Source organism: Mercenaria mercenaria, chromosome 16 (assembly GCF_021730395.1).
Source record: "Mercenaria mercenaria strain notata chromosome 16, MADL_Memer_1, whole genome shotgun sequence".
Taxonomy (NCBI): Eukaryota; Metazoa; Mollusca; class Bivalvia; order Venerida; family Veneridae; genus Mercenaria; species Mercenaria mercenaria.
The window spans coordinates 64,234,386-64,482,024 of NC_069376.1; the positions used below are offsets into that span (position 1 = coordinate 64,234,386).

Genomic DNA, 247,639 nt, shown 5'->3' on the forward strand with positions numbered 1-247,639 from the left:
TAGATATTCACCATGAAGTATACACATGAAATTATAGTGTAAAATTATGATCATGATGATGGAGTAATAACACTTATGATGATAGCTTAACAGTTAATAGAAAATATCAATAAACGTGTTTCTAATAATAGCTCGTAACTTTCGAAATGTCAATGTGGTTAAAGAGACTGGATTGAAGACTGGCTCAAAATGAGTTTTCTTCAAAATTGAAGTTTGGTCATATTATGAAACAAGAGTTTTTTCTTATCTATTTTAACCCTTATCATGCTAGACAATATTGATTCTGCCTTTGCGACCAGTGTAGATCAGGATCACCCTGCACATTCGTGCAGTCTGATCAAGATCTGCACTGTTCGCTATTCAGTCCGTATCTTTTCGGTAAGCACCCTTTTTAACAGTTAATGGTACTGTCCAAATTGAAAGATGGATAAATTCATTGCAGAAATTTAGCAGGGTAAGGGTTAAAGAACTTGATGCAAAATCAAGAAAACCCATATCTGAGTCAGGAATCGAGCCTGTGTTGCTTCGGCAATAAAAACTTTTCTACCATTTTGACCAATACCATTTAATGATTCTGTAAACCTAGACAACGCTTTTCAATTTTTACAGGACAAACTATTAAAAACAACTATTAAATTCTCATGTGTTTCCATAACATATAATAATAATGCCAGTAACTAAGTTTCAAAGCTTTCTTAATAAATGTAGTAATTATTTCCTGATAGCTTATATTTTTCTTTTTCTCTTTGTTGTCCAACGACCTGTTCCTTTAAAATGAAAATTATCGCAGGTATATTTCTTAAATGATTTATTTATAACATCTAAACAGTTTTGTTAATATGGTAAAACAAGGCTTTATCTCATGATTTTAGCCGTAATAAAAATGTAAAAATATATTGTCAAAGGTGTGTTACCATTTGTTTCTTAAACTAAAAGGTTGTCCTGACGTTAATGTGGCTGAAAATATAAATAAGCCACGCCATGAGAAAACCAACATAGTGGGTTTGCGACCAGCATGGATCCAGACCAGCCTGCGCATCCGCGCAGTCTGGTCAGGATCCATGCTGTTCGCTTTCAAAGCCTATTGCAATTAGAGAAACCATTAGCGAACAGCATGGATCCTGACCAGACTGAGCGCATGCGCAGGCTGGTCTGGATCCAGGCTGGTCGCAAACCCACTATGTTGGTTTTCCCATGGCGTGGCTCAAATATTGAAAAGAAAACTTTAACGATTAGATGCTGGTATTTTTGATGCCAAACAAACGTGCACTAGAGGTGTACGGTGAAGATAAAACCTAACCATTTTATTTCACGTTTTGTTACATTGCCAATGGTTCATTTAATTTTTGCAGGATTGAGTTATGATCCAGAAAACAATATAATTATTGATGGTCTGGTTGGTCTCATGGGATATACTGTACGTGGGAAAATCCGCGTGCAAAGATAAAACTGGAAATATTTTAAAAATTTAAAAGGAAGTTATAGATTGCAAAATTTTTGCGTGATAAAAAACATTTAGGCTCGAAACGTTTGATATACGTTTGATATACAAAGGGCGATACCCAGAAAACGCCTATAAATCAATCAAAATTGTATTACTACACGAATGATTTGAAGCCAATAGTAGGTACAATGACGATACCTGTGTATAACCATTGAAACATGTAGGCGGGGCAACGTCATAGTTTACTATGCAACGTCATTTTTGTTTCTCATACGCTCTAAACTATTATCATCATAAGGGTATGCATTAATGATATTTTAAGCATTTAAAATATTTTCCACAGTGTTTAACGCACTTTTCTCACCGGCCGGCTAATCTAACTGACAGATAATTATACTCGCAACACATTGAGGACATTTGATTCGACATCCAGTTTCGGGAAGACATCCTGTTTCGGGAACTGTTGAGCGCACGAAAGTGTATCGTCAAATAACATTGAGACACACCTTGCAGCAACCTTTTACATGTTCAGTTTTTCTGTTAGTAATCAAAACACATTTGTAATTAAAACACATTTCTATTAGACACTGATTTCTCTAATAATATACCGACGGTTCACGCCGATCTGTTTTTTTTATCGCGCCGACTCGTCTTGGGCTTTTGTGCAGTTGTATTCACAGTATTGTCATGTATAAATACATGTTTTCAATTAGAAATATCCTTGAAAAGTTCATAACTTTATACGGATATATCATAGTTTGATAAGAAGTTGCCCTGCCTCCGCAAATCAAATGTTGCCTTGGTAACCATATATTTACGTTCAATATTTTTGTCACTTTATTGCTAATAAATGGATAAAAGACATCGCAAATATTTTAGAAAAATCTATTGAACTGTAATAACAGCATTATTTGAGCGTAATTCTAGATCAACCCTCGTAGTTATACCGCTGTTAAATATATTTGTATTTTTTTCGTAGGGTATTTAAAAGTATTCTGGTCGGAAGCGGTAACTTCTTGTGATCATGAAAATCTAATCCATAATGAACAAGACAGCGTCATAAAAAGTATGTTCTCTAGAATAAAGATAATTTCATTTTCATTTCTTTTTATTTTTTCATTTCAAATATCTGTTAAATTATTTCCTTTTGTTTTAAACAGGTAGATATGTAAGAATTAAGAAAGGCCGGTATCAAGGCCGAACAAAATTTCTATTCGGCCACTTGTAACTTAATATTTATTTCAGATGATATATTTTTCATTGATTTCTTTTTTATATGAAGACTGCAAAATTAGTATTTGCATGCTAAGATCCTGTTACTTGTAGAAGTCATAGATCTGTTGGTTCGACGCCACGCTTGTGGTGTAGTGTTCTATCTTGCAAGGAAGCCATCCACCTGGGTTACGGAATGTCGGAGTTTCTTACAGGTACCCGCCCATTCCAGAAATGATGCTCGGAGAGGCACTGAGGCTCTTCCTCTGTCATTAACCCTTATCATGTTGGACACGATTGATTATGCCTTTGCGACTCAGTGTAGATCATGATCAGCTGCAGTCTGATCAATATCTGCACTGTTCGCTATTCAGTCAGTAAGTATCTTTTGGGTAAGCACTCCTTTTTAACAGTTAATGGTACTGTTCAAGTTGAAAGATGGACAAGTTCATTACAGAAATTTAACAGGGTAAGGGTAAAAATATGGAAAGTCGTCATATGAACTGTACTTTTTCTGCGTTAAACCCAGTCTGAAATGCACACACGAATTTCTCAGACAGGTTTCTTGTCCTTTAAATTCGAAATAATGCCGACTGAACGTTAAAACAATGGTATGTGTCTAAAACAATTTCTAAATCCTGTAGCAGAAGTAGGAAGAAATTAACTGCAAACGTTGTAATAGAATATCTCAATTGCAGAATATGCGTTTTTGCAAAGAAATAATAAGCTTTGCGAAAATAACTATGCAATTTTCCAGACGTGTTACCTACGTCAGTACAGAAATTTGCATCATTGATGGAATGCGACGATTGGGTTTGAAAATGATAATACATTTATTCGACTACAGGTGTTGCTACAGTCATTTCATACACTGTATCATAGCCTATCTCGCACCACCCTCATGGACAGACACACTCCCTTCCCTCCTCTGTTTCAGTGTTGAACAATTACTAACACTTATGTAGGCGAAGCTTTAATTGTAAAGAATATAAGCAAGGCGCCAAAGGGATTCAGAATATATTCAGCACTAGTCATGTTTTTGCACTCATTTTAAATGACTATGGAATTCCAATGACTGATGAACTAGGACAGAAATTGACACACGAAGTAGCCTATCCATCCAATTTACGTGAGAACCTTGTCATTACCGATATTTCCTTTGGGTGCCGTGAAATCTGTTACAGACAATAAATAAAACACAATGCGAGTGTGACGTATGGACATTGGGAAAATGAAAAATGTTGGCGCTGGACACCCTTAAGAACATGAATGGGACTATGTTTAGATCAAACACAAATCGTAAAGAAGTACCGTGAGCAATACATGATATAACAGAGTGAAACAATTACGAATGAAGAATAATGTTACAGGCAAAACGGATTTGTTTTCACTCTTTGTATTGCTTATTATGCTTATGTGTAAGGACAATGCTAGCGAGGGGTCAAGGCCTCTATATTTACGGACGCCGATAGCGAGGTGTCAAGTCCTCTATATTTACGGACACCGATAGCGAGGTGTCAAGGCCTCCATATTTACGGACAACGATAGCGAGGTGTCAAGTCCTCTATATTTACGGCCACCGATAGCGAGGAGTCAATGCCTCTATATTTACGGGTGTCAAGTCCTCTATATTTACGTAAACCGATAGCGAGGTGATGATGCAGTTTTTTTCAAGGCCTATCATAATGGACACTGACGGCGAGGTTGTGGTGTGGTTTTCCAATGCCTATCTTCACAAAGACTGGTGGCGGGGAAGGTGACGCTTTTTTTCAAAGTAGAGAGGCAAAGACACGAATAGCGTGACGGGATGGTAATTGTTTTATATATTTTGCAGGACACTGATAGCATGGCAATAATGCCTATTTTCAAACACTGGTGGCGAGGTGCTAATGTAAATTTTCAGCGACATGTAGTTATGCCTATTTTAAAGGACACTGATAGCGAGATGGTGATGTCTATTTTAATGGACACTGATGGCGATTTTCAAAGATAATGATGGTGATGTCTGTTTACAAGGACACTGGCGGCGAGGTGGTGATGATCATTTTCAAGGGCACTGCTGGCGATGTGGTAATTACTATTTTCAAATACTCCAATGACTAACGGTGGTGATTCCCTTTTAAAGGACACTGTTAAACACGTTATATAATACTTTTCTCTAACGACACTGACGGCAAAGTGATCATGCCTATTAGTGCATGTCAATTTGTGGGAATATGGGCCGCCGTGAGAAAAATATTGAGAAATATAGAGACCTATACCACATTGTAGATTGAAGTGAGTTATCGTAATTTCCCATGTATCTCTTTCCAGACACGCGACTTGAAAAAGTTATGACGTCATAAATATGGCGGCTTAAGAGAAAATAACAAAACGTAGGCTGCTGAATAATTACAGGTGACAACGTCTTTGAAAACTATGTTATGATTGCAAAATTGATATATTTAGTGAAGGTAATGTTTATTCTAGCAGATAAAAAACACTTTTATGGAAAAGGATGGAATTCATTATGCTTAAAATGAAAAAAGAATATCCATAAATATCAAAAAATAACGAAAACGACTGAATAACAATATTAAGTGAGCAAATGTCTACTTAGTGGCGCAGTATGTTCGATTTAAAATAGAAATAGTCTGATAATCTATCACTACAATAGTCGATTAGCATAATTATATGTATCTATATACCCTTGTTATCTGTATGAGTGTGTCAGATCAGCTTAATGCCCCGACACTGTGGTCAGAACACAAAATCAATAGAAAAAATATCTGTTTCAATTGTAAGAATGCTTTTTCTAATGCATTTACACCTTGTTGTAAACTATTTTGCAGTGCAGATTCTCCTATTAAAATTGATAAATCCAATAAATTTATACATACTTCCCAGTAAAACTAAGTTAAAGACATTACGAAAGGAATCAGCAGAATATTTCTCTAAGAATGTTTCTGTCCAGCATACTAAAGGTCTATGATGTCATCGTCGTTTAGCGCTACAGTATATTTACGTTTTACAGAAGAAAATTTATAATACTAAAAACTACACCTTGAGTCCTTTCAATTAACAGGATTTGGTCACTAATCACATCCCTTCATTTTGTATTTTCAAGCAAAGCTCGCATATATGATCAGCAATATTATTTTCGATTCCTTAATTGCATATACAATTAGATTTGCTCGTTTCATAGATAATTTAACCTCTAATACATGTACCACTTCTAATTTATCAAATCATATAACTTCATGTCGAACTGATATTTACCTCATGTGAAAAAAATATTGCGACAAAGTATATGCAGACTCTGAAAAAAAAACATTCCCAGAAAAATTAAAATCCAGCAATTACAGGATGTGCTGTTCCGTCGTTTCATATAATTCCTTTACTCTTTACACCTACTTACCAAATAATCCAATGAATTAGAAAGGAACTGCTTTAATTAAACACCTTTTCTTGTGTATTTAATTTCAGTTAAGCCTTTTTCTGCTTGTAACATTGCTAAAAATAATTTCCGTGTGAACCTGTGAGGTAGTTTGTCAAAGCATCTCCTTATTAAACGATTTCGGTAAGGGAATGCAGTTTTCGGAGAGATAATAAGTAATCCATGAGAACTATTTCTGCCTAGATTGTCGTATGATTTAGAAAACGTTAAACACAGTTATGTGTGGCTACTATATGAAAACTAATTCACGCATTTTTGATGAAGTTTTCAAATACAAACAATCATTTGTTGCTCGAATAGTTGACATTTTTTATGTCAGGGAGGTGTAGTTTTTAAATGAAACTAACAATTCAAAGACTACAATACTGCATCGCTTGGGATTGATATATCTCCATATCTTAAATTTATTTACTCTTTCAAGTGAGTTTTTCTCTATTCAGATGGGGATGTTCCCCATACAATCTTCTGCAATATATCAGCTTAGATAGCTATCTATTACTAGATACGTAGTTTGTCACAATCAGTTGTAGGTCATGTTGTTTGTCGGTTATATGCGACGTTTAATAAATACACTTTCCTTAACTTTTATATAATCTTCATATATCTGCAAGAGCGACTTTCAAGAATTCAATGAACGTTATCAATATGTCATTTTGCAGATATACTGCTATTATCAAGTGCAAAAATATTCTACTAAATTTCACGATTGTAATTCAGACTTGTGTGGGTTTTTTCTTTTTTTTTAAAGTTTAATAGCAAGTTAAAAACACTTCTATTACTAAGTGTATTAAAACAGTAGTTATTTATCAATTTCAGTGAAAATTTTCACAAATGATGAAATGTTTTATCATATGCCGTTCTGATCCTCTTATTTGGAGATATGTTGCATATTCGGTGTTCATTCTTTTGTCAGCTGGATGCTACACTTTCCTCTTTGATCGTGACCAACGAAAGAGGTGGACCACGCCATGACTGGTGGTTCTTAAAGGCCATTGGGACTGAGCTGCTTTGATATATTTCTACTTTCCTAATTTGTCGGTTCCTTAATAATGTTCTGCTGGTATTCTGCTTTCTGTAACGGCATGGGGAACATAGGCAAATGATTTGTTAAAAGCTTTAAGAAGATCCCTTGAAAGTATAAAACGCAAATAATCAAGATAATAGAAGACTTGGTTTGATTAAGTTTGTTCCTGAGAGGTTTAGAAAGGTGAAAAAAATCTCATGCCCTTTAGCACCAGCTTAAGCTGAATTATAATATAATGATATTTAACGAACTTTATAAAACTAAAGGACCAGAGGTTATTTACATATTTAATGTAGATATTTACTCGATCATTTTTGTGTTTCAATTAATAGCGTGCCCTCAGTTTCCCTTGCGTGAATAAGACACTCAGCAGTCGGCGGATTAAGTTTACGTATAATGTTCTATAACATTAGAATATGGTGTAGATATAGAGTGTGAGCATTATTGCAAAACTACTGTTTAAGCACACCAGCATTGTTTTGCAACTGACTGTTCCAAGGCTTTGCCGCACTACGTTCCTTTATTTTACGTTTTAAGGTTTCGATGGAGGCCTTGAGAAACAAAAATCAAACAACACCAAATCATAGAAAGAAAGAGTTGTTTAACATGAAAATTGAACAGCATGTAAAACATGTATATTATTTTACGAAACAAGTGTCAGTATACTAATATAAACATTGAATTCCGGAAAAAGGCTGCCTAAAGGGGCTCCACTTCCGGACAGTTAAACGCCTTTAAAAAAACTCACCATTTTCAAAGAACAGTTACACATGTTCGTTTTGATGCATTTGCAATAGCGTGCGAGTGGTGAAATTTCGCATAACAAGGTGGAACACAGTTTTCAGCAATTGTTTATCTTTTTTTTTATTTACAAATGGCATTCATTTTCAAAGGGAGACAACTATTCCCGATTATTTTAAGTACAAATGACATTCATTTTCAAAGGGAAACAACTTTTCCCGATTATTTTAAGTAATCTTTGAGAAAAAGTCGTCTCCCTTTGAAAATGAATGCCATTTGTAAAGAAAAAAAAGATAAACAATTGCTGAAAACTATGTTCCACCTTGTTACGTGAAATTTCACCACTCACACGCTATTGCAAATGCATCAAAACAAACATGTGTGACAGTTCTTTGAAAATGGTGAGTTTTTAAAGGCGTTTAACTGTCCGAAAGTGGAGCCCCTTTAGACAGCCCTTTTCCGGAATTCAATGTTTATATCAGTATACTGACACTTGTTTCGTAAAGTAATGTACATGTTTTACATGCTGTTCAATTTTCATGTCAAATAACTCTTTCTTCCTATGATTTGGTGTTGTTTGATTTTTGTTTCTCAAGGCCTCCATCGAAACCTTAAGCTTTCTGTCTATTGGCTTTACCTAGTTCATGTATTTATCATGTTTTTACCTATACATGCATTGCTGCAGAGTTTTACGGTTCAAAGATGCGTTGCATTAACATGTATCAGAGTTTATCACAAATCGGATCTGTTGAGAAATATTTTCAGTTTCAGAGAAAGAATGATGAAAGAAAGAAAATGAAATGATTATCCCCTGCCCCTGATGCCCCTCCTCCTGCAGTTAGCAAAACATAATTATGGAAAGCCCATAATAAACGTTTAAATGCAGGTTTGATAAATAATATTGTTTATAGATACTTATGTTACCGCTGAGCTGAAGACGAATTAAGTAAACCGCTTTCAGTGTTGATGTCAAGTTTGAATGCATATGATTAACCAGTAATTCTGAGTAATAAAGTCGACTATTATGAATCTAACTTTAAGAAAATATCTGTTAAATTTCCATCGGCATAGTCGTCTTGATCGTACTTAAATCTTGTTTAAATAAAATTGCAAACAATACATGTAATATGCACATGTTCTAATAATAACAGCATAGACAATTACTTGTGCCGACATTGATTTGTATTGCATTTTCGACAAAATCCTTTCCTTCTAGGTACTGATTAAAACCAGATATTAATAACGTATTTTCCCTTATTGTATGTTATATTTCTTGTAACGTTTGGAAATAATCTTATTTCAGATTCAACGTCATAAGATTAGTCGAAAATATTTTATTTCAAGAGATAGAAGCGACATGTAAAATGCATTGTAAATTAGGTGGGTGGGGTACAAAATAAACAATTAAAATAACTTAAATATACTTTCTACAGAGAAAGTGCAAATATAATATATTTGATATGTCCAATTGGCTTGTTTAATAACATCATATCCGATATTATAAGTAATTTTACTAATATTTTCAATCATTATTCAGCGGTATTAATTTCGTAAATGGTCGCCATATTGATGACGTCATTTCCGGATCCAGTCGCGGTCGCCAGAAGAAATACATACATATTACTTTTGTCTTGGACCAAGGAATAATTTGGTATATGTGGCTATATTTCTCAACTACTTTCGAGCGGGATTACGAATGGCCGTGGACTATATTTCCAAGCACACTGATGGCAAGGTGGGGATGTTTATTTTAGGTATACTGATGACATAGCGGTGGTAATAGTTTTTTTTCAAGGACAATGATGGCGAGAAATGTATGCCTGTTTTAAAGCGGACATTGATGGTAAAGTAGGAATGCCTTTTTCAAGACCACCTATGATGAGGTAGTGTGACTTTTGTTCAAGGACAATGATGGCGAGACAGTTGGTGAAACCTTTTTCAAGAACATTGACGACAAGGCCTTTTTTCAAGGACGTCGATGACGATGAATATTTTCAAGTCTACTGAAACGAGGGGATGCTTATATTGAAGAACAATGGCTGATCGCGATGAAGTTATGCCTATTAATAATTACAGTGATTGCGAGGATGTAATGCTTGTTTTCAATGACACAAATGGTGATGTGGTGATGCCTACTTTCAAGATACTGAAGACGATGTTCAAAAGACATTGATGAAGAGCAAATGATTCTTTTTTTTCAAGAATAGTGATAAAGTGATCACGCCTTTTCTCATATACATTGACGATGATTTGACTATGCGTAGTTTTAAGTGCACTGACAGAGGTGCTGATGTTTTTTTTTATCAAGACCATCATTCACGAGGTGTCATGTTTTTTTATCAAGTGATTTGTTGCATTTTCATGGCGGGGTAGTGATGCCTATATTTAATTACGCTGTTGTTTTTTTTATTTAAAGTTACACGATATATAATATTCACAATTGGTATGGGTTTTATGAAGGTCTATTCAATGATGCTGTAAAACAGATATCCAAAATAGTTTCATGCATGTTCCTTTTTGTTGTCATAACAACAAAATTTCTGCAGGTATATATAGTTGACTTAATAAACACCAAAGTATCAATCTGGTAAAGTTTCAATTCATTTGGTAGTGGAAAGAAAAAAAGTTTTAATGTCTAACGTACAAACGATTGGCAACTTCCTATCACACAAACCCTTTGCACAAGTAGAGCTGATCACTAACTATACTTAAAGAAAGTACCATGTGATTACTTAAACATCATGATATAATTCAAAACGCTGGCAATGAAAGACAAGTGTTGCTGTATCATGTATGGTGAAAAGTATGCTGAAAGTAGTGTGCCTATCTAGTTTAAGAAAATAATTAATATATACACCTATATAGGGTTCCTGGATTCTATGTTATTCTCCACAAGTAACTGCCAACTTCTCCATGTGGAATTAGAGGCGGAGGATGAACATTCCCAATATCTTCTATCAAACCATCATGAAGAACATAGGCCTCGTCTTGGGACCAGACACATGACCCTATGATCCATATACTCTGTGCTCTTCATCTTGAGGTAAAGCAGACAGGCAAATTGATGTCTGGTATTTTCAGAAAAATCAAAACAAACTATTCTTGCATTCTAAGCTCAATGTACTTTATTGCAGAAAAAATAAAATGTGTTTACATGGCGCATCACAGAAAATGGCGGAATGTTTTCTAAAAATAGCAATCCTACGAGACAGTAATGGTATAATTTTATATTTCTACAAGCATTCTAAAACAGAAGGTTTTTATAGCAGGCATAAATATACATTTGTAAATGATAAGTCATACACAGATGTTTGCCAACAGTGGAATTAACAAGTTTCTTTGCTTGTTTGTTTTGTTTTTGTTTTGCTATAGCTCTAAAAGATAAAAGTAAACTAGCCCCAAATCAGCTTATCTGAAACAAAATGATATCTGCATAAAACCATGACATCAGAACTTTTTCAAACGGCTTAAATATGGTGGTAAAATAGTGTTCACTATATAGTCACACCAAAATTTACAATATTCATATTAATTTATATCTGAATCTGCTCACCCCTGATGGGAAAAAATGTAATCATCCATCAAGTGGGATTGAAGATTCTAAAACACAATATAGGGGTGCAAAAAAACCCAAAAAACATTACACAGAATAGTCAGATTCCGGTTTTCACACACAATAAAACAAATACAGAAATATATCACAGGTATAGATATACATCAAAACATGTCTACTATAGAACTGCACCTTGCATTCAGTCCATCCCAGTTAGCTTGTTTACATATTCTAGCTGTTTATCAAAAGAATTCAGATGAAAACAACAACCTGTTCCGAAAAAGAAATGTTGACACACATCAAGGTAGCTTTTCAAAATGCAGCCAAAAGATGACATGAAGTTAATTAACAAATCAGTTTTTATGACGAATGTTTCTAGGTATGTAACATTCAAGTTATACAATAAACATGTTCTGATGCATATAATCCCAGTGCAGAAAACAAAAGTTTTTTTAAACAATAAAATAAATATCTCAGCTGTAAAAACAGCAAAAAATAACCATGGACGGATAAAATATATACCACAGATACTAGGCACGCTTTATAACCTTCACCTTTGAACTGTTTTCATAATGGAATTCCTTCTTTGGTCATATAACAAGACAAAACAAAGTAGCATGTGGACACACTGTTAAACATTAAAAACAGATCTTGTTTTTTTACCTTTGAAGTTTATACCAGAAATCATACATTACTGTCGCATTAATAGCAAATATTGCCGATATTGCAGCAAACATTACCAATGCTGCAGTAAATATTGGCAACATTGGCAATATTGCAGCAAACACTGGCAATGCTGCAGTAAACATCGGCAAATGCTGCAGTAAACATTGCAGCAAACATTACCAATGCTGCGGTAAATATTGGCAACAATGGCAATATTGCAGCCAACATTGGCAATGCTGCAGTAAACATAGACAAATGCTGCAGTAAACATCGGTGCGGTAAACATCGGCAAATGCTGCAATAAACATTGGCAATATTGCAGCAAACATTGGCAATGTCACAGCAAACAGAAAAACTTGCAGTACTGAAAAATTGTAGTAATGCCAGAACAAGAGGGCCATGATGGCCCTATATCGCTCACCTGTTATCATTGCACTTAAGGACAAGTCTTCAAGGTCAAAAGATCATAACAGAAATCAATCAAAAGAATTATGAGAAAATATAGATGAAATTTTCTTTAAGTAACTTTAAAAACAAGATTTGAAAACTTTTGTAGAGGTCCACTAGGCAATGCTACATGTCAAATATCTAAGCTCTTCTGGTTTATTTTAAAAAAAATTTGAAGATTTTTCTATGTACAATCAAGTAACCCCATTGGGCAGGGTCAATTTGACCCCAGGGGTCATGATTTGAATAAACTTTGTAAAAGTCTAATAGGCAATGCTACATCTAAGATCTAGGCCTTCTGGTTTATTAGATTATTTAGATTTTTTTTTAAGATTTTCCTATGTAAAATCAAGTGACCCCTAGGGCGGAGTCAATTTTGACCACTAGGCAATGCTACATGTCAAATATCAAGTCTCTAGGCCTTCTAGTTTATTTTTAGAAAATTTTTGAAGATTTTCCTATGTAAAATCAAGTGACCCCTGGGGCAGGTCAATTTTGACCCAGGGGGTCATGATATGAACAAATTTTGTAGAGGTCCACTAGGTAATGCTACATGTGAAACATCTAAGCTCTAGGCCTTCTGGTTTATTTTTAGAAAACTTTTTAAGATTTTCCTATGTAAAGTCAAGTGACCCCTAGGGCGGGGTCAATTTTGACCCCCGGGTCATAATTTGAACAACTTTAGTAGAGGTCCACTAGGCAATGCTACATGTCAAATATCTAGGCTCTAGGCTTTCTGGTTTTTGAGAAGAAGATTTTTTAAATATTTTCCTATGTAAAATCAAGTCACCCCTGGGGCGGGGTCAATTTTGACCCCCGGGGCCATGATTGAACAAATTTTGTAGAGGTCCAATAGGCAATGCTACATGTGAAATATCTAAGCTCTAGGCCTTCTGGTTTATTTTTAGAAATTTTTTGAAGATTTTCCTATGTAAAATCAAGTGACCCCTGGGGCGGGGTCAATTTTGACCCCCGGGTCATGATTTGAACAATTTAGTTGAGGTCCACTAGGTAATGCTACACGTCAAATATCTAAGCTCTAAGGCTTCTGGTTTTTTAGAAGAAGATTTTTTAAGATTTTCTTATGTAAAATCAAGTGACCCCTGGGGCGGGGTCAATTTTGACCCCGGGGGCTATGAACAAATTTGGTAGAGGTCCACTAGGCAATGCTTCACACCAAATATCTAAACTCTAGGGCTTCTGGTTTTTGAGAAGAAGATTTTTTAAGTTTTTCCTTTCGGTTGCCATGGCAACCAGTGTTCTGCATGGAATTCAATTCTTTGAATAATTTTAAAAGGGGGCCATCCAAGGAACATCCCTGTGAAGTTTCATCAAAATTGGCCAGTTGGTTTAGGAGGAGATGTTGTTTAAAGGAAAGTGTGGACGGACGGACGCCAGACGGTGAGCAATCACAATACCTCACCCTGAGCACTTTGTGCTCAGGTGAGCTAAAAACAGTGTTGCTGAAGTTTTGAATGACTGAAATATGAGACAAATGAAGGTACAGTCAGAAATAATAACACATCAAATTCACTTAATTTGATGGTCTGATATTGAAACAATCCTCTAAAAGGCTTGCTACAGTCCCTCCACCTTGATTATATTTTTCTAATACAAACAAACAGTATCTCCATAATCATCAGCTAACTTTTCCAGTCATTTAAAGTTTTATTCCAACCCTTTTAAAAGCTTTATTCCCTCAGACCTTGAATCACAGTCTTAGATGTAATATTTCATAAATAAATAAAGCTTTACCATATATATTATAATAACTAAGCTTAGCCAGCTTTACTATACAACTTTTTTAGAGAGCTTAACACCACACATATCATGTTTTATTGTAACATAAAGCATGTCTTTTAATAATGAAGCATAACATACCGACAAAGCTGATCATTATTAAGACAAAATGTACTATGCCCTAAAACTGAGCTGATTTAATGTGCATTCACTTATATAAAACATTTAGCATTGCTATGTTTACATATTCGAAGCTAACTTTATGACAAAATTTACCTGTAAAATTTACCTATCTAAAACGTTTATACAAGAGATATTTATATTTAAAGCACACTTCATGACAATGTTTATCTATCTATAACAATTACAACATTAATAAATATTCTAAGTATTTTTCAGCACATTTTATGACAAAATTTATTTAACCAAAGCAGTCAGCTGTAATTTAGCTCACTTAGTCATAACATATAAATTACTGAGTATTGAGTTACCCCCCTTGCCATTTAGGTCACATGATAACTTCCATATTTGTCAATGGTAAAGGAAGACCCTTATGTGCCCCTTATGGCATTGTTTCAGCCCTAAGTGGGCACCTGTATAGAAATATCAACTTCCAGCAAGCCAGTTGGACACCTTGCTCACAAGAAAGAATTCTACATTCCTTGAGGGGTGTTGAGCCTACAGTGGTAATAGGCAAGTGACTCGAAGACAATGATCTCTGTGGTTAACCATTTAACAACCACTCAGCCACAAAGGCCTTGAAAACCGGAAAACAACAAAGTCTGGCAAAACTGAACAAAAGTTAAATTTATGGTGACAGTTTTAGAATCCCATTTAAAAATATCACTTTATGAAGCAACAAAAGCAAACACAAGACAATATTGACATGCACGTCTATAAAAATGTACAAAATTAAATAATAAAAAAGGGTAATCTTATTTCATTACAAGCTGTAAATAAAACTGAACACAACAATGTACTTATGTTAGTAGTTAACAACACTGGTTGATTGCTTAATGTATAAGGTATCAGTATTAAGAAAGGTACTTTAATATACCATGATTTTTCTGAATTATAATTTATAATGAATAAAATATCAAACTCAATATGTCAGCTTTTAGACAACAAGCAATATGCCACTTCAGGGCAATAAGTGATTAAATGCCCTGACATCTCACATTTAACTTGTTTTTGCATCTATCATATGAGCTTCTAACATGCACAACTGAAAAAGTGCCAACATTCAATGAACTGATTTTTTATACGAGTATTTTGCACACAAAAGATAACTCTAGCCTTCAGCTAGTGATCAAAATGAATGTAGCAGTAAAACATTTCTGGTTACCTTTGAAAAGTGAATAAACAAATCATTGTATCCAATTTATATATCTGTGATCCCACAAACCATATAGTATGTAATATATCAGTTTTGTATTAACACAATAACCCATATATGTTAAGTGTATTTGCTACATTCTGTTGTGTAAATGTGAATTAATGTTTGTATTTAAGGTAATTCATGGTGGTCACCAGTAATTCATACAGGCTCCTTAAGAAGATTGTTAGTAATTTTAGTGGGAGGAGTGCAAGATATAGATGTTCAAATGTTAGCAAATTTTCTTTACTCCTCCAACTAAAAGTTAATAATGTTGGGATAAGAGTCCCTTGTATGGAAGCTTTACACCTTGCACCCTAAAGAACCAGGCAAGCTTCTAGAACTGGAGTGTCTTCTGTATCTTGCACTATCCTCTCACTAACATTACTAACGGTCTTCTGGAGGAGTCACTCATATGGGTTACCAGTGATGATTATAAATAAGCTTAGAAATAAACAGGGTACACCAATCTTTACACAGCTGAATAAAGCAAATAATGGAACATTTAAAAATAAAAAGGACCCTGCTCACTGGTTACACAAAAGCATATGCCATCAAACCTCTAAATACAACATTTATATATATCACAATTAGTACGTACACAAAAATAATATGATGTGCACCCTCCATTTAAATTGAAGCAAACAGAATAAAACATTTTTCTATGGTTACCAGCAATGTCAAAAACTCAATGACACCATTATTTCACTTTGCACACACATAGCAACTCTGTGACCTTAACTTTTTAATCATGACCTGTGACCTTGAACATGAAGATGACTTGTAAGAAATTTTCAGAATATCTCTTTTTTAATTTGAAAATTAGTATTTCTACAGTTTGGATGTCATAATAGAAAACAACAGGATAACTCTGACAAAAAATCTTTCATTTACTGGTGATGTATGAATGTAATTATACAGGCCATTTGTTCTATATTAAGACATCTCAGGTCATTTTAGACAGTTTTTTTTACTATTTACCAGAGTTTGAAACAGAACTATGTCAGAAAGCATTAAAATGCAACAAAATGTAACAAAAGATCTTTAAAATTTACAATGCATATTCATTGTAATAATACAAAAGTATGAGATATTACTGAAAATAAACATGGTGGTACCTCCTAAAAAGACAAAATGTTTCTGACACAACTGGTGTCCATAGGTATTCTAAAAATAAAATGTAAAAATCAAATAAACAGCTGAAAAATCTGTGAAATAAAACATGTATAATTTAAATATCTACCTAGTTAAATAATATCTAATTTTTATGATACAGGTTGATATTCTTCTGGTTACCATAGCAACAATTTTACACACATGTACCATTTTCCTTCTTGTAAACTTGTATGTGTATGAAACAGTATTTATAACAATGCTACAACAATGAGACTTTTCTTTATAGCAACATAGCATAATGCAGGCTATAGATTGTGTTTTCATACAAACATATATGCAGGATTTCATTTTTTTTTTTATTTCACTCAGTATCTGAGGTGTAAGTTCAGAACATTCAAATATGTACATAATATACCGGTTGTTTGGCAGGGCTATTCCTGAACTGAAGGTAAAAATTATAATCATTGTAAACATCTCCAGATGTAACAGTCAGTTTCTTGACTTTCTGAGATATCTCTGAAAATGTCTGTCCATTTTTTGGCCAAAAATGTATTTTTCTCTACAGGCAAAATTTTACAAACTGATAAATAGAAATGTTGCTTTCATGCTAATTTAGATACCCTGAATGTTATGTAACAATCTATTTATAAATAATGTCAAAATTGAATTTTAAAAATAATGTTGTTAAAGTGGAAAATACATCATCAACTTTTTGTTGTTGATAATTTCAAAACTAATCAAGATATATGAATATTCAAAAACATCGTAACACCACCCTAGGAGTTCTTAAGAACAATGTACAATATCAATGGTATAGTCTTACATTTAACCTTTAGCCTGCACATCATAGTCTGCACTGTTCACTATTCAGTAAGTAAATTTTCAGTGAACACTCCTTTGAATAATAAGTGGTACTGTCCAAATTGAATGATGGACCAGTTCATTTTAGAAATTTAGCAAGGAAAAGGATAAAGAGATATCAAGGAAAAATCTTGTAACAGAATTTGTGGATCATTATGTTCAACACTACTTGTAAAACCCATACCTGTAGATATGTACTGGGTATACACAATTAAAACTGGAAACATTTTAGATCTATGCTTCTCTTTATATATAGAGATTTTCTACCCATACACATATATGTAAGAAATCACAACCTCTCTAATATATAATGCAACATCAAATCCAAAATTTAAAAAAAAATGAGGAAAAAAAAGTAGTAACACGGTGGATGGCAAGAAAGCAACTGTTCTAGACTAGTGGCAGAATTAAATGAATGTTTAAAGGACCAACACAATATCATGTTTTCTATTTTGAATAAACATCTATATAGCTTGAGACGATTTAAAGATCTTTTGCAATTATTTTTTTTTGTTAAAAACATTGTATTACAATCTTAGATAAACAGAGTAAAAAATGGTCATAACTTCAGTTCTTGGTATCTTTTTTGTTATGTAACTGCTATTAACACAAACAGATATCTTATTTTTTCAACAGTCAGTCTTATAATATTTTGAAAACACATTACATGCATTTTACTTTTTTGTACACTTACATTTAGGTGCAAAATGCTGAAACAGTAATCTCTTGACAAGTTATTTTATAATACCTCAATATGTGACTTATACTTAGTCTGTAGAAAAATATTTACAAATTAATGTCATATTAGGAACATAAAGGTTCATCACCATATTAAAATAGAAGACAGAAGAACACTCACTGTTCTAAAATGATGCAATATGAAACATATATTAAATCAAAGGTTAAAGAAAATTCAAACATGGAGCAAATCAAAAGAGAAATTAAATTTGAAAACTTAACATGAAACATCCTAAAAACATTTATTGTTTTATTTACCCAATCCCTGTTTAAGGGGAAACAATTTTGCAAAAAGGTAAAGAAAAATGGTGAACAAGACATTCACAGTTATCTATCTTATCTTGCTGGCACTTCCAATTTTCTTATGCCACATTCCATACAAAATTTTGCCTGTGCTGATGGATATTTGGTACCGCATTCATGACAGAATTTAGCGATCCCACTACTAGGGCGACCTGTTTTTCTCAGTCTAGGCACTGCTGCATCATTTTCAGAATTGCTGCTATGGTAACCAGAATCTGTACCTCGGAAATTATGACCTGATGACGATGATGATTTGTGGGCAGACATCATGTGATTACCGTCCATAGCGCCCCTGAAATTAAAAAAAAAAACAACATCACAATCAAAATAAATCAAATGTAATTTCAAAAGTGAAAAATCTCATCTGTTTTACACTTACACCCGAAAGTCCAGTATTAAAAACTTATATATCTTCTGTCAGTTACAATTATACAATGGAGTTACCATACTTAACAGAAATGAAGAAAAGAAAGAAAGGTAAAAATGTAAAGCGCTGAATAAAAAAAATAAAGCAAAGCCAAGAATTAGTAAACTAGAAAACTTATTCAGGCAAATATTATTGAAGACGACATCACCTGCCAAAATGCAAAACACTATGTGTATGTTATTGTTAGGCTAAAATAAAAACATAGAAAACAACCTTTACCTTAGGTTTCAATTATATGGCAATATCAGTTCTCTAATTTTATGGTGCCAAATATATGTGCATTCAAGCAAAGACTGGTACTCAAGCAAAAAGGGCATGATCAACAAAAATGTTTTCAGTTTCATTATTCTTAATACCAAAGATGAGGACTGCATGCATAAGGCAATCTTATTTTACTGTCCTAATAGCAAATAGAAGAAAACATGCACGAGTTTATGAGCTGAGAACTGTCATGCTTTTAAACAATGCAAGTTACAAACATTACACTTAAGCCATGGGCAAGACATGCAAGAAATACTTTAAATAATGGTTAAATCTTCAGTGATAATTCTACTTTAACACAAATTTTACACTTATCATTTATTATTCAAAACACAGAAGTAATTTATCTTATATCTTTAAGTTCCTTAGATTACCAAGACATTCATTTTTTTTTCTTCAAATTTTGCTAACTGCTTAGTTACATGAGCTGTCAGATCACTTGACTTTTTCAATGATGGATAGGGGTAAGAGAAGGGCTCGCGATGTTGCTCGCCAAATTCACCATTTTCTAAAAGTGTGTCTTAACTTTAACATTAAATTTTATGTAAAGAAGGGGGCATAATTAATGAAATACTGGTGTAAAAGTAAAGTAAATGCGATATAGAATAGGAAAATTATATGCATGTGCATCAAAATATAAAGACAAAATTTTGACACAGCAGATGCCAATGTTAGCATAGGTCCTGAATAAAACTGAGAATCACATAAAATCTTTAAAACCTTACTACCACTGAAAAATTAACAATTTTGCTAAATAATTAACCTTTCGCCTGCTGGCGGCAAGTGATTTTGCCTTTGTGACAAGTGCAGACCAAGATCATGGTCTGCACTGTTTGCTATTCAGTCAGTAAATTTTTATCAAACACCCCTTTGAATAATAAATAGTATTGCCCAAACTGAATGACAGACCATTTTAAAAATATAGCAGGATACTGTGAAATCATTTAAATTTGTTGTCATGAAATTTCGCGCAAACGTAAAAAAGGACTGTTTCACGCGGGCTTTTATTCGCGCATTTTCAATTTATAAATGAACAAGGGTGCAGAATGTCACAATATACGCCCGTCACAGCAAATTTGTTTACACTAGCACCTGTATTTGCAAATGGAATTTTAATTTTCTAGTTGTTTACAATGTTGTTGTTTTTAGAAATTATTGTAATTCTTTTATTTTTCTAAGTCCACAAAAAAAATCCTTACCAGGTAGAGATACCTTAAAATACACCCAAAATTTGAAAGTAACATCAATGTTGTACCACAGAAAAGTGGTCTTGGTTTTTCCCTACGGTCAATTATAAAAAAGTTACAATGTAAGTTATTTATAGTAACAACTAAGGGAAGTTAATCTTTAAAGAGAAAAAAAAAAAAAAATCGAAAAAAAAAAATTACAAGTCCACACAAAAATCCTTACCAGGTAGAGATAGCTCAAAATACACCTCAGAATTGGATGTAACATGCATGTTGTACTACAGAAAAGTGGTCTCGATTTTTCCCTACGACTTGTAATGAACAAGAGTGCAAGAATGTCACAATATACGCCCGTCACAGCAAATTTCTTTACTCTAGCACCTGTATTTGCAAATGGAATTTTAATTTTGTGGTAATTTTTGTAATAACTAAGTGTTTTGTTTTTCTTAGTCCACAAAAAAACTCCTTACCAGGTAGAGATACCTTAAAATACACCTAAAATTGGAAAGTAACATCTATGTTGTACCACAGAAAAGTGGTCTTGGTTTTTCCCTACGCTCAATTATAAAAAAGTTACAATATAAGTTATTTATAGTAACAACTAAGGGAAGTTAATCTTAAAAAAAAAAAAAAAAAAAAAAAAAAAAAAAAAAATCAAAAAAAAAAAAAAATGTAAGTCCTCACAAAAATCTTTACCAGGTAGAGACTGGTCAAAATACACCTCAAAATTGGAGGTAGCATGCATGTTGTACTACAGAAAAGTGGTCTCGATTTTTCCCTACGACTAGTAATGAAAAACTTACAATATAAGCTATTTATAGTAACAACAAAGGGAAGTAATTCTAAAGAAGGGAACTGCACATGACACTTCGTCTCATGATGATGTATAATTGTGTCAAGTTACATCAAAATCCCTCCATGCATGAAGAAGAAATGCTTCGGACAAAGTCATTCTTGTATCTGACCTTTGGCCTCTAAGTGTGACCTTGACCTTAGACCTAGGGACCTGGTTCTTGCGCATGACACTACGTCTCGTGGTGGTGAACATTTGTGCCAAGTTATATCAAAATCCCTCTATGCATGAAGAAGAAATGCTCCGGACAAGGTTTTCATTCTTGTATCCTTTGACCTCTAAGTGTGACCTTGACCTTAGACCTAGAGACCTGGTTCTTGCGCATGACACTCCGCCTCATGGTGGTGAACATTTGTGCCAAGTTATATCAAAATCCCTCTATGCATGAAGAAGAAATGCTCCGGACAAAGTTTTCATTCTTGTATCCTTTGACCTCTAAGTGTGACCTTCACCTTAGACCTAGGGACCTGGTTCTTGCGCATGACACTCCTTCTCATGATGATGAACAATTGTGCCAACTTTCATCAAAATCCCTCTATGCATGAAGAAGATATGCTCCGGACAAAGTCATTCTTGAATTTGACCTTTGACCTCTAAGTGTGACCTTGACCTTAGACCTAGGGACCTGGTTCTTGCGCATGACACTCCGTCTCATGATGGTGAACAACTGTGCCAAGTTTCATCAAAATCCCTTCATGCATGTAGAAGATATGCTCCGGACAAGGTCTGTGGACGCCGCCCGCCCGCCCGCCCGCCAACCCGCCCGCCCGCCAGGGGCGTTCCCATAATACGTCCCGTTTTTCAAACGGGCGTATAAAAAGTTACAATATAAGCTATTTATAGTAACAGCAAAGGGAAGTAATTCAAAAGAAGGGACCAGTGCATGACACTCCGTCTCATGATGGTGTACAATTGTGCCAAGTTACATCAAAATCCCTCCATGCATGAAGAAGAAATGCTCCGGACAAAGTCATTCTTGTATCTGACCTTTGACCTTTAAGTGTGACCTTGACCTTAGACCGAGGGACCTGGTTCTTGCGCATGACACTCCGTCTCATGATGGTGAACATTTGTGCCAAGTTGTATCAAAATCCCTCAATGCATGAAGAAGAAATGCTCCGGACAAAGTTTTCATTCTTGTATCCTTTGACCTCTAAGTGTGACCTTGACCTTACCCCTAGGGACCTGGTTCTTGCGCATGACACTCCGTCTCATGATGGTGAACAATTTTGCCAAGCTACATCAAAGTCCTTTCATGCATGAAGAAGATAGGCTCCGGACAAAGTTTTCATTCTTGTATGCTTTGACCTCTAAGTGTGACCTTGACCTTAGACCTAGGAACCTGGTTCTTGCGCATGACACTCCCTCTCATTATGGTGAACAACTGTGCCAAGCTACATCAAAATCATTCCATGCATGAAGAAGATATGCTCCGGACAAAGTCATTCTTGAATTTTTCATTCTTGTATCTCTTGACCTCTAAGTGTGACCTTGACCTTAGACCTAGGGACCTGGTTTTTGCGCATGACACTCCGTCTCATGATGATGAACAACTGTGCCAACTTTCATCAAAATCCCTCCATACATGAAGAAGATATGCTCCGGACAAAGTCATCCTTGAATTTGACCTTTGACCTCTAAGTGTGACCTTGACCTTAGACCTAGGGACCTGGTTCTTGCGCATGACACTCCGTCTCATGATGGTGAAAAACTGTGCCAAGTTTCATCAAAATCCCTCCATGCATGTAGAAGATATGCTCCGGACAAGGTCTGTGGACGCCGCCCACCCACCCGCCCGCCCGCCCAACCGCCCATCCGCCCGCCAGGGGCGTTCCCATAATACGTCCCGTTTTTCAAACGGGCGTATAAAAAATAATAATAGCGCGGTCTTAAATTCATGCATCGGTTCTAGCGCGAAATATGCAAAAATTCGTCCTACGCGAATAAAAATGATTTCACAGTAAAGGTTAAGTTAAATAATATCTTAAGCATGCATTGTTTTGTTTAGTAAGTCAGGACTCAAGTTGTACATGAAAATATCAACTATGTGTACTGTAATAACAGTTCAACCTTTGCTTTGGACAGCCTCTGGATAAATAAAGGCAAAAGATCTTAATAAAATTGCTGAGACCAAAAGAGGAAGTAAGGCTGCAATTTTCAGACAGAGTTTGTCATAATGATAAATTCTAATCCCAAATGCCTCGGGAATGTAGAAACATATAGAGACCAAGTTGCTATGAATGTGTTGAAATACTGTTGAAGAGACTGAGGTTATATAGAAGCTTGAGTCCTGATATTAATTATGCATGCAATATACAGCAAAGATACCTATTGGCTGACAATACATTGTTCTGATTGGACGGTTTATCTCTTGAGGCGGGCCTTCTGTCTTCTCTTAGTTTTAAAGACCGCCCAGAAAGTACTCTTAAGGGATCATTCATTATACCATTTTGCCCAGAACTGGGGTCAGCATATTTGTTTGCCTAAGCAAATACACATGAACAGTAACAGACAATATTATTTATTTACTTGACAGAATCAACATATCACAAAATATACATCCAAACACATACAAATCCTTACTAAGGCTTGTTTTGGGTTTTAACAATTTTCATATAATTTAATAAAATGTTGCCAAAGCTAACAAGAGGGCCATGAAGGCCCTGTATCACTCACCTGACCTATTGACCTAAAGATCATCAAGATTAACATTCTGACCAAGTTTCATTAAGATATGGTCATAAATGTGGCCTCTGAAGTGTTAACTAGTTTTTCCTTTAATTTGACCTAGTAAACTAGTTTTTGACCCCACACGACCCAGATTCGAACTTGACCTAAATATCATCAAGATTAACATTCTGACCAAGTTTCATGAAGATACAGTCATAAATGTGGCTTCTAAATTGTTAACAAGCTTTACTTTTGATTTGACCTGATGACCTAGTTTTTGACCCAACCTGACCCAGACTGGAACTTAACCTTAAGATCATTAAGATTAACATTCTGACCAAGTTTCATAAAGATATGTCATATATGTGGTCTCTAGAGTGTTCACTAGCTTTTCCTTTGATTTGACCTGGTAACCTAGTTTTTGACCCCACATGACCCAGATTCCAACTTGGCCTAAAGATCACCAAGATTAACATTCTGACCAAGTTTCATGAAGATACAGTCATAAATTTGGACTCTAGATTGTTAACAAGCTTTACCTTTGATCTGACCTGGTGGCCTAGTTTTTGAACCTACATGACCCAGATTCGAACCTGACCTAGAGGTCATCAAGACAAACATTCTGATCAATTCTCATGAGTTTCAAACTTAAAATTAGGTCTCTAGTGTTAACAAGCTTTAACTTTGATTTGACCTGGTGACCTAGTTTTTGACTCCACCTGATATACATTGACCCATGACCTAAAAATCCTCAAGATAAACAGTCTGACCAAATTTCATTAAGATATGGTCAAAAATGTGGCCTCTAGAGTGTTAACTAGCATTTCCTTTGATTTGACCTGGTGACCTAGTTTTTAACCCCACATGACCCAGATTCAAACTTGAACAAAAGATTATCAAGACTAACATTCTGACCAAGTTTCATTATGATATAATCTTAAATGTGGCCTCTAGAGTGCTAACAAGCTATTCCTTTGATTTGACCTGGTGACCTAGTTTTTCACCCCACCTGACCCAGATTTATCCTGACCTAAAGATCATCAAGATTAAAATTCTGACAAAGTTTCATTAAGGTACATTTATAAATGTGGCTTATAGCGTGTTAACTAGCTTTTCCTTTGATTTGACCTTGTGACCTAGTTTTTGACCTTACCTGACACAGATTTTAACTTGACCTAAAGATCATCAAGATTAACATTCTGACTAAGTTTCATGAAGATACAGTCTTAAATGTGGCCTCTAGAGTGTTAACAAGCTTTTCCTTTGATCTGACCTAGTGACCTAGTTTTTGAACCCACCTGACTAAGATTTGTACTTGATCTAAAGATCATCAAGATTAACATTCTTACAAAGTTTCATTAAGATATGGTCATAAATGTGGTCTCTAGAGTGTTAACTAGCTTTTCCTTTGATCTGACCTGGTGACCTAGTTTTTGACCTACATGAACCAGATTAGAACTGGACCTAAAGATCACCAAGATTAACATTCTGACCAAGTTCCATGAAGATACAGTCATAATTGTGGCCTCTACAGTGTTAACAAGCTTTTTGTTTGATTTGACCTGGTGACCTAGTTTTTTACCCTAGATGACCCAATATCGAACTGATCTAAGATTTTATTGATGGTAACATTCTGACCAAGTTTCATTTAGATTGGGCCAAATTTGTGACCTCTAGTGTGTTAAGCTTTTCCTTTGATTTGACCTGGTGACCTAGTTTTTGACCCCAAATAACCCAATATCAAAATTGTCCAAGATTTTATTGAGGGTAACATTCTGACCAAGTTTCATTAAGATCGGGCCAAAATTGTGACCTCTAGAGTGTTAACAAGCTTTTCCTTTGATTTGACCTCGTGGCCTAGTTTCTGAACCTAAATGACCCAATATTGAATTCGTCCAAGATTTTGGTGAGGGTAACATTCTGACCAAGTTTCATTAAGACTGGACCAAAACTGTGACCTCTAGAATGTTAACAGTCAAATTGTTAACGACGGACGGACGGACAACTGATGACTACGGACACAGGGCGATCACAAAAGCTCACCTTGTGCACATTGTGCTCAGGTGAGCTACAAATGTTCGCATGTTAAAAGCCAAATGTGAATGAAAAGCTTCAAAGAAGTCAATTTCTTTACAATATCAGACATTTAACTTAAAACACAAAATTACATTACCTTGAAGCAACATCCTCATATTGCTATTAAAGAAACTTGAATTTTTAATTGATTTTCAACATTTAAGTCATCTTAATCAAAACTAAAATTTACGAATTTCCTATTAAATTATCTACTTAGAAAGGCCACGACAAGTGCATTAAATGATTAAGCACAGTAATCTTCTATGGTATCAGCCTATAAATCTAACCCCTTAACTTTATTTAATTAATGATTGACACTAAAACTATTAAAAGCATATATACTGAAAAAAAAAAAAAAGAGTCTCTAACAGACTGACAAAATAAATCTACACCTTAGAAATGAAATGTAACATAATCATGCCATTATATTCATTGTTATTCTTATTACATTAACCTTTAGCCTGCTCGTGGGAAGTGATTCTGCCTTTCCGACCAGTGCAGACCAAGATCAGCTTGCACGGATGTGCAGTTTGACCATGGTCTGCACCGTTCGCCATTCAGTCTGAATCTTTTTGGTAAACACACCTTTTAACAGTTACTGGTACTATCTAAATTGAAAGATGGACAAGTTCATTATAGAAACTAGAGCTGCTTTTGAGAAAAGTGCATGTCTCCCACAACTGCCCAATGAAAAATGACTAGTTTCTCTGGATGGTCTAGACAAAAGGATCCAATCAGTAATTCAAGGGCCATTATTCAAAAGAGCCTTAGCGGATTCCGCTAGTTATCGAACTTGGCCGAGGTCTTATGGTCAAACACATTTTGTTCAAGTTTGGTGAAGATCCAATGAGAAATGTTCGACTTAGAGTGCAGACATTCTCTGACAAGCTTTGTGACAGACAGACACACAGACAGACAGACAGACTGGAGTAAATCAATATGTCTCCCACACCACTGTGTGGTGGGAGACATAATTTAGCAGGATAAGGGTTAATATAACAAAATATAAATCATTTTAAGAGTATTGTGCTTCCATGCAAAGTAACAAATAAGCTGCTAAATTCTGATCAAGTTTACATATTATTTTGTTTCCTATAAGCAGATAATCTACTGGCACTATAAGAAGTTGATCAATTAAGGCTGTTTTTTAAAATAATCATTTATACGCAATATCAAGAGAACAAGTTTTAAAAGCCGCAATTTCTCTGAAAGGAAAACATGGAAATAGGACATTTAAGAATAGATTTAAGAAGTCTTACGTAGGTTCCTTGAGAGGCTGGGGGCTGTCGACTCTTTACCCCTCCTGCTGGTGCTGGAGCCCGGCCCCTAGAACTAGAACCTTGAGAACCAGCACTATAACCCTGGGAGCCAGAACTATAACCACCTGCTGTCCTACCCATGCCAGCATCTAAAAAAAATTACATTTCCTATTAGTTATATGCTTGGATTGGAGCTAGACATAATCAACTCTTGTATAAAGGATACTCAGTATAGCTTAAATGTCCTGCAATCAACTGAAATATTTCAATATTTTGAAAGTATCTAGAATAATGTTGCTTGTAAAATTAAAATCATATTTATTCAATTAATTGCTGTCAGTTGAAAATTACTGACAATTATTTGTTCTTCTCCACAGAACAGAAATATATGGTAAAATATACTTAAAACAATGGACAAAAAACTCAATTTCTTGGGCATAAATATTGTATACAAATCAGTGCAACCAAACACAACTATATGCTATAGACATATACTATAAACAGTGATCTATAAGTGAAAACTACAGTGATATAGAGGGTATTACATGAGTGTCTTTTTATATTGAATTTAATAAATGAATGAATAAAATAATAAAATGCAAGGCTCTGCTGAGCACTTTATCAATTTTATTCAATGAGTTTAATAAATTTGATGTGAAAAGTCACAAATGTAATATTCCTTTTATCACATGTTAGCTTTTCCTGCGGAAATATAAAAAATTCTACTTTATTAACTATTATAAAGAAGTCCATTTGACAAACGTCTCCTATACTTTAAACGATGTCGACGTCAAAGCTTTATTACACTAGTGTATTATCAACTTATGTGATGGCAAACGTCAAACGTGATAAACAACAGTAAATATTCTTCTAGCTGAACTCAATATAACTGAAATAATATGAGCCGTGCCATGAGAAAACCAACATAGTGGGTTTGTGACCAGCATGGATCCAGACCAGCCTGCGCATCCGTGCAGTCTGGTCAGGCTCCATGCTGTTCGCTTTTAAAGCCTACTGCAATTAGAGAAACCGTAAGCGAACAGCATGGATCCTGACCAGACTGCGCGGATGCACAGGCTGGTCTGGATCCATGCTGGTCGCAAAGCCACTATGTTGGTTTTCCCATGGCATGGCTCATATAGTATATATACACATATTTTGAATGTGAACATCCTTTTAATTAGACTGATCAATACTTGCAAATAATGTAAGTGCAGCTTCCAGCAGATTTTAATAGCACTAGCTAAATGCTTCTTTAAAATGACAGGTTGTATCTTGTCAGTAAATTTTATTCCAGTATAATGCATTTTATGTGATACACTGTAAAATCATTTCATTTCATGAGCAAGAAATTTCATGGTTTTTGTAAGTATAGCTATTTTGCAGGGTTAAGAATTCATAATTTTTAATATTTCAAGATAAAAGGAACATGAATTGTATCTACCTGTTGGGATTTAATTATGTTTATTACACAGTCATGAAATCCATGAAAATTAGTCCCCCACAAATACTAATGATTTTACAGTACTTTGAACAGCTGGTCCACGTAACAAAAATATTTTTAAAAACTTCACTTTTGAGAGATTAAAAATGATATATGCTATGAAACACTCAATACAACATTAAAAGAGAAAGATACTGCAATAAAGGAAACTACAAGAGGGCCATGATGGCCCTATATCGCTAACCTGAATTTAGTTGCTTGCTTGAACAGTTAAAGGTGTCTACTAAGTAAATACAGGCAGGTAATGTGTATGTGTGTGTGTTTTTGTTGTTTTTTGGTGTGTTTTTTTCGGAGTGTGTGTGTGTGGGGGCCATGTTTTTGATGAAACAAAATAATTTGAACAATCTAGGTAGAGGGTCACACAAGGACCATTTGTGTGAAATTATTTCAAAATCGGGCCAGCAGTTTCATATAAGAATATTGACCACGCCCCCTGGTAGTCATGCTTTTTTACAAATCTTAAAAATTTAAACAATCTTGGTATATGGTCACACAATGACCATTTGTGTGAAACTATTTAAAAATCGGGCAAGCACTTCCATATTAAGAAGATTTTTAAAGTTTCCGCTATATTCATATAGGGAAAAAAGACCACGCCCTCTGGTTGCCATGTTTTTTGACAAATTGTATTAATTTGAACAATCTTGGCAGAGGGTTACATATGGACCACTTGTGTGAAATAATTTCAAGATCGGGCCAGCAGTTTCATACAAGAAGATTTTTAAAGTTTCCACAATATACGTATAAGGAAAAGTGACCACGCTCCCTGGTGGCCATGTTTTTTGAAGAATCTTAAAAATTTGAACAACCTTGACAGAGGGTTATACAAGGACCATTTGTGTGAAATTTTATTGAAATTGACCAGCGGTTTAAGAGGAGAAGATGTTGTTAGAAGGTTTTTCTATGTTTAGCTCTGGCGGCCCCTATGTGCAACAATGCGGAACTGTTTCAACAACTTTGAGAGAGAACCACCCAAAGAACATCCAGACCAAGTTTCATTTACTTCCATCCAATGGTTTCAGAGATGTTGTTTGAAGACAAGTGTATCTAAATGTCCCTCTCCCGGGACGGGGCCATTTTTAACCCGTGGGGGATAATTTGAAAAATCTTCGTAAAGGACTACTATACGATGCTACATACCAAATATCAAAGCCCTAGGCCCTGTGGTTTTGTACAAGAAGATTTTCAAAGTTTTCCCTATAAAAGTCTATAAACCATTTGACTCCCAGGGTGGGGCCATATTTGACCATAAGGGGATAATTTGAACAATCTTGGTAGAGGGCCAAAAGATGATGCTACATACCAAATATTAAAGCCATTAGGCCCTGTGGTTTTAGACAAGAATATTTTCAAAGTTTTTCCCTATATTAGTCTATATAAATCATGTGACTCCAGGGCAAGCCATATTTGACTTTAGTGAAATAAACTGAACACTCTTGGTAGAGGCCCACTAGATGATGCTACATACCAAATATCACAGTCCTAGGCCCTGTGGTTTTGGATAAGACGATATTCAAAGTTTTTCCCTATATAAGACTACATAAACCATGTGACCACCAAGGTGGAGCCAAATTGGACCCTAGGGGAATAGTTTTAAATTTGGTAAAGGACCACTAGATAATGCTACATACCAAATATCAAAGCGTTTTGGATAAGAAAATTTTCGAAGTTTTTCCCTGTATAAGTCTTCATAACCAAGTGACCCCCAGGGCGGGGCAATATTTGACCCTAGGGGAATAATTTGAACAATCTTGGTAGAGGACCACTAGATGATGCTACATACCAGCTATCAAAGCCCTAGGATTTGTGGTTTTGGACAAGAAGATTTTTTAAGTTTTTCCTTTCGATTGCCGTGGCAACCAGAGTTCTGAACAAAATTCAATTCTTTGAACAATTTAAGAAAACCATCCAAGGAACATCCCTGTAAAGTTTCACGAAAATTGGCCAAGTGGTTTAGGAGGAGATATTGTTTCAAGGAAAATTTCACAGACAACGGACGACAGACAATCATTGACCACAATAGTTCAACCTTGAACATCAATATTTGACAAAATTTTTTTGTAAAACTGACTTTTGTGTAAATTAAATATGTTGGGAATTTACTAGGTACTGAATTATGAGTGAATTCAGGTAAGTGTTGAATGAGCATGTTATGGGTGAAACTGGTTACCTTTTTTGTTAAGAGCTATGTGTGGAATGATCTATGCATAAAATCAGCTACATGCAGAAAAATCTATGTGTGGAATTAATTATATGTGGAATCAGGTATGTCTGCAAATAGCAGGTATTGTCTAAATACCTGTGATTAAAGTTAGTAATTGCTGAAATTTGCCTTTTGTTAAATAAGTGTGGAATTAGTAAAGTATGAAATGAAATGCTTTAGAATGGGATACATATAGAATGAGCTATATGTAAAATAAACTAAGTGTATTGTATGGAAAGCCACACGCCTACAAACTCCCCAAAATATACATGTACCTTGTCATAAAATCTGACAAGAGCCAGATTTCGGAGGATCTTGTGTTGTGTTTTTAGTTTTGTGAGTGCCATTGGCAACTGAAAATAATAGTATTGCAACACAATGCAAACACATGTTCTACTAGATAAAACGTGTATTAAAAGAATGGAGTAAAAGTGCCCTTGAAATTGAGTTTATTGTCTAATACTGTATTACGGAGAAAATGCAAAGAAATCCAAAACAAAGTTTGACAATTTTCCAAACAAAATCAAAAGCTATTTTCACCTATAAAGTAAATATTTATACCATTTTGAGTACTTAGAAAAATATATGATTTTGAGTACTAGGACAAAATTGAACATATATGTAGCACGCCTTAGAAATAAAATAGTTTCATTTTTAGCCATCACGAAATTTAGTGAACACTTGTGAACAGTGAAATGTAAAAAGTGTAAATCTATAAAAAAAAAAATAAAAACAGTAAAATTACAATTATTTGTGAAATTACAAACTGGATGTGAACATTATAAAACAATTTTGTTATCATCACAAACATACCTGACTTTGATCCCATTGCACCAGGGGGAGTACCTCTTGCCCCAGGAGGAGTTCCCCTTGCCCCAGCTGGTGCCCCTCTTGGAGCTGGACCACTGGAGTAACCTCCCCTTGATGCACCATATCCACCTCCGGCAGCTGGAGAGTCAGCAGGTGAACCTCGACCTTTGGGTTTTGGAGGTTGGTACTATAACATAAAAAAGTCACAAATGTTAAACTTGAAGTACCAATCAATGGTGTCCCCATGTAATTTCAAATATTTTCAATCATAGAATATGTCCATCAGATACAAGTACTCCATAAAACCAATTTTACATCTATAAAGCCTCCCCATTACATGTATGCTAAGTAATGCCAGAGTTATGGCCCTTAATTAAGTCAAAACATGCATAAAGGGCATACAAGTTTAAGTCACATGTATTGGATAAGTCATAAAACATTAGACTGCATATAGCACGTGAAGTTGTGCACCTGGTGTTCTGAATGGGATTTCACTTAGCCTGATCAGAGTTATGGTCCTTGACTACATGAAAAATACATCTTAAGTTTGTGTTGCATATATCTTTAAAAAAAAAATCAAGTTATGAAACCACGAGTTTTATTCAGCATTTGATTTTGTGCACCAGTTTTTTTTTTTAAATTTCACTTTGCAAGACCAGAGTTGTTGCCCTTGACTTAGTCAAAACTCTGGGCCAAATACTTTTTGAGATATGCACAACACAAAATCAGATGGACAGATAAATGCAGATAAGTGGAAGGATGGACAGGGGCAACTATAAGTGCTCCCCCCTCCCCTCCACAAGAATGTTTGCCTTAAATGTTTGAATCGCCACTGTAAAATAGAACATTCTTCAGTTAAATATCTACCTTAGTGGCAGCAGCTCTTTTCTGCTCTATTTCAGTGGGAACTCTTTTATTAGCAGGGAGCCGTTTCTTTTGTTCCTTACAGAAATCTATATGACGTTGAGCTGCTTTCTCATTGAATCTTCTATTGCAGTATGGGCACTGAATATAATCTAAAACAGAGATACAAAACAGATACAGGTGTGTCTAATCATATGTGATCATACTACTTTGTACATATGTATTTGCCTATTTTTAAAGTGGCAGAAACAATTTTTGGTGAATCTTTTTAATGTAATCAATCTTGGTAAGAAATCGCTGAAGAAACATTTGTGCGAAATTAATTCAAAATCAGGCCAGTAGTTTCTGGCAAGAAGATTTTTTAAACATAAAAGGGACCAAGTGCCCATGTTTTTAATAAATAAAAAAACTTCGAAGAAGCAAGACATTGTCACTCAATGAACATTTCAGTGAAATTATATTCAAATTACATAAGTGTTTTGGATGTTGTCTGAAAAAAGTCAACGGTGCAGTGGTCAGCAGGCTGGACAACAAGGCCAAAAGTCCGGGTTCAATTCCCGGTCCCAGCCCATATCCTGACTAGTGCTCAGTGCTAGGTGATTTACTTAAATTGGTACTGTTTGCAGCAGTATCGGCCTAGACTGGATGCTGGGGAGGTAAATATGAGGCCTGACGTGGGCTGTGCTGGAAATAAATGGTTGCATCCATTCCAGATGAGAACTTTCCTCGACTACCTTTTTACCTTTTGAAGATATTTTATCTTAAGCCCTGGTGGCCATGCTTTTTGATGAAACATTATTATTTGTACAGTCTTGGAAAAGGAACACCCTTAGGCCTGGCAGTCATATTTTTTGTCAAATCTGATTTATTTAACACTCCCAAGGTATACATACAATAAAGGATAATTAATTTTGTGAGTTCTTTTTTTAAAACAAGGCCATTTAATTATCAAACCCACTAGTCACCATTTTATGGATGAGTAGAAATATTTTTAACAAGTTTTTGGTTAAAGCAGCCTCAGCATGCACATAAATTATTATCAACAAATTTTGTAACTACCACTTTCTTATTGAGAGTTTATATATTCATCTTCTCCGCATGTATTTACCTGGGTTTTCCGATGGTGGAGGTGGTGGCGGGAGAGGAAGCCCTTCGTCAATGGCTTTTTGGGCTCCTCTAGCAGCACGAACATTGCGTACAAACTCTTCATGTTTCTGTCTCCAGTGCGACTTTGGTGCTTGAACATTCTACAAAAAAAAAAAACACAACAAAATTACTGATGATTTCATTTTGTTTAAAATACAATTACTACAAGGGTTTAAAAATATATTACCGTAGTCATTTTTTTTTTTAAAAAAGAGAGCGATTAACCTCTTTATCATACCTTAATTTCATTTCTCTCACAAATTCTATACAACTGCTGCATATATATTTAACACTAGTAAAAATGCATTGCCAAGTTTTTAGCATGCTTTTAGTTTAGCTAGTGACATATCAATCATTCAAATTTGATATGAGCCACGCCATGAGAAAACCAACATAGTGGCTTTGCGACCAGCATGCATCCGCGCAGTCTGGTCAGGATCCATGCTGTTCGCTAACAGTTTCTCTAATTCCAATAGGCTTTGAAAGCAAACAGCATTGATCCTGACCAGACTGCTGGAGTCTGGATCCATGCTGGTCGCAAAGCCACTATGTTGGTTTCCTCATGGCACGGCTCAATTATTGTGTTTAACCTTTCTAAAAAGGATTGTTATTTCTACATACATGTATTTCTGGAATATTTAAAAGACAAAACATCCAACTTAAGACAGCTTCTCACGTCTTGTGAAGACAAGTGAGACCTTCTTTCACTAGGTACTGGTATTGAAAGACTGTGAACTTTTAAGACAATACATGAAATAATTGCTTGATTATAAACATGCCATCATATCCTATCATAAAAAACCATCAATTTTTCAATTTTACACTCTTTTTTTCGCAAGTACTTCCAGACATTAAACATCTTCTATCATTTCTTAAGGAGGTACAGGACGCAGTGCGGACACAATTTTCAGAAGTGCCTGAGGACACATCATTTTAAACTGATGCAGTTGTACAGTGACCAAACATGACAGGAAAAATCTCTCTTAGAAGAGAAATGCCCCTACTTTTCTAGACAATTGATTTTATGTCAGTTTTTAGTTCTTCAAAATGAGGGAAACAGTTATTCTATGAAGTGGGAATTTATATGTGTGAACATCTTCTATATTTTATGTAGAACACATAGGAAACTGTATTTGATGTACGCTAGAATTCGGGCGAAATTTTCCCCAATAAAAGAATTTCCCCAAAATGCCGTTTTCTCTTTTTCAATACCGGTGACCTATGACTTTTATTGCATATTTTTGTTTCTTAGATGATTGTCCTTAAATATCCAAAGTTTGAAGAAATTCTATTATTAGGAAAAATTTCAAATTTTGCCTATCTCATATACAGGGAATTCTAGCATACGCCTTTAATATTCATTTATACCATATGTATATCATACATATAATGTAAAACTAAATGTTTAAGTGTTGCTTTAGGGAAAATGAATCATGCATTTTGGATAATAGCCCTTTACCCTCTCAGTAATGGTTATCTTTTTATAGGAGGCACACAACGTCTGGCAGACCCCGGGTAAAGAGTAGGACTCCTGATGCCCCCTCTCTGGGGTAATTTTTTCACAGAAAAGCTCTCTGCAGACAATGGCACCACAGACAACTTCTTCTCGGACAACGCCTCCTTGGAAAAATCTTTTGCTAACAATACCTGCAGACAACTTCTCTATAGATAACTCTCCACCAAAAACTTCACAGAAAAAGAGATTATTCCCTAACATGCTAAATTGGAACAAGCGGGGAGGTGACAGATAAATACAGGTTACATTCATGATGTTGATCAGATGTATATGTTTGAATGTGGTAAATTGTTCATGGTAACATACGCTCAATTTAATTTTTAAAACGTTTATCCCAATGCTGAAACTGAATGTTTTTTGTTTTCCAATTTTTTTTTTTCTACTCCAAAAAACCCCTAAATAATCCCGATAAAAGATAGTTAATTGAGATTTGTATGACAATTACTTAAATTTGACCACTTCCAATTTCAGAACACATTGTTCCTATTGCTTTTTCAACTCACTTTTTTCTTAGCATCTTCAGCTGCCTTTGATCAAAAACAGAAAATCTGTGATTATATAAACATATAAATACATTTTCTAAGTGACATGGCTACTTACTACAATAAATCTACAGAGTATTCTAAAGGCTGTTCTATAGCATGATTTTTTTTTTAATTAACATTTACCCTACTAAATTTCTAAAGTGGACTGGTCTATCATTCAATTTGGGCAGTACCATTTATTATTTAAAGGGGTGTTCGCTGAAAATTTACTGATTGAAAAGCGAACAGTGCAGACTATGATCAGCCTGCAAGAACATGAAGGACTGGACTGCATCACTTGGTCTGTCTTACTGGTCACCTCACCAAAGGGCAAAAAATCACTTGCCACCGCAGGTGACTGGACCATTGGGTCTGTCTGCACTGGTCACACAAATATGAGCAGCTGAAATCACAATTGCCACCAGCAGGCTGACCATGTAAGGAATATGACCTGCATGACTCGTTGCATGCACAAAGGCAAAAATCCCCTTGGGGCACGCACAAGCAATACTTGCCACACAGGCTGATCGGTCTGCACTGTCACAAAGGCAAAATCACTTGCCACCAGCAGGCTGACTCGGTCTGCACTGGTCACAAAGGCAAAATCACTTGCCACCAGCAGGCTGACTTGGTCTGCACTGGTCACAAAGGCAAAATCACTTGCCACCAGCAGGCTGACCTCGGTCTGCACTGGTCACAAAGGCAAAATCACTTGCCACCAGCAGGCTGACCTCGGTCTGCACTGGTCACAAAGGCAAAATCACTTGCCACCAGCAGGCTGACCTCGGTCTGCACTGGTCACAAAGGCAAAATCACTTGCCACCAGCAGGCTGACCTCGGTCTGCACTGGTCACAAAGGCAAACTTACTTGCCACCAGCAGGCTGATCATGGTCTGCACTGGTCACAAAGGCAAAATCACTTGCCACCAGCAGGCTGATCATGGTCTGCACTGGTCACAAAGGCAAAATCACTTGCCCCCAGCAGGCTAAAGGTCTGCACTGGTCACAAAGGCAAAATCACTTGCCACCAGCAGGCTAAAACTTAAAGACAACAACATTAACACTAAATTATCTGATTAAACTGTTCATAAAACAACACATAACAAGAGCCATGTCAGACATGGCTTATCCCCCCACTGGGCATATCATAATTGAAGGATGTGGTCCGCATCAGGGGTTTTAAGATGTGGAAGAAAGAATAAGTCAGTAGTGAGGTGGTTTTCTGCTAAATTTTATTAATTTTCATGAAGAGTATAGCTATGATGTTTTTCTATATGGCTACTGTAAAAAGAAGGAATGGAAAGCTAACAGGGAACAAGAGTGCCAGAATGTCACAATATATGCCCGTCAAAGCAAATTTCTTTACTCTAGCAGCTGTATTTGCAAATGGAATGTTAATTTTGTGGTTGTTTAGTAATCATTGTAAGTCTTTTGTATTTTAAAGTCCACAAAAAAAATCCTTACTAGGTAGAGATACCTTATATATAATAAAATAAATAAAATACACCTAAAACTGGAGAGTAACATCTATGCTGTACCACAGAAAAGTGGTCTTGTTTTTTCCCTAGGGTCAATTATAAAAATGTTACAATATAAGTTATTTATAGTAACAACTAAGGGAAGTTAATCTTTAAAAAAAAAAAAAAAAAAAAAAAAAATTGCAAGTCCACACAAAAATCTTTATCAGGAAGAGACTGGTCAAAATACACCTCAAAATTGGATTTAGCATGTTTGTTGTACTACAGAAAAGTGGTCTCGATTTTTCCCTACGACTAGTAATGAAAAAGTTACAATAAAAGCTATTTAAAGTAACAACAAAGGGAAGTAATTCTAAAGAAGGGAACTGCGCATGACACTTCGTCTCATGATGGTGTATAATTGTGCCAAGTTACATCAAAATCCCTTCATGCATGAAGAAGAAATGCTTTGGACAAAGTCATTCTTGTATCTGACCTTTGGCCTCTAAGTGTGACCTTGACCTTAGGCCTAGTGACCTGGATCTTGCGCATGACACTCCGTCTCGTGGTGGTAAACATTTGTGCCAAGTTATATCAAAATCCCTCAATGCATGAAGAAGAAATGCTCCGGACAAGGTTTTTATTCTTGTATCCTTTGACCTCTAAGTGTGACCTTGACCTTAGACCTAGGGACCTAGTTCTTGCGTATGACACTCCGCATCGTGGTGGTAAACATTTGTGCCAAGATATATCAAAATCCCTCCATGCATGAAGAAGATATGCTCCGGACAAATTTCTTTAAGAAAATATGATAAAGGGGAATAACTCAAAAAATAGGCAAGGTAGAGTAATTGTTCTTGCACACTGCACTTCCTCCCAATGTGTTCTATCAGTGTATGAAGTTTGAAGAAAATCCCTCCAGTACTTTTGGGGTTATGCTCCGGACAAAATGTTTTAAGAAAATATGATAAAGGGGAATAACTCAAAAAATAGGCAAGGTAGAGTCATTGTTCTTGCACACTGCACTTCCTCCCAATGTGTTCTATCAGTGTATGAAGTTTGAAGAAAATCCCTCCAGTACTTTTGGAGTTATGCTCCGGACAAATTTTTTTAAGAAAATAAGATAAAGGGGAATAACTAAAAAAATAGGCAAGGTAGAGTTATTGTTCTTGCACACTGCACTTCCTCCCAATGTGTTCTATCAGTGTATGAAGTTTGAAGAAAATCCCTCAAGTACTTTTGGAGTTATGCTCCGGACAAATATCGTTGCGGACGCACGGACGGACGGACGGACGGAGAGCATTTCTAATATCCCCTTCACCTTTGGTGGGGGGATAAATTATATAAAAGAAATAGCAAAACAAGTGCTACAGAGTTACTTCACAATCATGTGGTAAGACATATAAACTAATGATGTTTAAGAAATGTCTATGTATTGGCATCAACACATAAAAGCATACTGGGACATTTGTATCTATTTTAAAGATAAATATTTACATTCGCCCTATTCTTTTCCATTTACAATTATGACATTCATTTTATATGAACAGCAAAATGAAAGGCGTGAAAGTTACTTTAACGATGTTTAGTGATAACGGACCACTGTTTTGACGACGTCCACGTATAGTCAGGGAGAACGTTCCTTAGATGATGTCGCAGTTGTTCCATCTGGTGAACAGAATGGCCGGGAAACTGACTCTTATGTTAAATGCAACAAACTGTGTGCAATTTATAATTTAATCTTGTAAATATAAGAAATGGAAATTTTTTTCAGTGTTCGTGCGAAATGAACTACAGGTAGGATCGGCAATTGAACATGAATTGCTAGCATAATTCATGGATTTGCCGGTCCTATTCTGTCGTTCATTTCTCATAAACACCGAAAAAATAATTTCAATTCTTAAAGTGGCATTATGCACATCTTACTGCACATAATGTTTTTTTTTTGAGAATATTTTATAAAAGCAATTTTCAGTTGCTGTGCATTTAAATGTATTTAATTAACGTTAACTCCGCATAAGTATTTGAAGTTGATGCTTTAGAAATAAAGAAATCGGACTAATAAAATAATTATAGTTCTTTCCTTCAATCTTCTAAGTGATCTCCCTTACCTATAATTAGAGATCTCTGAAGTTGAAAGGAAGCAACTCCTGCATGCAGCTTGACTTTTCTTAAAAAGGCTGCCCCAGTCAAAATAAGAAGTCATATTTGGAAAGCTATTATTTCATACTAGTAACAGGAAGAGTTTGGTATATTGGGTTAAAAGCTATAATTTCCTCCACCCTTTTTATACACACATCTATTTCAGCTGGATTTTTACTTGACATGTGCATAATTCCACTTTAAACAACACCCTGGCTTTGGAATATTTTTCTACTACATTTCTTGACATTTCAAACAGTGTAATCAGATAGAGCTTTCTGAGATATAAAGCAGAGTTAAAAAGTAACTAAATTCAAAATTAAATGTTGAAAATACTGTTTCTTCAAAGTCCTATTTCAAAAGCAAGGGGCGCCTACTTGGGGCATCTTATATAGGAATTTACATTCTAATATGCTTGTCTCTATTAAAACACTCTTACGCTAGTGTGAATGAATAGCTTTAAGCTGACCCGTATCTTGAGAAAACATTTAACAGAGATATGTACTGCCCAGAATGAAGTTTACTTGAAACAAGAGGGCCATGATGGCCCTATATCGCTCACCTGTTATCATTGCACTTGAGGACAAGAAGGTTCTCAGAAAAATATCTAAGTCCAAAGGACAGGAACAACAAAGTGAAGAAATTTAACCAAAAAGAAAAAAAAATTCCTACAAGGTATAGATATGTCAAAATACACCAAAAAATTGGAGCTACCATCCATGTTGTACCACAGAAAAGTGGTCTTGGGTTTTTCCCTACGGCCAATAATAAAAAAGTTACTAAAAATAAGCTATTTATAGTAACGTTAAAGGGAAGTAATTAAAAAAAAATATATTGTAAGTGAACAAAAGAAGGATCTGCCAAATAAATCTGTTGACATAAATGAAATTTCAGATCAGTATCTTCATTAGTTATGGAGATATACCCATTTTAATTTGAAATAAAGGGAGGTAATTTGACATAAAATCAGTTCATAGTTATCTACCCTGATTGTCTCAGTCCAACTAATAACAAAAATGAAATTTCAAATAAGTCCTATAAGTACTTACTGATATAAATCCATTTTGATTACAATCAGGGGAGGTAATCAGATATAAATTAACTCTGGAACCTACCATTGGATCTGATTTGTCATGGAATCCAAGATTTATTGTTGTTGAAGATATTTTGGAAGTTTGTATCAAATAAAACCATAAATGAAGTCTCTATATGGCTGCAAAAGCCAAAATAGCCAAATTTGGACCTTTAAGGGGCCATTACTCTGGAACCCATGAATGAATCTGGCCTGTTCAAGAAAGGAAGCAAGATCTTGTGGTGATACAAGTTGTATGCAACTTTGGTTAAAATCAAATCATAAATGAAGCTGCTATTGTGCAGACAAGGTCAAAATAGCTAATTTCGGCCCTTTCAGGGGCTATAACTATGGAACCCATTAGGGGATCTGGCCAATTCAAGAAAGGAACCGAGATCTTATGGTGACACAAGTTTTGTGCAAGTTTGATTAAATTCATATCATAAATGAAGCTGCTATTGTGCAGACAAGGTCAAAATAGCTAATTCTGGCTGTTTCAGGGGCCATCACTCTGGAACCCATAATGGAATCTGGCCAGTTCAAGAAAGGAACCAAGATCTTATGGTGATACAAGTTGTGTGCAAGTTTGGTTAAAATAAAATCATAAATGAAGCTGCTATTGTGCAGACAAGGTCAAAATAGCTAATTCTGGCCTTTTCAGGGGTCATAACTCTGGAACCCATAATGGAATCTGGCTAGTTCAAGAAAGGAACCAAGATCTTATGGTGATACAAGTTGTGTGCCAGTTTGGTAAAAATCAAATCATAAATAAAGCTGCTATTATGCAGACAAGGTCAAAATAGCTAATTTTGGCCCTTTCAGGGGCCAGAACTCTGGAACCCATAATGGGATCTGGCCAGTTCAAGAAAGGAACCGTGATCTTATGGTGATACAAGTTGTGTGCAAGTTTGGTTAAAATAAAATCATAAATGAAGCAACTATCGTGCAGACATGAAATTGTTGACGCACGAATGCACGGACGGACGCACAGACTGACGACGGACGAAGGGTGATCACAAAAGCTCACCTTGTCACTATGTGACAGGTGAGCTAATAAAATGTGAAATACTGGTGCCATTACAAGCAATTTGTATAAAAAAGATCTTTTACCGAAGGTAGAAAATTTATTAGTAGTTTCAAGTTAATACATATAAAGCAGCAAGGTTGGGAGTTCATAAATGAACTTGGATGCATATGTGTAGTAAATCTCTACACAACATTATGTAACAATAACTTTTATTATAAGCCCCTGCTAGAACTGTCTGATTAACTTCAACAGAATGGTATGGTACAGGCACCTGATAACTTCAACAGAATGGTATGGTACAGGCAGATCAAAAAGTTTAAAATGTGTAAGCTTGATTTATAGATACAACTGCAAGTGTAAAGCTTTACATTTTGTGAGTTTTACGATTCAGACAATTACTGAAATAATGGTATCCTACATGTGCCGGTACAAGTATGAAATCCAAACCTCTGTATTATTTCCTAAGACTATGTTAAAATCTGGTAATGTCCCTAAGGAGGTGGCAGGATTTCAGAAATCTGCAAATTAACTGGTAGCCCAGTGTTTTTGTCTGGTAGCCCAACAATTTTGGTTTGTTGAGCTGTATCAGGGCAGTCAGACGGAAAGCATGAATAAATATGAAGTTTCTTAATTTTAGTTAGACTCATATGTTCTTATTCTCTGGGATAGAAATTATCATTACTCATTTTTTTTCTGGGTTTTTTTTTCCGGTGTTAAGATGAAGAAGTAGTTAAATTTGGAATTTCTTTCCTTTTGGTAAGTCAAAAATGGCAACATCATAAGGGAATTATACTGGGTCATCTAGAAATTCCTTACTGTAACTGCATGAAATGCAATTTATCGCGAGTGTCTGCAATCACCAATATAAAAGGTCATTCACAAAACCTTGCAGTGAGTGAAAACAACAGTAACCTGGTGGGCTAGCTCTGAAAAAAATCAACAGCCAAACAGAATTTTCTGATAGCCCCTGAGCTCTGTACAGTCATGAGATTTCTGAAACCCGGAGGTGCCTCTGTTTGTCCCAATAAATTTTCAGATCTGATAAGACATGGCTCATTGGATTTCTGTATAATGAAAGAACTGAGACTCCCATAGTGAAATGCTTACCTTTCTTTGGGCAGCTTTTATCTGCTTCAAGCTAAGATCCTCTGTCACTCTCTGTTTGGCCATGTCAAACACCTTGACCTTCTTGTTTGGATTGCAAACACGCTCATGCTTTACCTGAAATATGCATCAGTTTTGAATAAACATAGTAACCAGGGCACTAGACAACTTTTGGGGACAGGTACCTATACCCTCAGGAAGGGGAATTTTTCATTGTTTTAAGACAAAAAGGGGGAAGTTTTTAGCCATATATATGTTACTACTTTTCACATTTACATTTGTATTAATACTGTTTTCATTTCTAACTAATGTAACTATATTGCAGCAGTAACTTCCTTAGAGGAACTATAATATAACTTGAAAGAGAGTTCCTATCTACAATGTAGTTGTGTCAAACAACCTATTATCAGGGGAATTTTCTTCTGAGAAAGGGGAAAAAAACACACTATTTTATTGAGGGGAATGGGGCCCATATTCGGCCCCCATAACGGCCAAATGAGTGCCCTGGTAACAAATAAGAGCTATAAAAGGCCTGAATATTCAAAAGCCTTGTCACTACAAAAAAAACAGATATAATCAAGGGTCGCGCTGACGGTCGCCAATGGGGGCAAATGCGACAACTGACTAAATCTGGCACTAATCTGAACCAATTGGTGAAAGCCTCTGGCGACAACAAAGCGAAGATCGGGCCCAAGACATTTTTTTTTCAATGACACCAAGGATCATCCTACAGATTTGGGTGATATTGTCGCTGTAAAGTCGGCCACTTCTCCTTCGGGCAAAATCCGAAGCGCCAAGTTTTTCCTGTTTACTTAAAAGTTGTAAAACTTGATGCACATACAGCGTAATACATGTAGATGTAAATTATTGATAAATTCATGGTTACCTCCACCTACTCGCCTGTCCAACTTCAACCAATTGCAGCTGTAATATCCCACTGTAGTTTATCAATATTGTAAGCTTCCTCCATTTTGACAATTATTATTAATAAACAAGACCTCTGTATAAAAGGGGCATCATATCCCACCTTCGCAAGCAGAATAGGCCAGGGTAGAAAAAACTGAGCACTGAAAACAACAATTAATTTGAAGTGTATGTTGTGGGAATATGGGGTGGGGGAAGGAGGAGCGCAGGATGTGGATGAGGGATACCAAGATACTTAATAGAAGGTAAGCTTGACCTGTGAGTCACTATTTCCAAAATTAATAAGGATTTTCCTCAGAAGGCACTTAGTCATTATGTAATCTGAAAGCCTAAGCTATTACACTTTTTGACAGCCCAATTTCATCAAATGACCAGAAATTACGCCAGGTCCGTGTGACCCTGGCCTCTGAGTCACTGATCCCAAAATTGATAGGAATCTTCCTGTAATAATACTTATTCATTCTATAAAGTTTGAAAGCCGTAGCTATTATACTTAAAGATTAACAGTCTGGAAACTATTTTCAATCCCCTGTTTATTGTGATCTTGACTTTTTAATCTATAGACTCTAAAAACAATAGGGACCCTCCTCAAATGGTGTTAAGTCACCAAATAAATAAAGTCTGAATGCTGTTTCTGATATACTTTGTGACTTAGAGCCCAGAAACAAAAACAATGACCATAAATTTAGTAAGGTACCTGTGACCTCAAGCTTTGAGCCTCTGACCTCAGTCAATAGGGATCTTCCAGAGATCTTCCTCTAATGGTACTTTGTCAATGCAGCTATATTTTTTTTGTAAATTTGAAAGCTGTAGCTTTATATCTTATGACTTAGGAGTCCTGAAACCATTTTCAGTCTCCAGATCATTATGCCATTGATCTTGGATTTACTGAGCCCCAAATAATAAAAGGTAAGGGTAGATTCTGCATGGGCACCTGCATGAATCACCAATTCTGAGATCATCTGCAAATAGCACCATAATCATTTGTTATCGGCAGCATCACCCTCCTGAACTGACTTTATTTTTTAGATTTTAGTGCAGTTTTCATTTTTCACAATTCCAACCCTGTCATACTCACCAATGACTCAGGATTGAAAGTTCTTCCGCATTTTTTGCAGGGTTTGAGATCTAGCTTCACTCTTGGTGGACCTGAAATACATCAAAAGAATTTGAAAGCTAGCTTCACTTTTCCTCAACCTGACATATCATTATCATCATAATCTGAGATCTTGACCTAAAATATTATCAAGAGAATCTGGGATGTAACTTCCCACTGACAGACAACAAAACACCAATGAAAGTGAAAACACTGGGTACAAGCTCACTACAAGCCTAATAGGTTACAAAAAAGTAGGGTTTTAACAGGATCATGGCTGTATCAACTACCAGATAATGCTAACTATTGAAGTATTAGAGCCTGATAGACAGATTTCAATATAGTGTGAAAGTATTCCATCAAAAAGATCTTAAATATTAATTGGGGACAAAGATTAGTACTGGTAGAGCATCATATTCTGAGACCCTGGGTCCAAGTTCCAGTGTGGCTACACTTTTTTTTATCTGTCCATGCAAAACTAGCAATCACATTTGTCAACTAAAAATGTGTCTGTGGGACAATAACAGCTCTGTTGACTTGAACAAATCATGGTGTCCCAAGCCGATTTCCATATACTTTCTATATTTGGATCACTTGAAACTTAAGATACTTTCAACAGTTTGTTCATTTCTTTGTGACTTTGAGCAATCCGCATTTTACTATATAATGTACACGTATGTCTGTCCCAGTCTCCATGCTTTCACACAGATATATGACACATGATGTTTTCATGGTACACTGATGATCTAATCTGCACAGTTTTACACAGATTAATTATTTCAAGACTAAAGCGATCAATCAGATGTTTAGCACTAGGAGATCTGTATCTTAATATAAACAAGAGGGTTATAGGGGCCCTAATGGCTCACCTGACCAGGACTATTTGACCTTTAAGATATGTAAGACAGAAGAATAATGAATGGTAACAACTTTGTTTTACAAAAAATTAAAAAAAAAACAGGTTTAAACAAATTTGAGAAAGAACCTTACAAGGATGATACAGATTTAGTTTAATTAAGATCGGTCAAGCAATGGGAAAAAGTAATTGAAAGATATTTCCTTAAAAGAGCCAAATCTATTCTGTTTAATTTTGTATTTTAATATCCTTGTCTCTGTTAAAACACTCTTACGCTAAAATGACGTCACGTTAACTTGCGATGACGTCAAAGTTTTTGTTGCGACCAAGAAAGAGCGCTTCTTTATTTTATCTAGTGTTTTAGATTAAGGGCATATTAGAATCGAAATAATTAATAGCAAAACCGTGTTTTAACACGATTTATACACTCGGGCGGTAATGCGTCGTACAAATAATTCCACTTGGGCTGCGCCCTTGTGAAATTATATTACACCCAAAGTATAACCGCCCATCATGCATAAATAGTGTTAAAGTACTCTTTTGCTATAAATTATTTCTTAAATATGTACAGTGCTGGATCTCAATCTACAGGTGTCATATTCAAAATAATGACAGAAGTTTTGGGTATCAGCAATTATCAGAACATATCAATATCTAGATAAATTGTAACCATACATGTATCTTACTATCTTCTAGCTATTTATACTGCTTCAAAATTGCCTAATTCAATTAACAGAATATTAATTAAACCATCTATTCTTTTCGATAAATACTAATTTCGAGCATAATCCAAATGCATGTTACTGGAATTAATTTTGTATTACTGAAATCATATCTTCTCAGTCTGTATACTGACTAATGGTTCAACTCATGACATAATTATGACTTTCATTTTATTTCAGTCTTATATTACATCTAACTCAGTCAGGTCTAAAAACAGGCATTATCACTATTAAAGACTCCTGGCAGAACATACATTTTAATTTAAAACAGCTATTAAATATATACATGAACATACAGCATTTTGCTATTCAAAAAATTTTTTTTTCGCCATTAAATCATCACTGTGCTAGCAATCATGTCTGAGAGACTGAAGTATCCTACCTAAATTATGCCAATTTTAAAAAGCTGTTGCTTGTGACTCTCTGGACAGACCATCAGGTAACTAGAGACACAGATTGGGTCTAACTATGTACTGTGCTGTAATTTGTAAAGAAACAAAATATAGTGTGGATGTTTGGGCAACCATACTACTCCCATAAGAATAATGGAATTATTATTATACCTGATTTATATAGGGCCCTTTTCATGACAAACACGTTCAAAGGTGTTTTACATATATAGCAAACGCAGCCACAGAGGGCGCGAAAATCATCCTCTACTAGTACAGACACAGAGCAATCTGACCTGAGGGACAGAGTGAGATAAAGCCCCCAGAACAGATAGAGAGAAATCCTTTTAAGATACAGGCCTGTCTGGCTAACTTAGCCTAGCTCTTTGCGAATAGACAGTCTGGTTCTTAAACGTGCCCGGTGTATAGCACAGATACACGCGAAGAAGAACCAGAACAGGCCTCTTAGTTAGGTGGGCAACACACGAGCATCTCAGAAATTTTCAGTGCCTGGACCGGGACTTGAACACCGAACCTCTAGATTGAAGTCAAGCATGTTACCACTAGCAGTGCTAGCTCTGGCCATTATAAATTAATAGCCACTTTTTTTCAGGGAAAAAATTAATATACAAACTTGGCATGGGCGTCATTCTTCCCCCTTTCGCATTTCAATAAAAAACATAAAACAGAGTATTTATAACTATTTAACCTTTTTTTTTCATGAAACACTTAAACACACTTTATTTTTCAATCATCATCATTCATGTTTATCATAGGCTTTGAATAATCAAACATTTATGCATATATCATCAGTTCAGTCATAAAACAAACAGTATATATTTATTAAACAAACAGGAATAATGTTTGGTTGTGTTTTATGTTGTTGTTTTTTTTTTTATTTGAATTCATTGCAAGTTTCTTCTAAACTCTAGTGCAAATCTGAATAAATTTTCAATAAATGACATTATACATTCATCATATTACTGAACATACCGTTGATACTCGTGTAAAATGCGCAGATTTATGATCCCTGGGACCAACCCCGAGTCGTGAGTGCGTAGTATTCACAGGTCAGGGTTTTTTCTAGCTAATTTGGGAACATAGCCTATACCCCCAAAATTCAGAATTTTGACGTGTAAATGTTTCGAATTGGGAAATATTTAGTCCCATAGGATATAGTAAAGATGTGTTTAAGCACATTCTCATACATTTGTTTCACATTGTACAACCTCTTTTAACACACTTCCATTACAAAATTGTCCATAGTCCATTTGGTCAATGTTTGTGCAGTTTTGATAAAAAAATTTTCAGAATGTAGATTGGGAATTTTGGGAAAAATACATACTTTTTGGCATTGCGAAAAAAAAAACCTGCGGGTATAGACGATTTTCCACCTTCAAAATAAGTTCATTTGCGATTTTCACCATTTCAGCTTACTGTCTACGCTAAAATCTAAGATTGTCATTACATACCGTAAAAGATTGAGTGTTTTTGTTTTTTTTCTTAAACAATTTTAATTTCATATAAATTTAATATTATTTTGATGAAAGAAATATAAAACACCCATAGATAGTATGACACTAATTAAAGATTGAGTATTATCTCTAACCAAGATCAAACTGTGAACAACAAAACTGACACGAGGTGTCATGCTAATTGCCGATAAATTATTACTGGCCATTTAATAAACAGCAGCAGACTGTGTTCAACTATCTAAGTGTGTCAAAGTCACCGTTTAGAAGGGGTAATTATGCCTCTAGGCAAATACACTTCCTGCTACCGACTTTGCAATTTTCATTGATAAAACTAAGTATGACGTACGTTCCAGCAGTTTAAGGACAAATTTTTGCAATGTTTTTATTTAGCATTTTTATAAATTAATCGCCATTTTTTATCGACAAAACTGCGTTTTAATCGACATTTCAATAAAATAATCGCCATCTGGCAATAATTTCGATTGGCAGCGCAAGCACTGCCAAAAATTTCGATTGGCAGCGCAAGCACTGCCAAAGTGGCTACAGGTCAATCAAATTCCCAGAATTATGTTCAAGAGTTAAAATTGATTTGCATTGTCTACCTAACAATCTACCTTCCAATACTGTCTAACCCTTTTAAGGGACGTAAAAGTGTACCAGAAAAATGCACTAATCTTGTCCCCTATGATTTTACAAAACAGCTGTTACACGCCGTATATTCATTCATTTCTCGATTGGTTAACCTTAGCTACCGGCCGACCAATGTAAACAACCTGTCAACAAACGCATAAATCGAGCAATTTACATTTTATTTGTAGTGAACGTCGTAATAATTCGATATATATGACACATAACTATTTGAATAATATGTCTCTCTGAAATTTTCTTCCAATAAACGTGATTTTATTGATTATTCATACGAAAGTTTTTATACAAATAAATTCGGTTTACCTTCCATGTCTATGATATTTCGACTGGTTAACGACTTTTATTGAAATCTGTGTGAGACAAGTATTTTATATGTAGAGCCAGTCTATGTAAAATGGGCCCAGCTGCTTCGCTGAAGCGTCTGGAAAATCGACACATAAGCCGGGAACCAATATAAAAAATCCTAACAAAATGGCAGCTGTCAAGAGAGCTTTGATGTTTTCCTCAGTTATTTTGTATACCTTCCGTGAACTAGCCATCTAAATATAAAAAGACTGCTTGAAGTCTTGAAATGGTAAATAATCTTCAAATTTTCATGAATGTCACAACCAGTGAATATATATTTATCGCATAAAAAGCGTTCATATTATTGCACAATGTCACAGCCACTTTACCAGACAGGTAACATTGCCCAGTCGGGCTTTCAACAGAAAAACTAGGATTTCTTGAAAGATAACGATTCCGGGACACCTGCACTTTACCGGTATGCACATTTAATAAATACTCCCCATTTCTTCTTATGAGGGCTACCGCCCCCACACCCCCGTTTTTCTTTTGGCAGTGGCTAGGTAGCCGGTTCCGGCTACCTAGACCTTTAGTCTACGTAGCCGGTTCCAGTTATCTAGACTAAAGGTCTAGGTAGCTGGCTCTATATATACATATCATATATGAACATGTAAAACTGTATCTATAAAGGATTATAAGGATCATTATATTAGTTAAATAAAATATACATTTCTTCTGATTTATTATTATTTATTGTTTGTGGTTTACCAGTTTATTTTGCCGTATTTACGCACTCATATCGGCGAACATTTTGTTATGTTAGAATGTACTCGATACATATTCGAGATACAGCGATTCATTCCTAAAAGAAAACAAAATGAACAGTTTTAAAAAGGCAAAACAAAGAGCATCATCGTATATTAAATGATGCGACTCTACTGAACATAACGAGGTTGGATCATTTCGTGTGCCTTTTTTAAGTGAAAATTTTAAGTGATCATTACTTTTGCACTTCTATGTGCGTCTTTAATTAATTATCTAATTACTTACTAATTTCTTCTCCGATTTGTCTACAATTCAATGATCTTTATTGGTTCTAATTGTTTGTTTGAACATATGAGCTCTTTATTCTAAGGTAGCGTGATAAATGTGAAATGTAAAATTACATAATTACATGTATATATCAAAAGACCTAATTCTAAAGGATCGCCGACAATTGAACTCATCGATCAAAACTGGTGTTTTTTTTTTACATTTATAACAAACTACAAAAATTCATTTAAAATTTTACTTTTAATTATAAACATGCCATTTAAACACGCCGATGACGACACTTTGATCATTTGTTGATAACATAACAAAATATCGGCCGATATGATACGAGTCCATAAATACGGCGAAATAAACAGGTAAATCACAAATAGTAAATAATTAAGTCACAAAAATGTAATTAATTTAACTAATATAATGATCCTTTATAACAAAATTTATTAAAGCCGGCTACCTTGACTTACGTGCTAATATATGGTATGTATATATATAGAGCCGGCTACCTAGACCTTAAGTCTAGGTAGCCGGAACCGGCTACGTAGACCTTTGGTCTAGGTAGCCGGACCGGCTACCTAGCCACTGCCTTTTCTTTTTTCTTTAATGAATAGTATTGTAATTGGTGATTATGTTGAGTGCAAATAACCAATCTGCGCTATTTACCAAACGCGCAGCGCATATAACAAATATTTGTACATTGGTTATATGCACAACGATTTACCAATCATTGCGCAGGATAAATTTAACCTGCACGATTTACAAAATGCGCAGCGCAAATAACAAATGTAACTTTATATATCAGAAATTTGCATTTCGTGTTTGATAAATCATGCAGTTGGTCAATTTATTAATAAATATAGATGTCAATGCTGAATATCTTGGTACTTAAATTATGTGTCATAAATTTGTTTCTACATCAGTAAATTCACGGCAGTCAGTCACCAGGTTTCAATACCTCCGATCTTATACAAGATGCAATAAAACCCAAACATGCGTAAAGGTGTGATTTCCTCCAGCTTGCACAGGTCGTCCTCTGGTATGTTTTAGGCTATTTTTATAATTTTCTACTTCACCCGAGCACACACTTAGCAAAATATCGTTTTTATTATATTGAAATATCTTGAAATTTCACAATAATATTCTTTTTACCAAGGGGAGCATATCTCTCAACATGTCTAAGATAAAAGATGAAATAAAAAAAGTCACAGAATTAAAAGAAAATTCTTACAGATCTTATCTATATTATTATTATTATTTTATAGTACAAAATCGATTGAATAAAGAGTAGACCTAATTTTCATCAAAACGTAAAGGAAATTTTATATTTTGTAGCTGCACAATATATGTGTTTGGTACCTTGTGCTAAAGGAAAATCTGGAAATTACTCTGATAACTTGAATATCTTTTATAAATCATATTAACTTTTACTTAGATTTACGATTACAGACTAAAACTATAGTTTTCTTACAAATCTAAATAGATATATAATGTTACACCTGTAACTTGCGTGGGAGGTCGGTCCTGCGCTAATAGCAAAGTTTGAAATTACACTGTTTTTTAAATATATTTCATTCATAAAACATACTATTTATGTAACTTCATACATGTGATCTCCCGCGCGGGAGGGTCAAAATCCCGATTTTTTCACCTTGCCTCCCGTCTCCAGACCAAAACCATAATTCTCCCGCTTTTCCAAAAAAATCAAAAAAAAAAAAAAAATCGGGATTATGACTGGGTTGATAATTACCGAGGAGTGCCAAACATGTTTACACAGTTAATCAAAGTGTCAAGGACTGTTGTGTATTATACATGTTTGACACACATGTAGCTGGAGAAAAGAGTTGTTTTTCACAGGTGAATTTTGATAACATGATTGTTTGTTTGTTTGTTTTGATAAGGGATTAGTCAAGCTGGGCCTTTTCCACCTGTCTCACGGGGCCTAATATCGGTCCATTCTCAATGCCAATTAGGCTCCATTTTTACCGATTTGAAGCAAAAAACTCCCAGTCATAAGAAATAATTCCCAGCTGAAATGATTTTTTGATTATTCAAAGAAAAGTTTTGTTCGATAATAAAATCACATAAATGACTGTTGGAAAAACCAACCCATTACTATTTTTAGAAAATGAATGTTATTTCCCCTTATGCAGTTACGCCATTTTCTTCCAATGTTTACCAAATTAATTTGCTAATAAAATCGGACTTATTTCATTGAAAAATGAATGAAAACAAGCACTCACTGATTTGATAACATGAATCTACATTATTTTGGTAAAGGTAAATACATGTTGATGCATTTCTGTTTTCTGTTTTTCATGTCAAAATCATTAATGATCAGCATTTTTATACGAAAGTGGGTGGGGTAAGGAATTAATTTATGAGTTTTGTTCAGACCAATTTAGAGCTTCGTTTTTTTCAGTCCGCGAGTAGAATAATGTTAATGCATGTTCACCACCATTTCAGACCTAAATTGAGACTTTGATTCTACAAATTTAATCTGTTAAGAAAGTTTAAAGTTAGAACAAGAGGGAGCTTCTGTAAGACAGCATGCTCGACTTTTCTCAGGGATTGAGTCTGAATTAAAGCTATGCCAGAAAAAGGGGCAATTAAAGCTTTGCCAGTAAAAGGGGCATAATAGTCAAAAGCTTTGAATGTAACAGAGATATTGGACATTATTTAAAACTTTAACAAAGAAATGTAAGTTAAAATGTGGCATAACTCTGTCAAAAATCAAGAGTTATGAGGATTGTTTCTTCTGGTGTAGACTTATGCGTTATTGTGTGGCCTAAAGTGTTGGATTTTGTCTCTAAATTTTGTGTCTGCGTGCTTAATTTATGTCGATAAAAAACCTCCAGTTTTGAGACCCCAACTCCAGCTGAAAAATGGCAAACCTCCAGTTTTTGGATTCTGAACTTATCACATGTATGGTAACTTTCAAATGAATACTGTAAAAAATGAATAGAAAAAGAGTGATTTCTGTCATAACGAGAACGAAATATTTCATTTTTATCTGCGCAAGATGTGTGTCTGCGCTAATAATAAATCTGGAAATTACTCTGATAACTTGAATATCTTTTATAAATCATATTAACTTTTACTTTGATTTACGATTACAGACTAAAACAGTTTTTTACTGTAGTTTCTTTTTACAAATCTAAATGGATCTATAATGTTACACCTGTAACTTGCATGGGAGGTCGGTCCTGCGCTAATAGCAAAGTTATTACACTGTATTTCAAATATATTTCATTCATAAAACACACTATTTATGAAACTTTCAAATGAGTACTGTAAAAATGAATAGAAAAAGAGTGATTTCTGTCATAACGAGAACGAAATTTTACATTTGTTATCTGCGCAGATGTATGTCTACGTATGTTTATGCACGACGGGCGGTTATACGTCGGGCGTGATATTATCATGAGGGCGCATCCGGAGTGATTTTTTTTGTACGACGTATGGACGCCCGAGTGTATAAAGAGTGTTAAAACATGGTTTTGCTATAAATTATTTCGATTCCAATACCAGTATGCCCTTAATCTAAAACAGTAGATAAATATACAAGCGCTTTTTCTTTGTTGCAACAAAATCTTTGACGTCAACGCACGTTAACGTGATGTCATTCTATCGTGAGAGTTATATATTTGAAGTTTCGGAATCATTTCAGGATTTGCTATTAGCGCAGGACAGATATCCCGCGCCGATTACAGATGTATCAAGATATTCATTTTGGCAAAAGCTGGACTTTCAGCCCGTAAAACAATGATAAAATTTACATGGTTAATGAAAGATATTCTAGTAAACAGAGTAATTTTCAGATTTTTTAGCTCACCTGTCACAAAGTGACAAGGTGAGCTTTTGTGATCGCACGGTGTCCGTCGTCCGTGCGTGCGTGCGTCCGTAAACTTTTGCTTGTGACCACTCTAGAGGTCACATTTTTCATGTGATCTTTATGAAAGTTGGTCAGAATGTTCATCTTGATGATATCTAGGTCAAGTTCGAAACTGGGTCACGTGCCTTCAAAAACTAGGTCAGTAGGTCTAAAAATAGAAAAACCTTGTGACCTCTCTAGAGGCCATATATTTCAAAAGATCTTCATGAAAATTAATCAGAATGTTCACCTTGATGATATCTAGGTCAAGTTCGAACCTGGGTCACGTGCCATCAAAAACTAGGTCAGTACGTCTAAAAATAGAAAAACCTTGTGACCTCTCTAGAGGCCATATATTTCACACGATCTTCATGAAAATTGGTCAGAACGTTCATCTTGATGATATCTAGGTCAAGTTCGAAACTGGGTCACGTGCCCTCAAAAACTAGGTCAGTAGGTCAAATAATAGAAAAACCTTGTGACTTCTCTGGAGGCCATGGGATCTGTATGAAAGTTGGTCTGAATGTTCATCTTGATGATATCTAGGTCAAGTTCGAAACTGGGTCACGTGCGGTCAAAAACTAGGTCAGTAGGTCTAAAAATAGAAAAACCTTGTGACCTCTCTAGAGGCCATATATTTCATGAGATCTTCATGAAAATTGGTCAGAATGTTCACCTTGATGATATCTAGATCAAGTTCGAAAGTGGGTCACATGCCATCAAAAACTAGGTCAGTAGGTCAAATAATAGAAAAACCTTGTGACCTCTCTGGAGGCCACATTTTTCATGGGATCTGTATGAAAATTGGTCTGAATGTTCATCTTGATGATATCTAGGTCAAGTTCGAAACTGGGTCACGTGCGGTCAAAAACTAGGTCAGTAGGTCTAAAAATAGAAAAACCTTGTGACCTCTCTAGAGGCCATATATTTCATGAGATCTTCATGAAAATTGGTCAGAATGTTCACCTTGATGATATCTAGGTCAAGTTCGAAAGTGGGTCACGTGCCATCAAAAACTAGGTCAGTAGGTCAAATACCGTAGATACCCATGTATAATGCGCACCCGTGTATAATGCGCACCCCCGATCTTAGTCCAAAATCCTGGGAAAAAAAACATTTTTGGTCAATTTTGAGGTGGATGGAAAACGAAAGTAGAGTTTACATCGACACCGGTAATAAATTTTATCTCCACGGCGGAGAGCAGCATCGGTCTCACGGTACTATCGATTTTTGTTTTCTCGAAAATAAAACCAGTAAATTATTGTTATATTTGTTGTTTTACCTTTTTTAATTCACTATTTTGAATAAATAAATAGCAGCTGATTCAATATTTCAGAATGGTATCTTTCAAAATGACATGAGCTTCTCAATTCAAACTGATAACAAAAGGTGTGATAGTCTTTTTGTCACGATCATAAAGCCAGTAATTACCGGCAATTAACGTGTCACCTCATGTCAATTATGTTGTTCACAGTTTGATCTCGGTTAAAGATAATTCTCGATCTTTAATTAGTATCATAATTTTTGTGATTTATAAACATTTCTTTCGTCAAAATACTTTTAAATTTATATGAAATTAATTTTGTTTGAAAGAAAAATAAACAATTCGATCTTTTACGGAACGTAACGGCAATCTTAGATTTTAGCAGAGACAGTAAGCGCGGGGAGTAGTTTCCCTTTACCAAAATGGCGAACATAGGTAACAAACTTGTTTTGAAGTTGGAAAATTGTCTATACCTGTGTATTATGCGCACCCACGATTCGGGGGTGGTCCCGGGGGTAAAAAAACTGCGCATTATACATGGGTATCTACGGTAATAGAAAAACCTTGTGACCTCTCTGGAGGCCATATTTTTCATGGGATCTGTATGAAAGTTGGTCTGAATGTTCATCTTGATGATATCTAGGTCAATTTCGAAAGTGGGTCACATGCCATCAAAAACTAGTTCAGTAGGTCAAATAATAGGAAAACCTTGTGACCTCTCTAAATGCCATATTTTTCATGGGATCTGTATGAAAGTTGATCTGAATGTTCATCTTGATGATATCTAGGTCAATGTCGAAACAGGGTCATGTGCAGTCAAAAACTAGGTCCGTAGGTCTAAAATTATTAAAATATTTTGACCTCTCTAGAGGCCAAATTTTTCAATGGATCTTCATGAAAATTGATCTGAATGTTCACCTTGATGATATCTAGGTCAAGTTTGAAACTGGTTCATGTGCCTTAAAAATAGGTCAGTAGGTCAAATAATAAAAAAACCTTGTGACCTCTCTAGAGGCCATACTTTTCATGGGATCTGTATGAAAGTTGGTCTGAATGTTCATCTTGATGATATCTAGGTCAAGTTTGAAACTGGGTCAACTGCGTTCAAAAACTAGGTCAGTAGGTCTAAAATTATTAAAATCTTTTGACCTCTCTAGAGGCCATATTTTTCAATGGATCTTCATGAAAATTGATCTGAATGTTCACCTTGATGATATCTAGGTCAGTTTCAAAACTGGGTCACGTGCGGTCAAAAACTAGGCCAGTAGGTATAAAAATAGAAAAACCTTGTGACCTCTCTAGAGGCCATATTTTTCATGAGATCTTCATGAAAATTAGTGAGAATGTTCACCTTGATGATATCTAGGTCAGGTTCGAAACTGGGTCACGTGCGGTCAAAAACTAGGTCAATAGGTCAGATAATAGAAAAACCTTGTGACCTCTCTAGAGACCATATTTTTCAATGGATCTTCTTGAAAATTGGTCAGAATTTTTATCTTGGTAATATCTAGGTCAAGTTAAAACTAGGTCACTATGTCAAATAATAGAAAAAAACGACGTCATTCTCAAAACTGGGTCATGTGGGAAGAGGTGAGCGATTCAGGACCATCATGGTCCTCTTGTTATTAGAGCAGGACACACATTTTGCGCAGCTACAAAATGTAAACTTTGGTGCAAGTTTTGATGGAATTTACTTGTTATTCTATTTATTATAAAAGCATGAAAAAAAAATATCAATTAGAATTGTAAGAAATGACATATATTTGGTATATTGTTGACATTTCAGGAATTGCGATTAGTGCAGGACCGTCATCCCGTGAATTATGTAGAAGTAACTTTATATTCTAGCTACAATTTTAGTCTGTAATTGTAATAACAAAATTAAAGTTGACATAGCGTATGAAGTTATCGGAGTAATGTTAAAACTTTCTATTAGCGCAGGACATACGTCTTGCACAGAAACGACGGAAACCACTCTTGTTTCTATCTATTTCTACTACATTTTTAAAAGGTACATAAATGATATGTTTTATAAATTAAATATATTTAAATTCAGGATTTGCTATTAGCGCAGAACTGACATCCCGCGCTGGTTACAGAATTAAAATTACATTTGTCTTTGCAAAAGCTACAACTTTAGTCTGTAACCATAAAACAAAGTTAAATTTAGCATGGTTTATGATAGATATTGAAGTAATCAGGATCATTTCCAGATTTTTAGCTCACCTGTCACAAAGTGACAAGGTGAGCTTTTGTGATCGCGTGGCGTCAGTCGTCCGTCCGTCCGTGCATTCGTGCGTGCGTAAACTTTTGCTTGTGACCACTCTAGAGGTCACATTTTTCATGGGATCTTTATGAAAGTTGGTCAGAATGTTCATCTTGATGATATCTAGGTCAGGTTCGAAACTGGGTCACGTGCGGTCAAAAACTAGGTCAGTAGGTCTAAAAATAGAAAAACCTTGTGACCTCTCTAGAGGCCATATTTTTTATGAGATCTTCATGAAAATTGGTCAGAATGTTCACCTTGATGATATCTAGGTCAAGTTCGAAACTGGATCACGTGGGGACAAAAACTAGGTCAGTAGGTCTAAAAATAGAAAAACCTTGTGACCTCTCTAGAGGCCATATTTCTCAATGGATCTTCATGAAAATTAGTCAGAATGTTCACCTTGATGATATCTAGATCAAGTTCGAAACTGGGTCACGTGCGAACAAAAACTAGGTCAGTAGGTCTAAAAATAGAAAAACCTTGTGATCTCTTTAGAGGCCATATTTCTCAATGGACCTTCATGAAAATTGGTCAGAATGTTCACCTTGATGATATCTAGGTCAAGTTCGAAACTGGGTCACGTGCGGTCAAAAACTAGGTCAGTAGGTCTAAAAATAGAAAAACCTTGTGACCTCTCTAGAGGCCATTTTTCTCAATGGATCTTCATGAAAATTGGTGAGAATGTTCACCTTGATGATATCTAGGTCAAGTTCGAAACTGGGTTACGTGCGGTCAAAAACTAGGTCAGTAGGTTGAAAAATAGAAAAACCTTGTGACGTCTCTAGAGGCCATGTTTCTCAATGGATCTTCATGAAAATTGATCAGAATGTTCCATTTGATGATATCTAGGTCAAGTTCGAAACTGGGTCACATGCGGTCAAAAACAAGGTCAGTATGTCGAAAAATAGAAAAACCTTGTGACCTCTCTAGAGGCCATATTTTTCATGAGATCTTCATGAAAATTGGTGAGAATGTTCACCTTGATGATATCTAGGTCAGATTCAGAAGTGGGTCACGTGCCTTCAAAAACTAGGTCATTAGGTCAAATAATAGAAAAACTTTGAGACCTCTCTAGAGGTCATATTTTTCAATGGATCTTCATGAAAATTGGTCAGAATTTTTTATCTTGATAATATCAAGGTCACATGTGCTCAAAAACTAGGTCACTATTTCAAATAATAGAAATAACGACGTCGTACTCAGTTCAACACTGGGTCATGTGGGGATAGGTGAGCGATTCAGGACCATCATGGTCCTCTTGTTTATTAGCGCAGGGCCGACATCCCGCGCAAAATACAGATGTAACAAAATATTCATTTGGCAAAAGCTACAATTATAGCCTGTAATCACAAAACAATGATAAAGTTAGCTGGGTTGATGAAAGATATCCAAGTTATCAGGATTATTTCCAGATTTTTTATTAGCGCAGGGCAAACACATCTTGCGCAGATAACAAATGTAATATTTCGTTCTCGTTATGACAGAAATCACGCTTCTTTCTATTTTTTTTCTACTCCGAAAACATTTTTTATGAAGTTACATAAATAGTATCTTTTAGAATTGAAATATGTTTGAAATATCGGCGTCAGTTCAGAATTTACTATTAGCGCAGGAACAACATCCCGCGCAGGCTACGGATGAAACATTATATTCAGATTTTCAAAAGCTACATTTTTAGACTGTAATCGAAAAACGAAGTAAAAGTTAAAATGGTTTATATTTAAAAAGATATTCAAGTTATTGGAGTAATTTTCAGAGTTCTATTAACGCAGGACACACATCTTGCGCACCTACAAAATGTAAAATTTCGTTCACATTTTAACGAAACTTATTAGTTATTCTATCTGTCTCACTATAAAACATTTAAAAATGATATAAGTATAAAAGATCTGTAAGAATCGTCTTTTAATTCTGCTTATTTTTGTTTTATTTTTAATCTTGGCCATGTCAAGAGATATGCTCACGTTGGTAAAAAAGAATTGCGCTTTTTTAATATGATGAAAAAAGCGATATGGTAAATTGTGATAAGTGTGTGGCAATTCAGTCTTTTATGTAAGTCTCCTTTATGTTCTATATCCGGTATAAAATGACTGCGTGTGATCGAATGAAGTAAAAATACTTTAGTTATAAAAAGAATAGAGAGGACAATGTGGCTATCCGAAGGAAATCACACCTTCACGCATGTTTGAGTTTTATTGCATATTGTATCATACTGCAGATATTGAAACCTGGTGACCGACTCCCATGAATTTACTGATGTTGAAATAAATTTATGACATATTTTTAAAATCAAGATTTGCAATATCAGTCTGTAATTGTTAAACAATGTAAAAGTTATAATGTTTTTTGGCAGTTGTTCATATTATCAGAGTAATTTCCAGATTTTCTATTAGCGCAGGACACATCTTGCGCAGCAACAAAAATTCGTTCACGTTCTGGCGAAAATTACTCTTTTGTACTACAAAACATTAAAAAATATCAATACGATCTGTAAGAAATGATCAATATATATTTGAAATATCGGTGTCATTTCAGGATTTGATATTAGCGCTGGATCGACATCCCGCACAGGCTACGGCGTTTAAAAGTTAAAAAAATAATAAAAAATAAATAAAAAAACTTGTGTTATTAAATATTCTTTGGATATTTTGTATCATTTTAAAGTTTTTTAACACCTATGACAAATGACTCTTAATACCATCGTCAACAGAAATGTTTAGTCCATAAACTACCAGGGACGTGAGCATCTCATTGAAATTACCGCATAAATACGCTCATTTACTTTAAAAAATGTTCTTTACAAATTAAGCACAGTCAATTCACACCTTTCCGCGTGCCTGATCACCGTCAGTTTTAAAATTAAAACAGTTTTATGTAGGCCTACAAGTCTAATTCTCTAATGATATTCAATTTTATCGGGAGATATCATCCATATGTTAAAAGCGCAGACTCATTTACCAAACGCGCAAGACAGTTACCCCGCGCATATAAGAAATATATATAATAAGGTTGCCCGATTTACAAATCATTGCGCAGATAACAAATTGGTTATTTGCGCTGCGCGATTTACCAAATGCGCAGATTGGCTATATGCGCGTAACAATTATTCAATATAGCCCAAGACAACTTACCAATAACCTTAGAGTAGTATACAGTTGTAGATGTTTCTCTACAGGCAGATTACTGGGTTGTGTAATAGAGGACGTCTAGCCGGCTGGAACGCTCCACGGGAAATCACCCTTTTCGGCTTCCGGTAGGGCAATCCTCACGTATGTCGGACCAGACCGGACAGGCACTACACTCCTCCCCGTCCTATAGAAGGAGGTAGTCTTAGACCATGGGAGTTAGCCATGGTCTCTTACTCTCAATAATATGAGAGATTCCTGGGTAAAACCAGTACTAGTATTGCGGCTTTTCAGTCACAGTACCACAACTACCGGTGACCATGGACATTTCATCCACAGTACACCGGGTTGAGCCCCTATGGCTTAACCGGACTCATCACCGTACATTGAGACTGGAGGGAGCTTCTCAATGTACAGTCTTTTTGCGTTATCACTTGCCAACTTGAGGAGGTCACCCCAAGATTGGCCTCTGGCCTCAGCTACCCTGGATGCAACCCATCCAATCATATAGGGATTGGACTTTTTACAGCGTGGCGGGCTGAAATAAGGAGCATCCATTTCAAGGAGCAAACGGGAAGACTCTAGTTTCCGGAGCATGGCTAGGTAGTCATTGGACATACAGATCATAACTGTGAACCCAACATAAGTGATAGGGAACACCTCTAACCATTTCTGTAATACAAATGTATGTCCAAAGACCCTGTAAAGCAGTGAAGGTGAATCAGCTGCTCCTTACTGACTGAGGGATGACTCTGTAACAAGTAAAACATAGTTAACAGAGACTCATCTGAAAGGTTTGTCAAACTTCTGCAATGAATAACGAGCACATGCTCCGGTTGCAGCAAAGTCAGGACTTGCTCAACCTTGCGGAGCTGTTCAGCCCATTTTTCAGCAGGTTCAGTTCGATCAAGACCGATCTCCCCCAATCCTGCTACCTCCAGAAATTGAAGAACTTCCGCCAGCTTACTGAACCGTTTCTCGGTAAGCGCCTTCCGGGGGTGGAGTCCCAGGACCGGTACGACACCCTGTTCAGACCATGATTTAATACCCTCCTGTGTAGGGTAAGTCTCAGGGTCACAGAAAACCCCTACAACTCCCATGAGGTGAACCTCGTGAGACTCTAGCGGGTTCAGATTACTCATCTCTTTCAGAGATGGGTTAGTCATCCCCCACTCCCTCATAGTCCTGTCAAGGTGACAATGACTATCAAAAGCCTCAGGCAACTTAGGGAGATTCTGTTGATCATCCTGGGACAGCTGAAATAAGTGTCCAAGTTTCTCAACCTGATGTCGCTCTAGCATTGACATCAATGACAATAGAAAGCGCCAGTGCACCAAGGCCGTGACATCATTACCCTCCGGTCTTAATATCACGTCCCTAGCAACCGACACCCCCAAAGTCCTACCCAAATCAACCATTACCTGCACAGTGGAGGCATCTGGCTGCTCAACCGAGGATAGTGGACTCAGCGATTCAAGATAGACCAGTAAATCACTTAGCTCCCGATGTGCTCCTAAAAGCCACCTGCAGCATAGCTTCAGGGCGCTTAACTTGTGTTGAGATATTTTATCTCCCGAAAGAGCCAGATTAAACACACCAGGCAAATGACAGAGAAGCGCATGTTTGCGACTAACACCTGCCCCACATCCTCCTACCGGACACCTAGGGCCATGCCCTGGTTGCCCTGTTTCTCCCAAAGACAGCTTTGGCCTCTATGCAAGGGTTTCTTCACTCAGCGAATGCTGAACTGAACGGCCTTTAACATGGGACCCTTTCCCCGGACCAGCAGGCTGCTTCCCCTTACCCGGCACAGTAATGACTAGCTGAGGCTTGTCTTGCCGAACAGAAGGTCTTAGTGCCCTCTCTGCCGGACTTCTAGAAACAGGGCCTTGCGGAACCTGCCCTGTCCCAGAAGCACTGTGCTGGGTCTTACTCTCGTCTCGCTCACGCGGACGAGGCTTAACCGGACTAACCGGCTTCCCACTGCCTGAGGGTTTTGTTGGGCTGTTACCTCCCAACAACTTTTCGGCAGTTCCAGAAGAAACCGATTCTGACTCGCTGTCAGCCTCTCCCCCAACAAGCAATTGCTGCTCTGCCGGAGGGACCAACTCGAGATTCTCACCAGTCCATTCAATAGCCGGACCTGTCTTTGATCGGATGTCCCTACTCTGTTCACGTGGGGCATCCTGCCACTTGGATTTATGAATGGGCCCCAAACGGCTCACATTCTGGGAAATCTACTCATGGGAGTGACACTGTAGAATGTCTAACTCCCTGGCCAGATCCCTTAACCAACTAAACTTATGCCTGGTTCTGGCTTCACGGACATGGTCCAACAGGATTTCAAACCTGTTCGGTCACTTACTAGAGGTGATTTTTACAGCCAACTCCTTTGGGTTCATTAGGTTGCCCATCTTGAGCACCTTCATTACCCTGCCCAGACCGTCCCGGTATTCTTCAGCCATGATTCTGAAAATAGACCCAAAAAATGATCAATTTTGAGTCCTCACTCTTTTTAGACAGTCCGGACACTTGTATTGATTTATGTCTAGTGCATCTGAAGCCGTTATGTTCACACAGGACCCATGGAACCACTCTTTACAGAAATCACACTGGATCATAAATCTACCCTGTCATGGCTTTCGACATAAGCAGTAGACTCTATCGCTGCCTTTAGCAGCAGTTATGTCACCTGGATTTTGCTCCCAGTGCTTAATCCACCGTGGCACTTCTCTGTCCCTACACTGTTTTAGTCTATCATGGTTTACCACTAAAACAGCATTTCTTAGTTTTACACGGAAAAGGAATGATGACAATTTAGATACTATCACCTCGGGTCCCTTCCATGGTGGACAGAGCTTGCGGCATTTACCCTTCAATACCACAGTATCAAGTAGGTAAACCCTATCTCCTACCTTATAATTCCTCTCAAGTAAACGCAAGTCATAATTGCGCTTCATTCTTTTTGAGGAAGTTTTCATCATTTTGTGGGCTATATCATGTGCCTCCCGCAACTTTTGAACCAATTCATCTGAGTGATCACTAGGGGATTGGCCTTTACCCAGATGCTGAGGAAACATTAGGTGAGCAGGCGCATTGACCTCCTGACCTAACATTAACTTATTGGCTGTAAACCCGGTCATACGGTTCACAGATGATCTCAACGCTCCGGCTATTTGCTGAAGGTGCAAATCCCACTGGTTTTGTGATTTGCCTATGAAACATCTAACCGCATCCATCAGAGTGCGATTATACCTTTCTACCTGACCGTTGGCAGAAGGTCTATACGGAGTAGTCCTTGCTTTGTGTATTTCAAGAACTTTACAGACCTCCGTAAACAGTTTCGATTCAAACTTTCTGCCCTGATCAGAAAATATCTCAAAGGGCACTCCAAACCTTGTAAAGAAACCGTCCACAGCTGCCCGTGCAGTAATTTCTGCGGACTGACTAGGGAGTGGTATACATTCCACCCATTTGGTGAACTGGTCCACCATCATAAGCACATACTCATTGCCCCTAGGAGTTTTAGGTAAGGGACCTAGGAAATCAATATGTACTCTTTCCATGGGCGAACCTGCCTGGTATTCAGTCAGTCGGCACTTTCCTTGCCGATCGGCTTTCTTATTCTGATTACAGGTTTCACATTGCAACATGTACTGTCGAACGTGCCTGCCTAACCCATACCAGACAAATTTCTCCTTAACCCTCTCCTTAGTACGTTTCACACCCTGATGTCCCGAAGATGGAAGTCTATGGTTGAGTGCTATAGCTTCCTCTTTCAGGCTTTCTGGTATAACAAGACGAATGTCATCTTGTTCTGAGTCATTCTGGTATAAAACACCATCTAACAGACACTGAACCTGATTGTCCAGAATCTACTTTATTACCGAGACCCCTACCCGCCTCAGTCTGATTTTTGGCTCCCTTCCTCGTGGTTACCATATTTATGCTTGTAACTTCAGTTCCTGGGCTGTGCTCAGACACCTCCCAGGGAATAAGTTCTACAGCATCCCTGAACATATCTACCACAATAGGGCTTACTCCCCCAGAGTGGTCTACATCCATGCCAGATAAAATTACTTCATCTGGTAGGCTACTCTCAGAAATGCATTCTGCATCTGAGACTTCTATTGCAAGGGCTGGCTTGCCACACCTTCAGTATTAGTGGCGGTTCCGTCTTGATACCTGTAGACAGTCGTTCCCATGCCTTTGTTGGTCCCAGGCTTCCCAGATGCTTCGTAATGGCCACCCACAGAGATATTGTCTGGGTTACCCTTATTTACCAATGGCACTGCGTCGTCTACTTCTTCATAAAAGTTTTCCCAACTTTCATGGGCCTTCTTACAATATTTACACCCGCCACAAGGCAACTGTTCCAGTCATATACCAGCATGATACTCTTGGCAATGCCCATCCTCAGCCGGCATTCTAGACAAAGCGTCAGCATTACCATGCTCACGACCTGCCCTGTGCTGCAGCACCATATTATACTGAGACAGCTCCTCTAGCCATCTCCCCAGTTGACCTTGAGGCTCTCGGAACCCCATTAACCACCTTAAACTCGAGTGGTCAGTCCGTACAATAAACGGTCTGCCAAGTAAATAGTGTCTGAACTGCCTGGTAAATCTAACTACAGCAAGCAGCTCCTTTCTTGTGACACAATAATTTCTCTGCTCTTTTGTAAGAGCATAACTACCATATGCAATGACCTCTCCTTGCCATCCTGGACCTGAAGTAATTCTGCTCCAATAGAATTATTAGAGGCATCCGTGTCCAGGATAAATTTATCAGTTTCGGTTGGCAAGGCCAACACAGGCGACTGCGTCAGAGCTTCTTTTAAAGCTTCAAAAGCTTTAGCCTGCTCTTCCCGCCATACAAACTGACGTTGGCCTGTCACAGCATATAGAGGTTCAGCTAACTTCGAAAAATTCTTAACGAAGCCTCTATGGTAGTTCGCTAAGCCCATAAACCGTTCTACATGCTTTGCACATGTTGGAACCGGCCATTGCTGGACCACTTCAATGTCAGTCTTAGACATAGCTAAGCTATTGCCACTGACATTCCTTCCCAAGAATTCTATATCTTTCTGAAAAAAGATACATTTCTTGGGCCTCATTTTCAGCTTGTATGTGCGAAACCTCTGCAAGGCCTCTTTCAGATTAACCATATGGTCTCTGAATCTTTTACCAAGCACTACTATATCATCCAGAAAGGCTAACACCGCTTTCCATGTTAGGCCTCGGAGGACTAAATTCATAATTTGGGCATATGTAGCTGGTGCTCCACATAGACCAAATCCCATTCGCACATGCTCAAAAAGACCATATTTTGTTGTCTTTTTCTGGTCTTCTTCCCTGATGGGAACTTGCCAGTAGGCAGAGTTAGCATCAAGCTTCGAAAACCATACACTCCCGGACAGAGTGTCTAGACAGTCATCCACTAAGGGCAAAGGAAACACATCTTTCTGAGATTTTTCCTTTAAAGCTTTATAGTCAATGCACCATCTGACTGTGCCGTCCCTTTTCCGGATAAGTACTGGGGCGGAAGCCCAGTCAGATATTGACTCTTGGATGACCCCTGCCTTTAACATTTTATTGAGATGGGCCTCTTCCTCACCAGCAAAATACACAGGCATGCCCCTCATGCGTTGTTTAACTGGTTCGGCATTACCTGTTTCAATAACATGTTTCATTGCAGTAAAATTTCCAAGACAAAACTCATCTTGAGCAAACACATCTTGGTACTCAATAAGCAACTGAGCCAACTGCTGCTGTTGCTCTTCATTCAAATGTTCACATGAATCGGAGTATACTTGCTGAAGGTGGGGCGGGAGAGCACTATCACTCTCCGGCCTAGGAACAGTGTCCTGTTGCCAACCCAGATCAGAAATCTGATTTATTTTATACTCCTCATCCTCCTTCCCCACTTCAATAATTTCGGACACTGGATAAGCTCTCCCTATCTCAGATCCCTTTGAAATTAACTTATACCAGTTAAACTTATACCTATCTGTGGGGTTAACAACACAAACTACTGGATCAGTGAACCCTTCCCTGACCACCCTAGGCTTCCATACCTTAGACTGGTCTAATGGCTCAATGACATAATAAGTTCTGTGTCCATTTTACATTTTACATGGGCCACCGAATGAGGCGGAATAACCCTGCGTTTAGCCACAGTAACCCTGGACACTGAAGGAAAACCGTTTATGCTATCAACATCAAGAGTTGTGTGCATGCCGTCAAAGATTATTATACCCCTACCCATGTCTAAAATCGATTGGCCTTTATCACAGAGAATGTCAAAACCTAACAATATTTGTTGTTCTATTGGGGCAACATATACATTCTCCTTATACCATTTCGATCCCATTTTCAACCGGACAGGGCCAACAATGTAGTCGTTTAACCATAACTCCCTCCCAGCAGTCATAAGTTTAACCTCTTTGACCTTAGGGGGCTTATGCCGCAAGGAATTATAGACCTTGTCTGAAATAATTGTGACCTGGGCAGCAGTGTCCACAATTGCTTTTACCGGTTGATCACCCACTTGAATTCCCATGGAAAATTGAGAGGCCGACTTTACCTGGCATACAACAACATGCTCAAGATCAGATTCAACCTCCACCTTAACCTGGTTATTACAAGTGCTATTACAGTGGTCTTTCTGTTCTTCCGGAACAGGGAATTTATCTAGGGTCGGGGTGCCACTGCTTTGTCCGACCCTTTGTAGTTAACCGATCCTGTTGATCGGTTCTTTTCTTTGGACAGTCCGGGCGGAAATGTCCCTCCTTGCCGCACCCATAACACCGAAAACGCCCTTTCTTAGCTTTAGGCTTTGGCCTATCTCGGTTGTGCTTAACTGCCATGACTTTATCAAATGTTTGTTGCAATTGTTTAATTGCCTCCATGACAGTTCTATTATCCGGTGCTTCTCTAGCACTTCCGGATCCTTCACTCACAGCGTAAACTCGTTCAGATTCACGCCGCTTGCTTTCGCGTTTTGGTTTATCATATATGGCCGAATGTCTCTGTTGGTACTTTCGAACCATCTGTTTAGCCTGTTGGATGCTCGGAGGATTAAGCATGAACACATTCTGTCCAGCATCCTTATCCAGTAGGCCCTGACAGAAACGATTTATGACCTGATTGGTCACAAATGAATCTGGCAGACTTTTAAATGTTTTCGCCGCAAGAGTCAAAAGCCGGTCTGCATAATCATCCAACAATTCACCATCATTCTGGCAAGCTTGTTGAAATTGTGTTTGAGCTGCTACAGGCAGCTCCTGTTCCCCAAAACGCGCTTCCAGTTTACTACGTAAACTCTTATACGAGTTCACGTCCGCTCTATCATGTATTAATACATAATATTCAATAGCTTTACCAGTTAGTGCCCAGCACAAGCCATCAAATTTTTCTACATCTGACCATCCGCAGGCCTCTGCATATCTGGTAAACTTTAAATCAAAAGCCTCCCAGCTGCCTTTACCGTCAAATGTCAGATGCTTTGGCAAGGAACTTATTGACTTCCTTGTCCTACTATAGTCAGCACTCACCTCTAACTTTGGCGATGGTTTGGTTGCTTTCGCATTACCATCACCCTCTTTAGGGGTGCTAGTTTCACCAAGGTCGAACTTTAATTTCGTCCTCGGTACCTGTAATTTACTCCTGCCCGCCAGTGTTGCAGATACAAATTCGGCCGGACTTTTCAACAATGGCTGAAATTTACTTTGAAATTCCTTTTGAGCCATTGCAGACATATAAATAGGTCTGGGGATGGCCTTTACTGGCGAAACCCCAGGTCTAGCATGAGCAGACCTTATACCTTCGGCCTTTATACGTGATGCTATGCTAGGCTCCTTAGGAGTCTTAGCCTGTTCATCACCTTCTACCTGTACCCACATTTTATTCCGGGTAAAATCAATTTTACCCAGCTCTAATTCCGTAAATTTCTTACGGCAAATTACCGACAGCGTTTCTGGGGTTAAATTCCCAGTAGCCTCACGAACGGACAAAAGTGCCTTGGCAATTTTTTCATTTATGCCCGGTAATGTTTTCAATTGCTCAAGTGTCGCAAAATTAATTGGGACCACCTGTGCACTTACTTCTATAGCAAAAGGCTTACCTTTTGAATCTTCTTTCTGTGCCATCTTCGATAAAAAATCAAAAGAATAACAACAAACAATATAGAAATAAATTTATTATTTCAATTCCAGACTAATCCAAAAAATATACCTTTTATGGATCCTGAAAGTTCACCAAAGGAAACCGAAATGCCAACTTCCTGGATTTCCGATGGTGCATGCGCAGACAGTAATCCGCGAGATTCGAATAATTATTTAAATTATTCGACGAAATACACTCAAAATAAAATTTTAAATGTATCTGACCAAGAACGTAATCGTCTAAATACAATTACGCCCCCCTTGGTCCTTTATCTCACCCGAATTACAAAGTTTTTAGATGGGCAAAATTGCCGAATCTAAAAATCAAAATCTGCTAGGTAGCGATTTATTGGTCGACGAAATTGGGCTCTAAATCACCGCTGCCACCAATATAATATTGTAATTGGTGATTATTCAATATAGCCAAAGACAACTTACCAATAACCTTAGAGTAGTATACAGTTGTAGATGTTCCCTACAGGCAGGGTTGTGTTATAGAGGACGTCTAGCCGGCTGGAACGCTCCGCAGGAAATCACCCTTTTCGGCTTCCGGTAGGGCTATCCTCACGTATGTTGGACCAGACCGGACAGGCACTGCAATAGGTTATTGTTACAATTTATTTAAATGATTGTAACGAGCACATCCTGCCTTTTAAAATCCTAGAAGGAAGTGCGTACCAGTAAAGTGCATTCTAGCCGATAACGAAGATATTTCTTTCAAACTTGTCCATTTATTAAGCATTACATATGATACAAATTAAAATAAAAATAACTTGGTTGCCTTCAGTTTTAAAAATATTAGGGCCTATCTCTACCTTGTGTATGGGATAGAGACTGTATTTTTCAGTTGATTTTCATGAAATTTGGTCAAAATGATTGTCTTAATGAAATCTAGGTCGAGTTTGAATATGGGTCATTTGGGGTCAAAAAGTAGGTCACTTGGTCAAATCAAAGAAAAACCTTTTGTAAGCAATAGATGCTGTATTTTTCACTTGATCTTCATGAAATTTGGTCAGAATAATTGCCTTGATGGAATCTAGGTTAAGTTCGAATATGGGTCATCTGGGGTGAAAAACTACATGTAGGTCACTAGGTCAAATCAAAGAAAAACCTTGTGTATGCGACAGAAGCTGTATCTTTCAATTGATCTTAATGAAATTTGGTTGGAATGATTGCCTTGATAAAATCTAGATTAATTTCCAATATGGGCCATCTGGGGTAAAAAACAAGGTCACTAGGTCAAATCAAAGAGAAACCATGTGTATGCAATAGAGGCTGTATTTTTCAGTATCTACATGAAATTATGTCAGAATGATTGCCTTGATGAAATCTAGATCGAGTTTGAATATGGGTCATCTGAGGTCAAAAACTAGGTCACTAGGTCATATCTAAGAAAATATTTGTTTAAACTCAAGAGACCACATTTTTTTTCAAAGAAAAACCTTGTGTATGCGATAGAGACTGTATTTTTCAATTGGTCTTTATGAAATTTGGTCAGAATGATTGCCTTGATGAAATCTAGACTGAGTTCGAATATGGGTCATCTGGGGTCAAAAAGTAGGTCACTAGGTCAAATCAAAGAAAAACCTTGTGTATGCAATAGAGACTGTATTTTTCAATTGATCTTCATGAAATTTGGCCAGAATGATTTCCTTGATAATATCTAGGTCAGGTTTGAATATGGGTCATCTGGGATCAAAAACTAGGTCACTAGGTCAAATCAAAGAAAAACCTTGTGTATGCGATAGAGACTGTATTTTTCAATTGGTCTTTATGAAATTTGGTCAGAATGATTGCCTTGATGAAATCTAGACTGAGTACGAATATGGGTCATCTGGGGTCAAAAACTAGGTCAAATCAAAGAAAAACCTTGTGTATGCAATAGAGACTGTATTTTTCAATTGATCTTCATGAAATTTTGCCAGAATGATTTCCTTGATAATATCTAGGTCAAATGTGGATATGGGTCATCTGGGGTCAAAAACTAGGTCACTAGGTCATATCTAAGAAAATATTTGTTTAAACTCGAGACCACATTTTGGTCCAATCTTAATGAAAATTGGCCAGAATATTTGTTTCCATGAAATCACTAGGTCAAACATGTTTACACTGATATGGTGTGTTTCTCAGGTGAGCGACCTAGGGCCATCTTGGCCCTCTTGTTTATTAAAAATAGGTCAAGTTTGATAACCAGCCAGCTATGATCAATATCTTCAGAGTTATGACCCTTGAATTACTCAAAATTGCAAAAAGTGACAGTGTCCCTGCTATCAAGGCTGGGGTAGTACACAATGTGAGTTTCTCAATGTGGCATTGCGCAATATATGATACAGTAAATCTAATCTATTTACTAATGATCTTCAGAGTTAAAATAAGGTTTGTTTGATAAATAAAATTAAGGTAAAATATAGAGTTTAAACAACAATATCTGAAAAACCAAATGTTCAAAATTTACAGCATAAAACCTCTCTAACTTGCATGAGTACTTCTTAACCAATGTTCACTAGACTAGGTCACAATAATAAAATTAAGGTAAAATATAGAGTTTAAACAACAATATCTGAAAAACCATCCGCACAGTCTGGTCAGGATCCATGCTGTTCGCTAACGGTTTCTCTAATTGCAGTAGACTTTAAAATTGAACAGCATGGATCCTGACCAGACTGCGCGGATGCACAAGCTGGTCGCAAAGCCACTATGTTGGTTTTCTCATGACAAGGCTAATAACATAATAAAAATGTTTTGAAGAAGACCGTATCGTGTTACACATGCAACCATCAGAAAATGAAAATACTGTAAAATCATTTACTTTCGTGGGCATGAAATTTCGTGGTTTTGGTCAAAACAGCAATTTCGTGGGGATATGAATTCGTGGATTTCGTATTTTTAACATAAAGTGAATGAGAATTTTACTTGTTTGTTGGTATTAAATTCGTGGATTGACTCAACCACGAAATCCACGAAAATTAGTCCCCCTAGAATATTAATGATTTCACAGTAGTGCTAGTAAGTTAAATGGTAGACAGAACTAGTTTGAACCATTTTAAAGGATGATATTTTTAACTTCATGCCTAATTTTAAATATGCCATATATAGATAGATTTATTATGGCATTGCTGTTTACTAGGACAGGATCGATACACTGTATGCTTTTCTTTTCATGACTTTGTTGTCTTTCAGGAATTTGACGAAGACGTGCCAAGTTTGTTGCAAAGAGGCACTGAGGAGATAGGAGAATTTGAAGATGAGATTGCAGTGTTGGATGAAACAGATGAACCGCCAGATGTAGAAAGTAAGTATATGCAGTGATACAATCTATGTCCACTTGCCCCACGTCAAAAATCTGTGGGGACAAGTTTGTCCTATTGTCCGGGCAACCACAAATTTTACTAGGCACTACTGTATAATTTCTGGGGTTAAGAATTAAAAGAAAAGATAACTGTTTCCTACAGGTTGTATGCTTGAGCAATGTTTAATACCATTTTAAATATAATGTAAAAATCATTATTACATGTCAATAAGTAAATTATAAAATAGATAGTAAAAGTGATAAACAGAATATTACTGGGGTCCTAGGCAAACTACTATGTTCTTAGGTTATAATTATAGTGAAGACCAGTCTACCAGCATCTGATTGGTTGTTTTCAAGCATAATTTTGAAATTGACCAATGGCAAGATTGCATTTTGAGACTGGTCTCCTAAACTTTTAGCCTGTAACCATTTGTAGGGCCAAAACCTGATCTTAAACATTTAAAATTTGTCAGTGTCTCTCCAGCAACAAAAATCATCAATCTGTTGTAAGAAGGGTACATTTTTATGCCTCCACATTTATGTGGCGGGCATATATCGTTGCTACTGTCTGTACATCCGTACATCCTGAAATCTTGTGTGTCCAACTCCTCCCACACTATTAGCCTGATTTGCTTCAAACTTTCACAGATGAAAAAGTTTGATGTAATGGAAGGAACTTTTGGTGTGACTATTTTTACTGTAACTATGGCCCTTAGTTTTGCTATATAGAATATAAAGAAAAATCTTGTGTGTCCAACTCCACAAACACTTTTGATAAGAGGATATGCTTATAGGTTTCACAGATGAAAGACTTTGATATGAAGATGACAATAAATAATGGACTTTTTTCTGTGAGAATATTTTCTAGAATTATGGCCCTTTCTTAATTTCACAAAATAGGTCATAGTGAAGAAATTTGGTGTGTTCAACTACTCATACACTTTTAAAGGAATGGATTCAAAGTTGCTCAGATGCACAACCTTATCTGAATTCAATTTGCTTCAATCTTTTAGTCGAACATCCTTCATGTGAAGATGGTCTGTTCTAAAACGTTTGCTATATAGAGGATGGTGCAGTAAGTTGGGGCATCCATGTCCTATGGACACAATTCTAGTGTTGGATATAAATGTGTTTTTTTTTATCTTACATAGGTCAGTTGGAACAGTTCAGGCAGCAGTGGCAGGCAGAACTAAAGGGAAATAATGCAAGCAAGGCTAGTCCTGGAGAATCTGATGAAAGTGAGAAGGAAAAAGAGGTTAGCTCCCTTTATAAAGTTTAACATGCATTTTTCACAACAGTATTTTCAGGATAAACTTTATTTGTCATTTTCTGTGTATGTATAAATCTGACCTTTGCCTGGTTTTGTATAAATGTGAACTGAGTTTATGCTAGGTTTGACAGGTGAAAATTAGAAAGAAATGTAGTAAAAATGTTATTGAAATAAAATACACATTTTAGTGGATTTGATCAAGTAAGTTTAAGGAGTATCACATAATTATCATGCAAAACAATGATTACTTGTGGTGAGACTTTGATTTAAGAAATGAAGTCACAGTTTAGTAGTTTCAATTAACCCTTATCATGCTGAAGACGACTGATTCTGCCTTTGTGACCAGTGTAGATCTTAATCAGCACTTCTTGCCATTCAGTTAGTATCTTTTGGTAAGCACCCCTTTTAACAGTTAATGGAACTATCCAAATTAAAAGATGGACAAGTTCATTACAGAAATTTAGCAAGGTAAGGGTTAAGGTATGGATTATATGGCATTGTTTTTTAGCTCACCTGAGCAATGCTCAGGTGAGTTTTTCTGATCACTCGATGTCCGGCGTCTGTCTGTCTGTCTGTCGTCTGTCCGTCAACATTTAGCTTATGTATGCGATAGAGGCTGTATTTTTCAACTGATCTTCATGAAATTTGGTCAGAATAATTACCTTGATAAAATCTAGGCCGAGTTCGAAAATGGGTCATCCGGGGTCAAAAACTAGGTCACTAGCACAAATCAAGGAAAAACCTTTTGTATGCGATAGAGGCTGTATTTTTCAACTGATCTTCATGAAATTTGGTCAGAATGATTACCTTGATGAAATCTAGGCCGAGTTCGAAAATGGGTCATCCGGGGTCAAAAACTAGGTCACTAGGTCAAATCAAGGAAAAACCTTGTGTATGCGATAGAGGCTGTATTTTTCATTTTATCTTCATGAATTTTGGTCAGAATAATTACCTTGATGAAATCTAGGCGGAGTTCGAAATTGGGTCACCCGGGATCAAAAACTAGGTCACTAGGTCAAATCAAGGAAAAACCTTGGGTATGCGATAGAGGCTGTATTTTTTTTCTGATCACTTGATGTCCGGCGTCTGTCTGTCGTCTGTCCGTCAACATTTAGTTTGTGTATGCGATAGAGGCTGTATTTTTCAACTGATCTTCATGAAATTTGGTCAGAATGATTACCTTGATGAAATCTAGGCCGAGTTCGAAAATGGGTCATCTGGGGTCAAAAACTAGGTCAAATCAAGGAAAAACCTTGTGTATGCGATAGAGGCTGTATTTTTCATTTTATCTTCATGAATTTTGGTCAGAATAATTACCTTGATGAAATCTAGGCCGAGTTCGAAAATGGGTCATCTGGGGTCAAAAACTAGGTCACTAGGTCAAATCAAGGAAAAAGCTTGTGTATGTGATAGAGGCTGTATTTTTCAATTGATCTTCATGAAATTTTGTCAGAATGATTACCTTGATGAAATCTAGGCCAGATTCGAAAATGGGTCACCCGGGATCAAAAACTAGGTCACTAGGTCAAATCAAGGAAAAACCTTGTGTATGCGATAGAGGCTGTATTTTTTCAATTGATCTTCATGAAATTTTGTCAGAATGATTACCTTGATGAAATCTAGGCCAAGTTCGAAAATGGGTCACCCGGGATCAAAAACTGGGTCACTAAGTCAAATCAAGGAAAAACCTTGTGTACGCGATAGAGGCTGTATTTTTCATTTTATCTTCATGAATTTTGGTCAGAATGATTACCTTGATGAAATCTAGGCCGAGTTTGAAAATGGGTTATCTAGGGTTAAAAAGTAGGTCACTAGGTCAAATCAAAGAAAACCCTTATGTATGCGATAGAGGCTGTATTTTTCAACTGATCTTCATGAAATTTTGTCAGAATGATAACCTTGATGAAATCTAGGCCAAGTTCGAAAATGAGTCACCCGGGGTCAAAAACTAGGTCACTAGGTCTATTCAAGGAAAAACCTTGTGTATACGATAGAGGCTGTATTTTTCATTTTATATTCATGAATTTTGGTCAGAATGATAACCATGATGAAATCTAGGCCGAGTTTGAAAATGGGTTATCTGGGGTTAAAAAGTAGGTCACTAGGTCAAATCAAAGAAAACCCTTGTTTATGCGATAGTGGCTGTATTTTTCAACTGATCTTCATGAAATTTTGTCAGAATGATAACCTTGATGAAATCTAGACCAATTGTGAAAATGGGTCATCTGGGGTCGAAAACTAGGTTGAATCAAAGAAAAACGTTTTGTATGCGATAGAGGCTGTATTTTTCAATCGAGGTTGATGAAATTTAGTCAGAATGATTACCTTGATCAAATCTAGGTCAAATTCGAATATAGGTCATCTTAGCTCAAAAACTAGGTCACTAGGTCAAATTGAAGAAAATGCTTGTTTACACTTAAGAGACCACATTTTTTATCCAATCTTAATGAAAATTGGTCAGAATATTTGTTTCCATGAAATCACTATGTCAAACATGTTTACACTGTTATGGTGTGTTTATCAGGTGAGCGACCTAGGGCCATTTTGGCCCTCTTGTTAAAGGGTATGGAAGCCATGCATATTTAAACACAACTAAGCTTTTTATTCCAAAGTGGGAAATACTGAACCACAGTTTCATAATACATTTTCAGTTTTGTCATTATTTAAGACTGACTCTCTTTTCAGGCAGCTGCCTTGTTTTTAATGGGATCAAAATTTGAGCGAGAAGGATCTCTTTATGAAGGTAAAATACACAATATTATGATTCTTTTTCAAAATTGTGAGAAAAAAATGCCGCAAATATGATTGTTTAATTATGATTTACATATACAGTAATGAAATAAGTTGATTTTCATCTTTAGTTTACTTAAAAATGTTCAAAAAAAAGTAATGATTTTATAAGCTGGCTTAATAACAAAAGCTCGTATTACCAGCTCGGCTATTGTTGTTGAAAACAACCTGTTCGGGGACTGTTCTGGGTGTCTGTTGAATGACACCTGTGACAGTGAATTATTGAGAACAGTTCAGTACTGGCTAGAATGTAAGGAATACTAGGTTAGGGTAATGCCATGACATAATTGAGATACTTTTTAGAAAAACAACATCACTAGATGATTATTTCATTGTTATCATTACAAACGAAGTATACTGTTGTGGAGGTTGTGTCTATCCATGATATAAAACCTCAAAAAGCAAAAAGTGATAAAATTCTTATTCATTTTGTCTTCAAAAGTTAAGATTCATGTATTTGTATTACATTAAAACTACCATTTTGGAAAAAAAAAAAAACATCAAATTTCATGCCCACATAATTTAATGATTTTATAGTAATATTTTAACATTTTCCCTGTTAAATTTCTAAAATGGACTGACCTATCATTCAGTTTGGGCAGTACGATTTATTATTCAAAGGGGTGTTCACTGAAAATTTACTGACTGAATAGCAAACAGTGCAGACCAAGATCAGCCTGCACGGATGTGGTCCTTGTCTGCACTGGTTGCAGAGGCAGAGTCACTTGCCACACCAGGTTAAGGTTAACAATAATTGTACATATTTCAGCTGTAAATTTCTATCGTCGTGCTATGCAACTTGTACCAGACATTGAGATGAAGATTGAATATCCAAGAAGTCCACGAGAACGACCAGAGAGTGAAAGTTCCGTAGATAGGTAAGCTACAAAACTGTACTGTGTGGAAGTTGTTTATATATGTTGTGCACACTATGCAAATCACTCCACAGACAATCCATCCTTTAAAATGTGTAGCTTCACTAAACTAGTTATATGGAGAGCTATCCTACTCAACCTGGCTTTCATGTCCACTTTCACAGCTAGGTTAAAGTTTTGATGCTCTTTCACTTTTAAAATTATCTCTGTAATAACTTGATGGATTTGCTACTCAACCTGGCTTTCATGTCCACTTTCACAGCTAGGTTAAAGTTTTGATGCTCTTTCACTTTTAAAATTATCTCTGTAATAACTTGATGGATTTGCTACTCAACCTGGCTTTCATGTCCACTTTCACAGCTAGGTTAAAGTTTTGATGCTCTTTCACTTTTAAAATTATCTCTGTAATAACTTGATGGATTTGCTTTAGATTAAAGAAATTGTTGTTCCTCATTATCACACACATCATATGACACAAGGTCTATAACTCTGGCATCAATATTTCAGGAATTATATCCCCTTTCTACACAGAATTTGATATTACTAAATCAGTTTGCATCAGACTTAAAATATTTGTTTTTAAAATGGTTCATAACTCTAGCACCAATATTTCATAAATTATGTTACCTTTCTGCTAAGAATATTAGGTTAAAGTTTTGATGCACTTTCACTGTAACCATTTTATTGAACGGATTAGATTCAGATGAAAAATAATTGGTCTACATTATCACCTATATCATGTGTGACAGGACCTATTACACTGGCAGAAATATTCTCTGAATTATGTCCCTTTTATACATAGAATTCTTGATAATCATGTAGGCATAGGAAATAGAGATCAATATAATTGCACCTTTACTAATCCTACCAGGTGTTCTGTATTACAAAAGTGGATCTATTGTGACATTTTGATACAAGCAAAACTGTATTATCTGCACTATTATTTACCTACTGGTACTTCGTTTTATTATTGGCTTGTTAAAAGTTAATTTTTTACCATATGTAAGTTGACAGAATCATAGGAACCATGTCTTGAGGGGTAAATCAAACACAAATGAATAAATCCTTAATGATTTTGTTGTGCAAAAAAGTATGATATTGTGTCATAAACAGTTTTCATTTTCCACTCAATTGTGTAATTGCAAGGGAAGTAAACTAATAGATCTCTACTTGTAAGTACTAGCCCAAGGCAAGAGTTGTCATTCTTTGTGGATCACAACTTTAAATTAAAAAATAAAACTTCTGTTATTGATATTAACAAAACTATCATAAACTTCACATTTGTGAAATCATTTTTGGTTATTTCAAGGACTTGGAAATTAATTTCTAGACTTTATTTAATGTAATTCTATCACTGAAAATTTTAAGGCCTATCTCTAGATAATGTTTTTAGCTCATCTGAGCCAAAGGTTCATGGTGAGCTTTTGTGACCGCTCAATGGCTATCGTCAGTCGTATGTCGTCCGTCTGTCAACATTTTCTAAAAAAATCTTCTTGAAAACCACTGGGCAGAATTGCACCAGACTTCACAGGAATGATCCTTGGGTGGTCCTCTTTCAAAATTGTTCAAAGAATTTAATTCCATACAGAACTTTGGTTGCCAGGGCAACCAAAAGGAAAAACTTTAAAAGTCTTCTTGTCCAAAACCGCAAAGCGTAGAGCCTTGATATTTGGCGTGTGACATCATCTAATGCTCCTCTATCAAAATTTTTCAAATTGTGCCACAGGGATGAAAAGAGGCCCCGCCCCAGGGGTCACAAGTTTTACATAGACTTATGTAGTAAAAAACTTTAAAAATCTTCTTGTCTAAAACCACAAGACCTAGGCCTTTGATATTTTGTATGTAGCATAACCTTATGGTCATCTACCAAAGTTGTTCAAATTATGCCCCTGGGGTGAAAAGAGGCCCTGCCCCGGGGGTCTCAAGTTTTACATAGACATATTGGAAAAAACTTTAAAAAATCTTCTTGCTTGAAAATGCAAGGCCTAGACGTTTGGTATTAGGTATGTTGCCTTTCCTAGTGTTTCTCTACTGAATTTGTTCAAATTATGTCCCAAGGGTGAAAAGAGGCTCTGCCCTTGGGGAACCAACTTTAACATAGACTTGTATAGGAAAAAAAATCTTCTTGTCTGAAAGTTCAAGGCCTAGGCCGTTGATATATGATATATAGCATTGCCTAGTAGATTTCTAAAAAGATTGTTAAAATTATGCCCCTGGGGTGAAAAGAGGCCCCGCTGTTATATGGGTTATACAGGAATAAATACTGGAAAAATTATCAGATCATATTACCTTGACTGTTTAATTATAATTACCTGATGACCCCCAAGCGATTAGGAATCACTTGACTGTGACCTTGACCTACTGACCTACTTCCTTGTTATTTAAGATGCAGCCTTGAAATTTGGATGACATGTACAGTTTTGCACACCGATCTTAAAACAGACTTTCAGTTACTAAGAATGTGACCTACTTATCTACCTTCCTAATATTTTAGCATATGTTTGCCATTTGAAACGAGGCTCATATTACTCAGGTGAGCGATCCAGGGTCATTATGACCCTCTTGTTACGCTTTTTGTTCTATCTCTTGTTATAACTGAATGGATTTAATTCATATAACCATAATTTCTTTATTTACAGTCCAAATAATTATGCATATTGTCATGCTGACTTCATGTACCAATGAAGTCAAAATAACATTATGTACTAGTTAAGTCAAAATAACATTATGTACCAGTAAAGTCATTATAAGGTCATACACCAGTAAAGTTGTAATAACATTATGTACCAGTGAAATCATTATAAGGTCATACACCAGTAAAGTTGTAATAACATCATGTACCAGTGAAATCATTATAAGGTCATACACCAGTAAAGTTGTAATAACATCATGTACCAGTGAAGTCATTATAAGGTCATACACCAGTAAAGTTGTAATAACATTATGTACCAGTGAAGTCATTATAAGGTCATACACCAGTAAAGTTGTAATAACATTATGTACCAGTGAAGTCATTATAAGGTCATACACCAGTAAAGTTGTAATAACATTATGTACCAGTAAAGTCATTATAAGGTCATACACCAGTAAAGTTGTAATAACATTATGTACCAGTGAAATCATTATAAGGTCATACACCAGTAAAGTTGTAATAACATCATGTACCAGTAAAGTCATAATAACATCGTGAACCAGTCAGGTCATAATAACACCATGGACCAGTAACGTCATAATAACACCATGGACCAGTCAAGTCATATTATCATTGTGCACCAGTCAAGTCATAATAATATCATGGACCAGTCAAGTCATAATAATACCATGGACCAGTAAAGTCATAATAACACCATAGACCAGTCAAGTCATAATAATAGCATGGACTAATAAAGTCATAATAACACCATGGACCAGTCAAGTCATAATAATAGCATGGACCTCATTATTACACCATGGACCAGTAAAGTCATAATAACACCTTGGCCCAGTCAAGTCATAATAACACCATGGACCAAGAAAGTCAAAATAACACCATGGACCAGTAAAGTCATAATAACACCATGGACCAGTAAAGTCATAATAACACCATGGACCAGTAAAAGTCATAATAACACCATGGACCAGTAAAGTCATAATAACACCATGGACCAGTAAAGTTGTAATATATCTTATATAACTATATCTTATTTTATAATCTGTTTTATAATATAAAATTTAAGGTATGACCCACCTAATGGTGAATATTTTAAATTTTCAAAACAGTGTTACAGCAATATAATGTATCCAGTGAGAGACTTGTATGCAAAATTTAAGCAACTTTTACCATGCCGTTTTTTTTTTATAGATTTTGTATAATGCAATGCCATGATATTTCCTCAAGCTCAAGTAGAGACAAAGTTCAAAGTGATGGCCACTGTCCAAAACATTTGCAGAGAATTCAGTTTACCATCAATCTTGATAAAAGAAAGTTCAAACTATTGGTAAACAATTATAAAATACAAAATAAAACTGTGAAAATCATTTTTTTTCTAGGGTGCCTCAAGTAAAAGGATTTAATGATACAGAATTCTAACTCCAACATTGAAAATGTATTTAAGGTCGAGTCATGTGAGACTGATATAAATTTTGCTCACTTCATTCAAAAATAACCTTGGGGCAGAAGTAAAACCTACCTACATTTCTTCCACAATATGTAATCTGAAGAGTAAAGGCAAAATAGAGAACTTTTACTGCATGTAACTCAGTATTTTTAAAGATGTCTAACTCTGCCCCCTTCTGTTTCAGCGGTAAATTCATTTTGAACAGCAAGAAATCACTTATTAAATGAAATATTTTCACTTTTGTACAATAAATCAATAATAGGTCTTGAAAAGAAGTAAAAACTTACTAGCAAAATAACGAAAAAATAATTTGGTCCTAGTTGGGCTTGAACCTATGCCCCTTGAAAAACTTGTCAAAGTAGGTTTATTGTATGAATTGAATACTCTTCAAAAGGAGGTACACTTTTACACAGGTCATACCTTAAGCAAAATAAATCCAGCTACAGGCCATCTGTTGATAATGTTGTGCACAGTGTTACACGTGTATCTTACATTACAGTTTTGATGGTGAGGATCTGGAATCTGACCTGGTAACTAGATTTCACACCTTAAGGTAGACTGAAAAGAGCAATCTGTTCGAACTGTCAGCCTATGTACAAAGTGACCTGTGAGGATTTTCCATAGATTTCATAATTGGTCACGTTATTTAGATCATCTGTTCACAGTTGACAACGTGAGTTCGATCGTCGCCTCCGTTTAGGTTACAGTACATAAAACTTCTTGTGACATCTCTAAGGTCACTTAGTTTTCATGGGATCTTATGAAAATGGGTCAGAATGTTCATCTTGGTAAATTCTAGGTCAAGTTCGAAACTGGGTCACGTGCGGCCAAAAAGTAGGTCAGAAGGTCTAAAAATAGAAAAACTTTGTGACCTCTCTAGAGGCCATATATTTCACAAGATCTTCATGAAAATTGGTCAGAACGTTCATCTTGATGATATCTAGGTCAAGTTCGAAACTGGGTCATGTGCCATCAAAAACTAGGTCAGTAGGTCAAATAATAGAAAAACCTTGTGACCTCTCTAGAGGCCATATTTTTCATGGGATCTGTATGAAAGTTGGTCTGAATGTTTATCTTGATGATATCTAGGTCAAGTTCGAAACTGGGTCAACTGCGATCAAAAGCTAGGTCAGTAGGTCTAAAAACAGAAAAGCCTTTTGACCTTTCTAGAGGCCATATTTTTCAATGGATCTTCATGAAAATTGATCTGAATGTTCATCTTGATGATATCTAGATCAAGTTCAAAACTGGGTCATGTGCGGTCAAAAGCTAGGTTAGTAGGTATAAAAATAGAAAAACCTTGTGACCTCTCTAGAGGCCATATTTTTCATGAGATCTTCATGAAAATTGGTGAGAATGTTCACCTTGATGATATCTAGGTCAAGTTTAAAACTGTGTCACGTGCCTTCAAAAACTAGGTCAAATAATAGAAAAACCTTGTGACCTCTCTAGAGGCCATATTTTCCAATGGATCTTCATGAAAATTGGTCAGAATTTTTATCTTGATGATATCTAGGTCAAGTTCAAAACTGGGTCACATGAGCTCAAAAACTGGGTCACTATGTTAAATAATAGGAAAAACGGCGTCATACTCAGTTCAAAACTGGGTTATGTGGGGACAGGTGAGCGATTCAGGACCATCATGGTCCCCTTGTTCATACATGTGAAGAACTTGGCAGTTATTTGCAGAAAAAAGTTTGTAGGCCTACTGGTACAGAATCCAGGAACGCTGGTTAGGTTAACTGCCCGCCTTTACATAACTGAAATACTGTTGACAAAATAGTGTTAAACCAAGAACAAAATTATCTGGACTGTAAACATTAAATTGTGATACTCGTGTAAAGTTTGTTTTCATTTATCTTGTCATTATTTCTTGTAGTATACTTGATCCTTATTTGTAAGTACTAATGTCAAGAAATTTCAAGTGCAAAAATATCCTTGTAAAACGGTACTGCTCTATTCTTGAAATCTAACAATTTTTTTGAGATTGAACCCTTTTGTATCAATACGAAGTAACTCTTGAAATTAAGACAGCCTGAATTCATGCTAATTGTATCTAATATGTAAAAAGATTAATGTTGTTATTTCATGAAATAACAAACTGGAACAGGCTTTTAAATGCATCTGATTTCCTGGTTATTTTATAACTCTGCTGTACTATATAGCTTACATTCCATACACAAACTGAAAATCCTGCTCAATGTAGTCTAAACTTTGTCTGATGGCTGCCCTGTGAAAGGGGTTCCTCTGTAACAGTAAAATACAAGTAATTTAAGATTATGTCATCTTGAAAAAGTGGTTCAGATTTTCAGCATTGTGAGATCATTTCATATGTTGTTTATTTCAGGCCTGTCACATATCTGCTCTACCAGTGGAAGTGCTGATTTATATCTTCAAATGGGTTGTGTCCTCACAGCTTGACATGAAATCATTGGAGAGTATTTCTGCGGTATGTCATTTAAAGGCAATGTCTTCTTATGAAGTGAACAGGGCCTCTGCATTGTTTATTGTCTGATTCATCATGGTTGCCATGAAGTATGGTAAATCAGAAGATAAATACTGGAAAGGGATTGTTTGTTTTCATTCTAACATGCTGTAAAAAAAAACTGATCATTCATCCCAGTTGTACCAAACTGAATCTCATGCAGCTATTTTACTCCATAACTGCCATGATTTTCTCTGGTCAGTGACAGGAATGGGGCACCCGTGTCCTGCAGATACACATCTAGTTTGATACACACCTAGTTTGATACACATCTAGTTTATTTCTATGAATTTATTGCCATCTTGATCGTGAAACATTGCACTCTGTTACCTAAAACTGGAAGAAAATCAGTTTCTGAAAAAGTACACAATTATTCTAGAATGTTATTACCCGTAACATACTAGTGACCTATATTCAATATTGATTAGTTTGAATTTTCAACCAGGACTGCTTACATTTGAGGAATGGTGTATAAAATGTTGCTGACAATGTAAATCTTATGTTGCTGATAAATGGTTTCCTGCATAACTGCACTAAAAAGTGGAAAATGATTATGAAATGGATGGAGGGGCTGAGGGAAGTGAAGAAAGCCCTTATACAGCAATTTTTATACGCCCGTCTCAGAAAGAGCGGGGCGTATTATGTGAACACCCTTGGCCAGCGGCGTCCAAAGCATGTCTGCTCTCTAAGTCGAACAGTTTTCATCAGATCTTCACCAAACTTGCTAACAATAGTATCTCGACCAAGTTCGATAACCAGCCAATCACCCAAGGCACTCTTGGATTATGCCCCTTGAATAAGGCCAAGTTTGATGACGAGCGTATTTTGTGACAGTCTGGCACCCTTGTTTTCCTTATGTTTGGTACCAGACTTGTGAATGGTTCACATAAGCTTTCAGATGTCTTCACAGACCAGTTGAAATCATTTAGTTCAAAGAAAACAAACAAGTATTTTTTCTGTTGTAGGTATGTCGAGGTTTCTATCTATGTGCCAGGGATGAAGAACTATGGAGGCTTGCCTGTCTCAGGTATGTCTAAATTTGAATTGCATGTCTTGAAATGTTTGGCTGTCAGTTACTTACAGTAATGAAAATAACAAACATTTCAGCGAGTTCCCTCCATGAAACCAGCCAGCCTTTGTTGTGACTTTCCTGTTTGCTTAAATTCGAGCCTTTAACGCTGTAAACAGGATTGGTAATGATACACTTGCCACTTGAGAAAACTGATTCAAACTGGGCGAGGGGCCCAGCTACACTCCTTCATAAGCCATCAGTACTGGTTTAATTTTCCAAAAAGTGTGAGTTATTCATGTAGCATAAAGTAACTGTAATAATTGTGCAAAAATGAATAAGTAAAACACATTAAAACATTGCCGTGTTCCATTCTGCCAATTGTTACATTTACAAAATAATATTGTTAAGTGTTACAATTTTCAGGGTGTGGGGTTCCAACACTGGGAAGGTGAAAAAATACAGTTTGTGGAGAAACATGTACATAGAGCGTCCACATCTTCAGTTTGTTGGTATTTATGTTTCATTTCTTTATTGTTGAGATGAAATTTTATAATTTTTTAATCTGAAGCAAATCTCTCAGTCTATACATGAAAATGTTTGAGAATTAAATGCTAATTTTTGTGCGTTTATATGGGTATAAACCACATTGGGAGTTTTTTCAGGTCATCTAGTCACATCAGTACATATGTATGGATAGTTCCCCCCCCCCCAAAAAAAAGAAGTGAAAAGTTTGAAAACAGCTAAAAAACTGTTTTCGTATTTCTGAAATTTCAAAACACCTACTGTAAAATCAGGTATTTCCACAATGCTTAAAGTTGTCAAGATTTGAAATTGGCAATGGTGAGCTTGGTAGAATACTTGTGGTATATGACCAACTTGTTAAATGTATTGTTTATGTCATTCATAGTATTTTCACAGTTATCATGAAGACAGATAGTTTAAATAACAAAACAGTGAATAAACAAATATAACAAAAATAAATCCCTTTAAAAATTTTCTGATTTAATTTTATAGAATGTTATGTTTTAAATTCAGGATGTTACATCAGCAAGATGTCATATGTCCGACAGGGAGAGAAAAGTTTGGACGGATTTTACAGTCCCTGGCATAACATAGAGTATTACCGATACATACGATTCTTTTCTGAAGGTAAGTTAAGCTTAACTAATGTAGGAGAATGGTCAAGGTATGCTTTCGAATATATTTCAGGTTAAGACATAAGGAAGAAATTTTATACTGGGCAACTTTAAGAAACACAGATTGTTTTGCCTTTTATAAAAAAAAAAATCAATGAACCAGCATTTAACCATAATATGCTTAAATTTTCCTATACATCTTGTCATAATTAGAAGAAATGAATCTTACATATTTACAAATTGATCACAATTTCAGGTAAAGTGCTGATGATGACAAGCCCTGAGGACCCACTTGTGACGTTGCCTAAGTTTAAATACTCACATGTGACGATACCTGGCATGATGAAAGGTGTCTATAAACTCTCAGGGAATAGAGTAAGCTATCTTTGATATATACAAAAGTCTGAATGTGGAATAGAGTAAACTTCCTTTGATATACAGAAAACCAGTCTGAAAACTTCAGCATCTGATTGGTTGCTTGTCAAACACAGTTTTAAAATTGTCCAATGGCAAGTTTATATTGTGAGACTGGTCTCAAAGGCTTGAAGCCTGGTGAAACTGTAGCTATAAAACCTTTATGGACATACCTGATACTTTTTGATAGAATTATCAAACCAATTAGCTCTGTCAGCCGAGGATAGCATTATCAATTCAGAGGTTATTTGTTGAATGTCTTGGAAGATGCTTAATTAACTCTGCCCAAGTTTTAATACACACTTGTAATATTTTGTAGTTAAGAACATGACTGCAGATTAAAATTTGGCATACATGTATGTTAATTTTGTTCATATGATTTGGATATATATGACTTTACAACTGTGATCATTATCATTATCAGATAGTCAGTAAACTTAACCAAGGGCCAAAAGTATCATAGTTATATTGTAAAAAATGTGGTGTAATTATTTTATTTCCAGTCTTCAGGTAGGCTTTATAGTATGTATGAAAATGTTACAGGTTACTGGAGTATTAAAGCGAGTACAAACCAGTGAGAACACAGCTAACTACAAGAATAAACGAAACAAAAACCAGAAAACACAGTACGAGGTGCAGCAAACTTTCCATATTGTAAGTGTTTCATTGCTTAGATACATTGGAAAAGTTTTATACCAATCTGTAAGGTATGGCCTTTAGTACAAAAGGATACACATTCATCACTGTTCTAAGACCACATTACCTTTTGCAAGCATAGACCACCAGACTGCCTTTAAGACCACTATTTTTGTGCCAGATCCCCTTTCCACCCCCCCCCCTCCACCACAGTTTATTTTGGAGAGTGGGAGCATTTTGTTTGCCCTTGTCTTTCCATCTGTTCAACTAAATTTGTGTTATAAATATCTCAAAAAGTATATGACCTTCAGTCATCAAACCTTACATGGTTGTTATTTAGCATATAGAGTTATGCGCCTTGTATTTTTAGCTCACCTGTCACGTAGGGACAGAGTGAGCTTTTGTGATCACCCTTCGTCTGTCTTCAGTCCATCCGTCCACAATTCCCTTGTAAACACGATAGAGACCACATTTTGTATTTGATTTTAATCAAACTTGCACACGACTTGTATGGGCATAATATCTTGGTTCGTTTCAAAACCTGGCCAGATCCCACCATGGGTTTCTGAATTATGGCCCCAAAATTTGCTATTTTGGCTTGTGAACACGATAGAGACAACATTTTGCAATCAACTTTAATCAAACTTGCACACAACTTGTATTGGCATAATATCTCGGTTCTTTTTGAAATCTGGCTGGATCCCATCACAGGTTTCAGAGTTAAGGCCCCTTAAAAGGCCAAAATTTGCTATTTTTTGCTTGTGAACAGGATAAAGACAACATTTTGCAATCAACTTTAATCAGACTTGCACACAACTTGTATTGGCATAATATCTTAGTTACTTTCGAAAACTGGCCAGATCCCATCATGGGTTCCAGAGTTATGGCCCCTTAAAGAGCCAAAATTTGATATTTTTGGCTTGTGCAGTCATATAGAGACTTCATTTATGGTTTGCTTTGATACAAACTTGCAAAATATCTTCAACAACAATAAATTTTGGATTCCTTGATGAATCTGTCCGATCCAGTCATAGGTTCTGGAGTTATTTTATATCTAATCAAAATGAATTTGTATCAATAAGTACTTATAGGACTCATTTGAAATTTCATTCTTATCATTAGTTGGACTCAGACAATCAGGGTAGATAACTGTGGACTGATTTTATGTCAAATTACCTCCCTTTATTTCAAATTAATATGGGTATATCTCCGTAACTAATGAAGATACTGATCTGAAATTTCATTTATGCCATCAGATTGACTTGGACAATCAGTGAAGTTACATATTGACTGAATTTATGACAAATTTCCTCCCTTTATCTTTTATGTAAATGAATATACCTAGCAGCTTCTAATGAGACTGGTTTGAAACATTATTTATGTCTTCCATGGTAAGAAATTTCTACTTTTACTTACTTTTCTAATATATTGTTGTAAAGGCTTGTACTCTGTATCTTTACATGCATATACCGATGCATGATTACCTCCCCTGATTTTAATAAAAATGGATTTATCTCACTAAGTATTTATAGGACTTATTTGAAATTTCATTATTGTCATTAGTTGGACTGAGACAATCAGGGTAGATAACTATGGACTGGTTTTATGTCAGATTACCTCCCTTTGATTCAAATTAAAATGGGTGTATCTCAGTAACCAGTGAAGATACTGATTTGAAATGTCATTTATGCCATCAGGTGGACTTGGACAATCAGGGTAGATAACTTTTGACTGAATTTATGACAAATTACCTCCCTTCATTTTATGTAAATGAATATACCTAACAGCATCTAATGAGATTGGTTTTAAATGTTATTTAAGTCTTCCAGGTTAAGGAATAGTCATGCTAGTACAAAAATGCAGCATTTGAGCCAAGGACCCTCAAACTTGGTATGGAGATTGGCTATGACTAGTATGTGACCCATAGGTCAAAAGGGACTGTTGCAAGAAAATATTTATCCTGATGATATTTTAAGTGTATGCCTATGTGATTTATGTCAAAACTTGATCTTATCATTAAGAGCAATGGTACTCAGGTGAGCGATATAGGGCCATCATGGCCCTCTTGTAATTGGAATTTCACACAGCCAGACCAGAGTTGTGGCCCTTGACTTGCTCAAAAATATGCATACAGTGACAGGAGGGGGCACCAGTGTCCTATGGACACACATCTTGTTATATACCTATATCTACAGTATATTTTGAACAGAAGAATATAGTACACCTGCAAAAAATACTACTTTCTGGTTCTCCCAAGTGTGGTCTTAATATAGAAGTTAGAAGACTGTATTTGCATATTAAGATGATGAAAGTTGTCAAAGCTGTTTATCTTCCAGCTGTTTGATATTTATGCCTTTGTTAGTCCCACTCTCAGATTTCCTCTAGAGTCAAAAATAAATTGGAAGCAAAGTGTAATGCTTTCCTTCTCAGTTAAATAAATTTGGTTGAAGTTGTAAAGTCATGAAGTTCTACTTATTGTAAGCTTGAAGCAGCCTCCTTGGCCAAGTGGTTACGGTTGTTATTCATCACAAATTTTAAACTTAGAATCACTTACCTTTCCCTGCTGTGGGTTTGAAACATTGCTTGGTATAATTATACAATACTTCCTTGTGAGGAAGTCATTCAGTTGGCTTATGAAATGTCAGTGGTTCCACCCTGGTGCCTGTCAATGGCTGTCCTAACTCAAACAAAAGCTGGAAAGTAGCTGTATGACCTATGATTGTGTCAATGTGATGTTAAACCTAGCATGTGCATATCATTTTCGGATGCAGATATATTTTTTTTTTCAATTTACAGAAGTCTTTAAACTAGTTATGTCTCCCACCACACAGTGGAGACATACTGATTTACTCCAGTCTGTCTGTGTGTCCGTGTGTCTGTGTGTGTGTCTGTCACAAAGCTTGTCCGCACTCTTAAGTCGAACATTTCTCATCTGATTTTCACCAAACTTGAACAAAATGTGTTTGACCATAAGACCTCGGCCAAGTTTGATAACTAGCCAAATCGGTCCAGGCGTCTTGGAGTTATGGCCCTTGAATTACCAAAAATCGGTCTTTTTACTCTTGTCCGCACTCTAATTCGAATATTTCTCATCCAATCTTCACCAAACTTAAACAGAATGTGTTTGACCATGAGACCTTGGCCAAGTTCGATAACTAGCCAAATCGATCCAGGCATTTTGGAGTTACGGCCCTTGAATTATCGAAAAATTGGCCTTTTTAATCATGTCCGCACTCTTAATCAAAGATTTCTCATCAGATCTTCACCAAACTTGAACAAAATGTGTTTGACCATGAGACCTCGGCCAAGTTCGATAACTAGCCAAACAGTCCAGGCATTTTTGAGTTACGGCCCTTGAATTATTGAAAAATCGGCCTTTTTACTCTTGTCCGCACTCTTAAGTTGAACATTTCTCATCCGATCTTCACCAAACTTGAACAAAATGTGTTTGACCATGAGACCTCGGCCAAGTTCGATAACTAGCCAAATCGGTCCAGGCATTTTAGAGTTACAGCCCTTGAATTACAGAAAAAATCCGTCTGTTTACTCTTGTCCGCTCTCTTAAGTTGAACATTTCTCATCCGATCTTCACCAAACTTGAACAAAATGTGTTTACCTTACCCAGGTTCGATAACTAGCCAAATCCGCCCAGGCACTTTTGATTTATGGCCCTTGAATTACTGATTGGATCCACTCATCCAGACCATCTAATTGGATCCACTCGTCTAAAACATCTAGAGAAACTAACATTTTTCATAGGGGCGGTTGTGGGAGACATGCGCTTTTCTCAAAAGCATCTCTAGTTGCCATTATTTTACAAAGATTATATTATTCTAGTGAAGACTGTTATTGAGGTCACCCTATTGTCAAACAACAATCCTTATTTATTCCATACCCACATTGTTATATAATCCGCCTTTGTTGTAATGTGATCTACCTTTATTGTTATATAATCTACTGGTACAAACATTGTTAAATGGAAAAGTGATAACAGTGAGATATTTTGGATCAGTATTGTTTCTGCCCATTATCTATGCAGAATGGTTAATTTTTCAAAATTAATTAGCTTGTATCAGCATGGTATTTCAATTAAAAAATGAGTTATTAATGAGGACACCTGAAACTTTTCAATGCACCTAGTTCCATAGAGTGAGTGAGTTTTCTTTACATTTCAGGAGCTTGAAATCCAGAATGTAGGTAAGAGGAATGGCTGTAAGTTGTCATGGGTTCACTACTCTGTCAGGACATTTTATAAGTAAGTTTGCTACGTCATAGTGCACATGTATAGGTGGTTACTGATTTTCCCATATTTATCTCCCTTGAAAAACTGGCAGCCATTTTGGGGTCCAAAATACTAGATATCTGATAGACACAATTTACAAATTCAGTAAAAGAAATAGTAAAAGTGTAAGGATATTTGTCACAATCCTTCACACAAGAAAAGATTTTTTCAGTAAAAAAGATTCCACGGAATTGAGAGAAAGTCTTATCTAACATGTAGCAGATGACCCTCAGTGTTGAAAAAGGGAGATAAGCTGTGTTAAGTGAAAAAAACATCTATTGTTCATATTTCTGTCAACATATTGTTAATGGTATAGAGGCAGAGTTTCTAACTTACAGACTGGAGGTCACATGGTAGAATCAGGTAGAGTGCTGAATTTCACTAAGGTCTCCATAATCCAACATTTAGGTGTCAGGAGCCCAGTTAACTGTCACCGAGTGTAGTGAATAGAAGTTGTAAGAACTTTGAAAGATTAATAGGCTTGGTAAAGAGATCTTTAGACAATTGAGTACCGGTCTAAATTTGAACCAAAGCAAGGCATTATCAATGTCTCAAACTGATTGAAGAAACCTTGTTTGAAATCAGTCTTCTAGCTTAATGTTTGGGACCATTTTTAGCTCACCTGTCACGAAGTGACAAGGTGAGCTATTGTGACCACTTGATGTCCGTCATCCGTCGTGCGTCGTCCATCAACAATTTCTAAAAAAATCTTCTTGAAAACCACTAGGCAAAATTACACCAAACGTCACAGAAATGATCCTTTTCAAAATTGTTCAAAGAATTGAATTCCAAGCAGAACTCGGAAAAACTTCAAAAATCCTCTTGTCCAAAACCACAGGGCCTAGGGCTTTGATATCTGGTGTGTAGCATCATCTAGTGGTCCGCTACCAGAATTGTTCAAATTATCCCCCTAAGGTCAAATATGGCCCCGCCCTGGGGGTCACATGGTTTATATAGACTTACATAGGGAAAACTTTGAAAATTTTCTTGTACAAAACCACATGGCCTAGGGCTTTGATATTTGGTATGTAGCATCATCTAGTGGTCCTCTACCAAGATTTTTCAAATTATCCCTCTAGGGTCAAATGTGGCCCCGCCCCGGGGGTCCCAAGTTTTACATAGACTAATATAGGAAAAAAAGTTTAAAAATCTTCTTGTCTGAAACCACAACACTTAGACCTTTGATATTTGGTCTGTAGCATTGTCTTATGGTCCTTAACTAAAGTTGTTCAAATTGTACCCCTTGGGTGAAAAGAGGCCCTGCCCTGGGGGTCCCAAGTTTTATATAGACTTGTATAGGAAAAAGCTTTAAAAATCTTCTTGTCTGAAACCATACGACCTAAACTTTTATAATTGGTATGATGCATTGTCTAGTAGTCCTCTACCAAACTAGTTCAAATTATGCCCCTGGGGTTAAAAGAGCCCTGCCAGGGGTCACTTAGTTATTGTATGAGTTATATAGGAAAAATAATTAAAAAATCATCTGATCCTATTTCCAAGACTGTTTAATTATAATTACCTGATGACCCCAAGTAATATGATGTCTCTTGACTGTGACCTTGACCTACTGACCTACTTTCTTGTTTTTGAAGATACAGGCTTGAAATTTTGATGACATACACAGTTTTGCACACAAATCGTAAAACTGAATTTCATTGACCATAAATATAACCTACTGACTTCGTTAATATTTTATCATCAGTTTGACATTTGAAACATGTAGCTCATATTACTCAGTTGAGCAATCCAGGGTCATCATGACCCTCTTGTTATTTAAGTGATGTACTGGTGACAGCTATTTTAAATAAAACTGTTTTGATATGATTTTTTACATTTGAGATTTGTTGAGTAATTTTTTATAAAGATGGTTAAATTAAAAACAAACTTACCTGTGAAGAATGTTCAGTATGGAAGACACATGGCTAAATGGTATTACTTATAGACTTTCTTCTGTACTGTGTATAAATTGCCCAGGTGGTTGGATTCTTTCAAGTGTTCCACACCTCTAACCATAAGCCTGTTAGGCACATATTATTCTTGGAGAGTTGCATCTTGGTTCTCCTCCCACTTGAAACCACATGACATTATCAAAAAATCTGTGTGTCAATAAAGCCAACAAATCCTGTAGTATTACACTTCATTTTGTTTGTTATAAACTTCTTTGATGGGCTAGTAATTTCTTTCTGATTGAACACAATTATAAAACTGATTGGAGACCAGTCTTTTAACAAAACCTTGTCATTGGTTAATTTCAAATTGGTTTCCAGTAACAACCAATCAGATGCTAGAGTTTTTGAGACTGGTCTCAAAGTTGACTGTGTAATATTGAACCCAGTCTGTTTAAAAAAAAGAATGTTTACTGAGTTTGTATTTAATATGTTACATCAATATATGAATTTCAGATCCACAGGAGAGAACAATGATACCGACTTTGAGCTGTCCGATCGAGCATATCCCGCTCTCCTATTTTCTCGGGTGAAAAGCTTCTCAACAGGCACAGATTCCTTCCTTAAAGTTTAAAGATTTTTATCAGTCGCAATGGAAACCAGTTTACAACCATTGTCAGCAGACATCAGTTTGGGTTATTGATTCAATAGTTGGCATTATTTAATTTTATGAACATTTGTTTTAACTCACTGCTTGTGTCCTCTTTCACCTTAGTCTAAGACTTTAAATGCAAATTTATGTGTATGTGTTTTTGTTCCTCTGTTTTACACAGCTGCAAGAAGTTCGCCATATACTTAACAAATTTTCTAACGCAACACTTGTTTTTAGCCAGTATCTTTTATTTACTTTATCAACACTTCTGAAATATTACATAAACTTTGATAAATCTGTAGTTAATAACATGTCAAACTGAAAGGAAAATTGTGGAATGCAATTACGTTTGTGTATCTGAAAAGTTTAACCCATTTTGAAAAAGTTTTTAAAAAAATATATATATATATATATATTGATTGAATACATTTAAGCAACTCACTCGTATTTTTATAGTAAATAGGGTTATCTAAATCTAAGAAATTTTGTTTCAAACTTTATTTTTTGAAGTGTTATGTGAGAAAATAAGTCCAAAATGAACTTCTGCCATTTGTCCCCATTTAGGTCAGAATATTTCACAAGGAGGATAACTTACCAAAGTCACTTGAAAAGATAAATAAGATGAACATTTGCATATTTTTTATAAGTTATATTTTCTGATCCTTCAGAATCATGGAGTACAGTAGTTTTTACTACAATAGAATTCTGCTTAAGCCAGTGCTAGGGGGCATGAAGGGTGTTTCACATTTCAGTCTGTTGTTATGTTGCTTTGTTTTGTTCCATGCTTCCAAAGGGTCTTTTCCCATAATGCATTTGTTATTCATTTCTTTTGTTACTTTTCAATGTCAGAGATACTTTCTACATCAGACTATGATTACATAAAGATTTTCACAATAACTGAAAGTGTATGCAGGTAGCTTGAAATGAGGGAACCATCATTAAATACTCATAATAAATATGTTTATAATGTAGCTATCACATTTTTTTTTATGAACATAAGGTATGGTTATTTTTGGTTAAAGACTTTTTTAAATAACTGTTTTCTAACATATTTACCAAAGGTATGGATTAACAAAGTAGAAAATATTGTTGAATCCAGTGTTTATGAATACCCCCTTTTATGACTCCTATTGCATAAGTGCCTTTGTAATATTGAAACTTGTGTTTTTAAATTATTTAATTATGCATGACATCTATTAAGGTAGCTGTTGTCTCTGTTTTTATTATAAAATAAAAAAGAATTGCGGAACTTGAAATAGTGTAGATACTTATGTAACATGCTGAAAGGTGTTCAAATCAAGAGTTGTGCAAGACTCACCTAGTATTAACTAGGGATGTGACTCACACAAAAAAACTACTGAAGATTAACAATGTTATTTATTGTATGCTGAGTATTTACAAATAAAAGAAAACAATTATGTTAATTAATCCATATTTCAAAAAAAAAGAGAAAAAAAGATATGGGTGAAACAACGCTTAATGCAGTGCCCAAGCTCCTTTTGAGATAACATGAAATCAACAATATGTAGGAACTCTTCTCACGACAATAGGCATTTTTCTCACTACAGTATTTAGGTACTTTCCTCACTTAATTATCATGGAAACAGCACAGATGTTATGTCATTGGTCATAACCCTTAGCAACTGAACTTAACAAGTGTTCAGCAATATCTGTAAATGAATTAACCATAGAGTAATTTCGTAACAAAAAGGATATAATTGGACGTTGTACTTGTGCGATCCAATGAAATTAAATGTAATAAGAACTACTGAATGCGCAAGACTTGATTTACAAGTTTTAAGATAAAAATGGATTAAATGCATCAGTGGTCAGTGTATGTTGAAATGAAATTTATTTCTTTTGAAAAATTCAATACATTTATTTATGTTTTGTGACTTAAAAAATGGGATATGGCCATAAAATGATAAAAATGATAGAATGAACTAAAATTAATTCTCAAAACTTATTTTATTGAAATTTCTTAATAACAGCTTTATTATTATCTAAAGATACGTTAGATGTGTAAAATGAGTAACATTCACAATACTGGAAAAAAATACCTTATGCACTAGAAGATTTTTTTAAGTGCAAGTGCACTTAAATCAGCTATTTTAAAGTCAAGTTTCTGCTTCATGCAACAGTTCAGCATTTTTTTAAAGCTGCAATCAGGAATTAAATTTGAATTGCTGTCTTTAAATTATGCATTGAAATAACTCTTGATGAACTGTACAGTATGAGTACAATGTTAATAAAATGTGATAAAGTCTAAATAAAATAACTAAAATTGCTAAGAACGTTGTTGTACAATATAATAGGTGATCATAAGTTAATAGACAAGTTGAAAAGTTATATGTGTATGCATAAATCTCTACACATAATAGTAAGGGTCTGCATAAAATGTGTGCGAGAAATTTGATGGATCTGATTGATACACTCAAGCCTACATACACATACATTTATGAACATGTACAGACAGATTACATGACTTTTTTTTAGCACTTCAGATTTTTTTTTTTTTTTTTTTTTTGGTCACCAGATTTTTATTGAGTTTAAGAATGAGGTCCTACACTTAGGGTGCCTTCATGAATGAAATTACTCTTCCCCATTTTTACACAAGTACATATAATTTTGTTGATTTGTTTTCAGTATATTTTAGGCAGTAAGACAGTGTTTTATTTACACTTAGGTTATATTTTTTTCTGGACATACTTTTGATGTATTTAACTGTCTGATGCCTTTTAAGTGCAGATGGACAGTTGCCGAAAAAAGGAAATCAAAATGTAAAGGGATGCAGTTTTGTCTAAAGGGCGTTTTTATTTGTAGCTTCACTGTTATTTGTATAATGTTGTACGTTAGTATTTTCATTTAAAACTCATATGTTTTTATTTTTTGCACATTATAAAATGGTTTTTACGGTTGTTACATGTAAAGTATTATTTCTTAATGTTATGATTATAGTTATGTTGCCATATTTTTGAGTTTATACCCGACTCTGGATGTTTGTATATATGTTACAGTAATTTCATGGGTAGTGTCTCAGCTTTGAAGCTATATCAGTTTTGACCTTAGTCAGTATCAGTATAGATAAACCATAAGCAACGGACTTGTTGGTAGTGGTTGGGGGACATTCAAAATTATTTCTTCAAGGTAGAGAGGATTATTTAACAATGGTTGCCAGTGGCCTATATTCAGTAGGCATTCTATGCAGAAAAAAATGCTTTTATGAGTAAAACTTTTAAAATGTTTATTTCCTACAAATTTTGGGTACCGTATTTTGGTGCGTATAGGTCGCACTTTTTCTTCCCATTTTGCTGCCTGAAAAATTTCCTGCGACCTATACGACAGAACATTGCCAGCAGTTTTTTTTTTTTCGGGCCAATTTTCTGACCGTAGCTCTCGCAAAGTTACGTGCATCTGTTACAAACGAACAAAATGGATAAAAAATATCAATATTGGTGGCTTTTCAACCAATAGCGGTTACTTTCAATAAAATATATCGTAAATAACCCATACAGACTATTAAAATTACGAATGACTTTAATTCAAAGATGTTTTTGCAGTCTGAATTACGTTTGTTTCTACTTTCGTTTTACTGGACGCCATTCACATGTACTCCGGGTTGGATAAAATCCGGACAGATCCGTCCTCCATTCCAAACATTGTTTTTACTAATTCTTAGCGTATTAAAAAACTTGAAAGATAATTTTTTACTTTTGATTTTTAAATAAAAGAAAAAAATCCAAAAAGAGATATTTTGTTAATCTTTTTACTCAGAATCAAAAGAATGCGGTTAATTACATGACACGGAAAGGTGTTATAACTGCTGTACAAACAATTCACACTTAAACTTGCATGATAACAGAATGTAAACGCAAACCGTCTGCTGCCAATTAGTGTCGAAAAGCTGCTTTTCTTTGATGTAGTCTGTTACCGATACTACTGTTGGTACGAAATGGTTGGGAACGAAAATAACACTGTCCGATTTCCACCAATCAGGTTCTGATAATAATTCAGTCCGCGGCATCAATATGGCCGCCACCATAACTTTTTAGCCGGTAAATATTAAATATTGCTGGGGAAAAAATGCGAAATTTAAATGCGACTAATACGCTAGAAGTTAAATTTTCCGATCATTTCCAGAGCAAAAATTAGATGCGGACTATACATTACCGCGACCTATTCACAGCAAAATACGGTATGAATATTTTCCACACTGATTGTATTTTTTTAGACTTTAATTTTGTTCATGTGGATAATTTTGAGGTGTGTCTTAGATCAAGGTGTGTCATGAGTGTAGCTGTAACATGATTTTGCTGTGTCACAAGTTGAGCTGTGTCACAGGTTGAGCTTTGTCGCAGGTTAAGCTTTGTCACAATATTGAATTAGGATTGAACTGTGTCACAGGTTACTTTTTTGAAGCTGCTTAATTCTCTCATCTGCTTTACATTTGTTTATCTACAACATGCAAATTTTAGTGAAAATTAAAATTGTAAATATTATTTGATATTCTGGTCTGCTTTGAATTTTGAGTCACTCTTCATATATTAGCAAAATTAAAAGTATTTGCAATATTATCAAATCTGCATGTGTTATGTTTGATTATTATCGAGTTACGACATTCTGTTGAATGCATTCCAAGCTTTATGTAACTTTAGAGTTTTATTATCAAGAGATATTTTTGGACTTTAGAAAGTCATAATGGTAAGTCATTTGACAAATACGCTGAGATGTGTTGAAAAATTCCACATATACATATATACATATATTGACGTTTTTGCCTGTTATGTAAACGTACTGTTGAGACTGAATTTCATTTTTTATTGGTTTGTCCATACTGTGTTGAATTAAGATGTAATTATCTACCACAAAAGTATATTGATAATCCAACATTGATCAAGTTTCAAGCAATTATGGCTAGTAAAGATGAAAAATTGGTTAGGAATGTGGCAATGTACATATGTTATGCACTTGAGAAACGTTTATGTTTAATGTAAGTTGTTCTTTAAAAACTGCTGCTAAACTGTTTACTGTACTGTACTGTTTATTGTATCATCTGATTGTATGTTCGGTTTATGTTATCTGTACCAGGGACAGTGGCCATATAGTGATAAAATGTTTGAGTTGAGTGCAAAGTGTGCTTATTCAGAACTCTTATTTTTTATTGTATTGTTTTATACATGTAGTTGGAGTTTGATTAAACATGCCAACATGTGTATTTCCATGAAATTGCAGACAAGGTTATAGTCTTTAGATACACATGGAAATTAAAAGTTTTAAAACACAAAGCTACATTAATCATAAACCAGTATTGTGTATGACATAAAGGACAGTGAAATTCCTTCTATTACACAACATATTTCTGTTGTGTGACTTCAGCCTAGAGAGATTTTCTACAGCTTTAGTTTCTAGTTTACAGATTACCCATACGTTTTTATAAATAGATAATGTGTAGAAGTCACTAAATTATTTTACTTTTTACTTAAGGCTACTAAGCAGTGAAAACACTGTCTTAATTTGAAAAGTTTACATATATGTGGAGGTTAGCCCATGAAATATAAAGATGTGATTTAGACTGATAAAAAAATGTATTTGTATAAATTGGGGTTAACACCAAATATAAATATGCAGTTAAGACTGATATATAAACATGTATTTGTATAGTTGGGGTTAACATCTAAACTGGTGTGTGTATAGATATTGGTTAAGGCTTCTGTTTTTACATTTACACCAAACAGATGAATTTTTAATTATACATGTTTTTATACATCAGACAAGATTAGACTGTTACTGTGATAACAGAAGGTATGTGAATATTGTATTAATTGGGTTACTCTAAATAATAATTACTGCTTCTTATATCTGTTAGATCATAAATACTCTCAGTTCGAAATTGTTTAGTTTAGTGTTTCCGAGGTCATAGCACTGGTTTGATCACGCTTGTTTATCTATGTCTAGCCTGGGAATCCAGTCTGACAATTTCTAACTTTTTTTCTACCTGCAAATTGATATCAGAAACTCAATGAATGCCAGTTAACACAAATTAGCGCAAATTAAGTGGGATCTTTAATGCATAGATATTAGGACAAGGCACGAATATTATCAACGGCTTCCCAGGCTAACCTATGTCAAGTAATACCATAAAATGCATTTTACTGGATGTTGCTGTTGAAAGCTTTCACAATAGATCTGAATAACCATTAACATTTTAGTGTCATATATTAAGAGAATTGTAACTTCAAAAGCATCCAGGATGTGATAATTCAATACACTAAATCGTAAGTAAAAGAAATGAATAGCAGTTTAGTAATTTACATTTGAGTGTAAAATATTACGTGTTTGTGTTTAAACATATGAAGAACAAAAAGCCTTAGAGCATACTTCAAACTCAAGCATGTATTTCTTATGCAGAAGTTTTGTATCTTTTTTATGCCCCCGAAGGGAGGCATATAGATTTTGAACCGTCTGTCAGTCTGTCCGCAATTTTCGTGTCCGGTCCATATCTTTGTCATCGATGGATGGATTTTCAAATAACTTGGCATGAATGTGTACCACAGTAAGACGATGTGTCGCGCGCAAGACCCAGGTCCGTAGCTCAAAGGTCAAGGTCACACTTAGACGTTAAAGGTCATTTTTCATGATAGTGCATTCGTGTCCGGTCCATATCTTTGTCATCCATGGATGGATTTTCAAATAACTTGGCATGAATGTGTACCACAGTAAGACGATGTGTCACGCGCAAGACCCAGGTCCGTAGCTCAAAGGTCAAGGTCACACTTAGACGTTAAAGGTCATATTTCATGATAGTGCATTGATGGGCGTGTCCGGTCCATATCTTTGTCATTCATGCATGGATTTTAAAATTATTGGGCATGAATGTGTACCACAGTAAGACGACATGTCGCGCGCAAGACCCAGGTCCGTAGGTCAAAGGTCCTAAACTCTAACATCGGCCATAACTATTTATTCAAAGTGCCATCGGGGGCATGTGTCATCCTATGGAGACAGCTCTTGTTTCTAATTGATTTGATTTAACAATTCTTATATACTTATTAATCTCCGAGGCAAAAAAAAATCAAATATTAAAGATGGCTGGTAAGGTTGTTCTTACATTGCAACACAACACATACATGTTTAAAATGCTTTTTATACATGTATAGGTTTTTGTCGTAGATACTAAAGTTTGAGCAGCTTCTACTTTGATATGAAATACATCTAATGTTTTTAAATTCACTAATGACATACATCTTCATACTTCTTTTCTGCAGATTTTTTAGGGGACATTATTGTGGCTTGCTTTTCAGACTGGTAGTGTTATATTGATCTTACAGTATTACGGTTTTGCAGACGTTTCAAGTCTTATGTTTTATTTTCATATTGAATTTTAGTCAACTGTGTTAGGATCTTCACAAATTCCATCAAAACTGCAGTGTTATCAGGGAACTTTAGATTTAAAGTGAGGCATGTTGATTTTAGCCAGATATTTAGACATTACCAGATCCATGAAAATTTTAGTTACAAACATTTAGACTGGTCTAAGAATGCTTTATTTTTTATTGGTGAATTTCAAAACTTTTGCACAGAATCAACCAATCAAATGCTGGAATTTTAAGACTGATATCAAAATTCAACTCTTTAATCTTAAACAAGGATGGGATAGTCTTTAATTTACAATTGTGAATCTTTCATATTAATATTGTCCTACACTTTTGTTGTGGAAAAGCTGTCACTAATTTGTGGAGGGGAATTAGTATTGATCCTAAATCCAGAAACTTTAACAGGTTGCAGGTAGGTTAATGAACTGCTGTATCTAACAGAAATACTGACTAAAACTGGGAATTAAACCAAACCAAACAAAACATGTGGTACAACTCCGTAGATGTTAAAAGATGTTCAGATGCATTGTGCAATAGTTATACTGTGTAAACTCAAGTGTTAGTATTTTTTATTATGATGAAATAATTTTTAAGCTGTTGACAGTAGACAAAATTAAATAGATGTAGCTGTATTTAGAAGCAGGTGTAGCTAGACTCGGATTTTATGTAGAATTTATTGGGATGAGACTTCGTTTTGATTTGATGGAGGTTTTTAACATTTGAAGTAATTTTCTATTAAAATAAGAATATTTTAGTGAAAAATTTTTAACAATAAGAAAAGACCTAATGGTTTAAAAATGTTAGTTTAACTTTTAATTTACTGTCGAGATTTTTTACTCTGTTAAGAATTGTACAAAGGTAAAAACAATGAATTCCAGATTTTTTTTCTTCCCTTCTGTTGTATTATACTTTTACCAAACATTAAAAAAATAGAATTGAAGGAAGAAAACTGCATGTCAACAAGACAATGTCATAATTTTATCTATTCTAAACAACAGGGTGGTTCTTTTTAACTGTACACATATTATATAATATATAGATTGAAGATGTCAGATTATATGTTAAGTGTCCATGTTCATTACATGTCAGATCAATTTGTCTTTGACTTGGGAATATTAGAATTGACATTTTCAAAAAGCCTCCTGTGAAAAAATTGCATCTGGTATTAACCAAGTGAAAGATATTTTAATCTTACACTGAAACAAGGTATTACAGACTCTTACATGCCTGCCTATGTAAGATATGGTATCAAAAGAAAGGGAGATAATGCTGGGTTGTCCTAAGGGTTTGGATAATGCATGTCTTACACAGGCAGACATGTTTGATCATGTTTCTTGCCTACTGTTTTGTCATCATATCATTTTCAAAGATAACACAGATGTTGTATTACAAGTGGCACATGATAATTCAAAATGTAACGTCTAAATGCACGCATGTAGCTTGTCTTTTTTCGTAGGATAATCCCATCTCGCTTACATCCGGTGAAACATTTTTATAGTCTTTTTTCCCACTAGGTAGGGAAGAAACTGGTATCCCCTTTGTCATATGTAGAAGCATATGTGTTATTTTGATGTGTAGTTTGTGTACGTTATATGTATATGTTGCACATAGAATATTTATGATATTTCTACACACTGTGTTAAGTACTTGTGCTAATAAAGGGCTGAAAACTTATGTTTCCTAAATGGGATGTTTATGATCATGCAAATATTAAATTGGTAAAAACACAAACAAGACTGTAATTATTTTTATGCTCCCCGAAGTGGAAGCATATAGTCGCTGCTTCATCCATCCCGTAATTCTTGTCTGGAGTATTTCTCGGCAACCACTGGTTGGAATTTAGCGAAACTTCATATATAGGAAGATTCAAGATGAGATGCGCATATTGTCTTCATGTTCTGGTTGGATGATTTTTCACCAAGTTATTGCCCTTATTCAACAGTAGTATACTACAGTACAATTCTTCTCCGGAGTATTTCTCAGCAATCACTGGTTGGAATTTAGCCAAACTTTATACGAAGCTTCACTATCAAGAAGAGATACTCCCTTGATGTGTAGAATTCCTCAAATAAGGAAGCCATCTAGTTGGCTTGCAGAAAAATGATTGTTCTGCCTAAGTGTCTACTTTAGTGAAATAATGTCCGTAGAGGCACATGGGGTCTTCCTCCACCATCAAAAGCCAGAAAGGCAGCATACAACCTATAAGTGTGTTGATGTGATGTTTAACCCAACAAAAAATTTCCTTTCGCTCGCTGTTGTATACCAAGTTCATTTGAATTGAAGTGAAACTGGAGGAGGAGTTGAGTACAAAATACTTTATATTTTAAGTCCCAAAAAGGGCAACAACTCCATACAAAATAATCGGACATTAAAGTCTCGCCATTATGCTCATGCCCTCTTCATGTTGATAATGTAAACCAAGATTCATCTGAATTCAATGGGGAATATTAGTCAGTTACTTCCCCTGATTATGTCCAAGAAGTAGATTGGTCCTTCCTCGGTTTCTATCGTTGATTTCTTTGTAATTTTCAAAAGTAATATCTATACTAAATTTCATTGGATTGGAAAATGATTAAGGACAGGTTTTCTTTTAGTGGCCCTCTGTTAAATTTAGGTTGGATTAATCATTCTATTTAGAAACCTACTCATAAAAAGCATATTTATTTTGACCAACCGCAACATCTTGGATAAAGGTTATAACGAAAAAGTCAGAGGAATCCAACTGAAAGGGACCAATGTAATATTTGGTTATCCTTGTGCTTTATCATACAACAATTCAAGGGAAGTAACAAGCTAATGTTCCTGATTGAAGTTGTAGGAGGAGTTCAGTTACACAAGATAGTGTGACAGACGGAATGGAGGACAGTTCAAAGTTATATACCTCCCTGGTCTTCAACACAATGGGCGTAATTTTTGGCAGTTATATGATCATGGATGGACAATATCTAGAGCATCGGCAAATAGTTTAAACATATCTATTTTGGAAATTACATTACAATTACATTTCACAAATTGAAAAACATATAAGTACGAAAGGGATTAGAACGAAACAAAACGTATAAAGTTCTTCTCCCTGTATAACAACGATAAATTTATGTACATGGCGGAAGGTTAATACAAGTAGTTATAATAGAATGAAAAGTAAGTGCAATGATCATAAATTATACAGGTTATTGAATATGATTATGATAAAACATATATCAAGGCAGAGGTCTGATAATCTGTACAATGAAATCAGCAATTAAAATATTCAATAACTACAATCATGAGGAAATCAGTTTAAAAAAACAAATATTTTCCAATAGTAATACAAGTATTTGAACTTACCAAATTACTGCCAGGAAACACCTTTGTGGGCATGCATAGTCGTGTTCCCATTTAAAACCAACAGATATTCTTTTAATGAATAGACGATTATACTAATATTTAATGTATACAATTTAAAGGCATCTGAGTGCAACTTGCAGCAAAATTAATGATCTTTTTCCTGAACACATTATTGCAATACTGCTTTATGTACTGTCCACATATGGCTTTTCAAATTTGACTTTTGTGTGCAACGTTTACCACAAATAGAACATTCAAATGGCTTTACTCCAGTGTGGATATGTGTGTGTCGTGTAAGGGCAGACTTGTCATAAAAATGTTTCCCACAGAAGTTACAGGTCAGGCTGCTCACAGCACCAAGAAAACTTGACGACTGTCCAGCATCTGTATTGGAGGTAGGTCTGTTGCCATGGTGAATCGAAGAAGGCACAACTGTTGTATTGTATGAAGGTCTGTTACCATGGTAACCAAATGTATTTTTGGCAGATGTTATGAACCCTTCACCTGAAGAATCAATACATATCATGTAGAAGCTAAGTTAAAATTGTAACTTTTCTATATTTCAATCTTGAAAAAACAACAATCACTTCACAGTATCTAACATGATGCAATACATATGAACACAAAACAAACAAACATATTGTAATGTATGCTAGGTTATAAATAGAACACAATAAATGTGTAACTAACTCTTCATAAACATCGAACTGACATGAACAAAATACATTCTTCTAAACAAACATGTACATCAAGCATATTGTATTTCCTATAAGATTATATTTACCATTTTTAGCATGGCTATAAAGTGATGAAGACAAAATGATGGGACATGTTTTTGCTTCTTGGCATCATGTATTACAGTGGTCTATTGATTTGACACCAACAACCTACACAATTTGGCCATGGATATACCTTGTTAATGTAATAAATGACCAGTTGGATATAGATTGATTTATTTACGAAATATAATCTATATTCAATGAGTTTATTGTTAGAAACCTAGTTCAAGAATAGGGTTCTATCAGAGCAAAAAGACATTTCCCATATAATAAGATATATATGTAGCAATATTTTAGCATATAACTGCATATTTAGGAGAGTTACGTCCTTGTGAAATCTAGAAAATGTTCAACATTAACTGGACCAAGATGAATGAAATATGATTACAAGAGGACCATTTTTTACCCGTGCAAAACAAAAGGGACAAGAAATCCCAGGATTATCCCAGGAAGTCTCAAAAATATACCAGGATGTGTCTTGAAAAACATCCCAGGAATTCCTGGGATAATCCTGGGACTTTTCATGCAGGTAAATGAGAATGGGACAATCCCAGGATTTGTCCTGAAGACAGGAAAAACCAGGACACAAGGAATTCATTATATTGTCCTGTTCTCAGGAAATCCCAGGAATGTCCTGTTCTCAGGAAATGCCAGGAATGTCCCATTCTCAGGAAATCCCAAAATTTTCCTGGGATTTCTTGACACCAGGACAACTCACATTGTCCATTGTCCTGTTCTCAGGAAATCCCAGGATTGTCCCATTCTCAGGAAATCCAAGAATTGTCCTGTTCTCAGGAAATCCCAGGATTGTCCCATTCTCAGGAAATCCCAGTAATGTCCTGTTCTCAGGAAATCCCAGAATTTTCCTGGGATTTCTTGACAGCAGGACAACTCACATTATCCATTGTCCTGTTCTCAGGAAATCCCAGGATTGTCCCATTCTCAGGAAATCCAAGAATTGTCCTGTTCTCAGGAAATCCCATGATTGTCCTGTTCTCAGGAAATCCAATAATGTATAATGGACAGCCTTAAAGGATGCTAAATTAATTAGTAGTTTGATGCATGTTAAACTTATATGAAATTATAACAATCAAAAGTCAAATATTTTAACAGAACAGAAATTTTATTTTTACAAGAATAAATGGATCATTTCAAAATGTATATAAAATATAATAAAGTAATATAAAATGTCATAACAGAATTCCAGGGTTCAAATTTGTAAAAGCTAAAATTTATTAGTGGTCTCTGAATGTCCTAGTTAAATTCAGCTTAGTAAATAATATACCACAAAAATACCTTCAAAATCTAAAATTTGTTTTACAAGTACACATCTTTTCTCATGAAAGGAAGGTTAACATATTATAAATGTTTTTCATTTTTCAACAACTCGCACATGACATACACATAAAAATAATTACAGGTAACATAATAATGCAGAATTAGATTAGCTTGCATTACTGCAACAACTCTAGGTTATCATGGTAAACTTTCACTATAGCTGGTAAGTGAATAAATATGGTACTGGTCAGCTATTTCAAGCTAGAAGAAAATATTTGTTTGTAACAGTTTAATTACACAGAATATCATTTTGTAAGTTTTGGTTAGTAAAATATTAATAAAATAATTACATATTATTGTCTAAATTTAGCTAGTATATTTTCCATTCAGCTAGTGAAAAAAGGCAAATGGCATCAGCTTATCTTATCTAGTACAAAATACTGCTAAATTTGACCCCTGATTTTTAATCACAAATCAAACAAGGGGGCCATGATGGTTCTAAAGATGTTCATATGACCTTGACCTTTGAAAAACATGCTGTATATGACCTTCATAAGAAAGAGGCAGTCATGCGGAAAAATTTGCATATACTCATGGGGCCAAGTGGAACCATTCTAACAAAATTCAAGAGGTCCATACAAGGATACAAGAGTGCAGATCTACGGATCTCGGGGTCGTGAGTTTGAGCCCTGCCGTTACACAACTGAAATACTGTTGAAAAACGGCGTTAAACCAAAAACAAAAACAAAAAATCACCTGATCTGTAAAGTCTTATTTAGATTATAATACAGAAGGGCATTTAGCAACCATCAGTTAGTCTGAACGTTCTGCATAATGCAAATAAGGCATTTTCACTGAAACAGTTTTTTCCATCTCCTCTGTGCTTTCCATCTCCTCTTTGTCAAGTAACACTCACTTTATCAACAACAAAGTACAACGTATATTTTCGGTTATTTTAGTTTAAAAAGGCTTATATGCACAAGGTAATGCCACTGAGGCATGGTTTTAAAACTGTCCATAAAGCACAGTCTTGAAAGTCCTAGTTCGATTCCCCTTTCGGTAATCCCCCATATTTTTTTCGCATTAATTTCAGCCGGTCCCTGATGATGGCTCTTATTTGAGGAATTGAAGTCTCAAACTTGTTCATCAAAATATCTGAAAGAGTAATAAGAGGCATATGTATAGCAGGCAGTAAAAACTGTACAACTTTGTCACAAAATATATTACCAAGTTTGTCATTCCCGTTATAGGAACTGAAGACCATTTTATTGTCACTTTCTTGCACTTAATGTCTAGCAAATGATGCAATGTCAAACACAACAGGAAAGATAACTGAACTTTAACCTGGCCAATGACAATAATATTGTCTATGAACATTGTCCTATATATCACTTTAAAATGTTTAAACTTAATTACATGTATATTAATGAAATAATCAGACTTGGTTTGAAAAAATAATCCCATGTTTGCTTTTTAACTGAATTTTTAGCACCACTATGACCATTACCAGCTGAGAGGAAAAGATGATGCACTCATGTTAAAAAAGGAGAAAATCACTGATTGTTCCTTAGGCGTAAAAAACTGTTTGTTTCAGGTATTCTGACCTACCCTAAATTTTTGCCCAACCCTAAATGATTTTATGGCCTTGGAGAATATTTGTTTTTCAACTTTTTAACAAAAAGTTGCAAAACTGCACTTTTTATGCTTTAAATATGGTTAGAAATCAACTTACTGATGCTCTAAAGGCATAACGTCCTTATTTTTTATTTATTTTTGACACAAAAATAATTTCCAAAAAGTCTAAGTAAAAAAATATTTCTGACCTACCTAATCCATATTTTTAGCATGTTACCGGAAACAAAGAATTTTTTAAGGCCTTATAGACCTGTCAATTAATGATACTGTGGATGTAACAATTCATTGGTTTGACTGACCATGAAAAAGCTTTATTTTTTGTTGCAGTAAAACAAAAATAAACAAAAGCCAAACCTTCAATCATACTTCTTCTCTTAGCATCAAGGGCTGGGTTACCCAACGCTTTCCCTCCAGCAACCCCCATCACACTTGACGTCATCAACTCCTCTGTGGTGAAAACTTCTTGGAGGAGTTTACTTGTAGCCCTACTTAAAGAGTATCCACTTCCTGTCACCAACTCAGTCAGCTTTTCCTGCAGGTGAATGACAATATGTATGGTATAAAAATGTACAACAGCAGCTGCTGCATTCATTTAATAAAACATTACAGTGCATGAACATTAATTTTCTGTGAAAATACCCTTAAATGACTGTGATGCTTCTCTATTATAAACAAGAGCACCGCCTTGCGGGTGCAGATGCTCATCTGATTTTTTTGTCTCTGTACATGTATAATAGAAATGTTGACCTACCCATGATTTTCTAAGTACAAAAGGGGCCATAATTCTTGCAAAAAGCAATGCAAAGTTAAGGTACTTGCTGTGCTGTGTTAGCTTTTGATGGTGAATAAGTGTTGCAAGTTTTAAAGCAATAGCTTTGACCGTAAAGGAGAAAAGTTGACCTAAATGCAAAACTTAACCAAGAAATCCGATATTTTCTAAGTCCAAAAGGGGCCATAATTCTTGCAAAAAGCAGGATGAAGTTAAGTTTCTTGCTGTACAGAGTCAGCTAATGATGGTGAACAAGTGTTTATCAAAAGAGGATAAGATGCGAAAATCATGAAGCACAGTGCATGTTTTAAGTGACTGACCCCTCTACAGTTAATTGCTATGCTTTGATGGTGCCATGACTAATAAAGTGTAGGACTCCATGATGCTTTTCTCCTAAATCCTACATACAACGGATGGAGGGAGTTGATTTTTGTCTTACAGTTTTCTAAGTTGTGCCCTTAAAAGTTAGGCTCTTGTTGCTCTGACTTCAGACAAGTTGTTGAGTACATTGGTGTAATTATACCTTAAATTTACCTTAATTTTATGTTTCGCTTTATTTATCTGTTATTTTTGCACTAATGTTAGAGCCTTTCTCAGCTGGGATTTTATTTACATTGTGTTGTCTAACTTGTTGAAAATAGGGTAAGTACGAGGTTGGCATGCCCTAAACGTGTTTAAACCCTCAGTTTCCTTTATATAGGTTACCGTTTAAACCTATTTTCAACTGGTTGTTTTGTCTGTCTTTTATTGTCTGTTGCGTATGTTTTTTTGTTTGTTGTAAGCATTTTTCCTCTTCCTCACTCCCCCTGTTGCCTCCTCCTTTCCCTTGCATTTACGCTACTTTTGCATCCCATCCCCCTTTACTTTGAGTAAGTTTTCATGTCTCACCTTTGTTTTGGCAGCCGGAATCCTTAGACAGTACACGATTGTTTTTCCTACTTGTGTGGGTGCATTTGTATGCTTGTGAGTCTATAACGGTGCCCTACTGTTTTTCTTATGTGTTGCTTGTTCGTTTTTCTATGTTACTCAGTTGATCATGGTTGTGTGTTTATCTTTGGTACATGAGTGTGACTGTTATTAAAGAATATGGCATTCCCTTGTATATTTGTCCTTATTCATCATCTTTTTCCTTCTGGTTCCTTGCCCCCCCCCCCCCCCCCCCCCCCCCCACTCTTTTGCCCGTTACCATTTTCCTTCCCATCCGTCTATATTTAGTATAAATTAATATGTACTTGTTGGATGTTTGAAGCAACCCGTTTGAAATATTTTTGTCATTACAGCTTCTTTTTGTTGTGGGCCTACTACGCAAATGCGTGGCTCTTGGGCTGTGTCTTTAGTGCTCTGTGCTTCTGAGCAATCTACCTTTACCTATTATCTTTTGCAAGTTTTAAAGCAATAGCTTTGATAGTTTAGGAGAAATGCTGACCTAAACACAAAACTTAACCAAACAAGAGGGCCATGAAGGCCCCGTATCGCTCACTTGACCTATTGACCTAAAGACCATCAAGATGGTTTCATTAAGATATGGTCATAAATGCGGCCTCTAAAGTGTTAACTAGCTTTTCCTTTGATCTGACCCAGTGATCTAGTTTTTGACCACACATGTCCCAGATTCAAACTGGACCTAAAGATCATCAAGATTTACATTCTGACTAAGTTTCATGAAGATACAGTTATAAATGTGGCCTCTAGAGTGTTAACAAGCTTTTCCTTTGATTTGACCTGGTGACCTAGTTTTTGACCACACATGACCCAGATTTGATCTTGATCTATAGATCATCAAGATTAACATTCTGACCAAGTTTCATTAAGATATGGTCATAAATGTGGCCTCTAGGGTGTTAACTAGCTTTTCCTTTGATTTGACCTTGTGACCTAGTTTTTGACCCTACATGACCCATATTCAAACTGGACTTAGAGATCATCATGAGTAATATTCTGATCAAGATTCATGAAGATATAGTCATAAATGTGGCCTCTACAGTGTTAACAAGCTTTTCCTTTGATTTGACCTGGTGACCTTGTTTTTGACCCCAGATGACCCAATATCAAACTCGTCTAAGATTTTATTAAGGGTAACATTCTGACCAAGTTTCATTAAGATTGGGCCAAAATTGTGTCCTCTAGAGTGTTAACAAGCTTTTCTTTTGATTTGACCCGGTGACCTAGTTTTTGACCCCAGATGATCCAATATCAAACTCTTCCAAGATTTTATTGAGGGTAACATTCTGACCAAGTTTCATTAAGATTAGGCCAAAAGTGTGACCTCTAGAGTGTTAACAGTCAAATTGTTGATGACGACGAGGGACGACGGACACAGGGCAATCACAAAAGCTCACCTTGAGCACTTTGTGCTCAGGTGAGCTAAAAATCTAAAGTCCAAAAGGGGCCGTAATTCTTGCAAAAAGCAGGATGGAATTATGTTTCTTGCTGAACAGAGTCAGCTTTTGATGGTGAACAAGTGTTGCAAGTTTCAAAGCAATAGCTTTAATAGTTTAGAAGAAAAGTTGACCTAAACATAAAACTTAACCAAGAAATCTGATATTTTCTAAGTCCAAAAGGGGCCATAATTCTTGCAAAAAGCAGGATGGAATTATGTTTCTTGCTGTACAGAGTCAGCTAATGATGGTGAACAAGTGTTGCAAGCTTTAAAGCAATAGCTTTGATAGTTTAAGAGAAAAGCTGACCTAAACATCAAACTTAACCAGGCAACTTCGACGCCGACGCAGATCAAGACTTTTAGTGATGACAATCATGACTCATCATTTTTTTTTTTTTCAAAAAATCAGATGAGCTAAAAATTAAGGGCCATAAAATGACCTTAGATCCCTAACCTGATTTTCAAAAGTAGCTTGACCTATTTTGTTTGAAAATTTTCTATTTTAAGCTTTGTCTGCATTTACCGGTATGTTTGATAAATCGAGAAATAATATGAACCTTGGAGAACAGTCTCCTAGAGAAACACTTCATTCAAATTGTTTTGTAAATTTTGTAAATTCAACCAGCAATTACGTGGTTTGAACTTTACTTACAATATTTCTTATTTTGAAAGTCTTACATGTACAGCTGCAATGGCTTATGTAATATTATGTTGAAATTAAACTTCATTCTTGATTTAAGTAACTTAAAGGTGGATAATCAGATTTTGGCCATGTAACGGATTTGTTCAAAACTTTAGCATCTGATCATTTACACTCATTTATGTTCACTTAACACTTAATACAAATTAGGTTTTCACTGGAGGTATTTTTAAAATTTCATTTTCCTATCCTGGTTGCCCAACCAAGATAGAGTTATTTTATCATAAGTATAAATTTGATAAACATACTTTGCCTAAGGAAATGTATAAATATTAGACATATTGTAATATATTTGTAAAATATTTGCATTAAAAATTATGTTTTTAGATGGAATTCATTAGAAACGCAAGTTTGAAAAATTATTATTATCTCCCTTTGCCTATCTTGGTTGCGCAACCAAGATAGATTGGAATAAATGAATTCAGAAGCTACACACAGCTTTAAAACTTGCATTTTGGTTCAGATTGTTCAATAGTTGATATGTCTATCAAATGCAAATGTAAAACTAGACATTGTATCGAAATAAAAAGAAATGCCCAGCTTTTTATATACTTTCATATTAAAGGGGAGTAATTACAAAATTTTATAAAAATAATAAAATATACATTTCAAATAGGAATCTAACTCTATGTAATCGGTCTTTTTGTTCCTTAAATAATTCTCTACCAGAATATACAACAAGAGGACCATGATGGTCCTGAATCGCTCACCTGTCCCAACATGACCCAGTTTTGAACTGAGTATGACGTCGTTTTTTTTCTATTATTTGACATAGTGACCTAGTTTTTGAGCTCATGTGACCCAGTTTCGAATCTGACCTAGATATCATCAAGATGAACATTCAGACCAACTTTCATACAGATCCCATGAAAAATATGGCCTCTAGAGAGGTCACAAGGTTTTTTCATTATTTGACCTACTGACCTAGTTATTGATGGCACGTGACCAGTTTCAAACTTGACCTAGATATCATCAAGATGAACATTCTGACCAATTTTTCATGAAGATCCACTCAAAAGTATGGCCTCTAGAGAGGTCACAAGCTTTTTCTATTTTTAGACCTAATGACCTAGTTTTTGACCGCAGCTGACCCAGTTTCGAAATTGATCTAGATATCATCAAGATGAACATTCAGACCAACTTTCATACAGTTCCCATGAAAAATATGGCCTCTAGAGAGGTCACAATGTTTTTTCATTATTTGACCTACTGACCTAGTTATTGATGGCACATGACCCAGTTTCGAACCTGACCTAGACATCATCAAGATGAACATTCTGATTAATTTTCATGAAGATCCATTCAAAAGTATGGCCTCTAGAGAGGTCACAAGGTTTTTCTATTATTTGACCTACTGACCTAGTTTTTGACCGCACGTGACCCAGTTTCAAACTTGACCTAGATATCATCAAGATGAACATTCTGACCAACTTTCATAAAGATCCCATGAAAAATATGGCTTCTAGAGAGGTCACAAGGTTTTTTATTATTTGACCTACTGACCTAGTTATTGATGGCACGTGACCCATTTCAAACTTGACCTAGATATCATCAAGGTGAACATTCTGACCAATTTTCATGAAGATCCATTCAAAAGTATGACCTCTACAGAGGTCACAAGGTTTTTCTATTTTTAGACCTAATGACCTAGTTTTTGCCCGCAGCTGACCCAGTTTCGAACTTGACCTAGATATCATCAAGATGAATATTCAGACCAACTTTCATACAGATCCCATGAAAATTATGGCCTCTAGAGAGGTCACAAGGTTTTTCTATTATTTGACCTAATGACCTAGTTTTTGAAGGCACGTGACCCAGTTTCGAACTTGACCTAGATATCATCAAGATGAACATTCTGACCAATTTTCATGAAGATCATGTGAAAAATATGGCCTCTAGAGAGGTCTCAAGGTTTTTCTATTTTTAGACCTACTAACCTAGTTTTTGACCGCACGTGACCCAGTTTCGAACTTGACCTAGATATCATCAAGATGAACATTCTGACCAACTTTCATAAAGATCCCATGAAAAATGTGACCTCTAGAGAGGTCACAAGCAAAAGTTTACGCACGGACGCACGGACGGGCGCACGAACGGACGACGGACGACGGACGCTGCACGATCACAAAAGCTCACACTGTCACTTTGTGACATGTGAGCTAAAAAGTAAAAAATGTCATTAAATGTTGTTTAAATGTGATTGACCACCTTTAAATAATGTAGTAACTTACTTTTACCAGCTGATCTGATCCAGTCTGCAGCACACAAGTGACACATTTTGCTTCTTTGCTGTTTTTCTATATAAAAAAAAAGAATCTCATTTTACCTATCTTTAAGGAAGTATTGCATGTTTGATAAACTGGAAGTAATGGTATAAGACCGTTTATCTTGAAAAATGTATAATAATTTAGCCTGGATACTACAATATGGAAATGAAAATCATTTTATGAATTAACCCCAATACCTTGCTAAAATTTCTATAATGAACGTGTCCATCTTCCAATTTGGTGGTACCATTGACTGTTAAAAGGGATGCTTATCAAAAAGATACTGACTAAATGGCAAACAGTGCAGATCTTGATCAGACTGCACAGATGTGCCAGCTGATCAAGATCTACACTGGTTGCAAAGGCAGAATCAGTCATATCCAGCATGAAAAGGGTTAATGGCAACCTAAGATTAAAAAGGCAACATTACTATCTTTTCTAGAAATAAACTATATATAAATAAATAAAATACAAAATAAAAATAAAGTGACAAAAAATTCCAAATAATGTCTTGAAATCAAGTTGAAATGTGAGATTCTATTTATTCATAGGCAAATATCATAAAACAAGCACACGCAGGGTTTGACACTAACTTATTTAACAGGGTGTCTACAGGAATCTCTTTTAAAATCTGGGCATCCTCCTATTATACAAGACTTTGGGATTTCTCTTAATGTGATGTATAACAAGAGGTTGTAGAACACAAAAAGCCCCCTTGATGCATTCAGTAATTGCACAAAGAACAGAAGTTATATGGTCACTGTACACAAAGGTGACCTTTGATCTACTGACCATAAAGTCACTAAGGGTCATCTGCTGGTCATAACCAACCTCCCTATTAGCTTTCATGATCCAAGGCCAAAGCAATCTTGAGTTATCATCTGGAAACCGTTTAACTGTTCCTGGTCACTATGACCTTGACCTTTGACCTACTGATCTTAAAATCAATAGGGGTCATCTGCTGGTCATGACCAACCTCCCTATCAACTTTCATGATCCTAGGACAAAACAATATACCCCTCCTTCTCCGAAGGGGGGCATAAAAACAATCGCAACAGTTTTTAAGGCCACTTATTGGAAATTATTTCAAAAATCAAAAATTTTCCATTCTTTTCTTTAACATGACATTACTTAAATCCACTGATGGTTACCATACCTTTTTTGTTCTCATCTCCTCAGCCCTTTCAAGGGAAAGCACACGCTGCTGCAGTGATACCACTATGTCACAACAGCTGTGACATTGTCTGCCAAACTGACCATACTGCTGGGCCATACTGCTGGACCTGTTGACTGGCTCATAGTTCTGAGCAGACCTCATCATATCACTTGTCATGCTATATGGTGTGCTATGATTACTGAAACTCCATTCTTGGTCTGGAAATGGAAAGAGTCAAGAGTATTGTTTGTTTCAGATGGTCATGCATTGGTTTTTTGTTAACAACTAAACCTAGGTATTAGCTCCAGGCCAATGGGCCAAGGCAGTAGTAACTGTTGCAATTTTTACTCCTCTTATAGGGTTGGATTAATAATTTGATTGTTCCCAAATAGTCATAAATAACCTTAAATTACTTTGTCACAAAGACTTAGGTCTTTAAGAAACATATAAAATGTTTCATCAGTATTTCAGTTCTTTAACAGCATGCAGTTATCTAATCAATATTCATTATACATGTGGATAAGTAAAAATATTGTCATTTCTAGTTAACAAAGACTGTGGCTGAGCATAACTGTGTCTTACTTTACTTCACTCACAGACACTGTATTCTGTCAAATTCAGTTACACAGGATTTATCCTATACTTAATGGAAATGAAAATGTTATCTGAAGTAACACAGACGATGCCAAATTCTTGCCTAGAAAGGACACCTTATCATTTCCCGAGGGAAGAGACGAGCCACATGAACACATTGTGACATCATAACCTACATGTACAATTTTTTCATGTTCATTTAGTTTTGCAATGGTAGGCAAGAAAAAATATGTTAGAGGTCTTCCTGTGTCGTGTCATACAGGTATTTTCCTTATAAGAAATTTGCTAGTGCCACTTTCTCATTCCCCATTGTCTTTTGTGTTTGGATAAACCTGGACTAAAAAAGCAGGCAGATAAGATCCTTAAAATGCCAATCTTTCTAGATCCTTGTAAGAGTAACTACATACAAAGTATTATTGCAAACATATTTTCAATTGCCATGTAATTACAACAGGACTTCAGATGCCAATATTTCTTAAACTCTAATCGAAAAAAAAAACTGCAATTCTGTTGAGTTTAAAATGCAGAAATGAAACCATACAAAGGCCTTGACCCTGACCATACAGAATTAAAATAATGTTCATACATTTCTTTCAGTCATGTGGACCTTTTGGTTTTCTGGAAGGTGGGCTGGTGGTCAAGTGGTATCACGCTTGACTGTCAATCCAGAGGTCCGAGGTCCAAGCACTGGAAATTTCTGAGATGCTCTTGAGTGTATCCCACCTAACTAAGGGGCCTGTACTGGTTCTACCAAGGAAAGTCGGCTTTGCCTGTATAAGTGCTATAACCAGGCATGTTAAAGGACCAGACTGTCTATTCGGAAAGAGCTAGGCTAAGTTAGCCAGATAGGCCGGTATCTAAAACAAGAGGGCCATTATGACCCTATATTGCTCACCAGAGTTCATCTGGCCTACTGACCCAAGTTTTTGAACCCACATGAGCCAGTTTCAAACTTGACCTAGAGATCATCAAGACAAACATTCTGACAAAGTTTCATAAAGATAGGGTCACAACTGGGGCCTCTAGAGTGTTCACAAGCTTTTCCTTTGATTTGAATAAGTGACCTAGTTTTTGACCACACATGACCCAGATACGAACTTGACCTAGCGGTCATTGAGACAAACATTCTGACCAATTCTCATGAGTTTCAAATTTAAATTGTGGTCTCTAGAGTGTTCACAAGCTTTTCTTTTGAGGGTGACATAGTTTTTGACCCCATATGACCCCAATTCAAACTTGACCTAGAGATCATCAAGGCAAACATTCTGTCCAAGTTTCATAATAAATGAACAACAACACTGTGGCCTCTCGAGTGTTCACAAGCTTTCTTTTGGTTTGGACAGGTGACATAGTTTTTGACCCAGTTTCAAACTTGACCTAGAGGTCATCAGGACAAACATTCTGACCACTTCTCATGAGTTTCAAACTTAAATTGTGGTCTCTTAGAGTGTTAACAAGATGTTCCTTTGATCTGGCCTAATGACCTAGTTTTGACCCCAAATGACACAGTTTGGACTTTGACCTAGAGATCATTAATACAAACATTTTGAAAAAAGTTTCATGAAGATTGGGTCACAACTGTGGTCTCTAGAGTGTTCACAAGCTTCTCCTTTGATTTGAACAGGTTACCTAGTTTTTGACCCCACATGACCAAGATTCAAACTTGACTTAGAGATCATCAGGACAAACATTCTGGCTAAGTTTCATAAAGACTGAATCACAATTGTGGCAGAGTGTAGAGTGTAGAGTGTTAACAAGCTTTTTCTTTGATGTGGACTACTGACCTAGGTTTTTGACCCCACATGACAAAGTTTCATCAAAACTAACATTCTGACCAATTTTCATAAATATTTGGTCACAACAATTACTGTTGCCTCTAGAGTGTTCACAAGGCAAATGTTGACACACGATGGATGACAGACCCCAGATAATGGCTGGTCACAATTGCACTTTGTGCTCTGGTGAGCGAAAAAGGATTTCTCTCTATCTGTTCTGGGGGCTTTATCTCACTCTGTCCCTCTGGTCAGATCACTCTGTGTCTGTACTAGTAGAGTATGAATTTCTTGCCCTTTGTCTGTCTTTGCTTTAACATTTGTGAGTCTTTGCTATTATGTAAAGTGTCTTTGAACTTGTTTATTATGAAGGTGCCTCATAAATTTGGCATAATAATAATAATAATTTTCACTAAAATAGGTCTTTTCTTTCAATATTAATTAAATGGAAATGGAAAAACTAGGCACTGACCTTGATTTCAGTGGAGCCCAAAACCAATCTGTTTCTGGCACCTTATTGAAAAACATTTTTCTTCAGTATTTTAACAAAACATCATTATTATGCTGAGTAGCTCTAACCCTTATCATGCTGGACACAACTGATTCTGCTTTTGTGACCAGTGTAGATCAGGATCAGCCTGCACATTGCTATTCAGTCAGTATCTTTTTTGTAAGCACCCCTTTTAACAGTTAATGGTACTGTCCAAATTGAAAGATGGACAAGTTCATTATAGGAACTAAGCAGGGTAAGGGCTAAGGGGCATTGTAAAGTAACCCAAAATCAAATCAAAGATTCTATATTTCTATGGATATGCATTGCTTTATAAGTCATATTATTACATTAAGTCATTAAATGTATTTCCACACTGTAGCTCTTGAAACTTAATGATCAATGTTCCTATATATACAGAACATAAACCGCTTCTCTACACTGCTTGTTGGCTCAGTATGAACACTAGATTGTGAATCATAACCAAGATTTTCTCTATTACGGTTTGGTAATTACTGTCCTCCATTCCAACTGAGAGGAAGTTGTCAGTTACTTGCAGAGGCAAATCTGAACTGGTTCAGCATCCTGGAGCACTAATCCAGACTTACTTGTAAAATAAATTTAAAATACATAATGCAAAATGGCAACCACACCAAACAAACAAACAGTTGAACTTTTGTCCATTTGAACAATATAATATTATATAATTTATATAGAAATGATTTATAGTCCTAGATTTTCTTTTCTTGATTATATCCTCAAAGATTCAATCAGGTACAAAGTGATATTGCTTGTTTAAGAAAGTTTTGAGCCACGCCATGAGAAAACCAACATAGTGGCTTTGCAACCAGCATGGATCCAGACCAGCCTGCGCATCCGCAAAGTCTGGTCAGGATTCATGCTGTTCGCTAACAGTTTCTCTAATTCCAATAGGCTTTGAAAGCAAACAGCATGGATCCTGACCAGACTGCGCAGATGCGCAGGCTGGTCTGGATCCATGCTGGTCGCAAACCCACTATGTTGGTTTTCTCATGGCACGGCTCATTTCTATTTTGTTACACATATCTGACTGACACTGTTCAAAGTTCTTAATTGCCTTTTCTTGATTATATCACCAAACAAGAGTGCCATAGTGACCCTAAGTCGCTTACCTGACCTTGAATATATGTCTTGAATGATAATATCTGTGTTTAGCATACAAGAACATGATAAAAGTGAATTGCCACTATTTGAACAATTTTGAGGGAGGACTTTAAAATGATTCTACATGTATATACTAAGTTTGATGGAAATCCATCAATCAGTTCATTAAAAGTTGTTTAAAGGTTTTTTTTCTACTTTCAGCATTAATTGCCCCTGAAAGAAGCCAAGTTCCCCCATTTGAACAAAATTGTGAGATGACCTTACAATGATACAATTGACCAAATTTGTTGAGGATCCATCAAGCTGTTCAGAGTAGAAATTGTTTAAAGTCTTTTTTTCTCCTATTTTTTGACTCTAGCAACCCCTAAAATGGGCCAAGAGCCCCCATTTGAAAGATTTTGAGATGGGACCTTGCCAGAATGCTACAAAGCAAGTTTCGATAAAGATTCATCATGCAGTTCATGAGAAGAAGTCTTTAAAGATATTTTTATTTTTAGCTGTAGTGATCCCTTAAAGAGGCCAAGCATCCCCATTTGAGAAAAACTGAAAAAGGGGACCATTCCAGGATGCTGCAGACCAAGTTTGGTGTAATTCTAATTAGCAGCTTAAGAGGAGAAGATGCACCTTTACTTATATCTAACTCTGAACCTATGGTTCAGGTGAGCTAAAAAGAAACACAATAGAACAAAACAGTTATACATTTCAATCTAACTTTATTACGCAAATAATTACAAGAAACCTTCAACATAATTACTCAAAAATTTCAACACAAATGTACATATTTATAAGAAGTTTACAACATAAATTAATTTATCAAAATTTTCAACTCAAATGTACATGAAGTATTTTTTTTCAAATTTTCAACACACATATATTTCCAAAATGAATTTAACATTACTCAAAATTTTAAACATACACATATTTACAAGAAGTCATAAAATATAGTTGCTCTAAATTTTAAATGCACACTTACATATTTACAAATGTATAAGATGGCTTTAACATAATTATTCAAAATTTTCAGCCAATTGATTCCTAAAATCACCTTAAAACATGGAAATGTCTCTTTTAATTCTGAATATTCTTGTTTTCAAGTGTAAATAACTACTTTTCAGGCAGCATTTTAAAAAGAACAAAGCAGTCTGAAAGAAAGCTATATCCCCCGCCACTGTTATGGATAGTGAAATGGGTGTAACCATTAAACATTTAAGTTGTGATCTTGACCTTAAGCTGGCAGGGATGAATTTTGAATTCTGCACATTGTCTTGAAAAGGGGAGTATTACAGCCAAGTCATATTGAAATCCTTCAAGGGGTTTAGGAGATACAGAGCAGACATAAAATTGAAGGCTCAAATCTTTGACCTTAAGTTGTGACCTTGACCTTGAGCCAACATGGCTGACTCCTGAGTTCTTCACATTGCCTTGATGAGGTGATTAATTCACCCAAGTTTCATGAAAATCCTTCAAAGGGTTAAGGACATACAGAGCAGACACAAAATGGAAGGCTCAAACATTTGACACTGAGTTGTGACCTTGACCTTAAGCTGACTCATGAGTTCTGTACATTGTCTTGATGAGGTAATCAATTGACCAAAGTTTCATGAATTTCCTTTGAGGGATTTAGGAGATGCAGAGCGGACACAAAATGGAAGGCTCAAACATTTGACCCTGAGTTGTGACCTTGAGCCGACATGGCTGACTCATGAGTTCTGCACATCAAGTTGATGAAGTGATCATCTGACCCAAGCTTCATGAAAATCCTCCAAGGGGTTTAGGAGGTACAGAGCGGACACAAAATTGAAGGCTCAACCTCTGACCTTGAGCTAACATGGCTGACTAATGGGTTCTGCACATCATCTTGATGAAGTGATCATCTGACCAAAGTTTCATGAAAATCCTCCAAGGGGTTTAGGAGATACAGAGCGGACACAAAATGTTACGGACAGAAGGATGGACATAGACCATTCCTATAACCCCCCACCACTCGTGGTGTGAGATTAAAAAAAGAACTGTTCTTGAAAATGTATAGAGAAACTCTTTACCCCTTTGTCATGGGTCATACAGCTTTACAATTGTTTATTTTCACATTCTGGCACATATCTGTAGACAAGCTGCTTTAAGAAATAAGCATGCATTATAATCAAATACAATCCCTTACACATCATCATTATATTTTCTCATTTTTTTTCTTCATCTTCTCTTCAGCAGAGGCTTTTTAACCATGGTTACTACAAAGACTAATGTTACCTTAAAAACACATGCTGAAGTAACTAGCCATGTTATATTAGAGTAATGTTACAGTAAAACACCGCTCGCTCGAGGTCGCAAGGGGATGAGCAAAATGCTCGAGTTATCCATGGTTTCGAGCGACCCAAACATTGACCAACATACGAAGAAAACTAAAGTCTGTTTTACCAATTGTCATCGGGGACCGTTTGCAGAGTAAACGGTGATGCGTAATAATAACATACTTGTGACATTTTCAAAAAAATAAAAACGTATTACAAACGTTATCTATTGATAGACGTTTCAGTATGTAATTTGTAAATGGCACATGTGAAGAAACAACTAAGATTTGTTTTTTTATTTTCATTCATCAACAAGTGCATATCATAATTATCGTCTCAATTTTATGATATTATTTCCTTCATTTGCATGCAAACAACTGCTGATTAAAATACTAAGATCTCATAACTATCTTCTCGGTCCCGCAGAAAAGATCCTTTAAGTAATCAGTAATTGATCGATATTTGATCAATAAAACTTTTCTTTAAGCTTTTATCAATAATTAATCTCATCATAAGATCAAATATACCGACAAACAAACATTTAAGATAGTCTGGGAATAGACTACGCAATTCTCACGGTGTGTGAAAATGTTTAATTAACCGCCGAAGGTGTGAAAAATTTTGACATCTCTGCTCGAGTTATCCAGAAGCAACAAAGAGTAAATTAATACACAGGGACCAGGTGTCATGCTCGAGCGATCGAGTTATCGATGCTCGACCCAGCCATGGTAATATCACATAGAAAATAGAAGGAAATTGGCCGGGACCACATGAATTGCTCGAGCGAGCCCGGGTGCTCGAGTCATCGATGCTCGAGCGAGCGGTGTTTCACTGTATATAACTGGAACCTCAAACTGTGTGTAACCTGATATAAAGGTACCTGAAACCTGGTTTAACCTGTATCTCAGTACTAGATTTAGTAGGAGCCTGAAACCTGGTTTGACTAGTATCTCAGTACTAGATTTAGTAGGAACCTGAAACCTGGTTCAACTGGTATCTTAGATTCAGATGTTGCTGGCACATAAAGCCAGTTTTAACTAGTATATCAGTACTAGATTTAGAAGGAACCTATAACCTGGTTTAACTGGTATTTAGAACTAGATGTAGTAGGAAAATGAAGCCGGTTTAACTGGTATTTAGAACTAGATGTAGTAGGAACCTGAAGCCCGTTTAACTGGTATTTAGAACTAGATGTAGTAGGAAAATGAAGCCGGTTTAACTGGTATTTAGAACTAGATGTAGTAGGAGCCTGAAGCTAGTTTAACTGGTATTTAGAACTAGATGTAGTAGGAACCTGAAGCCGGTTTAACTGGTATTTAGAACTAGATGTAGTAGGAACCTGAAGCCCGTTTAACTAGTATTTAGAACTAGATGTAGTAGGAGCCTGAAACCTGGTTTGACTAGTATCTCAGAACCTGGTTCAACTGGTATCTTAGAATCAGATGTTGCTGGGACATGAAGCCAGTTTTAACTGGTGTATCAGTACTAGATTTAGAAGGAACCTGAAACCTGGTTTAACTGGTATCTAACAACTAGATGTAGTAGGAACCTGAAGCCGGTTTAACTGGTATTTAGAACTAGATGTAGTAGGAGCCTGAAACCTGGTTTGACTAGTATCTCAGAACCTGGTTCAACTGGTATCTTAGAATCAGATGTTGCTGGGACATTAAGCCAGTTTTAACTGGTATATCAGTATTAGATTTAGAAGGAACCTGAAACTTGGTTTAATTGGTATTTCAGAAGTAGATGTAGTAGGAACCTGAAACCTGGTTTAACTGGTATCTTAGAACTAAAAGTAGTCAATATTAGATTAAGTACTGGTGTCTGAAACCTAGTTTAACTAGTATCTCAGTATCAGACGTTGCTGGGACCTGAAACCTAGTTTAACTAGTATCTCAGGATCAGACGTTGCTGGGGCCTGAAACCTGGTTTCAACTGGTATCTCAGTGTCAGACGTTGCTGGGGCCTGAAGCCTAGTTTCAACTGGTATCTCAGTGTCAGACGTTGCTCGGGCCTGAAGCCTGGTTTCAACTGGTATCTCAGTATCAGACGTTGCTGGGGCCTGAAACCTGGTTTCAACTGGTATCTCAGCGTCAGACGTTGCTGTGACCTGAAACCTGGTTTCAACTGGTATCTCAGGATCAGACGTTGCTGGGGCCTGAAACCTGGTTTCAACTGGTATCTCAGTATCAGACGTTGCTGGGGCCTGAAACCTGGTTTCACCTGGTATCTCAGTATCAGACTTTGCTGGGGCCTGAAACCTGGTTTCAACTGGTATCTCAGTATCAGACGTTGCTGGGGCCTGAAACCTGGTTTCACCTGGTATCTCAGTATCAGACGTTGCTGGGGCCTGAAACCTGGTTTCAACCGGTATCTCAGTATCAGACGTTGCTGAGACCTGAAACCTGATTTCAACAGGTATCTCAGTATCAGACGTTGCTTGGGCCTGAAACCTGGTTTCACCTGGTATCTCAGTATCAGACGTTGCTGGGGCCTAAAACCTGGTTTCACCTGGTATCTCAGTATCAGACGTTGCTAGGGCCTAAAACCTGGTTTCAACTGGTATCTCAGTATCAGACATTGTTGAGACCTGAAACCTGGTTTCAACAGGTATCTCGGTATCAGACGTTGCTGGGGCGTGAAACCTGGTTTCACCTGGTATCTCAGTATCAGACGTTGCTGGGGCCTAAAACCTGGTTTCAACTGGTATCTCAGTATCAGACGTTGCTGGGACCTAAAACCTGGTTTCAACTGGTATCTCAGTACCAGACATTGCTGGGACCTAAAACCTGGTTTCAGCTGGTATCTCAGTGTCAGGCATTGCTGGGGCCTGAAACCTAGTTTCAACTGGTATCTCAGTATCAGACGTTGCTGGGGCCTGAAACCTGGTTTCAACTGATATCTCAGTATCAGACGTTGCTAGGACCTAAAACCTGGTTTCAACTGGTATCTCAGTATCAGACGTTGCTGGTTTAACTGATATCTCAGAACCAGATTTTGTAGGAACCTGAAACCTGATTTAACTTGCAACTCAGGGCTAGATGTAACTGGGAACTGAAACCTGTTGTGACATGTATATCAGAAACAGATGAAGCAGGAACCTGAAACCTTTAAGTGTAATAGGTATCTTAGATCCTGATGTAACATAATCCCAAACCTAGAGTAATTGGTTTCTCAGAATCAGATGTAGCTGGAACCTCAATTCTTGTGCAACTGGTATATGTAGCTGGAACCTTTAACCTAGTGTAACTAGTACCCATGCACCTCTATTGTATTTCAAGTAAGTGTGAATTCTACCTCAAAACAATGTTGTTGAAACAGTATCAAATTAAAGTTTATTTTTCATGTGATGTCAAAACATCTCATAAAGAACATAATCTAACAATATTTTGATCACAATTTCTTTTATAAAATAGGGAAACTTTACTGAATTCCAGATGGATCTCAATGTTCTGTTTTCCAAAACTGAAAATAAAAAAGCATAGACCTAAGGAAAGAAACTCCACATAAAAATCTTCTAAAGAGAATCCATATTGGAAAAAACGACAATGAAAGTGGATTAATTATGTAATTAATGCTGATAATTAAGCTGTGGTTTTAAATATATCTGAAACATGTCTTATATCAAGCTTCATTCACTTTCCAGCTTCAGATCTATTACACAGAAAAAAACAATTGGGGGACAAAGTAATAAGTATATAAAAGAAAGTAATGTTTTTTGCATATTAAGTTAAATTAAATTCTATACAGTAGTAACTGTTGCAATATTAGAAGTATATAAAATGTTACAACAAGTCATCATTTTAGAGGATATTAGTCAATAATTTTCTAGGAGTGAGTCTTGGCACTTTGTCTCATTGATATTTTAAGTACATCAAAAACCTTGAAATTCCATATCATAATTGTATAAGCATTTTGTACATGAAATGATGAAGACTTTTTTGTAAATATGAATGGGGTTGTGTCTATCAACAGGGAGCATGTTTACATTTATGGTGTATAAAGTAGTATGTTTATCAATATACCTAACTTCACATAATAGCAATACATTTTCATTTATTTAGGCTACAGGTATGTCTTCGAAAACTGTTACAGCAAAATATTGCATTTTATTTTAAAGGCCATAACTCTTGAGGGTAATGGCTTACATATACCCTGAAAATAAGTTCACTTCATAGTAATACAATTTACCAAAACAAGCTTGTTGCATTTTGTAAAATTTCAAAGGGCCATAACTTCCTAAGAGATGTTTGCAGATGTCATATAAACCTCTCATGGCAGCCTCTCAGCAGGAAAAGACCTAATGATGGCAGAATCAATAGGAAGCATTGACTGACTAAATTTTCAGTTTTGATTATAGCCAGCACATTTTCCAGTTATAGATCAGAAATTTTGACTATTGTCTCGATTTCTTATTACTTGCTCTATCGATATAGGACATCTTCTGGCTGCTACTGTTCTGTTTGTCAGTCATAGACTTGAGTCGCCTAATCTACTTCTTTTCGATCAGACAGATTTTTCAGTCTCACAGTCACATGACCCTAAGAACAATGGACCACATCTTCTGACCACACAAACTGATACTAAGAATTCTGACGGTTATAGGAAGAAGTTTTCTTCAGTTATTCATCGAAAACTATTTTTTAGTATCAAGGTCACATGACACTGCCCTTTCACCTAGTAATAGACTTCATCTACTGACCACAGGCGTTTTGTGGTTTGACTGCCATCAAACCAAGATTTTACCACTTACTGACTGGAAATTAAAATAATATACTGATGGACCAACCCATCTGCTAACATGAGCAAAAGGATATATGATCTGAACTCTGACACAACTGTAAAACATGTATAGTGTGTACAGAAAAAAAAGCTCTTCCATCCAAATACTCACTAATCCAGTTAATTAATATTCATATGTACAACCATATGTGACTTCATGTTTCCCTTCACATTAAATCCTTTCCCACAAATCTCACATTTGAAAGGTTTCTCTCCAGTGTGAATTCTCACATGTCTATCCATAGCAGATTTACCAGGAAATGTCTTCGAACAGAATGGGCAGCTCAGTCCTGATGAAACTTTAGCTGAAAGAGAAGAATATTGTTGGTAAAAAAATCATAGACCTCTGAGAAAACAAAATGTACTAACAATATAAAGACTAACTAAACTAACTTTAACCATTTTCTAAAATGAACTTGTCCATCATTCAGTTTGGGCAGTACCAGTCGCTATTCAAAGGGGTGTTCACTGAAAATTTACTGACTGAATAGCGAACAGTGCAGACCATAATCAGCCTGCATGGATGTGCTGGTTGATCTTGGTCTGCACTGGTCGCAAAGGTAGAATTACATGCCTCCAGCAGGCTAAATGTTAAGGAGTCAATATTAAGATGCAAGTGATTCAGAATGTGAGACTACCACATTCATTAACTTAGTGTATGTTACACCAAAAGTTGTTTGTTTTGGATTTGGGGCCTTTTATTCAACAACATTTCAGTTATGTACAGTGGAACCTCTCCAAACTGGTCCCCCTAAAACGTGGCCTCTCCAAACCGGACGTCTGGTCTGGTCTCAAATATTTTCTTATATACAGATCCCTGAAAACTGGATACCCCTATATTCCAGATACTGGATGACTTTTGCAAAAAATAATGCTATAAAACTATTATCTCGACTGGGTATATCAAAATACCCCTGCAAACCTGTCATAATATTTTTGGTTCTTAAAAATTGGACACAAAAACTTGCTAGATTGCAAGTCGCCAATTAGAGGAGAGAGTGGCACGTCAGTGATTGTTCCACATAGCTACTATACACGGCAATGCTTTGAATATAACTTTGGAATTTAAAATTTGACAACTGAAACCCATGAAAAACAATTCAATTTGCTAAATTAATGTAATTGAGATAATATACAAATATGTCATGTGTTTTATAGATTTGTCTATTTTGCATTTTTTATCGATAAATAATCAAATGCTGAAATAATCAGGAAGTTCTTTGATTTTTCTTTTCATTTGTTTGAATTGTTTTTCTTTCATTGTTTTCTTTATACTGACAAGCAAATTGACTGCTTTATGCAGTGTGTGAGTAAGTGTTTCTTTGCAATAAGTCTTTAACCCTTACCCTGCTAAACTTCTATAATGAACTTGTCCATCTTTCAATTTGGACAGTACCATTAACTGTTAAAAGGGGTACTTACTTAAAAGATACTGACTGAATGGCGAACAGTGCAGACCATGAACAGACTGCACGGATGTGCAGGCTGATCTTGGTCTGCACTGGTCGCAAAGGCAGAATCACTCACCGCCAGCAGGCTAAGGGTTAAGTTCAATTTCCACTACTGTTAAAGTCATTTGAATTCTTATCATAGAATACTTTGACAACCAAATTTATTAATGACACACAATTCTCTCATATCTATGATAATTAAATGTCTGGACACATAAGTGAAAATATCTAGACCTCTGTCTTGCTAGAATAGCAATGCTAAACCCCTCTAAACCGAACAAACAGCTTGGTTCAAAGGATGTCCAATTTAGACGGGTTCTACTTATATGGCAGGCAGTTAACCTGACCAGTGTTCCTGGCCGACCAGTGTTCCTGGATTCTGTACCAGTACTTAACTGTTCTCTGCAACTTCTCCACAATAATCAGAGGTGGAGGATGCATGATATCAGAAAAAAATGTCTTATATGAAATTGTCACAGACTAAACTTTTATCTTTTCATTTCTTGATTGAACAACTCTTAAACAATACAAGAGGGCCATGATGGCCCTATATTGCTCACCTGAGTTTAGTTGCTTGCTTGAACAGTTAAAAGTTTCTACTAAATAAATACAGGCAGGTACTCTGTGTGTTGAGGTGAGAGTGTGGGGAGGGAGGGGGGAGGGGTCTAGAGATGGGGTACAACATCAGGGGAATGATGTGATATGACAATATATCAACATGAAGATATTTTAAAGTTTCCACTTCATAAATAAGGGGTAATATGACCACAACTCCTAGTGGCAATTCTTTTTGATGAAACAGAATAGTTTGTACAATCTTTGTAAAGGGTCATCCAAGAAACATTTGTGTAAAATTATTGTAAAATTGGACCTGCTGTCTTCTGACAATAATATTTCATAAGTTTCCAATTTATACATATCAGGAAAAAATGGCCACACCCCCTGGCAGCCATTTTTTTTTAGACAAATCAAAATAATTTAAACAATCTTGGTAGAGGGTCATACAAGGACCATCTGCATGACATTATTTCAAAATCAGGCCAGCAGTTTCATACAAGAAGATTTTTAAGGTTTCCACTATATATACATATAAGGAAAAAAGACCACGCCCTCTGGCACCATGTTTTTTGACAAATCGAAATAATCTGAACAACATTGGTAGAGGATTACACAAGGACTATTTGTGTGAATTTATTTCAAAATCAGACCAACAGTTTCATACAAGAAGATTTTCAAATTTTCCACTATATACATACAGGGAAGATAGACCATGCCCTCTGGCGGCCATGTTTTTTTAGGAATCAGAATAATTTGAACAATCTTGGCAGAGGGTGACACTAGAACCATTTGTGTGAAATTATTTTAAAATCAGCCCAGCAGTTTCATACAAGAAGATTTTTTAAAGTTTCCACTGTATACATAATAATAATATATATATGGAAAAGTGACTATGCCCCCTGGCGGCCATGTATTTTGATGAATTATAATAATTTGAACAATCTTGACAGAGCGTTACATAAGGACTATTTGTGTGAAATTATTTTGAACTCAGACCAACAATTCAAGAGGAGACTAATGTCCTTAGAAGATTTTTCTATTTTTAGCTCTCGCCCCTATGTGCAACCAAGCAGAACCATTTGAACAACTTTGAAAGAGGACCACCCAAGGAACATCCAGGCCAAGTTTCTTCAACTTTCACCAAATGGTTTCAGAGGAGATGTTGTTTGAATAAAGTGTGGACGGATGCCGAATAGAAAGACACCGGACGGTAAGCGATCACAATAGCTCACACCGAGCACTTTGTGCTCTAGTGAGCTAGTTAACAAAAAAACAACATTCTTTCCTACAGAAAATTTAATATACAAAAAATACAGCAATATTCCCAAACCTGCACAAACACATAATTAATCAACATAAATGTATAACATATGAATACATAATGATTATTAATACAGCAAAAATTCCAGCTTTTTACAATTTGATTTCCTGACTTATTAAACAAAATTTAATTGCATCAGTTTAACTGTGTTACTTTACACTTCCGCTGACACTTAAGCAACTACTTGGAGACTACAATATTTACACAGGCTACCAGCCTATAGGACAACATATATAAAATCAATGAGAAACATGTTAATTTCCTTAGAAAATGCAGAAGTTTAGCTAGAGGGCCATGATGACACTAGACTGCTCTCCTGAATTTCACATCTCAAATATGTTTAAACTTTATAAAAACACTTGCAGAAACTAGCCAATCTCACAAGTGGTCTGTCTCTTTTACTGATCAAATAACATGAATTATAATCATAGTAAAAAGAGTGTTGGTGATTCCATTATTTGACCTAATGACCTAATTTTTGATCCCACATGCTGACATTGATTGAACATACAGACTATCATCTGATCAGACTTACTAAAGTAAATCGGTTTGAAATTAAGGTTTCTACTGTTGCAGTAGTTTCTCTTGATTCTCCCACCATACATATTGAAACTTTTTTTAAAAGAACTCTGGGATATGTTAGGAAGTTTTTAAATTCTTAAAAATTCCTTTTTATTTTTAATATTTAATTTTCAAACTGATTTTGATATGTAACCTTTATCCTGCAATTTAAAGCCACATTTCAAGAAAAAATCCAGTTACAGAGTTGGTAGGTCAAACAGTACTTCCTACATGATCTAGTGTCCTAGATTTTGACCCAAGATGATACTATTTATTTATTTGGGTTTACGGCGCACCAACAATCTGACTAAAGTACTTGATCTTCTAAACGAAGATCTGAGAACGACCCATTCACATACGTCTTCTGTATATTTTGGATTTCCATTATTGCTATTTTTATGTTATCCAATCAGACGACTTGTTCGATTGTCAAAGAGTAAGAAAAATATGCCGTTATTCTAGGACTCGAACCCGGGACCCCTCGCTTACAAAGCAAGTGGCCTACCGACTGAGCTAACCGGCTATCTGATACATTACGACATAAGAATTGTAAATATCAAAAGTCAATGCTACAGGTAGATTTGCAAGATTTTGTAAGCTAGGCTCTGATTGGCTAGTGAAAGGGCCGTCAGAATGAGGCAATGAATAGGTCGTTTTCAGATCCTATGCGTAGCGTAATAGGAGATGTACTTTAGTCAGATTGGGCGCACCAACACAGTATAGGTTATATGGCGCCAAACAGGACTACAAATTTGGTTCCACATCTCATTTACATCGAAATAAAAACATGAGGTATGGAACCAAGATGATACAGTTTCAAAACTGGCTTAAATCAGGTAAATATAACCATCCAGCCAAAGTTTCATGTACATCACATAGAAAATTATGGCCTCTGGTTTTCAGTGATTTGACATAGCAGTCTGCCCCAAGACGAACTGGTTATGAACTTGGCTTAACTTTTATTCAGAAAAATGGAGTGTCAACATGGCTTTTCTTTTATTTCAGGTTGAACACCACTAAATGCAGGCCCTGGAACCACACTTTAATAACAACTCTGCAAATCCATTTTCTAGAATATCGGATTTTGGTTGCTTAAAAGGATTCTGCAACAAGAAAATCAAAAGAAAATAGGGTATTAACTTTTATAAAAGAAATCTGTGACCAGCTGAAAACTCACTGTTCAAACCATAACAACTTTTTTTACTGGTTCCAGCTTAATAACATTGGTATCCTTCCACCACTTCCTGTTTTTGTAACTACTTTTTAAACTTACCTAAGATGAATTTATGTCATCTACAAAACCTATATTACTCATAACAATCAACATCAGTGGCATCAATTTCCCATAAAAAAAGAACAAAACAATTGCATTATATTTTCATGACTCAACCGTGGAGCTTACACTGTATTTGATACTGATCAGTCTTGACAAAGTGACTAGATCATGGCCAAAGATGACTTATCAAAATTAAGCCTTTATCAAATTTTCATGTAAATCAGGTAGAAAATGACAAGCTTCTGAAGATTTTAACTGTTAACAGGCCTTTTTTACTGATTTGACCTTTAATTAAGTGACCTTGTTGTCTATCCAATATGACCCAGTTTTAAACATTACCTAGACCACTGGCAACAGACCAGAAAAAATGCCTCTGTACATGTTATACCCTACCCCTAGGTATACTATAAGAACCATGGTCATGAATGCAGAAATGTACTAACCCATTTCAATGTGAAATGCACAGTTCGGTGAATGGGTACCAAGCATATTGAACAGGTGGGAATTTATCTTCCACCGTACACCAGTCACATTGTCTCAATATTTCATATTGCAGAGATACTCCACATATTGCTTTCGTCAACGTTACAGAAAAACTTGCCTGAACTTCCCTAATGAACATCCAGTCTAGAGGTCACAGTAGAAATGTAAACAAGCAAGAGCTCTGCCAAGTGGGGCAATATATGCCCGAAGGGCTACATCAGATGATGGGAGCAAAATTTAAAGAACTTGACTGTTGAAGCCAAAAGGACAGGAACAACAAAGGGAAGAAATTCAAAAAAAAATTCTAAGTCCAGAAAAAAATCCTTACCAGGTACAGGTACAATGTATGTCAAAGTACACCTAAAAATTGGAAGTACCATCCATATTGTACCACAGAAAAGTGGTCTCGGTTTTTCACTACGGCAAATAATAATAAAAGTTTCAAAATAAGCTATTTATAGTAACATAAAAGGGAAGCAATTCAAAAAAAATGTATTGTAAGTGAACAAAAAAGGGATCTGCCGAATAAAAACAAGAGCACTGCAATGCAGAGCAATATACACAAAGCAGTCATATATGACCTTTGACCCCTAAGTGTGACCTTGACCTTGAAGCAAGTCATCCAAAACATGTGCTCTGCACGTCGTCTTGGTGTGTTGAACATTTGTGCCAAGTTTCTTTGAAATCCTTCAAGCAGTTCAAGAGTTACAGAGCGGACAAGAAACAAGCTGATATGACCTTTGACCCTTAAGTGTGACCTTGACCTTGAAGTGAGGCATCCAAAACATGCGCTCCGCACTTCGTCTTGGTGTGGTGAACATTTGTGTCAAGTTTCTTTGAAATCCTTCAAGGGGTTCAAGAGTTACAGAGCGGACACGAAATTGCTAACGGACGGACAGACGGACACCGGGGGTATAACATAATACGTCCTTTCGGGTGTATAGCAAAAACAGAATGCAAAATATTCACAGTTTTACAATAAAACTCGAAATGATGAATGAAATTCATCTAATGATTTTGAATTTGAAGTCATACATTGGTATATATCTGTACTGTTTATTTAATTCATATTGCACATTTATGCTGCATATACAGGTGTAAGCGTACACGTGTAGTTTAACGATGACTGACATACATTTTCACATCAACCAATCAGAATAGTTTTGTAATCTAGACCGGAACCAAGTTTTTTCTGTAACATCAATAAGGAAGTTCAACCAAGTTTTTTCTGTAACGTTGAAAAAACTATAAACTATGCTTTATTTCTCTAAGATAAGAAATATTGAAGAAATGTGACTGGTGCATGATGGAAGATAAATTACCACTTGTTCGATATCCATAGTACACATTTACCGAACTGTGCGTTTTAGGTATGAAATGTGCGATTGAAATGGGTTAGTATATTTTCCCATTCATGACCATGGTTCTTATAGTATACCTAAGGGTAGGGTATAACATATACAGAGGCATTTTCTTTCTGACCTGGTGCCAGTGACATTGACTTCTCAAAATTAAATACCCTCATATAAATCAGGTTGAATGTGGCCTTTTAAGTCTGAAAAGTTTTTCTGTAATTTTACCTTGTGATAGAGTTTTGAGTCCAAGATGACTCTGTTTCGATTTTAACCTACAATTCATAGACAGATTCTGCAGATCAGGGAGAACATACCTGTCTATACTTTTTTCCTTACAAATATATACATTTAAAGTCATATTCATATCTGAAAACTTGTACATTTCAGTACATGTATATTTTTGTGTCTGTTCACTTGCAATTATGAAACATGCCCATCAATTTTCTTATAACTCAAAATTATTTACATTTAAATCCACTTTCATGTCTGCAAATTGTACTCCTGTATATTTCCATTTATTTACATGCCTGTTCACTTTCATTTATGTACTTCATGCATGTTCACTTAAGGTGTGTGCATATTTAGAAGAACATTATTTACATGTCCATTTACTGCAGTATTTACAGTTCTTTCACTTTTATATTCAATTCCAGTTCTGTAATGTCAATTTACCCGATACCTGTCCACTCCTACTAATACGTTAAGTTGATATCTATATGTACCTATGTATATTTTCCTTCAACTCTGTTTGTTCCCATTTTTCAACAGTCTTTCAGTTACACCTCTTTACCTTTTTAACTTTTTTAACCTTCCTTGTGTTCCTGGATAACTTTTTGTATGAGAGTAACTGACAAGTTTCTTCACAAGTATGAACTGGAAGATGTTAATTGACTTGGGATGCATTTTTTCCTATTAAATCATCATGGACAACATACATCTCACCTGAAGAAGGTCTTATGCTCTACCCATTGAACACACAGGACAAACTTAAACCATATATCTATTCATTTGCTATTTTATTTTCATTAATTTCGATACACTTTCATTAATTCATGTTGTTTATCACAACAATTTTTCATCCATATGCATTGTAACCATATGCGACCTCATGTGACCTTTCTGTGTAAACCTTTTCTTACACACAGAACATTCAAAAGGTTTCTCTCCTGTGTGTACTCTCATGTGTGTTTTGAGAGCTGTTGTACTTGCAAACATTCGTTGACACAAGTTGCATGTCCTGTTTTCTAGGGGATGGATTTTAGTGTGAGCTTTGAATGTAGTATAACTGGTAAATGTCTCCTGACAAGTGTTGCACATCCAGCCTTGTTCAGGATTAGATCCTAGTTTTGTCTTGGAATCTGAAATAAAAAGGGAAACAATAATGAGTTTCAAATAAACATGATATTAAAATAATGACAATAATCACTAATTCTAGATATAATTGTTTATAAAATATTGATTTAAATATATACAGAGGGGTGGGGGAGAAAATGTCTGCTTTTGTATAGGTGTTTGCTCTTCAGGGATGCTGTTACGGTAGTTCTACACATTTGATTAACCCCAGTTGATAGCATAATGTCATTTATCAGGAAATGTAGAATAATGCCTATTAGCTGTTATACAGGTATCATAAATGTTGCCAATGTGGGGGGGGGGGGGGGGGGAGGATTTATCATATCCCATGTATTAAGTGGTTTAATGTAGAATAATTCAAATTCTGATATGCTTGTTTCTGTTAAAACACGCTTACGCTAAAATGATGTCACACGTCACGTCACTGTTTTTGTTGCGACCATATTTCATCCACTGTGACAGATTAAGGGCATATTAATAATTGAAATAATATAAAGCAAAATTGTGTGTTACCTGAATTAATACACTCAAAATCGGTTATACATCGCCAGAATAATTCACTCAAGCTACGCCCTTGTGAAATTATTCTGCTGACGTATAACCTCTTTCCGTGCATTAATAATGTTAAAATACGTTTTTCCTATACATTATTTCTTGAGTAATGGCATGAAATAAGCAGCAGTGTAAGGACTTTTTTTGTGGAAAATTGTGAAAAAATTAAGCACATAGACCTACACATTTTGTTTGGCCATGACTGAAAATCTACAAATATGAAAAGTTTCATTTAAATCTACATTTTGGACTTTTTCCTGTACAAGAAAATGCCATCAAAACTGCAATTTTCACAGAGAAGTTCCAGGGTTTCAGAAATCTGCAAATTTATTTGTAGCCCATTGGGCTACCAATATTTTTGTCTGGTAGCCCGAACAAATTTATATAAATTTATTTAGCATGACCATTTCTGTTTACTTACTGGTGCTTCTATACTACAGTTGGATGCAATGATTAAATTAATACAGAGTTTCATAATTTTAGCCATACGCACATTGTTATAAATTTTGTTCTCTCAAAATTTGATAATTTAGCAATTATCATTACTTATTTTTCTCCTACTTTTTCATTTTAAAAGATACAACTACATGTATTTAAACTGAGAAATCTTCTCCTGATAATGATTGCAACATAAAAGGTCAATGCCAATCAATTTTTATAAGCTTGCAAATTCCTTAGCGCAGTATGAACTGTAAGTTATCTCAAAATTATTTAAAGTTGACATAATTTTGTCTGATTCTAAACATCTTATAATGTCTAGTTTAATAAAAGGACTAGAAGCGCGTACATAACGTCTCTCAGTTTCTTGGCACTGTGTATTCACTTATCCGAATTTATGTTTGTCCGAAATTATCTATACTAGGCTATTTTTGCTAAATCAAGGTCGATTTTTTTTGCATTTTAGGCGAGTATTTAAATTGAAAAGCATAAACTTAGTGTAAGCACTAAACTGCCTCAATATCAAATGTATGTTCTTTCTGATCGCTCGATAACTATTTAGGTCAGCGAAATCGAAAGTACTCTTTGGCAGGTGGCGGTAAAATGACGTAATTTTAAGACTGGTTTGCATATTGTTGTGAACAATACCGATCAGCGACTTTGACGTTATTGAAACAGTCTAAAATCTCGCATGCACATGTTTTTGTAAACATTTGCCTGCGGGTACGATTAAACGGTTAATTGTTTGCTGATTGTGACAGTAGGTGGTAAGATAATTAAAGCCTCGGGCGTGTATCTCTCGATAAACATGGGGATTAAAGACAACTATTAAATTTATGTTTGAAGACTAAATTATTGACTTCCGGGGTACGCGATATGGAGTTTCAAGGTAGCCCGGCAGGCATGCTGTGAAAATATTTAGGAGCCCGACAGAATTTTCTGGTAGCCCCCGGGCTCCGGACATGGGATTTCTGAAACCCTGAGTCCACTGTGATAACTGACCAGACAACCAAATTATTTTCAATCTGGTCTAACAAAAATGTCAAGCACACAATCCTATCTGCTTTAGTTGCTGAATTTCCTTCAGATACAATGATGCTTTGAAAAAGTATGGTTTAATAAAATTCTACATTACAGAACAATATTTGGTTCAAATGTGCAGAATCACCTTAAGCAAGGTTATGCTGTATAAACAAATAAAGCCAGCCTTACATTTTTCTTTTATTAAACTGAAAAATTACAATAGATGAATATCAAACACACAACAGAATATTATATAGTCAACAAGAGGGTCATGATGACCCTGGATCACTCACCTGAGTAATATGAGCTACATGTTTCAAATGTCAAACTGATGATTTTTAGAAATTTTTTGGAAGATTTTCCGATGTACAATCAAGTAACCCCTGGGGCCGGGCCAATTTTACCCCGGGGGTCATGATATGAACAAAGGATGTAGAAGTCTACTAGGCAATGTTACATATGAATTATCTAAGATCTAGGGCTTCTGGTTTATTTTTAGAAAATTTTGAAGATTTTTTCTATGTACAATCAAGTAACCCCATGGGGCACGGTCAATTTGATCCCGAGGTCATGATTTGAACAAATTTTGAAGAAGTCTACTAGGCAATGCTATATGTCAAATATCTAAGATCTAGGCCTTCTGGTTTATTTTTAGAAAATTTTCCTATGTAAAATCAAGTGACCCCTGGGGCGGGGTCAATTTTGACCCTGAGGGTCATGATTTGAACAAATTTTGTAGAGGTCCAATAGGCAATGCTACAAGTTAAATATCTAAGCTCTAGGCCTTCTGGTTTATTTTTAGCAATTTTTTGAAGATTTTCCTATGTAAAAGCAATTGACCCCTGGGGAGGGGTCAATTTTGACCCCGGAGGTCATGATTGAACAAATTTTGTAGAGGTCCACTAGGCAATGCTACATGTCAAATATCTAAGCTCTATGCCTTCTGGTTTATTTTTATAAAATTTTGAAGATTTTTCTATGTACAATCAAGTAACCCCATGGGGCGGGGTCAATTTGATCCCGGGGTTATGACTTAAACAAATTTTGAAGAAGTCTACTAGGCAATGCTATACGTCAAATATCTAAGATCTAGGCCTTCTGATTTATTTTTAGAAAATTTTCCTATGTAAAATCAAGTGACCCCTGGGGCGGGGTCAATTTTGACCCTGAGGGTCATGATTTGAACAAATTTTGTAGAGGTCCAATAGGCAATGCTACATGTTAAATATCTAAGCTCTAGGCCTTCTGGTTTATTTTTAGAAAATTTTTGAAAATTTTCCTATGTAAAAGCAAGTGACCCCTGGGGCGGGGTCAATTTTGACCCCGGAGGTCATGATTGAACAAATTTTGTAGAGGTCCACTAGGCAATGCTACATGTCAAATATCTAAGCTCTAGGCCTTCTGGTTTATTTTTTTAAAATTTTTGAAGATTTTCCTATAGAAATCTATGTAAAATCAAGTGACCCCTGGGGCGGGGTCAATTTTGATCCCGGGGTCATGATTTGAACAACTTTAGTAGAGGTCCACTAGACAATGCTACATGTCAAATATCTAAGCTCTAGGGCTTCTGGTTTTTGTGAAGAAGATTTTGTAAGATTTTCCTATATAAAATCATATGACCCCTCGGGCAGGGTCAATTTTGACCCCGGGGTCATGATTTGAATAAATTTGGTAGAGGTCCACTAGGCAATGCTTCACACCAAATATCTAAGCTCTAGGGCTTCTGGTTTTTGAGAAGAAGATTTTTCAAGTTTTTCATTTCGGTTGCCATGGCAACCAGAGTTCTTCATGGAATTCAATTCTTTGACTAACATTTGTAGAGCTTCACCCAAGGAACATTCCTGTGAAGTTTGGATGAAATTGGCCTAGCCATTTATGAGAAGATGTTGTTTAAAGTAAAAGTTTACGGACGGACGACGGACGGTGAGTGATCACAATGGCTCACCCTGAGCCTTTGGCTCATGTGAGCTAAAAAAAGGTTCATATAAAATAAACTAGACATAAAACTCCCATCAATATGTACACCAAGTTTCATTCAGACAGGATCAAAACTGAATAATGTGCAACAATATGCGTGTAATAATGTTACATCCTAAACAGGGAGATTACTCCAGGAAAAATATTGGACAATTATTTATAAGCGCATAAACTCAAGGACTTTAAAAATGCCCCATCTATGCACTGAAATATTTGATCCAATATTTTAATAATTTGGCAATTTGTGCATATATTTATGAGTTATGTATGAAAAAGGTATTAGGGTGATAATTTTTCTTTAACTACCTCTAATGAAGCTAATATTCGGGTAAGTTTTATTTGGATATACAGAGATTTGTTTGTCATCCCCATATAAGAAGATCTGTTTAAGTGAATTTACACCATTGAAAATAAACAGATTGACCAGTTTGTCCAATGAAAAAAGGATGAATTGATTTTTACATGCAACATGCCAACCTAGGCGATGCTGACATAATTTTGGTGATACTCCACAGATATAACTTGTTGGTGTTTGATATTTTTGCATTATGATGTTTCAACATGTAATATCATTTGATTTTAATAAATGTGCACTGTGAATTTTGCATAACTTGAATTACAGGCAACAATAGTCACACTTCAAGTGTCACGAAAGAAACCACCGTGTCTGATCAGATTTAATGAATAATAGTAAATGAATATAAAAACAAGAGCTCGTAGAACACAAACTGGTTTAATCATATAATGTAGAATAATTCAAAGTATGGCATGCAATAAGTAGCAGTGTAAGGACTATACTTTTTTTGGAAAATTGTGAAAAACAAGAGCTCGAAGAACATGAAATGCCCCTGATGCATTCAGTAACTGCACAACGAACAGAAATTATTTGGTCACTGTGCACTGAATATTTGACATACTGACCTCAAATCAATAATATGGGTCATTTACCAGTTATAAGTGACCTCTGTATGAAATGTGATCTTAGACCAAAGCATTCTCTAGTTATTTGGCAAAAAAAAGTTCTACTGTTCTGGGTCAATGTGACCTTGACCTTTGACCTACTGACCTCAAAATCAATAGGGTAAATCTGCTAGTCATGACCAACCTCCCTATCAACTTTCATGATCCTATGCCTAAGTGTTCTTGAGTTATTATCCAGATACCCTTGAAATGTTCCTGGTCACTGTGTCCTATGACCTTTGACCTACTGACGTCAAAATCAATAGGGGTCATCTGCTGGTGATGATCAAAATCTCTTTTAAGTCTAATGATCTTAGGCCCGAGCGTTCTCAAGTTATAGTCCAGAAACTATTTAATTGTTCCGGGTCACAGTGACCTATGATCTACTGACCACAAAATCAATAGGGGTCATCTGCTGGTCATGTCCAACCTCCCTATCAACTTTCATGATCCTAGCCCAAGCATTCTTGAGTTATCATCTGGAAACCATTTAACTGTTCCGGGTCACTTCGACCTTGACCTTTGACCTACTGACCTCAAAATCAATAGGGGTCATCTGCTGGTCATGACCAACCTCCGTATCAAATTTCATGATTCTAGGCCCAAGCGTTCTTGAGTTATCATCTGGAAACCGTTTTAACTGTTCCGGGTCACTTTGACCTTGACCTTTGACCTACTTATATCAAAATCAATAGGGATCATTTACTGGTTATGACCAACCTCCCTACCAACTTCCATGATCCTAGGCCTAAGCGTTCTTGAGTTATCATCCTGAAATGATTTTACTGTACCGGGTCACCAACCTCCCTACCAACTTCCATGATCCTAAGCCCAAGCGTTCTTGAGTTATCATTCTGAAATGATTTTACTGTACCGGGTCACTGTGACCTTGACCTTTGACCAACTGATCTCAAAATCAATAGGGGTCATCTGCTGGTCATGACCAACCTCCTTATCAACTTTCATGATCCTAGGCCCAAGCGTTTTGTAATATTGTTAAGTGAAACAAGAACTGTTGGAGGACAGCAACGCTCGTCTATTCAACAGCCTTGTCAATTGAATGAATACAAAAGTCGAAAAAGGGGCATAATTTTGTAAAAAAAAACCCAAAAAAATGGAAAGTGTGTGATGTTTCAATCCTTTCCCAGTTTCAATCCATTCCCACTAGCAGTTACTGAGATACCAGCTTACATACAAAACCTTAACCAAGAATTTCTAAGTCGAAAAAGGGGCATAATTTTGTAAAAAAGCAAAATAGAGTTATGGAACCTGTGCAATGTAGGTCAGTTTATCACAGTGACTAAGTGTGTGAAGTTTCAATCCATTCCCACAAGTAGTTACTGAGATACCAGCTTACATACAAAACCTTAACTAAATCGGGACGCGGACACAGACGCATGGGCGAGTCCAATAGCTCTACTATTCTTTGAACAGTCGAGCTAAAAATGTCATAACTTAAGAATAAAGGCCAGACAGAAGGCACAGATGTGTGTCATGCTGAAGATGTATACAGGAATTGGATGGAAACTGTAGGAGGAATTCAGTGACACAAGAAAGTGTGATGGACAGACTGAGGACAGACAGTACAAACATTTCATATGCATAGGAGCAAAATTTAATAGAATGTATTAACAATGGCTTTATGGTATCTAAGTCATAATTATATAATTATGAGGACCAACCATAAAAGAAAGACATAACTAGCAAACTGCCTGTATGTCAATTGTGTTACCTTAAATCAATAAATCTCCTATTGTTATTTCTTCCCTATGTAGTAAATTATGATCCAACAATGATGTAACCATGTGCTTTGCTCCAAGAAACTTAAAACCTGAAGTGTTCTGGTATAGAGTCACTTAAGGAAAACTGGTGCGAAATAATTTTGAAATCTGGCCAGCAGTTTCAAAAAAGAACTTTTTTCCTTTGGTTGCCATGCCAACCAGATTTCTGCAAAGATTACCTAGATTTGAAAGACTATGGAAGGGGATCATCCAAGGAACATTCCTGTAAAGTTTGGTTGAAAAAGGCTCTGTGGTTTATAAGATGTTCCTTAAAGAAATTGAGGACAACAGACGGAAATACAGTTAGATGAAGGAAGTACATTCGACAGCCCTAAACACTCACCCTGAGCACTTCACATGCTAACAAAAAGTAAAGCCAAGAGCTGTTTGTAAAACACATGATGCCTGTCCATGGTCATTTCCAGACTATATACAACCTTGCTATACAGTCTGATGGCTACAGATCAAAGCATTCTCCAGTTAAACTCATCAAACATTTATTTTAGAATTGAGGTCACTATAACTTTGACATTTAAACAACCAGGGTCAATTACAGAGTACAAGTTATCATTACATGAAGTAGAAAAGTCTTTGGCTAGAACATTCTTTTTGATTGGACACACTGACCGGAAAGAAAAGGAATCATATCTGATTACCATAGGCAGCTATCCAATGAAGTTTGACAATTGTAAGCAAAAGCATTCTCTAGTTAATGATCTGAAACCAAATCCTCCACAACTGGACAAACTGACTAGCAGACATGGTCATTCTTCCTCAAAGAGGGTAACTATAATAAAGTGATTTGGTTGATTTTCAGGAAATATATCTTTATCAAAACAATAGTGGTATGTTATAATGAGTAAAATAGATCTCTACTGTCTTAAGTAAGAAAGAATTAACCTTACTGCACATGTTAAACAAAACAAATTGAAAAATCATATATTTTCTAGACGGCACTGCTGTTTTGTCAGATGCATGCCCTTTTAAACCTTAAGTGTCTCTGTCAACACACTGAGAGGTTTACTTCCACTGATGATAGATCTACATCTAGAAATATAACTTTTCTTTAATATGAACAAGCTGATGTGCTCTCATGTTTCCTTTCTGTGTAAAACCTTTTCCACAGACGTTACAAGTGTAAGGCTTCTCTCCAGTATGAACTCTCACATGTAATCTCAGGTGGGAAGGTGTAGAGAAGGACTTCCCACACGTAGGACATACAACAGGGTCAGCTTATGAGGGTGAACAAGTATTCCAAGTTTCAAAGCAATAGCTTTGATAGTTTAGGAGAAAAGCTGACCTAAACATAAAACTTAACCAGGCAACGCCGACGCAGACGCCGACGCCGACGCCGACGCCGACGCCGACGCCGACAACCGCTCAAGTGATGACAATAACTCATCATTTTTTTTCAAAAAATCAGATGAGCTAAAAATTAGTCAAAAATCATAATTTCGTAGATATCTTACAAAATTTTTACATGGAAATTGTGCTTTTAAATAAGGTAAGATAACCATTCACAAATACATGTAAAGTCAAAACTGAAACTTTTAAACATTTTGTGTCAAAAACTGCTCAAATTTACAATGGAAACATGTACCATCAAATTCATTTTTTGACTTTAAAGTCAAAACTTACCAAGTTATTTGAAAATTTAAGAATATCCTGTTCCCTGGTCCTCAATGCTCTTTACAACAATGTATAATATCAATATTTACAAGAAATTAGAGAAAAAACTTCTGATACAAGAATTGGATCAAATTGTAGTTCTTATTTTTACCAATAGAGTTAACAGAAATAGTGCAATTATCTCCCTGAAAATGTCTGACTGCAAGGTATATCTGCAGAACTTTTAATATCTACAGGTACAGATTTACAATTTCAATTCCTTGAAATGATCTCTCTCCATTATATACTCATTAAACTCCCTGTTAATCGCCAGCTGTTCTCTCTGGAAGGTCTATTCCTAAAGATGAACAGACATATGTGACCTCAGTTGACTTTTCTGTTTAAATCTCTTTCCACAGATATCACAACCAAATGGTCTTTCTCCAGTGTGAATTCGCATGTGCATAATCAGGTGGGCTGGTGCAGAGAACTGCTTTCCACAGATGGTACAGCTGTGTTTGTTTTTCTTATAGGCCTGGTCATGAACCCCTGAAACACAGAAAAATGAAACTGAGAAACCACTTATAAAGCTTGAGTTTTCACATGCAAAGAAGAACTAAATTTAACTCCATCACTATGAACAAACTACTTTTGCAATTCAACCTACAACAGTCATATTAAATTTGTTAAATACTTGCATATTTTAGCTGCTGGTTATACTTCAAGGGGTAAATTTTATTTTCATTAATGATTTTATCCAGTTTATATGTTGATCTATTTGCAAGTTACAATACTGTGCAATGTCTATTAACAATATATCCCAGAAGAGCAAATATAGATCTATAAAGACAGATCTTTCCTTTCCCATTTGATAACATTCTTAGAAAACTGACCTGTCTTGACAAAAGGGTATAAATATAACAAATACCATTCTTCTCTCTAGTTTAATTATTCCGTAACTACTTATCTACACAAAAAGACCAAAATAACTGTACAAAAATTGCAACTGCGAGTAAACAACTAGTAAAACATAAAACAAGAGCTGTCCGTAAGACAGCAGGCTCCACTATTTGGCGATTTGACAGTAAAATGAATTTATGTCTAAATTATATTGTACCAAAGTTATATCCAGAAAGAGAAGATTGCCAAAAAAAACTTTAAGTATGAAAGGGGCATATTTCTGTCAAAAATACAATTAGAGTTATGGGGATTGTAACAACACATGCAGATGATGATTATAAAGAAACATTTTTAATTTCAAGTGATTATCTTTTAAAGTACCAAAGATATGTCTATAAACAAAGCTTTCGAAAAAATGTAACATGAAAATAATTCCAAGTATAACACCTTGGTGACCTTGACCTTGTATAATGGACCAAGCCCCTGCATATATTTTGTTTGTATGCTGGACAATGTTTATGTGAAGTTACAGTAAGATATAAGCAATAGTAACAAAGATACGATAGAAAAACAAAGGTTGCCGAAAAACTTTAACCTTAAAAATAACCCAAGTATAACACCTTGGTGACCTTGACCATGGGTATAATGGGCCCAGCCCCTGCACATACTTTGTTTGTATGCTGGAAAATGTTTATGTGAAGTTACAGTAAGATACAAGCAATAGTAACAAAGATATGACAGAAAAACAAAGGTTGCCGAAAAACTTTAACCTTAAAAATAACCCAAGTATAACACCTTGGTGACCTTGACCATGGGTATAATGGGCCCAGCCCCTGCACATACTTTGTTTGTATGCTGGAAAATGTTTATGTGAAGTTACAGTAAGATACAAGCAATAGTAACAAAGATAGGGACGGGAAAAACAAAGGTTGCCAAAAAACTTTAACCTTAAAAATAACCAAGTATAACACTTGGTGCCCTTGCCCTTGGGTTAATGGGCCAGCCCCTGCACATACTTTGTTTGTAGGCTGAACAATGATAATGTGAAGTTACAGTAAGATATAATAATAAGCAATAATAACAAAGAAAAACAAAGGTTGCCAAAAAACTTTAACTAAGAAAATTCACACCGGCGCCAACGCCAGGGCGAATAAAATAGCACCCCTATTCTCCGAATAGTGGAGCTAATAAGCATTGAGATCTTGTGAAACAGGATGTGTTTCTGTCACAGACCTAATAATTTGTTTTCATATGAACAGACATGTGTGGTTTGATCTGACTTTTCTGTTTGAATCTCCTCCCACATATGCCACAACTGAATGGTCTTTCTCCTGTGTGAGTTCTCATGTGCATAGTCAGGTGGGACGGCGCAGGGAACAGCTTCCCACAGATGGTACAGCTGTGTCTGTAGTTCTTAAAGGCCTGGGCATGAGCTCCTGAAACACAAAAAGATAAAATACAGAAAAATCTTTGACATGACTATTGAAATGGAGACAGAACAAATTGGGGTTATTTTATACCGCTTGAAATTGCATATTTTCTTTCAATTAAATTGAAAATACCCAAATTTACACACTTTAAGAATTCATGCTTTGTAGCTGGACATTCCTTTGAAGAAAATGTTATTTTGCTTTTCCTGTCTCAGTAAAGTCTCTTACAGCTCTTGAGAAGAAAATGAGCATAATTACGCAAAATATGAATAGCCTGAGTTATCTCATATTAACATGGAATCTTGTTTTTTCTTTTGGGGGTGGGGGTGGGGGGGTGGGGGAGGTGTTAACATGCGGTATGAATACAGACATTTCAGCCTTGCTGGTAATGTTTGCAGTGCATTTTTCATAACTAACAAGATGATGACCTGAATTCTGGCCTTAAGTGAGGCCTGAATTCAGACTTGAAGTGAAGTAAATTGCTAAATGATAAAACACGTTACAATACATCCCTTATAAATGATATACTTTAGAAATTTTAGAAAAGGCCTGCAGATTTCCCCCGGAAAAAAATATTCACCCCAAACAATATGGCCTTTTTCAAGGGGAAATTAAAACAATTTCAAAGCGAAATTGCTTGACCTTTGACCTAATTGACAAAAATCAAAAAAAAAGGCACCGTCCATGATCAACCTCCTATTAAAAGGGTTTCCATTGAATTCCTCAAGTATTGTTTGTAAAAAGTTTAAAATGATTTGAACATGTTGGAACTCAAAATCCACCTACGGTGTAAAATCTGGTTTACGGAAATGACCAACCTTTAAAAAATTAGGCTTCCCCTTGGATTTCTAGCCTCAAAACCGTTTAAAAGTTATGGTCTCCGAAATAAAGGGTTTAAATGTTTCCCGGGTAAAACTGGGCACTTGACTGTGAACTTAAGATTATTCAATTAGTCCCAAATTTAGAAAAACTTTTGTCTTTGTATTTTCATGATTTAAACCTGTGTATTAAAAATTTTATGACCCTAGGCCAAGTTTCTCAAGTTATCATCCGGAAACCTTTAACTGTTTCCAGTCACTGTGACCTTGACCTTTGCCCTATGACCTCAAAGTAGAATTTGGGACTGTTTTTAAATTATGTTACACAGTTTACCAAAATTTATGATCCTAGGAACCAAGCGTGTCTTTAAGTTACCAATCTTCCGGAGAACCTTTAAAAATTTAACTGGCCTTTAAGTCATCAAAAACCTTGAAACTTTTGCCCTTTTACAAGACCTCAAAGTCAAACTTGACCTGCATTTCATGATGTTACACCTGTGTACAAAATTTATGACCCTTGGCCCAAGCGTTCTAAGTTATCACCCGGAAACCTTTAAGTTCAGGGTCACTGTGACCTTGACCTTGACCCCAAATTCAACTTGACCTGTATTTTCTGATGTTACACCTGTGTAGCAGAAATTATTTAAATCGGTCAAGCCTTTCATGAGTTATCATCCGGAAACCATAAAAACCAACATACTGACCGACCGTCCAACCGCCAAGCTCACTCCTATATACCCACTCCAAACTTCGTTTTGTGGGGGTATAATAATGAATAGTCACCCGGAACATCCCTGAGGCTGTAACTCCTGGAATTCAAGGACAAATTCTGAAATGGAGAGGGTGTATATAGCTAGGCGCAGTACAAGGCTGCATTTGTACTGTCTTGCTTCAAAGCTTGCTTTTACAGCAATGTGATAGTGTCTGTCTTAGAAGTGGGAGGCCCCAGGTTCAATGCCTGCCATGGCTGCAATATTTTCAATCTGTTAGATCATGTGGATTTTGCTTCAATAGAAAAATACTACTATATCATTATTCACAGGGGAATCAGTTCATAGATTTTGATTGTGCCAATCCATTAAAATAATGTAAATAATAAAAAAAAGGTCCATTAATTTTATGAAATTGTAAACATGAAAAAAATAGCCGAGTCTCAAATCAGTGAAACTTTATGCTCATTCGAGCATTCGCTGACATACCACTGACACTTTATAGTAATCTTCACATTTATTAAGCAGATATTTCACATTTCCACGATTTCATCTATTGTGACATTATTAACTTGCACTTGACAACAATGTACTTGGCCATCAGTGATAAAAGCATGCAACTTTTTTACATTCAGAACATTTTTGACCATGAACTAAGCAACAGGCTTTACGTCTGACAAATTACTGGTTTTTAGCCAATATATTTTACCTGATTATGATGTTTTGATAAGAAATAGTTTTTGTATGCTAGAATAATTTTCAACAATGCTTTTCATAGAAACTCCTGCTAGTAAGTTAAAATTGCAACTTAAAAAATTGCGGGAATATTGGAACCACCCAGGCCGAAATGTTTAAGCTGAGAAACTAAACAGTACCAATTATAAACACAACATAAATGTACTGCTGAACAATCTGAGAAGATCAAAATATAACTAACAGCCCTGACTGAATGTACGGGGAGACTTTTTACAGCCACCACATGGACTAAACAACGCTGCTGTTATGATAAAATGAAAGTAGTGGAAACTCCACAGGTCACTCAACATGACAAAAAAACCGGAAATGTTGCAGGACCTCCAAGTTTAGCCTGTTTTTCAGGGAAAAACCTGTCTATATAAGACTTTCAAAACATTGTTGGGGTGTATGGGGTTTATTAAACCCCTTTTGCAGTTTGAAGTTTCATTTTATTTCGGGGGTTTCAAAAACTTTTTCGGGCTTCACGTTTTTTTAAAAATGACCAAAAACCCAAAAATTTTTTTGGAAAATTGCCCTTTGGGCCCGAGGTTTTCTTTCCCGGCCAAACCCCATCTTTTAACATTCGTTTGATGGGGTTTTTTCTCAGTCAGGGGAATTCTTTCCAAAAATTTTAATGTATTCCAAAGAAAAACCCAAATTTTCCACCTTTTCAGGTGACTTCCAGAACAAAATTTTGGATACCCGACCGGACTAAAACTCCTGGGGTCAATTTTTATGAGTTTTTTAGTAGAAGATACCATCAAAGATAGAATGGGGAAAACTTTTTTTTAAATTTAAAAGGGTGGGCAAAAGCAGGAATTTCTTGCAATGATTGCTGATGTTTGTTTGTATTGTAGCCAGAAGAGGTAACCAATATGGGAGACTTCTGAAGACTTTTAATAACTTTAGTTGGAGGATAGTGTAAGATACAGAAGATACTCCAATTCCAGAGCTTCTCTGGTATTCTAGCGGGCCATGGTCGAGGTATCCATACACAGGACTCTTTTTCCAATGTTAGTAATTTTTAGTAGGAAGAGAAGATAAAACTCACGATCCGTTGTTTCATAGTCAGACAGTGTTACCATTGGGACACTGTGAAGATTCTAGTATGTTTACTAAATACAGGTTTTGCTTTATTAAAATTCACTGTCTCAAATGTAACAATTGCTTGTTAACCTGTCACATAACACTCTACCCTGAAACAAATTTGTACAGAATGTGCATAAAGATGAAACCCTTTTCACTTTTTTCCTTTTTTAATGAACACCTGTAACAAAACAAATATGAAACTACTAGACCATTCAGCTGAGATCTTTCTTTTTTGGGAGTTTTTTGTAACTACCTTCAGCAAAAAAAAGAAAAGAGAAAAGTAAAATATTTTATCAAACATCCAATTTATTTATTTAAAGCACTCATCATAATTATACTAAACTGTCAAAAGTACTTTTCTTCATGTTAGGAAAAGAAATACCTTTTTCAAACAAAAGCACCGCCGTGCAGGTGCAGACGCTCATCTGATTTTTTGTCTCTGTATATTAGAAATATTGTCCTACACATGATTTTCTAAGTCCAAAAGGGGCCATAATTCTTGCAAAAAGCAATGTAGAGTTACAGTATTTGTTGTGCAGAGTCAGCTTTTAATAGCAAATAACTGCTCTGAGTTTTAAAGCAATAGCTTTGACCATTCAGGAGAAAAGTTGACCTAAACACAAAACTTAAGCAAGAAATCTGATATTTTCTAAGTCCAAAAGGGGCCATAATTCTTGCAAAAAGCAGGATGGAGTTATGTTTCTTGCTGAACCGAATCAGCTTATGATGGTGAACAAGTGTTACAAGTTTCAAAGCAATAGCTTTGATAGTTTAGGAGAAAAGTTGACCTAAACAAAAAACTTGACCAAGAAATTGATTTTCTAAGCCCAAAAAGGGGGCCCTTTAATTCTTGCAAAAAGCGGATGGAGTTATGTTTTTTGCTGTCCCGGGTCAGCTTTTGATGGTGAACAAATGTTGCAAGTTTAAAAGAAATAGCTTTGATAGTTTAGGAGAAAGCTAACATAAAACTTAACCAGGCAACACTGACGCTGATAACTCATTTTTTTTCTTCAAAAAATCAGATGAGCTTAAAATGGCATTAATACCATTTTCTTTCACATTTCTTTTGTCAAGTTTAGGGATATTATATATAACAGGAATCAAATATATTATAGGATTAAACATGTAAAAAGCTTTAAATAAATATTATGTCCATAAGCATCCATTTACTTTCATCGTCTTTCAGTTCTATAGATTCTGTTAAAGAACAGTTACACCTTCATGTGAAGTGTAAACACCATGTGAACTCCCAGTTAGCATTATTCTCTTAATAAAACGCACCTTGAAAACAAAAATATCTGTGATTTTTATTCTAGAATAAGCAATTATTATTTACTGCCATGAATTTTTCAAGGGAGGTCTGGTTGACACACTAAATGACTTGCAGAACAGATTACATCTTGAATAATTTATGAACATTCAATCTATGACTACGTAGATGTCCTTTCTGAGTGAAGCCTCTTGAACATACGTCACAGACAAATGGCCGTTCTCCTGTATGTGTTCTTCGATGACGTTCCAGAACAACTCGATCAGACATAACTTTAGAACAAAACTCACACTGATAGATACCAGGCCGGGGACCATTCCTCCCTGAAATGAAATGAATAATCAATAGATCAGAATTCATTAACCATAAGCCTGCTAAATCTCTAAGATGCAGGCTGATCTTGGTCTGCACTGGCCGAAAAGGCCGAATCACTTGCCGCCAACAGGCTAAAGCTTAAAGAAGTGCTATATGCTGGTTCAACTGAATGTTTATGGGTGAACATATAAAGATAAAGATAAAAAACTTTTACCAAGGAAAGAAACAATACAGAAGTAGTCAAGTTGCATATCAGTAGTTGACTTTTAGATATAAAATTTATGGACATGTTTTAAAATGTTGAAAGATGACAGGACACACTTGAACAATAATGGCCACATTTAGTGCCTTGACTTCCAGAAAGCTCTGCTGTAATTTTAGTCAAGAGCCAATGCATTGTAAGCACAGTTTTTAGCTGCAAATGCAGAGACAATGTATATGTTTACAATTATATATATATTGCCTGAACCAAAGTTATATAATACACACTGGTCATATGTCACATCATACATGTATGTAGAACAAGACAATAACAATATATTCAGTTTCAAATTTATTGAATAAATGCCCGAAATTTCAAATTCATAGGTGGACATAAAGAAATTTCCCTTTTGCAGCACAGATAACCAAACAAAATATTTTTGGTAATTCATGACATAAGCTGGTCACTTGTATGACACACTACTTGTTACTCACTATAGCTTGATCACCTAACTCCATCATACAGCCTCAAAACAAGAACTTGTACTTCCTTTACTTTGACTGATCAGTAAAATTTATAGCTCAGTGAAAATCCATATACTACTATAGCATTATTCAAATTTTTTCTTTAGATCAAATGTTTTGTTTTTTTTCTATCCAATTTCCTTGTGTTTCCTTTTCACTATTTCCTTGTTTGATCATTTCACTGTCACTATTTACTTCTTATTTAAATAGTATTTATATACATTCAATTAATATCATATATGACTTCATTGATGATCATCATAAATTGCATTGTAGAGCAAAATTCGAGGGCTTAGAGCGAAACTGGTCCATCTGGATACAGAAATATAAGCAGATAGACTAGTTTCGCTCTCAAAATGCTATCCTCCCTTAATTATAACTGTTTCCAAGACACACACTAGCTTAATTAATATTTCTATAAATGCTAAAATAAAAAGAAACCTATCATTGCTGACTTTCAAACCAACAAGGAAAACCATCTACCGAACATAACTGATATACATTACCTCTGAACTAAATTATTAATGGTTTGAAAAGTGGAAATATTTAGATTTCAACATGTTACAAAAAATGCTGAATTCCCTATGTTTTATTTAACTCTGTAGTTATGTTGTAAATATCTTGTTATCCTTGGTGAATAGTATAAATCCCGCATGATAACTCAAATGATAACATGTTTGGTAATTGTGATTTTTCTTCATTAAAACATTTCAATACAGAAAATATTACAGTTTGCACTTAACTTCTATCATTGACAACCTTTTTTTCAGTTCAGAGATGCATGAGAACCATAACAATCAAACAATAATATAAACATGCTGTTGTTTAAATCATCATATGGGAGTAGTGGATGCAGTACCATTATCATCAACAACATGATACAATGTATTTGTTGTTCCAGCATAGTATCTTATTTTGGTATAATCACATGTGACATTCCAGTTACATGCAGGACATCCTTGACTACAAACAGTAACATAAACAATAATCTAATGTACACCTTTCCATGTTTCCATGTAAACTACAATGTTACACACATGACAGACAAATGTGTCCTCAGAAATTCAATTTTACCCGATTAAACTATTTGGTTCATGCCACTAGGAATCATTAACAATCTCACAGTACACCATGACTATGTCTCCTCACATGGCAGACTTTTGTAGGCATGGCGTTATTATGAAAGTTCAAATTGTGTCTTTTCAAAAAATAGTTCCTGTCAAGAATCATGTTACACACATAGTGGACTTGTTACACACTGGACATTTTAAGGTTGATGAGAGGTGATAGCACTCTAAACTATCAGTATGCTGATGCTCTTTTCAAAGCTAAGGTTGTGATACACTCGTTACAGAATTTTTGCACCCACTGACACACATTTTACAGACTTGTTACAGTTCACAGGAGTACAGTCTTTACAGTCCTATATATCATCTGCATAATCTGGAGAACAATAATTGTAACTTTTCTCACAAAACGTTTCTTGTGTGTAAATGCCTTGTTACACACAAGGCAGACCTGTTACACATGTGACAGACACATTCCTCCTCTTAGGTAATATTTCTCACTTTGATGCCAATTGCAACTGTAATTCATACAGTCAAGAATATGAAATCATTTAAGAAATAATATATAGCAAAACAGTGCTTTATCACTATTTGTAAACTATGGGCAGTTATACGTTGGGCGAAATAATTTCACGAGGGTGCAGCCCGAGTGAAATTATTTTGGACGACGTATAACCGCCCGAGTGTATAAATAGTGATAAAGCACTGTTTTGCTATAAATTATTTCGATTCTAATATGTTCTTTATTGTAAAATTTATATCAAATATGATGGAACTGTTTCTTTGTGCAAGCATGGCGCCAATAGTAGGTCTTTGTTTATACATGCCAGGGCTGGAAATGGTAATATGTCTTGCGCAGAGTTAAGTTCGGGCGAAAATTATTGCGCATTATTCAGCAAAGCAAATTAACTCAGTATGTGTGTAAATTAATCAACACATTTGTGCAATGTGACATTTCTTTTAAAACATGTTATTAAGTAAAATATTTCATGAAATTTGAAAGCGCTATTTCTTGATGTGTATATGGCGCTAAATATCACGTTGATGTGACGTCAACATAACATCGTTGTGATGATTAAAGCATTGTTAGTCATATTAGAATGATATTTAATCCAATTCTAATACTGAATGTTATTTGTGGAGCAGGATTAGTCAGTAGTTTTATGTTTGTTGTATTTATGTCTCCTCAAACAATGTTTCTGGTTAAATGCCTTGTTACACAGGTGACAGACGAAAGGCTTCTCTCCAGTGTGTGTTCTACGGTGTCTCACCAGGTCTGTGTTAGATCTGAAAATCTTTGGACAGAATTCACACTGGTAGACCCCTGGTGTTTTGATTTCTGGAAATAAAAAACAAATATACATTATCATGAAGCTGATTTCTTCATTCATACCGAATGAAACTAAATGTAACTTAATTTACTTCAGATGAAATGTGAGCAAAGGTAAAGGTTTCAACTATTTGAGCAAGTGATCTTTTTCTGGGGGAAGGGGTGTATGGGGAAGGATGCACAACACTTGCTCAAGTAAGCTTCTGAGCTGACTAAAAAGGATGCCAATGTCTTTGTAAGGTAATAAGAAAATGTCCCTTGCTGCTACCACTTCCTTCATTTAAACACAACTTAACTAGAGATGCTTTAGAGAAAAGCGCATGTCTCCACAACTGCGTAATCATCTAAATAGTAAGTCAGTCTTTATATACTGTTTACTTAGAGCACAATCATCATGTGCATGCGCTTTTCTGACACCAAAAGGACCCCTATACTACTTTTAAAAGTAGTATAAACGCCGGTTTGAGGTCAAAAACGTGCAAGAAATCTAAGTCTTTTTTGGTAATTCAAGGGCCATTATTCCGAAGTGCCTGGGCCGATTTGGCTAGTTATCAAACTTGGCTGAGCACTTATTGGCAAAGTTTTTAACACATTTTGTTCAAGTTTGGTGAAGATCGGATGAGAAATGTTCGACTTAGAGTGTGGACAAGCTTTGTGACAGACACACACACAGACTGGAGTAAATCAATATGTCTCCCACACCACTGTGTGGTGGGAGACATAATTATATCATATTTCATAATGAACACTAGTAAGCTATGCATATGTATTTTTTTTCCAAATGTTTTACAAATTCCAGAAATCCCACTGACTTTTTTCAGTATTTCCTTACTTTTGACAATAAAATCTACCAGGAAGCACAAACTGAACTGCAAACAAGCAAATCAATAGCAGGCTAATGGTTCATCAAATCTTTACCCTGCTAAATTTCTATAATGAACTTGTCCAGCTTTCAATTCGGACCATACCATTAACTGTTAAAAGGGGTGCTTACGAAAAACATTCTGACTGAATGGCAAACAGTGCAGGCTGATCATGATCTGCACTGGCTGCAATGGCAGAATCGTGTCCAGCATGAAAAGGGTTAATCTTATCCCAGTTAATCTTATCTTGTACCAGTTTAAACAGAACCCCATGAAAAAATATTTATGAGAATGACTTGGACAAAATGTTTCTAAAATTGCAATTTGACCCCTCAAAGGATATTATATTTGAAAGGTAACTTTCCTAGGATAAATAAAAAGAACAGATGTGTATATATGTTTCACAAATTTTATTACTTGTTATTTTCCAATGTCAGAGATATTTTCTACATCATATTCTATGAACATTTTCACAATAGTAACTTGTACCTGATTAGCTTTACACAAGCGAACCAGTATATTAAAGACCCATCACAACCTAGTGACGTAATTTTTTCACCCACAAGAACTCAAAAAATTGTTCTTATAATACAGGTAATACACAGCTATACTAAAAATTTTCAGGTGGACAATTTATGCCTTTCCTGAATAAAATTTAGTGTGTTTTGACAACTTCATTCGAAAACTTATCCAGTCAATCCCTAGCAAAGTTTCAAAAATATAGACAAATAACTTTCTTACAATGTAGAAACAAAATTTGATTGAAAGTTAAAGACCCACCACAACCTTGTAACCTACTTTTTCACCCACAAAAACTTCATGAAAATCATTCTTATGATACAGGTAATATACATATATATACAGCTATACTACTTTTCAGGTGGACAATTTAGGCCCTTCCTGAAAAATTGTGTTTTCACAACTTCATCTGCAAACAAACTGAGTCAGTCTCTTTTCAGTATAGTTTTAGGAAAATATAGATGAATAACTGTCTTACACTGTAGAAACAAAATGTGACTGAAATTAAATACACTGATTCCTGTACAAATTGCTACATTAATTCAATAGAATGTTATGACATTAAACACATTGTCTTGGCCTAATATTTGTCACTGTAAATTTGAAACTAAATACTTGTATATCTAATATTTTTCATGCAAAGCATGCATAATTACCATCATGGAAATACAAAATAATACATATTTTGTGGTGTGTCTTTAAATGAAAATAAACTTGTAAATAATTTCTTTTCCAAGATATGCTTCAAACATTACACAACACAAGAGTTCTTTCTGGCATTATTTTACATTCCATGATGTGTTTTATATCAGTACTATACCTTAGTGAGTGACTCAATTAAGACTTAATTATAACATATTTTTCTTTAATATGAGACACTTGCTAACTATCTGCATGGATCTACTACAAGTATTGCACCAACAATTTCATTACTGATAAAGTAGAAGCCATATTTCTAGCAGCATTGGGAACCATTAAAACTTTTCATGTTCGAATACCAGGTATGCCGATTGTGGAAACCTTTTCATTTCTATAATACAGCTGCAACCAAGCATCTTCAACTCATTTCTCTCAAAATAACCACTTTCAAGTTCAGTCCCGGATAACACATGCACAGAAATGTGTAATGTATTGCCTAGGTTTATAATTTTCTATTTTGGTATTTCTTTTGAATAATTAAGATTTTAACTGTACATTTCAAAAGTCAGACAAAACTTGTCAAATCTTCAGTAGCTTGAAGCTATGAACATGTACACATCAGTGAATTCTTTTCTACGTATCCTTATTAGGGTCGGGAAGTTAGATAATGTGTCTTCTGTGTTTTCCTGTATAATCCTTTATAAACTCAATATACTCTGTGATCAAGAGGGGCAGCCCAGGTGACAGGCATGGGACATGGACGTCCTGCTAAAACTCAATTATCATTGTTAAAAGCTAGACTGAAGAACATTTATAATTAAGAACTTGTATTTATAGAGTTGTTAACAGAACTGTTTTAAAAGGCTAACTGAACATTGATAATATCTGTGAAGTTAGACTGAACATTTATAAGTAACTGTGCACTGCTCTTCGTAGTAAAATAAAAATGTTAGAACTGTCGTAATCGTGTTGTGTTTCAAGACAAACTTCAGCTACACAAGTGTTACATTACAAATGTCATTTTCAGTTGAATTTCGGTTATGGAAGTAAAACACATGATCTCTTGAATTTGGGATATTGAGTTTCAAACGTATATTAAACACAATGCATAGGAAATATTGAAGTTTGTGGTTACTGCAAAACCATTTAATAGTATTTGTTCAGAGCTAATTTTCAGGGTTGAGGCAATCCATGAAATTAAATCCCAATAGATAAGTAAAATTCCCATTCATTTTATGTTCCAATGTTACAACCCACTAATTCCTATCGCTATGAAATAAGTCTTATGAGCCAAAATCACCAAATAGTTATAAGTTGTGAGTTTAGAAGATTTAGATTATCTTAAGGACCACCAATTCAACGATAAAGTATTTTGTTGACTATAACATCACTGCCTATATATTCACTATTCTTCATCAGTATGTCACTACCAACAACCTTTGTTTATTATGTATGGAACTTAGATATATCGAACAACATTATTGTCAGGTGCTGATGATATCCCTATAGTAATGTTGTTTTTTTCTCGATGGCTGGAACTACAGTTAACTGGAACAAATTATTCCAGTCCTGTCTAGTTTGACCAAATGAAGTTCAACAGTACCTTCAAGTCAAACCAAACACCATTACAGCATGTAGAGGAGTCAAACTTCTTCTTAGTCAGTACTATGCATATTATCATATGACTTTTTCAATTGTATGGGGGACGTGTTTTTTAAAACGGCCTTTTTTAAAAGGTGGGAAAATTTTTGAAATGGCTTTTTCTCTCCAGGTGTATGTTACGCGGACGTTTTAGGTTTTGGGTCTCTTTTGCACTTTATTCAAAAAATATTTTTTCGAAAACTGTGGACTGCGAAAATGAATGAAAATAAACAGGTATAATTGAAAGTTAAAAACTTTAGCTGACCCAATTTTCCCCAAGTGATGTAATGTGTTCTCTTTAAATTTGATATGTACAAAAAATGTATGTTCCACATTTAATTTTAAAAACTTTCAAAAATGTTGCTGATCAGAGGTTTTATATTTTTAATTGGAGAAATAGATGTCACTCAAAGGTGGATTTGAATGGTCGGGTTTTAAAACACTATTTAAATACAGCAGATATATCTTTTATTTTATTTTTGGAAGGAAAGTTTTTAATATTTATTATTTATTCCTCAAATTGAATAAAAATAAACACCAGCAAAAGACCCAGGCCCTTTCTAAACAATTGGGCCGGGTTTTTTTTTTTTTTTTTTTTTTAAAAATTAAAAAAAACCAATTATTCCCCGAAAACAGTAGAATTTTTTTTTCTGGAATTTTTAATAAAATTGTCAGTAAAGGGGTTCCGAAAAAAAACCAACTTGCTATAAAAACTATTCTGAATTTAAAATTTCTGAATTTTTTATGTTTTTAATTTAAAACAATTTTTTTTTCAGGGAAAAGATTAAAACATAAGTCCTTTTTTCAGAAAGGGATTCTAACGTGCTTTTAAATTTTCAGGGCGCCTAGTTTTAGGGCTTAGTCTCAGACTTTTTTAAAACATATTCAGAAATAATAATTTTATGAGAATTTACCAATTTTTCCTTCAAATTCAAAAAAGGAAATTTAAAAAACCACGGTGGACAGAGGTTACTTTAACATAGGGGACAAAAGGGGGTAGAAACCTTGTTAACAACATTTTCTTTTTTTTGCAACTTGGAAATATAATTAAACCTTTGAAGTTAAAAGCGTCTATTCAATTAAAAAAAACATGTTGGGAAAAATGATTCACTGATCAAGTTAAAAATTGGTTTAATATCACAAAATATGTTTAGCACTTAAAGTTGAAATCCCCGTGAAAAAATCTCATTTTTCGCAACATTTGCTTTAAAAATTTTGAAAATATTTTAATGATTTTTTTAATTCAAAATACCCTGGCAATGTTAACTTATAATGGAAGTTTAATCTTTTTAACTTGAAAAACATAATATAACAATTTAAAAAAAACCAACAAAAACAAAATTGGGTTTAAAATTTTATTGAATTTAAAAATTTACCAAATTCATTAAAAACATTAAAAAGAGCCTAATAGCGAAACAACCCGAAATCCACTTTATAAACTAGGACAACAAAAATTATTAACTTTTCAATACTGAATTTTATGAAATGATACCTCTACATTAACTATATTGTACATCCCCCAGGTCCATTCATTCACTTTAGGGGAACAGCTAAATTTACATCTCTTAGGTCCTTCCACTCACCTTGTAGGAACATTTACATATCAAACTTAGAATATTACATCTCATTTCATTCAATCTGAGGGTATTTTTACATAAATTAAGTATTTTCTACCCAACTCTAGGTAAATGTGGGAAGGGAACTTCAGTGGAGGAACTTTGTTGGCTTTAAGGTCTTTAAAATAACAAGAGTTGTCAATAAAACAGCTTGCTTGACTATTAGGCGATTTCTAAGTCAACCAAGAGCCATAACGTGGCAGGACTTACATAACAGAGTTATTTTAATGAAAACCTTCACCGATTTAAATTCTACTGTGGTAATGATAAGATCTGGCATGTATAACTTCAACCAAAATTTTGTTTGTTTGTTTTGGGTTTAATGCCATAACCTAACCAGTGTTCCTGGATTCTGTACCAGTACAAACCTGTTCTCTGCAAGTAACTGCCAACTTCCCCACATGAATTACCAGAGGTGGAGGACGAATGATGTCAGGCCAATGTCTTTTATCAAATTGTCACGGGAACTAGCCGCCGGGGATCGAACTTGGGGGACCCTGCGTTGTAGACCAAACGCTAATTTTCTAGTCCTTTATGGGTCTACTCTGCATTAAAATTTTAACAGACAGTTGTGTAGTTGGTTGATTAAAGTATACTGGGTGGAGAAATTTGTAGTAGTTTCAGTTCAATAAAATATTATGTAGTTATTACTTGGAAGTTTTAACCCAATACAAACATAGCTGTTGCTGGGATACAGTTTGCTTATTAGCTTCACATGAAACTTTAAACTATATTTTTTTCTATGTAGAAAAGAAGCCATAATTAATACAAAACTCAACCAAGAGTTATCCAACTTGATGTTTTTTAAAAGGTCTTTAAGGCTGGGAACATTTGTGAAGTTTTTGTTCAATACAAAGGGGTTGCTAATGAGTACATCTTGAAGTTGCAAGCAAAAATTTAACAATTTTTCTAATTAAATTCAACCAATAGTTATCTTACTTCATAATTATGCCTACTGGTAAACATTGTGTGAAGTTTCAATCCAATACATGCAACAGTTACTGAGATATAAGCTTGCAAGTGAAACTTTAACCAGGGTATAATGTCCACTGCTACAGTGAAAATAACGGAAGTGCGAGTAGAATGCGTCTGTGTGTGGGGGGTTTAGCATCTTTTTCAAACAAGAGCTGTCTCCATAAGATGACACATGCCCCCGACGGCACTCTGAATGAATAGTTATGGCCGATGTTAGAGTTTAGGACCTTTGACCTACGGACCTGGGTCTTGCGTGCGACACGTCGTCTTACTGTGCCACACATTCATGCGTAGTTATTTTAAAATCCATGCATGAATGACAAAGATATGGACAGGACATGCCCATCATTGCACTATCATGAAAAATGACCTTTAACGTCTAAGTGTGACCTTGACCTTTGAGCTACCGACCAGGGTCTTGCGCGCGACATGTCGTCTTACTGTGGTACACATTCATGCCAAGTTATTTGAAAATTGCGGACAGACCGACAGACGGACAGATGGTTCAAAAACTATGCCTCCCTTCGGGGGCATAAAAACAAGGAGCTGCGTTCAATAAACGCTTGATGCCCCCAGTGGCATCCTTGTCGATAGATTCTGCACCTAAGTCCAAAACGAGGTCAAAGTCAAGGTCAAATTGAGGTCAGGTAATGTTTAAAGATGAGGAATGGTCACAGGTTACATCTGCATTAGTATCAAGTTATTCTAGTAAGGGGCATTGATGCTAGATAAAACGGTCCCATTTAGTTAACGTCGTACAGACGGACGGACGGACAAACGAACGAACGGGACAATCACTATACGCCTTCTGCATCAGTAGATGCTGGGGGCATAAAAGATCAGTCATATAAATGACTACTATTAGTAGTGATCATAATGCCCAACTTTATAGTGCTGCCTCACTAGAATATCACATCACAGACATGTGACACAATACCCCACCCAGTCACATTACAGTGACATCGGGTTGACCAGTCCTAGAACTTCCCTCTAAAGCCGAGCGCAAAGCCAGGAAGCTAATAGTATTATTGTTCATATCTTTGGTATGACACAACAAGGGATTGAACCCATGACCTCCTGCAGCTGAAGTGGGTGCTCTACAACTAGGGTACTGAAGAGGTTGGGGGATAGGGGAGTGAAATAAATATCACTACTCTTCAAATAATCAGGCTAAAATAGTTCAGATTAAAGGATATGTGTGATATACTCAGGCAAACAAGACATAAAATCTGATTTCAAATGAAAAACTTATTTCCAACGGAAATGAAATTTTCAGGCTGCTGGTTTGGTTTACTGTTTCTGCATTGAGAGATTTATATAAACTCACGAGAAGATAAGCAAATATAAAATCTAAACAAGTTCTAATACAAGAACAAAACAAACTTTTCTCTTTTTTTAACAGTGATATCTAGAACTGAAATTATTTTTTCCATAAAACAGTACAAAATATTTCCCTCTACTGTTCATTTTCTTTTGTTTCCACAGCAAATATTTTTCCAAAAATACACAAAGTGAACTATTCAAAGTCAATGCTATTTCACTAATATTTAAACTGTTTTGGAAGGAAAGAAATTAAACTTTTATTTTCTGTAAACAAACAGTCAATTATGCTTTACTTTCAGTAACAATTTTTTTTCTATGTTATGCTCAAAACTTTTTTGCAACCAGATATAGTGCATTTTATCTGTCGGGGCGGTGTTTCGATATGGTCTACACTACATTATTGTGCTAGATACGTAGTACAAGTATCCAATTAGGTGCTGAATTTTAGTTGTTGTTTACCGAAGATATTGCTCTACCTATTATGCTCGTGTTTTGAGATTACCATAGTCAGCAATTAACTACGCCCCTCCATGTCGAATAAAGCACACTGTTCTATTATCTAAACATTATTTCAAATCAAACAGTATATTTGTGTGTATCAATGTTTCACTGTATAGCTTTATGAACAGTGTATTTGTGTATCTTCAGGGTTCCTTTCTGTGTAAATGATCTCGGACATAAATCACACACAAAAGGTCGTTCTCCAGTGTGGATACGCATGTGTCGTGTAAGATCTGCCTGACTGTAGAAAGTCTTTGCACAAAGTGTGCACCAAGCTTGTTTTCTTCTTTGATTCATAGACTCTGAAAAAGATATTTATAAACTTTATTTAAATTCTGTCTTAAACAATATCAGTTTACAAAATGATACAAAATCAGAGCCACACCACTTCACATAAAGCAAAAACACATTAGCAAAAATAGATAAAACCTTTATTATGTCAACCAGAGCAAACAAATCTATTAAAAAAGACATAGCAAACGAATTTGTTGACATACAAGTAGTTTTTATTCAAAGAGGTCACAAATTAATAATAATAATATAACATCCTTAACACTAGCCTGGCTTTGTCTAACACACAATATATATAGAGCTAATCCAGTAACTATACTTCTGCTGTTTTTTTTCTTAAATACTTGTTACATATACATTTAGGATGACTGAGATACATGTATATATGCATGTTCCAATGGAAACCACATCCATACAGATTTAAGCCAACAAAATTCTATGTTTTCATGTTTTTTTTGTGTTCAGTTTTCTTTGTAATTTTACACAAGGGTAACTTTTAGGAATAATAAAATTGCTTCAGACTACAGGAAGTTGGTTGTTCAAACCAAACCCTCAAAATTTATTCAGGTAACAAAAGCAAAGCTTTTGGTGTACACCTAATTTCCTACTGTGTTTCAGATTGCAATACCTCATTTGTTGATTTTTGTAATTGTTTTTAGTTTTCAAGGCGAAAAAGCTATTTTTGAGAATTCATCACTTGTCAATGACAACATAGGCAGTTCTAGAAATGAAAAATATTTCCTTAAACAGTTCTTTTCCAGGAATAAGCAAATCTTGTGAGATTCTCTGAAAGAACTTGTTACCTATGATAAAATACTTAATTCTATCAGATCTTGAAACATCATTTTTTACTGAAAGGTTATAGTGACTTATGTAAAGCAACGTTTAAATTCAGAAAGATTGCACACTATCAAATGATATCTTTTTTTTTATTTCATCCATCAAATACAATACAGAACACAGGAACAATGTTGTAAAAATCTCTAGAACAGCTTAAATGGAAATATAAAACAGTAATCAAAATAATTTACATTAACAGCTATTTATGCCCCCCACCCCATGCCACATCCATCACATGTGCTGCCATTACTTTTAATAATGTAAGTTTTGTGACCTATAGCTGTCTCAGTTCAGTCTTCTGCTTTTTTGTCTGCAATGTCTACCTACCAGTTAAACAAAAAGACCCCAACTAGTAACAGACCAACAGCAAAACCAATCATCCAATCACCCATGACTACCCACTATTTCTAAGACCACAGTGAAAAACAATATAATGCTAGGTTTACAGTGTGAACAATTTCTATAAACAAGAAGTTGTTGACCCTAAAGCGCTCACCTGGGTACAAGGCTTCAAGTGTGTTTGTATAAAGTAATGTAACAAGTACAGAGTCTAAGGTTTCTTCTATGTTAGCCTGTATCATGCACATGTCACACATACTTTTTGATCTATAGGGCAATCATTGAACAATTACAGTAGACAGTGTAAATCCAATATCATAATATCAAGACCTTAGCTATTATTGATTCAGAGAAGAAGACTTTCAAAGTTTCTTATGGTAAGCCTATAGTAAGTACATGTCACACATGGGCATGGCTATTTTTGACCTTAGGGTAATAATATTATGGTCAATTATGGTAGGGAGTGACTCTTATATCATTTGCCATATATCAAAGCTCTAGAGAAAAAGATTTTTTAAGTGTGCTAGCTTAAAACCTATTTTTAACCAAAAAGACCCACATGTTCAATGAACTGGAATAGTTGGGACAATTGTGAAAGAGGGCTACTCAGAGACAATTTGTGCTAAGTTTCATCAAAATCCATTCAGTGGTTTTGGAGGAGATGTTGCTTAAAGCAACTGTTGAAAAGTGACCACGCCTTCTGCCCGGCATGTTTTTGATGAATAAGAAAAATTTGAACAATATTTGTAGAAGGTCAAACAAGGACAATTTGTTCGAGATTATTTTAAACTCGAGCTAACAGTTTTATACAAGAAGATTTTCTAAGTTTCTACTAAATAATATATAATATATAGGGAAAAGTGACTATGCCCCCTGGCAGCCATGTTTTTAACGATCAAAATAATTTGAACAATCTTAGTAGAGGGCCAAACAATGACCATTAAATTTTGTGTAAAAATTATTTTAAAATCGAGCCAGCAAATTCACACAGGAAGATTTTCAAAAATTCCACTATACACGTAGAGGGAAAAGGGACTATGCCCCCTGGCGGCCATGTTTTAAGATGAATCAGTATAATTTGAACAATCTTGGTAAAGGGTGACAGAAGGACCATTTTGTGTGAAATCATTTTAAAATCAGACCTTTGGTTTAGAGGAGTCGTTTGAATATTTTTGGTAGAGAACCACACAAAGAACACCCAGACCAAGTTTCATCAAAATCCATTCAGTGTTTTTGTAGGAGATGTCATTTAAACACGTTTAAGACAGACTTCTTGACGGATGCATGGATGGACAACGCACACAGTATGATCAAAATGCCTCATAATGAGCATTCTTTACTCAAATGAGCTAAATAAGAAGCTGCGTTTTCAAAATGTTAAATCATGCCCTCAGTTGTATGACCAAAGGTACTGTTAGTTTAAACGTAATGGTCAAGTGAAGGTCAAGGTCATCTATATTAGGTCAGTTTGTACGTCTGGCCGGAAGGTTGTTGTGAATTAGTTAAAAATTAAGGTTTGAGAAGATGACATAATAGTTCGCCTTAGTGGTGTATTACTTCTTAAGTTAGTGGACCCGTAATGACGATCAGCAATTTCCAGTCGTTTACGTATTCTCCGTATGCGTTTTCGGCATTCTCCGTTTATTGTAAGAATAATTTTCTGTTATGACCGAAGAATGCCGAAATCGCATACGGAGAATACGTAAACGCACGGAATTAGCCGATTGTCATTACAGGTCCACTACCTTAATGTCATTGCTGCTAACCACTTTTTGCACTAAGAAATGACACATTTTGTTTCATTTGCTAGGCAAATATTCAACATGTGCATGTGCAGTTTAACACTATTGTATAATATGGAGGAATTTGCCATTACCTTAGACAAAACATAGTAGACACCAGTCTGAAAATCTAGTTTATTTTGCAACAGTACCATGAATTATCAACATATGTCTTCGCATATTACAGTTTTCTGAAAACCTTTTACTACAGAGTTTACAAACAAAAGGTCTCTCTCCAGTGTGACTTCTCATATGTCTCTGAAGATGCGAGGCAGATTGATAGAACCGTCCACAAAGCTTGCACTGCAGACCACTGTAATACTGGGTCTTAATGTACTCAGAGTTGTCTCCCTGCACTGCTAATATGGTACCTTGCTGCTGCTGAAAAACAGGATCTGCAAAAGATAAAGGTGAACTAGTTTCAGAAACACAAATAATATCAAACTGTCTGCAGAGTTATATGCCATGTGTAAGCAACAAAATCCTTTAGTCACTTCTAGATGTTTATTTCAAATAATATACCTGGTATAGCATAATATAACCAGCTTTCAATGGACCAAATAATGTCTATGAGCTCAAAAAAAAAAAAAAAAAAAAAAAAAAACAGCAGAAGGGAATTTTCAAACTCAGGTATTCAAATACACAACATTATCCGATTCCAACATATTTACTTTTTGACAAACATGCTTGCCAAGCAAACAAATATTGTATACACCTGAAGATTTATTTCAGTTACTCATTTTTTACACTTTTTACACAAAATTATGCAGTTATACAATCACAACAATAAATGCAGTTATTAAACAGCCACAATTAAGTCGACTATTTCCAGCTTTCTTCATCAATGTCCACTTAGAGCATAATATAAAACTAATTTTGATGACGCTATCTCCAAACTGGATGAGAGTTAGCATCAGTTTAAACTAATTTATTAAAGGCCCACTGTGAAGCAAGTTACTCAACTAATATTCACTCTCAACACCTCATTCCTGATGGAATCCATCGCCATGAGAGATGAGAGACCAGTTTCCCTTTTAATGCTGTACGCCAAGCAAAGGAACTACATTTTTCACATCTTTGGTATGGCGCGACTGGTGATTGAACCCACACACTCAAAGCAAATGCTCTACCACCAGGCTATCAAGGCGGTAGCAAGCAAGCATCCATTAACACTTGTTTCCTTAGTATTTAATTCACAATGTATATCATAGTTCCACAAGTTTTCCTTTTTAACATTATCATCACAATTCATTCCAGTAAAAATGATATGAAAATTTGACTAAACCACAAATCAATGAATGCAACTTCCGTCAAATAGTAAATTGTAAAATACAGTTACAATACAACATATGAGCCGTGTCATGGGAAAACCAACACTGTGGCTTTGCAACCAGCATGGATCCAGACCAGCCTGCGCATCCGCGCAGTCTGGTCAGGATCCATGCTGTTCGCTAACGGTTTCTCTAATTGCAGTAGGCTTTAAAAGCGAATAGCATGGATTCTGACCAGACTGCGCGGATGCGCAGGCTGGTCTGGATCCATGCTGGTCGCAAAGCCACTATGTTGGTTTTCTCATGGCACGGCTCAATTATGAACTATTATTAAATGTCACCCTCTGGTATATCAGATTTATGTTCAGTCATTGATCTCTCATGTCACATTTTGCATGGTATCTTCATTAATGACTTCAACCTGTAATCCTTTATTAAGCAATGAGCTTTCTTGTATTTGCATCCTACCCAGCAATGATACAACAAACACAATTTCAACAGATCCATTTCTTTATCAGAATCTCTACCCTTCACACAGTTTTTCAAAGCACATTTTAAAATCACTGTACTGAAATTGCTACAAGTGAATACTTTTTATTTATCCATATGTCTACTTCTCTCATGACTTTTCACAGCGTCTTTTCTTGTAGCTCTGTAGTCACAGTAACTACACTTGAAAGGCTTTTCTCCAGTATGAATTCTCATATGTCTACGTAGATGGTATGGTGTTGGCAAAATTTTTCCGCAGAAATTACAGATAAGATGAGAAATCTTTAATCCAGATTCCTTCTCTAGGTCACTTAACTGCTGCTCTTGTTGGACATGTTCTGTATCTGTTATAACATCTGAAACAGAAATAAAACTTTAAAATAACCACTTGTGTTTAACCACTCATATTGTTCATATTCTATAGAACAGCTCTTAACATCTACAACATGCTAGAAAACTAAAACCATTAAATAATTATGGAAGATACTGAACAAATCTGGTATATACTGATTTATTCATTTATTAATCTTTCATTTTTCAAGCATTTTTCTCAATCATACGTTTCACTTTATCAATCATTTGAAATTCATTTCAACATTATATGCAAGATCAAAATATCTTTCAGTCTCTCAACAACATATTTAACAATTTTACTTGAAGCTTCACCACTTGATAAAATACTGCACCTTGTGTACATTTAAACAAACAACTGCCCGCTCTCTATAAGTCTGATGTGTCAAATATGCATTTACACAGATGTCCGAATATGAAATATATACACAAAAGTGTAAACTATATATGTATTTACACAAATGTCTATAGTATACCATAAACATCAACAAGACTGTTTGTAGTATGAAAGAGTATTTACACAAATGTGTGAAGTTTGAAGTATGTACTTACACAAATTTCTTTAGTGTGAAGTATGTATTTACACAAATGTCTGAAGTTTGAAGTATGTACTCACATACATTAAGTATTTAGAAGAATGTCCGAAGTTTGAAGTATGTACTTACACAAATGTCTTTAGTGTAAAATAAACATCTACAATGGCTGAAGCGGTGTGAAATGTGTATTTACCCAAATGTGTGAGGTGTACAAAGAACATAGGTCTACAAAAATGTTTAAAACTGCAATAAAATATTTCTGAATTGTGAAAAATGTATCTACCTTTATGTCTAAAGTGCAAAATTATCTTCTTACAGAAAGAGTGAAATACTAACTTGATGTCTTTAACTGGAATATCTACCTTTACACAAATAACAATAATTGTGAACACCACATCTACACAAATAATACAATATATGTACAACATTAAGGTTTAGGAGTATAACACCAAAACACAGAAATATTTGATAAACGAACAACATCGTTACCAATATTTTACCTGACCATTACATGTTCTGCCGTACTGTCCCGTTAGACAGATACTTAAAATATTCTGAAAAAGTTGTCCCCCTTTGTAGAGTAATATACACGCTATCATTACAAAAACTACAAAACAAGTGTCAGTATACTGATATAAACATTGAATTCCGGAAAAGGACTGCCTAAAGGGGCCCCACTTCCAGACAGTCAAACGCCTTTAAAAACTCACTATTTTCAAAGAACTGTTACACATGTCCGTTTTGATGCATTTGCAATAGCGTGCGAGTGTTGAAATTTCACATAACTAGGTGGAACACAGTTTTCAGCAATTGTTTATTTCTATTTCTTTACAAATGGCATTCATTTTCAAAGGTGGACAACTTTTTCAGAATATTTTAAGTATCCGCCGTACGGCAGAACATGTAATGGCCAGGTAAAATATTGGTAACGATGTAGTTAGTTTATCAAAAATTCCTGTGTTTTGGTGATATACTCCTAAACCATAATACATGTATTTATATATACAAGTTAGAAATATGAACAAAAAATTATTGATAATTCAAAATGACCAAAGTTCTTATTACTGAAGCTGGTATGGCTGCAAGTTATAGTTGACTATGGCAATCATTCCAAAAACTAAAAAATTTCTGTGTTTTAATGATATACTCCTAAACCTTAATACATGTATTTATATATGCAAGTTAGAAATATGAACAAAAAATTATTGATAATTCAAAAAGACCAAAGTTCTTATTACTGAAGCTTGTATGGCTGCAAGCTATTGTTGACTATGGCAATCATTCCAAAAACTAAACCTTCTCAACTCAATTGAACATCATTTTATAACCATCATTCCTATTAATATATGTCCCAATGCTTTTTAAGACTGAAAAGATGAATATTCCTTTTTCCATAAATTGTCTGTATGCAGAATAAAAATACCTGTAACCTTTACCATGCTGAATTTCTAAAATGGACTGGTCCATTATTCAGTTTGGGCAGCATCACTTATTATTCAAAGTGCTGAAATATAGACTTATACAATGTATTAGATAAACAGATTGTGCCTTAACCTTTCTTCAACAATTTAAACGAGTTCAAATTTTATAGGATCCCACACAACTAGACATTTTCAGTTTCTCACAGCCATGTTACCCAAAAGAAGCAATTATTTTGGACCCGTCATGTTGTAGCTTTGAAGTTATAAGTCCTACCAGCTGTTGTATTGAATCGTCAATACGTATCGTGTATTGATCCATCTTTATTGCAATACATATCGTATCGATTTTTTCTATTCAATACACAGCCCTAGTCTGCACTGGTCCCAAAGGCAAAATCACTTGCCGCCAGAAAGGCTAAAGGTTACTGAACATATTCACGATTCTTTTTAACCATTATGTTGTCTTTATACAAATATAAAACTGAATCCAAAGTTAAGCATATTTGTAATTAACGGATGTGTGTTTTATCAACTGATGGGTTTGTAAGGATTTTTTGTATGCTGTACTGAAGCTGCACTGTCCACATTTGAACGGTTTCTCTTTCATGTGACTCAGTAAGTGTATTTTCACATTCTTCTTTGATGAAAATACTTTCTCACAGTTTTCAAATCCACACAGAAACACGGAAATCCCATCCACCTGCTTGAAAATGTATGTGCCTCCACCAGGCACACTGACTGTTGTTCCAGCAAGGTTCTGACCCTGTCTTGACGAGGATGAAATATCTTTTTTAAGAGGCAGACTGCTTGTAAACTTTTCTGATGCAGAGCAATAGCCTCCAGTCTCGGGTACTCGAAACTTCGGCATATCTGAAAGAATAAAATATCTCAAAATTTAATGTAACTGAAATATTTTCTCGGCAAATGAATTTGCAGAACAACAAATCTGTCTACACACTATTACTGAGTGAGGCAAGTGGTACATATGATATAGGTTGATACTCATATACATTCAAACAGGTTCACATTTTACCTCAATATACTTTAAATAATCAAAGTAACTACAGAGATAAACATTTCAGTGCAACAGTTCAGCTTTTAGAGTCTAATGAGTATTACTCAATCATACTGATTTGAACTGAGTACTGCCCAAACTGAATTCGCTGTCTTAAAACACTTAAGTCCAGGATCATTACACCAATATTATACTCACTTTTTCTGTTGGGATTTCTAAAAAGTTGAATTTACAGTGTTATAATGTTGAAACTTCTGTGGTAAAACATCACAAGTAATCCAAAAAACATCTGGGTGCATCTAATGACTAGGCAAACATGGTAACAAGAGTGAATGCCAAACCACTGTTTAATCTAGGGCAGGTTAAGTATCTAAAATGGACTGGGTCCATCATTCAATTTGGGTAACGTCATTTATTATTCGAAGGTGTTCACAGAAAATTAACTGACTGAATATTGAATAGTGCAGACTTGGTTTCCACTGGTTGCTAAGGCAGAATCACTTTTCGCCAGCACTGGCTGAAGGTTATCTTAAACCATTTTCAGTGTAAGAACTTTTACTTTACTGATGCCAAACTGTAGGGACCATCTACTGACCACACGCAATCATCCTATAAAGTTTGAGAACTGTTAGTTAATTTCAGTCTTAAAGGTCACTGTGACTCTGACCTTTTCCCTAGCAACCACTTACCCCCCAAAAATGATGGGTTTATATTCTGATCACTAGTAACTGTCCTATGAAGTTGAACAACTGTGGGCCACAGTATTCTTTAGTTATTGAGCAAAAACACCTTGTAGTCTTAAGGTCACTGTGAAGAGGAGCATGGAAGTTGGCAGATGACATGAAACGCGCCATGAGAAAATCAACATAGTGGCTTTGCGACCAGCATGGATCCAGACCAGCCCGCCCATCCGCGCAGTCTGGTCAGGATCCATGCTGGTCGCAAAGCCACCATGTTGGTTTTCTCATGGTGCGGCTCACATGTCAATACAAAGTTTTAATCAAATCAATAATACCCCTGGGTCACTGATACAAACTACTGAAATTATATTTCAACTAACATGAAACCATTATGAAAGTAGATAGAACTAGTGAAACCTTTAAAATCATTTTACTATCACATCATGGACAAAAAAAAAATCAAAACAGTTTATAAAACACTTGGTCAATGAATTAAAATTACAACAGAAATGAAAGCATATATATTTAAATTATTTATAACATGCATGTATATGTATCCTCAAGAAAATACTTTCAGTTGTGTCAAATAAGAAAAAATAAATTTCCAACAAATAAGTCAGATTCTGCTTAGCCGTATCTCTGTAAAGTTATGTCCCCTGAAAATGTTCAACCTAAACTACTAGAACATTTTCAACAGTTTCACAGGATTTTTGCATTATCTCAAAAATGAAACATCTGTTCATCACACCGATGTCACCAAAAAGTAGATCCATGTCTATTGTTTTCATGAACCCGAAGATAATCTTTTCGAGCACACTTATAGTCACAAAACCTGCATGCGAAAGGCTTCTCCTTCCAGTGAATTTTGACATGTCGCTCAATCATGTACTTATTTCTGAACTGTTTACTGCAGTTTCCATGACAACAAACAAACACATCTCCATTATTTGCTTCTATATAAAATTCTTTTATTGTATCTTCACTCTGACTGGTTGTATAGTGAGTCCGTATGCCATCTGACTGTGTCCCCAAATCTGAAAAGTTGAAACAAGCAATTATTAGTTATGATATTTATCAAGTGAGCAAGCACTGCTAAACTGAAACAGAAATGCAAGTTGGAAAACAAAGTATAACTTACATCAAGCAGCCACCTAAAGGAAGGCTAGTAAGTGTCCTTCGTAGGAAGAAAGAGTTGTTTGTTTTGGTGTATTTTCAATAAAGTCCCACTGCTGAGATTTCACATAACCAGGTTTAATGCAGTTTTTATCAGTTGTTTATTTTAATTTCTTTACAAGATTAATAACATTCTTTCTTAAAGGGGGACAACTTTAGGATCTTGGCATATGAGGCTATATACCAATAAAAGAAATTGTTCATTGTTTCATATAAAATTCAGCTACTTCAGAATAATTTTGTTACAGTTTCTAGATGTTCACTCCTTCGTAGACCTATTTTCCACAAGATATCCATACATTTGCTTCAAGAAAACGAAAAGTAAAAGGGGTGTTGAATAGTATGCAGTGAAATGCAAGTCAACTAAGTCAGGTACCCTCATATTGCCGCATTTCAGAAAGCGGTCCGCAGAATAAATACTCTACTTTCATTTTAAAGTAAACAACTTGAAAACATGCGAATATTAGCATGAAAAGTGTCCTATTTTATGTAAAAGTCATTCCACGAGTGAAATAACGCCCATTTGGCCCCGATTTACGCGCAAATGCGCGAAAAATGGAAAAATTAGGATCTATTTATTAGGGACTTCTTTCGACTACACCATGGAAGCACATTTTTGACCGAATTACTGCATTATAACCTATGAGGCAGTACTTTACAGCATGTATTTGACAGGTAGATTGTAGGTAAAGAGGACTTTTATCCCAATAATGGTAAGTTGAAGTAAAACATACAAACACTGGAACATCTTCTGTTTATTGTACTATTCTACTACTGAAATTACTAAGTTGAACAGTCACTTTGAGGAGTGTATTTGATTAAACATGTTAAAGATGGTTTGAAGTTGCTATGTGTTAAAATTTATTATAGACACATCTGGTAACCCATACAACCCAAGAATGCTGGGAGTTTAGTACAAGATGCGGGATGTAAAACACCCATACACAAGACATTTTTCTGAATTTCAATGTTATCTTTCAGCAATAAGTATGGGCTGGATTCACGACCAAAAGTTTTATAGTCTGACATGGTACCACTATATCAACTCAATGATTTTTCCACAACCAAACTTTATACATAGCACCGCAAGCCTGCATCAGTAAGTTTTGCAATCAAATTTTTTATCAACACAAAAATAACAAGTTTAACATTACACCGACACAATTATAAGTCATATAGCAACTTTCAAGCTTTGATCGTGGAGAAAGATCCCAGGTGCCCCTCCTTGCATTATTTCATCACGAGCGGGCACCTGGGCAGAACCACCAATCTTCTGTAATCCAGCTGGATTACATGACCTAGTACCAAAGACTTTTAAAAGCCTAACCAATCCTTTGTTAGAAGCCGTTTTCAGACTTTCATCCATTCAATGCTGTTGTTGTTCTTTTTCCAACTTTTCATACATCTACCACTCCTCATAGTCATTTTGGATTTCATTCCATTTTAATTTTGATAACATCTACAGTTTATATTTTTATTTTTTATCCACTTAACAATATATAGGAGAAATATCCTAAATGTGACAATTACCCGTATGATTATCAAATCTCAACCATTCCGAGAACGTATTTTTTGTCAGATATCTACATAAATTGATCGTGTTTACATCTTATATGCTGTCTCAGATTATCTTTCCTTGTACATCTAAATCCACAATATACACAAACAAATGGTTTTTCTTTCGTATGAATCCTTAAATGTCGAATCATCATATGCCGAGATGCGAACTTCTTCCCACACTTTTCAAACTGACATAGTAACATACTCAGACCGCCACTTTTAACTTCCACAAATGGCTGCAATTCAAAATTTGTGCTGTTGTTTTCTGACTGGTTCATCTGTTTCATCCTGTTTTCTGATTGGTGCAACTGTTCCATCCCATATTCAGGTTGGTTTAGGAGTTCCATTCTGTATTCTGACTGGTAAGTACTAATATCCTCTGAAAAGATATAAAGCCGATGAAAAATATGGAAACACTGAAGTTCTTGATTTACTGGAGGCTGTTAAAAACATTTGAATAAACTACATGGAACTACAAAGTAAATATTAATATTATACACTTGAACACTTTTGTTTTATTTTTCCTTTATTTTTTTTTTCAAGCAAACAGTACAGCCAAATCAAACTGGAAATTTAATTACAACTGAATTAAGTCAATATAAAGTCCAATACAAAAGCAGTTTTTGAAATTCTTCTACAGGTGTACCATAAAACAATATATTCAGTACAAGACAATATCCACAGTGACTCTAACAGGTTGACAAAGTTTGAACACAATATTATCCATCTTTAATATCCTACACGTACGCATACCATAATATTCCAATACAAACACACAGTAAATCAAGTTTTAGATTTGCAACAAAATTTAAATAAACACTCTCTAGAAAATCTTTAACGTCGCTTGCGAATGATTTCCAATAACAACGAATCACATATTATTATCAAAGAGATGTTTTGATTCATGAATTTTCAGTGAATCTTTCCGAGAACAACAATAGTTGCATAATCTACATTTAAATGGTTTTTCTTTTGTATGCACTCTTATATGTCTCTCGATGCCCTGACGACTTCCGAATTTTTTTCCACAATTTTCTAGAAGACAGACAAAAATGCTCATTTCACCCTCTCTTATCACACTGTATCCTCGAAAGGTGGCAGAATCCTCCACACCTCTGTAACATGTCAGTGACTGGTTTGGAAATGCATCTGAAACAGATATGTATAATAACTATAAAGTTAAAAGAGAAAACAAAATGTAGACATCTGCTATTTTAGCATAAGACAGGGTAACACGCTTGTTAGTTTTGTTGTGTTTTAAGAAACAATGACACAATTGAGGAAATATGGTTGAGTTTGTTACTACACTCAAGGAGGAAGATCCAGAACCTGCCTACAACCTTATACCTTCTTCAAGCTGTCTGGATGGCTAACTGCTATGATTAACAGAGATAAGGGGCCGTTGATTTAAAGTAAGCAAAAATTAATCTATCAGCCACAGAGGCCCCAATAACAATGACAAAGCACAAGTGCATGTACCATAATGATGATTTCCTACAGGTACCTGTAACATCTTATTTCAACTGTATATATATGTCAAAAATGGAAGATAGTTTAAGATTCTGGACAATTCCATCTAAAAACAACATACACACATTACAGGGCTCCACAAATTCTTTGAAAACAACTTGCCCTGCCTAGAATTTTCACTTGTCCTGCTTCATATATATACTTGTCCTGCAATTCACTAAGAAAATGATAATTTTACAGACAGGGTCTTGTTCTTGACTATATAAAGTACTGTAATGTGGTACCATATGGAGTTGGGCTGACTTTAGTGTTGTGACTGTTTAGCTATCTTGTTATTTCATAGCTCCATTTTAATTAGATTTATCATGAATTAATTGTCATTAATTCTTTTTACTTAATAATTAAGTCTTTTAGGACAAGTACTACATCAAGTTAACACACCCAGACCTGATTTTACTCATATTTACAATCGGACAAGTGGATTTGTCAAGTCCTGTATTGGCAAAAATAATTTTGTAAATCCTATAGGTTGTTGGGCTTAACATCACAGTGACACAAATCCAGATTTTGGTGTCGGAGACTACAGGTGCTCCTGCGGGCTTCTTTTCAGCCATGAGCAAGCACCTGGACAGAACCTTTCATAAGCCAGTTGAATGACTTCCTCACATGAAAGAGTTCAGTACCCCTAGCAAGAATTTGAACCAACAGTGGTGACTGACTTCGGTTTGTAGTGCAATACTTGTATTGAGAGGCTAAACTCAAGCTGTCAAACGGTTTAAGCAGAATATGATGCATGTTACATTGCAAGATTTTTCTACATAAAAGATACAGCTGTTTGTTTAACACTTATATACTATACCGACCACTGTTGGCCCAAAATTTCTTTAGTTACTGGGTAAGGACAGGCATAGGCTAACCTATTGACTGACATGACCAAAACATTATATCTCCTCTTTCCCCTGGTGTAGCTGAAGTATTAGCTCTCTTAATTCTTTCGAATGTTAAGACAAGAAAGCTGAACAAACTGTTTTCAAGGCAACAGTCAAAACTATTTTTCCACCCAAGGTTAAGCAAGGTTCCCAAGACTTCAATTCTTTCCCCATAGTTGGACACCAACGTGTGCCTATTTACACTACTCCACGTCATAACATTTAGAGTAGCAGAATAAGGCACCCTTGGGTATCCAATGATGATACTTCCCTGGAGGCAGGCAAATAGTTTTAGCTCCAGCCAGATGAAGCCAGTCAAAGAAATTAACTATGTAACAAAGAGATGAATCGTATCTATGGTTTTCCAAAAGGTGCTTATTTTTCTAAAAGGAAATTATTGTTGTGTGTACTAGACTTCTATTCTGACTATCGACTCAAATTTTGTAAATACTAGGATTTATAACGCTTAAAACCTTCAAAATCTTGTTTCTTCATTGCATTTATCACATGCAATTTCCCCAGTGTAACAACCTCCACATAAGGAACATAAGTACAGTCTTCCCCGTAGTGTTTGCCATGAAAGGTTACTTTTATAGTACTTGCCATGAAAGGTTACTTTGTACAGACTTCCCAATAGTGCTTGCAATGGAAAGATTACACATACAAAATATAACAGTATCACACTAACACACCCACATAACTAGATGGAATATATAAAACTATAGGGAATTTCAACCATTTTATTTATGAATAAAAAGATGACATCATAGTGTATTTTCACAAGAGATGTACAGGTCATGCAAAATAATACAAGAGGGTCATAATGGCCCGAAGCTGCTCACCTTATCTTGAACACTCAACCATCACAATATGTCATTGTATAAAGATAACATATATTGTTTTAGTATGTAACTCTATTGACAAGAGCAGTTTCATAAGAATCCAGTCTTTTTTTCCTTTTTTTTTTGTTTTTAAGTGTTAATGTTTTCTATGATATAACCAATTACCTAACATTTTAATGCCCAGGTTTTGTTTGTTTGTTTTGGGTTTAACGCCGTTTTTCAACAGTATTTCTGTTACGTAACGGCGGGCAGTTAACCTAACCAGTGTTCCTGGATTCTGTACCAATACAAACCTGTTCTCCGCAAGTAACTGCCAACTTCCCCACATGAATTATCAGAGGTGGAGGACGAATGATTTCAGACACAATGTCTTTTATCAAATCGTCACGGAGAACATACGCCCCACCCGAGGATCGAACTCGCGACCCCGCGATCCGTAGACCAACATAACTCAGTTGCCATTAACTTCAGAAAGACAACAATTTTCTAACCAGATTCTATGTATATGGGTGGTTTTCAAAATAATGAAGCAAAAGTGTGACATAGGGGTTGAAAATTCAAACTTATTTCTTAGGGTGGTCACCTATTTTTTATGATAGCAAATACTTCAAATTTGAAGGAAATAACTCTCAGAAAGTGTTGAGACATGCCAATAAGAAAATATTTCAGCCTTTAATTCGAAAGTTCAGTGATTTTCCCATAAGATGGGTGATAAATGTTGCAGTGTTTTATGACAGGGAAATATGTATAACAGTAATTTTTTCAACATAAATGATAAGTAATGGGTGTATGTGTATGGTTTGAAACTTATTTAATCATATGTTTGTGGACATTGGTTTTTAAAATCACCCTTTCTGCACAAATCTGACATGAAAATAAAACTTTACCTAGAAAAGTTGTTGCTGAATGCAAAATAACTAACATATAATTATAAAACCTATTTTTTTCTCTCACTTTGCATGTTTATAAACCACATGCCAAATTTCAAGAATGTCCAGTAATTCTAATTTCTAGAATTGTCAGCTCAAAATTGAGTTATTTTACAGATGCACAGGGGACACATACTGAAGATCAGTGTAATATTCATCCATTATTAGTTTTCTATTCATAAAAAGACTAATGGTAATCAGCTTTAGACAAATACTATTAAAAAATAGTTTATTCCACATAATAACTACAAAATTGAAAAATTTCACTACAAACACATGAAAATTCAACAGAATGTAGTGCTTTAAATGAAAAAATAAGTGACTTTATACATAACTAACACATTGAAATCATTTAGGTTACATGCAATGCTTATTCATAGTAGAAAAATGACAAAATGCCATGCATGATAAAATGGAATAGTAAAATTCATACATACTTTATAATGTTACTAAAAAGGGTGCACAGGGGACAAATTGTATCAAAATATTTATTCATAGAATATGTTCATGGTAAGTAAAATTCTTTTAACTATGCAATATTTACTAGTGAACATTACATATTTAGGTAAACTTAAGAGCTTAAGAAGCAATAAAATTGATGTTTCCAGTTTTAAACTTGAAAATTGGCAACTTCAGAAGAAAATGCAAACAATGAATTTTAAATTGTCCAGGGTTTCTTATATAATGCTAAATTATAAAGTAATGCCTAAATTTTGCATTCACACTGCTAAGAATATAGAACTGCCACCACAAATTACTGTAATGCTATGATAATTGATATATGTCAAAAAAGGGTGCACAGGGGACATCACTTTTGGCTCTGTGAATGTTTAACAGTCAGTAATATGTGAAGTTGAACGCTGCTTTTGTATCTGCTGTAACTCCCTTTCAAGGAAAATAAAGTAAAATCCCATTTTGTTTAAAGAATAAAAGAAATCTGACTCTTAACAACTGAAAAGGTGCACAGGGGACATTTTTAGGTGTATAGACATCCATCAAGTTTCTGAGAAAGTTGATTTATTAAAGAAAAAAATCATACTGTGTCTTCACAGCTGAAAGGATAAAGATCTTAGAAAAACATTAAGACTTTAGAAAAGTAATAGGGTTATGAAATTGTAGTGTTCAACATTTAAATTTAGTATTTTTTTCACTATTTTTTGTGAAGGGGGTTCCATCACAAGATGTGAAATATTGGTAACAATAAGATGTAGGTAATGAAAAGAAGTATTTTATTTAAATGTGCAGAGTTTAAGTTACACAAAAAAGCCAAAGCTGTAACAATAAAGCATGGTTTTAAAAAGTAAGCCACAGTTGAAAACTATACTTCATGTAAAATGTCACACTTTTTTGGGTGCACAGGGGACAAAATTAGCTATATAATTTAAAATAACTTTAAAACTGTTTGAGTCATTAAGCTGAAATTGCACACATTTATTGACTACATTGAGTTGGATATAATTTGTCCCAATATACATTCTAAAACTAAACTGAATTAAAGTAAGGTGAGAGAAAAGAAAAAGCTTCATTATTTTGAAAACCACCCATATCAAGAATAAAACGTGGCCTTGGAGTAATAATTTTAAACAAACAAGTTTTTGAACCCAGATGAACCTGGGTTTCAAACTTTTAATACTGTTTGATCAACCATTTTCATAAAAGTCTTTCCCTATTTTCTTATTAAATATAGAACAATACAACTGATGTTATAGAACTCCAACAGTTCTTACTGTGGTAACAGGATCTTTTAAGTTTACAAAATACCTGTATTAGTTTTGAATTTCTTGTCAAAAAAAAAAAAAATGATATCCTTTTTTTTTATTTCTGACATCATTTTTTTTTTTTAAATATCAAATTTTGACTTTATTTGTGAAAGGATTGTTGAAAAATTTCAAGATATCTTTGTCATCGAAAAAGCAATATTTCCATGCAAAAAGTTTGTTTTCTACAACAATTCTTCAATTCTTTTTCTTTAATTGTGATTTTGTGAAACTTTTACAACACGAAAAAAATCATTATAAACTGACAGTATTAAGATATTTTCAAAATCCAAAAAGATTCTACTAAAGCCCTAAGAGAGCTTTTAAAATGATGTATAGTTTACATCTGGATCTTGCACAATACAGTCGCAATTCATGAAAAACTGTGATAATGTGACAGTAGACTGACAGGGTCAAAATTTTGTTGAGGCAAACGTTATCACCAAGTTTCATCATGACTGACCTCTAAAAGAGTGTTATAAATACAGTTGTGGATAATTGACAACTGATGCATGATCATTCACCTACGAACAGCTCAACCAAAGGTTTAGCCAAGCTAAAAATACAGCAAAAAACACGCAGAATGTAACTGTTCAGAAAAAACACAATTTCCAACTTTTCAAAAGTCATTATGATACTGTGAAAAATTACACAAAGACTCAAAGAAGAGCTGTCTGTGAAAATCAGCATTAAGCTATAAGCATTTCTGTTAGTATAAAACTTCTCTATGTCGGGCTATAACACTTGTCTGGACTTTAAACTATACCGGGTTCAATAAAGTATTCTTTTTGTCTAGTTTTAATGTGAATGTCTTTATACTGCTGGATGTAAAAGTTCAGCCCAATAAGATATTGCCACAACTTGTGTACCATTAAAACACCCAAGTAAAAGTCATTATTTTTAAGTGTCAGCTGCAAAAGGCCAAACCTCATCTTTTCCTAGATTATGAATAGTCTCTCTATGGCGGTGGAGTGTTGACTCATTCTTATATGCTTTTTCACAAACATCACAAGGGAATTCCCTCTCAGATGAGTGAGTGATCATATGTCTTTTCAACTTCCAAGAGCTTGGGAATTTCTTACCACAAATTCTACAATGGTTCTTACTCTCTAATAAAACTGCCGACATACCTATAACATCTGCAGGTTTATATTTAGTATCAGCTTCATCAAATGATATAGCTGTACTATCAACAGTTGATAAAATGCTTATATCACCTTCTGTATCTTCATTAAAGTCATCCAAATGTTTGCCTTCACTATCTTCTACTTTTGCGGAGGTTCCTTCTAATTCTAACAGTTCAAAGGTTTCTGCATTTGCTGCAGCCTCAGTATTTACACCTAATTCTTCCTCTGCACTTTTTGTCTCTTTATCTGTACCTATGAATGCAGCTCCCATTATATTTGAAATATCATTTCTATTTTTCTTCAATAATAAACCTTTAACATTCCCAGATGTTTTATTCTGATCTTCAACCACCTTATGCACACACCTCCTATGTTCTTCTAAATATGGCATTATGCCAAACATTTTCCCACATATCTCACAGCAAAACTTCTTCTTTGAATGGTTCTGATGATGATGGCGTATCAAACAAGTTCTGTATGCAAAACACTTGGAACAAATTTTACAAATAAAAGGTTTTGCACCAGTGTGCGTAACCATATGTTCTCTCAGTCTGACTGGAAGTGTGAAACTTTTAAAACAAATGCCACACTTTTTTTCTTTCTGCAGTGGAAATTCAACTTTACCATCTTTATGCATGCGCTTTAAGTGTTCTTTTAAGCTTTCTCTGAACCCGAACCCTTTCCCACATAACTCACAAAAGTACTTTTTTTCACCTGTATGAACAACTAAATGGCGTTCAATTTTACTTTTCTTTTCAAATCTCTTGCCACATATTTTACATGCATGTTTCTTTTTTATTTCATTTTCTGTATTTGGCAAATATTTAGCCAGTTCTTTCAGTGAGTTTTCAGTAACTTCAGATTCGTAAGTTCTCCTACTTTGTACTACATTGTTTAACTCATCCATACCTGGTTCCTCCTTCACTGATCTATTTAGTAACACATTTTTGCCTATTTTGTCCTGAACTACATCTTTACAATCTTCATTATTCTCTTTGCCACCTTCCATGAAGCATTCTTGGATCTTTGAATTGTCCATCACCATATTTTCTTCAATCTCCCCTTTAACAGTTTCTTGTTCAGAAGAACTGGTAATGGTCTTTATAACATTAATTGCTCTTTTCAGTTGCGCATCATTTTCTCCAAGCTTTGAGAAGTCTTTAACTATCAAGTGAAGAGGGTAGACACGATTCTCTGTAAAATAACAAACAAAACAATTTATAATAACTTTAGCAGTTACAAATCTCTGGCAAGTACTATCTATTCTGAGAATTTGAACAAGCACATCACATAATTATCATACAGGGAAGATTGTAAATTATTTCAATATGGAGCAAGATTGCATCAATCAATGTGTATATGATTGCCCATTTATATTCCAAATTTGCAGGTAATTGTACTAGCCCCAATCCGTGACTCTAGTTACCTCCCCTGACGGTCCATCCACAGAGTCAAAAGCAACAATTATTTAAAATCGGAGTGATCCTGGTACTTCAGTCTTTCAGACATGATTGCAAGCATAATGATGATTTAATGGCGAAAAGAAAAATATTTGGAATAGCAAATTTATTCTTGTGCTTGTCTTGTGAAATACACAATATGTCATGTCATGAGCTCTTCGTAGTACCTGAAGAAAGTCAACCACTGACCTACATTATCTATTTGTTTTTCCGCCATTGGTGACATCACAGCTTTATTACGTCACTTTTGGCACATTTCATTCATTTTCAGGTACAGGTATCGGATCAGCACAACTTCTAAGGCTAATTCTAAATGTATTAGCGAAATATTATTTGTACATTTACTGTACATCTAAAGTTAAATTACAAAATTTGAAAACAAAACAGATATTGGGAGAGATCTATATATATATAATATATATATTCTCATGTGCTTGTTCCTTCAGGAACACCCGAAAAAACTTTGGTGAACAAATCAAGTACGACTTCACACTGTGCTAAATGCTGTATGTTCATGCATATATTTGATAGCAGTTTTTCTATAGTTTTTTATGCAGAACATGTTAAATGTTTCTGTTCACGAGATAAATGTACTACCTATAGCAATTAAAATATTTCTTTCATTTTTCATACTGCGAAGCTTATAATTTATGTTCACATTTTAATCACTAATGATTACACCTGTGTTCGGACGTGGCTGAGTTGGACGTAATATCAGACTGAAATGAAATGAAAGTGATAATTACCTCACAAGTTGGACTAGTAATTGTACATAATGATGTCATTAATTTATAAACAATTTTGCACAATAAATATAACTTCTGTAATGCTTGAAAGGCTTAAACATAAATTGCAATGTAGCATATTACTGCTGGCTTTTCAACAAGTTTGGTTACTGCTGTTTTCATGCACCTTAAAATTCCATGCAAGATTGGCTACTGCTGAAATTTCAACTGAACACTGGCAAATTTTCCCAAAACTAATTACTACTGAAATTTTAACCAGACTGGATTGCGGAATTTCCAAAGACTAGCTACTGCTGTACTTTCAACCAGACTGGGCACTGTTGAATTTCTTCAAGACAGGCTTCTGCTGAAATTTTAACTAGATTTGCCAACTAGTTACTGCTGAATATTAATGGAGAGTAGATAATTTTTCTTAGAAAAAAATGGCCACAGCTTTATAACAGACTGGTCATTGTCAACTTTTAAATCACACCATTCTACCCATAAAAGTAGCTGTTGCCACTTTGTAGATGAGACTATTTGATAAATACTGCACTGCAGGCACTGGTTGGATCTGAAACTTCTTGAAAAATATAAAAATCTTGCAGAATCTCTTCAGTCCAAATCTGCAGAAAGTAAACAAGTAGCAAAAATGTAAGAACACAATTCTATATCTGTGATAGTTTAAGAGTTTTCTGAAAAGACTCAAGTGAAGAAAACTACACAACTACAAAGAGGCATCAGGGACTATGCCATGTCTTTTTTGATAAGCAGAATCTTGAATCTTTCTAACTGTTGCAGAATCTAATTTAAAACTGGAATTCATTAATTTCAAACTGGAATTCATCTGCAGGTATTCACCCTGGCAAGGAAAAGAAATCTGTTTTGAAACAGACTAGATGAAACGATACTGATACCTTTACCATACACCATGTATACCAACATGAATAAGAAACACCCTTTTCAAAAATATATACATGCTAAAAAATATTAAGTCATACAATTGATATATACAACCATGAGAATACAAAAATGGAAGTTTTTATAGTACCAGAAAATAACAAAAATGTCTATTTCAGTAACTTCCTCACTATACAAACAAAGTCATCAACTGCTAAAGTTAATTCAGTTTCCCCTTTGAGAGAGAATAGTTTATGCGCGAGGTGCAGCTGATCCTGAATAATCCTTCTGTGCCAATCAACAGATAATACCACTGTCTATATCTAATACATGAAAGTTTCTAAAATGTACTTCAGTAAATGTTTGGAAAAAGTTTGGAGTTGTTACATCACTCATACCTGACACATTTTTAGAGACAGTTTCATCCAAGCTTTCTCTCATTAACATGGCAAGGACGTTGAGTAAAATGGAGCTTAAACTTATGAGGGGAATGATGGCCCTAAGTTGTTCACCTCAGTATGATTGCTCTTTGTGACAATGTGAAGGTCACTCGAACCATTGTTCAGTACAACACATTCCTCTATACAAAAGAGGATATCTCTTCTTTATATTAATTAGTGTAGTTAAGTGATGTTATGATTTTGTTGGGGGTTAACGTCATCCACTATAAAGCCTCTAGTGTTTAAACATGATTCATTTCTGTAACATATAAGATTCTGGAGGGGCTGAACTTCTACTCTAGAAACATGAAACCAAGGTCCTGGTATTATAATTATATCCTTTTACAAATCTTCAAACCAACCCACCTAAATCAGATTTTCATTAATACAAAGCTAAGTTCAAAACTCAGCTTATCAACATAAGACTGACAAATAAGTTTTCAATTTTGTTTCATGTTCATATACATTAGCAAATAGTACAAATGATAATATAACATATCACTACAAAAGGTGTTGTTTTTTAAATGCAAAATCTTCTGTCATCAGCATACATTGGATACCAGTTTTTGCAAGTATTTTCTTCCATAGCTATAATATACTTGGTCAAGGCAATATTACAAATATTTAACAGAGGCAGGAGTTATTCTAATCAAGTTTACACATACAAAATACAGTTTCTGCAGCTACCCAGGTGATATTAAAGATGTCATTGCCAAGCTTTTGATGTGAGTAACTGTACATGAGCATTATACTGTGAACCAAGACTCACTTGAGCATCAAGGCTCACCCAAACAATTCAGATAGATTGGACCTTTGATATCAATTTATGACCTTGACCTACCCAACCAGCTAATGGCTCTTCTGACTTTTCAAACATGCTTAATCGTCTCATTTCAACCTACTTATATGCCTTGAATGGTAATAAAATTATGCTCCAGACATGCATGGATCAATTTGTGGGTCAAAAAGTTCTGCCAATTCCAGACTTTTCACAAGCGGAATTATTAGGGAATCACTAAAATCTGTATGTGCATAATATTTACACATCATCTTACCATTCATGGTAATGGGTATAAAAAGCCTGATTTGCACATTGTTTACAACATGAAATTTCAAAATAAAGAATGTTATGATTATGTAGCTGTCTCTATAAGATATAAGTTTATCAAAGCATTTAATACATGGTGTGTAAGTAAAATATTTCTAGTGTATGCTGGCTGATATTTAAGAAATTCTCAACCATTTCCACATATACAGTACGACAGACTGACAGACAGATGTATGTGCCATGACATAATACATCCTGTTTTCAAACAAGAGGGCCAAGATTGCCCTAGGTCGCTCACCTGAGTAACACAAAATAACAGTGTAAACATGCTTTACCTATTAATTTCATGAAGACAAATATTCTGACCAATTATCATAAAGACTGGACCAAAAAAACGTGGCCACTTGAGTGTAAACAGTGACGTAGTTTTCTACCAAACATGACCCAGATTCGAACTTGTCCATTTCATGAAAACAGACATTCTGACAAAGTTTCAGGAAGATTAGAGAAAAAAAAAGTGGCCTCCAGGGTGTATACAAGCTTTTCCTTTGATTTTACCTAATGACCTAGTTTTTTGACTCCACGTGACCCTGATTTGAAAGTATCCAAAAATTCATGATAAAAACATTCTGACCAAGATTTATGTAGAATAAAAAATGTGACCCTTAGGGTATAAACAAGCTTATTTTTTTATTTGACCTCGTGACGTAGTTTTTGACCCAACATGACCTAGATTCAAACTTGACCCAGAGATCATCAAGTCAAACATTCTGACCAAATTTCATTAAGATTGGGTCAAAATTGCGGCCTCTAGAGTGTTCACAAGCTTTTTCTATGATCTGGCCTACTGACCTGGTTTCTGACCCCACATGACCCAGTTTCAAACTTGACCTAGAGATCATCAAGACAAACATTCTGACCAAGTTCCATGAAGATTGCGTCACAACTGTGGCCTTCTAGAGTGCTCACACGCTTTTCCTTTGATTTGACCTGGGTACCTAGTTTTTGACCCCATATGACCCAGTTTCAAACTTAACTTAGTGATCAGCAAAGCAAACATTCTGATTAAGTTTCATAAAGATTAGGTCAAAAATGTGGCCTCTAAGTGTTCACAAGCTTTTCCTATGATCTGACCTAATGACCTAGTTTTTGACCCCATATGACCCAGTTTCAATCTTAACCTAGAGATCATCAAGACAAACATTTTGACCTTGTTTCTTGAAGAGTGTTCACAAGCTTTACCCCTGATTTGACCTGGTGACCTAGTTTTTGACCCTACATAACCAAGATTTGAACCTGACCTAGAGATCATCAATACAAACATTCTGACCAAGTTTCATAAAGACTGGGTCACAATTGTGGCCTCTAGAGAGTTCACAAGCTTTTCCTTTGATCTGATCTAGTGACCTAGTTTTTGACCGTCGAACTTGACCTAGTGATCATCAAGACAAACATTCTGACAAAGTTTCATATAGATTGGATCACAGCTGTGGCCTCTACAGTGTTCACAAGGCAATTGCTGATGCACGACAGACGACGGACAATGACCATTCACAATACCTCACCTTGAGCACTTCATGCACAGGTGAGCTAAAAACGGTCTCATAAAAATTGCTCAATAAATTTATCACATAAATATATATTTTTTTAATTTCCATGACAGATTACACAAGTGATTTAAAACACGCATTAATAATTCTTTATTAATATCAATTTCAACTGTTCTGACCTTTAAGTTTTTTTTGTTTTTTTTTTTGTTATAAACTCTAAATGGCACTACTGTACTCAAACAATATGGACAAGAGCTGTGTGTAAAACACCTATATATCCCCCTATGATGGCCTGTAGGAGGCAAGTAGGCTAGCACTTTTATATGCTGTGTCCTTGACTTTTGACCAATGACCTCTGAGACAACAGGAGTCATCTGCTGACTACAAGCATCCATCCTATGAATATTGAGAAGAAACTGTTTTCAGTCGGAAGGTACATTGTCCTTTACCTTTGACGTACTCAACAACTAAATCATAATTGTTAACTTTAACTGTCCACAAGCAATCATCCTACAGAGTCACACAACTGTAAGCCAAAATGTTCTCAGTTTAATTAGCAAAACATGTTTTCAGTTTCCAGGTTAGTGTGACCTTGACCTTTTACTTGCTTACCCACAGGCAATAATCCTATGAAGTTTAACCCTTACCCTGCTAAATTTCTATCATGAACATGTCAATCTATCAATTTGGACAGTACCATTAAGGGGTGCTTACCAAAAAGATACTGACTGAATGGCAAACAGTGCAGATTTTGATCAGACTGCATGGATGTGCAGGCTGATCATGATCTACACTGGTCACAAAGGCAGAATCAATCGTGTCCAGCATGATAAGGGTTAACAACTTTTAACCAAAATGTTCTTTAGTTATTGAGTGGAAACTGCTTTCAGTCTCTAGGTCATTTGGAACAAAACATTTGACCTTCTGACCCCAAAATCAATACTGGTCATTTTCTGACCTAAAAAGTTTCACAACTGAAGCTAGAACATTATTTAGTTACTGAGTGGAAACTATTTTCAGTCTCAAGGTCACTGTTACAAAATGTGTCTTGACCTTTGACCTGCTATTACCCCTAATAGAACATAATTGGCCATCTACTGGCTACATGCAATCATCCTATGAAGTTTGCAGAAAGTAGGTCAAAGTGTTCTTTAATTAGGCTAGAAAACAAATACATATGTTTACTTTTACCCAACCTACACCAAAATTTTGCCTCAATCCAAACGTTTTCTTTTTCACTTGAAAAAAATCAAATAGTAAAATTGGAAAGACAAGAGATCACAGCGTGATCTTGGCGCCCACCAATGTGCCATTTTTGAGAATTCCAAATTTTAAGACTTATTGACTAGCTCAAGGTCAAATTTCATTTCTGTACAAAACACTGTGCATGTGGTCAAAATTCGAAACCTGTAGCTTGAGAAATGTGAAAGTAGGTCACTATATCAATTTCAAGGACAAAGTTCTGTGCATCAAGTTTGAAGGCTGTAGTTTGAGAAATTTGAAAGTAGGTCACTAGGTCAAACTTAAGGTCAAAGTTTATTTTGGTACACAAAACTATGCAAGTGGTCCAAATTTGAAGGCTGTAGCTTAAGAAATGTGAAAGTTGGTCACTAGGTCAAAATCAAGGTCAAATTACACTTCAGAACACAAATCTATGCATGTGGTCCAAATTTAAACGCCTCAGTCACAATCAAATGCATACTTTTTAGGTGCTCTATGTTATACACCCAAATTTAAAAGTGCATGTTTATATATTCTGTCTTCAGCACTTCAGGAGTTACATATCACTACCCAGTTGCAGGTAAAACTACTATCAGGTAGCTGATGTACATATAAAACGAACGCCATGCTGTCCAATAACAGAAACAAGGCCAAAATTCAGCGTTATATTGTTTCACCTTAAAAAATGTGCTTTTTGTCTTTTCATTTTAATTAAAACCTGAACCAGCAAGACCTTTTTGTGCTGTTTGGTTTACAGGAAAATTCGTCTTCTTTCAGCTGCAAGTTATTTCAACTGTCTATGTTACCCACAACAGAAGTTATGTACTGAAGACTGACATGACCGTTTTGTTATATATTTTGCCTTTTTGCTCTTCCTCATATCAGATAATGTGATTTCATTATAAAATAATTCTTTTTTTACTGTCTTATTTGTCTCTGTGTGAACTTCAGTCTACCTTCTTCTGAAAATAATAGCATTCTTTCAGGTGGAAGTTTCTTATCTCCTCAAATTTGACTCTGAACAGACAATGATAAATGCGCCAATTTTTTTGTCCTGTCCGTAGACACCTATTTTCTTTGTGAAGGATGCAATATTAGAGTTTAATCACTGTTGGTATGAAAGCTGCTAGGATAGTGTCTAAGTTGATAAACATTAGACGGAATTAAGCTGAGTTATAGAGATATAAATAGTTGTTGAATTGCAAAATGTCTTGTCCGTAGACACATGTCTTGTCCGTAGACACTAAAGAAACGAAGTTTTTTTGACAAATATCATTTATAAAATCATACTGGAGCTATTTATCAAGTTTCAATGATACACCACACTTAATGTTTATACAAAATATAGAATAAATATATTTCTAATGAAACTTACTTCTTCCAAATGCAAAATATTACCCATTTATTCTTGTGTGTACAATCTGAATCTGAGAAGTACAATGGATATAGAATATGTTTTAATCTTATACATGACTTATATAAATGTTAAAAGCTATCAAAAAAGGAATAATACATTTCTTTCTAACCCTCCCTTTGTTATGGCAAAAACAAGGCATGCAATGGAAGTGTCTACGGACAAGACATTGCACAAATACTATTCAATATATTTTCTGTTTTCAATAAAAACCAGCACTGGACCTTAGAAATATATCAAGAGTTCTTTGAAATAAATCAAGAGACTCTGAAATGCAAAAAAACCCCAATCTTTTGCAAGTTAGTAGTAAAACAGAAAGAATGAGAAGATAGAAGCAAAATCATTTGACATTTGGTCATATTCTAGTGGAGTATGGATCTGTTGTTAGACATGGTGTGGGCTGTCCACTTTCAACTTAAACATTTTGTTATAATCCACTCAAGATGGCATACTTCTGTGCTCTTCAGGGCCAAGATATAATGGTGATTGGTTTTCAAGATTTCATTCTATTCATCTGCCTATCAACTTTTATTCTGTAACTGACTGAAATCACATAAAATTGAAGCAGTTTATAGAATCATCTTAAACAAGAGCACCGCCTTGCGGGTGCTGACGCTCATCTGATTTTTTTTGTGTAATAGAAATATTGTCCTACCCATGATTTTCTAAGTCTAAAAAGGGCCATCACTCTTGCAAAAAGCAGGATAGAGTTATGTTTCTTGATTTACAGTGTCCACTTATGATGGTGAAAAACTGTTGCAAGTTTTAAAGCAATAGCTTTGATAGTTTATGAGAAAAGTTGACTTAAACATAATATTCAACCATTTTTCTAAGTCCAAAAGGGGCAATAATTATTGCAAAAAGCAGGATGGAGTTATGTTGCTTGCTGTACAGGGTCAGCTTATGATGGTGAACAAGAGTTGCAAGTTTTAAAGCAATAGCTTTGATAGTTTAAGAGAAAAAGTTGACCTAAACATAAAACTTAACCAAGAAATCTGATATTTTCTAAGTCCAAAAGGGGCCATAAATCTTGCAAAAAGCAGGATGGAGTTATGTTTCTTGCTGTACAGGGTCAGCTTATGATGGTGAACAAGTGTTGCAAGTTTTAAAGGAATAGCTTTGATAGTTTAGGATAAAAGCTGACCTAAACATAAAACTTAACCAAGAAATCTGATTTTCTAAGTCCAAAAGGGGCAATAATTCTTGCAAAAAGCAAGATGGAGTTATGTTTCTTGATGTACAGGGTCTGCTTATGATGGTGAACAAGTATTCCAAGTTTCAAAGCAAAAGCTTTGATAGTTTAGGAGAAAAGTTGACCTAAACATAAAACTTAACCAAGAAATCTGATATTTTCTAAGTACAAAAGGGGCCATAAATCTTGCAAAAAGCAAGATGGAGTTATGTTTCTTGCTATACAGGGTCAGCTTATGATGGTGAACAAGTATTCCAAGTTTCAAAGCAATAGCTTTGATAGTTTAGGAGAAAAGCTGACCTAAACATAAAACTTAACCAGGCAACACCGACGCAGACGCCGACGCCGACGCCGACAACCGCTCAAGTGATGACAATAACTCATCATTTTTTTTCAAAAAATCAGATGAGCTAAAAAGACATTACAAGCAATTTACTACGTGATTACCGTAGTCTCCTTGCAGCTTTCTCCCTTTCAAAAATGAGAGCTATTTAGATTTGTTTGTTTTTGGGGGGTTTAATGCCCTTTTTCAACAGAATTTCAGTTATGTAAATTGATTCTGTACTGTACAAACATGTTCTCTGCAAGTAACTGCCAACTTCCCCACATGCATCAGAAGCAGAGGTCTAGAATTTTGAAATCATAGTTTGATTTACGATTTGAGTTACTAACATTTGTTCCAGTATTTTTCCAAGAAAATAATATAATAATATAGGTGATAACATGAAAAAAAGAAGTAAATGTGATAAAAAGATAGTTAAAAAAAACTTTGTCTCCGGTCGTACTATCTTATATAATGGAAAAAGGTCAATATTAATCAAAAATATTACTGGCTAGAAAAAGAGAATGTATATTGGGAATTTTAAGAAAAAAGCATAATATGTAAGTCATTAGCTGACTCAAAACTAAGTGATAAAAACTTATCACAGTGAACATTTAATTATTCTGTAAACAGGTTAAATTTCACAGGAATTTTATTTTGCAGGACTACTTAAAATATTAGTACGAGTTATGGATCTCACAGAATGAATGTCATATGAGTATTTTACAACATACAGCTATTTAAGCAGTCAGCAAGGGAGTTTGTTTCATTAGTTTTCCATTTAAGACACAGTTGTAATCTTTTTAAGATGTTGTTCTGAGCTATAAGTTTAACAAGTTCTTCCTACTTTTTTAATGTTTCTACTTTAATGAACATGTTTAGATGAACTTATAGAGTTCATCATGTTAAACTTTGTGTTTATACTTTTTTACCATTTCTTGATTGATATGGTTGATAACAGCATGTAAATATATTTGCCTCAACAAAGTCTAGTCAGGTGGTTTCTTCCACCATCCAATTTCAGGAAGACTGTGTTTTTTTTTTTTGTTTAGTTGAGGTTAAAAGTTATTACAGATAAATAAACATAGTCTAAATGGTGTACATAACAGGCTGCAAGGTCAGTTCTTAAGCCCATTAAATGCATGAGCATTGATCAGAAACATCATTACTCTATCTGTCTTTTAGACAGAAATTATGGTCAAATGTCTTGTCCGTAGACACCAAGCTGAAGGAGAATTTTGACAGCCTATTTCAGTGAGGATCCTTCCAAGTTTCATTATTTTTAGTATATAGTGAAATATGAAAACAATTAGTCCTAATTTATGTAAGCAATAGCACAGAACTTGTCACATAATGACATTTTGATTTAGTCACAGTTGTTCAAATCCTTCAATAATTCGAAAACACATTCTGAAGACTGTCAATTACACTTCTTTTCATAAATTTGTTTGTTATTTACTTGTTCTTGATAATTTTAAACATAAAAAGTTCAACAGAACTAAGACTGTCTTCTAAAACCTATGTATAGAAAGCACTTGGCGATGATGTCTTGTCCGTAGACTTTTTGGGTAAATTTCGGCTTTCATTTTAAAATTGCGGTATCTCTGCCAAACATAGTGGTAATCTCAAAAATGAGACCATTACTTAAAGAGGAATGACTGAATTTTTAGAAAATAACATATTTGAGTTGAATAAATGCATTTCAAAAGGTATGCAAAAACTGAAAGCAAGTAGTAAACAAAAATTTCTAGAATTTTGAACTTCAAAAGAAGATAATAACTGCAAATCTTTGTGTAATTTATTAGTTTTTGGGGTTTTCTACATTACTTTTATGTACGTTATCATGTGGTAACAATTTTGTTGGGTCTTAAAGAGTTATTTGAATAAAACAGTCCTTTAAAAATGCTCATGTCTGTTTTATTTTTTCCCTGAAGATTCATCTTTATATCGAAAAAAAAATATTGTCAAACTATCAGACAGCGACAACTACCATTGTTTTTGTAGAACCAAGGTACATGGTAAATTAACATTTCAAAATAAAAGAGTTTTACAAACTTTTATTTTTGACCCCAAGTGAAACAAAAAAATGCATTTGATTGTGACTGAGGCGAAAGCCTGTACCTTAAAAAATGTGAAAGTAGGTCACTAGGTCAATGTCAAGGTCAAAGTTTGTTTCGGTACACAATCCTATGCATGTGGTCTAAATTTGAAGCCTGTAGCTACAGAAATATGACAGTAGGTCACTAGGTCAATCTTAAGGTCAAAGTTCATTTCGGTACACAAAACTATGCAAGTGGTCCAAATTTGAAGGCTGTAGCTCGAGAAATGTGAAAGTAGGTCACTAGGTCAAAATCAAGGTCAAATTTTATTTCCGAACACAGAACTATGCATGTGGTCCAAATTTGAAGCCTGTACCTTCAAAAACGTGAAAGTTTTGTTTGTTTGTTTTGGGTTTAACGCCGTTTTTCAACAGTATTTCAGTCATGTAACGGCGGGCAGTTAACCTAACCAGTGTTCCTGGATTCTGTACCAGTACAACCTGTTCTCCGCAAGTAACTGCCAACTTCCCCACATGAATCAGAGGTGGAGGACTAATGATTTCTGACACAATGTCATTTATCAAATAGTCACGGAGAACATACGCCCCGCCCGAGGATCGAACTCGCGACCCCGTGATCCGTAGACCAACGCTCTTACCTACTGAGCTAAGCGGGCGGGCAAAACTTGAAAGTAGGTCACTAGATCAATGTAAAGGTCAAAGTTTGTTTCGGTACACAAAACTATGCATGTGGTCCAAATTTGAAGGCTGTAGCTTGAGAAATGTGAAAGTAGGTCACTAGGTCAAAATCAAGGTCAAATTTCATTTAGGAACACGAAACTATGCATGTGGTCCAAATTTGAAGCCTGTACCTTCAAAAATGTGAAAGTAGGTCACTAGGTCAATGTCCAGGTCAAAGTTTTTTTCAGTGCACAAAACTATGCATGTGGTCCAAATTTGAAGGCTGTAGCTACAGAAATGTGAAAGTAGGTCACTAGGTCAAATCAAGGTCAACTCATGTCAAGGTTCATCTTTTCGCTCAAAACCATACATGTGGTCCAAATTTGAATGTTGTAGGTTATTGACAAGAAGATTTTAAAAGCTTTTCCCTATATAAGTCTATATGAACCATATGACCCCCAGGGCGTGGCCATATTTGACCCTAGGGGGATAAATTGAACAAACTTGGTAGAGAACCACTAGATGCTACATTACAAATGCCAAAGCCCTAGGCTTTGTGGTTTGGACAAGAGGTTTTTCAAAGTTTTTCCCTATATAAGTCTATATAAACCATATGACCCCCCGGGCGGGGCCATATTAAACCCCAGGGAAATAATTTGAATCATCTTGGTAGAGGACCACTAATTGATGCTTCATACCAAATATCAAAGCCCTAGGCTCTGTGGCTTTGGACAAGAAGATTTTCAAAGTTTTTCCCTATATAAATCTATGTAAATTACAGAAATAAACAAAGGGCCATAACTCACTAAAAAATTGTTGAACCAGTCTGATTTTCAGGGGGACACAACTAGGGTACCAATACATCATTCTGACAAAGTTTGGTTTAAATCCCCCTGGTAGTTTCTGAGGAGATGCGATAACGAGAAATTGTTAACGGACGGAAGGACGGACGGAAGGACGACGGACCACGGACGCAGAGTGATTTGAATAGCCCACCATCTGATGATGGTGGGCTAAAAATAGTAAAAGTAAGAAATTGTACAAGGACTGATTGGAAGAATGAAAATGAAAGTATTTATTGAAAAGAGTATCCAGAAAAATCAAATAATTGCCACTGACAAAACTCAATGTCTTGCTTTTTGCATCATAACTTCTGTCACTGCTTTCAATCAACTAACACAATACTGCATAGAATATTACCTATTCATAACTGCTGCATGGTGAATAGCCATAGCAGTTGCTGTTTCCCAGATCCCACGATTATCACAGAAATGTTGCCTCAATAACTACCAATCGTAACCGGTAATGTCTTTCCCGTGACACGTTTCGGTTTTCAGTAAAAACTCGCGTGAAAAGGCTAGCATGTATATAAGCCTCAGGTTTCCAAAGATCACACAGTTACATAATTTACATATGACATAATTATGTGATTTGTAGGTAGGTCCTTCAAAGAAAGCTGTCAAAACAAAACATGTTCTGTGATTTATTTAGATGTAGAATATGGACAATTAGCATGATAGGTTTCATAGTGCTATGGAATTATTATGGATGCTTATAATTATTCATATATATGGAAAGGACACATCACCGCCTCCCAGTATTGTACATGTATACATTTCATAATTAGCACATTTTTCAAGTCGAGTCCCAATTTTCTAGGCTGTATGTTGGATAGTTTTGGTGTTTAGTTTTATTTTTCTGCAAAAAAGAATTTAGATGAGAGCATTTCTGTTTACAGAAAATCAAACATAATTCAATGATACAATGAAGAACACAAGTACAAGAGTTTCAATCAATACTCACAACATGATAGTGGAAACATTTGATGGATCTAAAACAAATCGTTTAAAAACAAATATTTTGCTGACCAAGCCAAAAATATAAAATTATTTATTAAAGCTATGTAACTTTAGCAGTTCATGTCACTCGTTCTGCCACACCACATTAGGGAAACTCTCCATATAATTGGTATAGCCAAGCTAACAAATGTGTCAAATGTTAATTAAGATCTTCTAAGGTTTTCTGGAGTTGGTCCAAAAATCAACTAATTTTAATGCTTTATGTGTATACTTGATATCTATATCCTTTACTTAGGAATTGTTTTACTTAGTTTAACATTTTCATTTGAAACCAATTTTGTACTTTCGATTCAAATTTATACATGTACTGTCAAGATTTTTCACTGATATGTATGGGAATGATCTGACAATTCAGTGATTTTCTCCCTTTTTCAAAAAGGTCCATACAGACCCTTCCCCGACTGAAAACAGGAGCTAGTAGAACATGGCATGCCCACCTTAATGCATTCAGTAATTGCTCAAGGAACAGAAATTATTTGGTCACTGTGCACCTAAGTTCTACTGTTATGGGTCAATATGACCTTGACCTTTGACCTATTGACCTCAAAATCAATAGTGATCCAAGCATTCTCAAGTCCGGAAACGGTTTAACTGTTCCAGGTCAATGAGACCTTGACTTTGACCTACATCCCTCATAATCGATAGGGGTCATCTGGTGGTCATGATCAACTGCCCAATTAAATTTCGTGATCCTAGGCCAAAGCATTCTCCAGTTACCATCCTGAAATGGTTAACTGTTCCAGGTCACTGTGACCTTGACCTTTGGCCTACTGACCTCAAAATCAATAGGGGTCATCTGCTGCTCATGACCAATCTCCCTATAATCTTTCATGATCCTAGGCCGAAGTGTTCTTGAGTTATCATCCAGAAACCGTTTAACTGTTCCGGGTCATTGTGACCTTGACCTGTGATCTACGGACCTCAAAATCATTAGAAGTCATCTGCTAACCGTTATTAACTTCCCTATAAAGTTTTGTGATCCTAGGCCCAAGCATTCTCAAGTAATTATCAAAATGGTTTAACTGTTCCGAGTCATTGTGACCTTGAACTTTGACCTACTCAGGGTTCAAATTTAGACAAGCATACAAGCTAAATGCTAGTGGAATTTTGAAATAGCTAGTGGGTTTGAAATGTACTAGCTAATTTCAGCTAGTCAATAATATAACAAGCAAATGTCTTCAGAGCTTTAATAAAGTTTAATTGTTTTGAAGGTACATTTTTCTTCATGAAAGGAAAGTTATCATTTATGTTTATATGTTACTGTTCAAAAAAAATGGCAAAAGCTATTTTAAGCTAATAGAAAATATTTTTGTTTGTGACTGGCTACTAACAGGGATCAATCAGTAAGTTTTGGCCAGTAAAATATTAATAGAGTAATTAAATATTATTAACTTTAGCCGGTAGCTTTTCATTTTAGCTAGTGATCAAAAAGGGCACTAGCTAATTTCAGCTAGTACAAACTATTGTTAAATTTGACCCCTGCTACTGACCTCAAAACCAATCAGGGTCATATGCTGTTATGACCAACCTCCCTTTCAACTTCCATGATCCCAGGCCCAACCATTCTTGAGTTTCATTCCAGAACATGTGCTCTGCATGTCGTCTCAATGTGGTGGACATTTATGTCAAGTTTCTTTCAAATCCTTCAAAAGGGTCAAGAGTTACAGAGCAGACACGAAACACACACAAATGACCTTTGCCCCCTAAGTGTGACCTTGACCTTGAAGGGATTTAAGAGTACAGAGCGGACACGAAATTGCTAACAGATGGACGGATAGACAGGCGGACACCAGGGGTAAAATATAATACGTTGCTTCATGCCTATAAAAAGACCTACAAAAAACTTCAAAACTGCCTGACATCCAAATCAGAAAATACCGATAAAAATTGAGAACATATTTTTTAATGCCAGTTGTAACTGTTTTCGCAACCATATAAATGAAAATGTTAATTTGTTTGTTACACAAAATTCCCAATTTGGATGAAAACAATGCGAATTTTCCCAATTCAGCTGGACATGCATGCTTTCCAAAACTGGAAAAAAAATCGCTGGATACCTTTGATTTAATTTAAAATGAATACAAGTGGTAAATACTGCAATCTTTCTATCTTGTTAACAGTACATGAATATTTTTGAACCATTATTACTGAAGTTTCTTTGGGAAAAAAAAAAAAAAAAAAAAAAAAAATCAGAAAAAAAAATCAGAATAGCAAATAAATGCCTACCTACCTACACTAATTTTTAGGGGTGTCACGATAAACTGGTATACCGGTATATTGCAATATGCAGTCAGAACTGTACTGCATCGTGATAAACAACCACCATAACGGTATTTTACAGTATTTTCTTGCATCTATTTTTTGTCAAATGCATTTCGCGAACTGCCATTTTTTCATGGTTCATTCGATTGAAATATAAGTTCCAACAAGAGTACCGCCTTGCGGGTGCTGACGCTCATCTGATTTTTTTTGTATAATAGAAAAACTGTCCTACCCATGATTTTCTAAGTCCAAAAAGGGTAATAATTCTTGCAAAAAAGCAGGATGGAGTTATGTTTCTTGATGTACAGAGTCAGCTTATGATGGTGAACAACAGTTGAAAGTTTCAAAGCAATAGCTTTGACAGTTTAGGAGAAAAGTTTACCTAAACATAAAACTTAACCAATAAATCTGATATTTTCTACCGTATTTTCCCGAATTAAGGCCCCCCCTCTAATTAACACCCCCCCACCCATTCTGGAGGGGAAAAAAGTCAACAAGAACGGGAAAAGAAATCACCTACCTCATTTTTATAAGTCCATATAATAAGTAATTTACAGTACTTAAGTCCAATGTATTGAAAATTAAACACACTTTTAAACAGTCCATGTACCGTAAGTCACATTTGTACTAAGTACGGTACGTATCCAATCATCAAACAGAAAATTAAACTGTAAATACATTTTTGATTTGATTTTACACCACTCTCGCACACGCTTCCTGCCGACTTTAAACAAACTTGCAGCAATGTGTTTACGATATACCCTTTTATTCAGTTTTAAGAACTTTTAATTAAAAAGCAGGCACAGCAGCGTGTCAAACCATTGACATTGTGTACTGAGCTATTAGCTACCGCATGTACTAAGGAAAATGTTATCGGAGTACACAGCTGTTTGGGTCATGACGTAATGTGTAGTGTCGCGAGCGTGTCAAAAAGCCAGACATGGAATACACGAGGTACCGTATTTAAATGCATAAAAGACACACTGCATTAAATTGGATGCCAAATAATTACGTTTTGGGGGGATTAAACAACACAGAAACACTTTACAGCTAGTTTGAACGATGTTTTTAAGTTTTGTAAAAATTTTCATTTTTTATTTTTTTACCTTAAATAAACGCCCCCTCTTTGGAAAATGTAACGCCCCCGGGGGCGTTAATACGGGAAAATACGGTATATTGACCACATCATCCGAGAGTGAAACCGAAAGTTTGACCTGTTCAGTCAGATGAGAGATTTAGATTTTATTTAGTTGACAAATTGCTTTTTTAAAAGTAGAACTCATTCTGAAGCAGTGCAGTACAGGCAATAACTTGGAGAAATAATAGACTTTAAACAGTTCTGCACACATAAAGACTCCAATATGTCAATTATTTTCTAATTTCTATTTCTAGTCATGAAACCTTCATATTTTTAGTCAAAACCTTGATAGTGATGTTTGTTTTAGTTATGTTTACTTTCTACAACCTATTTGAAGAGTACAGAGGCATTTCAAGGTTTTGCAGTAATAAAAGAATCTCCAGTCACATCTCCATTTCATGAAGCAATATATTGTGGTGCTTATTGCAATACAGCGATAATGTATCGCAATATATCGTGGTACGCTTCAGGCGTATCGTGACACCCCTACTATTTTTTTAGGTATTTTACTTCTGGCCTTGTTGAGTGGAAATCATTTCAAGTCATGGGGTCAGTGACTTTGACCTTTAACCTACTGACCCAAAACAACAGAAGTCTCCTAATTAACAACATAAAAGGATCATCTTACCAACTTTGAACAACTTTGAGCAATGCGAGACAAAGCTTTCTCTAATTATTAATGGGAAACCAAATGGTCTACCGACAGACAGATATACTGGCAAACCAACAATGAGTAAAACAATATTCCCCTTCTCGGAAGGAGGTCTATAGTTAATCTATTTATCATAACCTACATCACATATAAACTTATCAAACAATTTCTAACTAACTGAGTAATATAATATATAATATAACAGGTAATGCAGAAGTTGCAGAAATGATTTTTGTAAAAATTAACACTTTAACTTTTTAAAAACTTATGTACCATGCGTACACTTATTTCGTTAACAAATATTCATTTCTACAAACTTCTGAAAACAGACTGCAAACTTATTATATACTTGGCTTACTCCTCTGTCTAGCTTGAAAACTATGTTCCTTTTGAAAATCGTATCTCATTTTTCATAAGTACTTCTTTTCCCCCCTTCTAATTCTTTGCTTAAAGATCTCCATAAAAATATATAACTTCTGTACATAGTTTGTAATATTCGAAGTATTTCATTTACTGCCTTAGGGCAGGGGTCACACTGGGAATTTTTTTCTCTGAGCCACTGCTTTTTCCGAAGATAAAATTATGAGGCCAACAACGGCGAAGCGCATAGCATTGACGTTCTTGTAGGACTACATTATATGTACCAAAGTACTCATACTACTCAAGAAATTAATGTAGTTATAACATATATTTCTTAGTAACCCTTTAAAAAGCTATTTAGAAAATCAATTTGTGTTAATTTCTAAAATTATCATTTTTATAAACATCTGCCATTTAATAAAAAAATTCTGAATATCACATTTGAAATGAAGATGTCAAAAAAGAAAAAAAATTGTTAAAAAATAACAAACAGTGTCTTATTTTGCACATTGCCTTTAAGTGGGTGGGGTTCAATGCATTCGCATGTTTTATTCTCGAAAAATACTTCAAAATAAGAGCTGCTTTTGCAACAGTTGTCATATTTTTCTTAAATGTAGACTTTTTATTGGCTTTTTATTAAGACTGCACTAAAAAATCTCGTCAGAAATGACAGAAATATCCAAAAATCACGGTCGCGAAAACGGGTGACAAATTCGGAAAACGCAAGTTGGAATTAAATATTTGATAAAATACCTATGTTTTATTGCTTTTCTATCATCATAGCTATTCAATACTTACAATTTCTGCTTGTGTAAAGCATTTTTATTTGTTTTTGCCCAAACTAACCCTCGACAATCATAGAAAATTTGTCTAACAGCCAACTGCACATAAAATCGTATCAAGTGCACAAAATGATGATTATGATTATCCAATTTGTTATTCAATAGTCTAATTATCGCCAATTAACTGCCTGATCAAATAAAAAAATTGCAAATTGGCTCCCTCCCTTTCAATAACGGATGTTGTGGCTACACAGATTATCGATTTTTCACACCTTTTGGTTCGTAAAACTGGCAATCATTCGTAGATTTGCAGACAGATATAGCTTCGGGCCATTTTCGTCAATTAGAAAATTTCGGAGCCACATTTAATTTTTTGTCGCAAATGGCTCAAGTGGCGATCGACAGCGTGACCCCTGCTTAGGGTTAAAGGAAGCACTGTGTTTCTAAACAGAGAAGTCTGTAACTGTATTTCTGACACATAGTATAACTCTAAGCAATCTCAATTAAATAACAATTTTAAATCTTCATAGAACCGAGCCGGGAACAGGCTTATGTTCACATGGAACTACAGCCAAGTACATGCTTACATTCAGGTACATGCTAACATTCAATTCATTCTAAACATATCATGGAACAAGAACTTGCTAGTTCCAGTCAAAAAACATGGAACCAGCATTCAAGTGCAATATTGAATCAATGAAGGCCTATAAACTTGATTTATATATCTTAATGTTTTCTGAATGTAAAAAGCATCTCAACTCAACAGAAAAATATGAGATCAGAAAGACTTACCTGCACTCAACTTTTCATACTCCTGCTCTATCGTATTTCATGTGGATCACTTTTCAGTATATTTTCACACCCGCCTTGTTGCTCTGCATGTTTTAAAGGCCATAAAAATTGTTTTTTTTATGTATAACATGAGTAACTTAATATTTTACAGACTGGTACTAGTACAACATGTGCACATACATGCATCAAAGAAACACCATCATCATATCACAACCAAATTATGTATCTTAACACTAGTCTAGACTCTAGAAGTCTTGATGTGGCATATTTTACATTATATTGCAAAAATCAACATATTGTTGGAATTGACTTCAACATTAGCTGATTCAATTTCACCATCTGGGAAATGCTGCCAAGTGTGAATTGTACAAAGAACTATAATATAATTCTATATTCATACAAGAATGTCAATGTGTCAGAAATATGTTTACACGAGAGCCTGCGTACCTTTCATTGCAGTCTGTTGACCATTGTCAATATTCTGTCACTTGAAAACTCAATAGACCACTGCCTTTGTCTGTTTGAAATGAGTATTACACAATTTTTAATGACTGTATTAGCCTTGAGCCTGCTGGCAGCGATTCTGCCTTTGTGCATCCGTGCAGGCTGATCATGGTCTGCACTGTTTGCTATTCAGTCAGTAAATTTTCGGTGAACAACCCTTTGAATAATAAATCGTATTGCCTAAATTGAAAGATGGACAGTCCATGTTAGAAATTTAGCAGGGTAAAGGTTAATTTCAGATTTATAGTGTCAGCAATCAACCTTCAACACATCCATTTTCCTATATTTCTGAAACAGTACTACTAACTTGTCACTGCAAATAACTGACAACTTCACCACATCAACCTAAGGTTGAGAATGAATGACTTGGACACTAAGCCTTCCACCGAAAGAGAAGAACTGTCACACAGGAATCAAACATGGAGCTTTCTAAGTCGTTTGATAACGAAGCTCCGAATTCTGGTCCTTAGCATTGATCTTTTATCAAAATTACTGGTCATATTACTGAAAATAACCTTACTGATCAGTAAAATTTGAATATCAACATGTATGAAACTTGAATGTCAAATGACTTATATAACTGCCGTTTTTAAGGTTCTGATTGAGACTTTCAAGTGAACCTAACATCGTTGTTTGATTAAAATAATCGAAACCATAATGGGAAAGAGCTCCACAAAGCAGGACATGTCCAAGTGTTCTAGATCAGAGTAGGAGTAAAGTTAAAAGAAAATTAATCTGTTACGGATTACGGGCGGGAGGTTCTATTCTGTGGCAGTGATGGGAAACTAAGGCACAAGAAACTGATAGTGAATTTTCTTTCATGGGGTGGGGCTGTTGGGGTGGGAATTAGGAGGTTATTGTGTCACTTTGTGTGTGTGTAAGTGTGGTGGGAGAGGGGAAGCAATATGGATTTTTTGCAATCCTCAAATTGTCTCACTATCACCCACTTAAGTTTACAGCCACTTATTGGAATAGTGTTGTAGTTTTGTTCCAGACACAAACAAGAGCTGTCACTAATGGTGACAAATGCCCCCGCAGCGCCTTGACCTTTGACTGGTGACCTTGACCTTTGACCCCAAAGTCAATAGGGGTCGTGTACTCAATAAGTACTATCAGCATGTGAAGTTTGAAGGTCCTGGGTGCAGTGGTTCGCGAGTAAAAAGCCTTCATGCAAAAAGTTAATGTTGTGACGAAGGAACGGACGGACGGTTGAAAACTAATATGCCTCCTTTCAGGGGGCATAAGAAAGGACAGACCTGACATTTGAACTCAATATGGATCATGACCTTTGACATACCAACCAAGTTCGCACAAATAGTAAGGCGCAAGAATATGTTTTCTTCTTTCAGATGGGAAGGGGTGGGTAGGGGTGGGGAGGTAATTTGGATCGTTGTTCTCCTCAAAATCACCTCATCTCTACACACATATATTCCAAGCTTAAAATCAATACCTTAAACAATTCTGAAGTTAGGCTCAAGACACAAAATACAAAGGACAGATTTGAACTCAATTTGTGACCTTGACCTTTGACCTACCAACCAAGTTCATGTGCTCTGCACATTGTCTTAGTATATGCCAAGTTTCAAGTCAACAGTTATTAAGTTATGCCCTGGACAAAAAATATGACACTCTGCACTTTGTCTCATGGTCACCTACCTAACAAAAGTAATCCTTCTCAAAAGTAATGATTTCCTTCTACATTATTTTCAAAGTCGAGGAACTCTCATAGGCTGTGGCTTATCTACAGTTTTCAATGCTTTAAAATATTGACAGATGGTCTATTTATAAAATATAGAATATTCCACTTACTGTATCCCTGCCCTGACATGTCTGCCTGATTCCCAGTAGCACCTTGCGAGGGGTCAAAGTTCATCCCCAAAGAAATGTTAGGATCCCAGTTATCCTGGGGCACAACAGGTCGACCGGGTTCTACACCCGTAATTTCAAGCTCCATCTCACTTTCAGTTAATGCCTCTATTTTAACAGAAACATTTGGGTCTATTTCACTACTTTCACCACTCTGTGTGTGACTAGGTCCTGAAATCACATTTGACAAGTCTGAATCTAAACTTATTCCTTCTGCTAGAGGTTCATTTGGAATGGTAGAATTTGAGGATTCTGATTGGGCATCCTCATCTTTCTCGCCACTTTCAGATTTGACACTAGATGGAGCATTAGACTGATGAGATGATGACTGATCTGTATCCTGATTAATTGTGTCATTTTCATTTGAATGAGTATCTAGTTCTACTTTAATAACCTGTCCACTGCCATTATTTACTTTGACAGGACTTGGCTCTGTACTTGTTCTTCTTGAAGGTCTTGCTGCTGGATAAGGTTCATGCCTATTACCTGGTGATATCATCCCCCCACCCCGTGGAGATCGTGTAAGAGCAACTGGGTGTATTGGCCCTGGACCATGAGGCGATGAAAACCTTGGAGATCTAGCTGGATAGGGTCCACGAGGGCTTCTTTGCCTAGCAGCTGCCTGTGTGGCTTGTATTAAAGCAGCTTCAGCCTCCTGGCGTTCCTTTTCTTGTTTGTCTCTATGGTGTTCTAAAAATGTAAATTTATTGTATCAATAGTTATCTGTGGCTTTCTTTTCAACACTGTAATTTTTCTAATCACAGCTTGAAACAAATGGAAGTATTGGTTAAGAGGGCTAGGACGCTTTCCTACAGAGGTGAGGCCGCACGTTCGATTCCTGGCTACTCTCACTGTGTTTTGTACTTGGACAAGGTTCTTTATCAGAATTACCTCAGTCGACCCAGTTGTAAATGGGTACCAGCAAATTGCTGGGGTTAATTTTAACTGTTCTTAAAACTGGGCAGTTCAAAACCTCTACAGAGCTTATGATCAATGTTTCACAATGGGGCAGTAAATGAAATTTACCTTTTCCTTTAATGGGCCACTAGTCTAGCCACCTGAGGAGGACCGTTGCCTTTAGACCTTACTTCTGATCCAGTTTGATGTATATCCATTAATCAGTTCATTAAAAGTTATTTTAAGGGTCACACTTATTTTACTCATGCAGTCCCTAAAAGCAGCCAAGGGGAATCATTTGAACAAATTTGAGAAAGGTCCATAGAAGGATGCTACAGACCAAGTTTGGTTATATTCCATCGAGAGAAGTTGTTTAAACGTTTTTTTTTCTGTTTTTAGCTCATATCTTCCCATACTGCTATGGTAAAGGATAATGCTTTGTTGAAGCTCACTGGCAAATTATGTATAAAAATTTAGGGTAGGAAGTATGAAGATGACAGTGTAAAATAGAAAGCGAATTACCTTAACAATAACATTTTGTGAACTTATTCTTCTACTCATGAACAAATAATATTTAATTTATAATCATTTTTGGCGATTGTTTAAGAAATTGTATTCTAAAATAGTTTGCAAAACTAATTAATGAAAATATTAAGCATAGAAAATCATCTTTTTGCAACATTTCACTGTCAAGTTTTATATACGCTTTAATGATTTAGAAGATTTGTTTTTTAACTCAATCTCAAAATAAAACGTTTTACTTTAAAGGGAAATTACCAGTACTAATATTAAGTTGGCAGCAGTGAAGCTGTTTCCCCTCAAAAAAATCTTTAAAAAAAGAAATGCAGACATCCAAACTCTCCAGATCCTGGATTAAAACCCGATCACCCCTATAAGGAGTCCAAATCTCCCATTTTAAAAATGAATATTTATTAACTTAGGGCAATAACTTGAACAATTATGGTAGACAGTACAACTCTGATTTCGCATGCCAAATATAAAGGCTATAGCTATTATTAATTCCAAGGAGAAGATTTCCAAAGTTTTTTATTAAGTACATGTCATACACAGGGGCATGGCCATTTTTAACCTTAGGGAAATAATTTGAACAATTATGGTAGAGTCACACCCTTATCACATTCCAAATATCAAAGCTCTATAGAAAAAGATCTTTAAAGTCTGATAGCTGAAAACCTATTTCTAACCCAAACGACCAATAAGTCAAATGAACTGAAACTATCTGAACAACTTTGAAAAAGGGCTACCCAGAGATCATTGATCATTTGTGTAAAGTTTCATCAAAATCCATTCAGTGGTTTTGGAGAAGTTGTTTAAAGAAATTGTTGATGAAAGTGACCACACTCTCTGGTGGCCATGTTTTTTTAACAAATTAAAAAAATTTGAACACTATTTGTAGAAGGTTACATAAGGACCATTTATGTGAAATTAAATTATACAAGGAGATTTTCCAAGTTTCTACTATAAACATACAGGGAAAAGTGACCATGACCCCATGGCAGCCATGTTTTCTGACAAATTAAAATGATTTGAAAAATCCTGGTAAAGGGTCATAAAAGGACCATTTGCATAAATTATTTTAAAATTGGGCTAGCAGCATCACACAAGAAGATTTTTTTAAATTTTATACAAGGAGATTTTCTAAGTTTCTACTATATACATATAGGGAAAAGTAACCATGCCCTCTGGCGGACATGTTTTTTGACGAATAAAAATAATTTGAACAATCTTGGTAGAGGGTCACACAAGGACCACAGGGGTCACACTGGGAATTTTTTTCTCTGAGCCACTGCTTTTTCCGAAGATAAAATTATGAGGCCAACAACGGCGAAGCGCATAGCATTGACGTTCTTGTAGGCTACATTATATGTACCAAAGTACTCATACTACTCAAGAAATTAATGTAGTTATTACATATTTCTTAGTAACCCTTTAAAAAGCTATTTAGAAAATCAATTTGTGCTAATTTCTAAAATTATCATTTTTATAAACATCTGCCATTTAATAAAAAAATTCAGAAAATCACATTTAAAATAAAGATGTCAAAAAAGAAAAAAAATTGTTTAAAAAAAACAGTGTCTTATTTTGCACATTGCCTATAAGTGGGTGGGGTTCGATGCCTTCGCATGTTTTATTCTCGAAAATTACTTCAAAATAAGAGCTGCTTTTGCAACAGTTGTCATATTTTTCTTAAATGTAGACTTTTTATTGGCTTTTTATTAAGATTGCACTAAAAAATCTCGTCAGAAATGACAGAAATATCCGAAAATCACGGTCGCGAAAACGGGTGACAAATTCGGAAAACGTAAGTTAGAATTAAATATTTGATAAAATACCTATGTTTTATTGCTTTTCTATCATCATAGCTATTCAATACTTACAATTTCTGCTTGTCTAAAGCATTTTTATTTGTTTTTGCCCAAACTAACCCTCGGCAATCATAGAATATTTGTCTAACGGCTGACTGCTCATAAATTTTAATTAAAATTGTATCAATTGCACAAAATGATGATTATAATTATCCAGTTTGTTATTCAATAATCTAATTATCGCCAATTAACTGCCTGATCAAATAAAAAAATTGCAAATTGGCTCCCTCCCTTTCAATAACGGATGTTGCGTCTACACAGATTATCGATTTTTCACACCTTTTGGTTCGTAAAACTGGCAATATTCGTAGTTTTGCAGACAGACATAGCTTCAGGCCATTTTCGCCAATTAGAAAATTTCGGAGCCACATTTAATTTTTTGTCGCAAATGGCTCAAGTGGCGATCGACAGCGTGACCCCTGGACCAGTTTTTTTTAAAAATCAAGCCAGCAGTTTCAGAGAAGATTTTTTTTAAATTAAAGTGGAGAGTGACCATGCCCCCTGCAAGCCATGTGTTTTTTTTTTATTAATTGTAAAGCATTTGAACAACCTTGGTAGAGGGGTCTTAAATTATTTTAAAATCAGGCTAGCAGTTTCACACAAGAAGATTATTAAAGCTTCCACTATATAATATAGGGGAAAGTGACAGCCATGTCTTTTGATGAGTCAGTATAATATGAACAATCTTGACAGTGGACGACACAAGGTCCATTTGTGAAATTATTTCAAAATCGGACCTGTGGTTTAAGAGATGTTGTCTGAAGATTTTTCTATTTTTAGCTCTGGTTGCCCCTATGTGCAACCAAGAAGAACCATTTGAACACTTTTGATTGATTTTGAAGGAGATGTCATTAATCACAACTGTTGATGACGGACGGAAGACTTGACAGAAGCACGCATGACAGACACAGAATGATCACAATAGCTCACCATCAGCACTTTGTGCTCAGGTGACCTAAAAATGCAGAGAAAAGTTTAAGACTTAAAGCTGTATTTATGCGAATCCAGCAAATATTTCTTCTATGTAGGGCTGTGCAGACTTTTCTCATGCTCCATTAATATACTAATCCACAGTGGATTACAACTTGGGAAGAATTCATTCAACTGACTTTCAATTGATTTAAAAAACTTCAATAAGGCATATGACATCTTCAAAAATTACAACAGCAAAGCCGTAAATAATTATTATGATCCGAGTTGTTCAAATTACAAGTAAACTTACTTTTGAGACAGAATCCCAAAAACTGTGACTTGATATCTTCATGATCTTCAAGGAAACCTTTACCAGATTGAGAGCCAAGGTGACTGAGTGTACCGTCAGCAACACTTGCTGTGAGAATCACCGACTCCTCTTCAGTAGTGGAGGCCAGTTGCTCAACCTGTGAATACATAAAACAAGTGAACAATCCCTCAACTTCTGCAAGTACTATGATTTGTTTGTAAACAGCCTAAGATATAAACTCAGAATAAAGTGTAGGAGCATGTCTTACACTAATAATATTTGCTTTGCTCATAGTAAGTAAATGACATTAAGTTTGTGTCAGTCTACCCTACCCATATATCATGTTTGGAAGAGCAGCATCTTAAATCTTTTCAAAGATATCTACAATGTAATGATTTGTCTTGACTGAATTAAAACTCACTGTGAGAATGTTTATTCAATAACAGTTTTAAGTACACAACATGACCCATCAATTTTATGCAACATAATTTTTTCAAACTTTGATGAAGGCATTAAATTTTCTGGTCTCCTTGCACATATATTTGATTTAAACATATTTTATTTGTAAGTCATTACATGAATAATATCAGCAAATGTTATAAGGAAATTGGACAGAAAGCTAATTAGCTAATAGTTGTCCTTTCCCTACATGTATTTATATGTCAGCTGAGAAAAATAAACATAAAATTGTCATTGTAGTTTTAGTTTTTAAATAACCAAAAAGGATATTTTTCTTAACTGGAAAGTCAACTATTTAAATACAAAAACAAAACCTGACTAATGTGTAGATTTAACAACAACTTACCAGTTGCTGTATTTGGCTTTTCAGAACCGCCTTCAGTATGACTTTGTACCCAGGTATATCTTTGATCACATCCAGGTCTGGAGCTGCCATGATGTCTCGTATTTCCCGGCCTTAAACTCTCATCAAATTTAAGTAAATTGTCACTCTGCTCTTTCTCTATTCATTAAAGAAGGCAGAAATTATATTACTACTTAGACCTAACCTTTTTAGTTTTTAGTGATAAATTCCACAGAAACCCGTAGTTTTTGTTCAAGTCTGTCACAGGCAAAGAATGTCTATTTTTGATAATAACCAAGCTTTTCAAAGACAATTTTGCCAAGTTTGTAAAATTTTGTATTTTTGTAAGTATAATAGGCACTGATATGTTACTATTCTCTGTATTTAATCAATTTTAGACCACTACTGCTGAGCTCTTCAAACAATGTTTTTCTGTTGCCAACAGGACTGATCACCCCTGAAAACACAAAACAAACAAGTTTCAATCTCATTAAAATTCTGTACATGAATTATAATATACCATAAAAATCTACCTAGAAAAGTAGATGCTAAACTTGTAAATTTCAAAGGAAAAAGCTGAAATTAAATACTGTGTTTCCCCTTCTACAGCAGAGGCTGTTTACATACATAAAGATATTCCCCTCAGAAATTTTCTAACTCATTCAGTTTTTCTTCCCTCCTCCCCCCAAAAAAGAAAGACTTTACATAGAACTTCTTTACTCAAAGAAAAAAAACAACAACAACAAAAAAAACGTGTGTTTTATATCATAGAAAATTAGAAAATGAAAGTAACTGACGTGCTTGAATATGCTTCTTTTATCTAGCTGAAAAACAAAATACCCCTTCAAAAGGTTATATGAGCAGTGCTATGAGAAAACCAACAGTGCATTTGCGACCAGCATCCGCACAATCTGGTCAGGATCCATGCTGTTCGCTAACAGTTTCTCTAACTGCAATAGGCTTTGAAAGCAAACAGCATGGATCCTGACCAGACTGCGCAAATGCTTGTCGCAAATGCACTATGCTGATTTTTTCATGGCGCGGCTCATATTTTTATTTTGTCTAAAGGTCTACCATGCCTATCAATAGCACAAAAACGTTTTAACACAAAACAGCTTGTCCAAGGAATACGAGAACAGATCCCAGCTTGATGTTGCGCAGTCAAATTTACTACGCAGAGCCAGGACACAAGACGATATCATTAGTGGTTATAGTAAAAATACTCGCTGACAAAGTCAAGTGCCGCAATGGCCGAGAGAGTACAGGCGCTGGTTCTGTAAACTCATTTTTTTGGCAGGGCCGCAGGTTCGCTCCACACAATGGGCGGTCTTTTTTCCCCTTTTAAATGATTTTTTAAATATATTGTTAAAAAGAAAATGAAAATATTACATTAAACAAGAGGGCCAAGATGGCCCTAGGTCGCTCACCTGAGAAACACACCATAACAGTGTAAACATGTTTGACCTAATGAATTCATGGAAAAAAATATTCTGACCAATTATTAAAATTGGAGCAAAAAATCTTGAGTATAAATAAGTATTTTCTTTGATTTGACCTAGTGACCTAGTTTTTGACCCCAGACTACCCATATTCGAACTTGACCTAGATTTCATCAAGCCAACCATTCTGACCAAATTTTATGAAATCCAGTGTAAAATGCAGTCCCTACTGCATACACACGGTTTTTCCTTGATTTGACTTAGTGACCTAGTTTGTAAACCCAGATGACTCATATTCGAACTTGACCTAGATTTCATCAAGGCTATCATTCTGACAAAATTTCATGAAGATCAGTTGAAAAATACAGCCTCTATCGCATACACAAGATTTTTCTTTGATTTAACCTAGTGACCTACTTTTGACCCAGATGATCCATAATTGAACTTGACCTAGATTACATCAAGGCAATCATTCTGACCAAATTTCATGAAGATTAATTGAAAAATACAGCATCTCTCGCATACAGAAGGGTTTTCTTTGATTTGACCTAGTGACCTACTTTTTGAGTCCAATGACCCATAATCAAACTCAACGTAGATTTTATCAAGGCAATCATTCTGAAGAAATTTCATGAATATCAATTGAAAAATACAGCCTCTATCGCATACATAAGATTTTTCTTTAATTTGACCTAGTGACCTAGTTTTTGACCTCAGATGACCCATATTCAAAATCGACCTAGATTTCATCAAGGCAATCATTCTGACTTAATTTCAGGAAGATCAATTGAAAAATATAGCCTCTATCGCATACACAAGGTTTTTCTTGGATTTGACCTAGTGACCTACTTTTTGACCCTAGATGACCCATATTCAAACTTGACCTATATTTCATCAATGCAATCGTTCTGACCAAATCTCATGAAGATCAATTGAAAAATACAGCCTCTATCGCATACACAAGGTTTTTCTTTGATTTGACCTAGTGACCTAGTTTTTGACCCTAGATGACCCATTTTCGAATTCGGCCTAGATTTCATCAAGGTTATCATTCTGACCATTATTCATGAAGATTAATTGAAAAATACAGCCTCTATCGCATACACAAGGTTTTTCTTCGATTTGACCTAGTGACCTAGTTTTTGACCCGAGATGACCCATTTTCGAACTCGGCCTAGATTTCATCAAGGTTATCATTCTGACCAATATTCATGAAGATTAATTGAAAAATACAGCCTCTATCGCATACACAAGGTTTTTCTTTGATTTGACCTAGTGACCTAGTTTTTGACCAGAGATGACCCATTTTCGAACTCGGCCTAGATTTCATCAAGGTTATCATTCTGACCAATATTCATGAAGATTAATTGAAAAATACAGCCTCTATCGCATACACAAGGTTTTTCTTTGATTTGACCTAGTGACCTAGTTTTTGACCCCAGATGACCCATTTTCGAACTCGGCCTAGATTTCATCAAGGTAATCATTCTGACCAAATTTCATGAAGATCAGTTGAAAAATACAGCCTCTATCGCATACACAAGCTTAAAGGTTGACAGACAGACAGACGACGGACGACGGACATCGAGCGATCAAAAAAACTCACCTGCTAAAAAGAAAGAAAAAAAGATCGCCCACAGTGCGTAGCAAACCCGCGGCCCTGCCCAAAAATTTACGGAACCAGCGCCTGTACTCTCTCGGCTACTCCTAAATATAAGACCTGACATAACTCTTATCACTTTATAAGTTCATTTTAATTGATATTTTACATTTTTTATTTTCCATGTTATGTCAAGTCTTAACGTTGAACTTAAATAATGTATGGCAGTGCACAAAAATCGTTTCAGATCTGAATTTTGATCTGAAGGTTTTATAACAACTTTCTGGCAAAAATGACTGAAACTTTCACATTGAGTGTGAAGAATAATCATAAATGTGCTTTATGGCAGCAATTAAAAGTTTTATTCTACCTTATTTGATATTCATTATCCGATTAATTAATCCAGTACGTTGGAAATTTTGAATAGTTGCACGGTAATAACCGAGGGTGTTCCAGATGTAAACATGATTTGCATATCAGAATCATTTTTTGAACGAAAGTTACCTTTTCTCTATCCCATACAGAGAAACAATAAATGTCAATAATCTTTCCATTTTCAGAAGAGACATTTGGCGTATATATATACCTTTATGATGAAAACAAGTCAAAATTACAATGAAAATATCCGGCGGGAAATATTTTTTCATCTACCCAGGGATCAACCTAGGTCAAAATTTTAGGGAGGGAGTGACTTCTCCCTCCACAGAATTTAGGGAGAAATCGAGGAATTTAAGAGGATTCAGCATAGTATTCAGTTTCCCGCCTATATATCCACTTTCTATGGGTCTTGCTAGATAACTTATAAACAGTAATTATTTAAGGAAAATGATTATTGCATTATTATTTTCTAAATAAAGTATAAACTTTTAATTAGCTATAAAAAAGTCGCTTTTGAATTTTTATCCGAAATTTACACATTCGAAACTCGTAAATTTATCAGGTGCCAATCGAAATGCCGAGAAAATTTTCATTCATGTTTCAATTCTCGTGCTTTATTACATTTACAGAAATTGGCTATATTTGAAATAATTTTTTAAGTAATTTTTAATAAAATCAAGAAATAATATACAGCTGATGCATAAGATCATGCACTTGTTAAATGTATCGGCTTTTTACACGCCAATTAGAAATTTTCAAAATGGCGGCAGTTTACAATATTATTGATTAACACAGTGGGAGATTAATGCTACAATTGGCTGAAGTTTGACAGGCGAATAGGCAGGGTTGACTATGGTTTTATCAGTAATTTAATCTAGAATATGCATCAAGATTTACAACTTTAAGTAAACAGATCACAACACTCTGAAAACTCGGCAATTCTGATTTTGCCCGGAGGCGATAATTAGGCGAAATGGCCGACATTACAGCGATGATATCGCTCAAATTGCCTTGTAGGATGATCCCTGCTACAAATTCAATTGGTACTTTAAATTTCGAAACAAGATGGTGGCTCGTCAAATATAAACATTCGATGTCAAAAAAATGTAGCGACATTTCGTGTATAATAATGGATTGCAAATCATTTTAACCTTTCAGAATTGATGCAAAGGTATTTTTGTTCCATCTAGGTACAAAGTTTACTGACTTTATAATGTTTTAGAAATTGAATTTATGCTACATTTCTTTCATACTAAGGCCACACCAAATTGATGTCTTGTTCTTCCGATTTTTTCGGAAATATCTGGGGCAAGCGAGCGAAAAAAAAACAAAAAAAACTTCAAATCATCATTTATTGATGGAGCGAAGAGCGATGAAATAAAAGAAGTAAATAATCGCTTGTGTCATGTTTAACACCAAATAAAGTGTATTTCCACCTATATTGTATGACAAGCCGAAACAATCTTAATTTTGGTTCAGCAAAAATGTGTACAAAATAACCTTATCGGCTGATGTTCAAACAACAGTTTCGGCGAGAAGACTCTTCATTGAGATGGGACTTGGACTTGGTAAGTTAGGAGTCCGAAACAACATTTATTACTTGATTATGTCATTGTGTTCCTCAGGGTAAAAGGCACATGTTGCAATTAGTGTCTAAATGCTTGTTCCATACACACGGTAAGGATGCATACACCGGATATTGCCATTTAGTGATAAGGTATTTTCCGAAAACCTGTTTATTTTTCGTCAACAAGGTAAGTAATACACCTATTTACTATTGTATTATACTACTATAGAAGAAAAGAGCATTACTTTTAATAACTAGATACTGTGTATATGCTCTCACAAGCGTAAAATGAGTCAATCTCATGAAGGAACGCTAAAATTTGTAATAAAATGGCAACTTTATCATCTGATAAATTCAGGTCGGGGACACATTTCTCCCGATATCGTCACTAATTGTCTTGTGATAAAAATTCTGAATCGTATGATTTATTTAGTTACGTACAAAGAAAACATGTGCAAAATTTCAGCTGTGTAAATGTTCAAATGACGGAGAAATCGATGATAAACGAGCGTCGATGGTGTACTGTGTATTGCAAATATATGTACTGTGTATTGACCTGTATCACATTTAACTGTACTGTGTATTGTTTACATTATCCCAGAGTTTTATAGAATGAATCTTACAAAATGTACATTATCATTTCCTTTTCAAAGTACAAAACAGTAATTTCTTTAGCCCTGAAGATACGTGATGTTTTACATGATATGTATAGCGTTTACTGTTGTAATTCATGTAATAAGCTCTAAACGTAACTCACAGTCACCATAGTGCAAAATTGGGCAATATTTTTTGTTATGCTTACCAGTGGTAAATGTATATATATTATATTCTTCCACTGAGCATTGTTTAAGTTGATATTACATGAATTATCTCTAAAACAGGTATCTTTTAAAATTTTGCATAGACTTACTCTCAATATCTTGCAGAAAGCCCGGTCCTACTAATAAATACTACATTGTGATTTTTTTTTCGTTGCAGATTCAACTTGTGTATGTGTGCTTATGGCTGGCTCGACGAACGAATTTAAGGCCATTGTATGTCATTTTGTTGAACACCACCCAGATTACGAGAAATTATAGTACTCTAACGACCAAAACCGCAAAAAATTAAATTACAAGATAGCACCAGACATATGCAGAGAAAAAAGGCAGAAAAAATACTGTTGATTCAGAAAATATTAAATACATGTTTCAAAAGGAACCCGCTTACAAAAGGGACCAATGTTAAACAGAGTGCAACTCCATGGACAGACAAGGTTTTCGGAGAGTATTGTTATACAATCTATGAAAGAATGTGACAAAATAGCTGGATGAATAATAGCCTTTAATCAGTTTGTTTGCCAAGAAACGTTTTCTTTAACTTATTTTATAGTTTCCTATATTTCTTGACGTCGCAAAATGTTTTCATTGACAGCTTGGTTAATATGAGGTATAGTGAAGACTGCAAGTTGTTTTGAAGAGCAGGCTTATAACTCTTCTAATGGTTTTACAATTATACAACTGCTTGCATAACAGAGACCGTATTTCTGACGCTAAATTAAGAGGAAAGAGAAAAGCAAGACAGACGAATACTTATTGACATTAAAAGAAGTAGCTAGTTACTGCATAAATGTGATTAGTTTACATTACTTCCACATAAGACTGGGCATTGATACTGAAATAGGTTCTGTTTTGACAGATTTATTTTACCAAACATTATTTGACAAGCAATATTGTAAAACAGTAAAAGCCATGTTTTACTTTGATAAAGAACAAATAGGCATGCACATTGAAATATTTATCAAACAAACTTGAAACCTAAACCAAAGATCATAAACATTTTACATTCAACAGTTTGAATACATGAAAAAAAATCGGAATGATCTTCAAGTCAGTTCCCGATCGTTTGTTATAGTTCGAAGTTGACCTTGACAGAAAATATACTATTTTGTTTAACAGGGAAGTTGATCACATAACAGTAACAACAAACTGTGTGCATAGAAATGACATATCTCTTGCAAATGAAGTGTGCAAAATATATTTCAAGAATAACACATGTCACTGTTTCCTCCTACTTTTAAAACAAATTGCTCAGTGCATATGACACCCATTTTGTTTCGTATGAAGCAAGTGGTGAGCTAATTACCATTCAGAACAATGCATTTAAAGCAATAAAATATTTTTACAGATTTTATTGACTATATTATTTTAAGAAAATTTCCAGTGAAACTAGTTCGAAGGATATACGTCAAATGAGTCTAAGGTTATTGAGGAGAAACCACTTTAAAAGTTAAAAGCACCTACGACCTTGACTTTTGAACTATTGACACCATAATCGATAAAGGTCTTCTACTGACCAAGGTTTATGTCTCTTTGTAGTATGAAGGCAAAAGGATAACATATTTTCATGTTTGCTCTTCTTATAAGGGGAGACCTTTTGCACACTTATAGTCATCATATCCTGTGTTACATTATTATAAAACTTCACGGCTGAACTTGTGGCTGGGCCTTTTATCGGCAATGGCTAGTCTTTAGACTGTTTCTGAGTGACTATTGGTATGCCGCTGTAATTGTAATATCTGTGTTCAAACTGGTGCTTGTTATTTTTGCAGTGAAGTCTAATGTCATCTGCAAACAGAAAAAGACAATCCATCATTTGGGCCATTGGAATTACATGCCTTTTCTATCTAATGACCATAAATGCTGAAAATATGCTCGTTTTTCAAAATCAATACTCAGTACACTAAACTGCAATACACAGTACAAATATTACTTTGAAAACTCAATACACAGTACACCATCGACGCTCATTTATCACCGATTTCTCCGTGATTTGAACATTTACAAAGCTGCAACTTTGCACTTTTTTTCCTTGTATGTAACTAAATAAATCGTACGATTCAGATTTTTCCCACAATGCAAATAGGTTATGGTATCGGGACAAATGTGTTTACGGCATGCATTTATCAAATGATAAACTTGTCATTTTATCATAAATTTTAGCATTTCTACTTAAGATTGACTCATTTTACGCTTGTGAGAGCATATACACAGTATCTAGTTATGAAAAGTAATGCTCTTTTCTTCCGTAGTAGTATAATATAATAGTAAATCGGGGTTTTACTTACCTTGATGACGAAAAATAATCACGTTTTCGGAAAATACCTTATCACTTACTGGCAATATCCGGTGTACGCATCCTCACCGTGATACATACTTTCAATGGGTCTTCTTTATTAGTATACTTAAGTGGACATGAGAATATTGCCAGGGGTTTCATGTTTGATAATTATCTTTTGAGTTAGGGTACCTGGCTAGAACTTCAGTCAAACTAATTTGACTCGATCCTCGGAAATATTGAGATAATCTTTACATATGCGCAATATCTCCACTCGGTTAGGTTGTCCGACACAAATATAAAACAAACATTAATGTGACCGTCAAATTATTTGAACTAATGGGGTCATGGTGGTAAACAAGTATGCAAAATATGAAAGCAATATCTCAATGGACTTTGAAAATATTTGGGGTGGTACGCAAACTGTAACATTTGTGTGACACTCACACTTACGCTAACGCTCACGCTGAGGCGTGTAGGATAGCTCCCCTATTCTTCGAATAGTCAAGCTAAAAATGAGTGGGCATGCTGTGGACATGTTGAACGTCCAAATATTAAAGGGCGCCCTGTGCAAGTTTAATGTTATTGACCTAGTGCTACACCATGATTGTCTGATTTTTTAATGTTTTACAAAAGAATAAAAAAAATGTTTTTACCAGATTCTGAGTCATTAGAAAAGATTACCGATTCTAAATATTTTCTCTTTAAGAACACAGGCACTCGGCATGTGGCCTGGACCCCACCCCATCCCCTAAGCCCCCACAGGGAAAAAAAACTGCCTGGAAAAAAACTGCACAAGCTACATAGTTACATAAAATACAGGGACTGCGTTTTAGGCGAAGTTGAGCGATAACTTCGCTTTAAAATATTTCACTTCGCCCTTCCCGCCCAGAAAAGCGAAGTTCAAGTCGCCCTAAAATTGGATGAAAGGAAAACATAATCGGCAATAAAGTGTACCGAGATTATAAATCTCGGTTATGTAAAGTCTGTAAACACAATACGCAATACACAGGATGTCACTGGGAGGCACGTGCGGCAAAACGTGTCCAACAAAAGATGATCACTCAATTTCAGATTGACGCCGCAGGATAAACTGCTAATTGTTTGCATTTAATGTGATTGCAGTAAACGATAATTAAAGAATGAAAGAGTAATAATTAAAGTTGACCGAAATCAGAGATCAGAGAGCCCAAAAACTTCGTAAAACAGCGATAATGAACTTCCGAATTACAAACCTAATTACGTGTCAGTCGGCGCGTGGCATGATTGACATCTGTCAGCAGCTAATTAACATACGACGCTCCGCCTACTTCCGTTTGTGGCGGCGAACAACATTGAAATTGAAATTCACCGAGATTTTGATTGACAAAGCAGAACTTTCGAACTCGAGACGAATAGCGTGGATCGAGCCGACGCACGGGACACTTTTTTTGTGCGGGCCAAATTAGAGTTTTTCTTGATTTTCGCCGGTCAAAACACGGAACCACGGGTCAACCGAACGCCCTCGGTACTTTATAAGGAGGTGTCTTATCCAGTCATTCTTGTATTCGGATAAAAATCGTTTCGAAATTTTTATTGCCATCACAATGTAGACTACCCGTTACTCCCGACGTTTGTTTTTCAATCGGGATCTGCTTACTAATCATTTTAATCTGCATTTCTCTTTCATTAAAAACATATGTTAAATATAAGGCCCTTGACAAACTATTAAATTTGTTGTTTGATAAAAATAGCAGACAACTCTTTTAGTACATTTTGAAATGTGTTAAAGGGAGGTAATACATTTAACCAATTTTTATATTTTTTTGTGTCAAAATACGTAGTTTTAAAAAATATTGCCCGTGATTTTTAAGTCTTTTATCTACTGATCAATACAAATAACATTTCATTGTAAGTTTGAGAGTTTTTTAAACTCTGTAGTTTGTCAAATTGAAGGAACTACCGTAAAAACTCGCATATATGACGCAGTTTTTTTACGATTTTTTTTTCATTTTCTCAAAAGGGTGTGTCATATATACCAAGGTAGAGCTTCAAACATTTTTTCCCAGCTTGAAAACCCGAAAATATCGGCGAAAATCGGACAATTTTGTCAACTGTCATGTGTTTACATTTTGGGCCATGTCTTTTTAACCTCCTCTTGAAGAGCGTTTTATTGGGTGGGTCTAAAAACCTGTATGGAACGGAACCTCTGATGATATATGGTAAAGTTGATTTTATTTGTGAGTTTAATTTTTTTGTATATGTAAATTTAATTAATAAGTATCGTACATATCCAGAGCACCGGATAATGTGTCAGTTTAATAATTAGGCAAAATACAAAATTTCACGGTTCCGGGTTGTAGGTGTTTGATCATTAAAATCATTATCTTTCAAGGATGCTCAAATAAATTGCAATTAAAACAGATTGTTATTTCTTTATTTCCAGCAAATTATTACCGATCAATACATCGGCTCGTACATTGTTAAACACGCTAATTAGCCGCGATTTTCTCGTTTGATGTGCCCATAATTATGACACGTTTGTTCGCACGTCAGTTAAAGTGTACTAAGGTGTTGACAGCTTGAGAAAGTTCTCAAATACTTTAGAAAGAATTTGTCTGTCCGATTATGCAGCAATTGCGATTTTCACGACAAATCGTTTTTACGCATGCCGCTAATGGCCGATTTCGACTTTGTAAACAACGTTTTCTGACTGATTTTTCGGTGCGTAATATTTTCCAATGTAAGCATTTTTCCCAAGATTTTGATACAAGATCGGGGGTGCGTAATATACATGCTAGCGTAATATATTCGAGTTTTTACGGTACATATAAAAATTTTACACTCAAAATGCTCACATACGTGAAAAAGCTGCTCTAGGAAGGAAGAAATCCAAGAAATATTAAGTACTGGTTATATGAGGAAAGATTTGTTATTTAATGCATGTAAGCAATATCCTGTCTCACGTTTGCCGAACTTCTCCCAAAATTTCAAAACCTCACTATTTCCCCAGGAGGGAGAAGTCACTTCTCCCTAAATTTCCAGGCTAAGGTAGTCCCTGAAATAATAAAATTATGTGACAAAAAAATCATATGCTATATACCACATAATACCAGAGTACTTATAGGATATAGGATATGATTTTTTTCTCACATAATTTTAGAGTAACTTCGGGTAAATCCGGCAGTTGTGTATATTCGACACCTTGAATTAATATCCACGTGGAGAAACCCATAATGTCCTTGAATAATTTTTCTTAGGTAATTTATATGACAGTCAAATTCATTTTGAACGAAAACCACAGTTACAGTTTTCTGTAAGAATGGTCGGTGAAGCCAAATTTGCCCAAAAGATGTTGAACTTACACGACAACAACAATCAGAATAAAATCCATCATATTGACAATGTAGATGCAAACACTGGGCAGCGTTTTATACTGAAGACGCAGAAAAAAAAACTTTTGTTTTCATGAAGGAAGTGTCTAGCCGTCCGGTAACCGGACGCCTAGCCTGCGTTCTAGTAACCGGACGGCTAGCAAATCCTCAGGGGATTTTCTAGTCGTCCAGTATTTGATTTCCTAATGAATAAGACATGATTTTATATAGTTTTAATGTTATTTACTTAAGATATCGACACTTATCTGCAAACAAAATTTTGTGTAAATACATACTATAAACATTTACAATAAATCACTGCATTATTCTCAAATCTGTTCATCTGGAGACTTTAATGGGATCGGAATTTTTCAATTTTAACAACTTTTTCATTGGAATTTCAAAATTAAAACAGTTTTGAAGTACTTTCAATTTTCATATTTTAGTATTCAAATATTTTTTAATGAATAACTGTTTTAAATGGCATCTAATTTCAAAAGCGGCAGCGTGATGTTCAAAACTTTAAGAAAAACAGTTAAGGCCTTTTATTTTTGATTTTTCGGTTTACGGAACCGCCGCTCAAAAAAACGTGTTTTCAGAAAAATAATAAAATTGGAAAAACGCAATTTTTTTATTTCCTCCGCTATGACATGAAAGCTTGCAGAAGAAAAAATGCATCGCGTATTCCAAAAAGAAAAAAAAAGTCTCGTTCTTCGAATATCCGTCACGGCGAACGAGTCAAATCAACATTAGGAATTCCTATAATTCTATTTTTAAATTTCATATCTTATGCATGACGTAAACGTCCAATTAAAATTTCAGATATATACTGCGCCCAATCAGCATGCTTGTTACGCAATTTACGAAACGTTTAAAAATGGCTGCGCCCAGGCTGTATTATTTCCAAAGTTTTGAAGTAATTTTAATGAAAATGCAAGAACATTCAAAGTTGCGACGTAGTAGTGCTTTCCTGAAACAAGAGATCACAGAGTGATCTTGGCGCCCACCAATGTGCCATTTTTGAGAGTTCCAAATTTCAAGACTTACTGACTAGCTCAAGGTCAAATTTCATTTCCGTACACAACACTGTGCATGTAGTCCAAATTCGAAAGCTGTAGCTTCAGAAATGTGAAAGTAGGTCACTAGATCAATTTCAAGGACAAAGTTCTTTGTACACAAAACTACTATGCATGTGCATCAAGTTTGAAGGCTATAGTTTGAGAAATTTGAAAGTAGGTCACTAGGTCAATCTTAAGGTCAAAGTTTATTTCGGTACACAAAGCTATGCAAGTGGTCCACATTTGAAGGCTGTAGCTTGAGAAATGTGAAAGTAGGTCACTAGGTCAAAATCAAGGTCAAATTACACTTCAGAACACAAATCTATGCATGTGGTCCAAATTTAAAGCATGTACCTTCAAAAATGTGAAAGTAGGTCACTAGGTCAATGTCAAGGTCAAAGTTTGTTTCGGTACACGATCCTATGCATGTGGTCTAAATTTGAAGCCCGTAGCTATAGAAATGTGAAAGTAGGTCACTAGGTCAATCTTAAGGTCAAAGTTCATTTCGGTACACAAAACTATGCAAGTGGTCCAAATTTGAAAGCTGTAGCTCGAGAAATGTGAAAGTAGGTCACTAGGTCAAAATCAAGGTCAAATTTCATTTCGGAACACAGAACTATGCAAGTGGTCCAAATTTGAAGCCTGTACCTTCAAAAATGTGAAAGTAGGTCACTAGGTCAGTGTAAAGGTCAAAGTTTGTTTCGGTACAAAAAACTATGCAAGTGGTCCAAATTTGAAAGCTGTAGCTCGAGAAATGTGAAAGTAGGTCACTAGGTCAAAATCAAGGTCAAATTTCATTTCGGAACACGAAACTATGTATGTGGTCCAAATTTGAAGCCTGTACCTTTAAAAATGTGAAAGTAGGTCACTAGGTCAATGTCAAGGTCAAAGGTTTTTTCAGTGCACAAAACTATGCATGTGGTCCAAATTTGAAGGCTGTAGCTACAGAAATGTGAAAGTAGGTCACTAGGTCAAAATCAAGGTCAACTCATGTCAAGGTTCATCTTGCCACTCAAAACCATACATGTGGTCCAAATTTGAAAGTTGTAGGTTATTGACAAGAAGATTTTAAAAGCTTTTTCCCTATATAAGTCTATATGAACCATGTGACCCGCAGGGCGGGGCCATATTTGACCCTAGGGGGATAATTTGAATAAACTTGGTAGAGAACCACTAGATGATGCTACATTACAAATGCCAAAGCCCTAGGCTTTGTGGTTTGGACAAGAAGATTTTCAAAGTTTTTCCCTATATAAGTCTATGTAAACCATGTGACCCCCGGGACCGGGCCATATTTGACCCTAGGGGGATAATTTGAACAATCTTAGTAGAAGACTACTAGATGATGTCACATACAAAATATCAAAGCCCTAGGCCCTGTGGTTTTGAACAAGAGGCTTTTCAAAGTTTTTCCCTATATAAGTCTATATAAACCATGTGACCCCCGGGGCGGGGCCATATTAGACCCCAGGGAAATAATTTGAATCATCTTGGTAGAGGACCACTAGATGATGCTTCATACCAAATATCAAAGCCCTAGGCCCTGTGGTTTTGGACAAGAAGATTTTCAAAGTTTTTCCCTATATAAATCTATGTAAATTATAGAAATAAACAAAGGGCCATAACTCACTAAAAAATTGTTGACCCAGTCTGATTTTTAGGGGGACACAACTAGGGTACCAATACATCATTCTGACAAAGTTTGGTCAAAATCCCCCTGGTAGTTTCTGAGGAGATGCGATAACAAGAAATTGTTAACGGACGGAAGGACGACGGACCACGGACGCAGAGTGATTTGAATAGCCCACCATCTGATGATGGTGGGCTAAAAATGGCCAATTGTCGGTGATATGCAGTCTGTATTTAGTATACAACTATGTGTATGGTAACTGTCGTCCCAATAGCGCAATGCTTATTACGGTGATTCTATGCACCGCTTATTACGCGAACTTGAGAGCATTTTTTCCCGAAAAATATCATTTAAATACACAATGATTACAGTACTTTTGTTTGATGATATAAACTGGTACAGGGGACATCAAAACGGTGTAATTGTAAGGCCCGGTAAGGGCAAACCTTTAGCCTGTACAGCTTTTTGGCGTCCGGTAACCTATTTGTTTATAAGTTATGAATTACGTTTTTTAAATGAAATTATTGTACGTTATATATTAACATCAGATTAATGTTGATTATAGATGTAATTACTGTCTTTTCCAATGTTGTTGTGCAGTAGATGTGGCAAGACAAATATTGACTAACAGAATTTTCAAAGATCATTGCAAAGATGAACTGTTGTGTTACATTAGGCCTATTCATAAAATATATTAACAAATGCCAAGAAAACCATAAGAGGAAAGGCAAGGCTTCCAGTTAACAGACGGGCAGAACATAGGCTAGGTGTCTGTTTACCAGATGGCTAGACACTTCCTATTCCTAACACTTAACAAGGCAGTCTGAAAGACAGCTAAATCCCCCGCCACTGCTATGGATAGTGAAAGGGTAAACCTTTGATTTTAGCTGTGACCTTGACCTTGAACTGACATGGCTGACTCATGAATTCTGCACAACGTCTTGATGAGGTGATCATTTGACCCAAGTTTTATGAAAATCCTTCAAGGGGTTTAGGAGATACAGAGCTGAAACCTTTGACCTTCAGTTGTGACCTTGACCTTGAGTTGACATGGCTGACTCATGAGTTCTTGATGAGGTGATCAGTTGACCCAAGTTTGATGAAAATCCTTCAAGGGGTTTAGGAGATCTACAGAGTGGACACCAAATGGAAGGCTCAAACCTTCGACCCTTAGTTGTGACCTTGACCTTGAGCTGGCATGGTTGACTCATAATTTCTGCACATCGTTCTGATGAGGTAATCATTTGACCCAAGTTTTATAAAATTCCTTCAAGGGGTTTAGGAGATATAGAGCGGACACGAAATGGAAGGCTCAAACCTTTGACCTTCAGTTGTGGCCTTGACCTTGAGCCGACATGGCTGACTCATAAGTTCTGCACATCGCCTTGATGAGGTGATCGTTTGACCCAAGTTTGATGAAAATCCTTCAAGGGGTTTAGGAGATATAGAGCGGACACCAAATGGAAGGCTCAAACCTTTGACCCCAAGTTGTGACCTTGACCTTGAGCCAGCATGACTGACTCATGGGTTCTGCACATCGTCTTGATGAGGTGATCATTTGACCCAAGTTTTATAAAATTCCTTCAAGGGGTTTAAGAGATATAGAGCGGACACGAAATGGAAGGCTCAAACCTTCGACCTTCAGTTGTGACCTTGACCTTGAGCCGGCATGGCTGACTCATGGGTTCTGCACATCGTCTTGATGAGGTGATCATTTGACCCAAGTTTTATAAAATTCCTTTAAGGGGTTTAGGAGATATAGAGCGGACACAAAATGGCAGGCTCAAACCTTTGACCTTGAGTTGTGACCTTGACCTTGAACCGACAAGGCTGACTCATGGGTTCTGCACATCGTCTTGATGAGGTGATCGTTTGACCCAAGTTTCATGAAAATCCTTCAAGGGGTTTAGGAGATATGGACCGGACACGATTTTGTTACGGACGGAAAGACGGACGCAGACCATTCCTATAATCCCTCCGCCACGGCGGGGGATTAAAAAGATAATTGCTTATTAGGCACAGTGCAGTGTATGTTGTCATATAGTTGTACCCCTAAGTTTCAGGCTGGGTCCATAAACAGCCAAGATGCTTGATAGCTGCTGAGTGTAAAATCATATATCCATGGGTTTAAGATCTGACAGTGTTGTTCAAATGTGGGGAATATTAGATTCTTCCATCTGTTGTTTTAACAGAAGGTATTAATTTCAGTCAGTGTTTAACATATGACTTCTATGTCTCAAATCATTTAGTATGTGAGAATATATGCAGTTTTTATGTATAGTACAGTCCTTTCAAGAAAAATGTTACAGCTAACTGCCCAGCTGTATATTAATGTAATTTCACAGAAATACCAAGACAATTTTTTTTCTCAAGCTGCTATGACAAGCCCCAAGGCTCATTTTTAATCAAATATAACCAAGGTCACAGGTATATTTGCAGGAAAAAGCATCAAAAGTGGGAAAGAAGATTATAACATGCAGCCCGTGTGATGTTATGTAGAATTTACCCATATTCCTTTCAAAGGTCCGTTTCCTACGGAGAAAAAAAATTCTGATTCTAATTTTTAATTTTTTTTTTTTTCCCTCCTCCTACGACCATGTGTCATCCTGGCGGTTCGTAAACCAAAAAATAAAACAAGAGGGCCATGATGGCCCTATATCGCTCACCTGTTATCATTGCACTTGAGGACCAGAAGGTCCTCAGAAAAAATATCTAAGTCCACAAAGGACAGGAACAACAAAGAGAAGAAATTTAACCAAAAAGAAAAAAATTTCTTACAAGGTACAGATATGTCAAAATACACCTAAAAATTGGAGGTACCATCCATGTTGTACCACAGAAAAGTGGTCTCGGTTTTTCCCTACGGCCAATAATAAAAAAGTTACTAAAAATAAGCTATTTATAGTAACGTAAAAGGGAAGTAATTAAAAAAAAAAAATTATTGTAAGTGAACAAAAGAAGGATCTGCCAAATAAATCTGTTGACATAAATGAAATTTCAGATCAGTATCTTCATTAGTTACGGAGATATACCCATTTTAATTTGAAATAAAGGGAGGTAATTTGACATAAAATCAGTCCATAGTTATCTACCCTGATTGGCTCAGTCCGACTAATGACAATAATGAAATTTCAAATAAGTCCTATAAGTACTTACTGATATAAATCCATTCTGAATACAATCAGGGGAGGTAATCAGATATAAAATAACTCTGGAACCTACGACTGGATCTGATTTGTCATGGAATCCAAGATTTATTGTTGTTGAAGATATTTTGGAAGTTTGTATCAAATAAAACCATAAATGAAGTATCTATATGGCTGCAAAAGCCAAAATAGCCAATTTTTGGACCGTTAAGGGGCCATAACTCTGGAACCAATGAAGGAATCTGGCCAGTTCAAGAAAGGAACCAAGATCTTGTGGTAATACAAGTTGTGTGCAAGTTTGGTTAAAATCAAATCATAAATGAAGCTGCTATTGTGCAGACAAGGTCAAAATAGCTAATTTTGGCCCTTTCAGGGGCCATAACTCTGGAACCCATTAAGGGATCTGGCCGGTTTAAAAAAGGAACCGAGATCTTATGGTGACACAAGTTTTGTGCAAGTTTGATTAAATTCAAATCATAAATGAAGCTGCTATTGTGCAGACAAGATCAAAATAGCTAATTCTGGCCCTTTCAGGGGCCATAACTCTGGAACCCATAATGGAATTTCACCAGTTCAAGAAAGGAACCAAGATCTTATAGTGATACAAGTTGTGTGCAAGTTTGGTTAAAATAAAATCATAAATGAAGCTGCTATTGTGCAGACAAGGTTAAAATAGCTAATTTTGGCCCTTTCAGGGGCCATAACTCTGGAACCCATAATGGGATCTGGCTGGTTCAAGAAAGGAACCAAGATCTTATGGTGACACAAGTTTTGTGTAAGTTTGATTAAATTCAAATCATAAATGAAGCTGCTATTGTGCAGACAAGGTCAAAATAGCTAATTTTGGCCCTTTCAGGGGCCATAACTCTGGAACCCATAATGGGATCTAGCCAGTTCAAGAAAGGAACCGAGATCTCATGGTGATACAAGTTGTGTGCAAGTTTGGTTAAAATAAAATCATAAATGAAACCACTATCGTGCAGACACGAAATTGTTGACGGACGCACGCACCGACGGACTGACGACGGACGAAGGGCGATCACAAAAGCTCACCTTGTCACTATGTGACAGGTGAGCTAAAAATAATGGCCTTAGCGTTCATAATTAATCCATTTTATTTTGAAATAATTATATTCAAAATTAATGAATGAATTGCTTTTTTTTAAGCTTTCCATTTTTCAAAATATATATATAAATTTGTGTTTTAATAATTAAAGTTTAGGCCGTTAGAAAAAGCATCACTTATTACAACATAGCATATGGACGTTCGGCGATCAATGTTTTATCATTTCTAAAAATAGAATATCAACGGATTTGTAAACAAACATGATCTCTTGAATTTAATCGACTGAAAAATCAGATAAGTATTGATATTTTAAGTAAATAACATTTAAAACTATATAACAAACTTCAGGAAAGTTGGAAAAAATGGCCGGACATTTGGTCCAGCAGTGAATAAAATCTGCCGGACCGAAAAAATAAAAATGCCGGACCGAAGGAAATGTCAGTGTACCGCATATGTTACTTTTCTCCATCATATACAAGCCAGGGGTGATATTTAGTCTATTTCTCGTTAAATGTTCGGTCAACCCTCTTATTTTCGTACATTTGTTTCCTTTCACTACGATTGTTGGGCGTTAATTTACGTTTCTTTCCCGGTTCTTCCCTGGCATATGTTAGTGATGCCATTTTGATATGTTGTCCGAGATGTTGCAGTTCTCGGGGTACGATAAATGCCGGTCAGTCGGACCGCATCTGGATTAAGAAACTGTGGACCGCATCAAAATTTTCCGGTCATGTCCGTCGGACCGACGACTTTCCTGAAGTCTGATATAAATTCATTACTTATTCATTAAGAAACCAATTACCGGACGACTAGAAAATCCCCTGAGGATTTGCTAGCCGTCCGGTAACCGGACTAGAATGCAGGCTAGGCGTTCCATGAAATGTTTGCACCGGTCATTCTGAATCGAAAATTGCTTCACCGTTTTTATGCTTAAGGTGTCGAATATACCCGAAGTTACTCTATTACTTTATGTAACTATGTGGTACAAGCTTGTGCAGTTATTTTCCAGGATCGCAGCTGTGGTGGCTTAGGGGGTGGGATAGGATCCAGGCCACACCCCGAGTGCCTGTGTTTAAGAATAGTAAGTCGCTGTAACAGAAGTTATAAAGGTAAAAGGTAAAGGTAAATTTTATTTACCGTCGCTTTGTGAAACAATTACCACTTAACAATTATGATCGAGACATGTGCTCAGTTTGTTTAAAAAAAAACAAAAAACGAAAATATATTGACTAAGGGTTGTCTAGTCAAGCTTACTGTCGCTGAGTGGCTGCTTTTTAACAGGCTGGTAACATTGCCCAATCGGGCTTTCGACATAAAAACTAATATTTCTTGAAAAATAATGAAAATATTTCTTTCAAACTTGGCCCATTTATTAAGCATAACATATTAAGATAGAAATATCTTTGTTGCCTTCAGTTTTGTTAGAATTACTTCCCTTTTTCAGATTTTAATGATGCATAATTTTTGAAGTCCAAAACAAGTATGTTTTAATGCAATGTTTAAAACAGAAAAGGGTTCAATGGCTTTGCTCCAAACTTGTGCGCCAATACCTTTATTCTATATATTTAGGGTTAATACTTTGTTTCTAGTGCAGATGTATGAACAATTTTTTTACAACTAACATTTTTCTATAATGTTATAAGTGAAAGCACAATAAAATGTATACATTCATGTACTAGCGCAATAATTTAGAGCATTTGAAAGCTATTGAACCCTTTTTTTTTTTTAAACTTTTTGGACTTCAAAAATTATGTGTCATAAAAATCTGAAAAGGGGAAATAATTCTACCAAAACTGAAGGCAACCAAGTTATTATTATTTCAATTTGTATCATTTTTAATGCTTAATAAATGGACCAAGTCTGAAGAAAATATCTTCATTATTTTTCAAGAAATATTAGTTTTTATGTCGAAAGCCCGATCGGGCAATGCAAAGAGTTATAAAAATAAATAGATCGGCAACTTGAAAGGCAGATAGAGCAAATCTCGCCCACATCCCGCGGCTGCAAACGAGATCTCGTTACAGGAAGTTCTCTACGCGCCATTTTGTATGCGAAAGATATGACACTGTCAGTTATTATCACCGTATGACCACGCTTTTTTTGAAAGTAAGAAACGTGTATTTTGTGCTTAAGATTATTTCATATTAAACAAATGTTGTTTTAGAAGCTAACATGTATTTAAAATGTAGTTTTAAAGGTACAAATTGCAACTCCATTCTCGCTTCACTAAGATAACGCCGAATCCCGCTCGTACGCGAGATTACAGCCAGTTGCCATTCTGTGTATTTTATACTTCTTTGGGCAATATTACCAGCCTGTTTAATTTCTGACTTTTGCAGCCACCGTTACAGTTTGACCGTCACAATATAAAACAAACTGTATACGTCGGATTAGTTTGACTAAGGGTTGTCAGGGGCGGACTGGGAGAGGTGCTGACCCCAAAGTGTCTGTGTACCTATGTCATGTAATGTTGTATAATCAGGTCTAGGAAAGTGGAATATTTACAGATTATCTGTAAATTTACAGATAATCTATAAATTTACAGAATTTTCAATCTGTAAATTTACGGATTGTGTGTATGAAAACTGATGAAATTACATTTATACTCAAAACCGCAGCTTGGATATAATTGGTTTATTTACAGCATGCATAAATTAAGGTCATTTGTGAGTTTCAGTCATTTTAGTTGACTTTGAGTTTTTGGCATTTTAAGAAAAATCAAAGTCAACAGAAATGACTGAAAGTTACAATCGACCTTTATTTATACATACCATAAGTAAGTCAACTAATTTCAAGCTGCGATTTTGTGTCAAAATATAATTTTAGCAGTTTTCAAACACTTGATCTGTAAATTTACAGATTGAAAAATCTGTAAATTTATAGATTATCTGTAAATTTACAGATAATCTGTAAATACTCCACTTTCCTAGACCTGATAATTTGTGGTCACCAAACCACATGCACCAGTTTCATAGATCCTGGGATATTCTACACCGTCAGCTAAGTAGTCATCAGTTTAGTGCGACCCGTAACAATCATTGATAGATCTAATATCAGGCCGAATTCGTTGATGTCAACGGGAGCCTTACCGTCAAAAATTTATTCACTTCTTTTAATATTTTTTTTCGATTTTTGTAACTGACGCCATACTTGTTGTTGTTGTTGACTTCATCAATGCGCGCGCCGGCTGCTGCTGGGGGCCCAGCGAGGGGAATTATTAAGGTTGAATACCACTATATTAGTCTAGTTTCTGCTTATGGTTATAAAACACTAATAGCTGTTCTTCTTTATTCGATATAAAATGTCCAGATTTAAATATTACATGTAATGGTATTGAAAAATTATTTAAAAATTTGAACCCCCACAAAGCCTCGGGGCCGGATAACCTGAAACCCAGGATACTTAAAGAACTTTCACATGAAATTGCACCAATTCTCCATGTAATATTTGTAAAATCATTGATATCAGGAGTTATACCAGATGACTGGAGAAAAGCCCATGTGTCACCTATTTATAAGAAGGGCCAACGTTATAAAGCAGAAAATTACCGCCCGGTGTCTTTGCATTTGTTGCATGATGCCATTCTTCTTCTTCTTCTTCTTCTTTGTCTTTTCCGCCTTAAGAGGTGAACCACATGTAATGCGTCAACTCCTCCACCAAGTGAATAGTAGTATACTTATTATTTACACTAATATGTCTTTTTATGTTTATACTAAGCAAATTATTCGACCTGCTGTTCTTGGGATGCATAACTTGTAAGTCTCTCAAATGATCTAAAAATTTGTGTGTAGTCTCGTGCCGACTGGTTAATTTTATACAAACTTATTCTTCATATTCAAATGTCTATATCTTTCAGTATGAAGTCTGAATATTAATTTTTTACAACTTGATTCAAGATCACAGAGTTTCTGTATAGCTTTCTTATGATATTTGTCAACATTTAACACTCTTGAACAGTCTATTATCAAAGAAACTTTTTGAAAATCCTCCAGGTGATTCCAGTTGAGCTCACAGATTGCAGACAGTTCATACAAGATATCATTCAGTACAGGTATTCTCGCATAAGAAAGAGTTTCACAGTACAACAAGAAATGTTCCATTGTTTCGTTTCCAGAACGACAAAGATTACATAGAGGATCAACTACATTTTGGTTGAATGCTGCCCTATTACTTTGCAGAATGTATGTTCCAGTCATGAATTTGAATTTCAATACAGATCTGTTTGCATCATTTGTGGACTTAGCCTCAATTTGTAAAAGAGGGTGGGGTTTCCCTGGTTGTAGGGTAGAACAGTTAAGGTACTTTAATGACTTTAAGCCATTAGATTGTGTAAGAATTAAAGACTTCCAATGTTCATCTACAACGTGGTGAATAGTCTTCTTCCATTGGAGTTTACTTTTTGGATTGTCTAGAAGTTCTTCCGGATCTCACAGATCATACAAACAAAAAAGCTTGGACAATTCTATAAACCGGCTATTACTATCTGGAAGTTTGACGAGTAGTTGTCTTCTAGCCAGTCGTTTTTCGACTGAATTTTCGTCTTGCAAAACAAATATTGTTGTACAGTGTTAAGGCTCTTTTATGGATCTGAGCTTCTATGGGCAAAAAACCGGTCAGAATGTAGACTGCTGCGTTTGCTGTATTCATTGGTAAGGCAAAAAGCTGTTTAAAAATTTTCTTCTGGAACATTTCCAGCCTATCAAGTAATCTAGACCTTGGGAGGATGATTTCCAGACCGTACAAAAGAATACGTGTAACATACATTCGGAACAAGTGTAAAATAGACTGAGAATCAAGTCCTCCTGAGGCGTGCAATCCCACCGGCAAGAAACTGTATACTGTGCGTCTAGCCTTCTGTATGTTTCTGTCAACATTCTCTTCCGCAGTGACTTTGAGGGAATTAGCCCTCTTGAGACCTAGATGGGTGCTTGAATTAACATTGGCTATTTCATTGTCATATATTTTATATATTTCATTATGAGATTGATATGACTTTCTTGGAAAGACTTTAAGTGCTTCTGTTTTCTTTGGTTGAAGAATGTATCTTTCAAGGTTGGAGTAATCTTCTGCCATTGACAGTAAAATTCTGGAGTCATCAGACTTTTTGGAGTTGATTGTAATGTCATCAGCACAAGCTGTAGAATTACATTTTATATTACCAATTCTGCATCCATATGGAGCATCTGCAAGCCTATGGAGTAAGGGATTGACATATAACTTATACAGGTCTGTACTCATGACCCCACCCTGACGAACCCCCTGATAAACAGGAAATGATTCAGACAACTGGGAGTCCCACTTGACAACACTCTCGGTCTGTTGATGAATACTGTAAATAAGCGCCCAATGTTTGTCCATAATTCCGGACTGGTAAACTCTGCGAAGTAAATGCCACTGTGCCTGTCCTTATCTCTTCTCTCAATCTTTAAATACAGACCAATGTACAAAGTTTTATTAATGTAACATTTGAAAAGTTTTAATGTTTTGGCACATGTATAAATCTGTTGTAAAAACACCATCAGTTTTTAATCAGCGCCTACACATAATCTTCAGAGTTATGAAGGAGTGTAGTAATTTGAAGAAGAAGAAGAGAAGAAGATCATGGAACATATAGTTACCAGTCATATAATGAACCATGCGAATAGAAATAATATTCTTTACCCACTCCAACACACAGGGGTTCGGCTCATGCCTAGGTCCAGGCCCTACACTATAAGAAAAACCTGGACCTAGGCATGAGCCGAACCCCTATGCTCCAACATGGATTTCGTTGCGGTCGTTCTTGTGAATCCCAGCTTATAGAATTTGTAGATGATATTACTAGAAACATGGAAAGTGGGAAACAAACTGACGTTTTAGTTATGGATTTCAATAAGGCGTTTGATAAAGTGAGCCATTCCCTACTAGCATATAAACTTTATCATTATGGAATTCGAGGTAAAATAAATACTTGGATAAAAAGTTTCTTGGAACATCGGTCACAGTCAGTTATCGTCGAAGGAGTCTCCTCCGAACCAGTAAATGTCGAATCCGGTGTGCCTCGAGGAAGTGTTCTCTGGCCGAGTTTATTTCTATTTTATATAAATGACATGCCCGAAGGCTTAACATCCAGACTTAGACTTTTTGCAGATGACACCATTGCATATATGATAGTAACATCTATGTCGGATGCGGAAACACTACAGTCTGATTTGGATAAACTAGCGTCTTGGCGTCTAGGGAACAAAAATTCAAAATGTTTTTCCACCCGGAAAAGTGTAATGTAATTACCATTTCTCGCAAACGTTCACCTATTAAACATCAGTAAATTTTGCATGGGCATACTCTGGAATCAGTATCGTCAGTTAAATATCTAGGCTGTAATATTACATCAGATCTTCGGTGGAATGAACATATAAGTAAAATTTGTAATAAAGCAAATGGAACACTCGTTTTTTTAAAAAGGAACTTGAACATCGGTGCAACCAAAGTGAAAGAGAATGCGTACAAGGCATTAGTTCGACGTACTGTAGAGTACGCCAGTTCTGTGTGGGACCCATATCACCAAAATTATATTCAAAGGCTTGAAATGAATTAATATAAGTTTTCGCTGAAAACTTGTTTTCAGATCCTTTACATCATTTTGATTGTAAATGTTACTGTATATATTTATGTACATGATATATCTAATAAATACTGTTTAAACTACATTGTGTCGGTAGGGTCGCTTGAGGCTTTCAAGTCTCAGGTGGCACAACTCTTTATCTAGACTCAGTAAGTTCTTTGTTTTTAACCCTTTCACTGTACATATCTTCACACTGTATTTCTTTCTTTTTCTCGCGCATACCTAAAAATGGCAGTATTATCAATTTGTTGATGTTGGCCGTAAAGTGGTAGAAGTAGAAGTAGAAAATCGAAATATTTCCACATCAGGACCCACTTTAACCACCATGCCAAACAAAAGTCTAAGCTCATATGATTCTATGCCTCCCATTATTGTGACATTATCTATCTATATATACTGCATCACACCTCTTTTCGAGTATTAGATTTTTCTACGTGCAGAGCTCCATATATGGCCCAAAAAGTGCACCTCTGCGCAAAGGTATACATCTGTAACCACCTACATGTATATCCCTTTTGTAACCCACATTTTTATAGACCTATCTGTATGAAAAAAAGTATTTGATTACCAAAACTGGAGTAACCAAAGACATAGAGGGATTGAAGGAGTTACAAATGAATGCCTTTGCGCAGAAGTGCACATTCCTGGCCATATCTAGCGCAGAGGCGCCTGTACAAGAAATTTAAAAGTAGAATAGACACGAGAATAAAAATAATACACGGTGTGTACTGCAAGCATGAAATACAGTTGATAGTGTTAAAAACAAGAAGGATTTACAGATAAAAGCAGTTTAAAAACAGGTCTATCATGTTAAGCATTGTGTGCATGTTTGGTCACACCCTGCTTGTGGTCAGAGACCACCAATTCAAAAAAGTACAGGGAACTTACTGGGAATGAGGTAAGTGTATACCTGGGAATAAGGTAACGTCTGTGCGTTCTGATTGGTCAGTCGTGTAAACAAACCCAGGAAGCGATTATTTTTTCAAAATTGATATTTTTTCACTGCATTTACAGTATTTTATTATACATTTTGACAAAATTTGCTACATTTTATGTGTACATTTGTATTGAAAAAAAGTTTTATCGAACGAATTTCTCCCGCCATACCTATGATGTAAACAGGGGGTCATCTCATTCACACGAAAATAATTTAAATAAAGTATCACTATTCATACAGTAAAACACCGCTCGCTCGAGGTCGCAAGGGGATGAGCAAAATGCTCGAGTTATCCATGGTTTCGAGCGACCCAAACATTGACCAACATACGAAGAAAACTAAAGTTTACGGTCATCGGGACCGTAAACGGTCATGCGTAATAATAACATACTTGTGACATTTTCGAAAACAAACGTATTACAAACGTTATCTATTGATAGACGTTTCAATATGTAATTTGTACATGCGAAGAAACATTTAATTTTTATTCATCAACAAGTGCATATTATAATTGTCGTCTCAATTTTATGAAACGGCTATATTATTTCCTTCATTTGCATGCAAATAACCGCTGATTAAATTACTAAGATCTCGATCCCGCAGAAAAGATGCTTTAAGTTATCAGTAATTGATCGATATTTGATCAATAAAACTTTTCTTTAAGCTTTTATCAATAATTAATCTCATCATAATATCGAATATACCGACAAACAAACATTTAAGATGGGAATAGACTACACAATTCTCACGGTGTGTGAAAATGTTTAATTAACCGATACATTCTGACCGCCGAAGGTGTGAAAAATTTTGACACCTGTGCTCGAGTTAGCCAGAAGCAACAAAGAGTAAATTAATACACTGGGACCAGATGTCATGCTCGAGCGATCGAGTTATCGATGTTCGACCCAGCCATGGTAATATCACATAGAAAATAGAAGGAAATCGACCGGGACCACATGAGTTGCTCGAGCGAGCCCAGGTGCTCGAGTCATCGATGCTCGAGCGAGCGGTGTTTCACTGTATGTTTTTCGTCCGATATTTTGGTAGAACTAAGATAGTTCTTGAAAAACTTGTAATTAGATATACATGTTTCGATGTATAGAAGGCCGTACACGCCATAATGTTACAATGTAAGTCTATGGGAAAGCAATTGGTGGTCTCTACCCTAAAATAGAGCTAAAACATGACTTTCGTCGGAAGCCATCGCAGGTAATGTAAATGGCCAAAAATCTGTTGTAAATGATGTAGAAAGACATTTTCGTGCAAAAATAAGCGTGAGATTCGATTTGTTTTTAAATTTTGGCTTCTTTTTTTAACAGGTATGTCCATTTCTATCTGAGCTTTTGGGCCATAAAGGATCATTTTTATCTCTGTAATGTTAGAGAATGATCAAAATTATTAGACTTTATTTCTATTTTTTACGGAATGAATCGTATTTCAACTTTCAAGTCAAATCCAATGCAGATAACTGAAATTTTCACGAAAAATTACAATCTGACGACGACAGAGACTGAGTCTGGGCATATAAATCGGGGTACCTCAGTAAACTGTCCATATCTTAAAACTGAACATTTCTGGATGAAACTTTGTAAGACATTTGGTATTGGATCATATTTCACAATATCACTGTAAAATTGGAAAATGTGATACGAAATATTCATCTATAGGTCAGAGACCACCAATTCAAAAAAGTACTTACTGAGAATGAGGTAAGTGTATACCTGGGAATAAGGTAACGTCTGTGCGTTCCGACTGGTCAGTCGTGTAAACAAACCCAGGAAGCGATTATTTTTCAAAATTGATATTTTTTCACTGCATTTACAGTATCTTACAAGTCAAATGGTTTATCGCGGCCAGAAATTTGTACAAACCGGACAGAAGTTGCGAAATTGTCATTTGTGCATGAATGAAGCGTTTACCATAATGTCCAGTACTGGACAGGTATAGTGACCATGCACGGACACAGCCAATTTTCTCAGAGGGGGTCCGATCCCCTGCCCCCCACCCCCCCGCCCTGAAAATTTTGCAATTTGGCACTTCGTTTTTTGCATTCTGGGACAGTTTTATGGACTAACCTGTTAAATTTGCGAAAATGATAAAATCAAGCTTTCTTGAAGGTAAAATTCTTAGTTTCTTTTAGATAAATAATATGAATTATGTCGGGGTCGTATGTAGCAGCAGCCGCATATACTTTACATGCAGTCCTAATGTTGCCTTTTTCGAAAAACATTTTCTTTCCTTCTTGTCTTCTTTCCTTTTTTAAAGATTTTCCAGAGGGGGTCCGGACCCCCGGTCCCCACCCCCCATCTGGATCCGCGCATGGTGACATATCATGCTTTCTGTTTATGCAGGTAAACTTGTGTTTGGTTAAATTTCAACAGAGCACAATTGTCTGAACAGTGTACAAACTCATTACTGTTTTTTTCAGGCAAGGGTGGAAAAAAAGTGGTAGACAATGAAAGCAGTAACATTTTTATTAAAAAAAAAAATAAACAATGAGACAAACATTTCCAACATCTTTGGACGGTTCAAAAATCCCATGTTAAACATACGATAAAGCCCGAAACGCGTGAAAATGTTCCGAATGTAAATCGGATGAAGTAAACGCTCTATGTAGATTATCATTATGCGTCTAGATTGATTAAACTGGGCGAGTCTACTTAATTATTACTTGAGGATGAAAAAAAACGTGTTTTTTAAATGTTGCTCTTAAACAAGGGTGGCGGTTGAACTACTAAAAGTACAACAACAGTTGATTCACAACAAATCGTAAGGTATGTTTTATTATCAGTAGAAGCTAGTCGTATTTACGCTTATGAGACCTGTTTCACCCATAAGTAAAGAATTGACAGGTCCATCATGAAATATTTTCCCCATCGTTCAAATACTTGACCTATTCAATATGATCGCGGCCTCGATCAATTATACGTTTTGACAAAATTTGGTACATTTTATGCGTATTGAAAAAAAGTTTTACCAAATGAATTTCTCCCGCCATGCCAATGATGTAAACAGGGGGTCATCTCATTTACACGAAAATAATTAAAATAAAGTATCACTATTCATATGTTTTTCGTCCGATATTTTGGTAGAACTAAGAATGTTCTTGAAAAACTTGTAATTAGATATACATGTTTCGATGTATGGAAGGCCGTACACGCCATAATGTTACAATGTAAGTCTATGGGAAAACAATTGGTGATCTCTACCCTTGAACTGGTTGGGAATTCATCATCATCATCATCTTCAGTAATTGCCTCCCTCCAAATGGAGTATATTCGCAATTGGATAAAACTATATTATACATGCGCAGCAGGCAGGACTGACTTCTTCCAAATAAAAGTTCCTCTTTGTACAGTAGGTTTAAAATTAATAAAAACTTCTCTAAGAGACTAGTAGGTGTGTTCGTTGGCCAGGACCAGTTGGAAACCTTCCACGGTTGTCTGGGCAACAGCAGTTTGAGGCAGCTTGTTCCATAGGATGATGGTGGCAGGAAAGAAGCTGTTCTGATAGATGTTTGTTCTTGCTCGAATTTGGCAGTAACGCTGGTTATGGCATCTGGTGGTCTCGGCCTCACAAAGTGATTGGTCAGGAGTTACGTTGATAAGGTTGTTCCTGATCTTGTAGAACACAGTAGTCCTTGAGGAGTTGCGTCGATCTTGTAGGGTGTCCCACCCCAGTTCACAGAGCATATTGGTGACGCTACTAGTTCGGTTGTAGTTGTTCTTTACAAATCTAGCAGCTCTCCGTTGGACCATCTGAAGTTGGTTGATTTGACTTTCGGAGTGAGGGGACCACACTGATGAGGCATACTTTAAAGTTGGACGGACATAGGTTTCGAACGCATTGGCCTATGCACACTGGGGGCTTAAACGGATATTTTTCTTGATGAAGGACATGGTGGAATTTGCCTTTTTAGTGATGTTGTCAATATGCTTTTTCCAGGAGAGGTCATTTGATATGGTGACACCAAGATATTTTGCGTTGTTGGTAATTTTCAGTTGAATGCCGTGAATGCTGTCGGGGGTGATTACAGGTTGTCTCTTTGTGGTGATGTGTATAACTTCACATTTGTCAGGGTTGAATGCCATCTGCCAATCATGCTCCCATGATGCAAGGTTGTCAAGGTCTTTTTGCAGCTAATGTGTATCTTTCTTGGTGTTGATGATCCTGTAAAGTAGGCAGTCATCAGCAAACAGTCGAGCTGTGGACTTAACTTTGGACGGAAGATCATTAATGTAAACCAGGAAAAGAACTTCAAGAGGGCCAAGAACACTGCCCTGGGGAACACCGGAAGTGACTGAAGAGGTAGCTGAACTGGAGCCCTCAAGGACAACCTGCTGGGTTCTTGATGACAAAAAATCTTCAGTCTTTGAGTAAATGTTTCCGCGGACACTGTAGTGATCTAGTTTCTGTAATAGGCGCGAGTGTGGAACTTTGTCGAAGGCTTTGGAGAAATCAAGTAGGACGGCGTCAATCTGATGGTTGTTGTCTATGCCTTTTGCGAGATCATTGATGGTGGTGATAAGTTGGGTGTCACAGGAACGCCGTTTGCGAAAACCATGTTGGCTGTCTGTGAGGATATGGTGTATGTCAAAATGGTATATGATGTTGCTGTGAATGATGTGTTCAAGAACTTTACAAGATACATTCCAAACCACTATGGTGGCTGGAAGAAAAGAGTCCTTATATCAATTATAGGAGGTGAGGATCTGAGTATAGGAGTGGGGAGGCATCATGTTTTGTTAGACGGGATGTCGGGCTGATATAAGGAGGAAGTAGTACAGCAACCAAACCATTCACTACTTTGTAGAACATAAGGAGGTGTGAATCAGATCTCCTATTTTCAAGGGTACGCCATCTCAGCTGATTTAGCATGTTTGTGACACTGCTGTAAGAAGAGTAGTTATGATTAACCTATCGCACTGCCCTCCGCTGAATCATTTTGATCTGGTGAATGATATGTTGGGTATAAAGGCTCCAGACGCAGTTAGCATATTCCAGCTGTGGCCTGACTAAAGCTTTATAAGCTACTTTCCGAACTTTTGGGGTTTTGCATGGGATATTTCGCTTAATGAATTTAAGTGTTCGGGTAGCTTTGAACGTGACTAAACTGATGTGTTTATTCCAGTTAAGATCTGAGGATATAATGACTCCAAGAAACTTTGCATCAGGAACTGTTTCCAAGACTTGGCCATGGAGTATATACTTTATCAGGCGTTGAGAAGCTATTGTGAAACCTGCAAGCCCACAAAGCCACAAGACCAGACTTCATACCTCCTGAAGAAACTATCGACTGAGCTCACTCCTGCCCTAACTCGCATGCACCAAGCTTCTCTGAATGCTGAATGTGTACCAGAAGACTGGAAAATGGCCCAAGTCGTTAGAATCTTCAAAAAGGGACACAAGAGCAACGGAGCCATTACTATCGGCCTGTATTACTTACCTCCATCTGATCCAAAGTAATGGAACATATTCTTCATTCCAGCATCATGGACCACTTCCATCTGCACTCGATCCTAACTGACGCTCAGCACGGATTCCGCAGCAAGTGTTCATGCGAAACACAGCTGATCGCCACAATACAGGACTTGTATTACACTGTAAATTTTGAACATTTGGTTTTTCAGATATTGTTGTTTAAACTCTATATTTTTACCTTAATTTTATTTATTTAAAGAAAGACACTTAATTTAACTCTCTCATGTGTCGGTGCGACGTTAAATCTAACAAAATTTTTTTTTAACTCTCTGATCATTAGTAAAAAGATTATATAATTATTGTATCATATATTGTGCAATGCCAATATTGAGAAATTCACATAATAATACACAAACCAAATTCTCGCCGGGCATTTCATCTGTGTAATTAGCGAGTGCGTTTTGCACCTGCCTGAATGCAATTAACCTTTGTAACAGTCGAACTGATGAACAATCCAGCTATAATTTGCACACTTTGTGAAATATATATACATATATGTATGTTCATAATAAAAACAGTTACATTAACAGTTAAAAATAACTCTTCTCTTCGCTTGACTGAAATTCATTAAGAGACCATTCCATAAAAAGACCACTTCTTAGCAGTCCCTTGGGTGGTCTCTTAATACAATGTCGACTGTACTTCACTTGTCAGACCTGTCGTGGAATATGCCTTTACAGTATGGGACCTTTACCATAACCAGCAGATCCAACAGCTTGAAAATGTCCAACGCCAAGCAGCCAGATTTGCCACTGGGAACTGAGAGACCCTGGATGCGTCACCTGCATGCTACACCAACTAGAATGGGAGTCACTTGCACACAGAAATGCCATGAATAGGATGATCATACTCTATAAGATCACCAAAGGGGAACGGTGGTTTAGTGGATAAGGTGTCGGCCGCTCAATACAGAGGTCGTGAGTTTTAGCCCAACTGGGGTCACGACCATGACTTCTCATATGACACTAGAACTAGCTTTTCCAGGAAGCGGACTCGAAAGTGGTTCTAATAAGCTAGAAACCCTCATCACAATCGAGTTCAAACAAATTAGTATAAACTATAAGGTCACCAACTCAATTGCATCACCTAGCTACTGCATTAAACACCAAAAAGACTCGAGGCTCCACTGCAAACAACATCAGGCATATTAGCACAAGGGTTGATGTATATAAATACTCCTCCCTACCAGCCACCACCAAATTGAGGAACAACAACCCGCCGCCTATGTGAGGATTACGATCCTTAGACAGCTTCCGGCCCGCCATGCAATCCATGAACATGTCCGACCTAAGAAATCAGACAGTCAAGATTTTAGCACTTTCTAATTGTAAATACGGAATTTTTAGTTATTCGTCCGTCTTGTGCTGGAGTAGCAACACTTGAGTACTCAAAACCACATTGATGAGAGGCAAGTGATTTGAAGTCAGCAACCTTAACCACTCTGCAACGGAAGCTCTACTGTCGGTCCAATAAGCATATGGGACATGCCAATCGTCTTGAAAAATGACGTGCGTCAAATACTTCCTCACGGAATCCGCACGGAATTTTGTTCTGAATTCTGTCTCATTTACATATTCCGTGCCTATTTTCCTGCCCAATGACGTGCGTAAAGCTGTTCCACACGGATTTTTTCCCAGGCGGATTTTTCAAATTCAAATTCCTGATAATTTACATATTCCGTGCCGATTTTCCTGACCGATGACGTGTGGAATCTCTGTTTTATTTAGATACTAAAAAACTGGATTCCGCCTGGAAAAATTGAGCATTTTCCGTCTGTAATCCGTGCCACTGACCTGCGTAAAATTTCGTACAGGATTCAGTAATTGAGCAAGGAACATAAATCATATGCTTACTGTAAACAAAAGTTCTACTGTTCTGGTTCAATCTAACCTTGACCATTAACATATTGACCTAAAAATCATCAGGGGTCATCTGCTGGTCATGATATCAACCTTAAATGTAATAATTTGTTTCTTTTATGTACTAGTATATATCTTAAATTTCAATATGATAAATTTTGTTGTGTCTTACCATTATGTTGAAGGTTATTATTCAAATGTTGTTTAATTTTAACAAATTCAGGGAGAGAGGGAGAAAATGTGACCAGTTCAACATTTTAGATATATTCTTATCATGAAAGTCATTAAAATAGAATTAAGTCATTATTTCATCAGAGTGCCCAAACCTTTATTTCTACAGTTTATTATTTATCTTTGTTTTTTCTCTCTTTTTTTTAGCTCACCTGAGCTGAGTTTTTGTGATCGCTCAATGTCCGGCGTCTGTCTGTCCGTCGTCTGTCAATATTTAGCTTGTGTATGCGATAGAGGCTGTAATTTTCAACTGATCTTCATGAAATTTGGTCAGAATGATTACCTTGATGAAGTCTAGGTCGAGTTCGAAAATGGGTCATATGGGTCAAAAACTAGGTCACTAGGTCAAATCAAAGAAAAATCTTGTGTATGCGATAGAGGCTGTATTTTTCAATTGATCTTCATGAATTATGGTCAGAATGATAACCTTGATGAAATCTAGGCCGAGTTCGAAAATGGGTCATCTGGGATCAAACACTAGGTCACTAGGTCAAATCAAAGAAAAACCTTGTGTATGCGATAGAGGCTGTATTTTTCAATTAATCGTCATGAATTTTGGTCAGAATGATAACCTTGATAAAATCTAGGCCGAGTTTGAAAATGGGTCATCTGGGATCAAAAACTAGGTCACTAGGTCAAATCAAAGAAAAACCTTGTGTATGCGATAGAGGCTGTATTTTTCAATTAATCGTCATGAATTTTGGTCAGAATGATAACCTTGATGAAATCTAGGCCGAGTTCGAAAATGGGTCATCTGGGATCAAAAACTAGGTCACTAGGTCAAATCAAAGAAAAACCTTGTGTATGCGATAGAGGCTGTATTTTTCAATTAATCTTCATGAATTTTGGTCAGAATGATTACCTTGATGAAATCTAGGTCAAGTTTGAATATGGGTCTTCTGGGGGTCAAAAACTAGGTCACTAGGTCAAATCAAAGGAAAAGCTTGTATATGCGATAGAGGCTGTATTTTTCAATTGATCTTCCTGAAATTAAGTCAAAATGATAATCTTAATGAAATCTAGGCCGAATTTGAAAATGGGTAATCTTGGGTCAAAAAGTAGGTCACTAGGTCAAATCAAAGAAAAACCTTGTGTATGCGATAGAGGCTGTATATTTCAATTGACCTTCCTGGAATTTGGTCAGAATGATTCATTGATGAAATCTAGGTCAAGTTTGATTATGGGTCATCTGGGAACAAAAATTAGGTCACTAGGTCAAATCAAAGAAAAACTTTGTGTATGCGATAGAGGATATATTTTTCAATTGATCTTCCTGAAATTAAGTTAGAATGGTTGCCTTGATGAAATCTAGGTCAGGTTTGAATATTGGTCATCTTGTGTCAAAAAGTACATCACTAGGTCAAATCAAAGAAAAACCTTGTGTATGCGATAGAGGCTGTTTGTTTCAATCGATCTTCATGAAATTTGGTCAAAATGATTGCCTTGATAAAATCTACGTTAAGTTTGATTATGGGTCATCTTGGTCAAGAAAAGGTCACTAGGTCAAATCAAAGAAAACCTTTCTGTATGCGATAGAGGCTGTATTTTTCAACTGACCTTTATGAAATTTGGTCAGAATAATAGCCTTCATGAAATCTATGTCAAGTTCGAATATGGGTCATCTGGGGTCAAAAACTAGGTCACTAGGTCAAATCAAAGGAAATACTTACTTATACTCAAGATTTTTGCTCCAATTTTAATGATAATTGGTCAGAATATTTTTTTCCATGAAATCACTAGGTCAAACATGTTTACACCGTTTAATATGTTGTTATTATGTGTTTCTCAGGTGAGCGACCTAGGGCCATCTTGGCCCTCTTGTTTTTGTTTTGGGTTTAACGCCGTTTTTCAACATATTTCAGTCATGTAACGGCGGGCAGTTAACCTAACCAGTGTTCCTGGATTTTGTACCAGTACAAACATGTTCTCCGCAAGTAACTGCCAACTTCCCCACATGCATTATCAGAGGTGGAGGACGAATGATTTCAGACACAACGTCTTTCATCAAATTGTCACGGAGAACATATGCCCCGTCTGTAGATGTAACTCACGACCTCGCAATCTGTAGACCAACGCTCTCACTGCTGAGCTAAACGGGCGAGCTTTATTACTAGAAAAAATTTAAATCTTTAAACATATGTTCATTTGATTTGGTTTACTACTTCAAAAGATACTCCAGACAGAATTTGATATGGTAATGATTTAATTAGTAAGTGTTAATTGGCATCAGAAAGTAAGTGGAGTAGATAAGTAATTGTCAGGTTTTAATGTATGCATGTGTGATATGATTGGTTGAAGTATGATGCATGTGTTATTTGACTGGTTGACGTATTATCTGGGCGTGAATGAATAGGTGTGAGTTTGGAGGGAAAATTTAAAGAGGAAGTCAGTTTGGGGAGTTCGAGTCAGAATTTGAGTTTTGTTTTAGGCACCAGACAATCAAAATAAGTCAAAATTGATATTTTAAGAAATTAGGCAAACGTTAGACAATAATACTTATAATGTACTAAGAATTGATATAAACTGGAATTATTGGAAAGTGATAATATTATTTAGAATGGAATAAAAAGATATTACAACTCTACTACATTTTTAATAATAGCTAATTTCCCTTAAGAAAATGGAGCTCGGTTATACAATAACTGTACTGATTCAGGACCTGAAACAAGTCCGAAATTTAATGTGGATCATCTTACCAGTGCAAATATTGAGCACCCAATTCAAATTGCAAAAGAAACCAAACAGGATTTTTTAACATCTATCTGGTTTAAGTTAACAACTTTAAACTTATTAATATAAAACAAGAATGCCAGACTGTCACAAAATATGCCCATCTAAATATTCAGTTACATATCATAAAACTATTTCGAGTTATTTAAAGGCCATAATCCAAGAGTGCCTGGGGCAATTTAAGTGGTTATCGAACTTGGTCGAGATATTATGCCCACAAACATTGTCACCATTTCTGGTGATGATCGGATGAAAACTGTTCGACTTAGAGGTTAAATTCACAGATTTCTAGTAATTCAAGGGCCATAATCCAAGTTTCTGGGGCGATTTAGCTAGTTATCAAACTTGGCCAAGTGCCGACAAACACTGTCAGCAAGTTTGGTGAAGATCTGACAAAACCTGTTCGACTTAGTGAGCGGACAAGGCTAAATTTGCAGTTTTTCCGAGTAATTCAAGGGCCATTATCAGAGAGTACCTGCGGCGATTTGGCTGGTTATCAAACTTGGTTGAGATGTTATGCCCACAAACATTATCAGCAAGTTTGCTGAAGATTGGAAGAAAACTGTTCGACTTAGAGAGCGAATTTCGAGTAATTCAAGGGTAATAATCCAGGAGTGCCTCAGACGATTTAGCTGTTTATGGAACTTGGCCGAGATACTATGCCCATAAACATTGTCAGCAAGTTTGGTGAAGATTGGATGAAAGCCGTTCAACTTAGAGAGCGGACATGATTTTGGCAGCCGCCCCACCGCCTGTTGCCTCCATGGTTCTTCACAATATACGCCCCGCTCTTTCAGTGGTGGGTGTATAAAAAGAATTTGTTACAGTCTTATCAACTTTATTCACATTGAATTTGAATTATAATCTAATGAACATTTGTTTGAGATATACACAAATTCAGTTACGATTCTCATAACAAATGTGATATTAAAACATAAAGTTTACTTTTAAGCTTTCTGAATATTGTAAAAAACATTAAATCTTGTCTTAGACTGAACAACCCATGTCAGTGTTATAAATTAAAGAATGAAAGGGGGCACTTCATGCATCTTATTACTGAAATTGAAAATCAAAATAGATGATAAACAATAATTTAATAGCAATTGCACATTTATGATAAAATCATTCTATCATTGTTTACCTAAATTCTTTTATATAAAGGTAAGATTAAATTCACTGGAATGTCACCTTTTTCATTATTGTAACATTGGAAGATACTGTTTGTCAATAAAACCAAATTATCGAGGTTTCATTTAGAGCACAATAAAACATCGACACAACATTCCATCAACACAACTGAATATCGTCATGACAGAACTTCAACACTACAGAACATCAACCAAACTACATAGCAAGACAGTTGCCTGAAATGTCATGTCAACCACCTGTCCCCGACTTATTGCAGCTGTTGATTGATATTCTTATATCATTAAATTTTAAGTTTAATTGGACTAAGTGCAATGTAATAAAAGACTGCATATGATTATCTGTCTTTCTTGATTATTGTTGTCATCTCCCTTATGATTAACAGAATGACTTGATTTCTTCTCATACAATGTATAAACCCACCGGTATAGCAAACCACTCACTCCTTTCAAATTTATACCTGTTTATGTTTCTGACTTATTTGTGATCTTGCAAAGGAGTATGTAACTTTGCAGAAAGGAAAAAACCAGTTGAGCAATAATGGTTTCATTTATAACAAAGGTCGATCCCGAGATACTAAAAAAATATTGGACTGCAGTGGAAGAGCTATAACTGCCGAAGACATCATAAGAATTTATAGGGAACACAACCATGCACCTGATAAATCAGAAGTGGAATTGGCAATGTTTGTCGATATTCTGTCAATGTTTTCTTCTATGTTTGGTCATGTCAATGTTTTGTTGTGTCGCTCAAGTGTCGGGACATTTTTCTGCCGTGTCGCTGAATTGCCGTGTCAATGTTTTTCTGTCACTGTTTTGTCTTAAACATGTTTCATTATACCTGTGGATTATTATTATCATTATTAAAAAATTAATTTTCAGTTATAAATTATCATTTTAATTATTATTAGCATTTTTATTATTCACAATCACCGAAAGGAAATCGATTTTTTTCAAAATCATTGCTAACATCTTCATGGTCTAGTGGGGACCACTTGCTGTGCTAACTGCCCTCCATTTAGCTACAGTTACTGTTACGTAATCGCTGATAAGCAGCAGATAAGACTAGAGCTGTTTATTGCATCTGAGATGGGTATTTAAATAGTATAGGATCTATGCCTGAAAGTATACTAGTCCCCATTGAAAATATCAACAATGACTATACAAAGTAAAGATTAAACATAAAAAAGGAGTGTCATGATGACCCTATATCGCTCACCTGTTTAACTTGGCCTTGGAATCATCAAGACAAACATTCTGACCAAGTTTCATGAGACAGGGTCATAAATGTGGTCTCTACAGTGTTAACAAGCTGTTCCTTCGATTTGAGTGATGTCCAGTTGAGGCCTTGGCCTTGGAATCATCAAGATAAACATTCTTACCAAGT

General features: G+C 35.6%; 3 protein-coding genes across 14 annotated transcripts; 1 reads left to right on the forward strand and 2 right to left on the reverse strand.

Annotated features, from left to right (window-relative positions):
* Positions 1-10,964: 10,964 nt before the first annotated feature.
* Positions 10,965-49,250, reverse strand: LOC123541301 (zinc finger C2HC domain-containing protein 1A-like). Of its 3 annotated transcripts, none has more exons than XM_053527263.1 (10): positions 49,172-49,250; positions 44,761-44,831; positions 42,762-42,875; positions 35,936-35,959; positions 33,879-34,017; positions 32,774-32,922; positions 31,910-32,093; positions 27,390-27,538; positions 23,713-23,867; positions 10,965-18,948 (listed from the first exon to the last, which is right to left on the reverse strand). In XM_053527263.1, the coding sequence occupies exons 1-10, from the start codon at positions 49,176-49,178 to the stop codon at positions 18,690-18,692; spliced, it is 1,251 nt and encodes a 416-aa protein (XP_053383238.1). In that variant the 5' UTR covers positions 49,179-49,250; the 3' UTR covers positions 10,965-18,689. The 3 variants fall into 3 exon arrangements, with proteins under 3 accessions (XP_053383238.1, XP_053383240.1, XP_053383239.1); XM_053527265.1 differs by lacking the exon at positions 23,713-23,867 and adding an exon at positions 26,228-26,250 and having other exon boundaries at positions 49,172-49,249; XM_053527264.1 differs by lacking the exon at positions 35,936-35,959 and having other exon boundaries at positions 49,172-49,249.
* A 47-nt stretch (positions 49,251-49,297) lies between these two features.
* On the forward strand, positions 49,298-102,827 carry LOC123541300 (F-box only protein 9-like). Its single transcript, XM_053525990.1, has 15 exons — positions 49,298-49,442; positions 72,074-72,185; positions 73,337-73,440; positions 76,141-76,198; positions 77,015-77,123; positions 81,717-81,770; positions 82,907-82,928; positions 83,565-83,666; positions 84,668-84,729; positions 85,138-85,223; positions 85,750-85,863; positions 86,107-86,225; positions 86,808-86,918; positions 91,076-91,155; positions 93,585-102,827. The coding sequence occupies exons 1-15, from the start codon at positions 49,440-49,442 to the stop codon at positions 93,700-93,702; spliced, it is 1,254 nt and encodes a 417-aa protein (XP_053381965.1). The 5' UTR covers positions 49,298-49,439; the 3' UTR covers positions 93,703-102,827.
* Positions 102,828-104,054: 1,227 nt separating this feature from the next.
* On the reverse strand, positions 104,055-230,484 carry LOC123540335 (zinc finger protein 490-like). Of its 10 annotated transcripts, XM_045325277.2 has the most exons (8): positions 230,355-230,484; positions 208,936-209,389; positions 208,131-208,287; positions 203,568-204,314; positions 115,385-115,602; positions 114,193-114,258; positions 108,467-108,644; positions 104,968-107,632 (listed from the first exon to the last, which is right to left on the reverse strand). In XM_045325277.2, exons 2-8 carry the CDS (start codon positions 209,023-209,025, stop codon positions 107,517-107,519), a joined length of 1,572 nt encoding a protein of 523 aa, XP_045181212.2. In that variant the 5' UTR covers positions 209,026-209,389; positions 230,355-230,484; the 3' UTR covers positions 104,968-107,516. The 10 variants fall into 10 exon arrangements, 9 of the variants coding, with proteins under 9 accessions (XP_045181215.2, XP_045181212.2, XP_045181216.2 ...); XR_006684156.2 differs by lacking the exons at positions 104,968-107,632; positions 108,467-108,644; positions 114,193-114,258; positions 115,385-115,602 and adding exons at positions 171,533-171,665; positions 173,335-173,743; XM_045325280.2 differs by lacking the exons at positions 104,968-107,632; positions 108,467-108,644; positions 114,193-114,258; positions 115,385-115,602 and adding an exon at positions 104,055-104,924.
* Between the last annotated feature and the right edge of the window lie 17,155 nt (positions 230,485-247,639).

Excerpts from the sequence above, each read along its gene's own strand:
- LOC123541301 (XM_053527263.1), bottom strand. Across the intron at positions 32,094-32,773 it reads AAAGAGCTGCTGCCACTAAG|TACCAACCTCCAAAACCCAA; the intron begins GTAGATATTTAA and ends TTTATGTTATAG. Across the intron at positions 18,949-23,712 it reads AATGTATTGTCAGCCAATAG|GGGCGCTATGGACGGTAATC; the intron begins GTATCTTTGCTG and ends TTTTAATTTCAG.
- LOC123541300 (XM_053525990.1), top strand. Across the intron at positions 85,864-86,106 it reads CATACGATTCTTTTCTGAAG|GTAAAGTGCTGATGATGACA; the intron begins GTAAGTTAAGCT and ends TCACAATTTCAG. Across the intron at positions 86,919-91,075 it reads TGCAGCAAACTTTCCATATT|GAGCTTGAAATCCAGAATGT; the intron begins GTAAGTGTTTCA and ends TTTACATTTCAG.
- LOC123540335 (XM_045325275.2), bottom strand. The coding sequence starts at position 209,025 with ATGGCAGCTCCAGACCTGGATGTGATCAAAGATATACCTGGGTACAAA. Across the intron at positions 208,288-208,935 it reads AAAGCCAAATACAGCAACTG|GTTGAGCAACTGGCCTCCAC; the intron begins GTAAGTTGTTGT and ends ATGTATTCACAG. Across the intron at positions 181,613-203,567 it reads CATGTCAGGGCAGGGATACA|AGAATCGTGTCTACCCTCTT; the intron begins GTAAGTGGAATA and ends GTTATTTTACAG.